This window comes from Coccinella septempunctata, chromosome 8, assembly GCF_907165205.1.
Source record: "Coccinella septempunctata chromosome 8, icCocSept1.1, whole genome shotgun sequence".
NCBI classification, from domain to species: domain Eukaryota; kingdom Metazoa; phylum Arthropoda; class Insecta; order Coleoptera; family Coccinellidae; genus Coccinella; species Coccinella septempunctata.
Window position 1 is genome coordinate 23,437,124 of NC_058196.1, and position 264,943 is coordinate 23,702,066.

Sequence of the window (264,943 nt, forward strand, 5' to 3'; positions counted from 1 at the left end):
ATTCAAATTTTCTCGTATAATGCGCCGTTTTCGAGTAATTTGAAGTTTAAAAACTAAAAAGGATCTGTGAAATTTGAAGAATTGCTAACTTTTAAAACTTTATTCAAAAGGTCCACAGATGTGTAGTGTCACAAACTTAGCTAGTTATTATGAAATTAGTTTCATTTTTTTGGGGTGGCTCAGCTCATCAAGAAAACTTAAAAAGGCTGAATCTTTTCATCAGGGCCATACGGAAAAAATGGCATAGAAAAAAAGTGTTTCCTTTAACCTCAAGAATCTACTGTTGAAATATTTGTACGACTCACATGCTGAAGCGAATGAAGTTCTATAGTTCATTCTGGTTTAGTCAGTTAAGAGGCTCTCAAAGACATGTGGGGTATAACCATCTAATCTTCACAATTCAGTGAGTCTTCGCGAAGCATCAGTACTACCCATTTAGCATCGTGTGCTCTCCTACTATCTATTTGAGGAAATAATGAAAGTGTAATGTGACGCTCATAGACATAGAGACATGGACTGAGCAATGCCACCATAAAATTGGCTATTTCATAGAAAGAGAGAAACGATCGTCTGGCCATTATCTGTTCCTTTTTTGTTCACAAAGAGATGAGTGTGGACCAATCAAAATTCTAAGGAAAAAAACTGCATGCTCGATGTTCAGTTTCTCTCTGTCACTTTTTTGACCGTGTTTCATGCATAGATAGAAAGGGAAGGCACAGTCCATGTCTCTATGTCTACGGTGACACTAAACTAACTAGTCTCGATCAGCGCCATCTGAATGCCACAACACGAAACAAGCTCAGAGCGAAAACCGAACGGAACAAAACGACCCAACAGATCCAATACTCCATTGCCAACCTGACAAGTTATAATTACCGTCGACCATTGTCCATCATCATATCGTCGGTTATTGCAAAAGCTCCAGGATCCATTGTCGCCAACCGGCGCGATTGTTGCGCCCCCAACCCAGTTATAGAACTGAATACACACACTCTCACGTAGAAATAGAATTATTAATATCGAATAGTCCATTCAGACAGTTCGGGGATAATCTGTCCGTCCTGTCTGCGGGCCGTACGTACAGAGCTCTCCCCACGCGGAATCGGCCCGGGAGATAGTGAAGTTAATTAATCGAATTGTTGTAATTGACGACTGGCATCGTCTGCCGGGGCCGGATCGTTAAATAAAACGGCACCGTGCAGTTACCGGGTGTTAGTCTGAAACGCGTTAATTTTCCTCGACGGGTGTTTTATCGTTCGAAATGCGGTGAACCGATGTAGGATCGGTCGTATGATGAATGTGTTGGGGGTGGGCATTATTTGTTATCGAAATGGACGTTTATTTGATGATCGTGTATCTTCCACGTGTGGGTCAATCTACGGAGTATTAGCTATGATGATGGAAATCACTACAATAGACAGACAGCAATTTCCACAGTTGATTTGTCACTCAAAGAAAGATTCTGTAGATTTTTTATAGAATAAATTACAAAAAAAAACTTGATACCTTGAATGACACACAACAAGTGGGAAAACCATACACTGACAGAGTCAGTCGAAAGCTTCCACGGGCTTGTAGATTGTAGATTGGGACTATTACTGGCACTGCAACCTTGAGATCTACTGTGCCCCCATCAGGATGTGTCCTCCTAAATTCAAATGCCTCACCTACCAAAGATATTAGAGTAGAAAGATGGTAAACGAAGCGTCTGAAGTGATGTTTGCGCCATCTGTGTTTCAAATGTGTATTAAGACCCTAAGACAGGTTAAACTGTTAATTTGAGGGCCACTTGCAAAATCGTATGAAATCTTGTGAGATTTGAGATGGCCATTTTGATCGAAGAGGTTTTGAATACCTCGATTCTCGTACCGCTTTTTATTTATCTAGCTTTTTCTAGTTGCTGATGGTAGAATCATTTTGTCTAATTTCTTGGTTAATACCACAAATTATCGTTCGAATCTTATCGAATGGTGAAAAACTGTGGAACAAATGAAATGGATTTTTCGAAATTCCAATACTGAGGAAAATGGAAATGCAAGTATTAAAACTGGTGACATGTGACTCGGTCATTCATTGATTTTCATTTTCAATATGCAGACGACTACGCACTTATCGCTAGCAGCTCAGAAGATCTACAGATAATGCTGGATACCTATAAACATATATACGAAGCTTCAGGCCTCAGACTCAATAGTGACAAAACCAAAATACTGGTAAGTCCACCAGAAAACCTTCGAACAGATATCAGCGTGGAGGATGAAACTCTTGTACAGGTCGAGCAGTTCAAATACTTGGGAAGCTTCATAAATATTAGGGCTAACCTGAACACGGAAATACACAACCGTATCTATTCGGCATCACAGGTATTCTGGAAGCTAAAGGTTAGAGTGTTTCCAAATCACGACCTCAGTCTGAAGACCAAGAGAGCTGTTTACAAAGCAGTGGTCCTCCCAACGCTTCTTTACGGAAGCGAAAGCTAGACACCCTATAGTCGACAGGTTGAACAAACGCAACAACGTCGTCTCAGACAAATAATGTACGTCAGATGCTTCCACGAAGTTTCAAATACAGAAGTCTTGCAGCGCGCGAGTTGTATGACAATTCGGACTCAAGTAACGAGGGCTCGACTCTGATGGAGCGGCTACATTTTGAGGATGCAAGACACAAGACTCCCCAAAATAGCTCTGTGTGGCGAATTCACAGAGGGAGCTTGGAAACCAGGAGGCCAGTATAAGCTGTTTAAGGATATACTGCATCAATCAGTTAATGCCAATCACAACTGGGAACAACTAGCGTTAGATAGATCACAGTTGAGGTCTTAGGTACACAGTTATAATGGAGACTCTAGAAGCGGCGGCCTGATCTGGTGGGTGACTATCCATGCCCAGAGTGAGGAAGGATCTGTTGGGTCTCTTCAGTTACAGGAGGACACACAGTCGAAGGTAGCCCTAAGAAATTATAAGTTTTGATTTCTGATTGTTTTTGTAGATTTATTCTTGGTTACGGTATTAATCAATGAATGATGAATGAATGATTTTTATTTTCAGTGCTCCGAAGTTGATAAATTGTTCAGGGCGTAAAGACATGTACTTCAGCAAACACTGACACTGACTACACCATGTGCAGTGAACATTTTACTGCAAGTCAATTGAGAACTTCTCATTCACGTAAATTGTTGTATGCAGGAAGTATCTCTTGTATGAAGAGCCCATTTAGGGGAATTTATGACCTTTATACGTCCATTCAATGATTCCCAATTGCTACTCCTTCAATATATTTAGAAATGGTTTTATTGATTTCGATTTGGGAATCGAGTGAATGTCAAATTGTTGTTGCTTGGACAGTCAAAATTTTATGAAACCTGCTATTAATCACTTTGTATATTGTGTCATTTAGAGACCTTATAATGCAGAAATCTTAGAAAATGCATAAAGAATGTCAACTGACGGGCTAACATACAGGTTTTGTATACCTCTGTGAGTTTTTCTTGAATTGAAGTTCTGAAAATTCTATAAATAATATGTAAAGAACTGAATTGTGTATGCTATGATAATCTATTGAATATTGGTTCATATTAATTTTTGATATAAAATCCTCTTGAGGCATTTTTTCTAGATGAAATTCGAACATTGCCTTGAAGCTGAAAGAAAAACGGCAGCCAGCCATGGAGGATACTAGTGATCCTTCCATTAATAAGGTTTTGAAATAAACACTTTTTGACCATAAAAAACGAACTACTGTGAACTCCCAGTTCATCAGAGTTAAGTAAGCATATTTTTTTCGGACACCCTGGAATTTTGTATATAGAGGCTAATGCTACACAGCGTCTTGTCAGAGAAGGTAATAAGTATATTGCTAGCATATAAGTTTCAATCCATTCAAAAATCCTCGTGGCCTATTCGATTAATTTAAAACGATACTAAGCAGTCCTGAACGTTTTTATTCGCCCACGATGAGTTTATCGTATCTGGGAAACACACAATAACAGCGCTTTTATCTGGGAGCACTGACTCATCAGAAATGTTCGTGAAGAGTCACTTAGAGGGTCGAATTAAAATGATTGGCACCCTCCTACTACAACACTCAACACGAACGATTCGGTCCACTTGCTCGTTCACACAGTTCACAGGAATATCTATGGCATTTGCTACTGATCAATTTGATATTGATTGGCCTTCTGATTCATCATTTTTAATTCTGATTCTCTGAAATGGAGTATGAAACCGCGTTTCTGACTCTTTTTCACCTAATTTAATTTTTTTTTCCAGTATTATTCTCCCCAAATCAAAATCCTTATTTTCATTTCACAAACAGAGAAATAAAACGGATGACTGATACACCAAATTCGTATCAACGATATTGTTGAAATTGTTTTGTCAAGATGACAAAAATCAACAGAATACTTGAATTCAGACCCACAAGAAAATGATTTTCCATGATGGTTATATTGTTTTTAGTTCTTATTCTGTGGTTGTCTTGAGTTATCTGAAAAAAAAGTTTAAGTATATAAATATTGTAATATCGCATAGAGGCTATATTGTCCCTACACTAAGAAATTTCATGTGATTTTAAAATTGGCAGTCCTTATTATTGTATTCTCAATTCCTAGTGAAATGTTGTTAACCTTTTTTTTCCAAATCCGTGAAAACTGTTGAAATAAATGAGAATATTTCAAGGCCCTCTGCGTGACTCTCATGTTAAAATTATTCATAAAAACAGAAACTATACAAGACTGAATGAATCGAATTCTATCTCTTAATTTCTGTATTGTATTAATGGTTTTTATCGTCGACCGATCAAAAAATTAATTATAATCTATGCGTTTCCTTGAGCCTTATGACACACACAATGAACATTATTGACTGATCCAAGATTTCATTAATCAGTCTCGAAACTTCACGCATGAACGATGGCGTCGAAGCACTCCGGCCATCTACGCGGTCTAGCAGTTGCTCCCTGCACAATGGAATTTTAAGGGTTGCGGCCAGCAGATAAAGGGAAAATGATGTCCCATATGTGGGTAGATTTTTCATTCTGACACCCCCATTTTCCCTTTGACTCCCGTTAAGTGATTTTTACAACACTGCGTGTATGCGCCGGCATATTACTCGGAAGGAATACAAATTTATAGTTCTCATTCATCGGACCATCGGATTAATTGAAACTAATTCATTTGGGGCTGTTTCCGCTTTCAGCTGCACGGAAGTGGGTTGAGTGTGGCCTCCTGGGGGAGGTGCAGTCGTTTTTCTTCTTTTTTTTTTCGTGCGTACATAAATATTCAGTACATTTGTGTCGACTGATTTATCGAAAATGGGGCGGTGCTCTAAGGCCAGGTTGGCTCGAACTAGCTGGGGTGAACGGAATTAGGGAAATTAAAATAATCTAGAGAGCCTTTGACGAAGTTTGAAGTAGATTCATAGTTTTCTTACTTTTACAAATCAGCTTTATGAAGGCAGTCGCACAGTAATAATTTTCTTGAATTTTTGTTACTAGTACGGAGTAAGGTTGGCAAACAAGAAATGTCTTTAATATCAAAATGATGACATTTCCATAACTCATATGTCATTGTATGAGCTGCAAATATGCCGTGCTTCCCATAAAGCAAAGAAAAAGTATATTCTGAATTGATATTTGCTCATTCTAATAGTTACCCTTTTATTTTGATACTAACTATCTGATACTAATTATCCTACAGTATCGAACATATTTGATGTTGCTGTATTATGTTCATTTTAATCTGAACCACTTATACAGGGTGTTTTAAAAGTAGAACTCATCAAATAAAGTCTTTTAATCAAAAATTGTCTGTATAAAATATCCAAGATGGCTGAGATACAACCCCTAGAAGTTCGACAAAATTTCATTGAAATTCAAGTACGGGACTGTATGGAAGGTGACTCCGGCATAGCAAAAACGAAACAAAACATAAACATATGGCTGGACAATGAATGGTTCAGTACCAAGTTCATCGGATTAGATGCATCAGGTCACTTTTGGGAGAATCATAATTGTTGTATCGTGCAATTTAGGATGAAAAAAATGTAGAAAATCGAGGCAGTTTCTTGAAAGTGCCTAGTTAGTTATGTTGAAAAAGTGCCATGATGTTTCCCCATTTCATCCCATTTTTACGACGATTGTTGGAATGTTCGAACAAGAAGATTGTGATGCTCATTGTGACAGAATTCGTGAATAATTTAGATGAATTTTTCTGGTGAGATTTTGAAGTATTATTCTATTTTTTACACTTGTGTCCTAAGTCTCTTCTGTCAGTTGGTATCGAAATGAGCCATTTCATAAAATCGTGTAACGTCCAGTTGCAGGAAAGTCCATTAAAATTTAATACTTCATTGAAATCTTAATCCTTCATTTTCCCCTTCAAAAATGACAGTTTTAAATTTTGATGGGACATCAAATCTTAATAGACTTTCCTGCAACTGGGCCTAAGTTATTAAAAAATAATGAGTACAATTCTTAAATTCTAAGTTTTCATTTTTATTACCACGTAAATATAGAACGAGCCAATATCCTAAACGAAATCACATGGTCCAATCAGTAGATAAGTTTTTTCCTACTGCTTTGCGATAATTCAACTAACAAGTTAGGGTCGAATAAGGATCTATTTCTGTAATCATTTTAAATTTTTTTTTCAAATTTGTCATTTTGAAAGTTTCGTATAGGTGATTTATGATGAAACGCTTCATTTTGACCAGTTCTACCTTGGGTTGAAAAAAAAAAGGCTCACCTTCAAATAAACCCTGTATTTTAGCTACATGTTCAGAAAGATTATGAGTGGAAAGGATGATAAAGAATTCACTTCTTTTAAGAGACCCAAAAAGAGGGTGGCAATTGAGGATCGGTAAGGACAAATTAGGAATTATAATTAGAAAAATTATCATTTCATTGGTGACACTTTATTTTCTTATGCGAAAGCTTTTTTGGAATAATTGGGTTATAAATATATAGAATAATTTTATGTAAAAAAAAACAAGTCATAACTTCCAGTCCAAGAGGAATCACACTCTCCTAAAGTAGCTCCATATTCAGCATTCAGAGAGATAACCAAGATAACTCTCTGAAGAATCTGCATACATTTTGTGTCAATAATTTGATTTCATTTCATGCTCAAGATGCTCAAACTCCAAGTGAGTATATAAGAAAGTTGTGCCTTGTGCCAATTCAGATAATGCCTAAAAAACACCAGAAAACCTATGGACCGAATAGCATCTGGTCCACCCCTCACTTAAATCTAAAAATTCGTCATAATGAAATATGGCTTTCAACTGATTCTCATGCCGAAAAATATATGAATTCACGCTTCTCCACACATTTCTCTCCTTTTTTGTCGCATTTCACATCAACGGTATCATTCGTATGCATCGCCGTATCTAGTCCCTTTAACTGCAATTAGTCGTTCGCGCATCGCTTGAAGAACGAATGACACGTGAGGAATGTGACAGATGTTGTGTGGGATCAAGTCCTTTTAACGAATTCGGGTCCGAACTGGGACATCGGTGTCATCAGCTCAGTTACAGAAACATTTTGATGATCAAGAGGTGTTAATCGAAGTTCATCTCCAGAATTTCAACACCACGATTATGGAATATAGGGACATCCTGTAGATGTTCCACAACATAGGAAACGTTGGTGTTTTTGTTACAGAGAAATTTGGATGTGTGATATTGAGTTTGCTTGAGTTTTTCGATGTATTCCTTTGTTTTATGATATTTTTATTTTTTCATTTTATTTTCATTTTATGTTATCGTAGTCTTGTAGGTGAAGAATTTTTGAATATCTCCATTTCGTGAATATCTCTGCATATTTGTTCTCTAATTCATAACTTCCCAGTTTAATACGTACATATTATTTGCTCGTTTGGATTTTTTGCTTTATATTTTGAATATTTTTTTAATTGTTTATTTCTTTTTTTTGAATCAGTGCAGTTCTCATAATTTTTTCTCTGTTTTGTCCCCAAGAAGTTCATTATTTTCGAAAATATTCAATTTTTTCAACCCAATGTCTTAAATAGTTTTTTATAAATTTTTTTCTTCATATTGATATTGCATTTCAATTTGAATTCCAAAAATTCTGAGGAATAGTTTAGTCCTGGAATACAATATTTATTTGGATATGTTCATTGACAACCTAGCATTTTTCGATTAGAGTAACAAATATTCAACTTCTAGAGGAGCAAAAAGAATACGAGAGCTATTAGTGACCTTAGCTTATGTCATGTAATACTGAAACGAGATCCATGAGTTGTCGAAAAAATAACACAATGAAAAATTCAATTTCCCCATGTCTATCCCAGGAGATAATCGTTTCGATAAACATTCAGGGAAGATGACAGGACCTTCTGAACTCCAAACCCTTCATGGACAATTGACTCTGCACTAACCGTATCATCTCATCGGTCAATAAAACTCATCAGGGGCGCAGCAATGCTCAGAGGGAAATCCCTCCCGAATGGAGGGTTGTGCACAATTTTCTGTAATGATAACATAGCATCAGGTATATGGTACTGAAAATTTGGATCTCTTTCATTCGGTTGAAAAGGGAGGGTTTAACCACATCACTTCCTACAATATTGAATGCAATGAGCCTCGTTAAGTATAAACAGGCTGCAAACGAACAGTTGCGAAGGAATTTGAGGTTTGAATTCTTGTTGAAAAATAGTGTGGTTCTTAGAAGCAAAAAGGCAATGAATATTTTTTATGATGTTCCCTTTAAGGGGTAGAATTTGCCTTCGGAAAATTTGTTCTGCAGGAAACTTTTTATCTCATTTATATTATAAAATTGAAAAAACAATTTTTGATGGTTCGGCAGTTTTGATAGTTTGAACTATTCTAAATTCTGGGGGAATTTCAGTTAATCCTCAAAATCGGATGATGCAAGATATTTTAGAATTGATATGAGTGTTTTTAGGAAATGCTACTCCATGAAAATGAATTGGTGTTCTGCATAATTTTTTGTCCAACCCTTTCCTCTTCAAGTTACCTAATGCCTTCTGAAATTGGAAGAATTTTTTTTTATATCTTCGAATAGGAACAACAACAAGGACGATGAAATTTGGCAATAAGCCAATACTATAATAGTTATATATCTCCTCTTGAAAAGTGCTTCAATGGCTCAATTTCATAACAGAGGGGTGAAAAAATATGCAGCTTTTTCTTTTGATACTCCGAGAATTCTCAAATTGAGAAATCTATTCAAAAAAATTTGACAGACAACATGTTCTTCCCGAATTCTCCTCTAAATTGTTGTTAGATCAATTACAAAAGCTGATGGTGAATAAGAACAAAATTTTTCATCCAAGATTAATGTTGAAAGAACATATACAGGGTGAGTTTTAGACTCGTACAAATATTTTAGCATTTTCTCCAAATCGTCTCGGTTTGAAAGATATGGGCTGTTGAAAAACCTTAAAAAAATTATTTTTAGTTCTATCTCACAAACGTTTTTATCGAATGAGATGAATTTCAGAATACAGTTTTTTTTTTATTTTGTGAATCTTTTTCGACACAAGATATCACCCACGTCTTCCAGTTTGTTCATTACCGTTACCATTACGTAGGGGAGACTGGGGAGGGTTGATACGTTTTTTGGAATTTTTATTCTGGAAACTGAATTAAATGAAGAAGCAGGACTTTTCTTATATTATATAATTCTTCAATTAATCGTTCAACAAAATAAATATAGAAGTCGCAAAACATAAACATCTTATTCTGTACAGAACGTTGAACACAAAAACATGCAAACTGTCTCAAGCCTCCCCACATATGGGAGGATTGATACGATGTACTGGGAGAGTAATCGAGAGGATTATTCAGCTCAGTAGGTAGGTCAGCAATGATACTGGCTTGCTTTGGTCCTATAGGTGTAGAAAAATCAGGAAATTGTCAGTTAGTCACTTCCACACAAGAAAAGTCGGCCTCGTTAAATACATGGGGATTGAACGGTTTTTAAAAATCCCTTTGATATGTTGGATGGTGAAGACGCCTTCATGTAGGCCTATCCAACTAGCTACGGAATATTTTTTGAAGATTATACATGTATTAGCCCTCCCCACGACAAATGTCTCAAACCTCCCTGAAAGCAATTTTTAAAGTGATTTATGTTTTCATCTTATACCCATATATTTTGAAAAGCGAATAAAACTGCAAATTGAGTAGTTTTATGCATATTTCCCAGTGAAATGTTTGTTTATGCCGAAGAATTAATGCATGATCATAAAACCCTTAGGTAACTTGAGTAAAAACTTACAATTTTTCACCTCGAAACACTCTTCGTTGAATATTTCACAAACAAACTACTGTTAGCCTTACATATTAACGTCACGCAATGCCCTCTGCCAAAGAATAGTGTTCACTAGTATAATACTTTTGAAAACGGCTACAGATCGCGGATATAAGCCTGTATCAAGCCTCCCCATGTATCAATGCTCCCTAGTCTCCCCTACTATAAAAATACCAAAAATTTAAAGAACCAAACTCTTGAATTTCATGTTTTGTAAAATAAAAGTATTTTTGATATTTTGTCGTATAATGCGCCGTTTTCGAGTAATTTGATAATAAAGAATTAAAAAGTATCTGTGAAGTTTGAAAAAATGGCTACTTTGGCTGAATACAACTCCATAGATGTGAACTGTTACAGATTTAACTAGATATTTTGAAGGTGATTTCGTTTTTCCATGGGTGGTATATTATGAAAACTTAAAATGGTCCTTTTTATCAGGGATGAATCACAAAGAATGGTATGATAAAAAAGTGCTCCTTCTGACCTCAAGCATCTACTGTTGAAATATTTGTACGAGTCAAAGACTCACCCTGTATACTATGCAGAGGGACTACAGACTACAGTAGTAGTGGTTGCAATTTTGTTGTTTCATTCAGTTATTTTTTTCAGCTTCTGGGATACCATACGTATTTCATCCAAAAAAGTAACATCATCATCACGATCATGTTGAATGTTTGACAATGAATTGTTTGAGATGGTTCTCAGAGATCGGATTATTTATTCATTGCTGAAGCTTTGAAACTACCGAGCTCCTGAAAATTCACAAAAAATAATTGAATATCTCAAGAGTATTTCATTTTATTCTTGGAGAAACTAAAATCCACATTTCTTCGAAAATTCTATTCCTCAAAAAATAAACAACTTTCTGCCCATAACTATAGAATCACAAAGTGGCCAATAAGGCCAATAATGGCGGCCACTGCAGTCCATTTCTTCCTAAAAACGCTTCAAAGTTCCACTGAGAGTCGAAGAGCAAACTCAAAAAAAAAGGGAAATAACTTAAATTCTCGTATTTGTTTCAAAGTGTTTCCTCATTATCCTTCGTTTTATTTTTATTTCAATTTAATTTCCATTCACATAGAAGACGAATGTTGGCCATTACAGGGGGGCACCACTCATTCGATAAGAAACACATAAAAAATTGGACCAGGTTATCTGAGCGTTCCCGAACAAGCACCACCGACGTGAAACCATCGAAAAAAAAGCCCATCCCGCGAACACCGGAAAATCGAGGAACCCCGACCCGCGCCCTGCGGAACACCCGCGACAACGACATGTAAATAATTGAAAAACCGCCGTTATAACCTGTTGGCATCCCCATTCTCACGCGACATATCGAAAATACTGTCAGAGAGAACCCCCCGGGGACGGTGGTGCAAATTCTCCAACTCCCGAGATGTGGGAGTGGCGTCCTTCGCCGCCGCCGTGCGAACGACGCTGCGCGACGCGCAGCTTCATCGCTGAAGCCCAATCTCCAGTTTCCGCGCGTTCTCACCCGTCGAAGGACGTCGGGGCGTCGCGATCATCATCACAGGCGGCCGTGTCGGATGTCACACATTTGGGCCAATTAATAAACGGTGTATGACAGCCGCGGAAAGGAAATAAAAGACGATTTTAATAAGTCGGGGAATCTTTCATCTCGGGATCAAGAGCGCGCCGTGGCGGTTATGAAGATCGTAGGTGGCGTAAAGTGATTCGGAAAACTTCTTGTAAACTAGATTTAACGCAGTTTTCGGTGAACTGGTGGTTGAGGATGTTCTGCAGTGATAACGCGACCATGGGAGGTTGTGCGAGAAGTGTTTTTTCCGATAGGAAGTCTGCGCTGCTCCAGTTCGTGCTCTTGATGGTGTTTTTAAACGGTGAGTTATGCGTTGTGAAGAATCAATCTTCGGTGTTTTAATAGGCAATTACGCTGGCGGATAAACGCGTGGCGGAGGATGTGGAGCGTGGTGAACGAAGCCTTGGAAATTATAATGTGCATAAATTTGCTGCTCTGTCAGATTACCAAAACTGATTACATACTTTTTTCGGGAAAATTGCAGCGCAAAAAAATTTCTCAAGGCTTCGGATGATTCTAAAATGAAAATTTTGCGAGTTCGTCTGCGTTAGAAAAGTTTAAATAACGTGCGTACAAAAAAATTCGTCGTTAAGTTGGCTGAGGGATTTTGAACTTCGATATTTCATGTCTAAACGTAATTTTTAGCTTGTTCTGTTGGTACTATTTTCTAGGTGAACTGTCAATTTAGCATTTTGGATTGTTGATTTAAAATCATCAGCAAATTATAAAGATGAAAATTATCCCAATGTCGCAGTGGATTATTATCAATCTCTTCAAAGTACTGTTGACAGGTATGTTCAACCAAAAAACAAAGTGGTCGACCTCTGTTTCATCTCAAGTGGCTGGAGTATACGTTGGCGTATGTGGCAGGATTTTGAGAAAAAGACATCAATTTTTCCATAAAGATTGACATGTTATAAGAATATTGAAAAAATTGATTACATACCCTTCAAGCATCAAAATGAAAATTGGAGTTCGGTATGCATCAGTCAAAGGCAAAAAGTGGGACATATTTTCTTTTATGACTTTTAACAGTAGAACGTTATAAAGCTGAAATCATCGTGCCTTTTTATAGCTAGATTGAATTTTGATAAATTTTCCGATAGTTCTTCAGTTTAATCATGGATTATCAGTAATGACCAAATCAATTTAATATTTATAGCGAATTAATAAACATATTGAGATTTTTACTGTGATTTATTCATATTACTGAAATAGGTAACCTTAAAAAAAAAACACGAAACTACGATTTATTCAAGATTCATGTCTCTTACGTAGATGAAAATAGTGGACTTCGGTTGAAATTTTTACCAAGAATTCTTCTAAACACTTCAGATTGTTTGGATTCTCGTGATCTGACCGAGGATCTCACTCGGTGAAATGAAAGAAATGCTTTTCGCACGTTGAGTGAAAATTACTGGTAACTTTTCACAAAAAGTGCCTTTCCACTTTCCATGCAAAGTAACGGTATTTAGCTTATTGTCATTATTCTTTACATTTTAGGAAGATGAAGTAATTCAAGGAAAGCCACCGAACATCAACCTTCAAAATTCCATAGCCTACTTTACGACTAAGTTTTCTGAACGTATGTTAAAGACGTGTGAGATTTAATGTAAAATAGCTTTGAAAGTTTGAGAGAGAAAACATTGTTCGTGCAGAATTTAATGAAATCATAATATTGTTCGATTTTGATAATTTGGAGTGTTTGTGTGGAATGTTATTCTACCTATTATTAAGTTTAATCAGACACATCTCCTGACCTATCGCCTCAATTAACGAGAGATGTACTTTGCTACCAAAATAATCATGAAACTCAAACGTAAATCATCAGTACGAAATTTTGTTCGACCATGAAGGTCACAAAGAGGATAAAATTCTTGGATGTGAAACAAGACGTATTTTCACTGTTCTTGGAAGAAATTAAAGGCAACAGATATATTTCCTGATCTACCGTCTAAATTAATGAGATGAGATGTAAATTGCTGCTAATGTAGACATGAAATTTCGACGTGAATCAGCTTCACGCATTTTATTTGATCATAGCGATCACAGGGAGAATAAAATTCGTGGAATTTTGAATGTGAAATAAGATGCGTTTTCACTATTCTTTAGGGAAGAAATAGGCAACAGATTTATTTCCTCATCTATCGCCAAAATTGAATACTGTTATATAACCTAAGGATTAGACAATGCCAATTTCATTGAATCTTGAGCGAGATATTGAGTGATCTATAACATCATATTCAATGCTTTTTGATTCAATTTACGCTCTTTTCAACATCCCATTTGTAAAAAACAATTGTCGTATGCAAATATTTTACCAGTGATTTTTATTCTTAATCATATTCATAAGAGTAAAACGATACGTCCAACAGCATTCAGTTCTTGTTTGTTTGTTGATATCGGATTTCAGTATCAAGTTGAATCGCTATAAAGCATCAAGGTGCAATTAAATCTTGTTCGTTCAATCCAGATATTATTGGATGTTTTATTCCTATTTGTATCATCGCTGCGATCGCCTTATAACCTGGAACTTCCAAGAGCTACACCTGAGCAATGCGAACATAGAAAGTGAATAATTTGCCAATCGTACATAAAATTTTGTTCTTCCGCATTATTTTTTTGAGAATTTAATACTGAAGCTCAAGGAAAGTTTTGAATTTACATAACGAAAAATTTTTATGTTGTTATGTTTAAGTGTGATTTATCTGTCACCTAGACAGGGTTATAGTCGATCAGTTGAGTGGTTATAATCAAATATCCTGAAATTTATATTGTCTATTTGAAACTTTTTTTTGATAGAGGTGATTTTTTTTTGCCTTGAACCATATTTTGTGAATTGTTTGAAATTTGAAATAATTTATGAAGGTTTATGTCTCGGTTTATGTACTCAATGATATTAAGGCAATAAGAAACACCAGAGATTCTCCTCAGTACAACACAAATTGTATAAAAGTTTCAAGGCATGAGTGAGCACATAAATGAGATGAAGTGAGTTAAACGTCATGCTGTGATATGAAATGAATTATTGTTATTTCGAATCACAATTTCAATCAAATCTAGACCAAGATAAAACTGTTTGTGACCAAGGAAAAAAATAACTCGAAACAAATTTGAAAAATTCTTCGATTTGTTACATTTCGAGAAAGTCATTCTTAACTTAAACAGACAAGAGTTAATAAATAAACAGATTTTGCTTAAAACAGTGAATATGATAATATATAGTTTAAGCATCTACATCAGATTACAGCTTTCATAGAGAAAAAAGTCAAATCAAATCAAAAATAATTCTTGTGGTGTTCCTCTATAATATCAGCATGATATCCGCCTGTTGGGTAAATTTAAGTTCATTCCAGCCTTTACGACTCACACTATGTACCCGTTCATAATTTTTTTTTTCTCAAAAATGTTTACTTTTATCAATTACAAAAAAAATGAATCATATCAATAAGGATTGAAAAATCTTTTGAAACAAATTTTATGGCTTGTTTTTAATACCCCTTGTCAATTATAGGTTAAGACACCAAAATTATTTTCGATTGTTTTTTTTTTATTTTCGCTATTAAAAAAAAACGAAACAAGTTCACATGTCCAACGAAGGGTAATGCACGTATTGAAAGGTGTTCAATTAACCGAAATACATTTTCATGCAACCCGTGGACCAATCATTCCATTTCCGGAACAGAGATTCCATTAAATCCATTGATTTCTCTTTAAAGTACTACAGATGTAATGCATGAGTTTTCAACTCATACTCCTCTTCTATAACGAGTTACCACCAGTCATTCGTGATGATATTTTATCGAAAACCCATCAAACTTTTCCCGTTGTCGGGTGTGGAGGGGGTTGGTCGATCCACTGGACGGACGTAAACGGGGATGTGACGTGGGAGTGCGATGAAAAATTTATGGAAGCTGAATTTCGATACGGCGCTTGAATATTCATAAAATAATTGGATGAGATCGAAATGCAGGCGATTGTTGGAATGAAATTTTCAATAAATTTGGGGGGATACTGATTTTTTCGTGGATGGAGGGGCGATTACCTAGTTGGAATTATTTATTGGGTCAAAAAACGGCAATTTAGTTTTGTCACGCATTGTCAATTTCGAATTATCACTTCATAACCCAAATTGAAACTTAATGACTGGAAACGCTCCTAACATTTTCACGTCTGAGAAAAAAAATTGGATATTTGTGGAAGGCAGTGGCGCCTAGTAGTTGTTTTGATGTATTCAAATGATTTCAGTCGACTAATGAGATTATTTCAGTTTGATGATATTTTTCTGAAATTAAGTAGGTATCTCTCAAAAAAGTTTTAGAAATATATTTTATCGACTAGCAAGAACCAGCGTGGAGGTAAGAGTTATTTTTCGCCAAGAAATTCTAACTGACTGAAATTATTCCTCCATATCCAATATACAGGATGGGCCAAATTCGTTCTCCACTGAGAGGTTCTCGAGAACTATAAGAGCTAGGAGAAAACGGATGCCACATTCACAAGCTTCTTTTTCCTGACTAATCCAAATTTGAAAAAGGAACCGGCCTATGATTTCTAGATTTTGAGTTATGAAAACAGTTATGCATTAGTAAATTGCCATTTTCAACAATGCTGAAGTACACGTACATTATTTCATTAAATTTTTCTATCCAGTTATTTTCGAGATTCTGATTCTTCAAATGTTAACTATAGTTGGAATTTTTTTTTATCTTCCTACGAAATTTTTGATGATGGCGAAATTGTAACTATTCACCTGAATATTTCATGAAAAAAATGCCATATGATCTTTTTTCTGATTTCTGTTTCACTATTGAATAAAAAGACAATAAGTAGGTAGGCGTTACCATAGTGACTGTTAGATATTGTTTGATTTTTCGTAAACTCAATACCTACTCTGTCATCGAGATTGCTGATTGTTGAATCACTTTTCCTATGCGTCAATTTCTACTTCAGCATTGTTGAAAATAGCAGTTTCTCAGTTTTCGTTTATAACTCAATATATAGAATCTATAGGCCGGTCGTCTTTTCAGATTTGCATTACTAGAGAATGTGTCATTCGTTTTCTGCTAACTGTTATAGTTCTCGAGATCCCCTCAGTAGACAACGAATTTTGCCCACCCTATAGTATGGTTTCGTTATGTTTAATTTCCTAGATTTTATCTGGTAAATTTGGGATCCAGTATCAATCGCTGACAACAAAATCACGATGGTTTCAAAATTATACCTAACCACGAATCCTTTGAATTCAAATCAACGAGAATTTCTTGTGGAAATCTACACTCTCGGAGATTGAAATGATCGAATAAAGTCGAGGTAATTGATTGCGACCGCTAGAGAAGTGGGAAACAGCGGAACTCTGCCAGTGCTGGCTCTATTGAAAGGTCGAATGCTAAATTCTTAGCTAGTAGTGTATCAGAACTGTGAACGTACGCATGAGTTACAACAACTGAGTTTTCCTTAAAGCGGGAAGAATTTCATCTCAATATCTAAAATATTTCATGTATTCACATGATAAATTTCAGTGCTCAGCTTCATGAAGAGGCTTAGCCTCCTTTGCCTCCTCTGTTGCCTTTTATGGAAAGGTAGTTTTCATATGGAAATAATTGGTCTGTGAAAACTAATTGAAATCAACAGTGCTTTACTGGAAGAATGATAATCAAAAATCATGTGAATATAAAGTCAAAATGATGGTTGAACTCATTTATGAATAATTCATGACCAAATTCCTTCTTTCTTTCTTTCTGAAGAACAGAGTGAGCCCAAAATTTCAGGATATATTAGGAGTCAATGAGTCAGTTGAGTTAGATTTCGATTCAGATTGTTTGAGGGATGACATTGCACTGCGACTAAATTATCTATTGTGCCCACCATAAGAGCTGTTCTCGTTTTCATCAGCATTTGTGTATACACAGCGCGCAAAAAGTTACGCAAAAAAAATATTTTCGGTATTTACTTTTTTGCAGGAATATGATAGAACAGGTCAATTTTCATTTATAATGAGGAGTTTTTCGTTGAGGCTGGTTGAGTTTCTCCAAGAGGCAATAGAGATAGAAAACCTAAATTTTTGTTCCAGAAATGGATAAACCTTTTGTTCGACCAATAACACAACTAGAATCTGTGAAAAACTATAAGTTTTGAACGTCGAATTCAGCGGCAGATAATATAATATCGATTTCCACCCCCCATAAGAGCCCTTCAAGTTGGAGGTCCACGGCTTCGCATGGAATGTCACGGACATATAATAAGATAATAAATAATGCCGTATAAACACACGCGTGGATCGGAAATGGAAACGGCCCCTGTATCGATCTGACTAACAGTTCATGACACTTTTGGGAATAACGGCCGAAAGTTCTTGTTGCAAGTTCGGGTAGGTCTGAAAATGAACGTTAACCTTTGTTGGTTCATATTGATTACTATAATTCATTTGTAGGGAGTGGTTGTTGAAAGAACATCTCGATTTTGGCTCTTACAAAATCGAGAACTTCTCTTTATTGTTCATTCTATTTTTTACACTTATGTCCTAAATCTTTTTTTAGTTGGTATTGAAATCAGCCATTTCATAAAATCGTGTAAGATACTGAAAAAATAATGAGAACAATTCGGCTATTCTAGGTTTCCATTTTCATTACCAAGAAAAAATCGAACGAGCCAATATCCTGAACGAAACCACATGGTCGAATCAGGAGATGAGTTTTTTCCCACTGCTTTGCGATAATTCAGCTAATAAACGGTCTAGGGTCGTATTAGGATCTATCTCAGTAAACATTTTCATTTTTTTTCAACTTTGTCATTTCGAAGTTTTGTATAATCATTTTAACCTGTTCTATCTTCTGTTAAAAAAAAGCCTCACGTTCAAATACACGGTGTAGATGGACCTGTTGCTGCTGAGGATCATTTAGTCTTTTATGATGTTTTCCGTCAACCTTTTCTCATTATAGGAATGAAAGGGCTGAATTCATTGATTCAATATTTAAAAAACAAATACTTGAACAATGTTTTTTTTTATATGATCGACGAATCAAGAACAAAAAACTTAGTGAATGCAAGAAATTTTTCAATAATATGTTTTTTGGATTTTACAGGTTTTCTCTTCTCTGATTCAATAATCATTTAAATCTCCTCCCAATTCAAGAAATTTTTACACCAAAATGATTTCTTTCGAAAATTGATAAATAAAAACGCAAAAAAGTACCATTCAAGGTTCTGCCCCCTCTGAATTAAAATTGAACTGCATCGATTCTGGAAGAAATCATACTTCCGGAAATATTCGGATGGACTCAATTAGCTGGGCCAGCCTCTGTAGCAATCTCTACATGTTCTTATAAGACCATCTCAGTTTTACGTCATTATTCAACTCGATCTACTATAAAATAATATTCCTGCGAAACTTCCACAACTTTGAATAGCCTTATCTTCTCACAGCGCTAATTTAGAAAGTTCTACTGCCTGGTGTTCATTTGATGTTTACTGCTGATACGAATGAACTTGAGAGTGCATTATAACGATGTTAACTCTTTTATGCACGTAACGTTCTTTCAATTCCCCGTTCTTTATGATGAAATGAACTTCATTCTATTGTGCCGAGGATCTTGTTATATATGTAGTTTCGTGCCTGTTGTGAAGGATGACCCTATTTGCATTTTAGGTGATGCTAAAATATAACATTTCCGGAGTAAACTTTCCGTATGCGGATAGTGTGCCGTATTTCCACTTGAAGCATATCTTCACAGAAATTATATACGTATATTCAGGTGGATAGAGAAAATTACAAGTGGAAATAAAAAAGATATGCATCAGATTGTTGAGTTAGGATGGATGTTAAATGTTGCTCTGACTAAGATTCTCTGACAAGTGGTATCTTACAATAGGTTGTCTTAAAAATTGGGAGAAATGTTTCATTGAATATTAACTGAATCGAAGTTTTCGAAAACGTTAAAACTCACTTTTTTCCCAACTCAGAAACGACGACTCGTTGGAGGCCATTTTTTGATTCCGAAAAAAAGGTATAGCTGGTCTAGTTCACTAGATAACCTCACTAGACATTGAATTTGGACAACCTGTAACGTGTACAGTGGGCTACGTAAGTTAGAGCAACAAATCAATTCGAATAATTTTTCGAGGGGAAATAATGAAGCTGTATCAAAAATGCATCAGCTCTGACTTTAAAATCTCACCAGTAAAATTCGTCTGAATTATTCACGAATTTTTTTCACAGTACTCATCACAATCTTCTTGTGCGAACATTCTAACAATCGTCCTAAAAATGGGGAAACATCGTAGCACTGTTTCAATATAACTAACATAAGCACTTTTAAGGAACTGTCTCGATTTTCTACATTTTTTTTCACCCGAAATTGCACGATACAACAATTATGATTCTCTCAGGAGTGACCTGATACATCTAATCCGATGAACTTGGTACTAAACCATTCATTGTCCAGCCATATGTTTACGTTTTGTTTCGTTTTTGCGATGCCGGAGTCACCTTTCACCGTCCCGTACTCAAAATTTAATGAAATTTTGTAGAATTTCTAGGGGTTGCATCTCAGCCATCTTGGATATTTCATATAGACCATTTTTGGTTGAACGACTTACTTTTATGAGTTCTACTTTCTTTCGTAGAAAAAGCCTCACCTTTGCAAACAGACTGTATTTTTAGCAGAAACAGTAAAAGTTGCCTTTTACAAAACACAATTCTCGGAGAGGTTGAACGACTAATATGAGAACCTGTTCGAGCATCTTTCTACAGAATAGTAAATACAGAAGATATTAATTTTTTGCATCAACTCCTACACAACTGAGCTCCTTTGCATAATTATTATTCACCCTAGTTTCTCAACTCACTTTCAATGTTTTGACACCTGTCAATGAGTTAATCTAGAGATTATTCCATCCAGTATTATTACCCCGAACATTCCATCAGTACTTAAAATCCGAAACATTAGTATGGTATCTATTAAAGTGAGGTTGAATGACTTCAAACAAGAACGTCAAATAGTAACCCATCGTCAACGTGTTAACTCCAAGGTTATTGAGAATTTCGTGCGGGCTTCATCTTGGCTTAAAGTTTCTGTTTTTTCCATTTTTTGAAGATTAGTATCACAATGGGGAATACTCCTTCTGACGAAAATGATGTATTTTTTATGAAATATCTTTGAAACGTCACATTTTGAAATAACCATTTCAACCGTTTCCCAAAAAAAATATTTTAAGCACTTAAAAATGAAATTTAAAGTTTAAAGCGTTTTGTGAGAATTGCACAAGCTGGCAACATAGACTGAAATATGCCTTGATAAAAAAGGACAACAAATGCATTATCTTCATGAGATAGATAAAGATGGCTGTCTATGAAGTCTGCGACGAACGAGGAAGGTCGTAAAATTTTATGGGATTCTTATGGCCGGTTGCAGTTGAAGCTCGCCAGTAAGTACGCCCCTGTAGATCAACAGCTGTTATTTTATAAACAAGCTGATCGGACATTGTTCTTTTCATTTTCTTGTATGCGCTGTTGTCAAATCGTAAACTCCGCGCAAAGCGATTTAAATTTTAAAACCCCATATTTGTAGGATGATTTTGAATAGTTTCCGCGGTGAATTTGAAAAAATCATGAATGAAACTCATAATTATTCAGTTTAAACTTGCATATGCAGTGATAACCCAAATTGAGGAAAAATCCCCTTTATAGGTGGAACATGAACAGGCCAGAAATTCTAGAAACAATCTAAAATGACACCACATTCGTCAATTTTAATCAAAACTTACTTCGACAAGCAATAAAATTATCGGTGAGGAATTCTCGTACCTCTTCAACCAACCAGCTCACGCTGCAATTCCGTACCTGAGTTTTTCCATCTGCCTCGGAAGGATAATTGAAAAATTTCCCGGAAACGGTCTATTCAGCGGGATACTCGTAATCGCTCCTCTTGCGCAAGAATCGCAAGATGAATGAGATACGAATAATTTGAACGTAAATTACGAATTGAGGATGATGGATCTAGCTTAATTAGATTCTCTTGTGACGTTCCTAAGTTCGGCGATAAGGCGGAGTATAAGCCATCTGGATTTATTTTCAGCATTTGCTGCAAGAATGAAGGATGAGTGCGACTGAAACTAACGAAGTCAAATGGATCGAGTATTTGTTTTCATAATTATGTTTTCTTCCTTTCGTGGTTGCGGATTTGAAAGCAGCCGATCCGAGGTTTCTGGAGGAGAGAAAAACGCCCATCGCTCATTTATTGATTAACTCTTTTCTTTTATCGTACAAGATATCATTGTTAAAGTTAAAAAAAAAATCCCTGAAGAAATATCAACTGAGTATACTATGATATCTGATAATAAACTTTCGAGAAATAATATATGGTAGGTCAGTGATTCATAATAATTGTTAAGCAGTGTAATTGATTCCTTCAGTTTCAATATAATTCGATGAATTTGTTGCTTCATCTTTCAGAAGCGTTCGAATGCATCTTTTCATTAGTAGAAAGTGGCTTTATTCAAAATATCAATCAACCTGTTGGAATATTTTTCTGAAAAAAAGTAAATACTGAAGATGTGAATTTTTTGCGTTACTTTCTCTTAACTCTGTATACAACGGTATTTTCATGAATATTCATACTAAGTTATAGTCTTGTAAGGACAATGCTCGTCTATTATATCGTCTTATCCACCACGGTTATTTTTCTCAGCAATCGCTCAAATACTATTCTTTCCTACTACATGTTGGCCAGTGAAAACACATTTGATAATGAGATGGCGCTGTCAATACAGAAAAACTCTTTAATAACAGTTTACTGTTTTATAATTGAAGGGCGCGAAATTCGAATTACATTTCTTGTATTGAATTGTAATATCGACTTTTTTGAGACCAGAAAACAAACATTCTAAGCGACAAAACAAAAGTATGGTTTTGTTTTATGACCAGGATGTTAGTTTTCTTCTTAAATTGTTTGGAATCCATTGATATCAATGAAATACGCTGTCGGATGTGCATTTTTTTTATTTACAATTTATAAAAGTTTACAAAAATTTGAAATTATGGATAACGAATAAAGCGACAAAACAAAAATAGGTTCTGTTTTGTGAGCAGGATGTTAGTTTTCATCTGAAATGGTTTGGAATCCATTGATATCAATGAAATACGCTGTCGGATGTGCAATGTTTCATTTTAAATTTATAAAAAATAGAGCTTTGACTAGGACACTGGAGTGTATGATATGCTATACGTCAAAGGTATTATTTCTGTGCAATACGTTGTTTCGCAGTAATAAACTAAGTTGAATTTGTACAATTTATGTAAGAAATCAATTTACCCTCATAGCATACATACATATTTCCTTTACTTACATATTATTCACAGAATTTTCAGAACCACTATTGAAAAAAACTTTAAAGAGTTATACAAGACCTGTATGTTAGCCAGTCAGTATAGTTTTTCATGGTTTTTTTATGATCTCTTTATGGTATGGTCTCTACGACACAATATACAAATTGATAAATGAATTAAGAAAACACTCACACCAGGTTTCTAAAAACTGACAAACATAAATTTGACAGTCAGCCGATTCCCAAATCGCAATCAATAAAACCTTTGCATTTCTGAATATATTGAAGAAGTAGCCATTGAGAATCTTTGAATAGACGTATAAAAGTCATAAATTCCCCTAAATTAGCCCTTCATGCAAGGGATGCTTCTTGCATACAACAATCCACGTAGATAAACAGTTCTCAATTTACTTGAAGTAAAATGTTTACAGCACATTGTGTAGTCAGTAGTGTTTGCTCAAGTCATTGACCTCACGACCTGAAAATTTTATCCTCTTCGGTGCACTGAAAATCAATCAATGAATGACCCAGTCACATGTTACCAGTTTTCATAGTCACCAAGAAAAAATTGAATAATTAGCAACTACAACAGCAAGATAACCTAAAGGCGATTCGAGAATTAAAGCATTCAAAATTTTTTTGATCAAAATGGCCAACTGAAGTCTTACAACATTTCATATGCTTCTGCAAATGGCCCTCGAGTCAATATTTCAACCAGTCTTAGGGTCTTAGAAACACATTTGAAACACAGATGGCGCTCTTACCAGTTTAGTTGCTTCTTTTCCCATCTCTCTACTCTATAATCTTTGCAATGAGTGATCATGACATCAAAAAGGCGTGCGACTCAAATATAGCTGTCTTGTAGAGAAATCTGTCATAACCTCAGGATGATCGATCGCATATTGCCAAATTCATAACACTCGTAAGCTCTCCTTGCCAATCCCCACTTCGTTCCGAAATATTTTCGGTAACAGGAGGGTCCTTCATCTTGTGCTTAATTATATTTAAGCGATGTGTGGATTAACATCTCAAGGCACTTGAGAGATGTCCTCTGAGATTCGCTTAAGCTGTATGAAATTGGGAACCCACGCTTCGGGTTAATTAACGTTGCAAAGACCATCAGCGGCATGAGGGTGACGTATTGAACTATCAGGGCTGATATTGTGCTCCACTAGAGGGACCTTATTTCAAGCTCCCGTGAGTATGACACCATGAGGTCGATAAGAACAAGCACATAATTAAAAGGAATAATAGATCTGATATCCATAAGATCAAAGTTTTATTTTTTAGCTAAGGTATAGAGAGAATGAATTTGCTTTCTTTCTCCAATTGAATACTAGCTTGATTAATAGTGAAGAATTTGATTGAGCTGTTTTGGCATTTCCCAAACTTTACATTGGCATAAAAATCAATGTCAAGAATGTTTGTCTGAGAGATATAGCGGAGTAAATTAATTTCTTCTGTTTTCTCGAAGGTTAGCCATGGATTCGCTCTGATTTGCTAATGAATGAAAAAGCTCCAGCTCCTTAATCAACGGTTGGTTACTGAAAATAGTCGAGCAGTGCACCTAATGAATATTTATCATCCCCAAAGCACCGAGCTTCAAAAGACGTGTTAACTAACAATTAATTATATTTTCCGTAAGAATCAACCTCCTCAAGGAAGAGAATCGAGTACCTAAGGAACGTACTTCATCAAATTAAAATTAAAAATTTCCCCCGTGAAGGGTTTTCAGTAAACAAATATTAATTAGCGCAGGCGGCACTGAAATATCGAGCCTGAAAACATTTTAATGATCGGAGTCATTACGATGAAAAACGGCGCTTGGGGGAGGAACCGGTGAACATTGAATGAGTTTCGGCAGACTCTGGAAAATTCAAATGAATTTTTTCTTCGCGACACGCCCCCCGTTGTTTTCCGTGCTGAGTAGGGAGTCAGGCGATGAGGGATAGCGTTGTTGACGTGTAAAATCGAATTTGAAATCGACGACAACCTTTCAAATCGATTTAATATTGGCTGTTCCAGAACGAAGGCGATCTGAGAGAAAATGTTCAAGAAAGATTTCTTGTCGAAGTGATCAATGCGACCCAATAATACTCTGTTTCTTGACGTTTCTGTATAAGGAGAATCTTGACTAAGACTAAGCCATATCAACGTCATACTGACCAACGCCAGACCGTTCTCTGTGGCTGAGGTCAAAAAACTCCTGGCTCCTGAGAGGAAACAGCTGAGTCTGGTGACTGGAGCAATGACTAGTCATTTGTTTAATTAATTTAAACACTTAAATAGAATGGAACTGACTGGCTGCTCCCTGTGACGCTAGTGCAAGAGCACCGATGAAACTCTCGAACATATTCTGTTCATCTGCAGCAACCTTGAAGAGTAAAGGATGACTGTCGACTTGTGGCGTTTTTATCAGCGTGTCTCAGGGTTTGAGTTTCTTTAACTACAATCGGATGAACAATGGAGCACTAGGCCTCAGCTCAGCCCGTTGGGGCACCGCACGTAGAAGAAGAAGACCAACCTCAGTGCATGAGTCAAATGAGAAATCAGGAAGAGGTATAGGTAGGTGGAGAGAAATTAACGTCCTAATGCCCCAGAGATTTGAGCGTTCCATCTAACAGCACTCGGTTTCAAAAATGTTTCGAAAAGAAGGAACAAACAGTCAATACAAAATGAAGGCTCTGGAATGACACAGAAAGGATCCTGCTGATATGGGAATGTTGTTATAAATCCTCTAACATAATGCAATGAGGGCTCTAGGATGTTGTGGTACTTGTGGAAATGAAAACGCTGATGAACTTGCGGAAAGGTTAACAGCTGCTAGATTAAACCTTTTGTGAGCTTCGAAAAGATCAATATGAGGAAGCGGTTCAACAATGAGAGGTCAATAATATACATACACTACCACCACGTATAATACAGAGGAACACTCCTTTACTTGGACAGGAAAAAAGTTTGTTGAACTTTCACCGATCAACAACAGAAAGCTTCTGTTTCTTCAGTGGATCCTGAGCTTTGTCATGGACACAATTATATCTCTTAGAGTTGGTGACTCGTGGTCTGATCATGGAGGATTTGATCTGGGAGTTCCCCAAGGATCTCTCTCCTAGGGCCACTACTATTAATTTTTTTTTGTTTTTGATGATGTGGTGCATCATTTAATGCTGTTATTTGAAAGAATCATTTCAATTGTGGATGATACTTCAATTGTTGTATCAGCAAAGGGTATTGGTGAGGCATTGCTGGGGTGTTTTGTGAACTGGTATCAGGCGAACTCATTTAAAATCAATATTGAGGAAACTGTACTCATTAAATTTGGGTTGAGGGAAACCTCCTCGTTAGTTTGGCGTATGGTTGTTTGTGCTATATCTAATATTTTAATTTTGGAAAGCTTCATTAATTTCAGAAGGGTGTTTGTGGCGTAAATATGCATTATTAGATCTATACTCCGCTTGTATCCTAGTGATTCCTGTAGGCCACTATTCATTGAACACGAAATACTCACCTCGATACTCACGGCCCCATGAATTTCAAAGTTACAGCACTAGAGGTGTAGAATCTCTTGTTTTTCTGATGACAAGGCTAAGGACGTTGCTAGATATGTTAGTATCATGAACGGTTTCCTTAGGACCCAGCAATATGTAAATGTAATGAAAGATCGAAGTGTTCGTTGTTATCAAAGGCCGCAACGAGATCCTGATCAGATAATATTAATACGTAATAGTAAATTGGCTTTACTGAAAGAAGCTAAGAGCACTTCATTTCTTAAGCCTACGATACCTATAGCTGCCCATTCAGTTCCATAGTTTTAATGCATCAACAGTTCTTAGGTTCGCTTTCAATATCGACAAAGACTTCTGGAATTCCCTCTCCTCTCCACAAAATCTGACTTGGTAATTTTTGATCTGACGATTTCGGCAACGAAGCATACTCTGAAGTGTCATATTTTCAATCCGTTTGAGATGTGTTGATTGAAGTAGTTCAAACCTAGCACACTCCTTCAGTGTGGGATTCTCTTTTTTATTCAAACTTTTTTTTCCTATACAGGGTGAGTCTTTGACTCGTGCAAATATTTCAACAGTAGATTTTGTAGGTCGAAAGAAAAACTTCTTTCTTTCTCTTCTTCTCTCTCATAATGAGATGTGCCAATCCCTGAAGAAACAAAATACCCTTCGGAATAACTAGCTAAATCTGCGATACTACACATCTGTGAATCTTTCAAACAGAGTTGTATTCAGCTATTAAGAATTTCGGAAAATAGTTTTTCATTTATTTGATGGATGTTTTTCGAATACAAGATAACACCCACGTTTTCTCATTATGACCATTACGTACCATGAAAATACCAAAAATTCAAAGAACCTAGCTCTTGAACCAGAGTTGGACGCCATCTAATGAAAATTTTGTAAAAAGTATTCTTCATATTTTCTCGTAAAATGCGCCGTTTTGAAGTAATTTGATGTTCAAAAGTAAAAAATATCTGTGATATTCGAAAAATTAAGTACTTTGGCTGAATGCAACTCCGTTCAAAAGATTCACAGATGTGTACTGTCATAGATTTAACTTGTTATACTGAAGGAAATTTTGTTCCTCTAGAGAAATTTTAAATGGCTATATCTTTTTATCAAGGTCGAATCGGAAAAAATATTTTGGGAAAAAAGTGTTTCTTTTGATCTCAATAATCAACTGTGAAAATATTTGTACGAGTCGAAGACTCTCCCTGTATATTTCTCCGTTTACCTCTACTGTTTTTGCATAAAATCAAAGCGATATGAACTGATGTCTAACCTCCTTGAAACCACCTAAATCAAGTGACACTATGAGACATCCATTGATGGCAGTCAAAGCCATTTTATTAAAACGGATTAACTTGTACTGCCAAAATAGTCAAATTTCTAACAAGCCTCTGTCCCAATAGTTCGGACATCCTCCAGAATAAATCCCTTGTGAAATGGAAAATCCATTCTGATCGAAAAATCCCGATTGGAGCAAAAAGTTTTCAAGCCACTTCTGGCTTCGCCCCATAAGAGTGTTTGGAAACGGAACTCGTTCAGTTTACGCACATTGCTTTAATCAGTCAATGGCGCGAATGCCCGAATTGAAAGCGTCGTTGTCCTATTATTCATTCGCCATTATTTCAGAGCGGAAACTGATGGTTATATGCCGATAAAATGGAATATTGTTTTCCACCTGTGGACCACAAAGATATGGGGAAAAGCCTTTGTTGGCTAACATAATAGTTGGATTTCATATCGGAACGAATTCGATGCCGAAAAACATTCAAAGGGAATATTGCATCCGGATAATGATTCGAAGGGAGAGGGAAAAATGTATAAACCATTTTTATTCCATACGTTGTGACCGTATTCTTCAGATTCGAATCAGATTGGTTTTATTATAGAGGCGAAGAATAAGGAAAAATATATTATTTTACACGGGCTGGATACACAATAATGAAAATATTTTAAAAATTATTTTTGTAGGTAACTTCATCACACTTCTCTTCAGCTGGCTTAAATCTTGCATTTTCCTAATAATAAAATACACATCAAAACACACTAAGGAGAAATCAATTGCCCTTAATATTCTCGAATATGAAGAAACAATACAGGGTGAGTCCTTGACTCGTAGAAAATATTTTGCGACAGTTGACTCTTGAGGTCAAGACCTCATCTTATCATTTTTTTCTGAATCGGTTCGGTTTAAAAGATACAGGCTGTTGAAAAACCATAAAAAACATTATTTTCAGTCCTATCTCACAAACGGTTTCATCGAATGAAATGAAATTCAGAATATAGTTTTTCATTTATTTGATGAATCTTTCTGGAACACAAGATATCACCCACGTCCTCCAGTTTTCTCATTATGACCATTACGTACCATAAAAATACCAAAAATTCAAAGAACACAACTCTTGAAACCAAGTTAGATACTTTCTGATGAATATTTGAACGTTTTGTATTATAAAATAAAAGTATTCGTCATATTTTCTCGTATAATGCGCTGTTTCGAGTAATTTGATGTTCAATATTTAAAAAATATATGTGACATTTGAAAAATTGGGTACTTTGGCTGAATACAACTCTGTTCAAAAGTTCCATAGATGTGTAGTGTCGCAGATGCAGCTAGTTATTCTCAAGGTAATTTTGATTATCCAGAGGTGGCACAGCTCATTATAAAAACTTAAAATGGCTATGTCTTTTCATCAGGGCCGAATCAGAAAAAATGGTTTGGGAAAAAAGTGTTTCTTTTCACCTCAAGAATCTACGGTTTGAATATTTGTACGAGTCAAAGACTCATCCTGTATATGTAATTCAAAGTTATACATATTCTGAAATAAAAGAGTGCACAAAAAACTGACAGTTTTCAATATAAATGTCGAATGTCTGCAAAAGTAAAACGAAATAAAATCTCCCAAGGAATTAAGAATAAACTATTCATGCCCGTCAACAACATCAGGAATTATCCTCCATCGATAAAAAACCTCCGGTTGTTTCCAAAGTTCCGAATGCTCTTAAACCGAAAGAGAATTAATGGCGGCATGCGGCTTCATTATTGACCTCGGGTTCGTCCGATTCCGTTTCTCGAAAAAAATTTCTGTTCAAATATTAAAATTGTAAACCTGAGGGATTATATGCCGACCCTCGAGCAAATTCCTTTTTTGTTCAGCCAACGCGACAACGTTCTGAAGCTCTTTCATCATTTATAATATGCGTAAGTTGCGCAGTGTTTTTTTATTCCTTCCATACTCTGAATTTTTTGAGGGCTTTCAATATTTTATCGGAAAAACAGGCTTTGAACGCTTCTGGTCGATAAGATAAAACGGATCGTTGTAGGAAAGGTGAAAGGGGCCGAAATTCTTTTCACAATAACAATGATTTACGTCTTCGCTTTTACAGGTTTCTCGTCCAACGTATTTTTTGAGTTGGCTAGCTCAAAAGCTAGGCTTTTCGTCCGTTAACTCTTTTCGTCCGTTGACACTTTTCGTCCGCTCTGTTTGTCGCTCAGACAGTGGCGATTAACCGATTAGTAGCCTCGTCTAGTAATTTGCAGGCTCCACTGTAATGGATAGTTTTTTGTCCTTGTTACCGGAATGACTATTTGTTGACTCGTGTTGTATACCAGCTGATTATAGAAGGGGCGATGAGGCCATGCTACTCTCAAGAACACCTTCACCTATCTATCTATCTTGCAACCCCGCGCTGTTCACCAGTTGGACAACAATCTCTCAACAAACTTCACCACCTTTCTGGGTCCTACATCCATCACTTGTTCTGGCATCAAGAACCAAAGTGCCTAAGCCTTTTTCTACTGCCAGCCTCTCAATAGCAAGGCAAGTGTTTAGCGGTCTCACTGCGGCTTCTTAACAGAAGCAACAGGTATCATCCACCTTTTCCATTTTCTACAGTTCAATTCATTGGACAGTGTTCAATGTGTATAACTGTCATACTTCTTTCGATTTAATTTACTGAGTGAGAGAACCTGTTTGGTCCAGATCGTCGAACAGGACAATAAGAACGTCTTTGTCCTTTGATCATCTGTCAAAGCTTGCTTTTTGGTTCCTTTTTCTTGACTGCTATCGCTGGACAAATGGCTAGGCAACTCCAAATCGTGCTGCTCCATTGCAGAAAGTTTTCCCTCCTTCCCTTGACAGCTGCCATTTCATTGCTTTGCACTCCAGAATGACGATGTACTCAGGAAAAATAACTTTGTCCGAATACACATGAAGTCAAGCATTAGTATCGTAGCTTTGCAGAAAGTTTTCCCTTCTCCCCTTGGCAGCTGCCATTTCATTGCTTTGCACTCCAGAATGACGATAACTCAGGAAGACTAACTTTGCCCGAATAAATAGGAAGTCATGCATCAGTATCGTAGCTTTGCTGTCAGATATTGTATATGTTTTTCTTTTCTGGTAGTAGTTACTGCTAAACGCTTATTCCCTTTAGGTGCTTCCTGAGACGCCAGTGACCTGTAAGTAAGCCAGTGGCGGAGTATTCAAGTTGCACTGATTCTCGAATGATCGGAAATCCAGAATAAAAAGACCTGATTCTTGCCTATTCCATTTAGTCGAACGCAATACACCAAACTATTCAAGCTGCGTGCTAATTATGCCTACCAAAAAACTCATTTCTTCGAAGACACAATACAACTGAACGACGCCATCCTAACGATCAATTTCACAGCAGCATCTCCCCAGTAAAACGCCTTCAGTAAAATTGGCGAAATCTACTAAGGAACCGTTTGATATTCCCGAATTTAAGAGTATCGCCGCTCGGAGAAGCCTCAAAGCTGTTTCAATTAATCCGTTTATGCAATAAGGATGTTTCGGAATTTGGGAGGGCACAATGAGATGCCCGAAGTTGTTTCCCTTTTTCCGCCATAATTTGATACCTCTGCGGCTGATAGGCCGAGCTACAAAAACGTCTTTTAATAAAAAGCCCAATCCGGCGAAATGAACCGGATCAAATAAAGTTTCTTGGAACAGAATTATTCCAGAGAAACAATAACAGTAAGACAGACAAGAGGAAGCAAGGATGTCACGCCTACGATAAAAATGTGGAATCGGACTGGATTTTAATGAAACAGGCCAATAATTCCTTACGAGATATTATTTCAATATATTCAGCGAGGTTAGAAGGGTAGCTTTCTGAAAAAGCGAAAGATTCACGCCTAAAGGCAATAGATACGAGTATAATAAACTGACAAGCCATATTTTGGCTTGTGAAAACACATTTTACAATGAGATGGCGCAGAAAACGTAGTGTTAATACAGAAAAACTGTTAAATAACAGTTTTCTGTCTTTTGTATTATTGAGGGGCGCGAAATTCGAATTATATTCCTTCGTTGAGACCAGAAAACTTCCTGAGCGACAAAACAAAAGCATGGTTTTGTTTTGTGACCAGGATGTTAGTTTCCATATGAACATTGTTTGTGTGGATCAATTGAACTATAAAATGCATTGTCGGATGTGCTATATTCTTATTTGCAATTCATGAAAAATTTACAAAAAATTGAAATTATGGACAAAAAAAATAGTTTTGACTGTGACACAAGAGTTTATGGTGATCTGCTATACGTCAAATGTGTTATTTCAATACATTGTTTTGATATAAACTAAGTTGAATTTGTACAATTCATATCAGAAATTAATTCGAAACAATATACAATTTAACAGAATAGCATACATATTCCAGTTACTTACACCTTATTTACAGAATTTTCAGAATCACAATTGAAACAAAACCTTACTAAGGTATACAAAGTATGTTAGTCCGTCAGTCAGTACAGATTTCTTCATGTTATGGTCTCTATATTACACAATATACAAATTGATTAATGAATGAACAAAACACTCACAGCAGGTTTCATTAAACTTTCCAAACCACAATTTGAGAGTCACTCGATTCCCAAAATGAAATCAATAAAACTTTTGCATTTCCGAATATATTGAAGAAGTAGCAATTGAGAATCTTCGAATGGACATATAAAGGTCATAATTTCGCTTGAACGGGCCTTTAATGCATGCGATGCTTCCTTCATACAACAATTTACGTGGATGAACAGTTCTCAATTGATTGGCAGTAAAATGTTAATTGCACATGGTGTAGTCAGTAGTGTTTGCAAGTATTTACGCTCTGAAAATTCAATCCACAGTTTTAATACTCTCATTTCCATTTTCCTTAGTAGGTAAAGTATTAAATTTAATTTCGGAAAATTTATTTTATTCGACCCACAGTTCTTCACAATGCAATCATTTTCGAACGATATTTTGAGGTTTCCACCAAGAAATAAGACAAAAAAAATTAATAATCAGCAACAACATAACAATCTAGATAAACAAAAGGAGGTACGAGAATCGAAACATTCAAAACCTCTTTGATCAAAATGGCAATCTGAAATCTTACAATGTTTTATATGTTTCTGCGAATGGCCGTCGAATTATGTTTAAACCAGTCTTATGGTCTTAGAAACACATTTGAAACATAGATGGCACTCACATCACTTTAGTATCCCATCTTTTCACTCCAAAATCTTTGAACAGTTCATTGAAACTTCCACCAAGATATTTGTTTGGACTCGAGGGTAATAGAGTCATTTTTATACCCTATTTTAACGACTCACGTCTGTTTTTTGCCCGGCCATAGACTAATAAAGTTATTAGTCTATGTGCCCGACACAATAACCAGCATTATTTTTAACAGTCTTCACAAATTCTGCATTTAACCAACATAAATCGATGGAAATGATATGCTGACCTCTGCCGATTTCCCTGAATCAACTAAACCACCCTTATACTCAATTCCAATGGATCTTTTCCCGGATCTAATCTGCTTACGGACGGATCCAATCGCTCAGAAGCCGCCGCGCCAATTTTACGCGAACCGTAGAACCCCTAGATGCCAGATCCCTAATTACCCAACACAAACACTAAGTCGTTTTTGAGAGAACTCCCCCCATATCCCAAGGGATGCACTACTGGGTCGAAATCTCCGATGTTGATGAACAATATGTAACTCCGGCCTTAATCAGCTTTCCTCCGGCTGGTCTCCAAATGCCTGTTTGAATGCAAACCGTAGTTTCTGCGCTGATTCGGCAGCTAGCAATGCATGTTCAACTAACCATTTAAGTGCTCAAGATAATGGACCCCGGAGATAGGTCTCGAGGCAGGATCAAGTGAGCTGATGCAGTATCAGTGGAAAATGAATTATTCCACTTGAGGCCGGTGCTAGTCGGTGATGCCTGTTTTCAGGTACTGAGATGATGTGAGCGTGTAACTGAGGAATGATTCGCTCGCCTGGTTTATCTTGGGTTAGGTGGATGATGAGAGTTCAGTACACATGGATTATGCGTCTTCGATGCGTAGGCTCTAGATTCAGAGATGGCTGGATCGAAAATATAGGATTTGTACTGGATGAATGCACTATACAGGATGTCCCGAAATTTATGATAAGATTGTCGGGGACGAAATAAGGAGAATCCTATGTAATGAATCCCAGTTTTCTGAGAAAATTGGAGTTTATTTTAGAGCATTCCTTTCATTTCACATTTACGCCTTTGAAAATATTTAATTCTCAAAACTTCAGTTCATTTCGATGGGCAGAGTAAATGTAAAAAACCGTTTATCTGTGTTTAACGTTGTTTTTCTTGCAAGCCGTTGAAGATTTCGACGTTTTTCTGATGTTGATATGCGATAAACCGGGTCTGACGACGTTTTTCACTCTTGTCGCACTCGGGAATTTTCAGATTTTTAACGTGTGGAGGGATTTGCCTATAAAAGTAGATTTTCCCCCGTGACGGCCTCTTTACTCTCTTTTGTCTCTTCACTCTCTTTTCTCTGCGATTCTTCTTTGATTGTGTGCACGACGAGCCGTTCAACGAATTTAGAAGAAATTTTGTGTTGCGAGGGTTAGTGCTCCTGGATATTAATTTTTATTTTTCGTTTTCCGCGAGTGCTTTGAATAAAGGAGGTAGGTCTCCGTCTGTACCGTTCAGTTTCTTTATTAGACGTACACCGGTTATTTCTTTGACACAGCTGTACTGTATCGCTTTCTGTTATGTTTTGCCGTACTTTACCCTGTTTCGCGAGTCTGACTTTTCCCTTCGATATCATGTCATGGTGCGTAAGCCCTTGGGGTAGTGAAGAGGAAGTCCCGTCAACCCCCCTGTTCGCGTTTCCGCGTCATAAGTGTTGAAATAGAAATCTCTTCTTTTCTATCAGTCATGGTGCGTAAGCTCTTGGGGTAGAGAATAAGAGATACCGCCCGTCGTCAGTGAAAAGGGCTTTCTTACGGTTCAACAATTCTATTTTACCTACATGGTTAATGTTTAGTGGTGCCAAAAACAATGTGGTAGACTGAATAGTATCAGGAGTCCATCACCAAAAAGGTAGCCTTATAAGATTCCGCATATCCTAAAACTCCTGTCTACCAAATACAGTGCTTTTCGTATGACCATATTCTGAGATGAAAAGAAGAGAATATTTTTGGAGGCGAAATTCAGGTGGCTGAAACTCCAGGGTGGACACCTGGCAAAATCAAAGATAGGGTTCTGCTCGTCATTTAACTAGAAAAACTGTGCAAAATTGTGAAACCCTGCATTATTGAAGCAAGGTGGTATTGGGGGAAGTCTAAGAGCTAAAAAAAAAGTGAAAAGGAAAACCAGCTGAGTTGGACTGCTATCTGTGGACAAACTTCTGCGTATTAAGGCCACAAAAAATGCTAAAAAAATACCAGAATACCAAAAAGCCAGATCAAAAATAAGAAAAAAAAAAGCTTCAGAAATTCGTAGTTTTTGAAGTTTGCTGAACTCAAATGTAAACAGATCTACGTAAGTGGAAAGTGAGGTTAGCAGCGATCGTAGACAAGGGTGGGTAGTACTGAAATTATGCAGTTTCTTCAAGTATCGGCCATATGAATTCAAAAAATTGACTCGTTCCAGCTTTTTTCAGTTATTTGATACAGGGTGAGTCTTTGACAAGTACAAATATTTCAACAGTAGATTTTTGGGGTCATAGAAACATTTTTTTTATACCATTTTTTCCGATTCCGCCCTGATAACAATATATAGCCATTTTAAGTTTTCATAATGAGCTATGCCACCCCTGCAAAAACAAACTTTCCTTCAGAATGACAAGCTGAATCTGTAACACCTTACATCTGTAGAAAGAGTTGTTTTCAAATTTCACAGATACTTTTCAATTTTTGAACATCAAAATACTCGAAAACGACGCATTATACTAGAAAATATGAGGAATACTTTCATTTTACAAAACGTCTATACCTATATTCATTAGACAGCGTCCAACTTAGTTTCAAGTTGGGTTCTTTGAATTTTTGGTATTTTTATGGTACGTCATGGTCATAATGAGGAAACTGGAAGAGGTGAGTGATATCTTGTGTTCGAAAAATATTCATGGAATAAATGAAAAACTATATTCAAAAATTCAATTCATTCGATTAAACCATTCGTGAGATGAAACTGAAAACAATTTTTCTGCATGGTTTTTAGGCCTGTATCTTTTGAACCGAGCTGATTTGGAAAAAATGGTGAAGGAAAAAAGTGTGTCTTTTGACCTCAATAATCTACTGTTGAAATAATTGTGCGAGTAAAAGACTCACCCAGTATAGGTATAAAAAAGATCGTCGTGTTTTGGTCTCAATCCAAGCTGCAGAATGACATGAGATGATGAGAAAAAACGCCCTTTTTTCCCTGGCTTAAATAATGGAACGAAAGCGGATCTAGGCGACCATTTCGGCAAAGGGGAAGCGTATTTCCTGCCTACGGGGGTGACGATGAAAGAGGAGATCCCAATCTTCGCGCGGTTAGATGTTTCGCGGCCCAAGGCCCCGCAGATAAGGCCCAAATTTCTGTAACGCTTTTCCTCCTTTCCTCGTCAACTCCAGGCCCATCTAAGTGCGCCCATCCGGGCTTGAAATCTCGCGGAATGTTCGCTTCCCCAAGCGAGTTCTTGACGGAAATAAAATTTTCGTGGAATGAAGATGGGAAATATTAAGTTGGGTGTTCGGGATTGAGTTTGTTGATCTAGGTACAGGCGGAGGAAATGCGGCGTTTCGGGACAAAGTGTTTTGTTTCATCGCTCGAAATTGCGTTACAGACGAAGGAGAATTTGTTGATGTTAACGCTGGAAGTTGAGCATACATGAGCTGGAAAAAATTCGTCCCAACTTTTTTTTGTGGGACGCCAATTCAGGTCTGAGTGGAGGCCATGGGGCCCATATTGTTCTTATGCTTGATGTTGAAGAGAAAAACGCCCTTTCTCCAATTATTCCTAAGTTTTAAAGGACGCCAAAGTCCATTTACACGACACTCATGGTGAGTTCATGCAGAATCCTTAAGAACTAAGAGCTAAAAAAGGATCAAATCTATTCGGCAGTCAGCGATCATCTCAACGCCATCTACTATTGATATTTTTTCATTCTCAAGCCGTTATTCTTAAGAACTCTGCCCAAACCCAGCATTTTCTCGCCAACGTTAAGGCGACACTTGAACAATGATGAGATCAATCCTTGGGATTCATTCAAATGGCAAAATTGTGAGTAATCTCACAAATATAGACTTCCATAAAAACTTTTAGTCTGTTTCAAAGATTCCTATTTTTTATACATAGTTACAAATATTCCAGCAGAAGATTCTTGAGGTCAAAAGAAACACTTTTTTTCTTTACTATTTTTTCCGAATCGGCTCATTTTAAAAAATACAGCCTGTTGAAAACCCATAAAAAAAATTAATTTTAGTTCTTTCCCACAAAAGATTTTATCGAATCAAAAGAATTTCGGAATATTGTTTTTCATTGTTTTTTTTGAATAAAAGATATCACCCACGTCTTCCAGTTTTCTCATTATGACCATTACGTAGCATAAAAATACCAAAAATTCAAAGAACGCAACTCTTGAAACTAAAAAGAAGGCTATCTAAAGAATATTTGATCTTTTTGTAAAATGAAAGTATTCCTTATATTTTCTCGTATAATGCGCCGTTTTCGAGTAATTTGATGTTCAAAAATTAAAAATTATCTGTGAAATTTGAAAAATTGGGTACTTTGGCTGAATGCAGCAACTCTTTCCAAAAGATCCTCAAATGTGTAGTGTCACAGATTCAGATACTTATTCTGAAGGTAATTTCATTTTCCAGGGATGGCACAGCTCGTTATGAAAACTTTATGGTTAAATGGCTATATGATTTTATCAGGGACGTTTCTTTTGACCTCAAGAATCTACAGTCAAAATATTTGTACGAGTTGAAGACTTACACTGTATATGACAAATCTAAATATTAACTTACTTATCTAACTCATTCTTTGGCCCTCTTTTTCATTAGCTTTACGACTTCAGGTGGAAATTTATTTTAGTATTTGTAGAGATAGATAGAAAAAGATAGTCTACTCGAACATCAACCACACATTGTTGAAGTAGCCTTGATCAATTTCTCTTCAGAGTTGCGGTGAAAGTCATCTGAGTTCTTGAAGTGTATGTGGCTTCGGTTGATGAGAATCCAGCACTCTTTGTTGGTGATCTCAGGCGTGTTCAATGGGAAAGAGGTATATTGACCGAAAGGACAGGGCCAAATGAGGAATACCATGAATTTCTAGAGTTTTATTGACAATTCTCGTTAGTGGGTGTCTCATTATCGTCCTGAAATAGTAAATTTGTCCCAATACCATCATGAAACAAAGGGATAATATTGTGATTGACTTGCTCTACGTAAATCTGCACAAGCATGGTAGCATAAAGCACCAAAAATTCTGTATGAACATCAAAACAAGGACCTCCTGAAACAGTAAGTGTACCATCTCTGAACTAATAAACTTCCTGAACTGATCTGAGATATCTGGGCACCAGAGGATAGTTCTACAACCCAACCGGCCGACTATATGAAAACCGTTCATATCTCGACTCACCTATGAACAAAATCATGAACCATGAACGTCCCATTCCAATCGAAGTCGCATATGGATTTGAGTTAAGGTCGATTCATATTATCCGTTCCGCTCAGTTCAGGCCGGCGGAAGGATCATTAGCCGTTGACGGAGGTTGCGTTCATATTATCAGTCACGATCGTCTCAGTCACCTTCCGCTTCGTGTGTCGCGAATCTTCGGTTGCATTCGAATCGACCAGCACTTAACACATGAAGCCTTTCATTTTGATCAAAACAGTACAAGAAGGACCCTAAAATTATTGTTAAATTATCAGTATTATTATTTTCGTTGTTTCTCTTACGTGCCCTATTTCATAGGACGTAAACCCTTTAACTTCTGCTAAAAATAAAATTGCTGCAATTACGCCTGAATGAATGATGTGCTTTTGCATTATTGTTAGACGAAGATGAAGAGGAACAAAAAGTCGGTAAAAAGATTGGGTGTCTAACCAAAATTTGAAAAGAGGAAAGTTGAAGGTGAATATTGGACATTATAAAAAAAATTGGTCCACACATCATGGCTATTTTAGAATGAACAGGATATCATTTCGATTATACAGGGTAATTCATATTGGGACATGAGCTAAGGGCAGATTGTTTGGACCAAAATATGGCGATAGGACCAAATATACCTCAATAAAATATTGCTGTGGAAAAAGATAGAGGGCGTTAAAGTTGAATTTTTCATGAGGGGACAGAATAATATTTTCTTCAAAGTTCGAAAGTCTTTTATAGAAAGAATTGGAAAAGGCATAGAAGTAGGGGGAGGACACGTAGAAAATTTAATTTAAGTTTATTCTTTTCATGTTACATTGTTTTAAATTATGCTTTATCGTCGAAATAAATAAATAAAATAAATCAATCGTTACTTCAAATCCCCTTCCGATGCTCTGAACTGTTCAATTGTGTTTTTCTTAAAAACGGAAATAGAAAATATACAGTGAAATTATTAGCAAAAAAAATCAACTTTAACGCCCTCTATCTTTTTTGCACAGCAATATTTCATTAAGGTATATTTGGTCCTATCGCCATATTTTGCTCCAAACAATCTGCCCTTAGCCTATGTCCCAATAGTTATGAATCATCCTGTATACTCTGAAAAATTTCGCAATTAATACATTCTCATTCAGTCCAACCACGCCCTTCAGCCCATCCGCAAAATATTCTCTGGAAGAATACCGTCGGACGGTCGTAAGCGTGCCGATAGGTGCTGAAGGGTCGGAGACGGATAGTATGAATTAGTCCATATAAAACACATTGAAAGATATTTTGGCTGAGCTGAACTGAACTGAGACGGACGGATAATATGAACTGACCTTTAGTGTTATTCATCTCAAAAGTCGCCAAGAATTCTCAACGCCTCGAAATCTTCGACGAACTGTTAAAATCAAAAACAAACCATCAGAAGCTTCCAGAAGGCTATTCAAAAAGTGTGGTAAATCTTGTTTGTCCACTTCTCGGTCTTTCGATAACGTTTCCTGCTTCTGGTTAGTTAAGCACAAGCCGATAAATTACGTTTTCACTAACTGCACAGAAATTCGCAATTTCTCTCTGATTACGTCTTGGCTCTATCATACCAAACCTTGTTGAAGCCCTATTGGCGTCATGTGCACTAAGCTTACGTCTAGGCATCATTAAATAACAAATTTTCATTTCATTTTGAATCTAAGTTGATTGTAAGATCGTGAAACAATAAATGATCCTAAATTTAATAAAAACAAAAGACAGAAACTGAAAAAGTTATCGAACTATGAGCCAAAAATGAACATTTGGTGGACAAGAATCGACAACTGTTGAAACAGTCACAAACTTCGGAACCTCCTTAACTCTTTGCGCAGCATAAAATTTTCGACTATATTGGTACCAAAGCTCGAAATGAACAATAGTACAAGAATTGATGTGGTTAATTACATGTTGAAAGGTGTATATTCTCTTAATCTGACAATTCAAGCGTGACGAAAATGTGTGGGAGCGCGTTGGCGTTTTTTCATTTTGAAGCTAATGATTCAAGAATAACTGAAAACATATAATCTGACAGTTTCAGCAATCCGAAATAATAAAAATTGGTCATAAAGGTCACACAAATCAGTTTTTTTTTTATTATCTCCTCCCCTCTCTCGTACGGCCAGCCCCACCACGCAAACTGTCGGATAAGCACACTGTCATGCGCACTATGACGTGGTCCCACGTCATGTCAGAGTAATCTGTAGGCTCCTTAACCTTCGACTGGTTATTGACAATTGAAACTAATCAATGTCTTATGGATTTCAAAGTTTTCAAGGTTTCAATTAATTCTAACATCAACCTCATCAAATCCGAACTTCTGCATCGTTTCAGTGAGAAATTGAAACTTCAGCCTTGTTTTTGTTAATCGATTCCATGTTTATAACACAGATGATCGTGATGGTTCGAATTTGTTGAAAATTTTCATGTTTTCCCATTTTGTTCGAGATCTGCGTAACGTTTTAATAACGTAGGAGAATTCCAGGGGTGGTCCAATTTTTTTCGTGCCAGTCTGCGAAAGCAGGAAAGCCCATGATGAGAAAATAACGAAACAAAACCAATACCCAAACACGAAATCATCCGATCGCTAACAACTGTTCGCAAAATTCGAACCAATAAAGCCCTCCAATTTCCATATAACCCCTCGGATGGGATTTCCTCAATTTTTTTCATGAATACATCAGTCGGAACCCGAAAGACGAGGCACTCGTCCCGCTATATCCCGACGAGCAGAAACAGAGTCGAATCGGGAATATAATGAACCTGCGTCGGGGCCGTTGTTAACTCGAAACGAATAGAATTTCACCCCGGTCTCGAAAAGACGAAATATAATAATGTTTTGGATATTGTCGAAATACGTCTCGAATATCCAGATGGAGTCCCGGTTGAACGGCGTCCCCCGGGAACTATGAGAACGTCGATTGAATCGTCCCGTTTCAATCTGGAACGCTGGAAGCGTTGCCGAAGATGAGATCGCTGCCATTTCTTGGGTCCTCTCTGCGGGAACAGTCCTCGACTCTCGCGTTTTTAACTTCTGGGTTAATTTCATCATCTTTCGCTCCATTGCAGATGTCACTTCGAAAACTTTGCTTCGGCCAGATATGGAACTCGTGAAATGGATGCGTTTCACGAAAAACGACCTGGTCTAAGTTAAAAATTGCAACAGAAGTCATTAAAATCCAAGTACTTTACTTCTGTGACAGATAATTTGAGTCACTTTTCATTTGAACTGTGATATTAACTTTAATCTTCCGGTAGTACCTTCTTTCTCTGACATTTGTCAAAAATTTCAGTATAGACCATTAACATTTCTGAAAGCAGTCGGTTGGTCATGAAATGATAATTTCCGTGAGTTTTTTTAGCCGGAATGGAGTACACTTGGCACACATGCAATGTTGTTAACATCAAAACGACGTTTACCAAAAACTGCCTACCAAGAAGCAGAGAAAAAGTATCAGGAACTGCTATTAGAAATCTGTTTATTCTAGTAGTGATGATATTTAGAAATCAGACGGTATCGGACATATTCGATGTAGATGGGTTCAAAGGAAGGTACCTTTCAAAATTTCAGAATCAATGGGTAAGAAATATAAAAGGGCGATCAAACGCAAAAATTTATAGTGAATAGAAGCATGTCAATGCAGGCGAAATTTCTTTTTTGCAAAAATTTTCACAATATAACTCTTCGGATGAAAATATTAAAAACTTAGACTTACCGAAACCGTCTTCAACGTTGGCTCAACCAATATTAACTTCAATCATCTGCATATCAGGGGACATTAATTTAATTTTATTGAAAAGCAAAACTAATTATACTCACACTGACCTCGTTCTTCTTCCAATATCTAATAAATCCCTAAGGCCCGGTACTTTCACCTTCGAATAAATATTATTCACTGTCAATAAGTATCTGTCAAATAATTTCCTATCTGAAGGATACCTTATTTCGGTGCTTTCAGCTGAAATTATTTGACGAATAGCAATTCTATGAAAGCACGGTAAACTACTTTTCACTGATTAATGTAAAATAAGACACCGCATTGTAGAAATTGTCATAATTCCAACCTGAAAGCAAATATTTTGTGAAAATCACAAAAAGAATAACCATACATCAAGAATTCGAAAAATGCAACCAACAATGACGTACCAGTATTCGATCTATGACAAATAAACTGAGAAGACAGCATTTTTATTTATTCTATGAATAAGACTAATCTATCGCATAAATTTATTTATTCGCACGTGAAAGTACCGGCCCTTAGAATAAGTAAAATGCAGTCTTTTCACTTTCAGATAGTGTTATCCATCGACTAAATCTGTCATTGAAACTTAACTAAAAGAGTTATTTGTCATAGATCGAATATCGGTAGGTCATTATTGGTTAAATTTTTTAGATTCTTGATATATGGTTATTTTTTGTGTGATTTTCACGGAATATTTGCCTTCTAGTTGGAATTATGACAATTTTTACAATGCGGTGTCTTATCTCACATTAATCAGTGAAAAGTAGTTTACCGTGCTTTCATAGAATTGCTATTCGTCAAATAATTTCAGCTGAAAGCACCGAAATAAGGTTTCTTTCAGATAGGAAATTATTTCGAAATGGAAAGAGGATAAAGAAATTTTTATGTCAATGGAAAGGAAGCCCTTCAGTATTAAAAGCTTATTCTGTGAACAAATTTGTCATCACTACACTTCTCACGGGGAGACAGGGTTTTTTTACTGAGGTTTTTCCCTAAGCTCTTGTATCATACTCCAAATTGTATGGTACCCCGTTACACTAACCTTTGCTAAAACTCATACATATGCTATATTGTTTGATAACTAAAAATGTATTGCCGGTAGTTTGTTCACAGATTTCCTTCAATCACCCTTTTAAAATATCCATGCATACTTGCTATGTCAACTGCCACCATTTCACAATATAGCAATAGCTTTCTATATTGAGAGCCTCTCCTAGTAGGGCCCTCTCAGTTGAGTGTTCTGTTCTTGAGGCTTCATTATGTCTACTTCTGAATAATGGACTATCATTCACTAGTGATTTATGCTTGATAAAACATCAGTGAATAATTTTATCTCCCCCAAATCACATAAAAACTCCGACCTGCCATCAGTAGAAAAATGGAAAAGTGTCAATAACTGGCCCCAAACGTTCTTTTAAATATGTGTATAATTAGGACAGTTGAGCGATAATTGGCGCTAAACTTCTAATTAATCCAGGACTGAGACCTACACTCGTTTCGAATTCTCGTCATGTCGGCGTTTTCTTCCATCTGACAACAAACCCGGTCGCTAATTGGATGAAATTTCTACTAGAGACTGCGTTAATTTCACATCGACATTGAAACAGGGGCACTGACACACGGTATCTGTCTCGGCAAGGGGCGTGCAGGAGATGATGCTCCTGTAATTTTTTCATGAGTAAAGATCGGATATAATGAATCTTTATAAGAGTATGCTGGCGGAAGTGGATGATGGATATCAGTTCATGTTCGTGTGGCTCTCTTATCTTTTTATCAACACCGACCAAAAATGCATACGTATGTATACTCCATTAACTTTTATTTCGGCACTCGGTTGGCCATGGAAATTTGACACATTTCACTTTGTATAGTACGAAAATGTGGGGTGATGAAGCTTGTCAAAACATTTTTGGGTTTTAAATCAACGCTATGTTGCCCGTTCTACGTAAAAGTTTCTGTTATTACGTATTTTATCACAATGTCGAATCTCTTCGGAAAATATGTGACGAACATAATTGAAGTTTATACAAGCTGATTTAAGGCATACCAAATCCAGTTATTTGCATGGAAAAAACAAAAGATCAGTATAATATCATAATATGCACTAGCTTGAGGAGAGTTAATGTTCGTTATCTTCTTTGGTTAAAGTTTGAAAACGTTACATCAGTTCTAGATTTCAAAAATATTAACCCGAAGATGAAATGCATATAATGCAGTAGTTGGGAATGGGTATCTCCCGAAGGAATAAACAGATAATTACAAGAATGTTGAATTCTTCAGCAAAAATCATCTTGCATCAATGTAAGTAATTAAAAGAAGTTTCAAGTCAAGATGAACTTTACCTTTGAATAAAAATTTCACATGAATAAACAACTAACAGGACAACTGGCGCGTTTTTGTGGCTGTTCATCTAAATACATTGATATAATAATAATAATAAGGTATTTATTGGTACCTTAAGACATTTACAATGTATAGAATAAATCAAATGAAACATAGAAAAATTTCGCAATAAATCACCCAAACATAAAATTCTCAAATGCCACCACTTTTTTGAGTATCCCAATAGAAGGAAATTCTTTGTCATCCTCTTCATTCACAATCTTTCTGACAATTTTATGGATGTGAATTATTTACTGAAAATTCTGCCTGCAATCTTTCTTTTTTGACATGCAGTTCATTATCATATATTTCAACATATTTCGACCTTTAGCAATGTCATCCGAACGGAATGAGACAAAATACTGCTGTGGTGGTAGACAGAGGTAGGATTTGGATTTCTAAATGGCGGTATTCATATCTGTCAGCTGCAGCGCAGTCACGAACCCTGAAGAAGGTCCGCAGAGAATCTGGTGGTAATCCTATTGGAATTTAACAGATCGTGAATTTCTTATGAAAGGCTTTCCAACGAACCATTTGTATCGGTTCCCTCGACACCGTTCATTCAGTTAGATTCCTGCGTGACGGGGATGAAAGTAATACGGTAAAAATGTGGAGACGGGCATCACTTTCTCGCCACTAATAATGAGAATGTTTCCTGAAAGATTTTAATTCGAACATATCGATATTTGCTCCCAATTAATATTTGAATGAACTGAAGAAAAAATCACCATTAAGTTGCTTTTTACGAAAGACCATTTGGAACAGTGACGGCTCATGAACATTCATCAGGGGATGGCAGTTTCTGAACCACCTTCAATTTATCCCCTATGCCAAATTACATTCTGGCGACCCTTTGTATTGAACAAATAATACTGAGTCAATATAATGAAGAGTAACTTTAACGTAATTGAGTCAGGAAAGTTATGGATATTATATTCGCAAAATTCTGTGAATAACGTTGGGGAAAAATCCTGATATCCCGTTATAAACTAATTAATATAGAAAATATCGGTCACTTGGCAAGGAATAAACATATAAATGGGAGGTGAAAGCAATGCTCATCATGATCTGAAATGCAAACACCATTAATGAGAATAGACGATTACTCAACAGCCACCGTGTAGATGTGGTTGAAAATCTGATCTTTCCTTACTCAACGACAAACTAGCATAGACCTTCGGCTTCTCTTGCTCGATATTTCATAGTGAAACGCTAGTTGAGATATCATGACATTAATTGAAGAAATAAAATAAGCAGAGAATCAACAAACCACACCATGAAAAATGAGAAGAAATAATAAGTGAATGACCCTTAAGATGAAGAGAAAAAAACTCCAATTACCAAAAGATTCGCTTGAAATTTCTGAAGGAAAGCTCTATGGACTTCTGTGCTCCTTCTACAACCTTGCTTCGAAGTAGCCGTCACCTTTCCAGTCTAAATTCGTATTTCATTAACCTGTCATATCTTGCGAAATATACGTGAGAAAACTACGCTGTGAAAGGCATTTTCAATCAAAAATTAGAGATGATTAGAGATCACATTTAATTTCAAAAAGTCATTCCATGCCCGTTAAAAACTCTCGTCAAATAAAACATTATTTCGTATCGATTTCAAAATGTCGAATTGGTTATCATGAGTTATCCTACGAAGTAAGATATAGACTTCTGCAGACTTTCAAAAACAGCTTTTTCAGCTCTAAGAACTTGTACTTGATCATTATCCTCTATAATTTATAATTTTTGCAGCGTCTGCTATAAAAGCCTGAAATAATACAGCTTCATACACTACTTATTCAGAAAAAATCGATATTTTTCCTTATCATTATATGGGAATGAATGTTTCACGAACACTTACAGCGGGTTTCGTAAAACTTTGATTGCCCGATCAACGATTTGACAGTCACTCGATTTCTAAAACGAAATCACTGAATTCTTTTTATTTCTGAATATATTGGAGAAGTGGCAATTTAGAATAATATAATGGGCGTATAAACATCATAATTTGATGCTAGTATACTATACTGAATGATCATGAGTGAATTATCGATTGAAAGCAAATTGATGTCTATTCGTCAATCAAGCGTTGATTCCCCGATCAAGCTTCATAAACTCTCTACACTAAAGTGAAATTTCCATCAACATCGGACATCAGTTCTGGAATTATGGAGGGACAAACATACAAACAAAGTAAGGAAAATACGGACTTTCACGTTTATAATATTAGATCGGATTTTGGTAATGCTACAACTTTGCAACAACGTCAGAATCAGACATAAGGTTTTGGATTAATGAAAAATACGTAGAAACAAATAAACTAACTATACACAGACACATTCATAATGTAACTTAGCAAACATTACTTCTACTACATCTACTTTTTTTTGGAATAAATTCATTGATACTATACTTCATTCACTTTTATTTTAGCAGTCGGTTGGCCATGGAAATTTGACACATTTCACTCTGTATAGTACGAAAATGTGGGGTTATGAAGCTTGTCAAAACATTTTTTGATTTTGAATCAACGCTATGTTGCTCGTTCTACGTAAAAGTTTCTGTTATTACGTATTTTATCACAATGTCGAATCTCTTCGGAAAATATGTGACGAACATAATTGAAGTTTATACAAACTGATTGAAGGCATACCAAATCCAGTTATTTGCATGGAAAATACAAGAGATCAGTATAATATCATAATATGCACTAGCTTGAGGAGAGTTAATGTTCGTTATCTTCTTTGGCTTACATCATTCGTAGATTTCAAAAATATTAACCCGAAGGTGGAATGCATATGATGCAGTGGTTGGGAATAGGTATCTCCCGAAGGAATTAACAGATAATTACAAGAATGTTAAATTCTTCAACAAAAATCATCTTGCATCAATATGAGTAAAAGGAATTGAAGAAAGTTTCAAGTTAAGATGAACTTCACCTGTGAACAAAAATTTCACATGAATAAATAAGTAACAGGACAATTGCGCGTATTTGTGGCTATTCATCTCAATACATTGATGTAATAATAATAATTAGGTATTTATTAGTACCTTAAGACATTTACATTGTATAGGACAAGTCAAATGAAAAATAGAAAAGTCCATTTTAGGGAACTCATTCTCCGATGACATTTATCGAAAATCCTGTAGTAAACTTTTCGCATTAATTCACTCAAACATAAAATTCTCAAATGCCACCACTTTTTTGGGTCTCCCAATAGAAGGAAATTCTTTGTCATCCTCTTCATTCACAATCTTTCTGATTGTGGAAATATCCAGCTGAATAATAAGTCGTTTAGATTCAAATGAAACATTATATAAATTCTCTTACATTGAATATGTTCGCTACCGTCTGACGTATTGTGGATTTTAGAGTATCAGGGTATAACTATCTGAATGAGCGGACCTGAATTCTAAATAGCACTTCCTGAAACCCTGTCTCTTTCTTCAATCACTTTCGGCATTTTCGTAATAAAAATTGATATTAGTTGTGGCAACGGCGTTATGACATTAACGACATTTCATGAGTGCCAACCTAACTTCGTTCTAGTTACAAAAACTTGAGAAAATTATTTCATGGCCAACCGACTGCTAAAATAAATTTGAATGAAGTATAGGTGTTCTGTTTTTCATGTCACTCAGTACGTTTTTCTTATTGCGAGTTTATGGAGACTTCCTTAGAATTGAATTCTTGGCGATCGTTGTTCGCTCACTACACAGGGCGTAGCTGTCTCTATAAAGTTTTACTGAAATAAGGTCGTGTACTGTGGGAAAAACCGCTGAGCAAGAAGTTACGTGAAAACCTAAGTCCTCGCTTCAATTTTCACGGTTCGAACGAACACTTGAAACATCTAACAAATTACAAACACTAATAAAACAAGCGCACCCGCTCAAACGCCGCGTCGCAGAACGCCCAGGAGAAATCAACGAAAAAAATTATTTACCCTGCATCACGAACATACCGTGCGGAAATGTATGCAAATATCAACATCAACTCGATAAAAACCCACGAAATAAGGCGGTGTCTGGCCGGGCATACCCATGCCGCCGTGTTCTAGCAGAGTTATACCGACTAAATAACAACGCGCACTCAAAAAGCGTTTGTGTTTTTTAATAATGCCCTTTTATATGCGGAATAATTGAAGTACCGCATGTTCGTGAACGTTTTATATTCTGGAGAGGGTTGCTGGATGGGACGGAGGCGTTGTAATGTAATGGAAATCTGAACCGGTGACTGCTTTAAAAGAATTTCCCGCCGCTAGAGTTACAATAGAGAGACCGTCGTTGTTTTGTAGATTAACCATTATGATTAAGAGTAAACGCTCTGAGGGTGGAATGAAGGAATTCAACCGATGCGAATAGAGGTGTTTTAAACGAAAACTGGACCACTTTAACTCGCAGCTACCGTTATCAAAGGGTGCAAGCATTGCAAGTGGAAGCTGGAAGATTATTCTCCAAGAAGAGATATTTATCTGTGGTTCATAAAAAATTTTTATTAATTTATTGTCGACATTCACAAGGAATGTATATTTCAAGGCATCAATCGAAGATTGAAGAAAAGAACGATGGGAAACAGAGCGACGACGGTAATTTCAGCGCCATCTCTGGTTTCAAATGTGTTACTAAGACAGGTTAAAATATGAATTTCATGGCCATTTGCAGAAATATATGAACTATTGTAAGATTTCAGATGGCCATTTTGATTCTTATACCTCTCGTTGTTTATCTCGCCTCTTCTACTTGTTGATCATTAAAAAGCACTAGAAATGTAAGTATTGATCTATACAGGGTGTATTTGAAGGTGGGGCTTTTTTTAACAAAGCTTAGAGCTGGTCAAAATAACGTTTCACCAAAAATCACCTATACAAAACTTTGAAAATGAAAAAGTTGAAAAATAATTGAAAATGATTACTGCAATAGATCCTTATACAACCATAGACCGTTTGTTAGCTGAATTATCCCGAAGCAGTGGGAAATTAAGATTGCCGAATTGTCCTCATTATTTTTTAGTAACTTACACGATTTTATGAAATTGCTCATTTCGATACCAACTAGCAGAAGAGACTTAGGACACAAGTGTGAAAAATAGAATAATTTTTTCACAATAGGGATCACAATCTTCTTTTCGAACTATCCAACAATTGCCGTGAAAATGGGATGAAATGGGGAAACATCATAGCACTTTTTCAACATAACTAACATAAGCACTTTCAAGAAACTGCCTCGATTTTCTACATTTTTTCTTCACCCTAAATTGGACGATACAACAATTAGGATTCTCTCCTAAGTGACCTGATGCTAATCCGATGAACTTGGTACTGAACCATTCAGTGCCCAGCCATATGTTTATGTTTTGTCCTTTTTGCGATGCCGGAGTCACCACCCACAGTCTTGTACATGAAATTCAATGAAATTCTAGAGGTTGTATCTCACCCATCTTTGATATTTTATATAGACCATTTTTGGTTAAACTGTCAAAAAAAGCCCCACCTTTGAAAACACCCTGTATATGTCCATTCAATGGTTCTCAATCGCCACTTTTCGAAATATTCAGAAATGGAAAGGTTTCATTGATTTCATTTTGGGGATCAAGTGATTGTCAAAACTTTGATAGGGCAATGAAAAATTTGTTAAACCTGCTTGATCATTCATTATTTCAATTTATATGTGTCCTGAAGAAACTATGCTGAATACATAAAGGAATCACAAAAAACAGATCTTGCATAGGTACGACGTAAGGTTTTTCAATTGTGTTTCTGAAAATCCTACAATTTATAATATGTAAAAAACTGAAATGAGTGAAATGTGTATGCCATTATGGTATATTGAAATTCAATTCATATTGGTTTCTGATATTAACTGTACAAATTGAAAAAAATTCAGTAATTCAAAACATGCATTGCACGGAAATTACACTTTTGAAGTACAACAGATTACATACTTTTGTGTCCTATATTCAAAACTTTATTCTTTGTCTTTAATCTTCTATTTCTGTCATCTTTTCTTATGACCTAAAAAATAAAGCAAATCCAACTGCATATTTCATTAGTGTCCATTGATTCAAATCAATGATTAAATAAAAAATAACATTCTGTTCGAAAAACAAAGCTTTACTTTCGTTTTGTAGCTCAGGATTTTTTTTTCTGGTATCGACAAAGTCGATATTCGCATACAATACAAGGAATAGAATTCAAATTTCGCGCCTTTCAATTATAAAACAGAAAACTGTTTAATAACAGTTTTCAGTATTGACAGTACTTTTTCAGAGCCATCTCATTGCCAAATGTGTTTTTATTGACCAAAATTCAGTAGTTTTTCACTACTTGAGATATGAGGTCGTTTCTTATTTTTCTCCACTAAAATCACACTTGTCTTGCAAATTTGAGATTTATAAAGTTGGACATTACTATTATGGAAAATTTAAAATTTTTCGTGATATTGTATATAAGGAAAGTTCAAAGTTTTGAATACTTCAAGGTGTCCATCGAAATAATCCGATATTAGGGGTGGAAAACGGAGTTTGCCCGGAACGCATGTCGTACATGTCAAAGTTGCCCTAACAAGCTGTTAGCTGTTAGGTCTTCTCTTGAGACTCACCCCTGCCTGGGCTTTGGGATTTGCACGACCTTTATCGGTATCTGAATGAATTTTTCAGTGACACTTTCAGGTACCTACTGCGATATGATGTTTAATTTTGAAACAGTCCCAAATAATTCATGTGTTATCATGATGAGAATATTGTATGAGCATAAAGAGGTGAACCAGTAAACGATTATTTATGATAAGTACTTCATGGAGCAAAATGTTCAATAAATTTTATCTCAATTTCCCCCAACATTCGATTTTTCTTGGAGGTTCACAACAAGAACGAAAAGAACGAAAGAATAATTTCGGTTCGACTTATCGGATTGGGTATTGTCAGTTGTCACCACGCATTCCGTTGTAGCTTTGGGCTGTGTGTTCTCATCATATCGAAACGTTCAGTTAAATCCAGGCGAACTGGAGTTATATCGTTCCCAAATATTAGCTCACGCCAAATATAGGTTTCGCGTTTTTTTTTTTCTGGTTTGGTCGATATCGAGCGCCTCAGGATGTTATCTATAGTTTCATAGCTCCGTTAGCGCGGTAAAATCAATTTGTATCAGAGAGTACAGTAGCCGTTGTTTCTCAGAATTGTTTCCGAAAGAAATTCATAAAACTACACAACGGAATTTGAACGTGAACAGATTAGATTCGTGATTGATTTGAAGTAGTATACCTACGTAATTTTATGTATAACTTGAAACGTTGAGAGTTGAAGGTTGTAGTCATTGGTTGTTTACATTGAAATATGGGAAGTACGCCATTACCTTCGTCTGGGTTTCGATCTGGATGGGATTGAACTGGATTTCGTTTCATACTGGGTGGCGCTCGAGTACTACTCGATTATACCCAGTAGCGTCTGCCAGTATGCAATAAGAGTCCATCAATTCCAAGGCTCTGACGGGGTCAAATGAGACCGAAACCATGGTCAGCATCTGCCTTTCTTCGGTGGAACGTTCTCCATTTAGTGGCCCTGGCGATGGCAAATTGACTAGCTCAATTTAGACCGTACCACTTGTTGATATTCATATCATGCATCTGAATTAATTCTTATTGTTTTAGTCATTTTTTCAATCCATCCATCCATTGCTGTATCATAAATCTACAAAAAGAAGAAGGAAAAAAAAATCACAAACTTGAAACAGTGAAGTTTCAACCGAATAAAAGATTGAATGATTATAGAAAAGCCTAATTTTACAAATGGTCATGGTCCTGTCAACGTAATCTTGCTCTGGTTTTTATACTGTTTTTGATATTCGATGGAAAAATTACTGTATTTAATGGAACAAAAAAAAAACCGAATGAAAACTGTAAGCGAAAAGTAAATGTGTTTTTTTTTCTACCTGTAGCACAAATTCAATAAATATCAATGCAAAATACTACTATATTCATTTATCGCAATCGTTTCAGTTTGAGCAATCCGAAAACTCCGGTACGTTTGAGAAAGAATTCAATAAAAACACCCTCAAGTATATGAATAATAACATGATAAATAACGAAGTTTGCATGCTGATATTTCATCTGCATGAATCTTGTTTTGTGTCGAAAAACATAATTGAAAATCTATATTCCAAAATTCATTTCATTCGATAAAATTATTTGTTAGACAGAACTAAAAATAACATTTTTTTATGGGTTTTCAACAGCCTATATCTTTTGAACCACACCGATTCGTAAAAAATGGGAAAAAAAAAGTGTTTATTTTGACCTCGAAAATCTTGTATTAAAATATTTGTAAGAGTCAAAGACTCACCCTGTATAATAGTAGGAGGCTTGGTACCAAAAATAACTCTAGATAGTAAGCAGCCCTTAATCTTTTTTTATGCATGGAAATGATTTCCTATCATTACTTTCTCTAGGCATTATTTTTTTCATTATTAAGTCACTCTGTTGCCATAAAATTTAGTTGAAAAAATTATCTATTTTGTGTAACCCTTCTAGTATCACCTATTTCGAAAGATCAATTAGCGCAATAATCCGACTTAGGATATACTTCGATTCTTTCATTTCCGTCCAGAATCCAATAAGCCTATTACGATGGAAGCTGATTCGTATTCAGGAGAAGTGAGTTGAATCCACGGATATCCTCACTTTTTCTTGTTTTCCCCATCAAAACCAAGGATGAACAAAGTCCATTTTTCCGTTCCTAACAACATAGCGGTCAAACCTAAACGATTTTTAAGTTTCGCTTAACGAATAAATAACCCCAAAGTGTGGTGTATGACTTCATCAACATCTTATTAAGGGTAATTTCGAATAAACACCAATTAGCATCCTCTGTTTTGTTGATGTAGTCAGCTCGGTGTTAATAATGCTTATTCAGTGTCATAATTAGTGGCTTTGTCGGGTTTTATAGTCGCCCACGCCATTCTCATTCATAAAAATATCACCTACTGGAACACGTCAGTAAATTTCTTGAAAAACTGAAATATCAAGAAAATAATATAGAAAAAAGTATTGATGATCGTGGGAGGCTTCGAAATTATCTCTAGCTGGAAGAAATAATTAGAATTTTATTGAAGTATCGTTCCAAGTATACAGGGTGGGCAAAATTCGATGGGATTAAATGGCAGCTTTTTAACTGTGGGAGCTAGAGAGAAATGGATGGAACATTTTAGATCTCAATTCAACGAAATGCATATCTTTAGTTTTCAAGTTATAACTGAAAACTAATAAAACTATCAAATTCTTTCTATTGACAGGTAATAAATATGTTATAGTTGGGGAGCTCAAGAGGGAAATTCGGAATTAACTCGAGAGTGTCAGATTGATATAATTAGGGGAGATACCTTGGACCCCGTAGAGTTCCTCTACCAAAAATTAGACCTGTATATAGAGGAAATTGTGTACGACAGCCGGTCAGAATAGTAAAAAACGATCATTGTAGGTACGTACCTACTCTAGAGTGTCTGATTAAGATATATGTGATTAACTACGTGTTGAAAAGTATAGATTCTCTTAATCTGACAATTTAAGCGTGACGAAAATGTGTGGTAGGGCGCCAAAGCTGCAAAAAAGAACTTAAAGTGTTCATTCTCGAGCGCGGTGCCTTTTTTTCTTATTTTGAAACTAATGATTCAAGATCAAAGGAAAAAATATAATCGGACAGTTTCATCAAGCCGAAACAATGAAAATTGTCCATGAAGGTCAGAAAAATCAGTTTTTTGAATTATCTCCTCTCCTGGGCTTCGAATTGTGTCGTATTCATTATAAAAGTTGTATAGCATAACATTTTCTACAAGTTTTGTGTTTTGTTCGAAGCAATTTTTTCTACTTTCGAACGTTTTTGAGATATATGGCGATGAATGTACAATAGACTAGGTTTCTACATTGACCTTGGCCTTTCGCATGTGTGGCTAAGCTCCTTACACTTATGGCTCTCTAACTCGAAAACGGTTGAGAGTATGAAAAATTGCTTCAGACGAAAGTTGTATAGAATTATATTATCCACAACTTCAATGATGAATACAGAAACGCTTAGAGGGACAGGAAGGTAGATATTTTTGAAAAATGCCTTGTTATCTATCATCTTCAAACTGTCAGATTGAGAAAACTCCCCATTGGTTGGTGTCGGATTGATTGGTCATCTGCAACACCGAGATTAACCATCTGTATGAAAATCTGACACGATCGAGTATGTACAAGTAACGTTTTTTTTGCAACATACTCCAGTATGTACAGGATGGGCAAAATTCATTGTCTATTGTGGGGATCTCGAGAACTATAGCAGCTAGAAGAAAACGGTTGACACATTCTCGGGCATGACTAATCCAAATCTGAAAACAGAATCGGCCTATCATTCTTAGATTTCGAGTTATAAACAAAAATTGAGATTTTGACGAATCCAAAAAGTTCTCATAACTTTTTGTCTTTGAAGTTACAGATCTGAAACTTAAACTTTCTAGTCACTTTCATACGTAGAATCTACTGACAAAAGATTTTTTCCCATCAAAAATAACAAATTCAATATAAAACTTTGCATTTAAAAAAATGAAAGTTTCCTAATGATTCGAAATGAAAAAATATTTTGAGCTCATCAGTGGATTTTACGTAAAAAAGTGCCTGTAGAAGGTTCAAATTTCAGATTTGTAACTTTAAAGACAAAAAAGTTATGAGAACTTTACGAAATAGTCAAACTCAAAAACGGAGTAACGTAGGAGGCTGCGGTTTTCACCATTCTTTGTTTCTCTGAAAATGAGCTCGGAAATGTGTCATCCGTTTTCTTCTAACTGCTATCGTTCTTGGGATCCTCTCAGTAGACAACGAATTTTGCCAACTCTGTACACCTGACTTTACATATTTGAAAAGCTGAGGACGCTTTCCCCACCGCTGAAAGTGCATAAATCATAAAGCCGTTTTTCTTTCTACCATCTAAACTTCAAAATCTGCTTGGTCTCCACGACGCTCGGATAAATCCCGATTTAGCATCGTGGGCTCCCCAAGTATTAAGAGAGAAGTGAAAATCTGATGAAGTTCAAAGACTGAAATTTCAGCCTCGTGAACCCAAATCAACCCGAATTCCACTCTTTTCTCAACTGTAATACACCGCATTGAATCCTCATGAATCAATAAGAAAATCTGTATACGAGGAAGACAATATCCATTGTGCACAAACACACGAGAAAAACTATCCGAATAATACCACAGAAAAACATCATTTCCTCGGAAATAATAATCGAAGCCGGGCTCGCAACAAAAAATTCGCATTTTCTTTTATTCCCTCATGTTCGCCCACATTATACGTTCTCCTCCCGGAGCTCATTCCTCCTTTGTTACGAGTGCACGGGACGAAATAATTTCCTACATGACGCTCATTACCAGCGGACGCAAACACAACAATAAAGGCAGCTCAATTTTTACGACCGCGAGAGGAACGTTCCAAGTTTTTCGAACAACGAGCGGTCCAGGAGAACCGGGGGTAATTCTGGACGGTGTAGCGTCTCTGCTTTGCCGCAATCGCGGGCGGTGGGGACCGGCTTTATTTGCGGATGCATGCAAACAAACCGGCGTAATGCACCTTAATGGAATTCCTAGGGACATCGTGCACTTATTAATGCTTCCGGGGGATGAAGGTTGGCGCCGATGTTGTTCCGCGACCGGGTCCTTATTTTTCATAGCGGGAAATAATGAAATCCGCGCATTCGGAATGGAACCACGTACGGCACGCCGACAGCGGATTTGGAACGTTAGATGGGATCTGTTTGTTAGGTGGTTTTTTTCCGGGAGGTGCTTAGGCGAGGTGGAAATTCTAGATTAGGGAAATTCGGAGAGAAATCAGGACCACTGAGAAAGATACGAGGTTTATCCTGGATAAGTAAACGCGATAAACACGTCTGGGAAATAATATTGGAAAGGAAACTTCGTATATATAAAGAGTGAGCCATTGAAAACGATACAGGGGCTCTGTATGTCGGCAGAACCGAATTATTAAAAAACGCTCAGACAATTCGTTTTTCGATTCCAGAAAGACAACTTTTGAAATTAAATTCGAAACCGTATGGCTTCAACCTTTGATGTTACAACGCCAATCCCAGGGGAAATGGAGTAGGCCTTAATATTTTTATATTCCGTGTTCATCGTATTCAGTTTTTCATTATTTAATCTATTGGTTCTTGAGATATTCAATTTTAAATTTTGTACAGAATTTCGTTAAATTTTCTTCTAACTTATTCTATGATTTTTAACGAAAACTAGGATAGACAGGAGATCCACCTTAAAGGTGATTCGCCCTTCTATGACCTATACTTCCGTCAAAACTGACGTTGATTAACCTTTAAATCAAGAAGTGACCTGGAAAGTTCACTTTATTTTCTCTGATCACCGAAAGAAAATTATGGACGAGTTCAGGAAAGTTTGCCAACTTTAAGTAATAAAAAAAATCTCTCAAAGGAAACGTACTTTTTTTAAGTTATATTGGTGCGTTTCGGTTGCTTTCATCATTTTACAATCCTTGAAAGTGATATGAAAGAAAATTCATATTGTATTTTTAAGGTAAGTTTTGACATTATTCAGTCGTCTTTTGTTTTTCGTGCATTATATTCATGGTTTCATCCATAGACATGGATTTATTTATTATGAGACTATGGTTTGATCACAGAACTGCTAATGTGTTAATGAATAAATTATTAGTCTTTGGATGAAACCATAAATAATGGACGTAACACGAAAAAACGCCTCAATAATATCAAAACTTACTTCGAAAATAAAAAATGAATTGTCTTTTATATCACTTGATATTGAGAGCCAGGGACATTCCTTAGATGTAAAATCATTAAAGGAACCAAAAGGCAAAAATATAATTCGAAAAAGTACGTTTCTATTGAAAGAGTTTTTTATATTATTTACAGGGTTGGCAAACGTTCCTGAAGTCTTTCATTCAATTTCATGAAATGTCAATCAATCTTTCGTATACGTCAAAATTACCTGTTTTCTTACGCTTTTTTAGGTAATTTCCGTATCCACCATACTCCATTCGCTTTTATCTTAGCACTCGGTTGGCCATGGAAATTTGACACATGCCACCCTCATAGTACGAAAATGTGGGGTTATGACACTTGTCAAAACATTTTTGGGTTAAATCAGCGCTATATTCACATTCTACGTAAAAGTCTCAGTAATTTTTATCACAATGTCGAATCACTTCGGTAAATATGCAGTCGAAAATATGTGACGAACGTAATTGATGTTTATATAAACTGATTGAATGCATACCAAATCTAGTTATTTGCATGGAAAATGCAAGAGATCGGTTTTTGAATATATTTATTTTTGCTATGAAAGATGAAAGAATTGAATTATCGACACATAATATGCAGTAGCTTGAAGATAGTTAATGTTGGTTATTCAGCTAAAGGTTGAAGACGTTACATTTTGTAGATTTCAGATAAAGCAATCCTCTCTCAATCCGTTTATTCCTTCTCTGGAAAGAATAAACTGATAATTACAAGAATGCTAAATTCTTCAACAACAAAATTTATCTTGCATCAATGGAAGTCAAAATAATTAAAGAAGTTTCAAAGCAAGAGGAACTACACCTTCAAACAAAAATTTCACATGAATCGACAATAAACGGTACAACTGGCTGTTATTTATGGTTTTTTATTTTCAATACTTTGATATAATAATAATAATTATATACTTCATTCACTTTTATTTTAGCAGTCGGTTGGCCATGGAAATTTGACACATTTCACTCTGTATAGTACGAAAATGTGGGGTTATGAAGCTTGTCAAAACATTTTTGGGTTTTAAATCAACGCTATGTTGCCCGTTCTACGTGAAAGTTTCTGTTATTACGTACTCTATCACAATGTCGAATCTCTTCGGAAAATCTGTGACGAACATAATTGAAGTTTATAAAAACTGATTGAAGGCAAACCAAATCCAGTTATTTGCATGGAAAATACAAGAGATCAGTATAATATCATAATATGCACTAGCTTGAGGAGAGTTTATGTTCGTTATCTTCTTCGGCTTACATCATTTGTAGATTTCAAAAATATTAACCCGAAGATGAAATGCATATGATGCAGTGGTTGGGAATGGGTATCTCCCGAAGGAATTAACAGATAATTACAAAAATGTTAAATTCTTCAACAAAAATCATCTTGCATCAATATAAGTAAAAGGAATTGAAGGAAGTTTCAAGTTAAGATGAACTTCACCTTTGAAATTTCACATGAATAAACAAGTAACAGGGCAACTTGCGCATATTTGTGGCTACTCATCTTAATACATTGATGTAGAAATAATAATTAGGTATTTATTAGTACCTTAAGACATTTACATTGTATAGGACAAGCCAAATGAAAAATAGAAAAATCCATTTTATGGAACTTATTCTCCGATGACATTTATCGAAAATCCTGTAGTAAACTTTTCGCATTAATTCACTGAAACATAGAATTCTCAAATGCCACAACTTTTTTGGGTCTCCCAATAGAAGGAAATTCATCCTCTTCATTCACAATCTTTCTGATTGTGGAAATATTCAGCTGAAATATGAGGCGTTTAGATTCAGATGAAACATTATATAAATTCTTTTACATTGAATATGTTCGCTACCGTCTGACGTATTGTGGATTTTGGAATATCAGGGTATAACTATTTGAATGAGCGGACCTTAATTCTAAATAGCACTTCCTGAAACCTTATCTCTTTTTTCAATCACTTTTGGCATTTTTGTAATAAAAATTGATATTAGTTGTGGCAACGGCGTTATGACATTAACGACATTTCATGAGTGCCAACCTAATTTCGTTCTAGTTACGAAAACTTGAGAAAATTATTTCATGGCCAACCGACTGCTAAAATAAATTTGAATGAAGTATATATTTATAGATCGCTTAAGAGATTTACAATGTATAAGACAAGTTCTGGAACTTATTCTACGATGACATTCATCGAAAATCCTGTAGAAACTTTTCGCATTCGTTCACACTAATATAAAATTCTCGAATGCCACCACTTTTTTGGGTCTCTCAATAGAAGGAAATTCTTTGTCATCCTCTTCAGTCACAATCTTTCTGATTGTGGAAACATTCAGCTAAAATATAAGTTGTTTAGATTCAGATGAAACATTATACAAATTTACTCACATTGAATATGTTCGCTACCGTCTGATATATTGTAGATATTAGAATATCAGCGTTTACTATTTGAATGATCGGACATGAATTCTAAATAGCACTTCCTGCAACCCTGTCTTCTCTCTTTTCCAATCACTTTCGGCATTCTTATAATATTAATTGATATTAGTTGTGGCAATGGCGTTATGACATTAACGACATTTCATGAGTGCCAACCTTACTCCGGTTCTATTTACAAAAACTTGAGAAAATTATTTCATGGCCAACCCAGTGCTAAAATGAAAGTGACTAGAGTATAGAGTATATGATATCTTGGCGCTTTTACCACACGCCATCTCTTTACCAACGACGCAGGAGTCTCTCCATCGGCTGACTCCATTCAGTGCCTCACGTTATACAAACTGCTGGACCCTTTCAATAATAATTCAAACCGCATAAAGGATTGAATAGATCCCGTAGTTGTCGTTAGGGCAATCGGGTCGTTATCTTAGCAAACATCCCAGTCGGTCAATTGGCCAGTCGTATGACCATTGTTAGACTAGTCGTTGACGAGGCTTGCACGACGGTCCCGTGTCTTCTTTAATGCAGAATAAACGATCCGTTTTATCGTCTAGATTGAGAGAGGTCGGACATGGTGTATTGACAATGGGGGATGAGTGGGATTACCCCTTGCTGTGGCTGCCGCCCACCCCTACCATTGATTAAATTTCAATGGAATACAAGCTTGAATGAATAACGATGACATCATATTTGCAGAAAAATATGCTGTTCACTTCAAGAGGCCACATTGAGAGCACTTTCTATTTTCAGTAGTATTTGTAGACTTGTTCGAATCCAGGGCGTTTACCTGTACAAAAACTGAAACAGTGATAGTAGGGGAGCCCACGAGGCTAAATACGAATTTTAAATCAAATTACACTATTTCTGCTCATGTAAGAGCAGAAACATGTTTCGCATTCTGAGTAAACTCTTCAGGTGGTGTTAACAATTCATCTAGGTTCGAATACCGTAAATTTTTTTTTAAATCTGGATAATAAGTTGTGGTTTTCTTGATTTGAGGTGAACTAGTTGGAGTTTATTGAACTTGGTAAAGTGAAGAATATGAGGAAATCACTAGACTGCAATTTTTTTTTCAAACTAGCCACTCAAGATTTGAATCCACCCCAAATTTCTCAAGCAGAGGCAAGTGTTCTCATTGACGATTTTAATCAGTCTTTCTTTGAAACTCACCTCATATTTAGTAGAAGGTTTTAACGAGGAGGAAGTAGGAAAACATTGCTTGGAACACTCGAGAAAACTGAATTAAATTTGCAAGTGTATGTTGGGTAGTCTACCCTCCACGGACAATGACTGATACTCGCTGGCGGCTGACAGTTGACAAGTAAACGTAATGGACGAAACGATCTCAATATCGATTCAACGTTATGAAAGTTAAGAATTTTGGTTATCAAATAATTGATTAATGTAAGTCTGAGTGATTAGTGAGGAGTAGGTATATCAATTTTAAGTACTATATGTAAACATCGACATTGTGCTTTGCAATTTGCTATCCACTTCAAATTTTGATTAGGCGTTGAGTTTTGCAACTTACATTTACGTTAAAGGAGAGACAATCAGTCGCATATCTGACAATAAATAAAACATCCTTGAGTGTACGCAGTAATAATCCATCTTTTCACCCTGTCAATTGTATGTAGCCTGCTCCTGTGCTGCCTAACCCTCATCTCAATTTGTTCAAGCAAAGGACACTGCAATGAAAAGTTAATATAAGATGTGAAAATATGTGAGTGTGGGTGTATCGACTAATAGATTCAATATTCAATGAGCAGTTGTCAGTAGTGGCTGCTTGTTCTGTGTGTTTTCCTTGAGATATCCTTCTGATTATCCTTGTAATTCAGTCTTACACAACCAAAGAAATTGTATGCATTACAGCTCGTACATTTAGTTGTCCCACATTGATGTGAGTCTTCCTTTTTACCATGTTGTTGCATACTTGATCGATTATTTTTTAGTAGCCCCAAAGAAGGAGATGACAATCTCCGAAAGCTTGGCCGAAACAATAAAGAGGAGTTTTCGATAAAAAGTTTAAAATGAAATATTTTTTACTTTGGATACTATACCAACAAATTTTTTTTTTATCTCACATTTCACTTCCAAGTACTAAATATTCTCTATCTATGACAGGACACAGTCTGCTGGGTTAGCTAGTTTTACATAAGTTTTCCAACGAAAGAATGTTATAAATGGCGCCCAATGTGTGGCTACTGGCTTAACGCATCCAAATATACTCGAAGACCTATTCCAATGTAGAAAAAACGTATAGTGTAGAGATCAAAATATAAACAATCAAAACTGTTGCTACAGAAAGATATCAATAACATCCAGCTGAAACAGTTTTTGCCACCGGATCCTATAATAGCGAAAAGACTCATTTGGCCTAAATTTTCGTCAGAATTGGCCCTCGAAATCAAGATCCATCCGATGATGCGATCTGCGTGTGAGCAACGCCGGTGTAGGTCCTAATCTACACCCTCCCATCTTCATTAGACCGTCACCCGAATCGTTTTCCCGAACTGCAGAAAGCGGCCCTTGGACCGATTCTCCGCAGGATTTGAGAGCTTCACTTCCACGGTTATTGAGAGCCCGTGATTTACGAGGCATTCCAGGTCGTTCCCGACCTAATGAGGTATTCACCATAATTATTGCTCCTCTCTCGGTTCACGTAGTTCCTTGTAATGAGTTCCAGGAGTTTTATTGGTCGATTAGTCCTATCGATGCTCGCTAAACTAATATTTGGTCTCGTAGTTAGAGATTGAGTGTTTCGATTTCTGATATTTGCGGGTTGAGCCAGTGCTTTATTAGGCGAGATATTAGGTTGTTATGCACGGGAAACGCAACGAATTTCTTCACGAACTCTGATCTGTTAATAAACATTTCCCTACTAAGCAATCAATATCTCCTTGAATTGTTGAAAACATTTTGTTAGCTTCGATAACTTGGGTGCAGTTATTATCTTAAACATTTGTACAGGGTCAGTCTCAACTTCTTCTTTTATTTGAACAGTAGAGTATTGGGATCGAAAGAAACATTTTTTTATTTTAGCTTTTTTTCGATTCGGCCTAGATAAAAAGTAGCCTTTCAAGTTTTCATAATGTGCTCTGGAAAATCAAACTTACCCTCAGAATAAGTAGCTAAATATACGAGGATGTATTGATATCTAGTAAGCCTAGAACAGTTCCATGCATAAAAAAAAATATTGGGTTACCATAGCAACGAACAATAACTCATAAGAAGTGTCAGTCTGAAGTTTGAGGTCAAAAAAGTGAACCAGAGTTACGCAATAAATTAAAAGATAGAAGATATCCACCGAAATTGTGAAAATCGAAAAATTGGGGTATCGAGCCATCATCAAGTAGATACGTGTATTTAAAAGGGTTAAGAGGAAAGCAGATTTACTAAGATATGCTTAATACCCTTGGTGATCAATATCCTTCGTATGCGACCGTGAAAATTGGACTGCAAGCTTCAAAATAGGTAAATTTTCCATTGTAGGTGATGACCGATCGGGAAGGCCAGATTCTGTGTCAGTCCCCAAAAATATCAGTACATGATTTTATCAGACCGTCGAATCGGGCTAAAACGGATATCTGAAGCACTGAATATTTCATACGAACGCGTTCATCATATAGTTCACGTCAATTTGGAGATGAGAAAAAATGCTGCAAAATGGGTCCCCAAATGTTTGTATGTTGACCAAAAGCGTGCAAGGGTAGAAGCATCGCGTTCGATCTGTGCTCGAATTGAAAACGATGTAGACTTCTTAAACAGAATTGTTACTGTGAATGAGACTTGGGTACATTTCTACGATCCAGCAACAAAGCAACAATTGATGGAATGGCGACAGTCTGGTTCTCCAAGACCTAAGAAGTTTCGTGTCCAAATATCTGCTGGAAAAGTTCCTGCTTCAGTTTTTTGGGATTGCCATGGAGTAATCATGATTGATTTTTTGGATAAGGGTAGAACAATAACCGGAGATTACTATTCGACATTACTGACCACTCTGCGGGGAAAAATTAAAGAGAAAAGACGCGGAAAACTATCCAAAGGTGTTTTGTTTTTGCAGGACAACGCCCCTGCACACAAATCTCATGTTGCTGTGCAAAAAATTCCTGATTTAGGGTTTGAATTACTAGAATATCCCCTTGATTCAACAGATGTGGCTCCATTCGACTATCATCTCTTTCCTCAACTGAGAAAAAGTTTAAAATGTCTTAAATTTTCTTCCAACGAGGAGGTAATAAAAACTGTGAAGGTGAGGTTTGCACAGCAAGAAGAAACATTTTTTTTGAAAGGTCTAGAGACGTTGCAGGTTCGCTGTAATAAATGTATCAAATTAAGAGGAGAATATGTTGAGTGATAAAATATTTTGACATGGAAATTTTGTTTGATTCTATAGTAGGCTGAGAATTTTTCAATATATCCTCGTACTATGACACTCCTCAAAGTTGAATTCAGCCAAAGTACCCAATTTTTTGAATTTCACAGATTTTTTCCACATCAAATCAGTCGGCACATGATATGAGAAAATATGAAGAATACTATTATGGTACCTAATGGTCATAATGAAAAACTGTTGGGTGAAATTTTTTGTTTCATTCTGTTTTGCCGATATAAATCAGTAGGTATGTTATTTTGACGGCACCAGTTTACAGAACACTGCGGCTACAATTGACATAGAATCTGTAACTTCTCGAATGTCTTGGCACTAATCATTACTGAAGTATCAGCAGCAAAAAAGACCAATCTTAACATGTTCATGAGAAAATTAACCCAATAATAGAAACAGCATGATCTTCAGCTTCATAGGTAAGTCATTGACAAAAAACAAGAAAAAAAGTGGTCCGAGTAAAGATCCCTGAGGTACACCACATAAACAAATTTTTTTACTATCATTAATTCTCAGTGAAATGGCCCTCCATCAAGTTTCTGTGCAGGTCTAGAAATGAGGAATAACACGGAATATGTGGAATCCCTCTGGCTGTCGATTCAATTACTCGGTTTCATGTCAGTCTGGCGGAAAATTCTTATGAGGTTTTCACTTTTACGGCCCACGACGCATTGGCGACATTTTGCAGGCTCGCATAACGTTTCTTGGAGAGGCGCAATTGAAAGGATACTCTGGAAACTGTCGCAACATCTGGGTCCGCTCTTGGGAAGGAAATTCGAGTTAACGAATATGGTTTTGTGTTTCGGCATCACGGCGTAATAATGAGCGTAGCGTTGCTGGTTGTTTAAGTGTAGCGTTCGTTCGTTATGTTATTTTACCCTCGTTTTTAATTGGCAGGGCTTGTTATGAAGATGCTATTAGGTTTTCAGGCATTTCCCGGTTGTCGATGTTATTTTTATAATGACTTCTTCACTGGGATAATATAAATTTTACTAGTGTTGAATAATTTCTGATTTCGCTGAACTTGAATACTGAAAAGTACTTGTCAAGGTAAAACGACCTAGGAAAAGAGCCTAAGGAGAACAATTGTTGTACTTAGTTATTCTTATTATATAATATTTAACGCTTCATAACAGAATGAACTGTTGAAAATACTAATTCATGTTTTAATTTTCAGGTACGAAAAAGCTTTGATGTTCAGAGAGAGGTGTTGTACAGTAAAATTATACTATATTTCAATAAAAATAGGTACGTACTGCAAATTTTTACATCCCGAAAAAAACGATATTGTCAATCATTTACACACAAAACGAGCGAAACTAATCGAAAAAATTATTAATGTATAATAATGCTACATGGCTTCCTTCCTCCCGTTTTCTGAAGAAGGAAGTTGACATCAGTACTACCTCATGCTGGTTTGAACTTTCGAAGAGATGTGGCAAAACTATAGGAGTTGATTTTTTGTTCGAAAACATTGATTCACTGCCCAATGATTGATAAGGAGCACTCACTTTCCATCAACTTATTTGAGAAATAATCATTTCAAGATGATCATTTTGATCAGATTCCAGAGTAGCTAAACTCTGTGCTGTTTTTATAAGCGTTGCAGGTTCGGCTCACCAGTGAATACACGCTTTTAGAGTACTATACTAATTGAGAAAAAAAAACGCCCAGAATGAATTGTTTAAATTTAAAATATTTTTTTTTGAAACATGGATATGGAGCAAGGAATAAATGATTAGAATTTGGAAAGAAAAATCGTGAAGGTTTTGTGAAATAAACATTTTTTGTAACTTAGATATTGAAGTCGTGTTTTGCAAATTTTTGAGATTTTACAACAAACCAGCTATTCGAGAAGATCCAATGTCGATGTGTAGTTGTTGTTAAAATGCCTAGAGCACGTGTACGCGGAATTTATCGCCAGCTAAGTGGATTTGAAAGAGGTCGAATTATTGGTCTACAGGAGTCGGGGTTGTCATTTCGAGAAATCGCTAACCGTACGAACAGAAATCCAACCACTGTAATGAGATGTGGTTTGATAATGCCCAAAATCGAAGAAGAGTAGACACCGGACGTCGAAGAGGCACAAATGAAGTTCAAGATCGGCGTCTAAAACTTATGGCCATTAGAGACCGATTTGCGACAACTCTTTGGCTGATGAGTGGTTAGGAAAACAAGACCATCCTTTTCGAATGCTTTACCGCCATATAGAGTGTTTTGGACAGCAGAATTATCAACCCCATCTTGTGTTACCTCTTATGGTTGAGCATTGACGGCAATGATTACAGTGGTGCAGGGAACGACAACATTGGAATGTGGAATGGTATCAGGTCGTCTTTTCTGATGAATCTCGATTCTCCTTGGGTGTACATGATGGCCGAAGAAGGGTGAGAAGGCGTCGAGGAGAAAGACGTGAACCTCATTTTGATGTTAAGCGTCATGAACACCGGACAGTAGGCGTTACGGTATGGGGTGCTATTGCACATGGAAGTAGGTCACCTTTTGTCTTTATTCGAGGTAACATGACAGCGCTGCGTTACCTTCAAGAAATAGTGAAGCCATATGTTCTCCCTTACCTTAACCGGCTTGGGAATCCAATATTTCAGCAAGATAATGCTCGACCTCATGTTGCCATAGTTAGTTTAAACTATTTTGAAGCGACCCATGTGAATCTTTTGCCATGGCCGCCCAGATCCCCGGATCTTTCGCCCATAGAGCATGTTTGGGACATCATGGGTAGAAGGCTTGGACATTTTTCCCAGCCCTCACGGACTTTGGTGGCTCTGAAACATGAAGTGCAGGTAGCTTGGGATAGTATCTCTCAAGAAGAAATAGACCATCTTCTTGCATCAATGCCAAGACGTGTTGGGGAGTGTAAAGATAAACCCGGTGGACAAGCACATTATTACCAAATTTAATAAATAAAATTGTAAACCCTTCGTTTTTTTCTCCAAATTTCAATCATATACTCCTTGCTATACTATCTGTTTTACAAAAAAAAACAGCTTCTTCTGGGTGTTGCAGTTTCTTTGTCAGTATACAAGGTGAGAAATTCTCTTGAATTGCCACTTTTCTGCATAGAGCTAACGTAAAATTTACGATTTTCCTAACGTATTCATAACTGATCCTGAAGTATCTCTCATAAATGGTTGTTGCTCGAAAAAGAACGTTGTCGTAATTTGACACCAGGCATGTTCATCGTCAATCATGTATTTCCATGCATCCATATCTGCGGGCAATATTTACCCAGCGCTGTTATTTACGGTCGGAGTGGGTGTCACCTTTAATCTTCCGTTTGGTGTATAGTGGGGTCCCATAAACTCGCTTCAAGTTGGGTAAATATTTACACTGGCGTTTAGAGATCTTAATCCTTAATCCCTCGGCAATCAGTGTTGCTTCCAGAACGAATGACTCATAAAGAAACGGGGGCCCTAGGAATACACGGAGGACTGTTGCAATCGTTCGGGATGCTCTCGTTTAACGGAGGCTTTAAATTAAGAATATACAAGATAGTTAATTGGAGATTCAATTTGTTAATTAAAAATTCGACATGACTTTCATAACGACTGCAGAGGGGGTATTTTCCCCTGTTTTCTGATTGTTGCTATACACGAATGACTCATTTGTTCCATTCCATTCCATCTTCTTTCCATCAGAAATTGACCACAATGTGGTTGTTCAAGAGATGGACCCACAAGGATTTTTTCTTGAAAAACAGTAAAACTACGATTTCCATTAATCAAGGTTACTAGATTTCTGAAACCGCTGTCGAGTAGGTAGAGTCATTCGGGGCAACTGTGCGCACTTCTGCCTTTCAAGCCATACCCCGTTTCAAATGTTGAAGCTAGGAAAATTAAAACATATTCATAAGATAGAGACTTTTCTAATCTATAAAGAAACATCAAAAAGCAAACTAACAAAAACGTTTTCTTTCCGCAAAAAAAAATTAATAGTGAAAGTCGGAGTGCGTTCACATGGCCCGTATTGCGGGTAAGTGTGCGCACCCTCACGGGGTAAGTGAAAGCAGTGCTTAGTGAACCACACAATCAAAACAAATTACAAAATAATGTCCTCAAAATGTTACAATATTAGAGAAATGTAGTTTATTGTCAATACAGAAGCGCCTTTTTACAAGCACTGCATCATTGTTCGTGCCACCATTCCTGGTGAACACAACACTTGATACATTCTCCAGTTGGTGGCTCTTCATATTTTTCCGAACAAATAGGACAATATTGATCGAGTCTTAACCAAGAAAATAAACAATGTCATAATTTATTCCTCACTGAACAAATGCCCATATAATGAATCTATGCGCACACTTACCCGCGCACACTTTCCCCAGTAAGCCAAAATTTGAATTGACGTTCTTATAGAGTTGAGCAGTTAAGAGAACCTGAAATTTTTAATTTTATATTTAGATTAATATGCGCATGATCGAATAGAATATTGTTTAACACTGTCGGACTCGGAACTTGGACCTGGCAGAATTTGCAGAGATGCTAAAAATTAAAAAGAAAAATAGTGAATTTGATTGATTGCGAATAAAAATTTAACAAAACGTCGCACGGTGCACTTCCATGAAAAACTAATTTGGCGATTCTGCGCCGTTGCTTCACCGAAATGAACCCCTCTTTCATACATTGCATAGTCGAGATATACGCACTGCGCACACTTACCCTCTGCGCTCAGTTACCCCGAATGACTCTATGGTTTGCTAAGTGCTGACGCCATATCTTGTCTCTTGATGTTCAGGTTGATAATGGAGACCACCATGCCAAACCAAATGCTTGAATGTCGTCTGTCAAGCTTCTCAGTTCAGTGCAGCATATCAAGGCAAAAATAATCATTCCATCGTGAAATTTCCAGGATAAACTCCCGGTTGATCTCCATCTCACGATCAGGAGGAGAAATCCAAATTATAAACCCAGATTGTCAGCCTACCCTCAAGCAATCAATAACCCAGTCCGGGTCATACCCACTGTTCGCCATTAGCGGCAGTGGATCTGGGGATGATGGAAAAGAGGCTGTCGCTATTTACCGTGATGAAGCATCAGGGTGGAGAAGGTGACAGAGCCGGGAGTGTCTATGCATAACTAAGTCGACAAAATGGGGTATTTTCAGACCCCGAGGCTGGGAACATCAATTTCGCTGTAGCAGGTTGAGAATTGATTAAAGGCATCTAGACCGGTTACGTACAGTTGAAACAATCGAGGGTTCGGTCCGTGTCATTTTAAAATGTCAAGATGACGTTTGTCAGGTGATGAGTCTTCGGTTAAATTCGGACACCTGTTGCTATTGATGATTATATTATGATACAACTAACATATAATATTGCAAAATGAAAAAGGCACTATCTGTGACGCGCTTGATCAAATCTAGAAAATGAGCGTTGTCCAATACCAATTTTCAAGGTTCATGCAAGATTTGAGTATCAGCGGGTGTTGTGATTCGAAAATCAGAGACATCTGACCGAAATTAATGTTAAATTTGTCTGATAGGTCTTTGGATTGCTCTGTTGATGCCCTATTCTACAAATAACAGGTTTCGAAATTCAATTCATATGAAATCCTTCAGAAAAACTGGAAATCCTCGTACTAGTTTTGATGTTTTCTGAAATATTGTGACCCCGAACATTTAAACTGTGTTTCTACCTTGACCTTGGCCTCTCCTATGTGTGGCTGAGCTCCTTGCTTTTATCACCTAGCTCGAGAACAGTTGAGGGTTTGAAAAAGTGCTTCAGGCAAAAGTTGTATAGAATTTTAATATCCACAACTTTCATAATGAATACAGAAACGATTAGAGGTACAGGGAGGAAGAAATAAAAAAAAAATGCCTTGTTATCATCTTCAAACTGTCAGAATGAGTAAACCCCCTCTGATGTGTCCGAATAATGGGTCAACACTTCTGCAACACCGAGATTAACAATATAAGTATATGTATGTACAAGTAACGATATTTTTTGCATTTTCAATAGACCGCTGCGAACTTGCGTCACGTCCGAAGGGTCAGTTTCTTGGAAAGTAGCTTCCATTGGGTCCATTTAACATATTCTCTAAAAATCTGACACGCTCGAATATTTTTTTTTACCAATTTCAACTCTTCCGTACGGCCAGCCCCACTACATAAACTCTGTAAGATCAACATGAATTTATCATCAGAGACACGTTGGGCATATACAGTATCTCAATCTGACACGCTGCAGTATGTACACCGGACGATATTTTTTACATCTTTGAAAACCTGCAGACGTTTTCCCCACCGCTGAAAAAGCAAACATCATAGAATCTTTTTTTCTTTCAACCATCTAATCTTCAAAATCCACTAGGTCTCCACGACGCTCGAGTTAATCCCGATGTAGCATCGTCGGCTCCCCAACTATTAGGGTGAAATTTGTTCCAATGGACGAGCAGAGTTGTTGGTTCTCATATCAGCTTTAAACAATGACATCAGAATGGACCACATCCTCGATAGTCTCTTTCCAGTTTTATGTCTGCACTTCTTTGGATTGCGAGTACTTCTGCCTGAAATACATCACACAGTTAGTGCTTGGGCAGCCTTCATTGGAATTTCCTTCGAGATTTTGGATACAGCATTCCTTTTTCCAATATTCCTTTTTCCTTAACATCATATTGAAGTTCTTCTAATTGCTTATCTACTTTCTTGATCATAACTAGGTTAGCTGATGCGATGTACTTGTTTGAAGAGGACCAGGCTCTCTGGCTTTCAATTCTTTTATTGCCTGTATCTTGACTAGATGTACTGGGCATGGCCTCATACGCTACTCTATGAATCAATAGATGTAGATTGTTGTGTGTTGAAATATAAAATAATAATGAAAGTGATAACGCCTCAGAAGGAAGGCAGTGAATAATAATAATATTCAATTCAGAAACATACCACCTGCCTATATGAATATCGACAGGTGTTATGATCTGAATGAGCTAGCCAATTTGCCATCGTCAGGGCCACCAAATAGAGTACGCTCCATCGAAGAAAATGGTGGATGCTGAGCATGATTTCGGTCTCGTTTGACCTCGTCAGAGCTGTTGTCCGCAATAAGCGAGCTGGCGTACTGAATAAGAGGAAATATGGGACATATGCTATTGCTTATTGTGTTCCAAACTGGAGGGAATTGAATCGATTCACGTTTCATACTGAGTGGCGCACTGAGTTCCTGGATAGTACTCAGTAGCACCTGCCAGTATTGAATAAGGTTCTGTCAATTCCAAACGTTACTCCATCAAAAATAGAAGATTTTACGTTAAAGTGGGAGGAGAATGCTCCTCAACAAGTGATATAGAGGCTGGAGTACTTGGGCTACTTCTGTACAACATATACATCCACGATATTCCGAAAAATCCAAGAACCATGCCAACGTTACATGCTGACGACACAGGCATAGCAACTCGACACCGCAACCCAGAAGTAATAGAAAGAGTTCTACAAGAAACGATTGACGAAACAAATGACTGGTGCATAAAGTGGAAAATCAAGCTCAATGGACAAAAGAGCCAAGCAATATTACTACAGAAGAGAAGACTGCGACCCACAACGAAAATGGAAGTTGACGGCGAAGAAATCGACTGGAAAAATGAAGCCAAATATTTAGGAATAACGCTTGACAAAGGACTTACTTGGAAAAGTCATATTAAACAAGCAATCGACAAAAGGAAAGCAGCGATGAAAAGACTCTACCCTCTAATAGGAAGAAGAAGCCACATGTCGAAAGAGACAAAATTGAAGATAATCAAAGCCGTTGCTAGGCCTCAACTGACTTATGGATCAGTTGCTTGGGGTTTCGCGGCAAAGAGCCATATCAAAAGAATTCAGCTGAAAACAAGTTGCTACGATGTGCAAAAGATGCACCTTGGTTTGTAGGAATAGACAGATTTATAAGGACCTGAAATGGAAAACCATAACGGAATTCATGAACAGAAAAGCAGAAAAATTATTCGAAACAGCGAAAAACCATCCAAATCAAGAACTCAGGAGACTAGTGGACTACGACCCAGAGGAAGACAAAAGGAGAATGCGAATTTACCGACGGAAACCAAGAGATCAATTAAAAAAAGATTAAAATAACAACAGAAACTCCCCCTCATTAGAGGGTGGTTCGTCTGTCTTGCAGATTTTCCCCCTGCTACACCAAAAAAAACGATACTACATCGAAGAAGAATCTATTTTGCTCTAACGGGATCAAACGAGACTGAAACGATGGTGATTTTCTTCGATGGTGTACTCTATTCGGTGGCTCTGACGAAAGGCTAGCTCATTCAGATCATAACTGGGGTGATATGCATCTGAATTAATTCTTATCTGTATTAATCTCAAGTTCAATGCACACGCACAGATCAGCCTTCGTAGAAGTAAAAAAAATGTCTAAAAGACTGCTATGAAAGAGTCATACTACATTTTCGATATTGACAAAACAATCCAAATTTGGTACCTAATGTAGCGAAAAACTGTTTTCACGAAAATGAGATGGAGAGCCCTTTTTTGTCTGTCTGATCTGGATGTATCAAAGACAGCCTAAATCGTACAATTTGGGTCACACTGTATAAAAACCTATCGCTGTAATTGTTATCTCCTGATATGAAGTAGTGACTACACCAAGCCCCACTCAACCTATCCAATTTATCTATAGAACCTACTCCTCTCAATCTCCTTAGAGCGTCCTACACGAGGCCACCCCACAAGGTGGTCTAAGTGATATAAGTTTCAACTCCTCACCAGCCGAAATCGTTCGAATTAATCCCGGTCAGATGGAACCGGGGGTAAATGGAACTTTTTACGGGAAAGTAGGTGGAAATAGCCCGTCTACCAGCCGGGAACATCGGCCGGAACATTACGGCAAACAAAAGGAACCGAAATTGGAAGTCTGAAACAATGACTTTGATTAATGGAATCCAGGGATTCGCGGCGTTATAGAGTGCGCACAAAAATCTAGAGTGATTGATTATAAAACAATGGAACGTCGTCCGGATACGGGGAAAAAGTGTAACCGCACCGTCAGGAATTCCACTTAAGTTTTTCGGGAATTTTTCCCGTACTATCTGATTTGTCGGGGATTTATTAGGGGGAAGACTTGACGTTCGGGCAGCGAAGAGTCGCAGGATTTTCGGGGATTGGAACGGCTCCGGGGGTTCTAATGGATGACTGGATGATTATGGGAAAAAAGTATCAAGGAGGCGGGATCATTACGGACTAATCTCGACTTTAGACGGCGGATCCCCACAGGGTGACTTGGAGATGATGGAACAAGATTTCCCTTTATTCAACTGTTTCCTTACAAATAGAAACAATTTTTCTACAATCCCTTTTTTTATGAGAAGAAAACGAAATTCAGCTAGTTTATATTTTATGTGTTTCATCACATTTTTTCAAGTGGTTTGCTCAAGGAGTTTCAAAACTTGTAACATAAGGCAGCCCTACTTGGGGAACCAAGAAACTGTGGTCAACTGACATGCACACTTCGATTGACCAAAAAATTTTCAGATTTATTTTTAAGACTTATACAGGGTGAGTCTTTGACTCGTACGAATATTTCAACAGTAGATTTTTGAGGTCGAAAGAAACACTTTTTTTGTATACCGTATTTTCCGTTTCGGCCCTGATAAAGAGATATAGCCTTACCAGGTTTAGATTAGTGCACACCTGATTTTGACGTCGATTTTTTCTTAGATAAAGTCTTTTATGAAAGACCCATTGGTACATGCTTTAGGCCTTAGACTCAATATCGACAAAACCAAAATCCTGGTGAGTCCGCCAGAAAGCCTTCCAACAGATATCAGCCTGGAGAATGAAACTCTAGAACAGGTCGAGCAGTTCAAATACTTGGGAAGCTTCATAAATACTAGGGTTAACCCAAACACGGAAATACACAACCGTATCAATTCGGCGTCACGGGCATTCTGGAAGCTAAAGGATAGAGTGTTTCAAAATCACGACCTCAATCTGAAGACCAAGACAGCTGTTTACAAGGCAGTGGTCCTCCCAACGCTTCTTTACGGAAGCGAAAGCTGGACGCCCTACAGGCGACATATTAAACAGCTTGAACAAACGCAACAACGTCATCTAAGACAGATAATGCACATCAGATGGTTCCACAAAGTTTCGAATGCAGAAGTCTTGCAGCGCGCGAGTTGTACAACAATTGAGACTCAAGTAACGAGGGCCCGACTCAGATGGAGCGGCCACATTCTGAGGATGCAAGACACAAGACTCCCCAAAATAGCTCTATATGGCGAATTCACTGAGGGAGCCCGGAAACCAGGAGGCCAGTACAAGCGGTTTAAGGATACACTACATCAATCCCTAAAATCAGTTAATGCCAATCATAACTGGGAACAACTAGCATTAGACAGGTCACAGTGGAGGTCTTTGGTACACAGTTATAATGGAGACTCGAGAAGGATACAGCGGCGGCCAGATCTGGTTGGTGACTATCCATGCCCGGAGTGTGGTAAGATATGTAGGTCACAGGAGAGCACACAGTCGCAATTAGCCCTGAAAAATTATAAGTCTGTTCGCACCTTTTTTTTTCCTTTCTTTTTCTTTTCTTTTTGTTTTTTTGTCTTTTTGTAGATTCATTCCCGGCAACGGGATACAGCAATGATGATGATGATTAGTACATGTCTAAACTTCGGGAGACTTCTAATTTGGGAGATATGATTTTTTTAAAGTCCTTATGAAAATTGCGAATATTCGGTATAAATCAGTCGAATTGTTATATTTTTCCTGCTCAGCGCTTGAATAACTAAATCCAATCGTTTATATGTCTAATCAATATCTTAAAATGGTACTCTCATGCACAAATATGATTTTTCACTGTCCCAACCTAAACAAACCTAACCTCAAAACCATTATTTATATTTTCATCGAAAATTGAAAAATTCCCCACATTTTTCAGAATAAACTAACTTAAAACGTTAACTCATCGAATTCTCTTAATGCTATCATTTGAATTCATTGAAAATGATGAAAAAATGGAAGACAAAAATCCAAGGTGGTATACAGGAGCCACCATTTTAAGTTTTCATAGTGAGCTGTGCCACTCCTGGAAACACAAAATTACCTTCAGAATGGCTAGCTCAATCTGTGACACTACGCATTTGTGTATCTATTAAACAGAGTTGTATTCAGCCAATGTACCCAATTTTTCGAATTTCACAGATACTTTTGAATTTTTCAACATAAGATTGCCGAAAACGGCGCATTATACGAGATAAAATAAAGAATACTTTTATTTCACAAAACGTTCAAATATTCATTAGAGTGCATCTGACTTAGTTTCAAGAATTGGGTTCTTTGAATTTTTGTTTTTTTATGATACGTTATGATCATAATGAGAAAACTGGAAGACATGGATGATATCTTGTGTACGAAGGAGATTCATCAAATAAATGAAAAACTATAATCCGAAATTCATTTCATTTGATAAAACCGTTTGTGAGATAGAACTAAAGATATCATTTTTCTTTGGTTTTTCAACAGCCTGTATGTTTCAAACCGAGCCGGTTCGGAAAAAATGCTGAAAAACAAATGTGTTTCTTTCGACCTCAAGAATCTACTGTAAAAATATTTGTACGAGTCAAAGTCTCACCATGTATAGGGTATCTCGAAATTAAAGCAACTGAATCAGGAAGGCTATGAATGCAATAATAAGTATTAATTCAAATGCATACCACCCGCCGATATGGATATCAACAAGTGTTTCTGTCTAAATTGAACTTGCCAATTTGCCATCGTCAAGACAACTTAATATCCACCGAAGAAGGGCAGATGCTGACCATTGTTTCCGTCTCATTTCACCTCACAGCTCCTTCTCCGATTTTAAGATGGTTGGAATGGATGGACCTCAATTAAATACTGGTAGTCGTTTCTGAGTATTATCGAGCGCCACCCAGTATGAAATGAGATCCGATTCAATCCCCTCCAGATCGAAACCCAGACGAAGACAATAGCATATGTCCCATATTTCCTTTAATTCAGTACGCTGACTTGCTGATTGCAGGCAACATGCGTTTAAGAATTGAGGAGGTGGAGACACGTTCAGTTCACGGCAGAAATGATCGGGAAAATGATGATCACGCCGTTAAGGCGTCCATCAATTCCAAACGTTTTTCTATCGGAGAAGGAGGTCAAATGAGACCTAAACCATGGCCAGCATCTCCTCTTTTGATGAGGTCAATCCGAAAAAATTGAGCTCAAAGCTTTTTCCATAGCCTTTGGCTGAAAAAAAAATGTTCAGATCAGGATATTTGAAAAAAAATTTCGACAGTTTTTCTTGACAGAAAGATTAACTACCCTTCAAGGAACCCAATAACAAAAAAATCTCAAAAACTGAATTTGTGTAGGTACGGCATCTGTTCTTAGGACGGCAGTAGATACATATTATTATTTGTTTCATCAAAGCTGTTCTCTTCGATACACCATCAACATCTCACCCTACAGTTCCAGAGTTTTAATAAACTCAAGTATTTCATTAACCTCAAAGGGACAAGTTCCTATAAGTTCCTCATTCAATGAACTGCGTTGGCGTTGGCAAGGTATCCTGTAGGCAGGTGATCTGAAGTTTCTTCCACCAGCCCTGAGAATCTCAGTTGTCATTTTTCCTAAATCAGTTCTCATAAGGTGCTTCCTGGGTCAGCAGTGCACTGTAAGAGTTCCTGTTAGAAGTTGCGTCGTATTTTTACTAATATCCAAATACTTTTTGATCACGCAGCATTAAAGGAAGGAACTTTTATCTCGAAGGTACATTTTCCTAAATCACAAAAGACATTCGTGCCTTTTTCTGACAACTGAATTCTTGTTCCCTTTGATCGACGACTGATCGGAAGTACAGACTAAAAAAATGCATCCTTATGGCACTGTTTTCCACCCTAGTCCGTTCTACCCTGCATTTCCGCTGTAAGATCCATCAACTCGAAACCGACGGCCTAACTAGTTTCAAGCCAGCCGTTAATGAGTACGTTGCAACTTCAAACAACCTAACCGCGGTCTGATTGCCAACACATCCAGATCAATGCAGAACAAATTTACACATCACTGAGATGAATCCGACACTCCATGTGTAAACAGGCTCCGATTCGATATATGTGTATTTATTTTGATGCACCAATTTCACCCAGTCTGATTGACTCGAGATCTCTAGAATCAGAATCAGATTGATTCAGTATGTGTGGCAAGGAGCCACTAAACTGACGGAGGTAAGCTCAGAAGGATGATCCCTCACAGGGTGTGAATAAGCACATTCAAATCACATATCGATAACTTTAAGTCAGGTTGTCTGTACTGTGAGATAAAAAGTATCTGGATCTCAGTACAATATGCTACACCTTCTCAATGGCTTCCTTGTGAGGCTTTGCTATTTCAGGAAGAAACCTAACCTAACCTAACCTAAACTAATAGGGTGTAAGTGAGCACATTCAAATCACATATCGATAACTTCACGTCAGGTTGTCTGTACATCAGGGCTCCTTTTACAAGTTGTTGAGATTATTTCATCTTCTGTTCTCTACCCTACTCCTTCATAGGAACCCAAGGAGGTCGTCAATGGTGTTGATAAAACCGACAACATCCTTGGGAGCCTTGGCTGTTTCCTCGTGAGTATCTAGGACCAGTGTCCCCATATGAAGGATTCTTAGGCCATCTAGCTTTGGCACTCTGGCATACAATATGTTCAGCTGTTTCTGCTTCTGATCCACAGAGCCTGAGGTGATGAGATAAAAAGTATCTGGATCTTATTGAAATATGCTACACTTTCTCACTGGCTTCATTATGAGGCTCTGGTATCTCCTTAATCTTCTAGGTCATCTCAGGCTCACAGATACTGAAGGTCATCAGATGCTGGTGGACGTTTTTCTCTTCAAATCATCTTGAGAAGGATTGACAGCAGGTGAATCCATGGCTCTTCGACGAACTTTTGCCATTAAGGTCGATTTCCGAAACTCATTCGAATATCTTCAAACCCATATAAAAATTCCTGACGCTATTCCTGTAATTTATTGTCACAAATAGGAATGAAATATGAATTTATTCGCTCTTCGGATCTCAGGAAATATTCGCGCACTGCACTTCAGGAAGACAATAACGTGTTGATGTCGATTTTCTACCGCGAATGTAATTCGGTCGACACATTTATAAATACGTTTCAGTGTTTGGTGCTCGGAGTGTTTACCTTTGAACCGTTAATTCGGGGTTCCGGGAACCCGACAAAAACAAACATCATTCGTTGTCAGCGGGATTTACTATCGATAAAACTTTTAACACTGCACTCCGCCATCATTCAGAGCACAATGGATTGATGGCTAAAAGTAGAGCAAGTACAGAACGGCTGAGGCCATTCGATACCACTCGTGAAGCTTCCAATTGGAAGCTTGTTCAGTTTCGCGAACGGGAATTATGACAGAATTCTAATTCGCAGGTACTCTACAAAATGAACTCTATTGGCTGATGGGTGATATACGATATTCAAAAACAACCTTTCCTAAACAACTTTTTCAATAATTCCGCCAATCCTGTTTCGCAGATGAAACACATTCAAATCGAAAACTGAGAAAAAACAAATATGAGTAGAGGAAGAGTCAAAAATAGCAAATAAATGACTTTGAAGTTTTAAAGTCAGCAGTTAACCTCAGCAAGGTCAGTTCCTAACTAGCTTCTGGCTGTGATAAAGGCCAGTGAAGTGCGTTATATGCTTCACACACACCAAAATTATACAGTTGTAAAACACTCTACTGGAGCCGGGATTCAGGGTCACAGACCAGACTAGTTTTGGCAGGTTTGAGACTGCGCTGTAGGCTGGAATCGTCCACATTTGGCAGACACAGTCTTGACAAGAAGTTTACTAAAGGATCAGAGAAAATCCTCGTGGATAGTCAAGTCTTTGTCAGCTGACAAATTAAACTTGGCTCAGATGCTTGAGAGTCTACTTTCTCTGAATTAGAATAATCAAACTGATATGAGAGTCTAGGCTAAATAAAAAAACGAAACATTAGATGCAATGGCCAGAAAATATATAGCCCATAATGGTATGTAACCAGAAATGTGAATTCTCAACTCATATTTTGCTGAAAAAAGACAATGAGAGATGAAAGAAACTCACACTCCTAGAGTACTTACGTATCAGGCTAGTGCTACGTTACTTCCAAAGGACTATTCCTGGACTGCCAACCAAATCTTACATCAGTTTCAGATCTCTCGTAGATATCTGTCTCTACTGGTCAATCCAAGATTCAGGACAATCTTGTCAAAACCCTGTATCCACTTTACCTAAGTAAAGATGAGATCAATGAACTAACCATCCTTTCTTGCTGTCCTACTTCTGAGAGTCTGAATTGACTCCCTTAGTGCTCTCAAGCTTACTCTAGAAGACCTAAGAGGTATATATGTAGGTACCATTCTGTCTAATATCATTTATCAGAAGGATAGGAACGGTGGGTTTATGTGGCTTGCTTGTGGGTCACAGAGGATCCCACACTGGTCTCGTTGACTGGTTAGGTTGTTCGACATCCACGTTATAACGGTCCATAATCTATAACACAAGTTCTCTACGAATTGAATACTGAGTATAAGTTGTCTTCTGGCTGTTTCTAGGAAAATATAGTACCTGTGGCATCTAGAAGACAATGATGGCCATTCTGCAGATTAAAAGGTGTCTTCTAACCAAAAGAGTTGAGAAACGGTCTCCTTCTGACGTTTTATCACGTGGTCTACCATTTCTAGGTCTTTGACGAACATATCTAATTGCAAAGTACCATATATCAACGTTACTTAGTCAACTCTTTCCACTCTCCAAAAATTTAATTGGCCTGCTATCTCTTGAGGCATCTATTTGAGAGTGAAGGCTGCTCTACCCAGATGTTTCTATTGAGAAAAAATGAAGAATCACAAATGTATTACATAAAGCCGACGTCTTGAGAAATAATGCTCGAGTAAACTCATTCATGGTCTCATGCGTCTCCGGAACTCTTTTCCTTGTCACCGCTTATAAATCATCCCTGACGTGCTTGAGCATCCACAAAATCCCAGTTTTCAGTATTTGAATACTACATCAACGCTAAAATCCAACGTCTACCGCAGTCCCAGATGTTCTCATTCCACAATCTAATCCTCGACATGGCAAGCTCGTTACTGAATGAAACAAGTTAGCTCATCTCGTCTAAAAATAAAGCTGGCTGTCACTTCCACGGAGCTCGATCAGGTGCACATCTTGCACCGGAAATGGTGGTTGCAAAAAGGCGCGGTGGTAATCACCGTGGTAATTTTAACTGCGCAACGTGTCTTTTTCCGGAACATCGATGTAGAGTTGACGCAACATCATTTGGCAGCGTTCATGAATGGATATGTCCGACGATTTTCAACGGGAGTGATGATTTGGTGGGAGTTGTTATGAAATATGGGTGTCAGATGCGAAGAGAATTATTCTGGAGGACACCCACGGCCTGCCAGCCAAGAGTTGACACCAGAAAAACCTGTAAATGAGAAGTTCAGGTTATGCTCATCCATCAAATCGGAAGTTGACATATTGGAAACCAGAAGATAACCTTCCTTGGTATGGATGCTTGGTCCATAATCGTTTTAGCTGCTCATCATGTGTAGGTACAGCGGACTCCATCAAGTTAAAAAGAGTTTCAGGTTAGAAAATTATTGGAGGTCGGTAAACTAGCGGATTATTGGTACGGTGGAAGAATGAAATACGTGTGAATTTTTTATGAGGGAGAAGGCTAGGACGTACATACTACTGACTTGTGTGAAGTTGTTAGATTTTTTAAGATATTCCACAAATCGTTTTTTTCAAGCTTATTGCATTTTTTTTTCTCGAATCTTGTTCAAGCTTCTGGCTCACAAGTAATCTTCTCAGAAATAACCTTTTTTCAATTCAAATCAAATTTCGAGTAACAAATCCGGTTTTCGAATAACTGTGGGGTTTTGATTATTCGAATTAAACAGGATAATAGTGGTTTGGGAAGTTCCTACAGGAGAATAGTAAAAGATGATACATATTCACATCTATTAGGACGTGAATTGCTATAAGACATACTTTGGAATTATCAAGAAAGGTTTTATCTGCCGTCCAATCAGAAAAACTCATTAAAACTACCTAAGTATATCTCAGCTAACTATGTTGACACAATTTTGAAAATAGCTCTTCATTCCGGCACTTATCTCAGCAGGAATATCTCTTCAATATTGCCAGGATTTATGATATCACCGAAATAATATGTCGTTTATAGAGGGCGATAAATTAGAAGATTGGTAACACGTGCAGGGGACTGTCATAAGTGGGACACTCCCAAAAATTAAGATGATAAATTATAGCGAGTGTCTAGATGTCGGTGATGAAGGTGTTCATCACTGATTCACCATTAAAATTCTTTGCGATTTCATTTTAATTTCATATTTATGTTTTCTGTGGAAACAAAATTTGGTTTGGATCGTTGCCATTCATGAACCTTGATTTGACACCCAGCAAGTTATATCGTCTCATCTATATAACCACCGTTAGTTGAAAAAATCATCAATCGACATACAGAAATTCATCAGCGAATTGCTGAATACTATACGAAACTAGCTAACTTAAACATTCTTGAATTCATGATTGATTATGATTGGTTCTTAAGTTTTGAGTATGGTATTTATAAACGGCATAGATTCACCATGACAGATTATGATGAGCTGACTACTTGAGTTTCTATTCTATTGTTGATTGTTTGATGTTAAATAGAATAGATGCTCCAGGGCATTGTACGGTAGTTCAGTCAATATTTACATGTCGATCGAATGTAGTTGACAATACCAAAAGCGGTACATCAGATATACTCTTTTTTTACCTTATTGGCTGTCATGGTTTCTTATTTTTGGTTTTAATCGTTGAAAATTGGTTGTTACGACTTCATTTCCAATCATATCTTTTGCTTTTTTTTACTATTTTCAACTCGAAACAAGTCTAAAGGATCTCCCGAGGAATTCAGACGAAAGATCGGCTAAACTTTAGTTCTACAATGCAAATGGATTAGTGGAAATCTAAAGTGAACTGTAGGAAACGTGCTGTCATCGATCTAAAGAGTAGTAGCCAGAACTTTCTGACTTTTATTTGTCTTCATCAGTATCGCATAACTCAAATCGATGATGACAACCAAAATAAAAAGCAGAACTTATATTCAACACCAGAAAGAATATCTGAGTTTTCAGAAGACAACAGACAAGTAATGGGAAATCCTACAAACAACTTCAAGCTCTTGCTCAACAAAATATGCATGAAGAAACTCATCAAACACCTTCTTTCTGAGAACACTCTGGAATTACAATTAATTCCTGTTAGCAAACGCTGCCGACTGCAGCAGATTCAACTAATTAATTTTCATTTGCGTTCATTCGTTCTACGTCCAGCGCCTCATTCACTAATTAGTGAATAAACAATAACTTTTTGAATTTCGGAGTTAGATTAGAATTTAATTCTAGAAATTAGCACCTCCGATACACTCACAAGAGTCATCAACATCATTGCTGTATCCCGTAACCGAGAATAAGTCTACAGAAAGACTCAAAAGTAAAACTATCGGTGCGATCAAACTTATAATTTCTTAGGGCTACTTGCGACGGTGTGCCCTCCTGTGACAGAAGAGACCCAACCGTGACCTACAGATCCTTCCACACTACGGGCATGGATAGTCACCAACCAGATCTGGCCGCCGCTGTATTCTTCTCGAGTCCCCATTATAACAGGAGACCAAAGACCTCCACTGTGATCTATCTAACGCTAGTTGTTTCCCAGTTATGATTGGCATTAACTGATTTTAGGGATTGATGCAGTATACCCTTAAACCGCTTATACTGGCCTCCTAATTCTCGAGCTCCCTCTGTGAATTCCCAATACAGAGCTATTTTGGCGAGTCTTGCCTTGCATCCTCAGAATGTGGCTGCTCCATCTGAGTCGAGCTTTCGTTACTTGAGTCTCAATTGTTGTACAACTCGCGCGTTGCAAGACTTTTGCATTCGGAACTTTGTGGAACCATCTGATGTGCATTATTTGTCTTAGATGACGTTGTTGCGTTTGTTCAAGCTGTTTAATATGTCGCCTGTAGTGCGTCCAGCTTTCGCTTCCGTAAAGAAGCGTTGGGAGGACCACTGCTTTGTAAACAGCTGTCTTAGTCTTCAGATTGAGGTCGTGATTTTGAAACACTCTGTCCTCTAGCTTCCAGTATGTTCGTGTGCCGAATTGATACTGTTGTGTATTTACGTGTCTAGTTTAGCCCTAGTAGTTATGAAGCTTCCCACGTAGGTATTTGAATTGCTCGACCTGTTCTAGATTTTGGTCCTCCAGGCTTATATCTGTTTGAAGGCTTTTTTGCGGACTAGGATTTTGGTTTTTTCAATATTGAGTCCAAGGTTTATTGCTATCACAAGGGTCACAAGTCTACTGGCTAACTATTTGCTAATTCGTTTCAATTGAAAACCAGGCACAAAGGAAAATAACTATGGAGTTGAATAGTTAGAAATATATCAGAAATTGAATAAATTCACTGTGATTACAAAATTACAGAAAATAAAAAGAAAAAGGAAGCTGGCGCTTGTTGTTATCAGCCAGAAGCTTTTAGAATGAAATCAGAAGAGCTGCTGCAGCATTCCATTCATATTCCGCAAAGAACGACGGAAAGGACAGGTATTAGCAGCTTCCACGGGGAAAAAACGCCAACCCGCAAAATCCGCATTTTTCAATCAACTCGATCCGTCCATTTCGGTAGGAAACGAACCTCTTTTGTCTGACGTAACGAAGTTTCATTCACCGCATTTCCCCCTTTCCTCACCCTTCCCCACCGTCCCCTTCGACGTCAAGTTGCCAGCAGGATTTCACATATGAATGAGCGATCCCGAAAACTCTCCAGATGCGCTACATAAATAAAATCCTCTGCCACGTTGGCGTTCGTTGAATGAAACTCCGTTTCGGACGTTTCGTCGGTTTTAAAATTATCCCGTCAGTGCGGAATCGGGTGCCGCAGATGCCGATGCGTCGCATTCATCAACTTGTTCGCGTGGGATGGCTAATTGCGTTAAATTTACAAGAAGAAGAATGTCGCGGAAATAAGTCGAGATTATCTTGGTTGCTGTTGGTGACAGAAACTTCGATTTCCTGCCAGCAAAAATGGAAGCATACAACACAAGAGGAAGTTGATCTATTTTCAGTATAACCGCGGTTTATTAATGGGCCTTTATGCAAATCAAAGATGATGTTTGAAGGTATATGAAGCGATACCGTAGACCAATCCATTACCCCACTAGTTCCTTCTATTTATTTCGATTAGCATACAATGAACCTTCTTTTACACCATGAGGGAAAAATGATAACATCCAAATCGAAAAAAACCATCCACATCACTCAAAGTACTAACAATTTAGTCAAGAGACCGTAGGTGCTGTCCACTGGCCTCATTTGACTTCTCCAGAGCAACACAACTCCCGCCTCGACGAAATGAATTGAAATTATTGCCCCTCTATTCGATGTCAGTAGTCACTACGGTGATGTAATACAACCTAGCGCCATCTGGCAGGAAACCAGGTCCATCTCAAATAATTTTCCAACTCTCAAAGTAAAAATGGCAGCGGAAATAAGTCGAGATTATCTTGGTTGCTGTTGGTGACAGAAACTTCGATTTCCTGCCAGCAAAAATGGAAGCATACAACCCAAGAGGAAGTTGATCTATTTTCAGTATAAACGCGGTTTATTAATGGGCCTTTATGCAAATCAAAGATGATGTTTGAAGGTATATGAAGCGATACCGTAGACCAATCCATTACCCCACTAGTTCCTTCTATTTATTTCGATTAGCGTACAATGAACCTTCTTTTACACCATGAGGGAAAAATGATAACATCCAAATCGAAAAAAAACCATCCACATCACTCAAAGTACTAGCAATTTTGTCAAGAGACCGTAGGTGCTGTCCACTGGCCTCATTTGACTTCTCCAGAGCAACACAACTCCCGCCTCGACGAAATGAATTGAAATTATTGCCCCTCTATTCGATGTCAGTAGTCACTACGGTGATGTTATACAACCTAGCGCCATCTGGCAGGAAACCAGGTCCATCTCAAATAATTTTCCAACTCTCAAAGTAAAAATGGCAGCAGAAATAAGTCGAGATTATCTTGGTTGCTGTTGGTGACAGAGACTTCGATTTCCTGCCAGCAAAAATGGAAGCATACAACCCAAGAGGAAGTTGATCTATTTTCAGTATAATCGCGGTTTATTAATGGGCCTTTATGCAAATCAAAGATGCTGTTTGAAGGTATATGAAGCGATACCGTAGATCAATCTATTACCCCACTAGTTCCTTCCATTTATTTCGATTAGCATACAATGAACCTTCTTCTACACCATGAGGGAAAAACGATAAGATCTAAATCGAAAGAAACCCATCTACATCACTCAAAGTATTAACAATTTTGTCAAGAGACCGTAGGTGCTGTCCACTGGCCTTATTTGACTTCTGCAGAGCGACACAACTCCCGCCTCGACGAAATGAATTGAAATTATTGCCCCTCTATCCGATGTCAGTAATCGCTACGGCGAAGTAATACAACCTAGCGCCATCTGGCAGTAAACCAGGTCCATCTCAAATAATTTTCCAACTCTCAAAGTAAAAATGGCAGCGGAAATAAGTCGAGATTATCTTGGTTGCTGTTGGTGACAGAAACTTCGATTTCCTGCCAGCAAAAATGGAAGCATACAACCCAAGAGGAAGTTGATCTATTTTCAGTATAAACGCGGTTTATTAATGGGCCTTTATGCAAATCAAAGATGATGTTTGAAGGTATATGAAGCGATACCGTAGACCAATCCATTACCCCACTAGTTCTTTCTATTTATTTCGATTAGCGTACAATGAACCTTCTTTTACACCATGAGGGAAAAATGATAACATCCAAATCGAAAAAAAACCATCCACATCACTCAAAGTACTAGCAATTTTGTCAAGAGACCGTAGGTGCTGTCCACTGGCCTCATTTGACTTCTCCAGAGCAACACAACTCCCGCCTCGACGAAATGAATTGAAATTATTGCCCCTCTATTCGATGTCAGTAGTCACTACGGTGATGTTATACAACCTAGCGCCATCTGGCAGGAAACCAGGTCCATCTCAAATAATTTTCCAACTCTCAAAGTAAAAATGGCAGCAGAAATAAGTCGAGATTATCTTGGTTGCTGTTGGTGACAGAGACTTCGATTTCCTGCCAGCAAAAATGGAAGCATACAACCCAAGAGGAAGTTGATCTATTTTCAGTATAATCGCGGTTTATTAATGGGCCTTTATGCAAATCAAAGATGCTGTTTGAAGGTATATGAAGCGATACCGTAGATCAATCTATTACCCCACTAGTTCCTTCCATTTATTTCGATTAGCATACAATGAACCTTCTTCTACACCATGAGGGAAAAACGATAAGATCTAAATCGAAAGAAACCCATCTACATCACTCAAAGTATTAACAATTTTGTCAAGAGACCGTAGGTGCTGTCCACTGGCCTTATTTGACTTCTGCAGAGCGACACAACTCCCGCCTCGACGAAATGAATTGAAATTATTGCCCCTCTATCCGATGTCAGTAATCGCTACGGCGAAGTAATACAACCTAGCGCCATCTGGCAGTAAACCAGGTCCATCTCAAATAATTTTTCAACAATAAGGATAAATTCAGATGCATACCACCCTCCGATATGAATATCAACAAGTGTTACGATCTGAATTGAAGTAGCCAATTTGCCATCGTCAAGGACCCAAATGAAGTACGCTCCATCGAAGAGAAGCAGATGTTGACCATGGTTTCGGTCTCATTTGACCTCATCAAAGCAACATAGCATTTTTCTACGATGGAGAACGTTTGGAATTGATGGAACTTTATTCAATATTGGCAAGTGCTACTGAGTACTATACATTTTACCCAGAGCGCCACCCAATATGAAACGGTGTCCGACTCAATCCCCTCCAGATAGAAACCAAGACGAAGACAATAGCATATATCCCATATTTTCCCTGATTCAGTACGCCGATTCGCTTTGCGACCAACAGATCACGGCAGAAATGATGCCAGCGGTACAATAATAAAAGAATGATCATGCCTAAACAGGAAGGCAATGAATACAATAATAAGGATAAATTCAGATGCATACTACCCGCCGATATGAATATCAACAAGTGTTACGATCTGAATTGAACTAGTCAATTTGCCATCGTCAAGGCCCCAAATGAAGTACGCTCCATCGAAGAAAAGCAGATGCTGGCCATGGTTTCGGTCTCATTTGACCTCATAAAAGCAACATAGCATTTTTCTACGATGGAGAACGTTTGGAATTGATGGAACTTTATTCAATATTGGCAAGTGAATAAAGTTCCTTATCCTTATTATTGTATTCATTGCCTCCCTGTTTAGGCGTGATCATTCTTTTATAATTTTCCAACCTTCAAAGTAAAAATGGCACCATGTATCCATTTGTTCAAATTTTTAAACTGCAGGTTATCAAGCTGAGAGAAAGAGAAAGCTAGTAAGCGTTGTCATATATGGCATGAACCGTTGTTCTTGGAAATATTTCTAAGGTCAACTTTTGACACGTGTATCTTCCAGAAAAATCATGGAAGATCTAAAGATGAGACATATTCTAAAAGAGTAACCTCTCCGTTGCAACTATGAAACATGAAACGTGTTGTCGTCATATTCCAAATGGACATCCACATACAAAAAAGGGTGCTTCACATGTAATTTTAACAAGTTTCATCCCTCAAAAGGAAGGATAATTTAGGAAAATACAAATCCCCACAAAAAAATATTTATGATGAAAAGTTGTAAACAAACAGTTTCTCATGTGAGTTAGTTTAGTCTGGAGAATAACCATGTTTACAAACTTCTCTCATACTGAATACATCACCGCTTTCCAAAGGCGCTCGCTCCGCATAGCGAAAAGATAATACAGCAAGTGTCCAGCCTCCGGCAGTGGATGCATCCATCAGCCCTTACACCTATCTCTTGACATGAGCAGTTTCCTACGACCCACGCTGACATAATCAATCTATGAGGGTTATGAAATCGGGACGGAAATTTATAGGCGACATCAACGGTTTTTAGAGCAATTTATCAATCCCTAGATTTCATTGTGGCTTTTTGCCGTGAAAGAGATACTGCTAGAGGGCATGTTACCATCGATCGTCATATTTCCACTTTGTGATGGAGTTTTTCGATGTTTCATCAGGAAAGATGAATCGAATCTGTATTCGCCAGTGCGGACGGGTGTTTGATTGGGTTTCCGCTAGTTGATCGAAATTAATTCGAATTGATTGATTTATTTCAACTGAAGTTTCCACGAAATTTCTTTGATACCAATATCGTTTTGAATTTGAATATGGAATAATGAACGAGAGGTGCCCATATTTGACGTGATTGCTCATGAAACAAAACTCCAGGATTACTAAGAGTTCAAGTTCGGAGATGAATCAATATTGTCGACCATTCCTTCATCAAGAAGATGTTGACTATTATCTTCTTCTAATCCTCTAGAAATCGTCGAATATACTTCGATAGGAGTATTTGATATCCTGAAGATAGATCCACGCTATAAAAGATGTCAACTCTGTACCTCAAACAAACGCTTGTTGGAGAGGACGCTAGTATTCCTGTGAAAGTGGCATATCTATGTTACCTTGGAAAACTCTGAGAGAGAAAATATCTGAGTAGGTACTATCTGTTCATAGTTTTTCACAATTTGTGAATGAAAACTACAATGACCTGCATGAGTCCAACGTATGCTGGGTTATGCATTGTTATAGTTTCACTTGCTGTTTGGTGAGGGGTTTACATTCCAACACGCGTCAGTTTTTGAGAAGCCCATCCTCATCATATTCTTAGTAAGGCTACAATGTCCTGTGAGCCTGAGATCCAGATGATATGGTGAGACTGTCACTGTCCATTGCAGAATTTTGTGTAAAGAAACTGAGGACGTTCTTGCTGAATAGGCTTCTCAAACCTCCAGAGTTGGTTCGAAACTATCAGTCGAGATGAAAACATCGAAACTATAGGTCTCTGAATTGATTGAAAATAACGCCAGAATATGTTTTTAAAGTTTTCCTAGGTTTGAAACCTGTAGAGGTTATACTAAGGGAAGCCATTCCTCTTCTCTTCCACTATTCGTTTATAATTTGTATTGATCCTACCATATCTGCCAATGGACTAACATCCGGGTATTGTAACCTCACAAAACAATGTAGATTTTTCGAATCTTTAGAGGATGCATTGATTTGGAAACAAAATAACCCCAATGCTGCATGCCGTAAAGATAGAACCAATCAAAAGTTCTAATCAGGGAGTGACACTCTGAAATCAGCACAAGGAATTTCCATTGATCAATTTGAGGAATCCTTTTGCAGATAAGACAATGGATGCTTTGCTTAAGCTGGCGCATTATTGGCTTAGGAATAGGCAAGCTCCTAAAGTAGACATTTAGAGACTGTCCATTGAAAGAGTCGGCTTCTGATATTGTCGGCATGAATGTGTAATGTGTCACCATTTTTACAGAAAAGTGATCGATGAAGAATCTTAGTGAATGGATTGTCAAAAGAATAATTCTGGATTGCAGCATCAATTTTGTTTGCAAGGTATGAAGTTCTAGTTTGTTTAAAGGGAGTTTCATGTCTCTGCAACCTCTTCTTTTGTGTCCCTTCTCAACTGTGCCTCTACAGCTCACCCTCCAGCTCCAGAGGCTTGAAGGAGACTAAGTCCTCATTCCTTCTTTAATTTTCTCGTCTAAGAAACTCCTTGCGCAGGCTTGCATTAGTGAGGCATTCTGTAACCAGGCGAACAGAAGTTTCCTCATGTTCCCCACAGAATCTACACTCGTCAGTTTCTAATAACCGTAATTTTATAATGTGTTTTCTAAGGAGACAATCTCTTGTGAGAAAGCGTAACTTATTTTTGCTCAGATCCAAATATTTTCGGCCTTGCTGTCTTAAAATTGCGGAGGAACTTTTTGGAATGATCCATTCCTTCTCCTTCTTCAGAAACTCATTCCTATTGTTGTATTTTCTTATACCACAGAAAGGCTCTGGGCCAGTAGGTGGTGTTTGTGACAAAGTATCTCTATTCTCTTCATAAGTGGCGATAAGGATGACATGATTCTTGATAATATGAATACAGAGTCCATTCTTGGACCAAACAGCCATCACTTCACTGGAAAGCATACCATAAGTGTCTTCATATTCCAAATTGGCGTGCAATTCTAATTTCGAGTTTTCATTGGAAAAGCGTTCCCCCACATGAAATAAAACCCGAATGAGGGCGGTGAACAGACCGCAGAAATCGTTCATTCTCGAGTAACCCGAAAAATCCACCGCATCATGGCGGCCCCCAGTTTTAATTAATCCCAGAAGAAACCCGAGGAAAAAAAACAGCTGTTTTTCCACCAGTACACCGCCCTAAATCGCGCACGGCGGCCAGAAGCACTGAAGTGCCCCATATCCCGAGGGATCTCCTGCAAATACTCGGAGATTGTTTTGATGGTCGGCAGTTTAACAACGGCGGTTTCAATTTGCGTAATTGTTATTACCAGGTAGCTGCACGTACGGATAACGCCGCCTCCTACACGGTCCGTTTGCCCCAACAATTCGGCCTTTAAAAGCCGCAACACCGCCGAGCTGCGTGGGGGGGCAGTTGTCTCATTTTCTGACCCTAACCGACCCGACGCTGGTATGCGGAGGATGGGAATATACGGTTAAACACATTCTTGTTTCGCAATTTTGCACGCTGTGAAGAAATAGCGATTCTGAGGGAGCGTTGTTGGGAGCTGTTGTGTGTCGAGATAAATTTCCCTCACTGGAGCATAAAAGTGATTGTTTGATGAACACCAAACTCACCACGCGTTGCTTGTGCTACTAGTTTCCGAGTTTGACAATTGAAAAGTGGTGTGAAAAGTATTCGGAAGGATATTGTTATCGAGAGGGATAATTTGGTTTTTGTTGCCAACGGCTGTTCCACTCAACATTCTTCAGATAACATGAAGAAGGATCACGCCTAAACAGTGAGGCAATGAATACAATAATGAGAATTAATTCAGATGCATACCACCCGCCGATATGAATATCAACAAGTGTTACGATCTGAATTGAACTAGCCAATTTGCCATCGTAGAATTAGAGGAAATATGGGACATATGGTCTTCGTCTAGGTTTCGATCTGGAGGGGATTGAATCTGACATCGTTTCATACTGGATGGCGCTCTGTGTAACTGTATAGTACTCAGTAGTGCGCTGTGTTACTGGATAGTACTCAGTAGGGCTTGCCAGTATTGAATAAGAGTCCATAAATTCCAAACGTTCTCCATCGTAGAAAAAGCTATGTTGCTCTGACGAGGTCAAATGAGACCGAAACCACGGTCAGCATCTGCTTTTCTTCGATGGATCTTACTCCATTTGGAGCCTCGACGATGGCAAATTGGCTAGTTCAATGCAGATTGTAACACTTGTTGATATTCATATCAGCGGGTGGTATGCATCTAAATTAATTCTTATTATTCTTTAGATACTAGGAAAGTATAACGAAAAATCTGAAGAACACTTGAGAAGCCTTTGTGATTCAGTCTCCGATAACTTTTTAATTCTTGCAAGGATCCAGAGCTTGACCATTTGAAAATCTGTGATTCTTCATTTGATAATTTTACAGGATTGGCTGGAACCATCGATGGAATAATTCTTGTTCAGATTCACCTCAGCTTCTGCCCTTCGATCGAGCACTCAGTCGGCGCATAACACTCTGTAAAGGGTGTGCAAAATTTTTGATACCTGAATTCGAACTTTTTAACCTAGCGAGATCATTTCAACATCCGAGCACAAACAGAAACGGAGATAATCACCTAAGTTGAAATTCGAATTGTGGCCTTTAACTCGATATCAAACGAAGATGGAGGAATGCAGTTGATAGCATTATTAGTTTCTCGAAAAATGAGGACCATAATGTGGCATGCGTTTTCCTCTATCTCGTTGGGTAGAAAAAGTTGGAGTTCAGGTATCATAAATTTTGCGAACCCTGTACAGGGTATCAAATTGCTTGATTTCGATTGTTCCTGGTCTAGACTAGATAGATAAACACGTTGCAAGGAGTCCTGAGTTCGAATTTCGTGAAAAGTGCTTATTCACAGTATCCCAATTTATCTTGAAGTCAAATACTCACCCTCTAGAGGCAATTTCTGGTGCAATGCTTCGTTTCTATGAAAGCATCGAGAACTTTTTGCTTTTTTGTCAGTACTCTTTGAAGGTTGATATCATATTGATATATGAATATTAAATTTCAAGTAATTCTGGCTTCCATTATTAATACATCATTCGAGTTTTCGAGTATTTGAAGGTGAGGCTTTTTTTTCAACAGAAGGTAGAATTGGTAAAATGAAGCGTTCGACCAAGAATCACCTATACAAAACTTTCGAAATGACAAAGTTAAAAAAAAAATTGAAAATGATTACTGAAATAGATTCTAATACGACTCTTACACCGTTAATTAGCTGAATTATTACGAAGCAGTGGGAAAAATCTTACATCCTGATTCGTTTAGAATATTGGCTTTTTCGATATTTACGTAGCAATGAAATGGAAACTTAGGATTCGATTCGATACTAACTGACAGAAGAGACTCAGGGCACAAGTGTAAAAAATAGAAAAATACTTCAAAATCTCACCAATAAAATTCGTCTAAATTATTCACGAATTTTTTCACAATGGGCATCACAATCTTCTTGTTCGAACATTCCAACAATCGTCGTAAAATTGAGATGAAAAGGGGAAACATAATAGCACTTTTTCAATATAACTAACATAAAAACTTTCAAGAAACTGCCTCGATTTTCTACATTTTTCCACCCTAAATTGCACGATGCAACAATAATGATTCTCTCAAAAGTGACTTGATGCATCTAGTCCGATGAACTTCGTACTGAACCATTCATTGTCCAGCCATATGATTATGTTTTGTTCCGTTTTTACGATGCCGGAGTCACCTTCCACAGTCCCGTACTTGAAATTCAATGAAAGTTTGTCGAACTTCTAGGGCTTGTATCTCAGCCATCTTGGATATTTTATATAGACAATTTGTGGTTAAACGACTTATTTTGATGAGTCGTCAAAAACAGCCTCACTTTTTAAAACACCCTTTATATGAAGCAGCCAAACTATCTGCTAGTTCGTGCGGTGCAAAGAGCTGTTTTTGTTTCTTATCATCTCCATACTCAGTCTCGCGTCTCGCCAAGAACTCCCTCCTTCATTTGCATACATCCGAAGATGAACGCAGAAACCAGATACACATCGCACGTGTCTCCATCTATGAAGGAACAGGAACACGGCGCTTCCATCCACTTCCTTTTTATTTCGGCACGGTCAGAAAACTGTCGACTCCGATGCATCCGGCGCTCTCCTAGATTATGCGGAGGACAAATAGAAAAACGTCATCGCAGATGCCATGGAAATGCCATACCGAGGTTTGCTGAACCGGAATTTCGAAGCTCGCAACGCCGTTCGCTATATTTCACTTTTCGGATTTGGCGGAAGTTTCGTAGACTTTCACGCTATTTATTCGATGCGCTCGTCTTCCTCTCAGTATCTCGATTCGGGTAGTCTAGCAGGAGTTTTGTTTTCATCTTTGGATATCATCTTTTTTCCTCTCTCGAGTTAGAAGTCTGGGCATGGCGGACAAATAACGCTCGCCTGTTTTCCCGAACTGCTTATCGGAGGTCATTATTCCATATTTCGGGTAAGGTATTCCATATCTCGTCTCGTTGATATTTTTGAATGTTGTCGAATCAGGATATTTTCTTGACGACAACTGTGCTTTAAGAGGAGGGGGAGGTTTGGAGATAAAGAGGGCCAATATGCAATTTTAGTTGCCTGGAAAAGGAGAGTTGTTCATGAAGTTTCGATCGTGAGGTCAGATATTCTTCAAGTCAAACCACACGATAAATACCACCAAAAATCTGATACATATATCGACACTAATATCACAACTATTTGCAGATATATACTGGACGTGGTGTATTGCTCCCTCAATTTATTGATTTTGTCAAGCGCTTTATTTGACCATAACTTTTGAACCACACTATATACACTGCGCAAAAAAATTAACGCACATTCTGAAAATCTCAATTTTAATGAAAGTTAACTCTACATTGACTCTATAACTTATTTTTTATGTTCTCTCGGGAAGGTTTTGAACGAAACAAGACACATTAAATGGAAGAAAAATTCAGGATTTCACCGAATCTTATGTTAAAGAAGAGAAATGAACAATTTTCAAAATACTGAAATGCTGATAAGTGATTTAATACTTGGTATTTCCACCCCTTGAATTAATTACAGCTAGGCAACGACGGTTCATACTCAAAATGAGTGATCTTAAAATGTTCTGATCTAATCCTTCCCAGATTTCTCCGAGTTGGATTCCTAAGTCATTAAGAGTAGCTGGATGATTTTCTGAACTTCTCAGCCTTCTATTGAGGTTGTCCCAAACCTGCTCAATCGGATCGAGATCTGGACTTTTTGCTGGCCATTCCATTCGAGAGACTTCAACCTCTTCAAGGTACTCCTGAACGATGCGCGCACGATGGGGTCTGGAATTATCGTCCATAAAAATGAAATTTTCACCAATGTATGGGGCAAATAGCACTACAAGCTCTTCAAGAATGTTTCTTATATACTTATCAGCATTCGTAGCTCCATTATCAACGACCACTAGGTCTGTGCGAGCAGTCTAAGATATTCCACCCCATACCATAATCGATCCTCCCCCGAAACCAGTGGTATTCAGGAAATTGCACTGAGCATATCTTTCATGTGGACGTCTGTATACAAGGAAACGTCGATCACAATGGTAGAGGCTGAATCCTAGACTCATCTGTGAAGAGAACTCTTTCCCAATCGGCCTCTTCCCAATGGATATGCTCTCTCGCAAAATCCAAACGCGCCCTTCGATGAGCTGGGGTAAGAGCTGGGCCTCTTGCCGCGACACGAGGCCTTAAATCATATTCTCTGAGGCGATTTCTTATTGTCTGAGTGCTAATTTGCACCTCATGAGTTTGCTGAAGCTGAATTTGAAGGAGTCGAGCGGTTTCAAACCGTTCTCAACGAAGAAACTCTCAAGTAACGTTCTTGAATGGCAGTTGTTACCCGTGGTCTACCCTGTCCTAGTCTTCGGACATTCATACCTGTCTCCCTGAATCGCTGCAAAAAAGTGTTTCTTTCGACCTCAAGAATCTACATTTAAAATATTTGTACGAGTCAAAGAGACCCCTGTATAAGACTCGGAATTAAATCAGACACATACCCTACAACTGTTGTTATGAAAATAACAGTTTAGAACTAAATCGGATTAGCCAATCACCATCACTCAAAATATCAACCAATAGATTGAGGGAGAGTAGATGCTGACCTCGTCAGAGCAGCACAACGTCTATTGCGATGAAAAAGGAACCCTTCGATAGACCCTTCATTTACCACCGACCAAACAATCTTCACTTTCTAAACTCTCAGAGTAAAGAGGCTAGCAAGCATCCTATTACTTGGGTTTAACTGAAAGAAAATGTTAAATCTGAACAAAATACACAATACTCTAGGAGCATCTTGTTGAAAATAATTTTCAGAGACTCTCTGTATCCTCCTCATATTCGACATAAGAAAAATGATTTCCTCTGAAAAACGTATTTGTACCAGAAATGGATGAAAAATTCCTTTCCAACAAGCGACATCTGCTAGCCGTAACCCTAGTTCCGATATATTTTATTTCCCCTATGTTCTTCCTCCTCCAGACGTGGTATGTTTTACATTCGCTGTCTGTTTCGTTGAGGAACGGGGGCCCGGCATCAATTCCGGAGGAGTTATATATCCGTCGAGATTCAATGCGTCCAAATATGCGAATGGTACGGGGCAATTTTTTTCTTGTCGACTTTTCCGATCAGATATGCGAGTTCGTATTCTTCTTCCGGTTATAAATTTCCGTCATATGGAAAAAGGCAGATTTCCGAATGTAATATAAACCAATATCTGAACCCGGAGTCGATATATGATACAGAGAGAACGATATTAGTTTATTTCGTAGTGAGTTACCCTTCTTCACTTCGCTGTCTTCTTTCAGCTCGAAATAAGCATTATATTGCAAAAGCTCTAGTATAGAAGGAGAATAGTTCAACTGTTCGTTCCATGCACAGTTCACGCCATAATTTCTGTTAAATTGAGCAAAATTATCATTTGCTCCAACTGCACGTGTACTCAACAAAAAAAAAACATTGTGTTTGTTTAGGGTTTTTTCTGCCTTCCATAAATTATTACATTCAATGATTGTTTCTTTTATCGAAATAAGAAGCAAGAAAAAAGAGGAAATCTATATCGACGAATACATTCCAAATATTTTCTGTAAAGATGTGACTTGGGGTTAGATAGGCAACCAGCCAGAGTCAATGAAGTGACTCTATGTTACAGACAGAGAAACTGGCTGTTTACGTATGCACTCAGGAGTGTCTTAGGTAAATGAACCTCAAAGTGGCGCATATCTATATCACCAGGGACAGCCAGTCCACGCTGAGGTCCCTGGAATCACACTGTCAGGGATTTCTGCTGACATGGGAGTGCCGTATTACCATAAAGCAACTGATCAGAGGTAATAAAATGACTCTACTACGGGTACCAGGGAATTTTGGTTTAAAGGAAATGAAAAAGTCGATGAAGTTGCAAAAAGAGCATGAATGTTAACGCCTGCAAGACCTGTGTGCTTGGAAAAGGCTAATATAAGACAGCGGTCCAACAATGGGAATTGAACAACAGAATAACCCTCTCGAGAAACACTCTTGGACCTACTCAGTCAAAGAAATTCGTGATGATTTCACCGACCTATACCAGAAAGCTTCTGAAGCTGCCACGAGCTGAGCTTCTGGTGATGGTTGAACTGCTGATGGGTACAAATAACATTTGTACCGTATGAGAAAGTCAGCAGATGAGATTTGTAGGCTCTGTGGATCAGAAGCGGAAACGACTGAACAGATAGTATGCAAGTGTCCATGGCTGGCTGGCCTTAGAACCATTCATATGAGATAACCGTTCCTGGACACTCACCGAGGTCGGTTTTATCAACACCATTGACGCTCTCCTTGGGTTTCTATGAATGAGTAGGGTAGAGAACGAAAGATCTACGTGGTCGCAGTTCCTGGAACGAAGCACAACGACCCCGGTTCATCAAATAAAATAAAATGAAATTAGTAGACAATAAATCAGATTGGGGTTATCACAGCATATGCAAGTTTAAACTGAATAATTATGAGTTTCATTCATAAATTTTTAAAATGCACCGCAGAAACTATTCAAAATCATTTTTCAAACATGAGGTTTTAAAATTCAAATCGCTTCGTTTCTAGTTTACGATTTGGCAAGTGCGCCTATTACAGAATAAAGAGAACAATGTCTTGTTTATAAAATAACAGCTGTTGATTCACAGCCATCATAAGCCGCGTACTCACTGGCAAGCCTCAACAGCAACCGGCCATAAAAATTCCTCAAAATTTTACGACCTTCCTCGTTCGTCGCAGACTTTTCATATACAGCCATTTTTGCCTATCTCATCAAGATAGTGTATTTGGTGTCCTTTATTATCAACGCATATTTCAGTCGTTGTTGACAACTTGTGCCGTAGAAACGAAACGCTTTAAATTTAAATACCTATTTTTATATTTCATTTTTAAGTACTTAAAATAATTTTTTTGTGAAACGGCTGAATTGATTTTTCAAAATGTGACATTTCAGAGATATTTCATACAGAATACATAATTTCCGTCAGAAGAAGTATTCCCTATTGAAGCCAAATTCAACCATTGGAAAAATGAGAAGAATAACTTGTCACTCTGAATTCAGGACGAAGATTTCAAGACATAAGAAAAATAACCATCCATGTTTTTGAAGCATTTGTGGTAACGATTCTCTCTTGTCGTAACAGCTTCTTTAGAAGATTGAAAATTAATCATTTTCCTAACATCTTAAATTTTATTTCGAATGGAATGGAATGGAAGTGGAAAACTGCAAAGTAAGCTTTCCAAATTCTTCATCGAATTCCACTCTGCCTGAAAAGGCTCCTAATTCACTTCATTCTCCGATTCAGCATCGATTCCGTAATCATATCCGAACAGAACAGAAAGTAGACGAAGATACCAGTGAATCCCCAATGGAGCATTGCATTGGAGGAGGAGAAATAAACGTAACCAAATTACCCTTATCGGATAGATATCGCAGAGCGGATGAATTATTGTTTTTCCATTCTTTTACCAGCATGAATATTCAAAATTAAAATTAAGACTCGTTTAAGATACTAAATTCGTTTGTTCAAGTTTCAATGGGAACTACTGATTTATAATATGACCTGTGTAGAAATCAACCGATAACTGAGCCACCAATAGACACGCCTATAGTAAAATGATAAAAGGTAGTGTTATTTGGCCCTCTGTCAGTCATTTACAATAATACAGGGTGTATTCAGATTTTCACCAAAAATCACCTATACAAAACTTTTAAAATGACAGAGTTGGAAAAAGAATTAAAAATGGTTACTGAAATAGATCCTAATATAATACGACACTGTCTAGATAATTTGTTCTCTGAATTATCGTAAAGCTTAATGGTTATAAGGGCTTGTTTGATTTTTACGTGGAAATAAAAATGGAAACTTATCTCATATTGACTGACGCAATCATAATGGTTATAAGATATTGGCTTGTTGGATCTTTACGTGGAAATGAAAATGCAAACCTAGTAAGTATGGCTGAATTTTCCTCATTATTTGGTGACCTAATTCAGCTAAATTATTCACAAATTTTCCACTATAGTCATCACAATCTTTCCCATGTTCAAAAGCTCCAATAATCCTTCCTCAAACCTTCTTGAATTTCAATTTTCACCCCAAATCGCACCATTCAACAATTTTTTCGAATGACCTGATGCAACTAATCAGATAGACTAGGATGTTCTGAACCACTTATAATTCAGCCATCTGTTTATGTTTTGTTTCGTCTTGTCGATATCACTTCAAATGTGCAGTTGATAATACAAAAGCCGCAATGAGTAGACTTTATTTACTCATAGGCAGAAGAAGTCATATGAATAAGAACTCAAGTTGACGATGATTAAAACTATCGCGCGACCACAACTCATATATGGATCGGCGGCATGGAGCTTCGCAGCCAAGACCCACTTAAAGAGAGTACAGGCCACTGAGAATAAACTCCTTAGAATGGCGATGGATGTACCCTGGTTTGTTAGGAACAAACAAATCTACAAGGACTTGGAATGGGAACCAGTTACAGAATTTATGAAAAGAAAGGCGGAAAGGCTATTCGACAAAGCCAAACAACATCCAAATGAGAAACTACGAAGATTAGTCGACCACGATCCAACAGAAGAAGCTAGAAGGTCAAGAACCTACCACCGAAGACCGAGAGATCAGTTAAGGATTTAAAATGTAACCAAAGAAGAGCATAACCTATAAAAGATATAGGCAGCATACAACTATCAAAGCTACTATGATCGTGTGAGAGTCCAGAAACCATAAGAGTCAACTGGTTGATAGGCAACATCCCCGGAACCTATGGAGAAGCAGTTTAGGGTTTCAAGTGGGTATCGAGCTCAGGAGAGTGAGAATCCCCACACTTGTTCCCCCTCAGGAGAGGGTGTGTTCGTCTGTCTTGCAGATTTTCTCCCTGCTACACCAAAAAAAAATAAAGACAAAATTTTGATTTTATTTCTACTATCATAGTTATTGCGAGTATCGTTTCAAACAGGAATAAGAAGGAGATTAGAGTCCATTGTTAATAACAATCTCAAAGAATTTCAATAGACCTGCGAAAGCCCCTAGGTAGACTAGGACAAGAGCGGACAACAAACCTCATAATATCACGCTTCCAGAAGTAAACTAACAGTCGGTGCGCAAGCCCCTGGAAAGATGAAAAGATTCGGAGAACCGACAATTACTGCTATTTCTCTTATAAGGAATACCTGGAGCTCGAGATCTTGTAAAACATGGGAACTCCAAAGAACGGAGGATTGTGTGTATGAGGTAGGAACAAGCTGAGTTAAACTGATGGTTTCATAAGCCTGTTTCAGGCTGAAACACACACATATCCCTAAGAGCGCACCCTAGTCGAAACGACGCGAACTCACCCAGCGCCAAGTTGAAGAATGATAAAAATAGACAGATGTATATCCGAAAGAACCAAGGTTCTATTCGCTGGATAATACAGCATCACAGTGGACACAAAGGACAAGAGAAAATCACCCTAATTCCACCACCTACAATTTTCACAGCCGCCCCCGATCGGCTTGTTGCTCGTCCGCAGCGAACCACCCCCGCACTTCCAATTCTCGCGTTTCCCACATCAGATAGTCGCTCAATCATTCATCGGACCCGCTACGACCAGAAGGACAATGATTTATTCCGGTCGACTTTGTCGATGTACTCGGCTCGCATAATGAATGAATTTCGCATATATCAATGTCGGCTACGAGCTACGGTGGGCCCGTCCCGAGGGCATACCTGGTCTCGCGGACGGTCGTGACGGATGAACGGGAAAGGGGACTCTGTCAATATTTCGTATTGTATTTTCCCGTTCTCTGGACGGTCGCCAGGGAGGAACAAATGCGCGATATGAATTTTCTATCGGGTGGAAATTGAAACGTCATCAATCGGGGATGCGGGCGGGGTCAGGGTGTCAGATAAAGTCGATCGTATTCGTGTGAGAGTATTAAAGCCCTTCGTGTTATACAGATGCTTCTCTGTGAGGCCGGAGTTTTCCCCCAGCGATTTCACATCGAAAACTGGATCTGAAATCAAGAACACATAGTCCATTCAAGAATGATTGACAGCCCAGTAGGCCTTGACAGTCTAGACGCAGCTTAATATCTGGTCACAAAAAATCTTCGTTAATATTTGGTTCAGTTTCAATCACAGAACGGGAATATATGAATATAACCTATGAAAGTATTTGAAAAGAAAAAATATACAAAAACAGAGCTCAATAATCAGCATTCGAAATTGATACAAGTATGTTTCCAATTTTTTCGATTTAATTAAGAACATAAACAGCACTTCAAAATTCCAACTATCTTCAGTTAGTGTAAGCATGGGCAAACTACGGCCCGCGGGCCAGGTCCGGCCCACGTGAAAGTCTAATCCGGCCCGCGTCAAGATTTTGAAACAATCACCAGTATTTTTGTTTTCTAAGTTTGATCGCCTGATAAGGAAAAGCAATGTCACCTAATACCGAGTTGTCTCAAAGCGTAAGTTGCGTACTGTTTATTATCATCTCAAAATGTTGAAGATTATACATCGAAGACGACAAATTAGCTGGAAACGTATTAGGTGGAAGAAGGACTGATAAATGGGGGCTTCATAGCTGCTGAAGTGAACCAAGTCCATGCAGCCTAGTTTTGGGATACATGACTTAGGTTAGAATATAAGCATATGCTTACATTCACTTTACACAAATCTAAAGAAGTCACTTTTGAATTAATTGATGATAACCAACTTCTATGTCATGTATCTCAAAACTAGGCTGCATGGACTTTGTTCACTTCAGCCCTGAATCCCTCAAATGAAAGTCCACCAATTTGTTATTCAAATTGCATAGAGTTGTGCTCGAGGCTCAGCCTTAGTACTGCGTGTGCGTCTGGCAGCGGCTGGCATTATTTCTTGTAATCCCCAGAAAAAGCAAAAGTCGCCAAATCTCCTTCGATGTTCCAACGACTGCATCACAGAACACAAATAGTGATGCATGGAATCCAAAACTTGCAACGAACGGTTTGTTGCTGAGCTCTAAACATGAAGGCAGTATTCAAGTGTGATTAATGCATGAAAATTCATTCAATTATTTGATTCTGCGTAGTTTGAATCGATTAAGTAACGGTTTCCTTCTAAATGAAAATTTTTGAGCTTCAAGAACGGTATTAATTATTGGATCTAACATTAATTTTAGTTTAGCAAAGTTTGCGCGCAACTTAGCATAGATGTAGTGTTCTAGTTCTCTCAATTCTAAACTAAATTATTTTGGATTTGCTTGGGACCTCGAGTTATAGCAGTCAACAGCACGGTTAATGAGATGCTGATATTATGCTCGTGGTGGTTAGTAACGAATCAAGCATTAAAATTTTCGTTTGGTTCGTTGTCAACGTCTGTGTGATTCGAAGTATTTTTGACCTTTTGATTTTCATTGATGAGAGCAACAAAAATATCACATATTTTTCAAAAATCACAAACAATCACGTCCTTCAAAGTACCTTTGACTAATATTTACAACATTACTACTGGAGGGAGGAGCACCCAATATGACGGGCGGAATCTGGTATCGTGGGCATATTTAATGAATAATCATAATATCTCGGGAACAACTGCATATTGTTATGTGAACAGGTGTGTTCCACTATGAAACTATGAATAGCAGCATAAGCAACCGACTATAAATGTGGCTACAGATTACTCTAACGTGACGTGGGCCCAAGTCATAATGCGCATGATTCAAAAAATCTAACATCGGCGTTCTATGTGGGAACGTGGGAATACACGTGTCAACGTCACGTCTGACTAATTTAACGCTCCCGCAAAAAAATCCTTTATTAGATTTTCGAATAATGCGCATTATGACTTGGGCCCACGTCACGTCAGAGTAATCTGTTGGCACTTTTAGTGACCAGCTTTTTGCATCATCACGGCCAATTTCTACCAGAGTATGGACAATTCTTAGAAGCTCAATCACAGTTTCATTTTTCACATACTCTTTCGTATCCTACCGAACAATAATTAATTTTTGTCATTTTTTTTTTACTTTTCTAGGATGTTAGTCATGTTTGATGTAAAAATCGAAAAAAAGTTAATCACTTGTAAAAATGTGTATTTTTTTTTGGCCCGCCTAGGTAATTTTTCATTTTATCTGGCCCTCCCCTCAAAAAGTTTGCCCATGCCTGGGTTAGTGCATAGACTCACATATTGTGATATTGTTTCACAGTCCACTACATTGTTTTTACTCTCCAGATTCTGAAGAATACCTCACCGTCAGGTATTTCAATTACGGTTGCAATATAAATTTTGACGGTAACTCAACTCCAGAGAGAAGTATTCCGAGACGAGGTTTTCCGAAAGGGGACTCCCGAGGGCATCAATAGCCCAACTGAAGATTTTCAAGAAAAGTTCATTCATCAAATCGAACAACTCGGTCTGAAGTGAATCTTTCCTTCGCTCCGCAATCCCAGCTCAGCCGAAAGGCTGTAAAACCACAAAATCTGGTCGAACAGCCACAAAAGACCGCGACGAAACTCCAGATCCCCATAAATTACCGGCAATTTTCGCGAATGCAAATCCGGGATCGCCTTAAGTCCGGAATTATCAAGTCGGGTGTAAAATGGCCGAAATGAATTCTTTATGAACCTCAGGATTTCCGGAATAATGGGTCCGCGGGGAGGAACACGTCCGAACAGCTCCTGGCAAGTATCCTACGTCTGAAAGATAATGCGGGAACATTCCACCGGGGAGCTGAACACTAGCCGAAGCCATTCCGGACGGGGAAGAACGGGAATTATGCGGGTTGTGTCTAATTTCTATTCTCCGGGAACCGGGGTTTCGGTATGCGTGGAGTTGCTAACTTCGGGGGGCGCGGGCATCTCGGAATGTATAATCTGCGTTTTTGCATTCGTTTGTCGTTGCTTTTGTGTTGATATGTTGCGCGGATTGGGATGCAGGTCTCTTTTAGGATTTTCGCTGGTTTGGAGAGAAGCCTTGTATTATGTCGCTGATGAAATTCCTCCTTGATAAAGGGTACAATATTACAATCAGAGCTGGCGAAACAAACTGAGCAGCGAATTAACTGGTACAGCTCAAAATTGGCTTCCAGAAACCAGGAGGCCAGTATAAGCGGTTTAAGGATACAATACATCAATCCCTAAAATCAATTAATGCCAATCATAACTGGGAACAACTAGCGTTAGACAGGTCACAGTGGAGATCTATTGTGCACAGTTATAATGAGACTCGTGAAGAATTCAGCGGCGCGCGGCGGCCAGATCTGGTTGGTGACTATCCATGCCCAGAGTGTGGAAGGATCTGTATGTCACGGTTGGGTCTCTTCAGGCACAGGAGGGCACACAGTCTCAACTAGCCCCAAGAAATTATAAGTCTGTTCTTTTTTATGTCTTTTTGTAGATCAATTCATGGTAACGGGATACAGCAATGCAATTGAAGTCACACTTAGACTCTGAAAAAGTTCAACAAATTCAATATCAACAGTGACTCTTCATTCCATTAGAAAAACTGAAAGGTTAGAATAATAAATTTTAATGAGGAGGCTAAGTTTCAATAATGATGCAGGCCAAAATATGAAAGCTTAATAGTCTAAGTCTGTTCATCAATAAGACCAATTCATTAAATTTGAGTAGAGTAATAATATTATAATTAACATGAACAACGTTGGTCTTGAAGAGTTCCCAATTCATCAATGAATACAACATTCACAGAGACTCACTGCTTACAAGTGATCACGATTAGAACGTCCATCAGAAAAATGGGAGATACAATTGATAAATTGTGAGAGTTGCAAAATAAGAGCACCAAATGAGGGAAACCACTAATCATTGTTATCGAGAAGAGCAGGAGGCTTGGGATCCCCTCTGTATATGGAGCAAGATGAATGAATATGAGAATATATCACGAGAATCCAAGGTATAATGAAGGGATCATACAGACTGATAGGCCCGACGCAAATGGAAACGCAGGTTAGTCTGGTGACGCAGCGTGAGTTTTTGTAAAACATATAGAAAAGAACAAGACCGCGCAAATAAAGCGCGACAGTGACTTGTCAGATAGTACGTGCAGCGCAGGAAAAAGCTGCGTCACCTCACCAACCTGCGTTTCTATTTGCGCCTGGCCATAGAGTCAGGGATTACCAGAGTAGACCTTCCAGAGCGGAGCCAGGACGAGATACTTTCAACCAGTGTCATAGCTTACTACTGATCTTTGAATCAGGGTCCACCCTTGAGGCATGTGGTACATTAATATAGTTAATCTGAAACTCGATATCAGCAATTAGTCATATGTGAGTGACAGGTTAACAACACAGTTGAGCTGAGAAATAAAATAACTGATTCAAATTAATGGGATGAAAATGAACAGACGATAAATCAGCATTCATTATCAATGAAAAGGACATGAGAAAGTTCAATTCTGTTGCAACATACCCATGTACATGTGAAAAACCGAGAGGGGTCTGAAAATCTATTAAAATATCATAAAATATTTATTCATGAGAATGCACATAATTGAGGTGATTCGGGAGAAACTATGAAATGAGCAGTACATATGAGGATCATCAATTTTTTGTTTGATTTTTTATGATCTCACACGTGGACACATTTCATACATAATAAAAGCATGAAAAATCATGAGAATGTAGTAACTAAATATTTTGAAGAGACATTACCTTTCGCGTAGAACTAATTAGCACCAAAATTGAACTAGAAGACTTGAAAGATAATTACTCGAGGTGAACTCATAGAGAAGTTTCACAATATTCAAGTTTAATAATGAAATTCATCAACGTAAACACAGAGAATCTGACAAAAGAATCAAAAGTTTTCCGCTTCGAAAACTCTGATAGTTCTGACAGTTCCAGAGTGGGGCTGCTGCGTCGGTCAATCAACGATTTGCGAAGTACTATAGAATTTGCGTACAGTAATACGTTGACGTAGCGTAGACAAGAGCAAGGTCGAAAGGGGCATCGTTCAATTTTCAGTAGGTATTTTGTGATTAGCGTTTCAAAATACAGGTCTTCAGATGTTAGGCGATTTTTCGACAGATAGATGTCACCAAACAGGATATTTTACCAAGAATTGTACTCATAAGATATTCAAGATGGCTGAGCTTCAAAAGTCAATCTGATTTCTCTTATTTTTCCTTTCTCCTTATTAAGTGGCAGATTTCTTGAACGTTTTAGATAAGCAAACATCAACTGCTCTAAGTGTTTCATCTCCAGCCACTTGAAATTCGTTTAGGTAAGTCATTTACCGCGAAACTTCCAACGGTGTCTGCTTCTAGACAACAACTCACACCAATCATGTCATATACTGTCATCTTCCTCGAAACAACGTTGAGTTTTGCGGTGCACCCTCTGCAGACGTCTGAACTTCCCGGATGGGGATATAAAATTACTCCCCCAACTTTATACTAACTACCTCGAGTGTAATATTGTAGGAAAATAACATTGTCTTGAAGTTATGCAACTCAAATCCTACCTTTGCTTGTCAGTTTCACCGCCAAATTATTATGATGCACGCTTGAAGATGCAAACGATGTTTTTCAGTCGATATTGGTGAAGAATTTTGCGAGATAAGAGCGAGTATTAAATGAGAATTATTGAAACCTGTAGACTGATGTTGGTACAGCTGCATTGGAAGAAAAAATTTTGAGGTTTCGAATAAAATAGAAATTTCAACGTGAAAAATATTTTGAAATTGATCATGAAAATGCTCGTAACTCGAAATCGGTGCAGTTTTTCAATGAAACAAGAAAAAAATATATACTTATGTGAATATACTAGGCGATTCATTGGAAAATGGGCAGTAGCTAAGGGAAGATAGAGGACACGGAGATAAGTCAGAATAACCTATAATTAAGGGTCTATCTCTCTTTATGATCAAAATACAGATTTGTTTTTTAATTGAACCTTATTTATCAATATTTTCTAGGACAGACCTGAATAAAATTAAGTAACTTTGTCAGTTTGAACTAGTGTTTGCGGAGAATAAACGCATCAAATATCATCAAAATGCATCTGCTGGTTCGAAATTTATGAGTGATTGAACAATCACTTCACGGTGTCCTCTTTCTGCCCTTAGCTTTCGCCCATTTACCAAAGAATGACCTTGTATTTAGTGAATCTAATGAATCAAACAATCATGTGCCAATAACCCGTTTTGGTATACTTGAATAATAACCAATATATGAAGGTATGTTTGTGTATCTTTCGAAAGAAAAGACTGTTCATACTTAAGTCCTTTTGTTAGCTGTGTTAAAGACATAAGTTCGTCAGGCAATGAGTTATTATTTTTTTGGTATTTTATCATCCCCAGAAATATTGCTCGACATATTTTACTCAAACTTTATTTGTATATTATTTAGTCTTTCTTCATTATTTTTTATTTTTGTTTATTTATTTCGACCTAAAGTGTGATCCTATGACGAGACACTTTTACAGAATTAGTAAACCTATATTTTCGGAGACAACAACCAGTTAACAGCGGCCATTTCTAGGGGACACTATCGATGTCGACTAAAAATTGGGGCAGCATGTTTACTCGGAGAGATACGCGATACGTGGACTCCCCCGCCCCGACACTTCCCTCGCGAAAATGATGAAAACTCTCAAGTCGGGATGCTCGTATCGATCCCATCGAAGAAGTTCCTATGAAGTTTCCATAAAGCATTGTAATCTCGCAAATTCAGGACGCCGAAGTTGGGTCGGATTGAATTCAATCGAACGTTGCCGAGAGTTTGATGTATTTTTTTTGTCGGTCTGAGAGGCTTTGAAGTGAACGTTTCGTAGGTAGTTTGGTTATAGGTTGGCTGGATATGGAATGTTTGTTGAACGAGAAGGTGGAATTGATTTTGGTTCGCCTCCGGGTGCATTGCAGTAGACGTAGGAATGTCACGAGACTAAATGAGATTGAGTTTCCGGTTAAAAGATCCGATAACTGGTGATCTGTTGTCTAGGATCTCGCTGGATGCTGCAGAATACTGATTCCGGAGTGAGTTCTTTTGGGGATTCAAATTAAGATTGCAGCGACTTGGTGATGACAGTTCGATGGTTGTTTTTTTTTCAATTATTTGTTTGTTTGTTGGCCAAAACTGAATTCAAGTGGTTTAATCATTGGTAGTTTCAAATCAATAATGTATCTGAAGTGTCAGTATTTATGGAAATAATTCCGGTTAAAAGAAATTAGGACAAAGAAGGCAGCATGTCATATATTCCGGTTTCTGTAGCGTAGTACGCCTTCTGGTTCATCCCAATCGCCAAGCATGTTTGTTGTAAGTGTCCTCCTAAGATAATTTTCTCTCTGAAATAGCCTTCCTCAACCCCTGAATACACGTAATAGTTGATCCTCTTCCTTTCCTTCTTTCTTCTGGTGTCCATTCTTTTACCCTACTTAGTGATCTTTTCTCGCATATTCTTTTCTAGTGGATGCACCATATGAGTTGTTGTTTTTGTATATCCAGTATGATTGTGTGTTCTATACATGTGCATTGAAGTCTGATGGCTTCATTCTGTAGATATTCTATAAGTGAAGTTCTCGCTGATCTCCTCCAAAAATCATTTTCTGCCCCCAACAATCCACTCCTTGACTACTGTGTGCGTTGCCACAACTCGGATCCATAATTATTGGTTTGAAATTGCATTATATATTCGCGTTCTCACTTCTGGTCGATTTTTTTTTGACACAGTGTTGAAGTCAAGGCTTCAATCACTTTCTTTCCTTTAGCTATTCTATCCTTGATGAATTAATCAATTCTTCCTGATGTTGTCTATTTGATGATTATCCACGGTGATTGTTAAATTCTTCTTCACTTTCTTTCTTATGTTTAGATGTTATCCATCTTTCTTTCCTCGTCGGTGGTATAGGTTCACCATTAAGATGTCTGTTAATTAACTCTGTCAGTATTGGAAATAGCTTCTCGGTTCCATTTTCAATTAGCTCTGCTGGTATACCTTCTGAACCAGCTGCATTTCCATTTTAAAGCTTATTCATGGATAGTAATGTGTCCTCAACGTTAATGTGTACAGATTCCTCTTGGATTTGTGCATAATTTTCATGTAGATTTATATCTATGAATTCTGGTCTATGTTCTACTAGCCGTTCCTTGTAGCGTTCTTACCATTTGGTTTCAGTGTTCTTGTTAATTTTTACTCCTTCTTATTCGTTTCATAAATTTCCAAGATTGCCTTGATTTTTTTCCATCAACGGTCTATCTCCTCATTTTCCCACTTCAGTTCTTAGCTTTTATTAAAGTTTTCTTGAAGTGTGTTAAAGCCTCCCTATACATATCCCTATCTCCTTGATCTTCTGTTTGTAGCATTTTTTGATAAAGTTTCTGTTTTTGTTCTTTCATTTTTCGTAAGTGATGATTTCACCTCTAATTTGTAGATGAGCTCTGTTTTTCTTCAACGCCTAGGGCCTCTTTCGCTGCTTGGTGTATAATGAATCATAATTTCATAAAGTTTGATTGTTTGTTTGATTGTGTATTCATAGGGTAGTTTTTGATCCAGTCTAAATTTGTATAACGTTGGGATACTTTCATTTTCCAGACTTTCAAGGGTTCATTGTACAGTTTGAATGTTATTCTGGTTTTCTTCTTGTTGATTTGTTCCATACTCCCATACGATGTGGGATATCAATATTACCTCTCAAGAGGTGGTCACTGCCACAATCTGCACCCCTGTAAACCCATCCATTCTGAACTTTCCATTTTGAAATTTGCTTAATATCAAGTCAATTGTAGACTTTAGGTTTCTAGATTGTTAAGTCCAGGTATGCTCTTATTATTTCATACATATTGAACTCTATGATATCTTCAAAATTTTCTTTTCCTTACAGATCTGACGTGCGCTCTGAAAGACATGAGGGTCACAATTCCTCAAGCTGCAAGGATTATGGACACAGTTTCACTTCAATGCTTTTACGATTTGGAGGGAGAGCCTCTGTACACGGTTAAATGGTACAAAGGTTCCAAGGAGTTCTTCCGGTTCATCCCCAAGGAATTGCCGAACACTCAAGTGTTTCCCCTTCCAGGAATCGATGTTGATGTAAGTGTTTTTAGATTCTTTATTTACGATAATAAGTCTTCGAAATGGAGCGAGCAAAATATTCTTTCCACTCTGCCATCTTACATTGAAATCTTGAAATTTAAGTCGAATTTATACATTTCAATTCTAATTTTATTATTACAAAATTGTTGTGCTGGATCCTTTACCAGGAAATTGGCAAAATCTTGCTCTTTTCGCTCTGGATTCTGAAATCGACAAACCGAATGGGTACTTCATTTATTCATATAAAATCTGTTTCGTTTTCAGTTGAGCAAGTCGAATCAGAACGAGGTGGTGCTGAGGCACGTACAACCTGAAGTAACCGGAAAATACAAGTGTGAAGTTTCCTCCGACGCTCCGAATTTCTACACCTTATATGTTTCAGGATATCTATACGTGATAGGTGAGTACAAATGAATAATGTATGAATAACCGCAGACATCCGTACCTTTGAATTTTGATTCGCTGTAGAGAGCATCAATACTACATCGAAATTCCAGTCACCAGAATGTTTTGATACAACAAGTTTACACCAGATATAGAAGTAAAATATTAATATGATTCCACATGAACAAGAAGATAAGCATAATAATCTATAATAAGAATTCAACATATCACATCTACGGTATCTATTGTGCTGTAGAAAAACCACTAGAATTCTGAAATGGACAACATTGCATGTATAAATGAGGAGTTGTCATACACCCTCTAAGAGGAGTGAAATGGCATTGACTTTTATGCCAGCACTGGATGGACTTCGCTTGTTGAGCACCTTATTTTTTTATTATATAAATTATATTTTTAATGTATTTTGAGGTCAATGATTGTTTTTGATACGTTTCTTCATCTTTCATCCACTACTAGAAAAAATGTTTTCGCTAACTTTTCAAAAACATCAATAACTTCCACTTAGTATGTCATTGACCTATTATAAGAATACATGAAAAAGCAATTGGAGAACAAGTTATGTACAGGTTGGGCAAAACTTTACCGACTGTCTATGATGCTACGCTATTGTATCGGACACACTTCTTTCAATTGAGCTTTACCCTGCCACCGTTCATGTCATCACTATGCCATTCCTCTTCAACAAACCATGATTATCTGAACCACCAGTAATAATCCAATATTTCCGAAAAAATTCAGGGCCACAACCGTAAACCCAAAAGGGACGAACTTTTACCCAGCGTCATCGTCTAGCTAGACCGAACTCAAACCTCTAATTGGAACTTCCACGATCCATCGAAGTGTTCAAAGTCTTCTATCTGAATTTTGCAAGGCTCAACTTCGCCCCATCTTAGGCCCTGCAAATTGACCACACTAAAAGTTCCTCTCCACTCTCTAAATCGTTCTCGAAAAAGTTTCGCGCAGGCAAAAACTTCTCAATTTTAATTACGACTACAGCATCTCATCATCGCGGGAATTTAGCATAACCCAGTCGACTCGCATTCTCCAGAGCTCGGTTATTTCAGAACTTCCTCGAAGAATCTCGAGTCGACATAACCTTTACCTGATGGCGAATCCGGCTGCCGTTCTATCAAGAGGTACATTTTTAGGCGGATGTTGTCTCCGCAGGAGGCTCTCATTGATCCAGAGCTAGGTTCATTCGGAATGAATAGAAGTAGGAAGAAAAACGGGGAAATGAGAGGGCTTATCGCTTCATTTCCAGGACTGAACTGCAGTCGGTCTCTTTACATTCTATTTGTTCTGTCAAGTCCATCTCTTTTCAAGATTCTCGAGTTCCATCAATGGGTTCAGCTGAAAATTTAATTATTCAAATCAACGAGACCAAAACGTCAGAAATATGAAATTTTTTCAGCAAACATTAAGCCATGGAAAAGAATTATGATAACCGAATAAACGTTCAGAAAATGCAAACATGACAACTTCGTCGTGAGTAGAAAATGGATGGTCTCCTAGAGCAAATTTCACAATCCAAAAAATAATTGATGAAAGAAGATTACTTCCCTTTGATTTGCGAGATAAAAAACAGTTTTTTTCAAGATTTGTTAACACCTGGTTAGAAAGACTCTTACTTTCAACTATCAAGAAGCTTAGTAGATACGATGACCAATTACACTGCGCAAAAAAGTTAACGCACATTCTGAAAATCTCAATTTTAATGAAAGTTAACTCTACATTGACTTTATAACTCATTTTTTATGTTCTCTCGGGAAGGTTCTGAACGAAACAAGAAAATTCAGGATTTCACCGAATCTTCTGTGAAAGAAGAGAAATGAACAATTTTTAAAATACTGAAATGCTGATAAGTGATTTAATACTTGGTATTTCCACCCCTTGCGTTAATTACAGCTCGGCAACTACGGTTCATACTCAAAATGTTTTGATCTAATCCTTCCCAGATTTCTCCGAGTTGGATTCCTAAGTCATTAAGAGTAGCTGGATGATTTTCTGAACTTCTCAGCCTTCTATTGAGGTTGTCCCAAACCTGCTCAATCGGATTGAGATCTGGACTTCTTGCTGGCCATTCCATTCCAGAGACTTCAACCTCTTCTAGGTACTCCTGAACGATGCGCGCACGATGGGGTCTGGCATTATCGTCCATAAAAATGAAATATTCACCAATGTATGGGGCAAATGGCACTACATGCTCTTCAAGAATGTTCCTTATATACTTATCAGCATTCATAGCTCCATTATCAACGACCACTAGGTTTGTGCGAGCAGTCAAAGATATTCCACCCACTACCATAATCGATCCTCCCCCAAAACCAGTAGTATTCAGGAAATTGCACTGAGCATATCTTTCATGTGGACGTCTGTATACAAGGGAACGTCGATCACAATGGTAGAGGCAGAATCTAGACTCATCTGTGAAGAGAACTCTTTCCCAATCGGCCTCTTCCCAATGGATATGCTCTCTCGCAAAATCCAAACGCGCCCTTCGAAGGGCTGGGGTGAGAGCTGGGCCTCTTTCCGCGACACGAGGCCTTAAATCACATTCTCTGAGGCGATTTCTTATTGTCTGAGTGCTAATTTGCACCTCATGAGTTTGCTCAAGCTGAATTTGAAGGAGGCGAGCGGTTGCAAACCGTTGTCTCAACGAAGAAACTCTCAAGTAACGTTCTTGAATGGCAGTTATTACCCGTGGTCTACCCTGTCCTGGTCTTCGGACATTCATACCTGTCTCCCTGAATCGCTGCAACATTCTGGACACACTTGTATGGGAAACTCAAAACCTTTCTGCAAATCTTGTGTATGTCCACCCTTCTTCTCGCAAAACTACCGCTTGGGCACATTCCTCTTGGGTCAAATTGCGTGTTTCGCGTTGCATAGCGATCGAGTGTAGAAAATCAAACGAAAGAAAAACTATTGATCACTAGAATCGATCGAGAACAACTGATTTTAGAATGGAGCCAATACATTCAAAATCTGATAATATCATCTTTTTTTATTGCTGCTGGGAAAAAACATCTGTATTGAAGAAAATCGTTGAAAGTGGATAACATATGCATGCATAATTCTGATAAAAATAATTATCATTGAGAACAACACAGTTGTAGAATAAATTTGAGATTTTCATAATGTGCGTTAATTTTTTTGCGCAGTGTATTTTTTGAAGAAATAAGAAACCGAAGTAGAACAATTCTGGCCGAATATTCCAGGCTTGATAGTTTCAGTTACTTCGGAGAATCAATACAGCAGGATCTAAAAGAATCTTCATCATCATAGTAAGGATATGCTACACCTACTCACTGGCTTCCTCAAGGAGCACTGCCGTCTCGAGAAACGCCTGATGAGGATAGATCTAGCAGAAATTGGCAGGTAAGGATTGTGTGAGAAGGAGAAAGAAATTCCGGAACATCTTGTTCAAGAATGCTTTGAACGTGAATCCTAAAGGAGCAAGGACGTAGCCTTATAGAAGCCTACCCTGTTCGTTGGAACTGCAGGGCGACCTCTAGATGGCGCAGTGGAGAGAACCCTTCTGATGGAGGCACAGTGAACCGAAGATTGAGTGTAGTGTAGCCTTTAGAACACTCCACAAACCATAAAGCAACCAGCAAGACGAAATGAATAAAAATGAAATGAGGAAACTTATAAGTTATAGGTGAAATCCTGATAACTTTAATGAAACATACATTTTTCGTATGAGACGTTAAAAATCTCTTGGTTGACGTGAAATAATTGAAGAATGTCGTTTTGTGAACGAGATATCCCTCTATGACAGATCTTGAAAAATCAATCTCGAAAGAGTTTCAAGAAATAATCAAATCTCCGCCGATTTCACGCCTAAGAAAATGCGATGAAGGGGATGTTGACAAGGAGGTGAAATATATAAATTTTCGATGAATAATGGCGCGGAGTAGAGAGGCTGTTCACCAAATCCTCACGCTCTCCGGGACAGCCATTCTATCGAAATTATCATAAAATATTCACTGAAGGGAACTGTATTATATGAAAGGAATGAATTACAGTGGCGCCACGTTTCTATAAATCATTGTTTTCCGAGTTACGTAACGTTATGAAGCAGATGGGAGTGTACTGAAGGGAACTGGTCAAAGCCGAAGGAAATCTTTCTTATTTTTTCAGATATTCATTCAGTTAACTCAGATTCACCCAATTCTTCGTAGAGTAAACCGAAAAGCTCAAGTTCTGATACGTACAGTTTTATCCCAAAAGAAAAACTCACAGCTGACACAATTGGTTCAAAAAAACAGTTTTATAATGAGCTTATGCAGAGTAACTAAGAACTAATAACTAAAGAAGAGAGACCAATTGAATTGGCAGATGGCGAGCACATGTTGGTCATCTGCCCATGAGATTGGCCCCTTCCTTAGTTATTAGTTCTCAGCTACTCTCACCATAAGTGGAAAAGGGTAATGGAAGAAGATATTGCAATTAAATAGGTACTCCTACCTTTTTCTACCTGATACATAAGCAACTGTCGAAACAATTTTGCAATTTGACTTCTCCGTTTGTTAGAACGCCCATAACAAGTTGACTCTACTATGGGTACCAGGGCATTGTGGTGTTGAAGGAAATGAGAAAGCCGATAAATTGCAAAAAGGGCATCAAGGTTAACACCTTCTGGACCTGAGCCTTTCTGTGGACTTGAAAAATACCAATAGAAGGCAGCGGTCCAACAATGGGTGTTGAACAACAGAATAACCCTCTAGAGAAACACTCTTGGACTTACTCAGTCAAAGAAATTCGTGATGATTTGTAGGCTCTATGGATCAGAAGCAGAAACAGCTGAACACATGGTAAGCAAGTTTCAAGAGGTGGCGAACCTAAGAACCACTCATATGGGAAAACCTGTCCTGGATACTCACGAAATAACGGCTAAGGCCCCTAAGGATGTTGTCGGTTTTATCAACATCATTGACGACCTCCTTGGGTTCCTGTGAATGAGTAGAGATCAAAAAATCTACATGGTCGTAGTTCCCGAAAGTCTAATCGAGCCACAACAACCCCGCATCAAATAATAATAGGGTGCCCATATCATACATTCAGAGGGCGCCTAACGAGACCTATACAGAAGAGTGCGACACCTGTAGTTTGGTAGGCGAATGTAATGCAGGCAGCCTGCAAAATTCTATAATATGATCCAAAGCGCCCTCTCCTGAACCGACGAAGTGAAAAGGAACACCTCTGTTATGCTTCCCCACACCAAAACTAATACCTTTCATCTACTCGCGAATAGCCGAATTGGGTCGAAATAGTAACGACTTCTGAAAGCAGCCATTTTCCAAGAATGATGGTCTCTTTGTTCGGAACAACTGGAGACATTAATTTAAGAAACTCATTTTTGTCAACCGAAAAAGCACTCAGACTAGCGATAAAGATATTTATGGAATGCCGACAATAATGGGAAACAGGACATCAACATCGTTCATGTATAACCCATTTTTCTGGAAACGGCCAATACAAATGCATTCAACGATTTTTATCGAGGATTAAAAACTGGTTTTCACACTCACGAAGGGCCTCGAAGAAATATTATTATGGCTCATTCATGTCAAATCATATATGAGAAGGCAATATGCGAGGTTAATATTCCAATTCATCATGAATTTAGATTCCCTTAATTATGATGAACTCCACTGCTACTGAAAGGCAAAAAATACCTTCGTTATCTTACCATTAATTAACCAAGGCTCAGCGAATGACCTAGATGTGATTCTTCATTTTGAAACACGGGTTTTGAAAAATAAAAGTAGTAGTAATAGTAGTAAACTTTATTGAAACAATGTTTCAAAGGGCTAACGGCCTAGGTTTTCCAGCCAATAATAATATGATGACAATTAATCAATTAGTCCTGGACCATTGTAAACAATGACTGTTCATTCGTCATGCATCACCAGCATCCTTTGCCCGTTCCGTACTCAAAAATTTTTGAAATCGCATTGAAATTTCTGGGCTGATAACTCCGCCTTGAATATTTTTTCCATTAAGAATCTGGCGAACGTGCAATTCGATTTCTATAGGCCATAATCGTAAGAATTCTAAGTAAGTATCGCCTGAAACAACTGCTTTTAATCAGCAGTCAAAACAACAATATAATTCATAATTTCAATTGGAGGGGCTTTTATAGAGCTTTTGTTTGCGGTTTTGTCAGAGTCAACCAATAAATTCCGGATTAGTTCAGCTAATACACTCACTCGATATTTGTATAATGAATGAAAACTATACAATACTTTGGAAAATAAACACTCAAATGTATATCCTGAATTCAATTAACCGGGGAATCATATTGACATCGTGTCATATAATGTAACATTAAACATAATATGAACCAAACTTCCGAATGTAGAATAACGATTCGAAGTTCGATATTTACCGGCAATTTGATAGGATATCGAATTGAAATTCAATTTTAATACTTAATGGGGTAGATAGTGTATTTTACCCAGTTTGGAAAAAGCTAGTTGGATTCGAAATGTTATCAATTCGGAATAAATCCGTTTCATTTTAGTCAACATCGAGTTGATTATTTTGCGATTTGTTTACGTTCAACTCTTTGATCCTAAAATTGGCTGGTATGGACATCGGACATGTTCCAATCCGATTTTTAATTCTTATTTGAAAGTCTAATTATACAGGGTGAGGAAAATTTTCAGAACGGTCGTTTAGAAGATTAATTTTTTTCTAGTTTCAAGCTGTGGCTTCGACTGACTTAAGCCAATTCTTTCCCCAATATCCCTATATTATTTGTTCGTTAGGCACATTGAAGGGGACATTATGTTTCTCATAGCTTTTCAGTGTTCTCGACAAGATTACACGTTGTATTTGTCATAGTTTTCCTATATTCTTGTTGTTTTTAATATACTGAGCTACGGATTTTAGAAGAAAAGTATTAACCAAAGGTTTCAGTTCCATAATGTGGAATATCCAACCATAAAATCCGCGCATTGCAAACATGGAACATACTGAAATTTTTAGCGGTGTCGTAAAAAGAAAATATAACTCGCATCAATCATGTCGACTGAACATTAATCGACTTTGTATTACGACGTTAAGATGGATCTGTTTACGTTTCTTCGAAGGCCCGAACACAAACAGGAGTAGGAACGAAAAAATAAGGGACGGAGCAGAGCTGAATGGTTATTTGCCACCATTGATGGCATAAATATCGTGAGTTATGATATCTTCGAGTTGGTTGATCGATTCGCTGTTCGAGAGTTTGCCAATTGAGATGAATGGTCCACGTATTTTTGCTGATTCATTGGTGCGAGACGAAGGTGCTTTCGTTTTAGGCACTGAGCTGTTATTTCGTGCGTTTCAATTCATTTGGAGAAAGCAGAAAAGCTCACACCTATTAAAATTGCTAATTTCGATGCTTAAGGAATGAGAAGTTTCTGATGAGACAGATTTTTAGCAATTAAGTCATAAATTTTTGTTTTCGAAAAAAAGATCGATGTTTCCTTAGCATTAGTCGAAAACAATTGTTTCCAATTAGTCCTCTGTAGTTGAAACATCTCGAACATTCTAACTGTACACGTTGAGTCGAACATGACAAAATCGAGCAGAGGATTATTGAAAGAGGATGTAATACCTTTCGTGAAATGAACGAACCGAGAATATACGCTATTTAAACAGCGAAAATATGGTACTTCTAGCAAAAGCTCAAATTATGAAATGAATGAATGAAAATGTGCTAAATGCAAAATGAATATTTGTCAGTAATGTATGAGTCCAAGTTTATATAAGAGAAAGATAGGAAACGCCCTCATATTTTCATTACTAAAGACCGTCTACATTTTGGCCTATATTTGCAACATTTGGCAATATGTCGCTGAAAACGGAGTGTCAAGACAGAAAAATTCAGGTGGTAGGATTCATTTCACGCAAAAACGCCCAATTGAGAAATATGCACATTGGCCAATCATTTTTATTGCCAAAGTTCGAGGCCTCAGTCATCACTTTATTTATTTGCAATCTGCAAATTTCCATATAGCGGATTATTCCATGGAAGATGAATTGACATATTATGTTACTGTCGATTTTAGGTGGCTTTCTGATAATGAAAGTAACACAAGATCAAGAGACGTATTATGATAGACTTCATTCACGATTTTTTCAACCTCGTAATTTTTAAAGTATTATTTATTTATTTATTTATTTATCTTAACGGACATGCCAATTTACGAATTATTATCATTATTATTATTAATTACAAACAGCAAAGCCAATTTTCCAATAAGATATACAATATTCCAAAAATTAACAAGAAAACAAACAAAAATGTTGAAATCTACAAAAAAAAAAAAAAAACATCATAGGAAAAACAACAAGAACAGTTGACAAGTTCAAATAGCTTCAAAATATCTTTTAAGACTAAAAATAGATATCTGAAAAAGATCAATCTCCGATGCATTTGCCCCTTTTATCGCTCGTGCAATCGGATTATTCATGGCATAATTAGTGGGGTTATATTCGATGTATAAGAGATCTCTATGTCTAAGGAATACATTTTTCGCATTAAGTTTTATCTTAGATACTAAGTATTCACAATCAATGTAATTATTGATTAGTTTATATACAAACATTACATCAAAATTATTCCTTCTTATAGATAGTGGTTTCATTGATAAAGACACGTGTAGGTGGTCGTAGTTTATTGAGGCCTTGGGAATACTCATTTTGTAAGCAACCCATCTTAAAAATTTTCGTTGCACGCGCTCAATATTATTTTTGTGTACTTCATAATAAGGAGACCAAACTACAGTTGAATATTCCAATATACTTCGGACATTCGCAAAATAAACACTTTTTAAGGCAGAGATATTATTAAAATCTTTAACTATATTATTATACACCCAACTGTTGTTGAAATGGTGTATTCTGATGAGTTTCACGAACTGTTTGAAATGAAGACTCATCTTTTAAAATACCCTCTATAGAGAAGTAGATTTTTTCTGGAAATTGACAGGGTTTCAAGTGTTGCATAGAACTGTGTGATATCCTATACTCCATTCACTTTTATTTTGGCCATGGAATAATTTTCTAAAATTTTTGTAACTAGAACGGAGTAAGGTTGGCACTCATGAAATGTCGTTGATGTCATAACGCCGTTGCCACAACTAATATCAATTAATATTACAAAAATGCCGTAAGTGATTGAAAAAGACAGAAGACAGGGCTTCAGGAAGTGCTATCTAGAATTCAGGTTCCCTGATTCGAACAGTATGTAACCCTGATATTCTAATATCTACAATATATCAGACGCTAGCGAACATATTCAACATAAGTTTCATATGTTTCACATAATGTTTCATCTGAATCTGACTTATATTTTAGCTGCATGTTTCCTTAATCAGAAAAATTGTGAATGAAGAGGATGATAAAGAATATCCTTCTATTGGGAGACCAAAAAAAGTGATGGATTTGAAATTTTTTTTATGGTGAACGAATGCGAAAAGTTACTACAGACTACAGGATTTTCGATGAACGTCATCGTAGAATAAGTTCCAGGAAATAATTTTTTTATTTTTCATTTGACTTGTCCTTTACATTGTAAATGTTTCAAGGAATCAATAAATATGTATATTAGGTACTATTATTTTTATATCGAAGTATTGAAAATAAACAGCCATAAATACAAGCCAGTTGTCCTGTTAATTGTTAATTCATGAAAAATTTCTGTTTAAAGATGTGCCTTAAAGCTTCTTTCAATTCTTTTGACTTCTATTGATGCAATATGATTTTGGTTTAACATTAACCCTATCACTGCATCATACGCATTTCAACTTTGGGTTGATTTTTTTGAAATCTACAACTGATGTAAAGTCTTCGGCCAACAAAGAAGATAACCAACATCAACTCTCCTCAAGCTACTACATATTATGTGTCAATATATGTAGTTCAATTCTCTTCCATAGCGCAAATAAATATATTTAAAAACTGATCTCTTGTATTTTCCATAACTAGATTTGACATGCCTTCAATCAGTTTGTATGAGCGGCAATTATGTTCGCAATATATTTTCCGAAGTTATTCGACATTGTGATAAAATACGTAATTACTGAGACTTTTTTACGTACAACGGACCACATAGCGCTGATTTAAAACCCAAAAATGTTTCGACAAGAGTCATAACCTCACATATTCTTACTATACAGAGTGGAATGTGTCAAATTTCCATGGCCAACCGAGTGCTAAAATAAAAGTGAATGGAGTATAGACAGAATTGGTATCGTTTAATTTTATTTTAACGTAACAAGATAACACACAATCTTTCATTCTGTTTTTTGCACCAAACAGGACTCTAGTTAGAACCATTATGTTTGTTCAATCTGAGTGAGGAAAATAGAACGTTGGCGAGCGGGCAATGCGTTGAGAGCCAGACGCATATATCAATTGGGAAAATTTGGCGTGAAAAACAAACTGATTGAAATTTATGGTGAAGTCTGGACAGCCCATCCATCAGGGTGGCTGCTACTCTACGGCGTGAGGAAGGGGATTAACATCTTTCGAGTCAGAGCGGATAGGAGAATTCGGCCTAATGGGGGTAAAGCCATAATTCGGTTGATACTTTGGGGTTGTCGAGGATGAATCGTTTGGATATTCGCGTGAGACGGGTTCTAGCAGAATCTTCTTGGTTCCGAAATGAACAACAGAGGGTGATTGTGATTCTGTGCATCGCTGAGAGAAGTAGGTTTTATTATTTGAGTGATTCAATTTTGCCTCCCACAACCTGGTGTCTTATCAATCTGTCAGGGCGACAGAGGGTCAACAGAGATTAAAACTGCATGTTATTAACCATTATATACCGAGTGAGGCATTGATTTGTACCTATGTATTTCAAGTATAGATTCTTGAGATCGAAACAAACACTTTTTTCATTACCATTATTTCAGATTCATCTTGGATAAGAAAGAAGACATTTTGAGTCTTCACAATGAGCTATACCACCCTTATAAAAACAAAATTCTTCCCAGAACAACAATCTAAATCTATAATGGGAATTCTCCTCAATTTGGGTTATCACTGCATATGCAAGTTTAAACTGAATAATTATGAGTTTCATTCATGATTTTTTCAAATTCATCGCAGAAAATGTTCAAAATTATCCTTCAAATATGGGGTTTTAAAATTTGAATCGTTTTGTGCGGAGTTAACGATTTGGCAACAGCGCATACAAGACAATGAAACGAACAATGTCCCATCAGCTTGTTTATAAAATAACATCTGTTGATCTACAGGCGCGTACTTACAGGCGAGCTTCAACTGCAACCGGCCATAAAAATCCCATAAAATTTTACGACCTTCCTCGTTCGTCGCAGACTTCATAGACAGCCATCTTTGTCTATCTCATCAAGATAATGCATTTGTTGTCCTTTATTATCAAGGCATATTTCAGTCGATGTTGCCAACTTGTGCAATCCACATAAAACGCTTTAAACTTTAACTTTGAGTTTTTAAGTGCTTAAAATAATTTTTTTAGGGAAACGGTTGAAATGGTTATTCCAAAATGTGACGTTTGAAAGATATTTCATAAAAAATACATCATTTTCGTCAGAGGGAGTATTCCCTATTCACACAAATCTGTGTAGTTTTCAAGCAGAGTTGCAGTCAGCCAAAGAACCCAATTATTCGAATATTATTTTTCGTTGAGGTCGATGAAAATATTTTCTAAGCGAAACTTACGCGTGAATGGATGCTACTGCATAATTTGAACTCAATTTAATCCGGGGCTGTTCAAATCATGCAATCACATGCACGGTCATCTTTTCGATACCATCCACCGTTATGTAATTAGGCAGCCGGGGGATGGTTTGGCATTTAGATTTCCATCAGACCGAAATTGTTGGCTTTAAAGCTCTGGCCTTTGGTCTGTTGCGTTTACTTTGTGGCCTCCAATGTGGTCCGTTACAGCATTTGCATAGAGCGATATTATCGTTTCCTTTAGCCAGACTTGGTGGAATAGACACTGTTGGAATCCAAACCGAAAATACCTATATCATATAGTCTTGATTCGAAACCATTTCGAAATTATTTATTGATCAGAAATGCTTTTTATGTCCCAGATTTTCCATTCGATGAACAGGATGGGCAAAATTCGATGGAATTGAATGGTAGCTCTGTAACCGTGAGAGCTAGGGAAAAATAGTTGCCTTATTTTCCACCTCAATTTTCAAGAGATTGTTAATGGCCCAAAACCCCATCCCTCTATCTACTTTTGTTCTAGTTATAAGTAAAAACTGATTTTTCGGCTCTTCGTACTGGTGCCCCTATGTCGTAAAGTATCAGTGATTTCGAAAAACAAACATAACATTCTATAGACACTTTTTCCTGTAGAATGCATTGGCGTAGTCAAAGATTTTTTTCAATCCGTCACTTCAGAGATATAGTGATAACTTTCATTTTTTTAAATATAAACCCTGTGTTTTTTATTCAGAATATATAACATACGTTGTGTCTCCGATTGTTCTTTCAATAAAAAAACTCAAAAACTAGTTCGGTCTAGTTGGCAGGTCATTTCATTGATAATATGATAATGAACTTTATTCTCCTAAATTTAGTCAGGTTATTAAATGATGCTTTGCCTTTAGTGGATTTTAGTGAATGGTTTATTATTCAGATATTAAAATTGTAACAACCTTGTAGAGTTCAAAGAATAAACCTCATTATTATTACTAATATGAGAGACTTTGAATATCACTTGCATTCCGGATATTTGAAAAGATGAAAAATTTTCCAATATGGAATGATTCGCTTTCAGGAAATCTTATAAACCTGGGTTTGACTGAGTATGTTCCGAAACATTTTCAACTAGTAGATAATCTAAGTACAAGTACCCCAACTTCTTCAAACACCTTCACAAATGAGGCTGTGCCACTACTAGTAGAGGTGAATTGGTCAATATGAAGTAGTCATGGAAATTCTCATAATTTCCTCATTTCTCAAGTATATTCTCGAATATCGGGAATGAAAGTGATCTTCAGAATCTCTCATAACCTGGCACAACCTAAAAGCATAAAGTTCATTATCATATTAGGTCCTTTCGTTTGCATAAAAAGTGTAGCACTTTTCTACACTCGATATTAGTATTCGTTTCCTGATTGAATTTACACCAGTGTAGAGGTGGTGTAGTTTATCTACATCTCCTTTTGACTATGTGTAGATAAACTGCACTTTCTCTACACTGGTGTAAATCAAATCGATTGTAGAAAAGTGCTAGACTTTTTGTGCAAACGAAAGAACCTATTATCAATCAATGAAAATGTCCTGCCAACTTGACCGAATTGGTTCTTGAGTTTTTTCATTGGAAGAGCAATTAGAAAAGAAAATTCGGGATTTACACGAGCGTGTCCGATTAAAATAAGGAGACAATCATCAAAAATCAGATCTGTTTATTGGGGGATTTGTCTAGAATAGTAAAAAACAAACGATACTTGTACAGGCAAATTTCGATGTTTTAGCACTACAGCTTTTAAACCAGAGGAGATGAACAAAATCTTATCCTATTCTCGATCTCTTTTTCTGAGAAACTTACAATAGTACTAGCCACTTTCTTTTGTTTTCGATATATACGCAAAAATTGGAAAAAAGTTGAAACAATAAAAATACTCAGAAAAATGTTTTTTGACCATTTTCTATTATCTATATTGATACAAACCATATAATATTATATATGTATTTTGAAATCAGTAAAGATTAAGCTTTCAAAAAGTTGCACAGAAATCTAATGTTTCCATTTAAAAAAACATAACCTTGTGTCATAGCTTCGTAATTAAAAATCCTGCTGAAAAAGCGGGCACCCCACTGGATTCTTCGTTAAAAAGTGCTTGTATAATGTTTTAATTTCAGAGCTCTCTCATCAGTATTAGCGGAGATATAAATTTATTTCGATATCTCCATTTTTCCAATTTTTGCTTATAACTTGAAAACAAAAGAAAGTGGCCAAAAATGACTAAGACTATTATTAGTTCCTCAGAAAAAGAAAAAGAGAATGGGGTAGATTTTGTCTATCTCCTTTGGTTTAAAAACTGTAGTGCTAAAACATCGAAATTTGCCACCCTGTACTCGAGCTTGCCAGATTAAGATAAATGTAGTTAATTACATGTTGTAATGTATACATTCTCTAAATCTGACAAAATCAAGCTTGACATAAATGTAGTCTTTTGAGAAGTAGCGTTCTTTGGGTTCAATTAACATATCCTGTGAAAATCTGCTTTCGTTTTGATACTTTCGAATATGCAAATGTATGTCAGTGGTGGACACCCTCGATTCCTCAGGTCAACCACACAAAGGTCAATCTTGTTTGCCCTCCACCCTCGCCCAGTTCGCCAAGAAAGTGTAGCACGCCCCCGGGGCATATCTAACTCCATAAACGGCTCTCCCCCAGGAGTCCCTAACGTTTAATTCGCGGGAAACGTTGAAGATCAAGGAAATTATAATCATTCGACCGAACAGCCGACGGCATGAATTCGAGAGCTGGCAGGGTCCAAAGAGTTACCTTTCCGAGGATTGCCCGAAAAATTGCTTTGAGGTTGTTGCGGAGTTGATTTGCGCGGTTGAGCGGTCAAAAGAGATTTCGCGAGTTTACAATTTGGGCGCACTTCAGCCTCTACAATACCAAAAATAAGCACTTCAGTCAACGAAATTTCGGCAATTTCAACAGGGGCGAAACAAATAAAGAAGGATCTTTTGAAAATTAGTTATTGTAGAGAAGTATCTTGTTATTCCATTCATTAATTCTCCCCAAGCGAAACATCAGTACCTAGCGGCTTATTATCTCACTGGGGAACAAAAGAAGAAAAGATGATACAAGAGTCCAGTAGATCCACCTTATTGCTAGATAAATACTTACATATTTTCGGAAAATGCATCTCAATGAATTGCCACATATTACTCCATTCACTTTTATTTTAGCAGTCGGTTGGCCATGGATATTTGACACATTTCATTCTGTAAAGTACGAAAATGTGGGGTTATGACGTTTGTCAAAACATTTTTGGGTTTTAAATCAACTCTATGTTGCCCTTTCTACGTGAAAGTTTCTGTTATTACGTACTTTATCACAATGTCGAATCTCTTCGGAAAATATGTGACGAACATAACTGATGTTTATACAAACTGATTGAAGGCATACCCAATCCAGTTATTTGCATGGAAAATACAAGAGATCAGTATAATATCCATAGAAATTATAACTTACAATGGAAGCGGTAAAGGAAAGAGAAACGTGTTGCCTAGAGAAAGATAGAGCTAGTAGTGGCAAAAAGCTCGATAAAAGCGTTGTTTACGAGTATTTAGTTTGCTGTTGTTGTGCTTTTTGTGCGATTTTTCCGAGTGTTTTGAAATAAAAGTGTTTAAATAACACAAATGCATAATGGTTAAATCTTGTGCAGCCATAAACTGTACAAACTGGCGGTAAAAAGAAAAAATTTCATTTCATTGAAGGGGACTATTTCATGTGCATGTCAATAAAAATTTAAAAGTAGGATCAGTGCCGTCAGTATTTAACTTCCCTGGTATAACCCAAAAGAAAACTTTTAAAACCGCACAGCTCGCGTTGGAGGCCCTATGTTTATATGAACTTTTTGCCTAAACATTCCCAAGGGAATAAACCCCTAAACTTATTGTATTGAATTCTGAAACACTCTGTATTCATTTAAATTCATTAAATAAACCATTACTGCGATCGCAATAGGATTTATATTTTTCTTCCCTCGAAGTTCCTTGAATTTTCATATTCATGAATTTTTGTAGCTATAAAAACAAATAATCATTCAGGCAATGCATACCCCCAATATTTTCCGTTTGCTCCTAGAATTGTCATGAAAAAGGCACAAATAACAGAATTTCCACACTCATTCAATGCTTTTTAAATGGAATTTGAGGGCTTTTTGCCACTATTAGCTCTATCTCTCTCGGCAACACATTCATCCATAGCTCGAATATGAGAGGGCTCATCCATGTTAGGTTAGTATATCTATGATAATATCATAATATGCACTAGCTTGTGGAAAGTTAATGTTCGTTATCTTCTTTGGCTGAAGTTGGAATACGTTACATCAGTTGTAGATTTCAAAAATATTAACCCGAAGATGAAATGCATATGTTGCAGTGGTTGGAAATAGGTATCGCCCAAAGAAATTGACAGATAATTACAAGAATGTCAAATTCTTCAACAAAAATCATCCTGCCTCAGTATAAATAAAAGGACTTAAAGGAAGTTTCAATCAAGATGAACTTCACCTTCGAACAAAAATTTCACATGAATAAACAATTAGCAGGACAACTGGCGCGTATTTGTGGCTGTGCATCTTAATGCATTGATATAATAATAATAATAAGGTATTTATTGGTACCTTAAGACATTTACAATGTATAGGACAAGTCAAATGAAAAATAGAAAAATCTATTTTCGGGAACTTATTCTACGATGACATTCATCGAAAATCCTGTAATAAACTTTTCGCATTAATCCACTCAAACATAAAATTCTCAAATGCCACCACTTTTTTGGGTCTCACAATAGAAGGAAATTCTTTGTCATCCTCTTCATTCACAATCTTTCTGATTGTGGAAATGTTCAGCTGAAATATAAGTCGTTTAGATTCAGATGAAACATTATATAAATTCTCTTACATTGAATATGTTCGCTACCGTCTGACCGTATTGTGAATTTTAGAATATCAGGGTTACCTACCATTTGAATGAGCGCACCAGATTTCTAAATAGCAATTCCTGAAACCCTGTCTATTTTTTCAATCACTTTCGGTCTTTTCGTTATAAAAAATTGATATAAGTTGTGGCAACGGCGTTATGACATTAACGACATTTCATGAGTGCCAACCCTACTCCGTTCTAGTTACAAAAACTTATTGAGAAAATTATTCCATGGCCAACCGACTGCTAAAATAAATGTGAATGCAGTATATGTACATTAAGTCAGTAAAGCCGAATCACAAAAAAAAAGACAATAACTGTCATTTGCTGTTGTCAAATTAATTCTTTACGAAATCTGCTAGATTTCACGAGTGAATTATTTTTCTTAGTAACTTATTGGTTTACTAGACCGGCTTACACAGTTATTTTGGTAAACTTATCCATTGGATGAGTTATGATTAGGCTGTTTAGCTGTCAACTTGCAGAAGTTTCACAAGTGACGTTCAAGGAAAATTATATTGAGAATTTTGTGATCTGCAGTTCTATAGCACATGGGTTGAAACCGTTTCAGAAAGCAAGGAAAAATCACATTCGTTAGAAAAAAAAGATGTGATGTTGATCAGCCTGAAACTGGAATCCAGAATGCGCCAACAGGTTCGGCTTCATCAGATGCATTTCCGAATGTCGCCAACGTTATCGCACAGGTTAAAACAGGATCGGTCAGCCTGAAAACTTCCCATTTTTCGGGATCCGCGTCCTCTGCCGGACAAAGTTCGGACGGAACCGGGATATGTGGTGCATGAAATGGAAATTCAAAGGCATTCAACTTTGGCAAATTGGGAAATCGTGTAAAGTTATTTCCAATCCTCTCCCGGACCACCCGGCTCGGAAATTATTGTCGGCAAAAAGTTTCGGCATCGATCTGAACGAGGACGTCGATTCCGCAGTTACGATCCCCCGGGAATTTTTCCATATTCCAATTTAAGAGCGGAATGATATCGGCGGAATTTCATTTCGAGTTAATCTTTAACTTTTCATGAGGTCGGTACTCGGCGTTTGGGTGTATTATCCCGACAACTTTTCCGCCCCTGCAGTCTGCGTTTTAACGGCGACATTTTTCATGGAAAACGTGCGGCGTTCCCTTTGAAGTTGCCAAATTTGAGGCGACACCTGAGGTTGATAGTGATTGAAGGGGAAATGTTATTTATTGCAAGGGGAAATAATACGAGGATATGTTGAAAACTTCTTAGCCTATAATATAACCAAACAAAATTTCAATGTCAAAATATTTTATTACTCAACATATTCTCCTCTCAATTGAATACATTTATTACAGCGAACCTGCAACGTCTCCAGATCTTTCAAAAAAAATGTTTCCTCTCGCTCTGCAAACCAGACCTCCACAGCTTTAATTACCTTCTCGTTAAAAGGAAATTTACTGCCTTTTAAACTTTTTCACAGTTGAGAAAAAAGATGATAAGCGGATGGAGCCAAATCTGGTGTTCTAGTAATTCAAACCCTAAATCACGAATTTTTTGCATGGCAACATAAGATTTGTGTGCAAGGGCGTTGTCCTGCAAAAACAAAACACCTTTGGATAGCTCTCCGCGTCTATTCCCTTTAATTTCTTCCTGTGGAGTGATCAGTAATGTCGAATAGTAATCTCCGGTTATTGTTCTACCCTTATCCAAAAAATCAATCATGATTACTCCACGACAATCCCAAAATACTGAAGCAAGAACTTTTCCAGCAGATTTTTGGATACGAAACTTCTTAGGTCTTGGAGAACCGAATGTCGCCATTCCATCAATTGTTGCTTCGTTTCTGGATCGTAGAAATGTACCCAAGTCTCATCCGTAGTAACAATCCGCACAATACGTAACAATACATCGTTTTTCAATCGAGCATAGATTCAACGCGATGCTTCTACTCTTGCACGCTTTTGGTCAACATTCAAACATTTGGGGATCCATTTTGCAACAATTTTTCTCATGTCCAAATTGACGTGAACCATATGATGAACGCGTTAGTATGAAATATTCAGTGCTTCAGATGTCCGTTTTAACCCAATTCCAAGGTCTAATAAAATCATGTCAGGAACTGCATCGATATTTTTGGAGACTGACATAGAAACTGGCCTTCCAGATCGGTCATCACCTTCGATAGAAAATTTACCTCTTTTGAAGCTTGCAGTCTAATTTTTCACAGTAGCATACGAAGGACATTGATCACCAAGTGTATTAAGCATATTTTCGTAAATCTGCTCACCTCTTAACCCTTTTAAATACAGTTACGTGATGATGGCTCGATACTCCAATTTTTCGATTTTCACAATTTTGGTGGACATCTTCTTTCTTTTTATTTATTGCTCAACTCTGGCTTACTTTTTTGACCTCCAACTTCCCACTGACACTTCTAATGAGTTATTGTTCATTGCTATGATAACGGAATACTTTTTTCATGCATGGAACTGGTCTAGGCCAACTAGATATCAATACATCCTCGTACTTTTTGAATCTCCATTCACTAATCGGTATATAGAAATTTTAAAGTACCGAGTGGTTGAGGTAAGAGGGGAGAAAACAGTTGGTTGAGATGATCAGGAAATCCCTATCTGTGACCAAACCGCTTAATTTTGTGGTACGTGAAAGATGCCAAAAAAAAGACTAATAGATGAAGCGTGCCCATCAAATACTCTCGACCGAGAAGCCAGATCGGAAAAGTTTAAAGAAAGACCGGAAAAATTGCCGGTTTTGTCGTTCTCCAAAAGCAAATGTAAACAAATCTACTTCAGTTGACCCATAGACATAGAGACATGGACTGAGCAATGTCAGCATGAAAATGTCTTTTTTATAGAAAGAGAGAAATGATCGTCGGGCATTTACTTGTCTGTATTCTGTTCACATAGAGGTGAGTGTGGACCAATCAAAATTCTAGAAAAAGACAACTGCATTCACGACGTGCGTTTCTCTCTGTCACTTTTTTGACCGTATTTCATGCATAGATATAAAGGGAAGGCACCGTCCATGTCCATATGTCTATGAGTTGACCATATTGACAAAAGTGAGGTTAGCACGGATAACAGGCAAGGGTGGGTAGTGAAGTTTCAACTTATCGACAGCGAAGTGTTCTTGGCCTCAGAATTTATGAAATTCATTTCATTAGTGGAAGCTCCCACCAAAGTAGCATAGCACTGACATGGCACATACATGACGAAGGTGATGAAAAATTTTTAGATATGAACTGAGAATGACATATTTCACGCAAATGACACTATCTGAAAGTTTTGCATCGCCTTGTCATGTAATTTTTTAGAACTATACACCATCCCAAGTCACCTATTTCATTTGAGAGTTGAGAAATCAATAGGTTTTAACTTGTGTCCCAAGCTTCCCAAATCGGTGGGTGACTTGGGACGAGTATATTTTATTTTTTTCAAGATTTATATCCGAATTCTGAAGCATGGTATATATCCTAATCAATAGTCTGAGTCATTAAGCATATTGGAACCTCTTTTTCAGATAAAAATGAGTCATCGTTTTGAAAATACGAAGTTGAATTCAACAATCGTCCAAAGTCACCCGAATTAAATTGTTGAAAATGTCGGAATGAACTCTTCCTGTCTGGCTTTCATAGCCCACGCTGAATAAACTCAGATAGAAAAAAAATTATCAACTACAGCGTTGTAAGATTCATTCAGTATCAGAATGAATTTTTATCGATGTAATTGTAGAGTCTCATCAAGCACCGAATAGGGGATATTCCTTCTGACGAAATGATGTATTTTTTATGAAAAATCGTTGAAACATCACATTTTGAAATAACCATTTCAACCGTTTCCAAAAAAAAATATTTTAAGCACTTAAAAATGAAAAATAAAAATGGGTATTTAAAGTTTAAAGCGTTTTGTGAGAATTGCACAAGCTGGCAATATCGACTGAAATATGCCTTGATAATAAAGGACAACAAATGCATTATCTTGATGAGATAGACAAAGATGGCTGTCTATGAAGTCTGCGACGAACGAGGAAGGTCGTAAAATTTTATGGGATTTTTATGGCCGGTTGCAGTTGAAGCTCGCCAGTAAGTACGCGCCTGTAGATCAACAGCTGTTCTTTTATAAACAAGCTGATGGGACATTGTTCTCTTCATTGTCTTGTATGCGCTGTTGCCAAATCGTAAACTCCGCACAAAGCGATTCAAATTTTAAAACCCCATGTTTGAAGGATAATTTTGAGTATTTTCTGCGATGAATTTGAAAAAATCATGAATGAAACTCATAATTATTCAGTTTAAACTTGCATATGCAGTGATAACCCAAATTGAGGAGAATTCCCCATTAATTGTTTGCAATACTATTCGATTAACCATGGAGACTGAAAAATGAAGAATAACTCCACAACTTTCACCCTAATATTTTCCATTTGGTTTCAGACACGCCTGAGGAGGACCCCGTCATGTGGGTAGAAACAGACTTTCCCGAAATTGGATATTCCATACGTGGAAATTGCTCGACGCCGCCTAGCTACCCGCCAGCCAATATCACATGGCTGATTAATGGAAAGAAGGTAGGATCACCTGTGCACTCCACGAACTTTTATGAGACTTTTTGTCGATCCCATTTTCATAAGGCAGCCGCTTCGGGATTTTATATTGGACGGGAACGGGGGTTTACGGTCGGAATCATTACTGCGAGAGGGTGAATGATCACAATTTGTAGTTTATCGTTCTTATACAGTTTTTCAATATGGTAGAATGTTCCAAGATTGACATGTCGTAAACGGAGGACTTTTATGGGTAAATGAACGCCATTTTTTATACTCGCCACTTCAAAATGTAACAGTCTGAATTACTGAACAGTTTGCTAAACGCAACTTCAAATAAACTACTCTTAGGCCCGTATTAATAGTCACATCTCAAGTATTGAGAATGTCTTAAGTAGCGTCTTGAGACATCAGCCTGATTAATAAATTTGACTTGAGACTCTGTCAAGATGACGTCTCAATCGGCGATCTCACTTGAGCAGGCGCTTATTAATAAATGTGACTCAAGCACTCGAATGATCTCAAGATAGGTTTTGGGAACGTCAAATTTTGAGTATGGTCGAACCCTGACTCAAGATGATCTCGAAATGAAAGTTGGGTTAGTTTGCTTTGTGAACTGACAGTAATTTAATTGTCTTTTGTGCTTCCAAAAATTGGCATTATTAAGGTCAATATGGAATCCAAGGAAGATGTGGTCAACTACTACGACGAAATCGATTTCATGAAGTTTATCGCAACAGAAAATCAGACTTTTCAATTAATGTCCAAGCCATTGTTGGGCCTAATACAGAATTTTTGGGTATTGTAACAAGATGGGCAGGAAGCATGCACGACTCCAGGATCTTTCAAATGTCCAGAGGACTTCACATGAGGTACACACAACGTGTACTGGATGGGCGATCGAAAATCCTGCTTCGTCACATTTTATTGTGAGTCACAGTATTGAAAAATATCAAGCAAAAATAAAAATACTAATTTCTCTTTTCGTTTTGTAGTCTCAAGTATATCTCAAGACCATTACTCAAGACATTCATAAGTTGATTTTCAAGTCTCGTTTCTTGAGATAGTATCAAACTGACAATGACTTGATATGCGTTTATTAATAAGCCGTCATCTTGAGATGCTGTCACTATCTTGAGATAGTATCAACTGAGATAGGTCTTGAGACCCGTTTTGAGAACTGACTATTAATACGGGCCTTAGAGACAGAGTTTTCAGAGTTTTGGTTTTGATGCACCCAGTACATCTGAAAGTTGATTTGATGTCATAAGATTCTTTACTTGCAATCACCTTATAATGTGCAATGCTTTGATAGCAGCTTTACTATCAGAATGTATCACCATACCACATCCTTGATTAATTTCTTTCCAGGTTTATGTCAATATGTCATACATAAGCAATACCTACCTAATCCATGTACACTGTGCAAAAAAATTAATGCACATTCTAAAAATCTCAATTTTAATGAAAGTTAACTCTACATTGCCTTTATAACTTATTTTTTATGTTCTCTCGGGAAGGTTTTGAACGGAACAAGACACATTAAATGGAAGAAAAATTCAGGATTTCACCGAATCTTATGTGAAAGAAGAGAAATGAACAATTTTCAAAATACTTAAATGCTGATAAGTGATTTAATACTTGGTATTTCCACCCCTTGCGTTAATTACAGCTCGGCAACGACGGTTCATACTCAAAATGAGTGATCTTAAAATGTTCTGATCTAATCCTTCCCAGATTTCTCCGAGTTGGATTCCTAAGTCATTAAGAGTAGCTGGATGATTTTCTGAAATTCTCAGCCTTCTATTGAGGTTGTCTCAAACCTGCTCAATCGGATTGAGATCTGGACTTCTTGCTGGCCATTCCATTCGAGAGACTTCAACCTCTTCAAGGTACTCCTGAACGATGTGCGCACGATGGGGTCTGGCATTATCGTCCATAAAAATGAAATTTTCACCAATGTATGGGGCAAATGGCACTACATGCTCTTCAAGAATGTTCCTTATATACTTATCAGCATTCGTAGCTCCATTATCAACGACCACTAGGTCTGTTCGAGCAGTGAAAGATATTCCACCCCATACCATAATCGATCCTTCCCCGAAACCAGTTGTATTCAGGAAATTGCACTGAGCATATCTTTCATGTGGACGTCTGTATACAAGGGAACGTCGATCACAATGGTAGAGGCAGAATCTAGACTCATATGTGAAGAGAACTCTTTCCCAATCGGCCTTTTCCCAATGGATATGCTCTCTCGCAAAATCCAAACGCGCCCTTCGATGGGCTGGGGTAAGAGCTGGGCCTCTTGCCGCGACACGAGGCCTTAAATCATATTCTCTGAGGCGATTTCTTATTGTCTGAGTGCTAATTTGCACCTCATGAGTTTGCTCAAGCTTTCTTGAATGGCAGTTGTTACCCGTGGTCTACCCTGTCCTGGTCTTCGGACATTCATACCTGTCTTCCTGAATCGCTGCAACATTCTGGACACAAAAGTATGGGAAACTCCAAACCTTTCTGCAATTCTTGTGTATGTCCACCCTTCTCGCAAAACTACCGCTTGGGCACATTCCTCTTGAGTCAAATCGCGCGTTTCGCGTTGCATAGCGATCGAGTGTAGAAAATCATACGAAAGAAAAACTCACTAGAATTGATCGAGAACTGCTGATTTTAGAATGGAGCCAATACATTCAAAATCTGATAATATCATCTTTTTTTATTCCTGCTGGGAAGAACATCTGTGTTGAAGAAAACCGTTGAAAGTGGATAACATATGCATGCATAATTCTGATAAAAATAATTATCATTGAGAACACCTTCAGTTGTAGAATAAATGTGAGATTTCCATAATGTGCGTTAATTTTTTTGCGTAGTGTATATTCTTAGCGAAGTAGGAGTTTCAGCTTCGAAACCATGTAATAACATTATAACATTATTATTCCACTTTAGTGGAATAATAATAAATAATAAAATAATAACTATTAATTCGCTAAGATTATACAAAAGCTTGCATCAGGTAGCTTTTGCTTATGTATGACATATTGACATTTACCTGGGAAGAAATTGATCAAGGATGTGGTAGGGTGATACATTCTGACAGTAAAGCTGCTATCAAACCATTGAACACCCATGACAACCACTCAAAGCTGGAGGGAACGGAAACTTAATAAGACAGGCAATAACAACAAGCTCTCTTTCGTCTGGGTTCCTGTTCATTCTGGAGTCAAAGATTTCGAAGAAGCCAAAACACGCTCTCCAGAAAGGGAGCTACCTAATGGCCCAGAACCTTTCTGCACTTTGAAAAAATGAGGAAATCACCAGATAAACATTCTGGAGGAATTTTCGAAGAATCATTCCTGAAAGTTCCTTTGGGATTTTTGAACTGCAAGATCCAATAAGTATTTGGATCCCAGTGTGAATAAGTTCTGCCTCCTCATAGGACATTGTGGCCTAAGGAAGCCTATAATGAGAATGGGCTTATCAGAAACTGGCGATCCCAACCTCTACAACTGCTCTGAGTCCTACGTAGTTGGAGTTGACTAGTTCTCTGAGCTCATGCTCACTAAAGAAGAACAAAGAAAGTGTTCAAACTCATCTGAACAAAGTTTTTGAGCCACAATTTATCGAATCATTCGATCACGTGCATAATTACTGCTGGAAATGAAAATCAAGCTATTGCAAAACACAAAATATTCACTATCTCTTCGCCATCAAAGAGCCAACTCCAAAGGCACCAATAATTCATAATCGTCGGAATAGACATAGAAATTTCCACCTTGCATTACTCCCAATTGTCTCGGTGTTCATTCACGTCGAAGTCCCGTTTATACTATCGCTCCGATGACGCTCCCAATTGATTCTGCAGGAATAATACCCATTAGAGGAAACCAGCCAACGTATCCCTGCAGCAGCCACCTCCGTCTGCCGGTCAATGATTAATCAAAGTGTTCGCTCTACGGCCGATTCGATTGCATGTGCAAATTGGTGCCTATTTTCCCTTCGCAGTCGGGCGAGAGTCGAACGGCGAACGGTGAACCTTGGAAAGGATCATTGTGCCTTACCTGCTGAATTAGATATCGGTTTTGTCTGGGAGCTGCGAATGGGGCAGTTGGATTTTTGCGGTCGGTTCGAATGTGCGGTTCTCGTTTGGCTCTGGCTGGCCACTTATTTGTGCTGTTCTGTCTGATCGCAACTCAGTTTTTTTGGATAAGTTAGCCGCAATATATCATTGAATTTAGTGATACTCCATTTCCATAATACTTCCTGGCTTCCTGAATGTGGTCTAACGATTGAACCCTCCTGAATCGCATGTAGTGACTTGACGAGGAGAGCCATCAGTGAGTGTGTAGGAGTCTGCAGAGTAAGTGAGATTTGGTTCAGTCATTGCGGGACAGGTGGCGCATCGTGATGATATTTGAAAATATTTCTCAAAGCTATCCACCGGTTTCACTTCCCATTTCCCATTTTCCGGTTGAAGTATCTAGCACTCTTGTTTTACTAGATATCAGCCAGAGCATTCGACAGAGTATGGTATGAAGGATTAATATATAAGATGAGATGTGCTGGATATTCAATCAAACTGTGCAAGTTGATTAGGAATTATTTGAGGAACAGAAGATTCTACGTGAAAGTGGAAGGAGAATGCCCCACAACAAGGTATATAGAGGCTGGAGTATCCCCTTGGGCCACTTCTGTACATCATATACATTCATGATATTCCGAAGAATCCAGGAACTATGCTAACGTTATATCCTGACGACACAGGCATGGCAATTCGACACGCAGAAGTAATAGAACGAGTTCTACAAGAAACGATTGACGAAGCAATATTGCTTCGTATTGACTGGTGCATAAAGTGAAAAATCAAGCTCAATGGACAAAAGAGTCAAGCAATATTACTTCAGAAAAGAAGACTGCGACCCACAACGAATCTAGAAGTTGACGGCGAAGAAATCGATTGGAAAAATGAAGCCAAATATTTAGGAATAACGCTTGACGAAGGATTCACTTGGAAAAGTCATATCAAACAATCAATCGACAAAACGAAAGCAGCGATGAATAGACTCTACCCTCTAATAGGAAGAAGAAGCCACATGTCGAAAGAGACAAAATTGAAGATAATCAAAGTCGTTGCTAAGCCTCGACTGACTTATGAATCAGTTGCCTGGGGGTTCACAGCAAAGAGCCACATCAAAAGAATTCAGGCCACTGAAAACGAGCTGTTACGATGTGCAATAGATGCACCTTGGTTTGTCAGGAATAGACAGATTTATAGGGACCTAAAATGGGAAACCATAACGGAATTCATGAACAGAAAAGCAGAGAAATTATTTGAAACAGCGAAAAACCATCCGAAATCAAGAACTCAGCAGACTAGTGGACTACGACCCAGAGGAAGACAAAAGTAGAATGCGAATTTACCGAAGGAGACCAAGAAATCAATCAAAAAGAGGTTGAAATAAGAAATTTTTGTTGCCCCTTCAATAAAAACGATGTGATGAGGTTTTTACTTGGGAAATATGAACATTCTAATGCTTGACACCCTAATTCCAACAGTTGACATCCTGTCTTAAGACTTAGGACCTTTCGCTTTGAAATTATTATTTTGTAATGTTGTTTATTATTAAGAACGTTGAAAACGTTTTTTTTGTCCGATGTGCCGTATCATTAAAACTGCCGGTACTGATACTTTATTGAGTTTGGTTCATTTAGTACCTTCTTTGAGATTGTTGGTTGTAATATTTCCATTGGACAACCAGATATGTCTATGGACAAGAAAGTTATCCCTAAATTAAAAACACATATAATCTTTTTTTTCTCTTCGAATTCTGAAAGAGTTCATAATTTTTTTGTTAAACATTGGATTATACAATATGAAACAAAGCAGGAGGATTTTTCTTTCATTATTATATTTATTTCGCAATCCAATTAACAAGTTCCGAGTCTGTGAAGTTTCTTGAGATATCCGCCATATATAAAGATAAAAATTAAATTGTATTGTTTGGGGAATGTAAGTCATATAATTATTTCAACAATAACACGACTCTACAAAAAAATTTTTGTTCTTCGTCCTAACGTTTATACTAGGATTTTCCGGTTAATTATGCACAAAAACGAAAAGAAAATGACTTTTTTTGGTATAAAGTTTGCTTTTGTGATAGTTATAGTATTAATAGTCGTTCTTCATTTTTTTTATAATTTTTAATAATTCAAAAAGATCGTCCGATGAGAGTAGGGTGTTCACGTTTACAAGGTGCCGCTAGAGGGCACTCGAGTCATAAACAATGATCAGGTTTTGTTTACTAGCCCAGACAAACTTCGAATATCGTCAAGAAAATGTAAATACGATGCTGATGCATTTTGTTTTATATGTGGTCAATTTATTATAATTCGTGACGTGAAATACGAATTAAAGACATCTCACGTTCTCTCTGAAGCCTATGAAGCATATTTTGACTTCCTGTTTGGAATCAAGACAAGCCATGAGCTCCACATGTTGCTTGTTTTTAGTGTAAATGCTATCGTTGAATCAGTCTCCTAAACACAGAAGCAAACTTTTTCGTGCCATATATTTTTTTTTCGTCTAATTAGGATCTTAACTATCGAAATTTTATGCTTTGCACTCAAAGTCAAATTTGGTGTTAACCCGTGTAATTGAAGTATGGTGGCTTTAAAAATACTTCCGAATAGTGGTCCAGGGGATAGGCCAGATTTGAGGTGTTTTTTCAGTAAAAGTCACTAATTTCATGAGAAATAGCTCTGCTCTGAACAGAATCGTTAACAGTAGGAAATTATCGCTTGAATAAAGTATGTAAATGTGGACAATTGGAAAAATATGAAAATCCACAATTTCACCATGTGGAAATTTAAAAGTTGATTCACCCTTTTCCATATATTTTGCACATTTTGATGGTTCTTCATGATCTGAATAAAATTAACTAATCCTGTGAATCCTGCAAGTAGAGTCCACTCAATTCACTCAACTCTTAACATGTTAAATTCAAAAAAAATGAGCTGAAGAAAAACAAATCAATTATGTGAAGTCTTCTGGTCGTATGGAACAATAACCATTGAAGGAAAAGGGATAGGAAGCGTTTTCTTTCCGAAAAGCGCCCACAGTCCCCTGATGATTCCATTTCACATATTCACAGGTTTTCTCCTAATCACATTCCGAAACCACATGAACATAAAAGTTTACCAATCCAATCACGTTCTAAGTATGGATTCGCATGTCTCGCATATATTGTATATATTAAACTTTTCCATCATGCAACTGTATGAAAAACGAGATACGTTCGTGCCCTCGTATAGTCGCTCTAACTCAACGAAATGTTTTCCGAAGACTTCGATTTTCCACATACAAGTCGATTTAATTTGCGAAATTGAAAAGTGCTCTTCGGAGTCGTGTCTCGGAACAAATTGGAACAATTTTTTGCATCCGTTTGTTATGTGGATGTTGTTGAAAGTTGTATGGATTGTACGAAAGTAAATTTAGAAGGGCCAATAACGTTTAAACTACAGTTATCGTTCTCTCTGTTGAACGTTGTGAAGTTCGAATCGGTTCTCAAAGAAGAAAAATTCAAACTTATCTACCGCCATGAGTTTTTTCGTTTATTCTGGGTAGAATTTCACTACCTATCCATGGTAGGTTTCCAGTTATTTACTGTTCGTCGAAAACAACTTCAATTCCGAATATTTTTGTTCATTTTTTTTCAAACAACAACAAGTGTGGGGATTCTCACTCTTCTGAGCTCGAGACCCACTAAAAACCCTTAACTGCTTCTTGAATATTGGTTCCTGGCATTTGCCTACAAACCGTTCATCTCTTAGTTCGTTTTCTTCCCGCACACTGTCGTGCTGGGATTTATGTGTTTATCCTCTATTGGATAACACTGTATTGGATTAGTCAATAAGTTTCTATTCTTATTTTAATCTCTTTTTAATTGATCTCTTGGTCTCTTTCGGTATATTCGCATTCTCCTTTTTTCTTCCTCTGAGTCGTAGTCCACTAGTCTCCTGAGTTCTTGATTCGGATGGTTTTTCGCTGTTTCGAATGATTTCTCTGCTTTTCTGTTCATGAATTCCGTTATGGTTTCCCATTTTAGGTCCCTGTAAATCTGTCTATTCCTGACAAACCAATGTGCATCTATTGCACATCGAAGCAGCTTGTTTTCAGTGGCCTGAATTGTTTTGATATGGCTCTTTGTCGCGAACCCCAGGCAACTGATCCATAAGTCAGTTGAAGCCTAGCAACGGCTTTGATTATCTTCAATTCAGTCTCTTTCGACATGTGGCTTCTTCTTCCTATTAAAGGGTAGAGTCTATTCGTCGCTGCTTTCGTTTTGTCGATTGCTTGTTTGATATCACTTTTCCAACTAAATCCTTTGTCAAGCGTTCTTCCTAGATATTTGGCTTCATTTTTCCAGTCGATTTCTTCGCCGTCAACTTCTAAATTCGTTGTGGGTCGCAATCTTCTCTTCTGTAGTAATATTGCTTGGCTCTTTCGTCCATTGAGCTTGATTTTCCACTTTATGCACCAGTCATTTGTTTCGTCAATCGTTTCTTGTAGAACTCGTTCTATTACTTCTGGGTTGCGATGTCGAGTGGCTATGCCTGTGTCGTCAGCATGTAACGTTAGCATGGTTCTTGGATTTTTCGGAATATCGTGAATGTATATGTTGTACAGGAGTGGCCTAAGTACTGACCCTTGGGGTTCTCCAGCCTCTATATCTCCTGTTGTGGAGCATTCTCCTTCCACTTTTACGTAAAATCCTCTATTTCTGAGATAATTCCTGATCAACTTGCATATTTTGATCGAATATCCAGCACGTCTCATCTTATATATTGATCCTTCATGCCATACTGTGGCGAATGCTCTAGAGACGTCTAGTAAAACAAGACCCCCAGCTTGTTTATTTTGGAATTATCTACGCTGATCAACGTATTCAATCCTATGTTCAGTTCTTGTTATGACCGCTGTGACAACCAACCCGTGAGACAACCATACCCGGTCTCCCCTAAACTCATATTTCACCATTCTTATCGAAAGAAAATGACAATCAAAAGAGTAGATCCATCTCTTACTGCATTGAAACATTTCAACTAGATATCCGAAAAATCTTCGTTGCGTTCCAGAATCCATAAACATAAATTTCATGCCCCTCCTCGATCGTTGAAGTTCCTCAAAATCATTCTCCCAATCCCCCCGACCATTCCAAACTGTGGAACCTCACAGAAGATCCATAAACAGCCAGAGAAATATCTATACTCCCCGCTAGGTAGACCTGAATATATCTCGCAAATAGACCATCCATTATGCCATAGACTTTCGCCGGGAAAACATATCCAGAAGACGTAAAATCTCTGGTGGTCATTCAAATTGATACTTATCCCAGATCCATTTTTCACCGTACGAAAAATAGCGATAAATTTCCATGCGCCGACGGGGGTATAAATCTGGGAAATGCCCCGTCAGAACGCGGGTGCGTCCGTATGAAAAATCATTCGACTCATAATGCCCCCCCTCCCTGTTCGGGAAATGGGGAATATCGTCGGAGGTCTCTATCATGGAAATGGATATGTTTGGTTTGAAAAGGGGCTCGAATCGAAGGAGGCCACGCACTAAAAATAAAGGTCGAATAGTATTCGTGACCGATCGATGTGGCCCTTTTCAGGTGGATGGAACGGTGAAAGGTGTTCGGAAAAATCTTATTAGATTATGCGATCTTTTCTCCCCTTTTAGGTGATGGAGAAACGATTGCGGAATGTACAGGGCTGGTTTGGTCTGGATGATGTCTTACAAATATTCAGAATGCGACACTCTTTCAAAGAGGAAAGATCGATTTTATCCTTTCTTCGTTCTTATAGAATGAATTAAGCAAAAAACCTAGTGCATCGAAGCCCAAATAACGACGTAACTTGACAAGATGATTGATCATCAGACGCTTCACCAAGAGCGTTTGTTTCATCCTAGTATTATCAGTATTTGGTCTTCTATGTCACCAAAATACATTATAGAAAGAAATAAGCAATACAATAGGTATAAAATGATCACTTTAGGTAGGTTTCTGATCTCTATTTATCATGAGTTAATATGTTCGATAATCTTTATGAACCGATAACCGGTAATTCCAGTTACTGAGGCCAGCTCAGAAGGAGAAACTCCCAATAGGATTAAGTTAAACCGTCAACGATGGCGCACCACTTGACGTACTTGGGAAGCTTCATAAATACTAGGGCTAACCTGGACAAGAAAATACACAACCGTATCAATTCGGCATCAGGGGCATTCTGGAAGCTAAAGGACAGAGAGTTTCAAAATAACGACCTCAATCTGAAGATCAAGACAGCTGTTTAGAAAGAAGTGGTACTCCCAACGCTTCTTCATGGAAGCTAAAGCTGGACTCCTTACAAGCGACATGTTAAACAGCTTGAACAAACGCAACAATGGCACCTAACACAAATAAAGCACATCAGATGGTTCCACAAAGTTTCGAATGCAGAAGTCGTGCAGCGCGTGAGTTGTATAACAATTGAGACTCAAGTAACGAGGGCCCGAATCAGATGGAGCTGCCATATTTTGAGGATGCAAGACACAAGACAAGAGGGAGCTCGAAAACCAGGAAGCCAGTATAAGCGGTTTAATGATATACCGCATCCATCCCTAAAACCAGTTGAGGCCAATCATAACTGGGAACAACTAGTGTTAGACAGATCACAGTGGAGGTTTTTGATCCACAGTTATAATGGAGACTCGAGAAGAATACAGCGGCGGCCAGATCTGGTATGTGACTATCCATGTCCGGAGTGTGGAAGGATCTGTTAGGTCACGGTTGGGTCTCTTCAGTCACAGAAGAGCACACAGTCGCAAGTAACCCTAGGAAATTATAAGTTTGATTTATCTTTGAGTCTTTCTGTAGTTTTCTTCTGGGTAACAGGATACAACAATGACTGAATGAATTAATGAAAAAAAAAATACTTGACGTCCTTGTTCACATGAATTTAATCTTAATTTATAATGGAAGGATTATTGGAAAGATACTGCAAAGATTAATCTCATAAAATCCACCAGTTATCTATTGACTGTTGCCAAAACATTGAAAGAGACCTCAGAAAGTAACACAAAATTAACGACAGTTTATCCTTTCGGTGAAGTTTTCTAACTAACAACTACTGATGTTTTTTGAACGAGCACAGAAACCGGGCATTAGTTGAGCTTCAAGGTTCTATAGATCACACGGCATACCCTCCTCAGCTTCGTAAACGTAATTTCCATACAATAAGTCGTAATTCAACGTTAGGGTAACGTTTTTTCCATATTATTCAATGAACATAATAGGAGACAAGAGTACGATACATTTAATATTGGTTGCTGAAGTGAAGAAGTAATCAACGTTGATTTACTGTCGGAGTTATGTCTCTTAGCAGATATGATAGGGAAACGGGGTTATATTTTAAATCCGTCCAAGAAAGGGTTGAAACTACTACGAAGGCAAGCATCAATTCTTAATTGGGCCGTTCTCTCTTGGAAACCTATTTGCTACTACTTCCCAAGAAATACCCAAGGTCAGTTGCTCTATTTTCTGAAGCTCTGAAAGATGGACTGACTTAAATTACAATTTCTGTTCCTTCCTCATTTTCTCCTAGCTGCTTATAGAGGTCATTAATTCAGAATTCCTGAAGCGTGAGTTTTTAATGAGTAAACTTCATCTGCACTTGTCTACACTCTCTCAGCATTCTTGATAATTCAACAAGATGATGTTTCACCTATAAAATATTTTCAAGGAAACTCAGCATTGTATCTCGTTGTTACTGGATGTCATTTAACCAATGGTTTAGGCACTTTTGATCGTTACTGAAACAGTGTTCCAGGTCGATTTATCAACCGACAATACATCGATTTTTGAGTTTCGCAAATGAACTCGAACATCATCGTGACAATTCCACAATGATAGATACGAATTTCGCGTAGGACCCTCCACCACATTGTACTCCAGGACGCAATTTGAACGTCATCCAGTTGGAGTAGAGCGTTGCGTCGCTGTGTTCGCATTCATACCAGGACTTCGCCATTAATCTGCAGCGAGCTAAACGTATTGCCCAGATATGACGGCAGAGTAATTTCGAGACCTACGTTTGACACACAATATACAGAGTTTCAACTCGTTCATTCATCACCACCAGACTGAATTTATAACCAAAAATATCCAGCATTCGACTCCATAATTCCGTACATCCAATTCATTAGTTATTATTAAAGTGGCAGGATATATTGTGCCTTGCCAGTAGGGCCGTTATTAAATTCAGATTTATGATGGCAATTGCGTTTGTCGTTTTAATTGTTGCATACTTGCTTTTGCGTTCGCCGATTCAAGTGGCTGGTGATTAATTGACAAATCGAATTGATGGCGTACGTGTAACGGCCATGACGACCGGGCTCTGTTGTTGTACTGCGAGCACAACGAGGTTGGTTGTTAGGTGTGGCGTAAAGGGCACCCCAAAGTGAAAAGAGATGTTTTTGCGTAACGCGGAGAGCTCGACACTGCATTGAAGGTTTACCAGCCAAACCCGCGGCTTCGTTGGCTATATATTATTGTAAAACTCTAGGGTGGACTACCAGCTACTATAAAGAAGAAAGACAGAAAACGACCGCATATCTATACTACAATAAAGCGAATACATTTTGGTTAGTGGAAACACATTCGACAATGAGATGGCGCTGATAACGTACTGTCAATATAGAAAACTGTTATGTAACAGTTTTCTGTTCTATAATTCAAGGGCGTGAAATGAGAATTCATCACAAAATATCAACTTTGTCGAGACCAGTACACAAAGAAGGATTTTGTTTTGTGATCAAGATGTTATTTTTCATCTTAACATTGTTTTGAATTGATTTAGATCGTTTCAATCAAAAACGTTGTTGGATTTTCTTCAATTCTTATCATGAAAAAATGTGATATAAATTGAAGATTATGGACAAAGAATACAGATTTTAATAGAGGATACAAAGTTATATGGTGATCTGTTTTCCGTCAAATGTGTAATTTCTGTGCAATACATTGCAATTTGTTCCTACAATTTAAAGAAAAATTAATATGAAACAATTTTCAATATACCATCATCACGTACATATTCCAGTTGTAACTTCTATAAACAAAATAATATTGAAAAAATCTTACATTGGTTTACAAGACCTGAATGTTAGCCCGTCGTATAGTTCTTTCATGATCTCTTTACCTATTTAGTATGTTTTTTTTTTATGACACAACTCATCAATCAATTAATGATTTAATTAATCGACTAATGTTTGAATCAATTGATTAAAGAATGAACAAAAAACTCACAGCAGGTTTCACAAAATTTTAATAGCCTGATCAACCAGTTGACAGTCACTCAATACCCAAAATTAAATGAATAAAACATTTTGATTTCTGAATATACTGAAGAAGTAGCAATTGACAGTAATTGGACGTATATACATAGCTCATACTTTCCCATAAATGGATCCTTTATGCAAGGAATGCTTCCTGCATACAGCAACTTACGTTGTCAATTGATTTGCAGTTAAATGTTCATTGCACATGGAGTAGTGTTTGCTCAAGTCAATGTCTTCACGCCCTGAAAATTCCATCCACTACGGAGCACTCAAAATAAAATTCAATGAATAACCGAATCACATGGTACTAGTCTTAATCCTTAAATTTCCATTTTCTTTGGTAAAGTTCGGAAATTTTTTTTATTCAACATGCAATAATTTTCGAATAACTTCCTGAAGTTTTCATAGAGAAAATACACAAAAAAGTTTAATGAATAGCAACTAGATAAACAACGAGAGGTACGACAATAAAAATCGCCATCTGAAATCAAACGAAATACCATAAGTTTCTGTTACTTATCCCTCAAATTGATATTTAAACCACTCTATGTAACACATTTGAAACCAGAGACGGCGCTCACATCACTTTAGTCGCTTTCCGTTAGGCGTATTCACTTCCTCTCGTGAACCTACAGAAGCGGTAGTCACTATAGTGACTACTACTAGTACTGTCTATTATTTGTCCTCATGGACTAAATTTTTTTTTTTAAACTCTTGAAACTCATAGTTCATCACTGCTTCATATCAGCATTTCGAGCTGAAAAATAACTCAAACTCCCTGTTAGACAGCGCTGCTCTTATTTTTGCCACCTAATATCTCACAAGGGGTGCATATTGTTCTTCATGTTTTTTTTTGGACAAGGAATCTTTCTTTGTTTTGCCTTATAGGTACATCATACGAGCCAAGAGTGAAAAATGTTTCCTTGAATGCTTTGTAGCCCCCTTGGGGTACAAACGCACCTCATCTTATTACACCTTAGGTGTGAACGGAGTTCCAATTATTTTGAGGAAAGAAGTTTTATTCAGTACTTTCGGTATAAAATTGACACAACCTGAATCATAGCAGAAAGCAACCTTTTGGTAGACCTCTCAAGTCTTCTACGAACTGCAATGTTGATGAAAATCAATTACAACCACAACACTCTCCATAAATTCCTCATCAGTATTCAGATCTGCCCTCATTACCCCTCGATCGAACCGATGTGAAATCGCAAATCAACCTCCTCCACCATCAAGGATGACGTCGACGTCGATCCGCAAGCGACGCGAGCTCGAGCTAGAGCAATTAATTTTTTTCACGCCGCTAATACGTAACGCCATGCCGAAGCTGTACCGCGACATTCCGCATTAAGTTGGCGACACAAAGTTTCGTTGGCGAAGTCACCGTAAACATAATTTAAATTTAATGGTTACCTACGGGACGCAATTTATCCCGAACTATTTTCAATTATGAAGTTTCGGCGCGGAAAAAGTTTCCGAGAATTTTTTTGGTCGTCGGTTAAAGTGACTGTAATAATTTTTTGGATATGCGGGGCGCACCTGGTGTAGACTAAGTATTAGGTATTACACATCCGCAGTAGTCAATTCCACGGGAAGTTTGGTCGTTGGTGTTCACGTGGCATGTTTGAGCGGAAAACCTAATTTCAGTACTTTCTAGAAATTGAATGTGGCAAGACTATTCCATCAAAAACTTAAATTCAGTCAATGTACGAAAACAGCGATGGTAATATAGTAGCTGTATCAAAACGGACCGTATATGTCCCGCTGAACTGCATACTTACTTTAAAGTACAATTTTCATTTGATATACATCCACAGTAAAAAGTAGCTGTTCCAATTCATCATTTGCAGTAACTGAACAGAAACTGTACAGCAGCAATGCTACACTTTGAATGCAGCAGTGGTAGTGCAGTAACTGTATCATTATGTGGTAACAAAAGCAATTAGACATCGAGTTTGTCACCACATGACTCAGAAAAAAGATATCCGCATTTTTTAACCATGATATTCATAGGCCTGACCCTCAAAGTTCTGTAGGCCCCGAAAGATAGAGTCTAAAAGCATCGGAGAATAACTTTTACAGGTAGAAAAAGGGACTATAAACCTCATCTTTCGCAGATCTATGAAGTCATTAAGCAGGTATAACAAGCCAAAATCACCAGAGACAGATGCAGTATCAATTTGGAAAGTTACAATTTTTAACCAAAATAGATCTCCGCAAAATGAACTATGTTTTCATCTTCGCCAAGTGTTTCAGTGATACCCGTGAACGTAATACCTCGAAAATATATATCGTGCTGAATTTTACAGTTACTAAACAGTACAAAATGCATTTGATATACATCAACAGTACAGCGTTGCTGCACTTCGAATACAGCGATGGTTTTGCAGTAACTGTACGAAAACTGTACAACAATGCTGGACTTTAAATTAAGCAGTGGTAATGCAGTAGCTGAATCTTGCATTGCTGTATTTGTACAACCCATAATATGGTAATGAAAGGAGTCGTCAATTATAGAGTTGAAGCTATTCATAAAATTTCTTCTCAACCTTATAGTCCAAAATCGTATTTTCAACCTGTTTCAACTTCTTGAAGCAGGTATATGAGTTTTAGAAATTCCTTACAATCATTAATCTTGATTCTATTATCTTCGGTTAATCGGCAAAGTCCAATAAATATTGATTCAATCCAACAAAACTCTTATTCATCAAATATAATATGTATATAGAATGATTTATATCAGAAAAAAGCATAAATATATATCTGAAAAAAGATAAAACTGAAATAACAAAAAAGCATGAAATCAAAATCATTAGAAGCTTGGATTATATGAGTATGATAATACAGAAACTGTTCAGTCACTGTATATCAGAAACTGCAACTTTAGAATGGCAGAATTATCAATACAGAAACTATACAGTTACTGTATATATCAAATACTGCATTTTCTGACTGCAGAATTATAAATACAGAAACTTTTAAATTACTGTTCATCAAATACTGCATTTTTTGACTAAATAATTCTCAATACAGACTGAGTATCAAAATCTGCATTTAAAATGCAATAATATCAATACAGAAATTGTACAGTAACTGTATATCAAATACTGCATTTTAATGCAGAAACGGTGTGTTTCAGTTGAGCAATTTCTGTACTGCATTCAGGTGGCAGAGTATCTCTACAGTTGCTAGATACTGTGTTTGTTGAGATATCCAAACTGAATATAAATATGAAGGCTGACAAGAGGAATGCCTGATTCAAATTCAACAGCGGGTTTCATAAAACCCGTTGATTGAACAATCAACGATTTGAAACTGAAACTGAAACCTTCTAATATCTGAATATACTGAAGAAGTAGCAATTGAGAATCATTGAATGTACGTACCTTAAGCTAAAGAGCTTAATCAGGAAATCAACCGAGGAACCTAGATTGTCTATCTCTGTAATGAATATTATAGGGGAACACCACCCAAATTTCAGAAAATTCTACGACCATACTCTAATTAATTCCACAAATGGCCTTCTCTGGGAAGAAAATGAAGGACAGGTCCCTATATTCACAGTCTTATTATACATTGGTGAATGAAAGCGAATTTCAAATGAATATTCTCTGATTTTTCCAGATAAACGAGAGCTCCTCATTCCAACATCAAGACCCGAACGCAATATCGAGCATGAGCAGGCGTCAACCCATGATTACCACCTCGCTTCTCGAGTTTGAAATTGACGGTGACACTTTCCAAGGCGGCAGAGCAAAGGTTGAATGTGTTGCTTCGGTGTTCAACCTGTATAAAAGATCGGTGGAAAGGGTTCTGGAAGAGGAGAGACCAAGGCCCAGACCCTCGTCAGTTTTGGGAACCAGGGATTCAGCATCAGGTAATGTGAATTTATAATTCAACTGGTCTAGTAAAGATACGTTTATAAAACTCAGTTTGTCCCCATGTAACGTATTTGATCAAGACTTGTACATATACATATTTAAACAGCAGATTCTTGAGGGCAAAAGAAACACTTTTTGCCCACACCTTTTTCTGATAATAAGATGAAGAAATTTTGAGTTTTTATAATGAGGTATGCCCTGAAAACCGGACACTGAAGTTTATTTTGGATGTTTCATATATTTACTCTCGGCAAAAGTGTCCAATCAAACCCATGTTTGGTCAACGGCAACCACACTGTACAAAACTCATTTGGCAGCAAAGGTTCCCTTGGATTCGAAGAATTTCGGATCTGGTTCAATTCAACCTTTCAATGGAGTACAGACATTCTGATCCTTGATAGAAGAAGATCTCCATTCAGAGTGAACCAAAGCAGGGCTCATTCAAAAACCCCAATCGCTGAGAGTGCATCAAACCAATGAAATCTCCATTAATAATGCGTGACAACAGATATTGTTCCCCGCAATCTTGCCTGCTTCAGTACGTTTAATGTGGATCCCGACACAAAAACAAGGCAACATGGATAAAACCCAGACAGGGCATTCAGGCCGGTGATTGATGGTCTTGGAAATGCATGTTTTACACTTATCCGAAGGTTGGAAAATTTAAAATGTTGCCTGGGAACTTCGAGTAGACAATGGGGTATCTTTACTTCGTCCGTAAAAAGCCGTGGATGAATAGGGATGATTAACATCTCCGTTCTGATACTTTCGGATATCACTCGGGAAATTCTGAAGTTGAATGATGAGGTTTCAGGATGAACGGAATTTAGGAGAGTGTTCATTTGTTTATCTCAATAAGGGACGTTTCAATGAGTTTGGTGATTATATTTTCACAGAGAGGCTTCTCGAAAAAAACACCTATTCGTCAATGGTAATTCAGCACGCAATTTTAATAAACGTAGGGAGATTTTATACTACTTCACTCAATTCAATGATGCATTAACAATTTGCATGTTTATGTATCCGAATTTCCTTTGAAATTATCTCAGGAAAATGACATTTTATCAGTAAATCTTAACCGGATTCTCTCAATGAAAGTTTTTTTTTTTTAGAGAGCTGCCAAAACCGAACGGTTGCCACGACCTCGATGAAATTTCGGAATTCATTACAAGAAAAGTTGCTCTTTCAGAATATGCACACATTTAGATGAAGGATGATTTTTCTGGGAGATACACGTGTCGATAGTTGAACCTCAAAAAATTCCCAAAAGAATGGAGCACTGAAATGATCGTCAAAACCTAACGGTTGCTCTGAGCTTGATAAAATTTCGAAATATATAACTAAAAGAGTTGCTCTTTCGGAGTTGGGTTCGTCTGATTTGCAGATTTTCCCCCTGCTACACCAAAAAAAAATTTTATGGTGAGACAATGTCGAGTCGCTGAAGTTCTAACATTAATACCTTAGCATTATATAATTTTAATGCTCGTTTCTGAAAATGGTGTTGCCAAAGCGATAAAAAATCCTTTCAAATACCGTCAGATATCGATCCTAATCGGGAACTTAACAAGGAATCCGCACCCGAAAATCCTCCAGAATTCCTCACCACCAGGGCCCGGCAACAGACCAGCATGGCCTCACTTCGCCGAACAGATATTATAAGGGCAATATAGCGGAGAATTTTCGCTTAGTTCCAGGACGGAAGCGGAAGTTACGTCGAAGAAATATGCAGCCCGTAGTCCGGAATCTCTACCATGAAAATTATGGAAATTCCAAATTAAACCAAAGCCACGTGCCTGAGATATTGAATACAGTATGAGAAAGCGGGCAACTTACCATCATCCATTTCTCCTCGCCGTCTTCCTGCGAGATCTGCTCTGCCTGCGCGATCTGCGAAAAAGTGAAAAAAAAATCGGTCGAAATTAATGTTTCGGTGGATATTTGAAATTTGATTCTGATGAAATATGAGCCGGTGGAAAATTCATTTCGTAGTTTTCCCGACTCGAGTCGACTCGTGATTCGAGGGGCATGTTCAAAGAATTCTCTGCATTCTGGCGATTTTAATGGAACTCTTTGAACGGATCTTTATTAGATTTTTTAATTTTGTCGTCTTTTATTTTATTCAAGGACGAAATCAGTTTGTCACTCTTTCTGGTGTACTTAAAGGGAGTTGAACGCGCCATTTGGACATTGAGAAGATCAATAATTTATAATTTTTTCATCCATCCAGTTGCGATCTGGATAGGGGAGTAGGTACCTCGTAGGTATCAATACCTAGTTGTCGGAAGAAGTTCAATAATAGGCCGATTGAAGGTCTTCCAGTCATTCATTCATTGCTGCATCCCGTTACCGAGAATAAATCCACAAAAAGTCTCAAAAATAGAACTATCGGTGCGATCAAACTTATAATTTCTTAGGACTATTTGCGACTGTGTGTCCCCATGTGACTGAAGAGACCCAACCGTGACCTACAGATCCTTCCACACTCCAGGCATGGATAGTCACCAACCAGATCGGGCCACTGCTGTATTCTTCTCGAGATTTCATTATAACTGTGGACCAAAGACCTCCACTGTGATCTGTCTAACGCTAGTTGTTCCCAGTTATGGTCGGTATTAACTGATTTCAGGGATTGATGCAGTATATCCTTAAACAGCTTATACTGGCCTCCTGGTTTTCAAACACCCTCAGTGAATTCGCCATACGGAGCTATTTTGGGGAATCTTGTGTCTTGCATCCTTAGAATGTGGCCGCTCCTTCTGAGTCGGGCCCTTGTTAATTGAGCCTCAATTGTAATACAAATCGCGCGCTGCAAGACTTCTGCATTTGAAACTATGTGGAACCATCTGGTGTGCATTATTTGTTTTAATTGACGTTGTTGCGTTTGTTCAAGCTGTTTAATATGTCGCCTGTAGGGCGTCCAGCTTTCGCTTCCGTAAAGAAGCGTTGGGGGGACACTGCTTTGTAAACAGCTGTCTTGGTCTTCGGATTGAAGTCGTGATTTTGAATTACTCTGTCCTATATCTTCCAGAATGCCCGTGATGCCGAACAGATACGGTTGTATATTTCCGTGTAGGTTAGCCCTAGTATTTATGAAGCTTCACGAGTGTTTGAACTGCTCGACCTATTCTAGAGTTTCATCCTGCAGGCTGATATCTGTTTGAAGGCTTTCTGGCAGACTTACCAGGAGTTTGGTTTTGTCAATATTGAATCTGAGGCCTCAAGCTTCGTGTATATGTTTATAGGTGTCCAGCATTATCTGTAGATCCTCTGAGCTGCTAGCGATAAGTACCTACGTCTCCATATTGAAGTTCCGTGATAAACATTGTACGAGTTTTTGCTCTGAGGCGCTTCAGGTAAAACAGGCCTCCATCAAATCTTCTTATTTCAACACCTCTCAAAGACATACGCATGTCAGCAATTATCCAGACAACTATGGCAAAAATATTGAACAGTAGAGGCGCTAACACGTAGCCTTGTTTTATTCCAGAGGTGGTTAAGAAATGGTCGGTTTTAGAGCCATTATGCTGTATTCAACGATGTTGTTAGTAAGAAGGCACTAGAGGTACTAACGCCCAAGGAAGCACCTTATATTGGTAGGTCTAGTAAAAACTGGCCAGGGCAAATTCTGTGGTGAGGAGTAGCAAACACCAGATAATCTGGTTGCACAATTGCCTTACCATTGTTTGTCAACGCAGAACTCGCTTTGAAAGAGAAGTGTTCAAATATGAACATAGCCTCCTTGAACCATCCCACACACTGGAATTCATCAGAACTGGGGGGCGAGCTGTAGATGCCACCTGTTTATATGTTGCAGAGGCGAAATCAGCTCCTTATAAGGCGCTGACCTTGACAACGAACACTCGTGACAGGAACAGTTCTGCGTACTACGTAAACAAACTTGACAAAAAGTCACGCATGTGGTGTATCGACCATTCATACCTATAAGACATGTCCCACTGTTTCACAGGCGGAAATATTGGCTGTCTTTGAGTGCGTTTAAGATTGTTTGAAAAACAAGCGCCCTAACATAGCTAGAAACTGCCAAAAAATACCAAGAAATTCAGAATTCCACTGCTAGAACTCTGTGTCAATCTAAAATGCAGCAGCACTTTGAACAAACTGACTAGAGACAATAGACTGACTCTGACTATGATTCTATGAGTGTCAAATGTCTGTGGAATGAGACTGAAAATAGAGCCTAGATTTTGTAAGCATCAGTTTCCTGACTCGCCTCTCCCTATGTTAAAAAATTCGAGGATCTGTCACGTCAGTGGTACGGAGATGAATGTTAACCGCTGGAAGGGATTTTTTTCCTCCGCAATCACCCCGAAATAACACCAACCCAATTCGAAACACAATCTCCGCATTCAACAATCCAGCAGGGTCCAATTATACTTTTTTCCGACGGTCAGACAGACCGACCGACCTCCACCGCCAAAGGTTAAACACTTGGAGATAATCCCACCGGCGGCGGACGTGTTTGCGGAACCAGGAAAGGGAAAATATTAATCTTAATGAAGCAATCGTGTCGACGGTCAGCTGTTGGTCGTTGTTGATTGCGTTAGGGACCGACATGCAAGGATTAACCATCGCCCCGAGGACCCTGATGGAATGTGTAACGAGACCTGACAAATGACCGGCTGTTTTTGAGGGCCCGCGATGTTGTCCGCGATGAAATTAAAATGGCGGAATGGGGGTCCCCGGTCTCGGCGCCCTGCGTGTACACGGTGCGGATTGATTTATCTCCCGGACGCGCGCGAAACGGAGTTTTGTTGACGACTTGTTGCTCTGGATATTCGGATGCATATTTTATCTGGATGTGTCGTGCGGGATGTTGCTAAATTGAAAAATGCCAAGCGCCGACCAGGACGGAATTGAATGGATGGGAAAGGGGTCCCGTTGATTTGGAGGGTAGTCCTGTATCGCCCGATTGGTTGGAGATGAACGGCCGTATTGGGGTCAATCAATTTTTTTTGATTGCTCACTGCGAATATCGAAGAATCAGGTGGAAGTGGGAATGAGGAAAGCACGGATGTGAAGTTCGAATTAACCAGGATGGACACACATCTATACTCCATGCGCTTCCATAAAAGCACTCGGTTGTTCATTGAAATTTGACACATTCCATTCTGTAGAATACGAAAATGTGAGGTCATCTTCTTCTGTTTCTCAGAAAAGCACTAGGTCCAATGGGGAATTCTCCTCAATTTGGGTTATTACTGCATATGCAAGTTTACGCTGAATAATTATGAGTTTCATTCATGATTTTTTCAAATTCACCGCGGAAACTATTCAAAATCATCCTTCAAATATGGGGTTTTAAAATTTAAATCGCTTTGTGCGGAGTTTACTATTTGGCAACAGCGCATACAAGACAATGAAAAGAACAATGTTCGATCAGCTTGTTTATAAAGTAACAGCTGTTGATCTACAGGCGCGTACTCACTGCCGAGCTGCAACCGGCCATAAAAATCCCATAAAATTTCACGACCTGCCTCGTTCTTCGCAGACTTCATAGACAGGCATCTTTGTCTATTTCATCAAGATAATGCATTTGTTGTCCTGTATTATCAAGGCATATTTCAGTCGATGTTTCCAACTTGCGCAATTCTCATAAAACGCTTTAAACTTTGAATACCCATTTTTATTTTTCATTTTTAAGTGCTTAAAATAATTTTTTTTGGGAAACGGTTGCAATGGTTATTTCAAAATGTGACGTTTCAAAGATATTTCATGAAAAATATCATTTTCGTCAGAAGGAGTATTCCCTATTGTCGCCCTCTATCAGAGTAGGCTTGAATAATTGTGTAGTATGGTGTGGTGGTTAATTCGAAATAGAGGTTGAAGAGTTTACAACATCAGTTGTTGAATTAAAAAAAAAATCAACCCAAAGAAGAAAAATCTGATGCAGTGGTAGGGAATGGGTATCTCACAAAGGAAATAATGGATAGTCAGTTAGAATGTTGAATTATCAACAGAAATAGTTATACATCAGCGGAAGTCGAAATAGTTTGGCTAAAGGTTGAAGACGTTACATCAGGTCTAGAATTTAAAAAAATCAGTCCGAAGATGAAATGCATGTAATGCAATGATTTCTCTCGAAGGAATTAGCGAATAATTAGAAAAATGTGGAATTCTTCAACAAAAATCATCTTGCATTAAAAAAAAAATCAAAATAATTAAAAGAAGTTCAAAAGCAAGAAGAACTTCACATCAATTAACAATTAACTGGGCTCAGATCTAGATATTATTATAGTAAACTGAAATGTTGAATCTTGAATTCAAGTTGACCTCAAAAACGTTGAATGAAAAAATATCTCAAATCATCGAAATGAGACGGAAAGCAAATATAGAAATCGCCCTTGAATTTATAGAAAAAAACATAAACATAAAACAAAAAGGAGGTGAAATGAAAAAGAACAACTATTATTGCGAATCTGATTTCAAATCGATGATTTCCTCCTCACGATCAAATTGTTTCACCGACAAAATAACAAGACGAAGGCGTTTGCCCTTCCTTAGCGAACATAACTGTCCCAGCTACCCAACTGGAGCCCTGCAATTGATACACCAAGGACAGAATAACATCATAATATCTCCTGTTCCGCTTGCACTAACAGAGTCATAAAGTCAGCGCGTCCGGGTGTGCAAGTGACACTCCCCAAGTCCTGTAAATCACATCAAAACACTGCGCTAGGCAGACGAGAATTACATTAGAAGGCTGTCCAAAATTTGCCAAGTAAGTTTAATTTTTGGAACGTGGGGTGAGAGCTGCCGACTTAGGGGACGGTGAGGGACTTCGTAATTCGATTTGGTTATGAATTTCCTGCTTAATATTAGATGCGGACAACGAATTCGGAGAGGATATGGATGGTTGACAGAATCTGAGCTTGTATACCTTACTGATACTTGTTTCTCATAACAGGCACACATTTTTTCGTGGATTCCGAAAAGTGGACGATTTTTAGAATGACGAAGTTAAACAAGTATATCCTGATACGTCCCTTGATTTTCCACTGATTTCTCCATTCTTTCACAGCCTCCACCTTTCTATCACACCAAGGGTTTCGTTTGGTCTCAGGAAAAGAAGTAACAGGGTTTCCGATCAGAAGAGCGAAGACACCACCTATAGAGGACCAAATGTTTCTATAGGAAAGAGTTCTTGCAGAAGGAAGAAACCAAAAGATGAACACTCTGTAGGAATCTTACAGGAAAGGATCATTGATAAAAATTTCTCCTGAATTTTGAAAGTGCAAGATCCAAGTATTTGAGTCTGAGTAAGAATAAGCTACTTCTTCTCACCGGCTTCCTCACAGGACAATGTCGCCTTGTAAAGCATATGATGAGAAAGGGCTCCTCAGAAACTTACGACTGCAGATTCTGTGGGGAAGAGGAGAAAACTCCCTTTCATCTGGTTACAGAATGCCTCGCCACTGCTAGCTTGCGCAAGGAATATCTTGGACGAGAAAATTAGGAATGAGTACTTATGGTGGTATTCTGTTTTCATCTGTAAGTCAATCTGTAACTTTTCATAAACTCCTGGACGTTTTTAGTGATCTGTAGCTTACAGAAATCCGTAACTTTTTACGAGAAGTAGTTCAAACTCAACACTGTGATGAAGATAGTTACAGAAACATTTCCAGAATTTCATTATTTACAAACCTGTCTGACCGATCGTTCGTACTCTACAGATTTGTAACTTACAGATGAAAAGCAGAATACAACCATTAGTCTCCTTGAAGTCCTCTTAGATAAATGGAGTTCGTTGAACTCTGAAGCTAGAGGGCGAGCCTTAGAGGGCGCAGTTGGAGAGCACAATAGACCTTGAGGTCGCACCTCCTTACCCAACTATAAACTAGAGGAAATCTAGTTTATTGTAAGGAGGAGTTCTATCGAGTACCTACTAACCACATTCTCTGTTCAAAACATAGAGGGATAGTTTATAGTCATTGGGGATGAAGAAAATGTACGAAATCTTCACCAGACGTTTGTGATGGTACAAGGCATAGCCCAATAAGCATACCACAAACAAGCCCAATCCGAACATTCAAGCAAATACTACTGAAAATTTGGTGTCATGGAGTGGCCCATTTTTTGTGAATGTGGGTTTTTCGATGTAAAGAATCGATGCTGTCATAATCAAGTCGTCTTTTCTGATGAATCTCGATTCTCCTTGGGTGCACATGATGGCCGAAGAAGGGCAAGACGACGTCGAGGAGAAAGACGTGAACATCATTTTGATGTTGAGCGTCATGTACACCGGATAGTAGGTGTTCTGGTATGGGGTGCTATTGCACATGAAAATAGGTCTTTATTCGAGTTAAGATGACAGCGCTTCGTTACCTTCAAGAAATTGTGGAGCCATGAGGTAAGCACCTTAACCGGCTTGATATTCCAATATTTCAGCAAGATAATGCTCGACCTTATGTCGCCAGAGTTAGCTTAAACTTTTTTGAAGCGACCCATGTGAATCTTTTGTCATGACCTCCCAGATCTCTAGATCTTTCGCCCATAGAGCATGTTTGGTACATCGTGGGTAGAAGGTTTGGAAATTTACCCCAGCCCCCACGGACTTTGGCGGCTCTGAGACATGAAACACATTGTTAACAAATTCAATAAAAAAAATTTGAAACTCTTCATTTTTTCTCCAAATTTGAATCATTTACTGATTGCTTTACTACCTATCTATATTTTACCAAAAAAATTTAAAATTCAAACAGCTTCTTCTAGATGTCGCAGTTTCTTTGTCAGTTAGTATATAAGATATACTTGACGAATCGTATGATGAACGTCTTGTTGCAGGAAAGTCCGTTAAAATTCAATAGTCCATCAAAATGTTACTTCTCCATTTTCCCTTCAAAAATGACAGTTGTAAATTTTGATGGGGCATCAAATCTTAATGAATCTTTCTGCAACTCAACTTGTATCGTTCAAATCACACCTACTACACTCCTGACTGACCAAAGCATGGCGTCTGCTTGGGGAATCATCAATCCATTCTTCCACTAAATTCTCACATTCAGAAAGTGGAAGTTCCGCCATCTTGAATGTTCAACATGAGTATTTGACCTGCACCCACCTGAAGATGTTATTGTGAATTAAAAAACTCATGTTAGTAAAAATCATTTGATTCTGTTCTTAGTTTTTTGTGACAATGATGGGAGATGGTTATGATCCTGAACTTGTTATATTTCATTATGAAATCCATGACTTCCTTTTGTGCAATTCAATGTATTTATGGAGGAGCACCAATAAATCATCTTTCTATCCTAAACTATGAACGACCATAAGCGGACTTGATTGGGATCTTTATACTGAATGAGGTCGTGACAACGACAGTCTGCCTAGTCGTTGAAGCAGGCATACCAGCAAAAAACATTAAAAACCGAAAGCTATCGAACGATTGAGGACGTATGAAATCGTTTACGCGTCCCTTCACGATTTCTCCAGAGACGCCCGTGAATCCTTGCTCCGTATTCTTTTCCGAATCGGCTTCAGTCAGGTCGCCGAGTCAAAGAGCCCGCACACTCCGGCGGAAAAAGGCAAAAGGCGGACCTGTGTGGTTACAGCCCTGGTCCCGGCTTTCAGGCAGACACGAGCGCACCGGCATCGAATCCGCGGACTAAGATCTCGTGGGAAATCATTTTCATTTTTGTCTTTCTGCGGCAATTTCTGCAGTCGGAATGCATAAACAGTTTCAATTCGTTCGAGGCGGATACGGTCCTAATGAGATAGGTATTTCTGGGGTCTCGGCCCAAATAAAAAGGCCGTCCGGGAACGATTGGTCTTCGTTTCGTGCTGGGGATTGTTGGGATGGAGTCTGAATTTTAATCTGAGGTGCAGTGCAGCAAGGTGGAAGATGTATCTTGTCCATTCTTCATAATCTTATCGGGATCTACGACGATGACAGTAAAAACTGCTTACAGTAGAATAAGTGGACTAATTCCTCAATACTTCCTACAGATTTTGGCTCGATTAAATTGTGGCACTCCAAACCTGCAACGTCCAAAAATTAGCTGGATTTTAATGAAAACCAGTTACACCTCTTCCTGCAGGTTGCATGGAGAAGGAACATTCATTCATTGCTGTATCCCGTTATTGAGAATAAACCTACAGAAAGATTGAAAAAAAAAATCGATGCTATCAAACCCTAATTCTCTAGGGCTATGTGCGAATGTGTGCCCTCCTGTAACTGAAGAGACACAACCGTGACCTATAGATCCTTCCACACTCTGGGCATGGATAGTCACCAACCAGATTTGGCCGCCGCTGTATCCTTCTCGAGTCTCAATTTTAACTGTGTACCAAAGACCTCCACTGTTATTCCCAGTTACGATTGGCATCAACTGATTTTAGGGTTTGATGCAGTATATCCTCAAACCGCTCATAGTGGCCTCCTGGTTTCCGAGCTGCCTCTTTGAATCCGCCATACAGAGCTATTTTGGGAAGGCTTGTGTCTTGCATCTTCACAATGTGGCCGTTCCATCTTAGTCGGGCTCTCGTTACTTGAGTCTCAACTGTTGTACAACTCGAGCGCTGCAATTGAAATTTTGTGAAACCATCTAATGTGCATTATTTGTCTTAGATGACGTTTGTTCGAGCTGTTTAATATGTCTCCTGTAAGGTGTCCAGCTTCCGCTTCCGTCAAAAAGCGTTGGGAGGGCCACTGCTTTGTAAACAGCTGTCTTGGTCTTGAAATACTCTGTCCTTCAGCTTCCAGAATGCTCGTGATGCCGAATTGATACGGTTGTGTATTTCCGTCCTAGTAGAGAAGAAACAGACCTAGAACTTTCGTTTTCCCCAAGCTGAATCAGGAAGAGCTTAGGAATCACACCCCCACTGATCTTATTTCTTCTCATGACTGCTGGGATTTGAGGAAGAATATTTCTTTCAGTTTATATGTGAGTCATCCACTTAGACTGCACTACACCATTTCCAAATGTATTTCAGAAATCGTCAATTTTATTTCAGAAATCGTCAATTGTATTTCAGATTAGTCAATTCGATTTCAGAAAGTGTCAATTGTATTTCAGATTAGTCAATTCAATTTCAGAAAGCGTCAATTGTATTTCAGATTAGTCAATTCAATTTCAGAAAATATCAATTGCATTTCAGAAAACATCACTTGTAATTCAGATCAGTCAATTTAATTTCAGAAATTTCAGAATTGTATTTCAGAAATCCTAATTCGAAATTACACACATTTCATATAGGTTACAGAAATGGTTATTGGAAATACGGTTTATCCTCTTGAATCCTGAGATCAGACTGAAAGTGAGATAACTGTGATATTTGGAAATTCGGTTTAATGTAATGTAAAAAACATTACTGAAGTTCTTCGAAAAACCGTTAGATCTTTTTTTGGAAGACATTTTAGGGGTTCGTGATTTCGTGAATGAGTCATGGAGCATGGAGGGATTGCTTCTGGTAGTTATTGATGGTAATCTTCACAAATTGAACGAAGAAACGAACGAATAATAAGATTTAAGCAGTTCCTACATTCAATCATGAATACAATTATTGAAAAGAGAAATAACGCAACAGTATATGCCTTCTTCAGCTGCTCGCGTAACGCGTGAATTCGGTATCATTGACATCAGATTCCATGAGTTCAGTGTTTTAACAGTGATTGCGGGAATTTGGACAAAATGTATCTCTTTTTTCAAATCTTCATTGAAAGCTAGCCAACGTTCTGAAGAAAATTTCTCTTTTTCAACTCACACTTTTTCACATTTCCATGTAATTTGAATGATATTCGTACTTTCTGAATTAAAAATCATTTAATCTGAATTACAATTGACGATTTCTGAAATTCAATTGACTAATCTGAATTACATTTGATGTTTTCTGAAATTGAATTGACTAATCTGAAATACAATTGACGCTTTCTGAAATTGAATTGACTAATCTGAAATACAATTGACGCTTTCTGAAATCGAATTGACTAATCTGAAATACAGTTGACGATTTCTGAAATACACTTGGAAAAGGTGTAGTCGAGGTGGAAGGTTGGATCGAGACGCCCAGAAAACTTTAACTAATATACGCAAATTTTACCGATTTTCTCACATGAGGGATTAACCGTTTCCACACCCCAACGGTGGGTCTGAAAAGAAGTGTCTCCCTGCTGGTCAATGATTCTCTATTTGGTAGTGATCTTCAATATTCATTCTGTATTATTCTGCTTACGTCCTATTAAGAATTCCGAATTTGGTATGTTTCTATATTGAGTGCCAAGGCCGTGCTAAGTGATTGTGCAAGATTTTCCTTTTTTCTCCATTCGAGTGCTTGTTATAGCTCTTTTTACCATAAAGTTTTTGTGGATATAGGCTTGTAGGCGGGATTTCTCAACGTTTAATTCGATTTCGCGGAAGAATCTACGTGTACTCCAAGTGCCAGCAACCGCTGAAGAGGTGATACAACACTACGCACTTTTGAGTGGGAACCCCAGTTTCAAACGCCTTTCCTGTCCAGTTCTACCTCTGCTGGGAGTAAAATTTACTGGCCGGCGCGCAAATCCGTTGGGAGCAGAAACCTGAGTGGGGAACAATTGTGTCCCTTTTACCTTATCCTTTTCGGTTTTTTTCCTGGAAGTACGATTCCTGGCTGGCGTGCTAATCTGTTGGGAGAATAAAACAGAGATGGTAAAGGGAAAATATTTTTCTTTTCACCTCAGGTATCCCTTGTTAAAATGTACGTTCGAGTCGTAGACTCGCCCTGTATAAAAATCGGAATTCAAATATGTTATCCCTATAAAAAAAAGGGTAATAAAAAACCACCAATGACCAAATAATAATCAGAATGTCAGTCTATGTATTCCCAAAAGAAAGAAGAATGTTGGACACTAAAATATACTCAACTACCCTTTCTCCATTGTAGAAGGGAAGGATAAGCTCCTCAGTTGAACATTAAAAGTCACGTAATTTTAAATACAATGTGAGTTGATCGAGCATATTTCTTCGAAATACCGAATATACAATTTTTGAACGTACAAACGAAAAGAGGAGATTCCTTAGGTGAGTTTAAGAAAAAAAAGTCCCATAAACATGGGGTCGCAAACGTTTCGTTTTCGAGATACAGAGTGTTGAAGTTTGAATTTTTTTCAAGTTTTTTTATCATAGTATCTACACTTCACAAGATATTCAACTGAAATTTGGCATAGATATTACATTTTAGAGTTCTCACCACGTGACATGGCAATTTCGATAGAAGATCTACAGGGTGATATTTTTTCTGGAACACTGCCACCTGTTCTTCTGCAGAACTTTTTTTTGGTGAGCAACTGTTAATTTGAAAAAATGTAGAAAGGAGCTTTGTTCTTATACTAAACTTTTCGATCTCTTGTAGTTTTGTCGTATCTACCAGCGATTTCGAGAAAAAAAATTTTGAACGATTCTCTCGAAATTCTCGTAACTATGATAGGAAGGCCAGTTTGTAATCTGTGGTAGATACGACAAAACTTTAAGAGACCGAAAAGTTTAGTGTAAGAACAAAGCTTCTTTTTACATTTTTTCAAATTAACAGTTGCTCACCAAAAAAAAGTTCTGCAGAAGAACAGGTGGCAGTGTTCCAGAAAAAATATCACCCTGTAGATCTTCTATCGAAATTGCCATGTCACGTGGTGAGAACTCTAAAATGTAATATCTATGCCAAATTTCAGTTGAATATCTTGTGAAGTGTAGATACTATGAGAAAAAAACTTGAAAAAAATTCAAACTTCAACACTCTGTATCTCGAAAACGAAACGTTTGCGACCCCATGTTTATGGAACTTTTTTTTCTTAAACTCACTTAAGGAATCTCCCCTTTTCGTTTGTACGTTCAATTTAGGAACACCCTGTATATTTCGAAGGCATGTAATTTTTTTCCATGCTCGATAACGAAGGTCATTCAGCAATTGGAAGTGGTGGACCTGAATTTTCAAAAACAACGTGACACAAAGTTCCATCCTGATGCAATACGGAAAATCTAATGTTCCTTTCATCATCCCACCCTCCACAACAGAGTCCATCCGCGTTAATAATTCACCTGTTCGGCTTTCAACATCCCCCCTACGAGGCGTGATTCGAAAAATTGACCGAAACGTCAACCAGAAGTCACGTAATTTCCACCAATCAATCTCCCATGAATTTTTTCACACCCGGTCAGCGCTCCAAGTTTCAACGGCGGGACTCGCGTAAAAAGCGCGGGACCGAATATTAAATATTCAGGAAAAGCCAGAAAATGGTCAGCGCGCCTTTATCATGGAAATAAGTTCGTCCTTTGAACCGACATCATTTCCAGACTCTCCAATAACTCCATCCCATCAATATTCACGATATGCTTCTGGCAGCCATTTTGAACGGCCTGTTTTTTCCAGTACGCTTTTCATCGGGTGCTGGTTGTCGCTGAGCACTGAGTGGTTTCGACCGTCGCGTTTTCTTTTGTGGGATATTCGAATGAGCATACAGAATTCTTGTTATGAGACGGAAAAAGAAGAAGAACTTTCAGTTTACGCATCGGAAATTGTCAAAGATGTCATCTCGTTTCGTAAAATGATAAATAAGAAGTCTATTGAGTGTTGAGCTCATAAACGAGGAAAAAACTAGGGTTATACGACAAGAACAAGCTTTTAAATGGATATAACGACGATTAGAAAGAGCATTTCCGAATCGGTGGTTTCAACTCCGCGTTGAACTGAAGAGGTTAGAGCTACTTGATCTACTTTGGATTCAGATTCGATAAAAGGAGGACCAGAGTATAGGTATTCTTTGGGCATGTGCAAGAACTACGAGTTGTGTACCTCGACCAACAAGATTCACAGGCGCCAAGAGATATTTGCCAGAAATTCGAATTCTGGCATTTCTGGGATTTTTGCATAACCGAATTGTTATTTCTAATTTAAGGTTGACAAGAAATGATATTTCAGTACGAGTCCAGATCAGAATGCCTGAATTAAGTGAACTCTTAAAGGTTTCTAGGTCAAATTCTCCTTACAAAACCAACATTTTGAAAAAATAAAAACTAGTTTAAACTTTATTTCAAAGTCTTAATCAGGGATTTGAAATGAAACAACAGTTCCACGATTAAATTCAGATGTTCGAGGCTATGATATCCTAATTTAAAATTTCAAAAAGACACAAAAAAAAAGATCCGCAAGTGAAGAAACAGAAGATAATCCATTTCAGAGCCCTGATAAAGACTTTGAAATTTTTGAAGGAAATACTATACCTAGAAACCTATGAGAAATCACTAAATTTCAATACATAGGTCTCATCATCATTCATCGTAAAATAACTAAGGTTTTATTACTGTGCTATGTACGACGATGTATTGATATCTAGTTAGTCTAGACCGGTTCCGTGCATAAAAAAATATTGCGTTACCATAGCAACGAACAATAACACATTAGAAGTGTCAGTGTGAAGTTTGAGGTCAAAAGAGTAAACCAGAGTTACGCAATAAATTGAAAGAAAGAAGATGTCCACCGAAGTTGTGAAAATCGAAAAATTGGAGTATCGAGCCATCATCACGTACCTGCATTTAAAAGGGTTAAAAGGTAAGCAGATTTACGAAGATATGCTTAATAGCCTTGGTGATCAATGTCTTTCATATATGGGACCGTGAAAAATTGGACTGCAAGCTTCAAAAGGGGTAAATTTTCCATTGCAGATGATGACCTATCGGGTAGGCCAGTTTGTGTGTCAATCCCCGAAAATGTCGATGCAGTTCATGACATGATTTTATCAGACCGTCGAATTGGGCTAAAACGGATATCTGAAGCACTGAATATTTCACACGAACGCGTTCATCATATAGTTCACGACATGAGAAAAATTGCTGCAAAATGGATGCCCAAATGTTTGAATGTTGACCAAAAGCGTGCAAGGGTAGAAGCATCGCATTCGATCTGTGCTCGATTTGAAAACAATGTAGACTTCTTAAACCGAATTGTTACTATGGATGAGACTTGATTACATTTCTACGATTCAGAAACGTAGTAACAATCGATGGATGGCGACACTCTGGTTCTCCAAGACCTAAGAAGTTTCGTTGTCCAAAAATCTGCTGGAAAAGATCCTGCTGCAGTTTTTTTGGGATTGCCATGATTGATTTTTTGGATGAGGGTAAAATAATAAACAGAGATTACTATTCGACATTACTGATCACTCTACGGAAAAAATTAAGGAGAAAAGACGCTATCCATAGGTGTTTTTTTTTTGCAGGACAACGCCCCTGCACACTTATCTCTTGTTGCCAAGCAAAAAATTGGTGATTTAGGGTTTGACTAGAACAGCCCCCTCATTCACCAGATTTGTCTCCATCCGACTATCATCTCTCTCCTCAACTGATAAAAAGTTGAAAAGGTCGTAAGTTTTTTTCAACAAGGAGGTTATGAAAGCTGTGAAGGTCTGATTTGCAGGGCAAGAAAGAACTAGGTCTAGAGACGTTGCAGGTTCGCTGTAATAAATGTATCAAATTAAGAGGAGAATATGTTGAGTAATAAAATATTTTGACATTGGAATTTTGTTTGTTTCTATAGTAGGCTAAGAATTTTTCAATATATCCTCGTATCTTCCTTGAAGCCTAAAAATTTCAAGAGATTTTTCTGTTATTTAATATTTTTCATGGAGACGAATTTAATCTTCCGCAACACCAATAACCATAACTGCGTATTGACACAAGTTATCAAGATGCATTTTACCATTTTGAAATCTACATGGAAGGGTCATCATTTTATAGAAGGCAACTCAGGATTTCCCATATATTTTTTTCACCAAAGGTGCTTGAACTTTTACATCATATTTCATCATGAAATTTCGAGCTACATTTTTCTCCCAAATAATGACAAAAGTTATTCATATATTTTTATGCATATCATTTTGTGTATATCCCAAGCTGGTTTTTATAACCATGGTTCACAGAAAAGTATGGTCATATTCAAAAAACATTATTTTGAAAAAAAAAGGCGTTTCCACAGGGGATAGGTACTTTTCGAAATTTTCTTCAGTTCTATCAATAGCTCTTCTGTGATGTGTTCCAGGATTTATTCTGGGATGCCCTGTATAGATCTGGGACAGGATGATTTGATATAAAAACCCATAATGAAATGAATTGCATGAAAACCGAGATTTCAATGTGCCGCCTACGTGAAATATCTTCGAAAAGACATTCACAGTCGACGTGTGACGCATCCGAAGCCTACTCGGTGAATTTTTCATTCTACCACGACGTGCCTCGTTCGAAATACGAAAAGTAAAACACACTCGTACAAAGTGGTAAACCGCGAAAGCATGATGCTCCGCTTGAATATTGAATAACGCCTTATCACGAAGGAAGAAGGATGTGTACCTACTTGGGAACCCGGAAGAGTAGAAACTCGTTACATTTTCCAGAGTATAAACACTTATTTATGTCAACTGACTCTCGAGGAAGGGAACCACCGGCAGAAGGGAAAAGGAGCGATCCTTGGCGCTATAGACAGGCTGCGAGGATTAACTTCAGCACATGCTGTTTTCGAATGAACGCGGAATATTTCCATCTGAAGCTTTCGCGGGAAATGCGAAACGCAAATTAATATTTGCTCATCCGTATGACACGTTACATTTGAGCTTAAGGTCGTCTTTTTTTGCCACCTCGTTTAGAGATATAAGAGGGAGTCAGTATCTGAAATGACACACAAAAAAATAACTAACACTGGAAGTCTTTTGAAGATGGCTCCCATTGAGTCATTCGAAGAAGTAAAAATTGAGAAAAACATATAAGAACGTTCAGATTTCCTGAATTAGAAAAGCATGAGATCCAGATTGAATAAGATCATCAAAATAGAAGAAAATATTTTGCAGCAGTTACATATATTCAAACAAAAATTTCAGAAACACAAAACACCCTGTATAAAATTAACGAGGTATAAATACGAGGATATATTGAAAAATTCTTAGCCAACGGTAGAACCAAACACAATTTCAATGATAAAATATTTTATTACACAACATAATCTCCTCTTAATTGGATACATTTATCAGAGCGAACCTGCAACATCTTTAGACCTTAACAAAATTTCCTTATTGCTCGACAGCTTCTTTCACCTCTTCGTTGGAAAAAATTTAAGACCTTTTAAACTTTTTTCAGGTGAGGAAAAAGAGGATAATCCAATTCAGCCAAATCTGTTGAATAAGTTGGGTGTTCTAGTAATTCAACTCCTAAATCAAGAATTTTTTGCATGGCAACGTGAGATTTGTGTGCAGGTGCGTTGTCCTGCAAGAACAAAACACCTTTGGATAGCTTTCCGCGTCTTTTCTCTTAAATTTTTTCCCGCAGAGTGATCAGTAATGTCGAATAGTAATCTCTGGTTATTGTTCTACCCTTATTCAAAAAATCAATCATGATTACCCCATAGCAATCCCAAAAAAAATGAAGCAAGAACTTTTCTAGCAGATTTTTGGGCACGAAACTTCTTAGGTCTTGGAGAACCAGAGTGTCGCCATCCATCGATTGCTACTATGTTTCTGAATCGTAGAAATGTACTCAAGTCTTATCCATAGGAACAATTCGGTTTAAGAAGTCTACATCGTTTTCAAATCGAGCACAGATCGAACGAGATGCTTCTGCACGCTTTTGGTCAACATTCAAACATTCGGGAATCCATCTTGCAGCAATTTCTCTCATGTCCAAATTGACGTGAACTTTATGATGAACACGTTCGTATGAAATATTCATTGCTTCAGATATTCGTTTTAGCCCATTTCGACGGTCTGACAAAATCATGTCATGAACTGCGTCGATACTTTCGGGGACTGACAAAGAAACTGGCGTCCCGATCGGTCATCATCTTCACTGGAAAATTTAACTCTTTTGAAGCTTGCAGTCCAATTTTTCACGGTCGCATACGAAGGACATTGATCATAAGGGGTATTAAGCATATCTTCGTAAATCTGCTCACCTCTTAACCCTTTCAAATACAAGTACTTGAATATGGCTCGATACTCTTATTTTTCGATTTTCACAATTTCGGGGGTCCTCTTCTTTTTTTGATTTATTACGTAACTCTGGTTCACTTTTTTGACATCAAACTTCACACTGACACTTCTTATGAGTTGCTATGTTAACACAATATTTTTTATGCATAGAACTGGTCTATGCTAACTAGATATCAATACATCGTCGTAATACCCAAATGGAGTTGAGTTGAATAATGCTATATAGCTTTCATTCACAGTTTCCTTTTTTCGTGAAACAATTTTCATTGTGATATAACGTCCAGTTTCATAATCAAATTTAAAGTCACTTTAAGCTTAAAGCTTCTTTTACTGTCATTTTAAGTAGGGTTGAAGGAAGCTTTAAAATTAAAGTGACTTTAGGTTTGATTATGAAACTGGCCGTATGGATTTAAACTTCTATGTATCTGTATCATCTTGCAATACAATAACTCACAATATATTTCTTGTTTCAGCTATTCCAGTTGCCAACCTGAAGCTCTACATAGTTATAGTGATTGCCATTATTTTCGTAAGACTGCGGTAACAATAAGACTGTGAAATGTTGAACCCGAAGGAACAATCATATGTTGTATATAGCGAAAGATGCTGTACATATTCCAATTAAATCTAGAAAATTAGATGTGAATTGTTTTGTACCTAAACTGTAAAACTTCTGGAACATCAAACAAGGACTCTAATAATATATAAACGATGTAGAAATGAACTAAGGTAATTAAGGCAAGGGTATGCTATTGTGATAAAATGGAGATTTGTAGATACTGAGACAGAGGGAGGGAAATGAGTGTATATATATAGAAGAAATAGAAAAATCAATCGTTTTTCAGTATCCTGATTGATGTAAAAAATCAATACTGAAAAATGATTAAATATATGATTGAATCAAACCATTTTAGATTAATTGAATGTACATTTGAAATTGAACCTGAAAATCAACTCAACTAATATTGTTAAACTCAACGAATTCGATTTCGTGAGGGGAAAATCAATAGATTATTAGAATTTGGAAGTGTCGATTTTCTAAGGTTTTCCTCAACTGAATTCACATAATAGTTTCTCAATTTATTGTATTCATGAATAATATTTTCGGAACAGAGGGAATAAGGAATATTTTCGTTCGATTCCTGAAGTCAAAATTCAGGTTTCTTCAATGAATATATCCATAAATCTGATATAGCTTGGCAACTATGAAACCAGAACCTTCGCCATTTTGTGTGCTCTATCCAATTTTCTCCAGAAACATCCTTAAAACAGAAACAAGCTGATCCTGTTTCAAATTCTATGGAATTTTTCACCCAAATTTATAGCGTGTAATGTGCTATTTCAATAAATAGTTGTTCCGCACAGTTTCCTTCTGAAAACTGCTATCTTATTCTTATGCACAAATCTACTTTATGGCAGTTCATTCAAACCTTACTTGTGGTTTCCCAATATATGTAAATGTATTTACTGTGCTGTGCATAGACGAATAAACAAAAATATAAGTGTATTGTGGATTACAGACACTTATACCTACATGTATAATGTCTGCCGTAATTTTAATAATACATAACGTAAGAAACATCATATCGTCGATAACTCATTCAGTGCTAATGATAATTACAGAACATTAGTCAAACTATTCTGGTTTTCAATTCATCAAGGTTATTTATCATGAAATAATAGAATTTCGATCTCCTTTGTATGAAAAAAGCCTTAATAATGAAGTCATTTGCAAGTAATTATTTCTTTGAAATGGTTTAGGAAAAACACTTGCACTTTTTATACACTGCTTCATAAAACACTACAGCTTTGCTTGCCTTGTATAGTTCGGTTTTTCCAAAAACTGTTGTGTGAGTGAGTTTTAGTATTGATTAAAAAGATGATTTTTATTTGACTGTTTCATTTCGATATTCTGTTGAAAGCATTGTATGGGAAATTATTGTTATTTCAAGCCGTGTACATGAAACAGTAACACGCAAATCCATTTTCAACCCGAACAGGATTTTTGCGTGGATTCGATTAATTTACCTCCATTCCACAATGCGTAAATATGTACAAATTTCATTAGTGATCTCAAACGAATACACCTGATATCAGCTTCCACACCAACAATTCGGATTCTATTTTAGTTATAATGGACTCGTGAAACGCATTCATTAGATATTGTGTTGTTGGTAAACGTTGTTATTCCGAGCATTCACCTGGTTCCATTTGATTTAAACTGCACATTACAGGAAGTTATTAGATTTACTGGACGCAGTCTAATACAATTTCAATTATCCCATGCATTGATCAATTAAATTCCGATCAGGGCGGTTCTGAATGCACTATTTTAGACTGGAAAAAATGGAACGAACGACTATATTCCTTATTTCCTGAATGGTATTGTTGTATTATTATAAATAAAAAAACTGTCTCTTATATGGTTGGATGATTTATTTTTTACTCAACACTGTTAAATGTGCTATATGAAAATTGGATTATATTGTTGTAAGGTGTAAAAATGTTTGTTACCCACTGTAAATCCCAGGCTGAAATAAATAATTGTTGATATCGAATGTTTTTAATGCTGATACCTGTAAACCTCATATATGAGCTCCTATGAGGCAGATGAATGGTAGTGGAGAGCACCAAAATAAACTCAAAAATTATTCAAAGACATTGAAAATTTCCATAAGTAGATAAATTACACTAGACCATAATCAGAAAAGCGTCAAAAGGATAAAACCGATTATTAAAGTAGACAAATCCCGGAAAAAACAGTCACAACTAGCATTATTGTTACCACATCACTTATATTCACATCAAGCAGCACTTCATTATGCAGTAAGAAGCATATACAGTGTGTCAATTTGAAAAGGTACCACCTTTTATAATGGGGTATTCTGCTTAATTTGGGTTATCACAGCATATGCAAGTTTAAACTTAATAATTATGAGTTTCATTCATGAATTTTTCAAATGCACCACGAAAACCGTTCAGAATCATTCTTCAAATATGAGGATTTAAAATTTAAACCGCTTCTTTTCTATTTTACGATTCGGCAACAGCACCTACAAGGAAATAAAAAAACCAATGTCCGATCAGCTTGTTTGTAAAATAACAGCTGTTGATTCATAGGCGCGTACTTACTGGCGAGCCTCAACAGCAACCGGCCATAAAAATCCCATAAAATTCCTCGTTCGTCGCAGACTTCCTAGACAGCCATCTTTATCTATCTCATCTAGATAGTGTATTTGTTGCCTTTATTATCAACGCATATTTCAGTCGATTTTGCCAGCTTGTGCAATAGAAACGAAACGCTTTAAATTTTGAATACCCATTTTATTTTTCATTTTTAAGTACTTCAAAATTTTTTTTTTGGAAACGGTTGAAATGGTTATTTCAAAATGTGATTTCGGCCCACAAGCAAAATCAAAAAAATGCAAAATGAGGTGAACATTAGATCGTAGGGAGACATTTTATACGGATATTTCCAATCAATTACGGGATGTAAGCCAGCAGAATGCTTAATGTGTGGGTAGGAATGACACCAGATGAAGAAAATAATCAGGGTGTTCCTCATTTTAATGTGAGGCTTTTTTTGTCAGAAGGTAGAAGTCATCAAACTGAGTCATTTCATGAACAACTGTCTATATAAAATATCGAAGATGTCTGAGCTGCAATCCTTAGAAGTTAGACAAAATTTCATTGAACTTCAAGTACGGCACTGTGGAAGGTGACTTCGGCATCGGAAAAACAAAACAAAAAATAAACTATGGCTGAACAATGAACGGTCAGTACTTGCGACTTTGCGAGTCTATCTCAGTCTATCAGTTGCATCAGGTCAATTGAAAAAATTTTTGTATCGTACGATTTAAGATAAAGAAAATTGATACAGTTCATTGAAAGTGCGTATGTTGACAAAGTATTATTGTTACCCTATTTCATCCCTTTTTCGAACAAGAAGAAAATTGTGATGACCATAGTGAAAAGCTTGTTAATAATTCAGACGAATATTATTTGTGAGATTTTGAACTAATATTCAAATTTTTTGCACTGGGTCCTGAGTATTTTTTTTTCAGTTGGTATCGAAATGAGGCATATCATAAAATCATTCAAGTTACTAAATAACGAGAACAATTCGGAAATCCTATGTTTTCATTTTCGATCCTCTGTAAAAGTCGAACGGGCCTATATTCTTAACCATATGGCTGTGTCAGTCATCACGAGAGAAGTTTTTCCCATTGCTTTGCGATAATTCAGATAACGAATGATGAAGGGGCTTACTAGAATCTGTTTCAGAAATCTTTGCAACTTTTTTTTTAACTTTGTCGTTCTTAAAGTTTTGTATACTGTATATGATTCTTGGTGAAACGCTTCATGTTCTACCTGTTAAAAAAGAAGCCTCACCTTTAAATTGAATACACCCTGTATAAAATTTCAGTTCCATAGCTCTCATACTCTCTAGATATCATTTAAATTTGGAAAACCTCGTTTTTGTCAGAATTTTTAGGGTCCTCAGTAAAAACGAAGAACTCAAGTTGGGTATGTGAAGTAGTAAGTAGTATTTAGTATACAAAAAACAACAAAAATCTGAAACGTGGGACATTCTCCCTACCCCTCAATCAAGGAGATGTATGAGACATCCGCAAACTCTAACGTTAGAGGTCTGAAAATTGATATGGGGACTGCTTGTTGCGAAATACAAATAACCTACAAAAAGAAGCGAAATCACACCAAAAACATTTGCATGTAGAATTTTGCCAAGTAGAGACCAACTTCCTCAAGCCGCTACTGATTCACTTGATGAGATACTGCCAGAAAGCGAGATCACTCAACCACCTGAATAACAAATCCAGCAATCAGACGCTCACCGCGCTACGTACAGAGGGCGCTGGGAACCTCGTAAACAATCCAGACGTCTCACTTACACCCCGAATACAACAATCCGCTGCAAATCTAATCCAGGCGCGATAAAAGATTAACCGTCATATTCGGATGGAAGGCGCCGAGTGCCAGAATTGAATTTGATCAAGTTTTCCAATTACAAAGTCTTAATAAACATATTTATGAAGTTGCCTCGAAATTTCCCTTTCTCGCAGATCTCCTAAGGCGCTCTTTGGATTTTATCTCTCCAGCGATTCCGGGATTGATGGAGTTAGGGAACGGGAGTTTTTGGATGGTGGGATCTAGAGGTAGTTTAATGATGAAGTCTAATTTTTTCTTGGACCATTGGAAGAGTGGGTGGAAATTTTCAATTAAACTCAAATACCTCCTCTTATTGGACCATGTTATTTCCAGGATGGGAGAAAATATCACTCAATTTACATTGTAAGTGTTCATAAGTTGTGGATCAGATGGTAGATCAGTGGATCAGATGGTAGAGTAACACTGGATTTTTCAGTAAGTATGAGTATGGAGAACGAAAAAGTTCAGTCCAATCAGGAAATTCTGGAAATAATACAGAAGGACCTCTGCTTCCAATCTGATTCTCAGCAAAATGACGAATCAAAGAGGGACTGGGAAAATAGTTAGAAAATAAGGTTTTCTTTACGATCAATCTCTAGAATCTTCACAAAGCGTGTGTCGCTGACGTCTATGTGTAGAGTGAGATAAGACTTAGCAATTAGAATGTGAAGAAAGAGGTATCCACAATGCTATTTCCTGAAATTCTAATCCAGTTCTTTGAATTTTCTGGATACTCTGGATGCTGCTCTCTCTGAAATCTAAGATTGGAATACCACCAGCATCTGCAGTGGAGGCTGTTGATATTACCTTTCCAAAACAATGAGCTATAAAAGAGAAAGCTATTCACTCATCTGTTTCCAATATTGTCATCAACGATCACTACCGTCTTTATTTGAAAACAGTTTTTAATAGGCCAGAGTCTCTTGCATCAACTTCGTGACCTCAATAATTTTGTAACGGTTACATTGCATTATGTGACCTTGAGGACCATGGTGCCCTCATACGAGCTGTTTTAGCAACTAAATCGCTGTTTCCGCAATTCTAACGAATTCCAGTATCTGGGAGCTTCAAGGAAGCTACAATCTCACTCCTACAAGTTTCTTTTTAAAGCATTCTTCGCCCTATATAGCAATAGCGAGGTATTCTGTCACTAAGAGATCCAGGCTCATTCATCTCATCGCCACAATAACTGTAACAGTGTATGCTGGAAATAATATGAATACCAAAATCAAATGACTTTTCAGACCCCAAAGTATTTGTTCCAAAGGAACTTTCAGGTTACGTTAGGTTAGAATAGAGCTCCAGGCTTTCATCCTCATTCCCGCAATAACTGTAACAGTGTATGTTAGAGATGAAACATATGAATACCAAAATCCAAAGACTTTTTAGACCCCAAAGTATTCGTTCCAAAGGAACTTTTGGGTTAGGTTAGGTTAGATTAGAGATTCAAGCTTTCATCCTCATCTCCACAATAATTGTAACACTGTTTGCTGGATGTGGATGCTGAATGCGAATTCGAAAGACTTTTTAGATCCCAAAGTGTTTGTTCCGAAGGAACCTTTAGGTAAGGTTGCGTTAGAGAACCAGGCTTTCATCCTCATCCTCACAATAACTCTTATAGTGTATGCTGGAGGCAAAACTTTATATCAAAATCCAAAGACGATTTAGATCCCAGCGTAGTTGTTCCGAAAGAACTTTCAGGTTGAGTTAGGTTAGAGATCCAGGCAAAACATATTAAAACCAACATCCATAGACTTTTTTAGGTCCCGAAGTATTCATTACAGAGGAACTTTTAGGTTAGGTTAGAGATCCAGGCTTTCATTCTTATCGAAGATCCGAAGGAACTTTTAATTATGTTCCTGCCCTTAAATATTCCACCCAACTGTTTTTCTTTCACTCTCATCCTTCTCTGCATTTTCTCTATCTCCGGAAGGATCCAGGCAGATAAAAGGAGTTCGTTCCTCTTTTTCTGCCAAGTGTATTGGTTTTAGAAGAATAACAAGGTGAAGACACCTTGTTATTCTTGCCTATTTCATTGAGTTTTCTTCGGCACTCCCATGCCGTTTAAAATCGATAACATGAGAGAACAGGGCTTAGATAACAGCTTGATTGTCAGAATGTATGGCTATGTCACATCTCTCGTAGTGTGTTTCTGCTTTAATTTCTACACATCGCAAGTATTTGAACCCGTGAGGCAATCGTGTAGGTTCCTTACCATAGCAACCATATCATGCTCGCCTCAAATGCTCAAGAGCTTATTCCTGTAGTAACTCTGGGACCATCTGTGTGCTATCCAATAGAACTTCTTCATAAAGTTTGGTTGTAGATTTCCTTTGCCAATCTTTCTAAGACTGGTAGGCCACTAAAAGCGGAGTCAGCTCCAAAAACCTGAATTGCTTTTTAAAGCAAAGCCGGCTTCCAGATCAGCAGTGGAGCGGAGTGTAGTAAAGCTGCATCGCACGGGTCAACTCCATAACGAATGAACTGACCAAGAATCAGTTTTTCAAGTTACGTTACCCTCTTTCTATATGAGAAGGACACCGATGCTAGGCAATTGGGGTAACTCTGGTTACTTCGTAATCGGTTGCAGACTTCCCCTGACTACGTTCTGTTGAGCTTATCTGAGCTCAACTTCACTTTCGGTGGTCGGCCAATCTCAGACAACAATAACAACTTTGTCATTCTTGTCTGGAATCAGTTGTCAAACGCACTAGCAGCATATTATAATCTAAGTTTCGCAAGCATCTCGCTCCTCAATTCCATCGTATTACCAGCGAACCGAGACCGAGAGAGCAAACCAAACAAACTTTGACGATCTGTCAGCATCCCGGACCGGTTTTTCCGAGCCGCAACTTCCGGAAAATCTATCGCGTCTGGCGGCTCCGTGGAACCACTTCATCCTAATGTACACAATGAGGAATTATCTAAGGTAGTGGCGTTAAGTGGCGGAATGGGATTTACACCCTATTTGGGTTCACGCAGAGTTAGAAGTATATGAAAATTTATGTGTTTCCGCGCGGACGTTCCATTAGAAGAAAGAAATTATTGCGTTTTACGCCCGGAGACCGCGATCGTCCCGACTTCCAGCGCTCTAGATTTCGGCTTTTTATTTTCGTCGCTGAAATTACGGAGGAAACATGCCGCTTAAAGCGTCAGTTCGATGGCGAATTCATCACGCGGCCGCTGTTCGCCCGCAGGGCCGTATCTAGAGTTCTAGAGGCCCTGCATTCGAGGCCCGACGCTTGTGTTGCTAGAACGGTGTCAACAGTATAGTGAACATCTCATTACTCCAACAGCTCCTTTTGATTCAATGGGCGCAGAATTCTTATTATTCTAATTAGCGCAACCATGACAGAAAAAATATCGTGATTTTGTTGTGAGAACTACTATAATTCACTTTGTGGCCGCTATCCGCGACATTTTTGTGGTAATCGTTGGTAATGCTCGTTCACACCCTGCCAGAATTGTCAAAGATCTCATAGAAATGCATGGTATTAACCCATTGAACTCTAAAAGAACTGGAATGGCATCTCGATGCAGGCAAACTGAGGAAGACTGAAAGGGAAGATGTAGAGCAATCTATCTCTCTCTGCGCTCTGTCAATTGGTTTATAACGATGTAAACAAAAACAACTCGGGGCGTTGAAGTGAGACGACTGCTGCGTCCTTCGTCTGATGCGGTTATTCGATTGGTTGCCGAGCCATTAGAAAGAGATGGGTTGCTCTACATCTTCCGTCTCAGTTGGACACACTTTGCGTCGTATTTCTATACCTAAGAGGCCCTTCCAGTTCTTTTAGAGTTCAATGTATTAACCGAATGGATTGTCCAGCTGTCTCCTAAGACCATTATTGTATTGAAAATCTCCTGTCTGTTTTGTCACAGCAATTACATCACTTACTTAACCCACCGCAGACATCACATAAGCTCGAGAATACCTCAAACTCATTTCTCAAACTTACATCTACAACCTTATTGACACAATGCCGAATAGAATAAGAGCACTTGGAGGAGCTGGAAGCGGTCATACCTGATGTTATACTTTCATTTAGAGGTATTTGTAACAAAAGGAACCTTTTTTAGCCTGCAGACTTCTTCAGGTAGGATCTTTATTTTATTCATTTCTTTATTATATTGCCGCTATACAGTCCTGCTCACCGTTGCCATTTCTGGCAGGTTAGTTGGGGAGTCGACGATGTTTGATCGGGATTAACTCTAGCGTCGTGGAGACCTAGTGGATTTTGAGGATAAGATAGTAGAAAGGAAAAAAGGTTTTATTGTATATGCACTTTCAGCGGTATGGAAAGCGTCTGCAGGTTTTCAAAGATGTAAAAAAAAAAATCGTCAGGTGTACATATTCGAGCATGTCAGATACTGTATATGCCATACATGCTAGTAAATTCATGTTAATCTGACAGTTTGCGTAGTGAGGTTGACCGTACAGAACAGTTGAGAATGGCAAAAAAACTATTTTTTTCTAGCTTGTCAGATTTTTGAAGGATATGTTTTGTCAGATTTTGATACAGGTAATTAATCTCAGTGTTACAGACCGATCAATCTGACACTAATTGGGTGGGTTTTCTTAATTCGACAGTTTGAATATGATAACAAGGCCAGTTTTTTTAAATATCTCCCTTCCTCTACCTCTAACCGTTTCTGTAGTCATTCTGGAAGTTGTAGATAACACAATTCTATACAACCTTTCTCTGAAGCAATTTCACATACTCTTAATCGTTTTCGAGTTAGAGAATAAGGGCGAAGAGCTTAGTCATACCTGCGAAAGGCCAAGGTCAATGTTGCAACCCAGTCTATTGTACATTCACGTATATCTCGAAAACGAACAAACGTAGAAAAAATTGCTTCGGACAAAATTTGTAGAAAATATTATGTTCTACAACTCCAGGAGAGGGGGATAATTTGAAAAAACTGATTTTTTTGACCTTTATGGAAGATTTTTATCGTTTCGGCTTGCTGAAACTGTCAGATTATATTTTCGCTGTTTTTTCTTGAATTATTAGCTTCAAAAAAAGCCACTGCGCTCGAGAATATACACGTGACTTTTTTTGCAAGTTTGGCGCCCCTCACACACTTTCCACGCTTAAATCCTCAAATTAAGAGAAAATATACTGTAATTAACTGCACATATCTTAATCTGACACGCTCGAGTATATACAAATTTTTTTTTTTTTACTAATCTGACAGGCTGTCCTAGATAATTCCCCCTATATACACATCTAGTTTTTGGTAAAGATACTCTATGAGGTCACAGTTATCTCCCTTTATATTAACCAGACACGATCGAGTAAATCCCGAATTTTCCTCTTGGGCTCCCCACCTGTAGTAACCTCATTATATGTATATCATATAAAATTGTTTTTTTTTTTTAGGCCATATTTCTCCTCATCGGAATCAATGCAAAATATTCCTCGTACGCCTCTGCCCCAAGCCTTTACCCCCCAACTCCGCCATCGCAGGCCGGGAAAATGAGTTCTAAGACATAGACGCGATCTTGAAAACCGATGACAGTACACTTTATTAATACAAATATTTGAAGAAATTTCGGCGAATTGATGGATTCAGCCCAAGGACCGAGAATCGCAAGGCTGTTCCAGACCGTCAGGGAACAATAAACACGGGGTTATTTTCCCTCTTGTTTATTCTGATATGTTTGCCCGATATCGATGTAAATTGGGCGTATAATGAACGAATTGTTCGCGTTTTTCGAGGCGCGATCGGGCGTTCAAAATGCAGAAAAAATCATGATTCGGCATGTCGGAAACGTTCGATGAATTCGGGGAAAAAATTCGGTTCGTGGGAGTCGTTGATTACGGTCAAGTTTGGTATTCTGTATGGAGCCGAAAATGAGACTAGAGCTAACCAAATTCGAATGACGCTCTGTGCTTGGCTGCTGAGCTTTCTACAGTGCCTGATTTCCACGCCTAAAGAACTAACACTAACAGTTAATTTTAGAAATTGATCCTTGAGAACAACTTGGTTCAAATCTTGCTACAAAAATTTGGTGGATACTGAATCGACTTGAGGTGCAAACTCAGTGTAGCTTCATAAACTATACTACTCCACAAGAATTAGGAATATCGTATTCAATCGTTTTTAAAAGTATGTAATCTTCGAGAAAATCGCTGTAAAACCATTTAAAACTCAATAACAACTTGAATCGATCCAATAAAATTCAGTATGGGACATTTCGTCAATCTGGTCGCCTTTTTTCTGAAGTTTGGTTCTTTGCATATGCTTCATGAATGTTCTTATTTTGAAATGAAGTCAGTTTATCAACGGTTTCTATTTGGAACGAGTTTTCTGAAAATGCCAAGACGTAAATTAACAAACGCTGAGGCTAATAAGGCTATCGGAATGCTACAGGGTGGCCTAACTCAGGTTGTTGCAGCGGAAAGGCTCAAAGTCAGCCAAAGTTTGGTATCTCGACTTTGGAATAGGTTCAGGGAGAAAGTTTCCATGTGGGAAAGACCAAGGCTTGATGGTCGACGAAAAACAACACCTGCTTAGGATCGTTTCATCACCGTTTCGGCGAGAAGAAACCCTACATCTACGTGTAGAATGCTACGGAATACTCTTCAAAATGCAGATGGGGGTCCAAGTTTCCATCGAAACCATCAGACGACGTTTGAGAGAGGTGAATCTAGGTTCTAGACGTCCATCAAGAGAAGTTTCATTAACGCGTGACCATAAGCGTCAAAGACTGGAATGGGCAAGGCAACATATCAATTGGAACGATCAATGGCGTAGTGTCCTTTTCACTGATGAATCCAGATATGGACGATTTTCAGATTCTCGAAGAATAAGGGTATGGACAATCCCACGCATACCCCGTAATCGTCGCTATGTCCAAGAAGTCCATCCATTCCGAGGGGGTAGTGTTATGGTATGGGCCGGGATATATTTCAACGGGCGCACAGATCTACACATTTGTCCTGAAAATATGACCGCCTTACACTATAAGGAGCATGCCATTGACAATGTTGTGCCAAATTTTCACGCTGCTATTGGTGAAACTTTTCAATTTCTAGACGATAATGCTAGACCGCACCGTGCAGCCATAGTTGAGAATGCGCGCGAGGAGCTTGGAATTCCACATTTACCAATACCTCCGCACTCACCAGATTTGAATTGCATGGAACATGCATGGGATATGCTCCAAAGAAGATTAGATAATCATCAACCTACCCCAGAATCCTTTAATGATCTGAGGGAGCTTCTGCCCCGTTTATGGAACCAAATTCTTCAAGAAATGTTCAACAACTTTGTGTGTAGTATGCAAAGAAGATGTCAAGCTGTTATTGATGCCTGTGGAGGACATACATTGTATTGATAGTCTTAAAATGCTTGAATTCTCTGGGAATAAATTTTTTTTTTTACTCGAATTTTCTTAACCACCCTGTATACGCTGCAGACCTACAGACTAAAATTAATTTGCAACTTTAAGTCATATGAATATAAATTTTCATCACAAAAATCTCATTTTAACTATATTTTTTTGCAATTTAAGTCAATATGCCTAACTCATGTTGAGCAGTTCATTTCAGGCTATTCAGTGAGTCATTTTCGAACGATGAAAAATAGCCTTTCTCTTTCTCTTTTTGTCTCTCTATAATTTGATGTCCTTATTTCGTGAAGCTTCAGTAATATCGAGCAACGATGTGATGTTGAAAGCAGACCAAAGGATTTAATTTATTCTTTAACGGATACAGTTGAAAGGCGATGAAGTTTCCAGAAAAAATCGATTTTTGAACAACCTATACTTTGTAGACCTACTCACAAAAGACATCGGTCAGTATTCCCTTGGGATAATTCCTATTTCAGAAAAAATCTTCTGCCTCGCAACCTCCTTCAGAATAAATAAGCCCATAATGCACGAAAAAATACAGACCATCCGAATCGTAAAGCTGAATACTCTATTTGTAAGGACGGCCGTTGAATAATAACTAAAGGTAGAATGGTGGACCAGATTATCTCGGCAAATAGAGCCATATATCTCTCTAATGGTGTGTCAAATCCCAGTCGGTTGCCCGATTTGAATGGGGAGTAAACCTATGCGCTGAGTGCTATTTATGTTTGGGAGAAAAAGTGGGAGGATACAAATATTGACGTGGGTATTCGGCCTATTCCCTAATTTATCAACTGGAGTCAGATATGAAATCTGGATTTGGTGCCGAGCAAAATTAGAAGAGTGGACTCATTGTTAGTCCGAAAAAAAATTGATGAGTTGAAAAAGGTGCAAAAGACTTTTTTCACGAATGAAATTCAGGGGGCTACAACTCTAAAAAGGTGGCCTCCTGGCAAAAATAAGAAATAGGGGTCCCCTTACTTTGTCTTCGGAATCTGTAACCAGATTTTGTTGTAATGATTGCGGACCCCTTGTATATTTCAGGAAAAAATACGAGGATATATTGATATCTAGTTAGCCTTGACCATTTCCATGCATAAAAAAATATTGCGTTACCATAGCAACGAACAATACCTCATTAGAAGTGTAAGTGTGAAGTTTGAGGTCAAAAAGTAAAACAGAGTTACGCAATTAATTAAAAGAAAGAAGATGTCCTCCGAAATTGTGAAAATCGAAAAATTGGAGTATCGAGCCATCATCAAGTACCTGTATTTAAGAGGGTTAAGAGGTGGGCAGATTCACGAAGATATGCTTAATACCCCTAATGATCAATGTCCTTCGTATGCCACCGTGACAAATTGGACTGCAAGCTTCAAAAGAGGTAAATTTTCCATTGCAGATGATGACCGATCGGGTAGGCCAGTTTGTGTGTCAGTCTTTGAAAATATCGATGCAGTTCATTATATGATTTTATCAGACCGTCGAATTGGGATACAACGGATATCTGAAGCACTGAATATTTCATACGAACGCGCTCATCATATAGTTTACGCAATTTGGACATGAGAAAAATTGCTGCAAAATAAATCACCAAATGTTTGAATGTTGACCAAAAGCGTGTGCAAGTGCAGAAGCATCGCGTTCGATCTGTGCTCGGTTCGAAAACAATGTAGACCTCTTAAACCGAATTGTTACTATGGATGAGAAGGTAATAAGAGCTGTTAAGGTCTGGTTTGTAGAGCAAGAAGAAACATTTTTTTGAAAGGTCTAGAGACGTTGCAGGTTCGCTGTGATAAATGTATCCAATTAATACGAGAATATGTTGAGTAATAAAATATTTTGACATTAAAATTTTGTTTGGTTCTATAGTAGGCTAATAATTTTTCAATATAGCTTCGTAAAACAGGGTGTTGTAACAATTCAGCATCAGGTAGTCTGTTGTAATAAAATATTTCACTATCTATTTTCCTTTCAATATCTCAAGACATTTCATTATTGCTCTAAAGTAATAATCTCATGTTGAGAACCTCTGTCTCTGGTTGTGAGCACATATGGTTTGATGGACCAGTGAATATCAGATGTATGAATGTCATTAGCCTCGAGGAAACGAATACATTATGGTCACTTTATACATCGACTTTGGGCGATGCAACCTCCATCTGAAAATAAAGCGAAAAAACCAACAAAAAATAGAATTAATTTCTTTTATATTTTTAAGAATCAAGAACAAGGCCAGGGTCTATGGGTAACTGAAAAAAAACCTCAGCACACTAATCTAACGTGACACTCTTGTTTACGTTCATTTTATGAATCAATTCGATTTGAATTCTGAATTTCAATTGTGAACCAACTTCTTGAGCATCCAGAAGGCATGTTGGATGGAAAATTTCCCAAAACACGTATTTCCACACTACTGTTATAGATGTCTCAAGAAATGTGATCACGGAAATTACGAAAAATATTGCACCGAACCCCTATTCACACTGACGCTCCCAAATGAGAGGAAATGCCAGCTTGCAAAGTTCAATTTTCGGCATCGTCAGCATATTTACAATTCAGATCGGAACGATTCGGCTCAATTTCCATGGAAATTGAATTATATCTCTAATTGAAAAACACTGAGAGTGCCGCCCGAAATCGATACGTGCCTGGGTCTCCGAGAGGGCGGCTTTTGAAATTGAGTTTTCGAAAAGAAAATAAATAACTGGAGGGGCGAGCGATATTGATGGGACTTATTAGAGGGTTGCACTGTTTGTGGCATGCTGATGGGGCGACCAACCCTTTCGTCCGAAATTCGGATCGTTCACAGAGTGGAACTTTTTACCATTTATCAGTAGCTGCATAAGAGTATATATTGAAAAATTCTTAGCCCACTATAAAATCAAACAAAATCTCAATGTCGAATAATTTTATTACTCAACATATTCTCCTCCTAATTGAATATATTTATTACAGCGAACCTGCAGGGTCTTTAGACCTTTAAAAAAAATTTTTTGTTGCTCTGCAAACCACACCTCTACAGCTTTTATTACCTTCTCTTTTTATGCATCGAACTGGACAAGGCTAACTAGATATCAATACATCCTCGTATGTTATATTGTGGATTTTTCCAAGCGTATGTTTCAAGAAATTGAATGACTATTTCCTGCACAAGACTGCTTGATTATAACTTCATCGAGTAATTTATGAATCTTATAATTCTACTCCGTTGAAGCACAGAAACAGAAAAACTTAGAAATCGTCGAACACCCTACATATAAAGCAAATTGCACCAGGAAGAGTTCAACCATGATTACATCGAACTACTAGTTGTCTTAATCAAAGATGTTTTCTCAGACAGTGGCTTCATCAGTTCCAAGATCAACTGATGCCAACAAGGAACTTTATGAAATATATCGCCAGTGATAACGTAGCAGACGATAACTATGGCTGTGCGACAAATGAAACTATCTAGGACATCACAGTGGGATGCCATAAGTTCGGCACGATTCTACACAAAAAATTGGCAATAAAGTAACAACTTCTAGAATAGCCATCCATCTGTATTGGAAAATGATCATCACCAGCACTATTGAGATCGTTCCTCACAGACAGAAAAGTAACACACAACAGACCTGACCTCATATTACTGAATAAAGATGAGAATAGAGCACTCTTCATCGACGTGGCGATTCCAAATAAGAGCAGCCTACTGGATAATCACATCGAAATGATTTCTAAATACAGATATCTCAAGGAACAAATCAAGAGACATTGTCAATTTAAAGCTATCAAGACCATCCATATTATCATTAACAGGCTTGATACAGAAGTAACTACCAGATAATTAGAAGAACTTCAATTGGACGAAAATATCTACAGAGTCATGAAAAAGAGATACTGCTAGGGATGGCCAGAACCGCAAGCAAGTTCATGGGAAATGCAGAAGCACATGGAAAAAACGCCAACAACTTCGACAAGACGTCAGGGAGATCAGAAACCTAACGGACAAGAAGGAGACAAGGAGGATGCAGTACCTGATCGACATCGTGAAGCCGAGGACCAAAGAGGACGTGACCGCCATGAGGCCGAAAACCGGGAAAGAGCTACAACAAGGCGCAATCCTTTTGATAATATCTGCGCAATCTGGAATAAGTGAATGTTCCTTTCGAGAGGAGTTTCAATGCCCCAAGGCTCAATTCATATTTAATTTTTAATATAAATATTCAATTCTATGAATGTTTTTACTGTTATGTCTTCATTTTTATTTTTTAGTATCAAAACCGTGATTTTACTGATAAAGTATAGTAACATCTGCTTCAGGTAAGAAATTTGACACCTCCTTTATATAGCCAGGAAAATGCAATCAGTAAATAGTAAATACCATCAAGACTTCTTCGGATGGTGAATATTCACATATTTCTAATCCATCGTGAGCTGAAATTCGAAAGAGTTTGTTTAATGACAGTTAAGTTTCACATTCTCAACTGAAATGTTCCAGAAGGCATATTTTCAGCAGATTAAGGGAAGAAAATGAAGTGTTGCAGTCCAAACACCTTGTATTGTTCGAGAAATGGAAAATTAACGTCAAAACTAGTTAAAGAATATATCACATTTTGGTGTTTCAATTTGTTTCTATAATTCAGCTCGTAATGTACAACTCCCATTCGAAAATGCTATATTAAATAGATCCCATATTCCCTCTCGATCTTATCGACGAAAAATACGAACAAATTTTCCTCCCTCAACACTATGAGTGACTCAACCTCATTTCCCCCGTTTCGCGCCAGAAGTAACGTCGTCACGCAATCCAAAACCCCCTTCCTAATTTCAGTAACATCAACTTTCCATTTGGGGAATGAAAGCAACGTTGTTGCAGGTCCTTATAATTGGTTTCTGTGCACACATTATCAGTTTATTGGGGTAAGTGTTTGGAGATACCGCAGAAGTATCGGCTGAGCACATCTGCAATCTTTATTCATTCCGTCAATGGCCCTCAATGGGCCTGTTGGGGTAGGAAAGATGGATTTTAGGAGGGAGGAAATAAGGGAGATCCGGTAATTACTGGCCATGTGGTTTTTCCCCCAGACTTCAGGGGGTGACGGAGGTCGACTAGGTTCCCCGAGAATTCTCATTAGCTAAGAATGTTCTTCAACATAATTTCCAGGAATGAAAACGAATACAAAATGGACTTGTAACAGTTCATTTTTAGAAATAAGCATTTATCTAATCCATCTGAAGACGAACTCTGAATTGGAAGTGAGTATAAGCAATGAATTTGTCGATATATCATAAATTTCTTATTATTGCCGTTTTTTAGTTTTTACGAACAACAATAAATACCTTTACTCCATTCACTTTTATTCTAGCACTCGGATGGGCATAAAATAATTTTCTCAAGTTTTTGTAACTAGAGCGAAGTGAGGTTGGCACTCATGAAATATCGTTAATGTCATAACGCCGTTGCCACAACTAATATCTATTAATATTACAAAAATGAAGAAAGTGATTGAAATAGAGAGAAGACAGGGTTTCATGAAGTGCCATTCAGAATTCAGGTCCGTTCACTCAAATAGTAGCTAACCCTGATATTCTAATATCTAAATTATAGCAGACGGTAGCGAACATATTATTATTCTATGAAAGTAAATTTATATGTTTCATCTGAATCTAAACGACTTATTTCAGCTGAATGTTTCCATAATCAGAAAGATTGTGAATGAGGAGGATGACAAAGAATGTCCTTCTATTGGGAAACCCCAAAAAGTGGTGGCATTTGTTAATTTCATTTCAAGGTGAACGAATGCGAAAAGTTACTACAGGATTTTCGATTAATGTCATCATGAAATAAGTTCCAGATAATTAATTTTTCTATTTTTCATTTGACTTGTCCTATACATTGTAAATGTCTGAAGGGATCAATAAATAAATAGTTATTATCATTATATCAAAGTATTAAAAATAAACAGCCATAAATACGATCCACTTGTCCTGTTAATTGTTAATTCATGTGAAATTTTTGTTTGAAGGTGAAGTTCCTTTTACCTTTGAACTTCCTTTGATTCTTTTTACTTCTGTACTCATTCATTCATTGCTGTATCCCGTTACCGGAAATAAATCTACAAAAAGAAGAAGAAAAAAAAAAAAAAAAAATTCGAACAGACTTGTAACTTCTTAGTGCTAGTTGCGATTGTGTGCCCTCCTGTGACTAAAGAGACCCAACCGTGACCTGCAGATCCTTCCACACTCAGGGCATGGATAGTCTCCAACCAGATCTGGCCGCCGCTGTATCCTTCTCGATTCTCCATTATAACTGTGGACCAAAGACCTCCACTGTGACCGGTCTAATGCTAGTTGTTCCCAGTTATGATTAGCATTAACTGATTTTAAGAATTGATGTAGTGTATCCTTAAACCGCTTATACTGATATCCTGGTTTCCGGGCTCCCTCAGTGAATTCGCCATATAGAGCTATTTTGGGGAGTCTTGTGTCTTGCATCCTCAGAATGTGGCCGCTCCATCTGAGTCGGGCCCTCGTTACTTGAGTCTCAATTGTTGTACAACTCGCGCGCTGCAAGACTTCTGCATTCGAAACTTTGTGGAACCATCTGATGTGCATTTTCTGTCTTAGATGACGTTGCTGCGTCTGTTCAAGCTGTTTAATATGTCGCCTGTAGGGAGTCCAGCTTTCGCTTCCGTAAAGAAGCGTTGGGAGGACCACTGCTCTGTAAACAGCTGTCTTGGTCTTCAGATCGAGGTCGTGATTTTGGAACACTCTGTCCTTCAGCTTCCAGAATGCCCGTGATGCCGAATTGATACGGTTGTGTATTTCCGTGTCAAGGTTAGCCCTAGTATTTATGAAGCTTCCCAAGTATTTGAACTGCTCGACCTGTTCTAGAGTTTCATTACTTACAAATACATTACTTCTGTAATGTATTTGCGCACTCCCCTCTCATCAGATGGTGAAGTGTGGGAGAACTCATATATTGTAAAAGTAATAAAAGTCAGTTTAAGGATGATTTCGTGTTTGATTAGACCCTTCCCAATATTAACGAGCAATAAGTGATTAGTAGAAACATTACAACTATCATTAATGAAAGAAGATTTCCTGTTGAAGAATTTAACATTCTTGTAATAATCCTATCATTTCTTCGAGAGATACCCATTCCCTATCACTACATCAGATGCATTTAATCTTCGGGTTAATTTTTTGGAAATCTACAATTGATGTAACGTCTTCAACCTTTCGCCAAAGCAGATAACCAACATCAGCTCTCCTCAAGCTACAGCATATTTTGCGTCAATAATTCAATTTTCTCCCATAGAAAAAATATATTTATTTTAAAAGTGATCTTTTGTTTTTTCCATGCAAATACCTAGATCAAGTATGCCTTCAATCAGTTTGTGAAAACGTCAATTATGTTCGTCACATATTTTCGACTTCATATTTCCTGAAGTGATTCGACATTGTGATGAAATATAAGTAATTACTGAGACTTTTACGACGAACGGACAACATAGCGCTGATTTAAACCAAAAAATGTTTTGACAAGCGTCATAACCTCACATTTTCGTTTTATACAGAGTGGAATGTGTCAAATTTCCATGGCCAACCGAGTGCTGAAATAAAAGTGAATGGAATAAACAACACAACGTGGGCAAAACTCACACTCTACAACGAATGGAAATGGTCTATAATTCTTTCGTTCCAGATCCTCAAATATCATCCAACCCAATCCTTGCCCCCAAGGGACAATGAGAACACCACAATATTTCTCCTTGCGGAATTAAACAATGCGTGCAAATTCGAAAAAAAACCCAACCGAGGGGTAAAACCGGGTGATTCATCACAGCCAAGTGTAACCAGGACCGAGTAATATACAAAATGTCCCGGAGATATATCAATGTAACGTCGTTCTAAACATTCTTCCTAAAACAAAGGCGGGCAGAACGCTTAAGGCCGCATAAAACTTCAGAAAACTCCACAATGGTCCCCTGGGAACCGCTGAATTATCTTGCTCCTAGTTAGACAGATGTGCTGAAAATGGGACATGACTTGGACACAATATTCCAGGAGGAGTGTACGTTATCGGGCACTGTGCTCTGGAAAAAATGGAAATGAATAGGTCCCGAGGGAATGAGGGGGTGTAGAAATGGATGAGAAGTATACTGATATTTTTTATGGTAGGTACCTATAATATTGGAACATGAACAATGTGTGAAATATAGAAAGATTTCCTACACAAAAAGTATGAGATATCCATATGCACCAATGTGTTTTTTCTAAGTTTAGTTTAATGCAGAGTTTATCGAGAGTAGATAAAAATTCTTATATTTTGTAGAAAAATGCTTGTATAATCGAGAAATTTGTTATGCATTCTGTGCGAGGTATGAAGGTGCCAGTAATGAATAGCCTTCTGTTCCTGAGGATTTGGTCATTGGTTTTCTACCAACCCTTCATTATTTCACAGGTGAATATGTTTGAGTTATTTAATTTTAATTTATTTTTTTTTATATTTTTCGAGTTCACGGATAGATAAACTGATTAGGACTGATTTATGTTTTTGAATTGTTATCGAAAACATTTCTTCATCTACGATAGTCACTGAAGAATGAAAAAACTCAGCAATTACATGGTTATTTACTTTCGTAATTGTTGGAATTCGATATATAATATGTACAGAAATAGTTACTGCTTAACCCCTTTTTATGGTTGTTATTTAATGAAAAATTTGTTATTTTTTCGTATATTAATTAATGAACTCGATGATTGGACTCATGATTGTCATAGATTTTTGTGGAAGATATTGACACAACGTTGGTTTTGAAGATTCTGAAGATGATCTTGGAAGACTTTCAATCGAAGTGCCTTCAAAATCTTAAAAGGAAAAAACTTTTACAAAGCTACATTCGGTACAGAATCCAAGAGTTTTCTCTTCAACAAAACTTGAATTTTCAAAAATTTTATTCTTAGCTCTGTGAAGAGACACCTGTGTCACGGAGTATTGGAAACAGAATCTACTCTAATAAGTGATAAATTTGAGATTACTGCCTTTTGTTGTCTCGATATGTTCTACTCCTCACTGCGACTGTATATAATTGTGAAGATTATATTAAACCAACTAACATATCCTGTTTTCAATAAACAATGATATTATGCGAGTATCATTTTTTTTTGATGAGTGATTTCTTTTGAATTTCATTAATTTCGTCATTTATTATGAATTAAAAAAGCTGATTACTTAGCCCCCTTTACAATGCGAATTGTATTTCATTGCATATAAATCAGAAAATTCATATTTGTTATAGATTTGAAGAAACGTATTTGAAAATTCATCAAAAAAAACTACGATGACACATAACCTAAAATAAAATGAAGGTTGTTCATTTCAAATTGACGCTTAAATCCACACCCCTTATCTATCCATAAACGTAGCGATCGCAGCGACACCTACCCTACGTTTCCCGTTTTTGGAGACACATTTTTAGTACGGCGATCGTTCTCCTTCTCTCTAATCTCCATACAGTCGATCAATTTTTCGAATTTCACAGATATTTTTCATATTAGAACATCAAAAATTATGCGAAAACGGCGCATTATACGAGAAAATATGAAGAATACTTTTTTTCTACAAAACGTTCAAATATTCATTAGATAGCGTCCAATTTAGTTTCAAGAGTTGGGTTTTCTAAATATTTGGTACTTTTATGGTACGTAATGGTCATGCTGAGAAAACTGGAAGACGTTGGTGATATCTTAGGTTTGAAAAGATTAATCAGATAAATGAAAAACTATATTCCGAAATTCATTTCATTCGATGAAACCGTTTGTGAGAGAACTAAAAATAACATTTTTTATGATTCTTTCAGCCAACCTTTTAAATTTAGCCGATTCGAAAGAAATGGTGAAGAAAAAAAGTGTTTCTTCTGACCTCCAGAATCTACTATTAGATTATTCGTAAGTGTCAAAGACTCACCCTGTATAATTTACGTATTTGTCTTGTAATTTCAATTACAAGACCTTCATGTGGGAAATTCTATTGTGTTGGTAAAGGATTGAAGGTTTGCAATTACTCATGATATGATTGAAGTTATTTCTTCTTGTAAAAGGTACCCTGTTTTTTATACTCATAATGATCAGCTCTCTTAATTTTCCGGTTTAACAGGAAATTAAGATGAATGTGGCAGTTTACAGATCTCTGAATCCGAATGATAATACTTGTTGATGTAGTGCATTGAAAGCTATGTGATTTGGTCTTTTCAATTCTTCGTATTGTTTCACACTATGTCTGTTCGCATGCATGTGATTTTCATTTGTTTCTTCTGTTCTCTATACGCATAATATGTTTCGGCACGAAAAGTTTTTAGGTTTAATTTCCAGTACATCTGATCATACCCTTATTTTGATGGAAAAAAAATTCTCAGCTTGAGTACTGACATAAAGGTATTGCATCCCAGTCAAAATTTTCATGAAATTTTATGGAAATACGGAAGTCGTTCAACTTCACTCTCCTAATTGTAAAGACTCAATGTTGTCGAACAGATTTGGATCTGTAATTCTGTAAATAAACTTTTTTCAACTTCAACTTCGTCTTAGTATTTAAAAACTTATATAGAAAATTTATTCGTTTAGATTATGAAGTAATCATAATTGATTTTCCATTTCAAATGAAAGTTCGTTATAGCTTATGCCAGAATTAGAAGCTAGGATTATTCTGAGAGTCCGGCAACGATGTTGTACATCTGACGTCATTCCATTACTAATAGCGTTTTTTATTGGTAAAACTAGTGCTGCACTGGATCACAGAACCTCAAATATGAATTAGGATATCCTATATATGCTCTATTTTTATAATATGCACTCAATGAACACTAGTTTCACTAATGGAATATTCTATTACAGTGAATTCCATTGAAAGAACTAGCTTCATATCCTTTGGAATGATTCTAGTGACACCAAAATATGCACTCGCACTGCACTAGTTTTACCAATAGAAAACGCTATAAGATCAACCGAGTCTAGATAGTGTTGTTCGTTTATGTGCTGTCATTTTCATAATACATTGAACAAAGATTACAGAGTAGAAAGATAGGAAACGCCCTCATATCGCTAGTACTAAAAACCGACTACATTATGACCAGTGAAAACACATTTGACAATGAGATGGCGCTGAAAACGTATTATCAATACAGAAAAACTGTTTAATAACAGTTTTCTCTTTTAAAATTTAGGGGCGCGAAATTCGAATTCTATTCCTTGTATTCAATTTCAATATTGACCTAGTTGCGACTAGAAAACAAACATCCTGAGCGACAAAACAACAGGATGGTTTTGTTTTGTGACCAGGATGTTAGTTTTCATCTGAACATTGTTCGGAATCAATTAATTTCAATGAAATACGCTGTTGGATGTGATAAATTTTTATTTGCAATCTATAAAAAATTTACAAAAATTTGAAATTATAGACAACGAATAGAGCTTTGACTAGGATACAAGAGTACATTGTTATCTGCTATAGTTACGTGAAAAGTATTTTCTGTAAAACGTTTCGACTTAATGAACTGAGTTGAATTTTTACAATTTATATCAGAAATTGATATGAACCAATATTCAATTTACAGTCACAGGATACACATTTCTGTTACTTACATATTATTTACAAAATTTTCAGAAACACAATTGAAAAAAAACTTACAGAGGTATACAAGCCTTGTATTCAAGCCCGTCAGTATAATTTCTTCATGCTTTTTCATGATTTCTTCATGGTATGGTCTCTTTATAACACAATATACAAATTGAGGTAATAAGTATCGACTGTCTGCTTATACTCAGAATAAAGAGTGATCCATTCGTTTTTTTGACTGCAATCCCAAATAACCCCCAATCTGAGTATACAAATTGATTGACGAATGAACACTCACAGAAGGTTTCATAAAACTTTGACTTTCCAAACAACAATTTGACAGTCACCCGATTCCCAAATCGAAATCCATAAAACTTTTGCATTTCTGAATATATTGAAGCCAATTGAGAATCTTTGAATGGACGTGTAAAAGTCATAATTTCCCCTAAATGAGCCCTTCATGTAAGGGATGCTTCCTGCATACAACAATTTACGTGGATGAACAGTTCTCAATCGACTCTACAGTAAAATGTTCATTGCACATGGTGTAGTCAGTAGTGTTTGCAGGCCTTTACGACCTGAAAATTTTATCCACTTCGTAGCACTGCAAACAAAAATCAATGAATGACCGAGTCACATGTTACCAGTTAATACTTACATTCCCATTTTCCTTAGTAAAATTCGTTTTATTTGATCCACAGTTCTTCACCATACAATAATTTTCGAACGATATTCTGAGGTTTTCGCCAAGAAATTAGACAAAATTTTCAATAATCAGCAACTAGAACGGGCTCGAAAAACAAAAAGCGATACGAGGTTGTCTATGGATACGAGAATCAAAACATTCAAAACCTGTTTGATCAAAATGGCCATTTAACTCTGACATCTCGCAAAATTTCATATGTCCCTCGAATTAAAATTTTAACCAGTCTTAGGGCCTTAAAAACACATTTGAAATACAGATGGCGCTCACATCACTCTAGTCGCTTCGTTTCCTATCTTTCTACTCTATAATCTTTGACATTGAAGTTTTGTTTGGTTCTATAGTAGGCTTAGAATCAATATATCGTCGTATGTGTTGTTATTTTCATAATATGGTCCGAAAAGCCCTTGAGAATTTGCGAAACGTCTCAAATATACGATTTGAGATCTTCTGGTGGTGTTTTTTCGTGCTTATCCCGCGAAAACATCAATATTTTTGGTTAATTATTTCAATTAAAATCCTTAAGCGTCCGTAACTGAAAGGGGTTGAGCAATAATTATGACAAAAAAGGGGCGATGAACGTTGAACGTAGGAAATTGAAAAAAATGCAAATTATAGGTTGTACGGTTTCGACGTAATATCAATTTCACTTATACCTCGCCTTCGTTACGTTTCCACCTTTTCACTCAATATTTCATACTTTCATATCATGATGATCATGAATAATTTCCATGGGGCGGAGGTACGGCAGTAGCGGAATCGTTTAAATGGAAGTAATGAAGGGCCGCGTTATTTATGGGGGTATTTGTCTTCGCGGTTTTTGAGATTTTATTGTGGTTTTTCCATCGCTGCGAAACCGGCTAGAATCACAGGGGACGGCTTTTTAATTAAGAAGTTTTATTTTTCCGGGATTCGCTTCAGTGTCCCGAATTGGGGGTCTTAAATAATATTGAATAGGAGAAATATCGCCAGGAATTACTTTTAATTGGAAGAGATCATATTTCGTATCTCCTGGTAGTCCAATCAACATGAACCGAAGTGGAGATGGCATGAAAATTAAGTATTTTTTCAGAAAAGTGGTTGGGATCTACAAATAAGCAGGACAGTGTGAAATAATAAGTATAAAAATGACGTTCCTAACGGCGGATCAGACATGCCAACTGTAACCACTACGGAATTCGCACAAAACCTAGAGATTTCTGATATTTTATGTTATCCACACTATGCAACGTTGCCAGTGCACCAGCGCTTAATTTCAATCGTTTCATTTTGTTCGAAGTGTTAGGTTAACTCGGTAAACTTTGGTTTTGACTGTTTTCGGTTGATTTTCGTCTATTGTACTAATATTTCATTAGTTTTTCAGAATCAGTGCTCCTCAGATCTACCAAATTTTCATATTGAAAACTTTTTTCATATGAAAACCTCCTCAAATTTTGTTTAATCAGGCTGCTAATTTATGATTACTCCGTTATTGTATTACTTTGAGAATGAACGTAATAATTTTTATCTCTTGCAGCTGTAAATAACAAGTTATTTTATAACTCACTATAAGCTTCACATGTCTACAAAAGTTTCATTACTTATTCCCTACAGTAAGTTGTTGCTGCCTTGGGAATAAGTTTGGATTGTTTACAATATTGCTTCAGAGAAATGTAGAATCGTGAATATTTATTTTCTTCAACTAAACTTTGATTTCCAAAAATTTTACTCTTTTTGTTGATAAACAGAGATAATTAATCATATAAGTAAGTATGAAATGATGTATTTGTCTTGTAAATGCAAAATTGTACGAAATTTTTTTGTGTTCATGAAGGTTTTCAAATCAAGATATGGTTGAAATCATTTCTTCACACAAGTACTCTATATTTCATACTGATAATGTTAAGCTTATCTCATTATCCCTATGGTGAAAGGTGAAAGTGACAATTCAGATGTTTCTTATTCCTAATGGGACTAATTGTTGATTAGTACTAACTAAAATCTATTTATTTTGGTCTTTGTTTATTTTTTTTATGATTTTGAGTATGAGAGTTTGCATGCATGTAATTTCCATTTGGCTCTCTATATGCGTGTTATATTTCCGCACAAAAAATATTCATTTTCCATTTATCTGCTCATTTCCGTATATTGATGATACTAGGAAAAGTTCCCAGTTTGGGTAATAATGATTTTAATGTTTCAGTCAAAATTTTATTCAAATGGAAATAAACTGGAAACTTTAACGAAGTCGTCAAAGTTCAGCCTACTAATAATCATTGTATAGACCTTAAAGTTATCGAACAATTCAGATTGAGATTTTGATCAGTCCCTATGTCAATAAATTCTTTCAATCTCAAATTTGTCTAAGTCAGCCTCTGTCTTTACTGGAATACTGCAAAATTGCTATGAGTTTTCTGGAAGATACGTCGGGTATTCAGATATATAAACAACAATAAGGATAAATTCAGATGCATACCACCCGCTGATATGACAAGTGTTACGATCTGAATTGAACTAGCCAATTTGCCATCGTCAGGGCCCCAAATGGAGTACGCTCCATCGAAGAAAAGCAGATGCTGACCATGGGTTCGGTCTCATTTGACCTCGTCAGAGCAACATAGCTTCTTCTCCGATGGAGAACGTTTGGAATTGATGGATTCTTATTCAATACTGGCGAGCGCTATTGAGTACTATCTGGTAACAGTGCCTTCCCGTTTAGGCGTGATCATTCTTCATTATATAAACAACAACCAGCGAGTTATAGGTATAGGTAAACAGTGTAAGAAAGAAGCAACGTATTATATTATTTGCTAAACACATAAATAGTCAACGGTGTTGAATGAACCAAAGTGTAGTGAATTGTACAATTCAGTCAAAGGAACTCGCAACAATATTGTTCATTTTCCACTTTCCTTCTACATACGAGAGCAGAATTAGAGCGGTATTTTCCCTATGAATAGAATCACTTCCATGTACAATGAATTTTTCGCTGAATCACAGAGAATATTTCCGCTTTATGAGAATGAACTATTACAACGATAAAATATTTCACGTGTTATGTGAAACTGTCACCATACATAATGGTGCTCATATACAGTATGTCAGTTTGAAAAGGTACAAAGAAAAGTAAAAATAGGGAAAATTTAGGTCGGAGCAAGACATTTGAACCAACCCTGCCCTGTTCTATAGGTGGCACTCTCTACCAGAGAGTTTTCTCATAGTGGTAGTTCATGTAACATGTGGGTCACCAACTAGGTGACATGGAACTGAGAATAGAGAGGTCAAAGATTATAGAGTAGAAAGATGGGAAACGAGGCGACTAAAGCGATTTGAGCGCCATCTGTGTGTCACGCGTGTTTTTAAGACGCTAGGACTGGTTAAAATATTAATTTGAGTGCCATTTGCAGAAATATATGAAATTTTTTCAGACGTCAATTTTGATCGAAGAGGTTTTGAATGTTTTGATTCTCATTCCGCTTTTTGTTTATCTGGCTCGTTCTAGTTGCTGATTTTTGAATTTTTTTGTCTTATTTCTTGGTGAAAACATCAAAATATTGTTCGAAAATTATTGAATGGTCGATCACATAATAAAATGTATTTTACGTGATTTAAGTTTTTCACTCAACTAAGAAAAATGGAAGCGTAAGTATTAAAAGTCGTAACATGTGAATCGGTCATACATTGATTATATAATTTTCAGTGCTCCGAAGTGGATAAAATTCTCAGAGCTTGAAGACAATTAATTCAGCAAACACTACTAACTACACCATGTGCAATGAACTATTTACTGCAGGTCAATTGAGAACTGTTCATCGACGTGAATTGTTGTATCTTGCATGAACGGCCTATTAAGGGAAAATGATAATCTTTATAGGTCCATTCAAAGATTCTCAATTGTTAATCTTTCAATATATTCAAAAATGTAAAGGTTTTATTGATTTCGATTTGGGAATCTAGTAACTGTCAAATTGTTGTTTGGAAAGTCAAAGTTTTATGAAACCTGCTGTGAGTCTTTGCTCACTCATTAATCAATGTGTATATTTTGTTATGAAACATACTCTAAAGATATCATAAAAAAAGCACCAAGCAACTATACTGACATACAGGTCTTGCATATGTCTGTAAGGTTTTTTTTTTATGATTGGTTCTGAAAATTCTTTAAATAATACCTACATATGTAAGTAACTGGAATATGTATGCTATGATGATATGTTGAATATTGGTTCATATTAATTTCTGATATATGTATGTATATTTTACAAATTCGACTAAGATCACTAATTCAGAACAACCTATTTTACAGAAACAACACCTTCGACGTAAGGCAGATCACCATATACTTTAGTGTCCTAGTTAAAGCTTCATTTATTGCCCACTATTTCAATTTTTGTAAATTTTTTATGAATTGCAAATAAACATATAGCACATCCAATAGCGTTTTTCGTTGATATCAATTGATTCCAAACAATATTTAGATGAAAACTAACATCCTGATCACAAAGCAAAACCATACTTTTGTTTTGTCGCTCAGGATGTTTGTTTTCTGATAGAAACAAAGTCAATATTGGAATGCAATACGAGAAATAGAATTCGAATTTCGCGCCCCTCAATTAAAAAACAGAAAACTGTTATCAAAAAGTTTTCCTGTATTGACAGTGCGTTTTTAGCGCCATCTCATTGTCACGCGTGTTTTCACTGTCCAAAATGTAGTCGGTTTTTAGTACTAGCGATATGAGAGCGTTTCCTATCTTTCTACTCTATAATCTTTTGAGAGAGGTATCTTCAAACAAAATTGGAGCAGTTTATGAATGATTATTTCACCTGTCCACGTTTTACCACCCCAATTCGCCAGTCTCTTTCTTCGAATACCTAAATCAACCCGACGTTCCAAACGACTTCGTAGCCCCACCTGAAAGGATCTAAATGAAAAGTACACCAATACCGGTTCCGTAATTTCTCCCCGACAAAATATGCCATTTGGATATTTCATCTGCACCCTTACCTTAATACACTCGGCAAATTTTAATCAAGGCTGAGGCGATTCCATCGCAAAATTGCATTATAAATTTTGGCATTCGAGACCTGTTTCGCAAAAGTGGATCAGGCCCCCGTGCAAAAAAAAATCGATTGTTGCAGCAAATGAAGCCACGAAAACCCGGTCGCGAATATTACCGTTTTTACGATTTCGTTCGCAATCTGGTCACGATCCGCTACTTTCAATGAACTTTTTCCCCGAGGCGGAATTAGCCCTTGGAGCGCGAATAAAATATGATAATTTTTCAACTATATCACCGAAATTCTCGCGAGCATTTACCGTGGATTTTCCTGCGGAGGGTTGCGTCTAGGGGTTCATTGGATGTTGGATTCCGTTAAGTCGTTATTGAGTCGAGGTTGGATGTGGTTGTGCAATTATGCTTCGAAGGGGTTAATAGTAAGCGTAGGAATCCTTTATAATTATTAAGATGGAATTCATAGCAATAAAACCACCCATCTAAAATATCCGCAAATATCAAGATCTGATTTTGGCAATGTATGCTTCCATAGTATGTTTCTGTATATAATCGGTGAATGTAGATAAAAAACACACCATTCTATGAAAGTTTACATGAAAACATCCAACATATTGTTAACAAATACGATTATACTCTGATAAATAATCGACATAAAAATATCGAAAATTTATTAGTTAACAATAAGACAAAAACCAAAAAAGAAGAACAAAGTGGAATATACAATATCAACTGCACAGATTGTCCTGCATTCTACATCGGAATGACCACACGTAACGTTAAGAAACGATTCAACGAACACCGCAGAAATACACCTAAATCAGCCCTAGGATGCCATCTAGACGAACATAAACATAACACTGACTTTGACAACTTAAAAATACTACATAAGGAACATAATTATTACAAACTCACATTACTTGAACAATTGGAAATTCTAAAGAACAGAAGTAATCAACATTTACTAAACGATATGACAGAATTCAATTTACGAGATAACAGCATAATAAAAATGATATATTTCCCGAACACAACACACAACGTCGGAAACTCGACAAATGACACCCCAAATTAATATCCTTTTTCCACTACATTTTACATATTGAACACGACAGGAACATCGACGTTTGGGATATGTTTCAAAGAATTGAATAGAGAAAAATTATTTCTTGAGGTCACATATTTTCATCCTTGATCTTTTCTCATCATATATGTTTGCCAATTTACCTCCAACGACGGTAAGATTGCACACTCTCATTCTTTTTCAATGACCACCGTTTACATAAAAAATGTACATGAAAATAGCATTATTTAAATTGTGAAAATGTAATTTCAGCTGGCCTGATGATGGCTTAATCATAGCCGAAATCGATCGCCAAAGTATTATACACTAAATACAGTGTGTTTTTTATCTACATTCACCGATTATCAAGATCTGAATCCAATTAACTATCCATCATTATCGAGGGTACCCAAAGAAAAATTATAGAGTAGAAAGATAGGAAACTCCTTCATATCTCTAGAAATATAAACCGACCACATTTTGGTCATTGAAAACACGTTTGACAATGAGATGGCGCTGAAAACGTACTGCCGATACAGAAAAACTCTTTAATGACAGTTTCCTATTTAATCATTGAAGGCCGCGAGATTCGTATTCTATTCCTTGTATTGAATTCCAATATCGACTTTATTGAGACCAGAAATCAAACATGCTGAGCGATTAAATAAATTTTTGGTTTTGTTTTGTGACTAGGATGTTATTTACCAGCTGAAAATTGTTTGGAATCAATCGATTTCAATGAAATACGCTGTCGAATGTGCTATTGTTTCATTTGAAATTTATAAAAACACAAAAATTCAAAATTATGGACAAAAAATGGAACTTTGACTAGGACAGAAGTATAGAGTGATCTGCTATACGTCGAAGGTGTAATTTCTATGTAATTAATACATTGTTTTGAATTGATAAACTTAGTTTAATATGTACAATTTATATCAGAAATTGATATGAACCAATATTCAATATACCATCATAGGGTACACATTTCAGTTCTTTATATATTAGTCACAGAATTTGCAAAACCACAATTGGGAAACCTTACAGAGATATATAATACAAGACCTGTATGTTAGTCCGTCACTTTAGTTTCTTTATGTTTTTTTATGATATCTTTATGACACAATAAACGAATTGAATTATAAATGAACAAAACATCCACAGTAGATTTAATAAGACTTTGATTTTCCAAACAACAATTTGACAGTCACTCGGTTCCCGAATCGAAATCAATAAAACCTTTGCATTTCTGAATATAGTGAAGGCGTAGCAATTGAGAATCATTAAATGGACGTATAAGATAATAATTTTCCTTAAATGGGCCCTTCATGCAAGGAATGCTTCCTGCATACAACAATTTACGTGGATGAACAGTCTCAATTCACTTGCAGTGAAATGTTCTCTGCACATGGTGTAGTCGGTAGTGTTAGCTGAAGTCATTGTTTTTACGCCCTGAAAATTTCATGCACTTCGGAGCAATGAAAATAAAAATCAATGAATGACCCAGTCATATGTGACAAAAATGGTCATCTTATATCTTACAAAAGTTTATATGCTTCTGCAAATAACTCTCAAATTAATATTTCAACCACTCTTAGGGTCTTAGTTACAACTTTGAATCACGAGATGGAGCTCACATCAGTTCAGTTTGCTTTAGTTGCATACCTACCCTGGAGGCTCATAGTCGAAGACAGAATTTCCTGTTATCTCGTATGGTCATATGTGACCAGTTTTGATACATTTCTATTTTCCTTAGGCCCGGTACTTTCACCTTCGAATAAATTTTATTCACTGTCAATAAGTAGGTATCTGTCGAATAAGTTCCTATCTGAAGGATACCTTATTTCGGTGCTTTCAGATGAAATTATTTGACGAATAACAATTCTGTGAAAACACGGTATACTACTTTTCACTGATTAATGTAAAATAAGAGACCTCATTGTAGAAATTGTTATAATTCCAACTAGAAAGCAAATATTCCGTGAAAATCACACAAAAAATACCCATACATCCAGAATCTTGAATATTCAACCAATAATGACGTACCGACAGTCGATCTATGACAAATAAAATTTTATTGACGAGTTTCAATGACAGATTTATTCGATGAATAACACTATCTGAAAGTGAAAAGACTGCATTTTTACTTATCCTAAGAATAAGACTTATTTATCGAATAAATTTAGTTATTCGCACGTGAAAGTACCGGGCCTTAGTAAAGTAAAAAGCTTAATTTCTAAAAATCCATTTTATTCGATCCACACTTCTGCATAATTCAATAAGTTTCGAAAGATATTTTGTGGTTTTAAAAAAGAAATTAGACAAAAAAATTCAATAATCAACAACTAGAACAAGCTTGATAAACAGAAGGCGGTATTAAAAGCGAAACATTCAAAGATCGAGATCAAAATGGCCATCTTAAATCTTACAAAAAGTTATATGCTTCTGCAAATAACTCTCAAATTAATATTTCAACCACTCTTAGGGCTTTAGTTACAGCTTTGAATCACGAGATGGCGCTCACATCAGTTCAGTCTGCTTTAGTAGCATACCTACCCTGGTGGCTCATAGTCGAAGACAGATTTTCCTATTATCTAGGGTGTTAGCGATAATTATTGAAGGTCAAAAACCGAGTTGTCAAATTCATTCAGCATCTCGAAATAAGGAACACGATAGTCACCAATACACAGTTACAAAATACAAAGATTGAAAGAAAATAAACTGGTAACAGTCAACTAAAAGTTCAGTACAGGATCTGGAAACAGCAAAAAATCTCCTATACTCAATTTAAAGATTCTCTCAGTATTATTCACAGATAGCAGTGAGAAGTGGTTACTTAACGGGGTGAAATGAACGGTACACAAACAACGGTAGGATACGGTTATCCACTCCGTTTTCGTCCTCCCAAGGGCTTTCGCAACGTCAGTTAGACTGCTTTCAGTGGGGTGAGAACTCAGGAAGGACGGGGTTGTTTCTCCTTCCCTATTTTCGTTTTTTCTGAGCCTTTTGCACAGCCACAAACTACTTTCAAACTTCAAATTGAACAGTGGGAAAGCCACCCAGCAGGTTATACGCATATATCATTATCACATGGTCGATAAACACATTCCTAAGTGTAAGTGTGAATGGGAAAATAGAAGTTGCAGGACCCTGTATAATTCTCGAACGGAATTAACTCTCATCCCCGCTCTTCCAAGTTTCTTTCTTCGAGAACATTTGTCGATTTTCGGGAATCCGGATTCCCGAAAATCTCGGTAGCGAATCCAACAGCCCCCGGGTCGCGAACCTGCGACGACAGGTCGCATTCCTCCGCCTTATAAATCACCGCCTCGCCCGTGCCGTTGAGGTCCGTCCTGAGCTATCTTGGAATTCCGTGAATTTTTCCGGAACAAGTCCAATTACGTCGACTTCCGCGATTCGGAAAATCGGATACGGCGAAACGGGTGCGAATAAATATGGAGCCAGGTCCCCGGGGGGTGGTTAAGGGTCGACGGGGTCGCGTTGGGACGGCGGAAAGGTGACGATGACAGACGCAGTGAGGGGGTGGAGGATCCATGACCGAATTATTTGGAAAAGTTTAGATGGAGCCGTGGGGACATCTGGCGGGTGGAGTGGTCGTTATTTAAACGCCTTTTCAACGATCCGGAAAAATCGACTCTTCAATTTTAGCTTGGGGTTTGTCTCGTAGAAACAGTCCTGATTTAACAGAATGGACCAATTCATGAACCACATTTTTTTTTGCGACATAGGTACTAACAAATTTCGAGTAATGGAACATCTATCAAGAGAGCCATGCTTGATATCACCCTAACCCATCCATATTGAACAGCTTGAACAAACGAACAACGTCATCTAAGACGAATAATGCACATCAGATGGTTCTACAAAGTTTCGAATGCAGAAGTCTTGCAACGCGCGAGTTGTACAACAATGGGAAATTCTCCTCAATTTGGGTTATCACTGCATATGCAAGTTTCAACTGCAACCCTTTGCAGCCATCTTTGTCTATCTCATCAAGATAACGCATTTGATGTCCTTTATTATCAAGGCATATTTCAGTCGATGTTGCCAGCTTGAGCAATTCTCACAAAACGCTTTAAACTTTAAATACCCAGTTTTATTTTCAATTTTTAAGTGCTAATTTTTATTGGGAAACGGTCATTTCAAAATGTGACGTTTCAAAGATATTTCATGAAAAATACATCATTTTCGTCAGAAGGAGTATCCCCTGTTGAGACTCAAGTAACCAGGGCCCGACTCTGAGCCACATTCTGAGGATGCAAGACACAAGACTCCCCGAAATAGCTCTGTATGGCGAATTCACAGAGGGAGCTCGGAAACCAGGAGGCCAGAATAAGTGGTTCAAGGATATACTGCATCAATCCCTGAAATCAGTTAACGTCAATCATAACTGGGAACAACTAGCATTAGACAGATCATAGTGGAGGTCTTTGGTCCACAGTTATAATGGGGACTCGAAAAGATTTCAGCGGCGGCCAGATCTGGTTGGTCTTGCAGCGCACGAGTTTTATAACAATTGAGACTCAAGTAACGAGGGCCCGACTCAAATGGAGCGGCCACATTCTGAGGATGCAAGACACAAAACTCCCCAAAATAGCTCTGTACGGCGAATTCACAGTTGGAGCTCGGAAACCAGGAGGCCAGTATAATCGGTTTTAGGATATACTTCTTCAATCTATAAAATCAGTTAATGCGAATCATAACTGGGAACAACTAGCGTTGGACAGATCACAGTGGAGGTCTTTGGTCCACACTTATTATGGACTGGGGAATAATACAGCGGCGCCCAAATCTGGTTGGTGACTATCCATGCCCGGAGTGTGGAAGGATCAGTAGGTCACGGTTGGGTCACTTCAGTCACAGGAGGGCACACAGTCGCAATTAGCCCTAAGAAATTATAAGTTTGATCGCACCAGTAGTTTTGTTTTTGAGTCTTTTCGTACACTCATTCTCAGTAACGGGATACAGCAATGAATGAATGCTCGGTATCACACAGATAGGTTACAAAATGAAGTCAAGGATATATTAGGGAAGATTGCGGAATTGAAGTGGAACTGGATGGGTCATGTGGCGAAACAAACGGCAGAAACTTCTCCTAGTTGACGCAGACGGAAACGACAGACGGAAGTGTTGTAGGACAGTCCTCCACTACGATGGACAGACGACATCAGGAAGATAGCAGGTGGAAATTGGTATCAGAAATCTCAAGAGAGAGAGCATTGAAGGGAGTCAGGGAAGGTTAATGTGAAGGAGTGGAAAAATGGAGGTTGGGGAAAAACGAAAGACGAGATGAGACCTGGACTCAACACATTTGTAGCTCAGCATCTTGGGACTCATGAATTCTATCCAGAGGAGGGGAGTACGTTAGGGAGTAAGTTAGGGACTTTGATCCTAGTTGCTGCCAAATTTCACCATCAGTCAAGAACTCCAAAAATTTCTGTTCATCAGAAATCCTTCCTGCAACGAACTGCATAATTGTTAAATACGATTCTATCTGTTGTGTTTCTATTGGAGTATAACCTTCAGCAGTTTAAATGTTGGACAAATGATGGATTCCCATTGGATACCTGAGCCTATTGGGGTGGCTGGAACTTACGAAACCCCTCAAACGCACTCAAGCATTTCATCAGTTACGCATACTGTATCAAATAAAAGTGAAGGAACGATTTTATGGAGCTGTTGACCGAGAAAAAAAGTCCGTGGAACTCTCGGGCGTAAAAGATCCATTACCGCACTTCCTCCTCGGTCGCGACAATGCCGAAGTTATGGCCAATCAATGACAATGCGCACGTTCTTGCCCCCCCAACGGGCTGGGCAGTAATGGATTGGGGGTACGCAACGAAGAGCCGACTGAAAGCATTTCTTTTCTTTTCCCGGACTACAAATTTAATTCAGTCGCCCCGGAGTTGCCGTTTTATTGTGTTTTTAGAAATGTTCCGAAATCGTATCGGTCTTTAATATATCGATACGGCTTTTGTGTCTGGAAGTTGGGAAAATAACCGACTTGGGGACTGCGAGACCTCGGACGTTTCTGGAAAACTAATTTTCTGGTCGAATCGGGTGATGGACGCTTGCGTTGGTGCGCGTGAACAATGGACAAAAAAAAAATTTTCCCATTGAATTTCGGGAGGAATCGATAACTTTTGCTTTCGTTTATTGGTACCCGGAATATGATATTGCTATTGCTTTTCGATGCGTCTCTACTCGAGTGGAGGATATCCATTGACCAAATGTCCTGTTTCGGTTTATTACTTCCAACGATGAAAATTCTCACAGAAAACACTACAATCTACGGAGTGTAAAAAAATCGGGAAAAGTGTCTCTGAAGATAAACTCAGATTGCACCAATCTAAGATACCTCCTTTCTTATAGTAATTTAAAATTAAGTGGAAATGCATACCTTACTGAGCTTCTGAGTCACCAACTTGGTGATAAAGGGTGATTCTTCTTCAATGATAGACAAGAAGTTTTGTTAGGAAGTTCCAAAAGTCAATTGATCTATCAAATAGGCGCTTTTCTTTTTGTGATAATGACTTTGAGCCATCTACATTATAATTAATTATAATCAAAATCTCACCGCCAGCTTACATAGGTGCCAAATTATTTAATCATCTTCCTAGCAGATTTCACTGTACTGATATTTTTAAATTTAAGAGATCTGTTAAGACTTTACTAATCGATAAATGTTACTATAGTGTGAAAGAATTCTTAGATGAGAAATTCGGTTAATTTTAGATATTGTTCATTTTGTTGATTTATTATTGATTTGTAGATTTATTGTTTGATTTGATAGTCCTATACATTTTATGTCTGAAAGGATGAATAAACATTATCATTATCATTATTATCATTATCATTCACTAGATAAATCACAAAATGTATTGCAATCGATTAATTTTACTTGCAAGAGACACCAGAGCAAATAGGTTTGTATAAAATATTGGTATCTGATTTCAAACTCAAAACAAAGTAAGAAATTCAAAGTGTCTGAAGGACCACTCGATTGCTCGAGGAGAGTTGATGGACTGTCTTGAATTTTATGATAGCGCAACTGGAAATTGCTTAATGGGCGAACCAAAAGAAAAGCGACAATAAAGGTACGACTTACCTATGGTGTGATGTGAAGAGACGAGCTGGCCAGCTTTATGAAGTGCATCCAAAGATGGTTTCACTCTCGAAATTACTTTAAACAGCGAGAAATACTTTACTTTATTTCGTAAAGTGTAAAAATGCGAAGAAAATCGAACACAGCGTCTTAGCGAAGTCTGCGGCGATACTGATCCGATACATGTGTTCACCACTCCTGGTCAGAAAAACTGTCGAACCTTTATCTAGATGCGCGATTATGATTGAAAGACCCATACAAAATAACAATAACTCCCAATTACCCTAAATGAACATTGGCAAAGAACCAAAAAAGGGGCACATAGATGCACAAAACTAAATATTAGTTTTAATAATACATAGATTTGAAAAAAATTAAATTACTAGAAAGCGTAAAAACCTGTTCAAGGTTTATTGAATTATGACTATGACCACTTTTGGGGTTGCCGATACATAAAAAATAATGTTAAGATTATAATACAATAAGAAGGCTGGAACTAAGAAGTGAAATAATATAACTTAACGGAAGTAACAGTAGGGGAGAAGAGGTGGTTTCAGTATTGCTGAGTCGTTCGACGTTCATTTACAAATTCATGAACTTACACGACATGACATGTCATAACATGAGTAACAAACACAACCACACACATGCCTTTGGTGATGGTTGAATTGAAGGGATGCTATTTCATATGGGGTATCCTATTCAGAGAACAAAAAAAAAAACATGATGAATTTTCGAAACGTGGCAACACTCCTCTGAGCTCTCAGAAATGATCTATCAAAGTCCACCTGTCCTAAGAGTGGACAGTGCGGGGTTGCTCACTCTATATGTTCGATACCCACTAAAAACCCTCAACTGCTTCTTCATTGATTCCTGGCATTTTGCCTGAAAACCAGTGGTCCCATTTATGGTTTCTGGACTCTCACCAGATAATTGTCGTGTTGATAATTGTGTGCTGCCTATATCTTTCATAGGTTACCCAGCAAACACTGAAATCCAGCCACTGTACAAAAACTGTACAGCAGCGATGGTAATGCAGAAACTGTACCAAAACGGACCGTATAAATCCCGCTGAACTGTACAGTACAAACTGCATTTAACATATGTCTACAGTACAGCGTAGCTGCACTTCAAATACAGCGATGGTATTGCAATCTCTGTACAGCAAGCTGCACTTCAAATGCAGTAGTCACTGTGCAAAAGTGTACGGCAAGCTGCACTTTGAATGCAGCAGTCACCGTGCAAAAACTGTACGGCAAGCTGCACTTTGAATACAGAATCTGTGCAGTTTCAGTACAGCAATTTCTGTGCTGCATCCAGGTGGCACTTGTAATGCAGAATCTGTATAGTTGCTGTATATTTGTGTGTGTTGGGTAAGCTCTGGTTAGGTTATAGTGAATCAATATTTCAGCTTTGCATTCTAGTTGATCTCTTGGTCTTCGGAGGTAGGTTCTTGACCTACTAGCTCCTTCAGTGAGATCGTGGTCTACTAGTCTTCGAATTCCTCATTTGGATGTTGTGTGGAACAAAAATACTCTCATATATAGACCAAGAAAGGTGTAAAATAGAGTCCAAGATTGGAGAAGGAACGTCGAAGTTGTAGCCAAAGTTAGAAGAAAAAATTGTGAGTAAACGAAATGACGAAGAAGAAGGCAGTCTATCTGAAAAGTGGCAAAGATGTCCAAGGGTATTGACAAATCCGGCAGAAAGTCAGAACTTTTTGAGGTTCCCTATCATCATCAAATTATTCGGCAAAACACAAACATTTTTGTCTGCCTCACATTCACACCATATACAACAAGAAAATATTGAAAAAAAGCACTCTGTAATAGTGGTATCCAGATAAAGCAAAATGTTTTGTGTCTATGGAATGTTGGAGGTAATAGCTATTCAAATTTGGGCAATTTCTTGGCTGTCCCACTCCATTTGCTGCTTGGTTCAGTTAGAATATCTCACACCTCTCAACTACAGGGCACTCCTAACAAAGCACTCTGGCTCAGGAAGTACCAAATGAATACAGGGTTAGCCAAATCTAATGAGTGTAGATTCTATGGGAATGAGGAAGCAACTTCAACCAGCAAAATGTATAGGGCTAGCCAAAGCATAAAAAGGTTTTAAACAGGAATGTAGCTGCCTCTCTTACCTACTGCACTTCTCGAGAATGAGAACTCTCGAACAGCAGGGGGCAGTGGCAAGAACATCTCTGATGGGGGACACAATCGAGCTCAAGGTCATAGAGCAGTGTAACCAATTGAAACAATCAACAAACCTGAGTGTCAGCTAGAATTCGATCAACCCTTTTCCGAAGAAGAAGAAAGACATAAATTTAATAACCGAGAATCGATCTCGACTAGTGGATATTCGAGAAGAAACCGGAAACGAAATAATAAAGTGCATACGAACACGAACGTTCAGAATTGTTTCCGCCAAGATCGGAAAATTGAAGGGGACGTAGCGGGGACTTGTCATTGAAAATGATCGTGAAAACACAGCCGGAATGTCGCGTTTTCCGTTTGACGTTTCGAGAGACGTGAACAAAAATCTGATAATCTCGGTCGGGGCTAGCGTTGGCGCGGAATCCTTCCAGAAATCTGAGACCCATTCGCGACTGTGACATGTCGCGTCTTTAAGGGAATTCCCAGAGACGGGGAAAAATTAAAGTGGAAACGCTATCGGATTGTGCCTCCTCGTACGGAAAAAGTTGGATTGGAACTGATCTTATTCGGTTTGATTCGCATGTCGTAAAAAATCAAATGTTGTGTATGGGAATTGAAAATGAAGAGAGAAGATCCATAAATCTTTCATAATTGATATAGGGGGAGTCCGGGAGACTTGCTCGGGTAGGAGATTTTTTTTTTTGGTGTAGCAGGGGGAAAATCTGCAAGACAGATGAACACACCCTTTCCTGAGGGGGAACAGTGTGGGGATTCTCACTCTCTTGAGCTCGAGACCCACTAAAAACCCTTAACTGCTTCTTCATAGGTTCCGGGCATTTTGCCTATTAACCAGTTAACACTATGGTTTCTGGACTCTCACACGATCATAGTCGTGTTGATAGTTGTATGCTGCCTATAGCTTTTATAGGTTAAGCTCTTCTTTGGTTACTTAAAATCCTCAACTGATCTCTCGGTCTTCGGTGGTAGGTTCTTGACCTTCTAGCTTCTTCCGTTGGATCGTAGTCGACTAATCTTCGTAGTTCCTCATTTGGATGTTGTTTGGCTTTGTCGAATATCCTTTCTGCCTTTCTCTTCATAAATTCTGTAACTGGTTCCCATTCCAAGTCCTTGTAGATTTGTTTGTTTCTAACAAACCAGGGTACATCCATCGCCATTCCAAGGAGTTCATTCTCAGTGGCCTATATTCTCTTGATGTGGGTCTTGGCTGCGAAGCCCCATGCCGCCGATCCATAAGTGAGTTGTGGTCGCGCGATAGTTTTAATCATCGTCAACTTGATGTTCTTATTCATATGACTTCTTCTGCCTATGAGTGGATAAAGTCTACTCATTGCGGCTTTTGTTTTATCAACTGCACATTTGATGTGGTTTTTCCATGTAAGTCCTCTGTCAAGCTTCACTCCTAGGTATGTTGCTTCATTTTTCCATTCAATCTCTTCTCCATCAACTTCAAGATTTTCTTCCATTCTCAATCTTCTCTTTTGCAGTAATATTGCTTGTGTCTTTCTTCCATTGATTTGGATTTTCCATTTGATGCACCATTTGAGTAATTCATCTATGGCTTCCTGCAGTCTCTGGTGTATGATCTCTGGGCGTCGATGTCTGAATGCTATTCCTGTGTCATCTGCGTACAAGGTGAGCATATTTCTAGCATTCTTCGGGATATCATAAACGTATATTACGTAAAGCAGAGGTCCAAGTACCGATCCTTGAGGCACTCCCGCGGTAGGAGACTTGAACCACCTCAAATATTTCAATTCAAATTTCGCTCTACCGGTATCGCAAATAGCTTGCGACATACTCGTAACAAGGCACACCTGGTGGCATCTCCATTTTGGCCGCCATCAGAACTGTGAGAGGGTCAAACGTGATTTTGTTGTTAGGAAGTAAGAAATTGAATAATTTTTGTTTGTTACACTGTCTGAAAAGTTCAATATGTGCGTTATGTTATTTAGTTTTATTGCTTTCATTCATTGATATTGTTTTACGAACGATGAGCTTTTTTAATAATAGTTTTGAAAGTTTCAAGAAAACATCTGTTGAATAGGCTAAAAAAGAGTGCGGGAGACATGCTATGGTCGCGACTCCCGCACTGAGCTTAGATAATAGTTTGCTTCAAAAAAAGAAATTTGAAGAATGGAAATGAATATAAAAAAATAAACAAAAGTTCAAAAAAGTAAAAAACATCTCGGGAATAAGGGAGAGTGAGTCTGAAATAGAAAATATGTATTTCATACGCTGATACATCTTATGATGAAAACCTTGACATAGACAATCGTTGGACATTGGAAATTGTTTCTTTCAATAATTTTCCTGATGAACAAAGTTATGGTCAAGTCTCTTTCACCCCCTGTTCAACTCTCCCATGGCTAAGGGAAACATAACCTTATTTTCGGTTCGTAAAAAAAGAATTGCTGTACTCAAAATGTTCATCTCATCATCACTCTACTATTATCTATCATTACCTATTTGGGCATGATATTCCCTGTAGAATAACTAGCTGCATCTGTGACACTACGCATCTCTGGATCTTTTAAATAGAGTTGTATTCAGCCAAACTACCCAATTGTTCAAATTTCACTTTTTTCAGATACTCTTTAATTTTTGTACTTAGCTTTCAAGAGTTGGGTTCTTTTAATTTTTGATATTTTATGGTACGTAATAGGCATAATGAGAAAAACTGAAAGACTTGAGTGATATCTTGTTTTCGAAAAAGATTCATCAAATAAATGAATAACTATATTCCGAAATTCATTTCATTCGATAATACATAGAGACATATAGAACTGAAAATAACGTTTTTCATGGTTTTTCAACGGAAAAAATGATAGTCAACTTTCTAATTTTTAAATGTTAGTTTTGTTTGAAATAAAGTTATTGTTTCCAAACGAGTAGTTTTCTTGATTCTTCTATTTTTCTTCAAAATAGATGAGATGATAAATTTACGCTCACAAGATGTTTGAGAGTTAGTCATTGATAATAACAAACTTGCCCCTTCATAGAAGTAGTTGAATGTTCAAGCAAGAAGTATTAGCGGAAAAAATTATGTGCTATCGAATTTTAGAAATATCTATAGTCGATTCAAGCTAACGAATGAATAATAGTTGTATGCAGAAACGCCAAAATTGAGGTAATTCTGAAACATCGACTCCCTGGATATCAGTACATTGTTACCTTTCTTCGGAAATTATCATAGTTTGGCTCATTGAACAAGAGAAAATAAAACATAGTCAGTATTAACCAGAGTGATTGCATCATTATGCTTATTAGAAAAACATCCATATAGGTTTCATTGATATTCATTCATATAGAGGGATAAAAATAAGGACCGTCAATGGATATATCTATCTTGAACCACTCATTATTCCATTGAAGTTTGATATTTCAAAGCATCTTTTTGTACAACTAACAGCAAACGAAGCCAATGTACTACATCAAAGTGAACAGCACAGAGCATACGTTCGGTGCCAATATTGATATTTTACGTATCAGATAGAGGATAATGATGACACAAACTTCTACATTTATGATCTATAAAGGACTGAGGCAGATGAAATCGTATGTATTTTAACGTGCATTTTCGCTATCCTACCTATTGAATATATTCGATTTTATGGCTCTTCTTTTCAACTGGTATATCCAAATAACTCAGAGCATCATTGAAAGTTTTCAATGAGACCAGATTACAGGATCTCTGAATAAAACATACGAGCCTATGGAAAGGATATTTAAGGGTGCTGTTTCTATTCGAATTCCTAATCAGTAGGACTGGTAACTGATGAAAGCAGCACCGAAAAAACCTTCGTAACTTCACTGAATTTAGATACTATACAAATGGTCTATATAAAATTCGACCTGTGCCAGCGGTCTATGCAATCTTTGAAGTACTTCTGCTTTGCACATTTTGATATGGTATTTAGTTCTTCCAGTGATGCGATCTTCATTTCCTGAATTGTGTCAATCCTCCTTCCTTCAACGCCTCTTTACAGTCCTGGAAACAAGAGAAGGTCCCAGGGGATCAAGTCAAGTGAATAAGGTGCTGAAACAACTTTTAACCTATTAACTATTTTGTTTCTAGTCAGAAAATCACTAACATGCATTGATATTTGTGTGAGGGCATTACGAGGATGTACTGATATCTAGTTAGCCTAGACCAGTTCCATGCATAAAAAAAATATTGCTTTACCATAGCAACGAACAATAAATCATCAGAAGTGTCAGTGTGAAGTGTGAAGATCTAAGAAGTTTCGTGTACAAAAATCTGCTGCAAAAGTTCTTTCTTCAGTTTTTTGGGATTGCCCTAGAGTGATGATTGATTTTTTGGATGAGGGTAGAACAATAACCGGAGATGACTATTCGACATCACTGACCACTTTACGGAAAAAATTAAAGAGAAAAGAAGCGGAAAGCTAACCAAAAGTGTTTTGTTTTTGCAGGACAACGTCCCTTCACACAAATCTCATGTTGCCATGCAAAATTCGTGATTTATGGTTTGAATTACTGAAACACCCCCCTTATTCACCAGATTTGGCTCCATCCGACTATCATCTTTTCCACAACTGAAAAAAGTTCCAATGGTCGTAAATTTTCTTCCAACGAGGAGGTATTAAAAGCTGTGGAGGTCTGGTTTGTAGAGAAAGAAGATACATTTTTTTTGAAAGGTCTAGTGACGTTGCATGTTCGCTGTAATAAATGTATCTAATTAAGAGAAGCATATGTTGAGTAATGAAATATTTTGACATTGAAATTTTGTTTGGTTCTATAGTAAGCTAAAGGCTAAGCATTTTTCAATATATCCTCGTAAAGTGGTGTAACTTCCATGACTGGTTGGTTGAATTCTGGGCAGTTTTTTAGTATTCCTTCACGAGAATGCTCTTTCAAATCAAGGTAAGATTCCTTTTATGCCGAACCACCTTCTGGCTAGAATTCACATGTTTCAAGCAGTTGTAATCAACTGAAATATTGAGCTTAAACTTCACAATTGACGCTCCTTTCTGTTTTGGCACCTCTGTAGCCTCCAACTTTTGTTATAAATTGTTTTATATAAGAATAAGTCTCTGGCACGTGGACGTTTCTACACTCGTTCTTGTCGACTATTTGAAAAATTGCTATATTTGAACTCGTCAGCTTGTGTTGGCGAGTGAGTGGAACTCTTGTTAACTTGCGACTCTGTCTCAGATTGGTATCTGTATCTATTGGTATGTAGTCCTAGTTAATATATCTGTTTCAACAAATTGAGTGTGTTTATTCTTTCAGTACTTAAACATCAATATAATTCACAGTCGATTAGCTGCTTGCATGAATATGGTCTACTTTTCTGAAGTTTCATCCTTCCCTTGAAATGATGCGAAATTGAATAGTGAGAATATTGAAAAATTCGTGTTGTAAAGAGAGCAAAAGAATACCTGGCAGGTCCTCAGTTTCCGAAGTTCAGGGCGAAATGATGGCAAGGGTATATGTGGAGCTTATCCCAAGTTTTCATCTCCACCGTAAGAGAAGCTACCATTTTATACAATACACGAACCTTTTCTCTTTCTCCAGTAGACGCATCCCTTGAGTCAGTATCCTCCAGGCCCTTCTAAATCAGGCGTTAAAACTACGACTGTTGGAGTTCAACAACTCGGTATGTTTGTAGTCCCAGGTAAAACACATAAGACCCAACCAAAGCCAAGACTTCGGCTCCATCCTTGCCTTCCGGCGTATATGAAAACTTTTCCCATACGATGCGATCTCTATGTGTCCGTATAAAAAATTTAAGTGTGTCGTATATTCCGGAAGTTACAGCTCGGCGCTCCTAGGCGAAACGCTGTAATCTGCAAAAGTGATGTTATTGGCCCCAGTAACAGGATCTTTTGGATAACCGAGTGGCCTGATGGGGTCCTCCTCAATGGTCCGGGGTTTTACAGTCAAGGAGGTCGTGAAATCGGGTCAGTTACTGGACAGCTGTCTTATCTAGGACGAGGGGGTGAGATCTAATTATTGACCGTCACGATCCGGCCCTTGTCGAGATTCCTTGCTTTAATGAAACATTTGTTGGGATTCGAAGGGCATTTTTTATTGGACCGGGCAGTTTCTGTTCGACGGCGTAATCGGTTAGGGCGGAATGGCGTTTAGTTGCGATGGGGAGATTTGAGACTGATGGGAATTTATCTAATGCGTGTTTGGTGGAGTTGGGGTTTATTGTTTCCGATCGGGGGGATTTGTCATAATATGAGGAGGCGGAAAAGGAGATGTCGGCAAAAACTTGAAGCATTGAGTAACTTCGGTGCGGCACCAAAATTCTGGGTAGAAATTAAAGCAGTATCTTGTAATGATACATTTTTTTTGTTGTGAAAATCAGGTTTAATTCTGAATATACATTTTCGTTCACCTTGGAAATGAAGAAGTGCAGATGCCGTTCAGTGTTATTTTCAATTTTAACTTTGATTATTGTATGTACAGGCTGTTCGCCAGAAAAATATACTATACCTACCTTAAATGCGAATCTATAGGAGCTACCGAGAAAATTTTCGAGTTAAATTTGTTTTGCATAAATCAGTCTTGAATTCGCTTATACAATTCGACTAACTCATTCGTGTACAGGGTGGACAAAATTATGATATCTGAACTACAAATTTTTCAACCTAACGAGATAGAGGATAATGCATGGCACATTATGTTCGTCATTTTTCGAGGAACTGCGTTCCCCTATCTTCTATTGTTTTCGAGTTATAGGCCAAAATAAGAATACATACGAAAAAACACAACTTCATGTTATAGCTCAGCAAATAAGCCTTTTGGAAAAAATCGCAACTGGATTGCTATCAAAAAAGGGTATCTTTTTTTTTAAATTATTATAATACATGCGACATTTGAATAGAGCTTAAAAAGACGAAATCAAATAATTCTATATTTATGGGTTTTATATTGCCGGTTATGAATTTATCGATAATCTTCGGCAAAAGTGGTCCAATATTCGAATTATACTGTAAGTAGGTTCTCTGTCTAGCCATTGAATTTCAGTTTTTGCCGAACAAAATTAGGATTATTCAACTTTGGGTGAGGATTTTTCCCCTGCTACAAAAAATGTACCTTCTCCATGTTTGAAGAAAAAAAACTACTCTGAAACTCATTTATACACTGCGCACAAAAATTAACGCACATTCTGAAAATCTCAATTTTAATGAAAGTTAACTCTACATTGACTTTATAACTTATTTTTTATGTTCTCTCGGGAAGGTTTTGAACGAAACAAGACACATTAAATGGAAGAAAAATTCAGGATTTCACCGAATCTTATGTGAAAGAAGAGAAATGAACAATTTTCAAAATACTGAAATGCTGATAAGTGATTTAATACATGGTATTTCCACCCCTTGCGTTGATTACAGCTCGGCACTCAAATGAGTGATCTTAAAATGTTCTGATCTAATCCTTCCCAGATTTCTCCGAGTTGGATTTCTTAGTCATTAAGAGTAGCCGGATGATTTTCTGAACTTCTCAGCCTTCTATTGAGGTTGTCCCAAACCTGCTCAATCGGATTGAGATCTGGACTTCTTGCTGGCCATTCCATTCGAGAGACTTCAACCTCTTCAAGGTACACCTGAACGATGCGCGCACGATGGGGTCTGGCATTATCGTCCATAAAAATGAAATTTTCACCAATGTATGGGGCGAATGGAACTACATGCTTTTCAAGAATGTTCCTCATATACTTATCAGCATTCATAGCTCCATTATCAACGACCACTTGGTCTGTGCGAGCAGTCAAAGATATTCCACCCCATACCATAATCGATCCTCCTCCGAAACCAGTAGTATTCAGGAAATTGCACTGAGCATATCTTTCATGTGGACGTCTGTATACAAGGGAACGTCGATCACAATGGTAGAGGCAAAATCTAGACTCATCTGTCACGAGAACTCTTTCCCAATTGGCCTCTTCCCAATGAAATTGGGAAATGCTCTCTCGCAAAATCCAAACGCGCCCTTCGATGGGCTGGGGTAAGAGCTGGGCCTCTTGCCGCGACACGAGGCCTCAAATCATATTCTCTGAGGCGATTTCTTATTTTCTGAGTGCTAATTTGCACCTCATGAGTTTGCTCAAGCTGAATTTGAAGGAGGCGAGCGGTTGCAAACCGTTGTCTCAACGAAGAAACTCTCAAGTAACGTTCTTGAATGGCAATTGTTACCTGTGGTCTACCCTGTCCTGGTCTTCAGACATTCATACCTGTCTCCCTGAATCGCTGCAACATTCTGGGCACACTTGTATGGGAAACTCCAAACCTTTCTACAATTCTTGTGTATGTCCACCCTTCTTCTCGCAAAACTACCGCTTGGGCACATTCCTCTTGGGTCAAATTGAGTGTTTCGCGTTGCATAGCGATCGAGTGTAGAAAATCAAACAAAAGAAAAACTATTGATCACTAGAATTGATCGACAACAACTGATTTTAGAATGGAGCCAATACATACAAAATCTGATATCATCTTTTTTCATTCCTGCTAGGAAAAAACATCTGTATTGAAGAAAACCGTTGAAAGTGGATAACATATATGCATGAGTAATTCTGATAAAAATAATTATCATTGAGAACACCTTCAGTTGTAGAATAAATTTGAGATTTCCAAAATGTGCGTTTAATTTTTTGCGCAGTGTTTGAAGAACGAAATAAAATCATTTTTCGATATTGAAAAAATATCACCCTCAAGCAAGCCGAAAGCAGATGATTCAGTTAATTATGTATTTACAAAATTCAATCCTATCTTTATTTTCTCCACTTATGAAAAGTTCCTGGCAGTTCCTCTTAGTACCTACCTTTCAATGACTTGTTTTTCACTTTAGATGGCAGTGACGGTTCGAGTGAAAATCAATTATTCTCTTTCGCGAATATTGGACTCATCAAAAACTCCCGAAATTTTTATATACTTCGTTCTGAAATACCGCCCGAGAAAAAAAGAAGGTACAGGGTACACAATCAAGGAATTCACAAGGCATAAAACCAGCTAATTCAAATAATTACGCAGCTCGAAATCGGGAAAATCCATTTTCAAACAAGTAAAGCAATTTATTCAAACAGAAAATCTGCATATTTCATTGAAAGCCATGGGAACTTTTAATTGGATCTGGAGTTACTAAAGGGACGGATAACTACCAAGAAACTCCGGTAAAAATGACTCGGCTAATTATTAAGTGTTTAATTCGACCGGTTCTAGATGGGACTCTTTGAAGACGAGAAGCTGCAGGCAGAACTTATTAGATTTGTCGGCGGACTCGATGTTTTCTACGATGATCGATTTTTGCAGCGTTCCAATGCTGGAATTTAACCTGAAAAGCTGTGAATGCTACGCAGTTTCCAATGTTCGGATCAATAAATAGGAAAAGTGGCTAAATTCACTCAACGATCGGAAAAACCTCAATAATTCACAAAAACAAAAAAAAAGTTATTTTTGACGATGAGAAATCTGTATTGCATGAATAGGTGAACAATTTTGACAATATTCTTTCAATAGCTTCAGAGTTACCCACTCTATAGTTCTTTCGTAAAATATCTGTAACTACACCCTTCATTTCAACTGGGTAAAAATTGCAAAAAAAAAAGTTTTTTTTCTCTAACAATTTTATTCACATGAAAATGTGACTTCTTGAGGGATCCTTGATGAATGATTTAATTTTCATCCCAATTCAAGTTGGAGAATTTCGAAGAGTTCGATACAACTGATATTTCTGTCCCTATTTTTGGTTTTATATGTATATACAGGGTGAGTCATTGACTCGTACAAATATTTGAACAGTACATTCTTGAAGTCAAAAGAAACACTTTTTTCCCTTACCATTTTTGCAAATCAGCTCGGTTTAAAATAAACAATTACCAAAGCAGACCTTCCGAGGTGTAACCAGGACGAGAGATTGTAAACCAGTATCATGGATAACCACTGACCGTTGAACCATATTTGAGAAGTTCACATCGTGTTCTGAAGGAAAACTACTGAATCCAGGGTCCACCCTGGAGAATATGAGGATTCATTCATCTGAAACTCGAATATATGTAATTGAGTAGTTAACAGAGTTGGCCGAGAAATTAAATCATCATTCAAATAAAAGAAATGATCATGAGAAAACAATAAATCAGTATTCATTATCAATGAGAAAGACGTGAGAAGGTTTCAATTCTGGTACTATATACCCAGTTCCATGTGAGAAAATCTAAAGAGGTCTGAAAATCTCCGTGAATTACAAAATATCATAAAATACATATTCCTGAGAAGGCATTCGATCGAGTGGTCTAATGTGAACATATCAATTGAGCAGTTCTAGTAAGGATTATAAATCTGTTTGAAGATTCTGCAATAATCTTGCACGTGGACTCATTTCATAAGAATTAAAAGAACCTGAGAATGGTTAAATTACTAATTTTGAGGAGACTGAGCGACATTTGATTTGAACAAATTAGCACCAGAATTAACAGAGAAGACTTCAAAGAATATTACCTTTATGAGGTGAACAGAACAAGAAGAAGTGTTACAATAATCTAAATGAGAACAGTTACTTCAACAGAGTTAACGAGGAGAATGGTTCTGAAACCACTGAGAGTGGGGCTGCTGCTTCGGTCAAATAGCGCACCACACAATTGGGGTATACTATACTTGACCATACACTAGAGCTGATCAGGAGCGTCGACAAGACAAAGGTCGGAGGGGAGCTTCGCTCAATTTTTAACAGTCATCCAGACCATTATCTTGTGCTAATCCACTTAATGTCGATGAAAGATTATGACAATGTAGTGTTCAATCCAAACCTCATGATGAAATAAATAAATAATACCTTCATCTTTATCATCCTGTTGACGCATATCTATTCAACATACGAAGTGCCCTGGATAAAGTGTCTCCATTGAAATTCGCATGGAATTTGAAGTATCCACTCAATGAAAAATCCTACTAGAATCATCCGGAATGAATATAAACCCCATAAACCTCCAGCGTCTCCGTTTCCGTACATAAATCAACGAAATAAAAATCATCCAACTCGGCCATCGTAATGTAAGCATCCCATCACTCCGAAGGATCCCACTCTATGGTCGTCGTCCTAATGGTCGTTCAAAAATGCTTCCGCATAGGGCAAACAGACGGATCGGGCTCTGTTATTTATACACGACATCCGTCATCTTTCCTTTGTCTCCATTAATCCAATCTATTCACAATAAACTCAGACGTTCCCCATGTAAATCGGGACCGAGAACGAAGACGTGATTCCCCATGACTGATTCCCGTGTCGAGATATCGTTTTGTCAAGTGTCACTCCTTCTGCGACGGCTTTTTCAGCCATTTTCGTCGTGCAGAAGACGGTGTGCGCCACCGACCGTGCCGTAGACGTCCGAAAGGCTGGATTTATTGTTTATCTTTTTTTTTTGCTCTCGCGACGAGACACGCGAAAAGTTGGGGAGCGAATCGTCAACTTCTTGGCACTTTGATGCGCTCTCCACTTGTCTCAAAGAAAAAGGCAGTAAATTACTCTTGTTGGAGAAGAGATCTCTACAACTCATGAAGTTGAGATTTTGTTTCCTTTGATAAGCTGAATTTATACGACTGATCTTTTTCTGTGAGATATTCAGATCAGCAAGGGACTTCAAGAAATGTGATGAATCGAAATTTTCAAAGGGAAAAGACGTATTCATGAAAAATGATCATCAGAGCAGGCCTTCCTGGGTGGAACCAGGACGAGGGACGGTCAACCAGTGTCATGGCGTACCACTGCCGTTGAACCATATTAGAAAAGTTCACATCGTGTTCCAAAGAAAACCAAATAAAACCCTGGAGAACATGAAGATTCATTCATCTGAAACTCGACAACAGTAATTAGTGAGAGGTTAAAAACAGAGTCAATTCGAAAAATGAAATAAACTGATTCAAATCAATGAAATGAGCATAAGAAGACAATAAATCAGCTTTCATTATTAATTAGAAAGACATCAGAAAGTTCAATTTTGGTGAAACATACCATTTGAGAAGCTGAAAGAGGTCTGAAAATCTAGTTGAGGTGTAAAATATAATAGAATTCATATATTCATATATTCCTGAGGGGGCATATAAATGAGTTGACTCGAGTGAACATATCAATCGAGCACTACTAGGAAGAACCATCAATAAATTTTTGGGTAAACTGAGAATACCTACAACACCTTTTGCGTAGAACTAGCTGGCACCAGAATTATTGAACGAAAAGACTAAAAAGAGAATCAGATGAACCGATAGAGAAATATAACCATATTCGAGTTGCGAACAGGTACAGACAATACAATGACACAGATCAAAACATTAACAAGCATGCATACATCCTACAATTTGCCGATGACACAACCTTGATATCCCACCACAAAACATTGGAAGAATGTATGAAAAAACTACAGAAGTTGGCAGGTGTTACGGTGGCATGGATGGGACGATGCAATGGAGAATACAACCCAACCTTACAAAATCAAAACTCATCATCTTCAACCACAAAATCAACACAAGCTTTCCTAATATAAAACTTGGAAATTACACAGTTACTCCAACAAATTCATGTGAGTAGCTGGGCATACAGATCGATAGCAAGATGAACTTCAAAGCACATTTGAAAACCCAAAAGAAAATAGCAACCACACGGGCAGGACACTTCAGGTCTCTAACATATAAAAACCAAGGAATCAGCAGTAAAACGGTAACTATGATTTACAAGATGATATACAGACCTTTATTGGACTATGGGCATACGATATTCTCAAATTCACCAAAAACAGCACTGGATATTATGGGAGTAGCAGAAAGAACTTGCTTACGAAAAATTACAAAATTAAGACATCCCAACAACACACTCCACAACCCACCCAATGAACTTTTATACCAGATAACAGGAGTAAAACCAATACTGAAGGGAATGCAAAAACTCGACAAAAAATTCATTGCAAACCAACACAATATCAACATAATCGAATCATTGATACACCACTACAATAGAGAGTTTGCACTAAGGGCAAAGTTTCCAGCCTTGCCACTTCTCGAACATCTGAAATGATTACCATTACAATAATCATTACCTCCAAATAGTTTTCAATTCATTCATTCATTCATTCATTGCTGTATCCCGTTACCGGGAATTTATCTACAAAAAGACATAAAAAAGAACAGACTTATAATTTCTTGGGGCTAATTGCGACTGTGTGCCCTCCTGTGACTGAAAAGACCCAACCGTGACCTACAGATCCTTCCACACTCCGGGATAGTCACCAACCAGATCTGGTCGCCGCTGAATTCTTCTCGAGTCTCTATCTTAACTGTGCACCATAGATCTCCACTGTGACCTGTCTAACGCTAGTTGTTCCCAGTTATGATTAGTATTAATTGATTTTAGGGATTGATGTAGTGTATCCTTAAACCGCTTATACTGGCCTCCTGGTTTCCGGGCTCCCTCTGCCAATTCGCCATACAAAGCTATTTTGGGGAGACTTGTGTCTTGCATCCTCAGAATGTTGGGATAAGATTCAGATTTGATGGAGGTCTGTTTAACCTGAAGCACCTCAGAGCAAAAACCCATACCAAGTTCATCACGGAACTTCAATATGCAGACGACTGTTCACTCATCGCTAGCAGCTCAGAGGATCTACAGATAATGATGGACACCTATAAACATATATACGAAGCTTTAGGCCTTAGACTCAATATCCACAAGACCAAAATCCTGGTAAGTCCGCCAGAAAGCCTTCCATCAGATATCAACCTTGTGGAACCATCTGATGTGCATTATCTGTCTTAGATGACGTTGTTGCGTTTGTTCAAGCTGTTTAATATGTCGCCTGTAGGGCGTCCAGCTTTCGCTTCCGTAAAGAAGCATTGGGAGGACGACTGATATGTAAACAGCTGTCTTGGTCTTCAAATTGAGGTCGTGATTTTGAAATACTCCGTCCTTTAGCTTCCAGAATGCCCGTGATGCCGAATTGATACGGTTGCGTATTTCCGTGTCTAGGTTAGCCCTAGTATTTATGAAGCTTCCCAAGTATTTGAACTGCTCGACCTGTTCAAGGGATTCATTCTCCAGGCTGATATGTGTTTGAAGGCTTTCTGGGGGACTTACCAGGATTTTGGTTTTGTCGATATTGAGTCTAAGGCCTAAAGCTTCGTATATATGTTTATAGATTGCACTGACAGCGTTACCAGTGCAGCTTTCAAACACCTTCTAACGCAGCTCCTACAAAAAGATGGATCATCCGAACAGGACAAATTGTATATCCGGAGTTTTCAATAAGCTTCATGTGAAACAATACTGTATTCAACTGGGTGGAAGAGTGCGGTCGATAGCCGTTTGATTATCAAATCAATAAATTTAATTTCTCTCTCTCTCTCTCTCTCACAATGAGAAGTTAATTCACCAACGTGAATAAAGAGAATATGAGAAGAGAATGATTAGTTTTCTGCTTGGGAAAACTCTGAGAGTCAGCTGCTTCGACGGTCAATAAGCTGTTTTAAAAGAAATTTAGAAGTAATGAGTAGCGTAGACAAAAGCAAGGTCGGAGGGGGCATCACTAAATTTTTAACAAGATTCCATGGACAACTAGATATCGGATGTCCTGTTCAGATAAAACTCTAATTAGTCTGAAACCAGCTAGTTTTATTTTCATGTTGTAGAAATAAAAACACATAGGTTAAGCAAAAGATCCTTAAGTATTGGATAGAATTAAGCGAAGTTTTCGGATTTTTCTCATTACACTCACATCGGAGGTCCTCTCGGGCACTTTCTCCCGACAAAGGGAAATTCCTCCCCCATTTCCCCCGAAATGTTTTCCATCGTTCCTACGAAGTTCCACACCCAGAAAGGCGGACGCCGCAAGGCATGAAAAACAAATTCGGCCGCTCATAATGCCTGTGAAATATTTCGTCCGAGAATTTCCTAATAAATAACGACAACCAAGCGACGCAATTCGTATAATTTTCATTGGAAGAGCTGAGGGGCCATTCCTGAGATTTATTCCCGCGAATCTGAGCCCAAATTCGGCGGGGAAAGAGCGTAACTCATCCGCGGGCCGGGCTGGGATATAATTTTTTCGGTGACGAGTTATTTTTTCGAGTTTTTTCCTTTGTTACGAGGAAGATTCTTCTGTGGAGTAGTTTCGTTTTTCGGCCGTCCTATGAATCACTGGAGGAATGGAAATATATGGCTGTCACGGGATAGGGACTGTCTGGAAGAACCTTGGTCAACATGAATGCTATGGCGACATCAGGGAAGGGCACTGGCGGTTCCAGGAGTGATTTTGGGGGAAGAGGGGCCTATTTTATATTGCAGAAAGAGTTGTGTACCTATGAATCATTATTTTTTTCTAAATTATCAGCAGGTTTGCGAATCAGATCGATGAAGGCAGCATTATTAACTTTTTCTTTCTCGTTTTCTGCTCTGATTTTTTGTTTCAAATATAATTTAGAAATGGATAAATATTATTCGGAATAAAAAATTTTGAAACAATTTCAAACTATTCATATCAAGATAAAATATCAGCAAGATTTATGCGATCTTCCTACACATTATACATTATGTATACAGGGTAACAATTTGAAAACTTGCCAGTCCAATTATGTCACGACAAGGATAATTTCTATTCGTCAGGGGACATGTTTGTGCAGAATTGTAAGCCGAAATCCCCTCAACCCTAGATGTAGGAGCTATGAACCCTAAATTCTCAATAGGGCATAGGGGGTGAGCTATACCTCAATTGAAAGATCACTTGACCCTCTACATACTTTATGGTTTGCAAATTTTTATTGAGTCCTTGAAGTAGTTACACGGACTGACAATTTGAAAACGTGCCAGGCCAATTATGTCTGGACAAGGATGTTTTCAGAGAAAATTCTGGAACAGTTCAATTTTTATTCGGAGGGGGATATGTTTCTAGCAGAATTGTAAGTCAAAATGTCCTCAATCTTAGGTGTAGGAGTTATTACGCCTAAATTCTTAATAAGGAATAGAGGGTGAGCTATATCTCAATTGGAAGACAATAGTATTATGTAGAAGGACATATTGTCTTCCAATTGAGGTTAAGAAAATCCTCTATTCCCTATAAAGAATTTAGGGGTGAATCCACTTAACGTAGGTTTGAGAGGATTTCGGCTCATAATTTGGCTCACAATATGTCCCCTCCCTTTAAAAATTGACTGTTCCGGCGTTTTTTCTGAAAACACCACTGTCGAGACATAATTGGCCTGGTAAGTTTTCGAATTGTCACCTCCTGTAACTACTTAAAAAAATCAATAAATATTTGCAAACGATAGTATTCATGTAGAGGGACAAGTGCTCTTTTGATTGAGGTGGATCTCACCCCCTAGTTTAGGGGTGATAGCCCCTACACCTAGGGTTGAGGAAATTTCTGCTCACAATTCTACTAGAAACATGTTCCCCTCCGAATACAAATTGACCTGTTCCGGCATTTTCTCTGAAAACATCCTTGTTGCGACATAAATGGCCTGGCAAGTTTTCAAATTGTCACCCTGTATACATAATGTATAATGTGCAGAAAAATCGCATAAATCTTGCTGATATTTGATCTTGCTATGAATAGTTTGAAATTGTTTCTAAATTTTTTATTCCGAATAATATTTATTCATTTCTAAATTATATTTGAAACGAAAAACTAGAGCAGAAAACGAGAAAGAAAAAGTAAATAATGCTGCCTTCATCGATCTGATTCGAAAACCTGTATTGACAAGGCGTAGACATACGTGGGTGTCATCATAACTTAGAAGTATGTTATTGCTCTGTAGGTATTTTATATTTCTAATTTTATACGGACCTCAAGAACTGCCCACCTGCAAAAAACACTAACGAACGCTCATGTTCATCAGAAAAATGTGAAAAAATAGTCGATAATTATTCAAAGGAGCAATATCATCTCAGCAAAATATCGACGAACTGAAGTTTCAACTACAAATATTCTCCTTCGGAACAAAAAACGACCTGGCCATTACTAGACGTTCCATTTTTTCGCCAATTTTGAAAACTTCAGAAAAACGTAATTGCCTTTGCAGTCGCATTCGTTCGGAATCGAACTCAACAGTGGCAGTTGACATCAATTACTGGGAATTCTTCAACTGCATATTTGCTGGATCTGAATTGCATTCTGCACGAAAAGGTTTCCAAGATACAAAGAGAAGTGCTCGCCGTCTTTTTAGAATGTCAGCCTGGAAAAGAATAACGAGGTCGAGAAACAGGGGATGGTACATTGATAATTTTTGGACGTAACATACCCCAATACTTTAGAACGATCTTTGGAAATCAAGTTCATGAGACTCGTGGGTTTTTAATATTGATTTTTCATAAATTCTAACAAATTCACTCATCAAAATTAAGATTGTATATCAAGATTAGCAAAATATGCAGAAGTTTCTTTTTTTCTGGAAAAATAAATCTGGTAATAATGACCTGAAAAGCATCAAACAGTTAAAGCTTAACAAATGATTATGGAATTTTTAATAATTTTAGATGTGCTATATTTCTTCGTCGTCAAAATTTGAGTTTTGGAGGTAAAACTCATCAAAATAAGTCGTTCAACCAAAAATTGTCTATATAAAATATAATATAAATATAAAATATATTATAAATATGAAAGTTCGACAAAATTACATTGAATTTCAAGTACGGGACTGTAAAAAGTGACTCCGGCATAGCAAAAATGAAACAAAACATAAACATATAAATGGTTCAGTAACAAGTTCATCGGATTAGATACATTAGATCACTTTAGAGAGAGAATTATAATTGTTGTACCGTGCAATTTACACTGAAAAAAAATGTTGAAAATCGTGGCAGTTTCTTGAACGTGCTTATGTTAGTAATGTTAAAAAAGTGCTATGATGTTTCCCCATTTCATCCCATTTTTACGACGACTGTTGGAATGTTCGAACAAGAAGATTGTGATGCCCATTGTGAAAGAAATTCGTGAATAATTCAGACGAATTTTATTGGTGAGATTTTGAAGTATTTTTCTATTTTTTACACTTGTGTCCTAAGTCTCTTCTGTCAGTTGGTATCGAAATGAGCCATTTCATGAAATCTTCTAAGTTACTGAAAAATAATGAGAACAATTCGGCAATTCTAAGTTTCCATTTTCATTACCACGTAAATATCGAACAAGCCAATATCCTAAACGAAACCACATGGTCGAATCAGGAGATAAGTTTTTTCCACTGCTTTGCGATAGTTCGGCTAAGAAACGGTCTAGAGTCCTATTAGGATTTATTTCAGTAATCATTTTCAATTTTTTTTTTCAGCTTTGACGTTTTGAAAGTTTTGTATAGGTATTTTTGGTGAAACGCCCAGTTTAGACCAGTTCTACCTTCTGTTGAAAAAATAAGCCTCACCTTCAAATACACCCTGTATATTATGTATTTAATACGTTTCTATTTACCAATAGTAAGAAAACAGTTCAAATTCTGAGGTTTGAATAAATTTATCTACTTAGGCTTATCCATCTCGAAGGAACACCTCCTTGCACATTTTTCAAGAAATGAATTTCGCAGAAAATTCATCTGGGATCCGGAATGTTTCGTCGTATCAAAAGCGCCCCGATGCATTCGCTCAACCTTCCAAAATGAAGAACTATCTATTTCCCAGGTGAACAAGAATGGAGCATTCCAACTTCCGTGGAATTCCTGATACCAGACCGTTTCATTCAGGTCTTGCTCCAACAGGGGTAATTGTCAAAAGTAATTTCACGCTTCCGTTGCCGCCATCAACTATTCGGGTCATTCCGAACGTTGAAAAACCTCCGACATTTTGGTCCATCGTCCCCACCCTCACCTCTTTTATAGTTTCAACCGAATCGGTTAACCCAATTATAAAATTCTATATTCGACGTAGTTTGATTCTACGTGGAATTGTCGCTTGGACAATCACCACAGACTAATTGGTAATTTTTAAGTTGATCATTGTTCTATAACAAACATCCCCATCGTATTTTGCATTGTATGAACAACGAAAACTGAAGCTTAAATCTACGGGGTGTATATATGAAAAGTGCCTGGCATTCATGGTGACTAATGAAATATTCTTCGTACAGTATCTTTTATCTGAAAATACATAAGTACAGGATGGGCACAATTCGTTGTCTACTGAGAGGATTTCGAGAACTGCAGCTAGAAGAAAACGAGTGACACATTTTCGAGCTTATTTTCGGAGAAACAAAGAATGAAATGAAAAAGAAGAAATGTGTTTGCTCGAAATTCTTCATTCAAAACTGCGACATATGTAGGTATCGACCCTTACAAAATTAGCGCCATCTTCAGGCATTTGCAGACAAATACAAAGATGTACGAAAACAGTAATAAAATAAAAGATAGCAAAAGAAAAATACAAAACAAAACAAAAAGATTTGAAACAAAGAATGGTGAAAACCACAGCCTCCTACGATACTTGGTTTTTGGTTTGACAATTTCTCATAACTTTTCTGTCTTTGAAGTTACAAACCTGAAACTTGAACCTTCTACAGGCACTTTTTACGTAGAATCCACTGATGAGCTCAAAATATTTTTTCATTTCGAACCATTAGGTGAACTTTCATTTTTTTAAATGCAAATTTTATTGAATTTTGTATTTTTGAATTGGAAAAAAATCTCTTGTCGGTAGATTCTACGTATGCAAGTGCCTAAGAAGGTTTGAGTTTCAGATCTGTGACTTATGAGAACTTTTCGGAATCATCAAAATCTCAATTTTTGTTTATAACTCGATAACTAATAATGATTGGCCGATTTTGTTTTTAGATTTGGATTAGTCATGAAAAAAAGGCTCGACAATGTGTCATCCGTTTTCTTGTAGCTGCTATAGTTCTCGAGATCCCCTCAGTAGACAACGAATTTTGCCCACCCTGTACAGGACTTAATTTTTATTTATGCAGATCAATATTTAGACCAATCATCTTGCTTGGCATAATGAATAAACTGCCATACTGATAATGATAATATAATATAATATGAGTTTATTTTTCTAATGATTGATTCCACTGCAGGAATCACTTCAAACCTGTTTTCCCTTCAAATCCACTACCAATAATCAATATTTTATGAATAGACATTATTCTATGTTGATTATGTTATCAGCGGTCAATATTTTCCTCAAACTTGAATTGAGTTATCTTTCGGAGTTCGTAGTAGGTCTGTGTTAATATGTGGCAATTCCTTTCAAGATTCTTGGATGTGAAAGTGGACGAAGAGGTTCAGGAACCAACGGCAAGAAATCCAGAAATAAAAACTGTAACCAGGTCCAGCGATGAGCACGATAATCATTGTTGTCGGGATCATACTGGAGAAAATTTTAATTTTGACTGTTTGGAAGAAAACAAGAACAAGAACAAGAACGAGAAAGGAGCTAAAGAATTTCGAGATTTCGTTGTGAACCATGCTGATATGGAAGAAAAAGGGGAGTTACTAAGTGCTTCAATATCAGTTGAAAAAAAATCAGAAATATTTGGTGAAATCAACACGTCAAAAACCTCAGATGAACCTATAAGTGATAGTGGTTCGAGAGTAGATGAAGCATCAAATAAAATATCTACCATTTCTTTTCCTTCATCAAATGAAACAGCCAGGAAATATTCGAAAGAAGAAAAAGATGTTCCACTTGTGAATGGGTCCGATCAAGATTTCCAGATTGATGGAATATCAGTGGGAACCATAGTGACGCAAAATTTTGATAGAGAATCCTATATTCACAATACTGTGGTTCCAAAACTAAAAGAATTCGCAACGAAAGAATCATGGTATGACCTTGGAAACATAATTAGATCCAAAAGAACAGAAAAAGGGGATGAGAACATTCAGAAGAACATGTGTCAATATTATAAACTGTGGAGTAGAGTGCAACTTATGGATATTAATCATATGATTGTACTGCTAACCACCCTTGGGCAATGGCATGGGTGGAATTTAGCTTTCCAAGACCAGAACCCTGAGGAGTTCCATATCTGGACGGGTAAATTGAACAATGTGATGTCGAATTATTTCGAGAAAGAGTCGTTTTTGAGGATCATCATCAAGAACATGAAAAAAGTGCTGAAGATGCTCGAAAGCAATGGCTATCACGAACTGGTCGATAAATATATGAAAAAAATGGGGTTCTTGGGCGATATACTTCTGCGCAAGACAAACGAAGTTTCTGTGATTGCTTTTCATGCAGACTGTTGGATTGATAACATTGTTTTTGGATATAAAGTGAGTCTATTTCTGAAGGAAGTGTTTATATCTATCCCAGCATATTCGTGTTGTTTTGAAGATATCCATGAGAAAAATCAATGAGGTTTGGTACGAAATTTTTCGCTGTGTGTTTGTTTTCGAATTTCATTCGATCGTTTTGATCTAAGGTTGACATATTTTTGTATTCATTTAATAAGGTTTCTGTTGGTTAACAAGAAGAAATTTTTTCAGGTGTTCTTCTGGAGTTCAGGATGAATGATTCAGACATCTTTTTATTTTCAGATTACTGGTGGTGTGTTGAAACCATCTGATGCATCTTTCGCCAATGTTCAACTGTCTATGGTAGACTCGCCAATCAAGGACCTCAGCTACCTCTTTTACACTTACAGCGATGAAGACACACTTCAAGATTTCGATTTCTTGCTTCAGGTCTACCACCACGCCCTGACTAATACAATGGAAAGATTGGGCAGTGATGCAAATAACGTGTTTTCCTTTGAAAAATTGAAAAAGGAATGGAGAAAGTACGGCATGTTCGGAGTGATTATGAATTTATTCGAAATGTTCGATGATGGTGATGTAGACAAGCATGGGAGGGGTATTATTGACCCAACGCTGGACCAAAAAATTCACGAGGAGTATAATAGCAGGGTTTTAAATCTTTTTGTTCATTTCGGGAAGAATTTTCTGTGAAAACTGAAAACACTGGTATTCTTGTCAAACCTACATTCTTATGTAATGAATGAAAACTTCTAATTGGTTTTTTTTTCGAATATTTTATCTTTTTCTTTGCTGCAAAACCGTTTTGTTAACATTGTGAACTGGAATTGAATTTTATTTTCAACTCATCACATCGTGTTATTGTATTCTGATTGGATGCTTTTTCTCATTTCTAGCAACGAGATAAAACTAAAAATAACATTTATTTATGGTTGTTCAACAGCCTCAAGCCTGTATCTCTCAAACTGAGCCGATTTGGAAAAAATGGTATAGAAAACAGTGTTACTTTTGACCTCAAAAATCTACTGTTGAAATATCTGTACGAGTCAAAGACTCACCGTGTATAACCAATGAATATTTATTATTCTTTTCAATTCAAGTCAAACTGATTTCAAACAATTGAACTTGACGCATTCAATTAGTCGTTTACATTTTGATAGCCTTCTCTTTCTTTATTTGACTTCCCTCTTTCTTAAACAATTGCTCACAGAATCTATTGGCCCTGGCTCGAAAACACCCAGTGAAAATGAAAATTCGAGTATCTGGTTCAGCTTATCGACAATGATTATCGTGAAGAAATGTACCTCATTAGTAAAATTTGACTCCAAATCGGAATGAATCATTCAGTGTCAACAGTAACTTTGTTTCTTCAGATTAGAAAGAATATCAGAACAATCCACGTTATGGAATTCAGTCAACTTCATACGGCTGACTTTCAGCTGTTCTCGGAAAAGCTTAGGGCTCGACCAGACGTGCCTTTGTGTGTTTCCAACCGAGCCAATGAAGTTTGAATCCGCGATTCCCCTTGTATATGGCCCTGTATCGAATTCAATTAAGGTCGAGTTAGGTAGATCCCCGCATGTACATGAAAAAACGCTCAGGGCTTAACGGTAACGAGTGGTATTATGCCGGGGATTCACATTTCTCAAAATACTGTGTAGGTGAGATAAGGGGTGCAGCGCGTTGAACGTACAAGCTGGAAGAGATGAGTGTTTGGAAAAGCCAGTTTTCATCGTCAGTTAGTCTGAGTGGCGATGATTCACGAGGGGCCAAATGAAGAGTGGATGATTTTATGTGGAATTATTTATAGGTTTATAAAAAAAAATTATACTTGTTTACATAAATTTATACATTTAACACAGAACTATTGAATATACAGGATGACAATTTGAAAACTTGGCAGTCTAATTATGTCACGACAAGGAGGATTTCAGAGAAAATGCCGGAACAGGTCAATTTCTATTCGTAGGGGGACATATTTTGGGGCTATCACCCCTAAATTCTCAATAGGGAATAGGGGGTGGGCTATACCTCAATTGGAGGACAATAGTATTATGTAGAGGGGTATAGTGTCTTCCAATTGAAGTGTAGCTAACCCTCTATTCACTATGAAGAATTTAGGGGAATATATAGCTCCTACACCTAGATTTGCGGAGATTTGGGATTACAATATTGCTCAAAATATCTCCCCCTCCCTTTAATTGTTGAAATGTTCCGGCTTTTTCTTTGAAAACATCCTTGTCGAGACATAATTGGCCTGGCAAGTTTTCAAATTGTCATCTTCCTACTTCAAGGAATCAATAAAAATTTGCAAACCATATTATTCATGTAGAGAGACAAGTGATCTTTCAATTGAGGTAAACCTCACCCCTTATTTTCTATTAAGAATTTAGGGGTGATAGCACCTACACCTAGGGTTGAGGAGATTTCAGCTTACAATTCTGCTCAAAATATGACCATCTTCGAATAAAAATTGACCTGTTTCGGCATTTTCTCTGAAAACATCCTTTTCGCGACATAATTGGCCTGGCAAGTTTTCAAATTGTCACACGTATTGAGGTTTGATACTCAATGATGAAACCAAGAATGAAATACTGAATAGAAATGAGATTTCCATCTGACCAGGCTTTGACACTCATTGAAAAACAAATTCATATTTGATATTTCTAGTTCAATTATTTAACCTAAAACAGATCATTTGATGTGCCATGGTTCAAAAAAATACGACCCCATAGACATATGGAACCTTCTCCAAAAGCTGTTGTGGGAACTATCAGCTGAATACTTCCAACTTCCTCCTTACAAGACTGCGTCTATCGGAGTTGAACTGACGACATCTGGACTCATCAGTAAATGAGCACCAACACCATTTTTTTTTTGGTGTAGCAGGGGGAAAATCTGCAAATCAGACGAACCACCCTCTCCTGAGGGGGAACAAGTGTGGAGATTCTCACTCTCCTGAGCTCGATACTCACTAAAAACCCTTAGCTGCTTCTTGAATATTGGTTCCGGGCATTTGCCTATAAACCGTTCATCTCTTAGTCGGTTTTCTTCTCGCACACTATCGTGCTGGGATTTGTGTTTATCCTCTAATGGATAACACTTTATTGGATTTTTCAATGAGTTTATGTTCTTATTTTAATCTCTTCTTTATTGATCTCTTGGTCTCCTTCGGTAAATTCGCATTCTCCTTTTGTCTTCCTCTGGGTCGTAGTCCACTAGTCTCCTGAGTTCTTGATTCGGATGGTTTTTCGCTGTTTCGAATAATTTCTCTGCTTTTCTGTTCATGAATTCCGTTATGGTTTCCCATTTTAGGTCCCTATAAATCTGTCTATTCCTGACAAACCGAGGTGCGTCTATTGCACATCGTAGCAGCTTGTTTTTAGTGGCCTGAATTCTTTTGATATGGTTCTTTGCCGCGAAACCCCAGGCAACTGATCCATAAGTCAGTTGAGGCCTAGCAACGGCCTTGATTATCTTCAGTTTTGTCTCTTTCGACATGTGGCTTCTTCTTCCTATTAGAGGGTAGAGTCTATTCATCGCTACTTTCGTTTTGTCGATTGCTTGTTTGATATGACTTTTCCAAGTAAGTCTTTCGTCAAGCGTTATTCCTAAATATTTGGCTTCATTTTTCCAGTGGATTTCTTCGCCGTCAACTTCTAGATTCGTTGTGGGTCGCAGTCCTCTCTTCTGTAGTAATATTGCTTGGCTCTTTTGTCCATTCAGCTTGATTTTCCACCAGTCAATTGTTTCGTCAATCGTTTCTAAGCACCAACACCAATCGTCAACTGTCCAATTGCATTTATCCTCGGCCTACCAGTCGTCGGCGTATTCTGTAATCCCTATAGAAACAGGGATGCTGTGGAGAGAGAAACAAATTTCAAATACATTCGCGTATCATTTTTTAGAAGAATATTCTTGAAAACTATTTCTGATATTTCATCATCCATGTGGTATTTTCCATACTCAGCTCTTGATCATAAAATGAGTACAATTAGGAATGAAAAATTGCGTAATTTTCATATGTTCTCGAATTCGGCAAACAAAGAATTCAAATAAGGAATAATCGTGAAATACCTAGAAGCGCCCTGCCCTTATTTTCTCATTTCATGACCAAGTTAATTAAACAATATTCAGTATTCATGCACGGAATAATAACGCTGCAAGTTATTACATCTCTCTAACAAACAACTCTGCTCTAAATTGTACATACCTTTAACGACAATAACTAAATATTTCAGGCATGAGCGTACGTGCAATTCTCCAACTGGTCCCAAACTAGTTGCATCTCTAAAGCACAAAATCAAGTGAATTACCAGTTTTGACAGGAGAGGAAATCTTCAATTCTCATTCAAATTTTAAACAGCAGAAGAATGACACTCCTTCCCTTGATAATAATCATAAAATCATCTTTCTCAGATTCAACGTAGACTTTCATTCACGCTGTCCTCTGTAGGTATTTTGAGTTCTATCGAAGACTGACGAGTGTAGGAACATGATCTGTGGTCTACACCGTCTCGACTACTTTTGAAGATACTGTAATATTTATATGCTTTGCATAAAACATTGAAACTATTATGATTCCGGAATATTTTCCACCTAGATTCTACAAATAATTGAAGCATACTCTTGTACGCCTATGGCAATGTCATCAGCGTGAAAGTGCTCGTAACAAAACTGCTCGAAAGTGCATTCGAAAATAATACATTTGTGAGGCGTTGCATGCGACAATGCCGATTCGAACGGTTTTAATTAGCGAGGCACTGTAATTTGTTTTCATAAAATTCGAATACAGATTAATTTAAACTTCGGAATTGGCTTGATAGGAACGGCTGCCGATGTGGAAATGACACGATTATTCAGATGGTGGGCGTTACAGGGAACAGGGGCTGGAGACAACGGAAGAAAAGGAGAAATGGATGTTAGTGAAATAGACATTTTACAGGGTGTAAATGAATCGTTGCGAAAAAATGTAAGGGCTCAAATATTATTGTGGGTCTTTTATATAGGGGAGACTAGGGAGCATTGATACATGGGGAGGCTTGATACAGGCTTATATCCGCGGTCTGTAGCCGTTTTAAAAAGTAATATACTGGTAAACACTATTCTCTGGCAGAAAGCACTATATGACCTTAATCTGTAAGGCTAACAGTAGTTCGTTCGTGAAATATTCAACAAAGAGTGTTTCGAGGTGAGAAATTGTAAGTATTTACTCGCGTTACCTAAGGGTTTTATGATCATGCATTAGTTTTTCAGCATAAACAAACATTTGACTTTGAAATATACATAAACCTACTTAATTTACTGTCTTATTAGGTTGCCAAAATGTATGGGTATAAAATGAAAACATAAATTACTTTAAAACTTGCTTTCAGGGAGGTTTGAGACATTTAGGGTGGGGAGGCCTGATACATGTATCATATTTAAAAAATATTCCGGAGCTGGTTGGACAGGCCTACATAAAGGCGTTTTTACCATCCAACCTACCTTCTGTACATGTTTCTGCACCTACGGGACCGAAGCAAACCAGTATCATTGCTGACCTACCTACTGATCTAGTAATTCTGGATCAGGCGTCAGGTGTGCTCGCAATGGTGCCACGAAGAATGTGACCGTGTTAGAAATGGCACAAAAATGTTTATATGTGACATTTGCAAGTGATAACAATGGGGCTTATATTTTCAGTTTATGTGTCTCATGCCTCCCAGTACACCGTATCAATCCTCCTATATATGGGGAGGCTTGAGACAGTTTGCATGTTTTTGTGCTCAACGTTTTGTACAGAATGGGATGTTTATATTTTGAGAATTCTATATTTATTTCGTAGAACGATTAATCGAAGAATTATATAATGTTATAAAATTCCTGTTTCTTCATATAATTCATTTTACAAAAATAAATATTCCAAAAACGTATCAACCCTCCCCAGTCTCCCCTATATTTTTTTAACCACCTTTGCAAAGATATAGACGGCTTAGGTTGGCACCTGAAAACCAACTTATAGTACGCATTCATATGGAAAATTATTATCTTCACTCGGCGTGATTTTGACTCCTGAAGATGAGCTGATGGGTTCGAAACATGTAGAGTCGATGATTAAAAATCATGTTCATCTCTTGTTCAGTCATCCCTCAATCTATTTATTATGGGTTTTCCAGATAAAAAGACATTGGACACTAATTCAACCTAATTCAGCCCATTGAAAGTAGCCGGCTTTGGGAGCTACTTCCGATTTCCAGAAGAGACTGATGATCAATGGTTTGTTTGCGAACTTATAAGAACAAAGGCGATACGTCTAATTGCAACAATTACAGGGGCATATCGTTGCTTAGCGTGGCCGGCAAAATTCTCTCGAAGATTATGGCTAATCGTCTGATTCCACTCTTAGAAAAGCTTTTACCTGAATCCCAGTGCGGCTTTCGACCAGATCGAGGTACGGTGGACCTAATTTTCACACTGCGACAGCTGCAAGAGAAGGCCCGTGAACAACAGTCAAGGATCTATACAGCCTATGTCGATTTAAATAAGGCCTTCGACTCGGTGAATCGAAGAACGCTATGGAAAATCATGGGACGCCTTAGAGTACCCGAAAAATTCTTAGCAGTAAGTGAAAGCCTTCAAACCAACAACACAAACCAACACAACTTTACTGTTCAATATTTTCGTCATAGCTGTCTCGATAATTGCTGACATGAGTATGCCTGTAAGAGGTGTTGTAAAAAGATTCAGATTTGATGGAGGCCCATTTAACCTGAAGCGCCTCAGAGCAAAAACCCGTTAAAAGTTTATCACGGAACATCAATATGCAGACGACTGCGCACTTATCGCTAGCAGCCCAGAGGATCTACAGATAATGCTGGATATTTATAAACATATATACGAAGCTTTAGGCCTTAGACTCAATATCGACATAACCAAAATCCTGGTGAGTCCGCCAGAAAGCCTTCAAACACATATCAACCTGGAGAATGAAACTCTAGAACAGGTCGAGTCGTTCAATTACTTGGGAAGCTTCATAAATACTAGGGCTAACCTAGACACGGAAATACACAACCGTATCAATTCGGCATCACGGGCATTCTGGAAGCTAAAGGTCATAGTGTTTCAAAATCACGACCCCAATCTGAAGACCAAGACAGCTGTTTACAAAGCAGTCGTCCTTCCAACTCTCCTTTACGGAATCGAAAGCTGGACGCCCTACAGGCGACATATTAAACAGCTTGAACAAACGCAACAACGTCATCTAAGACAGATAATGCACATCAGATGCTTCCAGAAAGTTTCGAATACAGAACTCTTACGTACAACGCGCGAGTTGTACAACAGTTGAGACTCAAGTAACGAGGGCCCGACTCAGATGGAGCGGCCACATTCTGAGGATGCAAGACACAAGACTTCCCAAAATAGCTATGTATGGCGAATTGACAGAGGGAGCTCGGAAAACCAGGAGGCCAGTATAAGCGATTTAAGGATACACTTCATCAATCCCTGAAATCAGTTAATGCAAATCATAAATGGGAACAACTAGCGTTATACAGGTCACAGTGGAGGTCTATGTTGCACAGTTATAATGGAGACTCGAAAAGAATACAGCGGCGTCCAGATCTGGTTGGTGACTATCCCTGCCCGGAGTGTGGAAAGATCTGTAGGTCACAGCTGGGTCTCTTCAGTCACAGGAGAGCACACAGTCGCAATTAGCCCTAAGAAATTATAAGTCTGTTCTTTTTTTTTATTTTTTTGTAGATTTATTCCCGGTAACGAAATGCAGCAATGAATGAATGAATGTTTGCGATCCTATCCACTAATTCAAATTTTGTTATCTGGGATAGTGCAAACCACGGAATGTTCAAGACGAATAGTTAAGTTTATCTGAGTTTAGATTAAACCAAACTAGCGCTAAGAAACGAAAGAGCTCCAACAAACATCGAAGAATTGTAGCACTCGTTCTACAATAATTTTGTTTATAGTTTTTGTAATCATATAGCTTTCCATCAGAGAAGCATGCTCAAAAATATGATTTTAGTACCTATAAAAGCGCACTTCATCTGAAACTAATATCGGAACACTTTTCTTCAGTAATAAATAGGACGCATTTCGTCAGTTCAGACCTGAAATTTCACCGACCACTCGCACAAATTGCGACTTCTGATAGCGGCGACGCCAAATTCTCCACACACCTCGATCAATGGAGCGGAACATCGAATTTTTATGCGGATCGCAGAACTGAGGGGTAACTCGTCAATGCCTCCATGCCATTTTCTAGTAAATCCTCTCCTGGCTGAAACGAATTTCTGGCAAACAGCAATGTGTCTTAGTGCAACTGTCGGATTCGAAATTATTGTCCCCTCTTGGGCCATTTACTGTTAACGCAGACTCGAGTTCGCAATCTATGGCGACGTCAGATGGGGCAGTATTGGCCGGCCAGATTGAATTGGAAATTGATTGCTGCTAACATTAGATCATCGGCTCTGATGATGCCGAGTGCGGAGAGTCCTAGATTTGGTATGATTTTTCACGGTCTCCTAAGTCGTATTCACTTTCAAGTCCAACTGTATCACGGTTTGATTCTATATAGGGTACTTGACCAACTATTATATAAATATACTAACTGACAAAGAAACTGTAACACCTGGAAGGAAGTGTTCAAATTTTGAATAGTTTTTGGTAAAACATTGTGAAGGTTTTTTTCATATAAACCAGCTGTTCGAGGAGATCCAAAGTCGATGTTTAATTGTTGTTAAAATGCCCAGAACACGTCTATCGCTAGCTGAGTGCATTCGAAAGAGGTCGAATTATTGGTCCACAGAAGAAGTGGTGGTCATTTCGAGAAATCGCTAACCGTACGAACAGAAATCCAAGTACTGTTATGAGATGTTGTCAAGCGTGGTTTGATAATGCCCAAAATCGATGAAGATCGGGCACCAGACGTCGAAGGGGCACAATTGAAGTTCAAGATCGGCGTCTAAGACTTATGGTCATTAGAGACCGATTTGCGACAAATCGATCTTTGGCTGATGAGTGGTTAGGAGAACAAGTCCATCCTGTAACCGTCCGAAAGGTTTACCGCCTTATAAGGTCTTTTGAACTGCAGCGTTATCGACCCCATCTTGTGTTACCCTTTAGGATTGAGCATCGACGGCAACGATTTCAGTGGTGCAGATAACGACAACATTGGAAGATGGAATGGCATCAGCCCGTCTTTTCTGATGAATCTCTATTCTCCTTGGGTGCACATGATGGCCAACCAAGGGTTAGACGACGTCGAGGAGAAAGACGTGAACCTCATTTTGATATTGAGCGTCATGTAGACCAGACAGTAGGCGATATGGTATGGGGTGCTATTGAACATGGAAGTAGGTTACCTTTAGTCTTTATTCGAGGTAACATGACAGCGCTGCGTTACCTTCAAGAAATAGTGGAGCCATATGTTCTGCCTTACCTTAACTGGCTCGAGTATCCAATATGTCAGCAAGATAATGCTCGACCTCATGTTGCCAGAGTTAGTTAAAACTTTTTTGAAGTGACCCATTTGAATCTTTTGCCAGGGCCCCCCAGATCTCCCGATCTTCCGCCCATGAAGCATGTTTGAGCCCGCACGGACTTTGGCGGCTCTGAGACATGAAGTACAGGTAGCTTAGGATAGTATCCCTCAAGAAGAAATAGACCATCTTCTCGCATCAATGGCAAGACGTGTTGAGGGGTGTATCTATAGATAACCGCGTTGGACAAACACATTATTAACAAATTAAATAAAAAAAATGTAAACCCATCGTTTTTTTTCTCCTAATTTCAATCACTTACCTACTCCTTGCTATACTATCTATGTTTTACAGAAAGAAAATTCTACATTTAAATAGCTCCTTCTGGGTGTTGCAGTTTCTTTGCGCGAAAGATCAAGACGGAGTTGATAAATTAAAGTCGCTAAAATGACTCTTGTTAAATTAGAGTCGTCCATGTGCTGTCAGGATTACGTTAAAGGAATTTTTCCAGGCATAGTCAACGACTACGTCACCAATGGCAGTTCATGGTCTAGAAACTATGCCAGTAACAACAACAGTGGCAGAAAAACTGACAGTAACTGAAAGAACTGGGTGTAGGCTCAAGAAAAACAATTCCGAGCAACAAAAAAAACACCGACACATGGATAGAATAGCCAAACATAGTTGGCAAAATGAAAGGAGATGCTCATACAAGTGACATCTTGGAGGCCCCCAGAAACAAAAGGCATAGGAACACCAAGAAAGAGATGCAGTAACTCTAGCTAGAAAACAATGGATGAGAACAGCATAAGACATAGAAGCATGGAAGAGGCCTATGTCCGATACTGGATGAAAGAGGACTGAAGACAGAGGAGAAGAATCTAGCTAGAACTACATGATTCACATACATTCGAGTGATGAATTAGCTCGCCTTCAACTCGTGACAAAAGCAGCGGGTGTGGAAACTATCTAGTTACACCGTTTCTGTCGACCCCTCTCTTCCTCATGGAGGAATCCTTTCCAGGATCGACGTAGACCGCGATGACGTTCACTCAAACGTCCCGTATTAAAACAGAATTAAACTTTAACGCGATACAACCCCTGTTATTCACGAGACATTATCGTAGCAAGGACGACGACGTAACGGCAACTTTGTCATCCAGCGCGCTTTAAGTACCCATACTTAGGCACAATGCTCGAGACACGGTATGAATTATTGAGTTCCTTCCTCTCAGTCGTGTAATTGTCTTACACCCCATAATAACCAGCGTATACGACACCGACTGCTCATTCATAATTCAGCCTGTGCGAGTGTATTAGAGCAATGAACCGGAGTAATTTAACAATCGGAGTTACTTATGCCGTCATAAATTATTCCTGTTCATCTAGGCTGCAGCAACACACCAAGGTTTGCTTTTGATGGTTTATTTTTTGTTGTCAACCGAGCCATGACCCAAATGGCATTCGAATATTGATTCAGTTCACGTATTTGTCGTATAATTTGGTATCTGTATCTCCTTTATCAATTCTTTCAATTTTTGCTAATTGATTATCATTCTTAATGAAAAATTCTTTCAACAACTTCCCTTGAGCTGCTCCATCTAACTTCGAGACTCATCCAAAGCTACTGAGATCATTTTTCAATTAGTGATGTGTGTATGAGAGCATCATCCGATGCAAAATCCGCAGAAACCTTACGAGGCACCAAGTTTTCGAACCTTGTTAAGATGTTCTCTAAATCTCTCAAATTGCAAAATTGAACTCAGCTTTTAAAAAGGTCATCATCTTGCTTAACGATAAGCCCTTTGATTAGTATTGACTCAACTGAGTGCCGACTTAAGCGTTTTGACTTTGATAGTGTTCCTAGAAGGCAGTATGCATATTGTTCTGACTTCACCCCAGCACATGTTGTACTCATCATTGTCAGCAGGTATAACTTTATTATAACAAATTCTTAATCTGCACTCACCTGTCAGAACACTAACAAGTTTACTTATGTTGGCTTATTCTTCTACTAGATTGATGAGGTTTGGTTTGATACAAATTTGAGACTTTCAAGTATTGTAGGCCTGGATTATGAATTCCGTTTACTCCTCATTCGGTTTCTTCCCTTCTGGGTGAAGGAGTTGACAGTTGACTGTCATAACATATGTGAAGTGTGATGGAGTATCTTTTACTTATTCCAGCAATCACTGTAGATGTTACAGAACCCAGCTCACGCAGAGATTTCCTGCATTCCACTTTTCATCTATTGCTGTATCCCGTTACCGTACAAAAACAAAAAATCGGTGCTATGAAACCCTAATTTTCTAGGGCGACTTGCGACTGTGACTGAAGAGACCCAGCTGCGATCTACAGATCTTTCCACACTCCGGGCATGGATAGTCACCAACCAGATCTGGCCGCCGCTGTATTCTTCTCTATTCTCCATTATAACTGTGGGCCAAAGACCTCCACTGTGATCTATCTAACGCTAGTTGTTCCCACTTATGATTGGCATTATCTGATTTAAGGGATTGATGCAGTATATCCTTAAACCTCTTATACTGGCCTTTTGGTTTCCGAGCCCCCTTTGTGAATTCGCCATGCAGAGCTATTTTGGGAAGTCTTGTGTCTTGCAGCCTCAAAATGTGGCCGCTCCATCTGAGTCGGGCTCTCGTTACTTGAGTCTCAATTGTTGTACAACTGGCGCGTTGCCAGACTTCTGCATTCGAAACTTTGTGAAACCATCTAATATGCATTATTTGTCTTAGATGACGTTGTTGCGTTTGTTCAAGCTGTTCAATATGTCTCCTGTAGGGTGTCCAGCTTTCGCTTCCGTAAAGAAGTGTTGGGAGGACTATTGCTTTGTAAACAGCTGTCTTGGTCTTCAGATTGAGGTCGTTATTTTCAAATAATCTGTCCTTTAACTCCCAGAATGCCCGTGATGCCGAATTAAAACGGTTGTGTATTCCATGTCCAGGTTAGCCCTAGTATCCATGAAGCTTCCCAAGTATTTGAACTGCTCGACCTGTTCTAGAGTTTCATCCTCCAGGCTGATATTTGTTTGAACGCTTTCTTAGCGGACTAATTAGGATTTTGGTTTTGTCAATATTGGGTCTAAGGCCCAAAGCTTCGTATATATGTTTATAGGTGTCCAACATTATCTGTAGATCCTCTGAGCTGCTAGCGATAAGTGCGCAGTCGTCTGCATATTGAAATTCCGTGATGAACTTGGTACGGGTTTTTGCTCTGAGGCGCTTCAGGTTAAACAGGCCTCCATCAAATCTGAATCTTATTCCAGTACCTCCGAGAGTACCTCTTACAGGCATATTCATGTCACCAATTATCGAGACGGCTATGGCGAAAATATTGAATAGTACAATGTATGAGTCAACCTTCTCCTCAGAAATGAATGTCAGTGGTTCCCTGATTATCGCAGCTTATACAGATGGCTTCTCCGGAGTATATTGTGCGGTAAATCCATCGTGCAGACAGAAAGAGCATACATTTCAGCAAGCACTATGGAACGTTCCTTTTCTAGGTTGAAACAAGCACCCACACTCTCCATTCCAGACCTGTGGACAATGCAGAGCGACCTTCAGCCATAAGAATCCTGTTTGGAATAGATTACAGATCTATATCAGGAACAATTACCCTGCATTAGGGTTCATCAAAGCAGAAGCTGGTCCACTTTCACGCCATGTCTTCTGTTCCTATACTCTAAAAGCTGTCTTCATAACCATTTCCGTAAATGGGAGGTATACAGAGATTAAATCTACCAGAAACTGCAGGGGTAGATCTCAGAGCTCACCTGATGCTCTACTCAAGCATATAGTTATGGTGGTCTTCAAGGTCTTCCCAATGGAAGTCCACCACACCATGCAATTCCATCCACTATAAAATATCATTTTCTTCAGATTCAAATGTCCAGATCTCGAGCATATTTTTTTGTATTTCTTCCAAAAAATCAGTTTGCCTTCTGAACAATTATCAACGAAACATCCTACAAACCATACGATCCAATCGATACAAGTATAGACTACTGCAACATAGTATTATATCAGAAATTCATCATAATAACCCGAGACTCCCTTAGTAATTGGCGATTGTTCCACACCTCGTTATAATCTACATATACATCGCCCATTGTTCCTACATTATTCAGAATTATGCGAGGTCTAAGAGCGGTGAATCCGCACTAATTCAGGGCTCGGTTATATGAATGAATTATTAGTTTTCCTAATATGGATCCGCAGAAATTCGACATCTATATCCAGGCAACTGAATACAATTCCCTTTGTGATCCCAACGAAATACCCCGATGAGTATACCTGGAAAAGCTTGATGGTAACCTGGCTACACACCACAGGTACAATTTGGAAATTCTAGATGTGGAAAATATTGGTTCGACGAAAAACTTACATGCATATTATATTTTGGGTTGAGAATTTTCTTCCTATTTTCATGAATTCATCAATAATGGTTTCATTGTTATATCATCTACAAACATTTATCCAGGGACAGGAAAAAATGGTCGGATAAATTTGATCGGAGATCCTAATTGCAGAAGACGAAATATCCAAACGCAACTGTAGACTGGTTGCAGGATCATTGTCCATCGTTGGTTCAGTTTTTGCGGGACAGTTTTCCCATCGTCATGAGAATTTCTCAAAACGTCGTCCTGCATTCCATCCTCCTTTTAGAATGTTTAGCGCTACACTATATTGACGAGGGACAATGATCCCGTAATCGTTCTAAAATAGGGAATACTGCTTCTGACGAAAATGATGTATTTTTTATGCAATATCTTTGAAACGTCACATTTTGAAATAACCATTTCAACCGTTTCCCAAAAAAAATTATTTTAAGAACTTAAAAATGAAAAAGAAAGATGGATATCTAAAGTTTGAAGCGTTTAATGAGAATTGCACAAGCTGGCAACATCGACTGAAATATGCCTTGATAATAAAGGACAACAATTGCATTCCCTTTGATGAGATAGACAAAGATGGCTGTCTATGAAGTCTGCGACGAACGAGGAAGGTCGTAAAATTTTATGGGATTTTTATGGCCGGTTGCAGTTGAAGCTCTCCAGTAAGTAGGCGCCTGGAGATCAACAGCTGTTATTTTATAAACAAGCTGATCGACCATTGTTCTTTTCATTGTCTTGTATGTGTTGTTGCCAAATCGTAAACTCCGCACAAAGCGATTTAAATTTTAAAACCCCATATTTGAAGGATGATTTTGCATAGTTTCCGTGGTGAATTTGAAATAATCATAAATGAAACTCAAAATTATTCAGTTTAAATTTGCATATGCAGTGATAACCCAAATTGAGGAGTTTTCCTAAGCCCTTTCATGACTAGCTCGCATCACTGGAACGAAAATTTTTCGGAATTCTCCCTACTCCGACTACATTCGATCATAGAGAGGAATGATTTTCATGAGGTGTTCAGGTTGATCTCAATTTGAATTCAACAAGTTTGTTGCAAACTCGAATTTTGGAAACTATGCCATTTTGGTGTCAGGATCAAAATATGATGAATGAAATAGTGGAACTTGAAGATTGCGAAATTATTGGATCTATGGAAAGCTCATTGTTCTGTTGAAATAATTTTGTCAATAAGTTGGATATAACCGAAAGGAAAAGTCTTGCGGATTGTACAAAGCAAGATCATTTTAAATAAGAAACCTACAGATTGCCTCTATGTCACTTAAGTTTTATCTTCCACTTTCCACTGTCTTCAATCAATCAGAATCTAAAGAATGCTACTTGAGGTCATATTTCAAAGTTCGAAACTCACACTGTATACAGGGTATTTGAACATACCTATGGCTGGACAATGAATGGTTCAGTATCAAGTTCATCGGGTTAGATCCATCAGGTCACTTTTGAGAGAATCATAATTGTTGTATAGTGCAATTTAGGGTGAAAAAAATTTAGAAAGTCGATGCAGTTTCTTGAATGTGCTTATGTTAGTTATGTTGCAAAGGTGCTATCATGTTTCCCCATTTCTCCTTTTTTTTTACGACGATTGTTGGAATGTTCGAACAAAAAGATTGTGATGCCCATTGTGATAAAATTTGTGAATAATTTTGAGGAATTTTATTGGTCAGATTTTGAAGTATTATTCTATTTTTTACACTTGTGTCCTAAGTTTCTTTTATCAGTTTGTATCGAAATGAGCCATTCCATAAAATCTTGAAAGTTACTAAAAAATAATGATGACAACAATTCGGCAATCCTAAGTTTCCATTTTCATTACCACGTAAATATCGAACGAACAAATATCCTAAACGGTCTAATCAGGAGATAAGTTTTTTCCACTGCTTTGCGATAATTCAGCTAACAAACGGTCTAGGGTCGTATTAGGATCTATTTTAGTAATTTTCATCAAGTGGATGTATTTACTCTTTTTTGTTTACTTTGTATACTTTTATTTGATTTTGACGGGTTCACAAAAAACAATCAAATCGTTCACATATATATGTATTACGTTTCGGGCTGTGCCCTTTTTCAAATTTATAAAATTTGAAAAAAGGCACAGCTCGAAACGTTATATACCTATATGTGAACAATTTTATTGTTTTTTTTTAACCCTTCAAAATCAAATGAAAGTATACGAAGTATTTTAGTAATTATTTAAAATTTTTTTTCCAACTTTGTCATCTTGAGGGTTTTGTATAGGTGATTTTTGTTGAAACACTCATTTTGACCTGTTATACCTTCTGTTGACAAAAATGCCTCACCTTCAAATACACCCTATATGTATGTAGAGTACGACAGACGTGCGGTATTCTGTTTACTTATCATTTATGGATTTTTTTCATCATGAATCAAGTTTATCCTAACGAAGTACCTACCATCACCCGGGTCCAATAGGTCGCAATTACGACATCGGCAAAACCGCCATATCCGAATTAAATCAACACCTAATCCAGAGGCCAGATAGTCACTTCCTGATTGAATCTTCCGCAGCTCGGTTCCGAAGGGAGAAAATTGAAATTCGCAGAGGGATAAAAAGTTTTAAAATGCAACGCGTTACCCGGCAATCCCTGTTCTTTCACAGCCGACTTCGTGATTCCCAATTGTAAGTGGTTCAGGATTTGTTTTCTTATTATTAACCTCAGGACCGGGACGCACAACAGTGAAACACTTCATCGTGTGAAATTAGATTAGAAATTTCGACGGTGGATTCTTCAATGAGCGGAATCCTTAAGTGTTTTTCTTGGTGCATCTGTTGTTTTCGAGGTGGTAGTACGAAGGCTGAATTGATAAAGTCGCTGTTTTCGTTCGAATGATGTTTTATTAGTTGGTATGCCCACTCATATAAACAATCCTCATTGCAATTAAGATATTGATAAGATCACAGGCGATTTCTATCCATGTACTGCAGAGCCACCGATTTTTTTCAGAAAAATTAATATTTTTTATAGAAAAGAGAGGAATTTCAACTGCGTCGATATTGTTGAAACCTTTTTAAAACACCTGTGAGACCTTCTTCGTGTAGACAACCTCAGACTGTAATCATTATACTCCATTCATTTTCATTTTAGCATTCTGTTGACCATGAAATAATTTGCTCAAGTTTTTGTAACTAGTAAGGAAGTAAGGTTGGCACTCATGAAATGTCGTTAATATCGTAGCGCCGTTGCCACAAGTAATATCAATTGGTATTACAAAAATTACGAAAGTGATTGAAAAAGAGAAAAGGCAGGTTTTCAGGAAGAACTATTTAGAATTCAGGTTCGCTCATACAACTAGTAGTAAACCCTGATATATCAGACGGTGGAGAGCATGTTCAATGTAAATGAATTTATAAAATATTTCGTCTGAATCTTAACGATTCATATTTTAGCTGAATGTTTCCACAATCAGAAAGATTGTGAATGAAGAGAATGATAAAGAATTTCCTTCTACTTGGAGACCCAAAAGAGTGGTGGCATTTGAGAATTTTATGTTTGAGTGAAGTTATGCGAGAAGTTCCAGAAAATTTATTTTTTCTATCTTTCATTTGACTTTTCTTTTAATTTTAAATGAAGAATGTAGCAGAAATAAATGTTTGAAAACTGATCTCTTGTATCTGCCTTGCAAATAATTAAATCAGTTTGTATAAACGCAAATGGGGAATTCTCCTCAATTCGGGTTATCACTGCATATACAAGTTCAAACTGAATAATTATGAGTTTAATTCATGATTTTTTCAAATTCACCGCGGAAACTATTCAAAATCATTCTTCAAATATGGGGTTTTAAAATTTAAATCGCTTTGTGCGGAATTTAAGATTTGGCAACAGCGCATACAAGACAATGAAAAGAACAATGTCCGATCAGCTTGTTTATAAAATAACAGCTGTTGATCTACAGGCGTACTTACTGGCGAGCTTCAACTGCAACCTGCCATAAAAATCCCATAAACCATAGACCTTCCTCGTTCGTCGCAGACTTCATAGACAGCCATCTTTGTCTATCTCATCAAGATAATGCATTTATTGTCCTTTATTATCAAGGCATATTTCAGTCGATGTTGCCAGCTTGTACAATTCTCACAAAACGCTTCAAACTTCAAATACCCATTTTTATTTTTTATTTTTAAGTGCTTAAAATATTTTTTTTTGGGAAACGGTTGAAATGTTTATCTCAAAATGTGACGTTTCAAAGATATTTCATAAAAAATACATCATTTTAGTCAGAAGGAGTATTCCCTATTAAGTTGGTCACGTATTTTCGACTTCATATTTTCCGAAGTGATTCGACATTGTGATAAAAAAAGTAATTAATGTGACTTTTACGTAGAACGGGCTGAGTTAAAACCCAAAAATCTTTTGACAAGCGTCATAGCCCAAATTTTCGTGCTATACAAAGTGGAATGTTTCGAATTCCCATTGCCAACCGAGTGCTAAAATGAAAGTGAATGGAGTGACATATAGTACATTCATTTATTTAGAAGCAATCGATTGGCCTATACACTCTGAAACATGTGTATAGTGAAAATTTACGCAAAATAGTTCGTCAAATATGCAGATACTTGATCGCTGCAATCCCAATTTTCACAGCAGCATGTGGAAATCGACCAATTTCACCGTTCAAGACCAAAATTAGCTCCAGACAGACACCGAGGGGTGTCCATTCTCCTACCAAACCAAAGTATTCACGAAACATCATCAAACCAAATATCAACATAGCCGCAAGCAAACCCCTATCTCGCACCGCTGAGCTTTGACTAGCGTTGTCACAGGTCGTTGATTTGAGTCCTGTACGCTCCCGGAAAATTGTTCTAATGGACCCGGTGATGTTCCAGATGACCTCTGAGGTACGAGAGCAAGAACAACGAGATCATGAAGAATCCACGAAATATTATATTCACGATATTAATTCACCTGAATCAAACAACTTGAAATAAGGTTACGCTAGATGACAACACTAGAATGAACTATGAATGTGGACTGAACTGAAATAATATCTCACCTGAAAACATTAACGTTTATTGAACAAACATAGGCTCAAATATTCACCTTTTCTGAGCTATTGGTAAGTAAATTTCATTTAGTTTTTGTGCAGCTCCAAAGATGCTCTGGCAAGAGTTTTGGTCCATGGAAAGTGTCTGACACTCATAATATAACTTCAGAATAATATTCTTTCAAACATATAAAACAAATGTATTAAGAAACATTCATTATAGCACTGAATGTCCATTCCATCTATCTATTTTCTAAGACTCTCTTATATGTATTCGAATAGTAATGATTTTAGTATTCGTTGACTTCTTCACCAGTGAGATCGTTACGGAAACAATTAATCAAATCAAAAGTCCATAATTTTCTGTACACAGAAATAAAGCATGCAAAAACTGAGTAATCTGTTTCGTTTTACACATCTGCAATCCGAAGGACCCACTAGATGAAAAACATCAATAAACGCAATCTCATACGCTCTCACAGCATAACGCTTATCAATCTTCGCTGCGATTTAATTTCATAGCGGCGGGGACACTCCAATTTTCCGTTTTTTCACTCCTACGGTCCTTCACGTCCTCTCAATTTCACAGGAGGGCTCGTCAATTTTCATGCACTGTTTTGACATCGAAATCGGCGCATGAACTCATTATTTCTACCTGCTTTTGAAGCCAACTTCCAATACGAGGCATCGACAGAGGAAGGTACATATCATCGGGGTCTTGCTTATTGAAATTCCCGTCGTAATGTGTATACATAGATGCCGATGGTTCGATCAAATATTGCTCTTCTTTGTGTGCTCTGCTCTTTTAGCGACTCTGCTGCTTATCTGATGGAGCAGCGAGAGGAGAGGGAGTTTATATGAAGATAGGGAATTGGATGGATATGAAATAATATTTTACATTTCCACCGGTGTATCTTTTTCACGGACATAAAAAACGTAATAACCGAAGCCAACAGGAGTTTCACAGGTAATGAGGTACTAGATCTCAGAATACTGGATACTGGAGACATATTGAAATGTCGAGAATGACGGGTGTTGAAAGATACTGATTTGGAGGAAAATTCAGTCATCAGCAATAATTGTAGTTGATTTTTTCATCCATCATCTTGTTGAAAATAAGGGTATAAATATAGTGCTTTCATTTTCATGAGAGCAGTTGGCTGGACTTGGCTGATTCGAGACTTAGTGATGATAAATAATAATCATTCGAAACATAACTTGTCCTGCAATTAAAGTTTGACAAATATCACCTCTGAGTCAGAAATCTTTTGCTGATCTGAAGCCGTTTAAAATCCTTTAGGTACTTGTTCAAAATCGGGGGTGTAATGATTTGGTGAAAAAAGAGTACTGGACTGTATGGCAAGATGATCGAGTTGGAGATGGTATAAAAACATTTATCGTTTATCGCTCGCAATCATTATATAAATAAGACACGTTCATAAAGCTAATACAGTGATAAAAATCAAGTATTAACATCTATAGACTCAGAGATACATTATTCAACTAAAATAAGAGATAATATACTAGAGCAATTCAAATGAGAAGTCACTTGATATCGAACTTAAACTTTGAGAAGTTCAATAAATTCAAAATCAACACAGCATTCACAGGGACAGAGCAATCAATGAAAATTGATTGCGAGAGCCTCTGCATTCCTTCAGAAAAACAGAAGGTTAGAATAATGAATTTGAGAAGACCGAGTTGTAACAGTGAAGTAGGCCAAGAGGTGAAACTACATTGTCTAAGTCTGATCATCAAGGAGATTATCATCAGACATTAAATGTGAGTTGACCAAAAATTATGATTTAAATATGAGCAGTGCATAAATCGTACCAGATAAATGAGAAAAGCAAAATTACTCAACCTGAGGGGTGCTAGAATATTATAATGAAATAAGAAGATCAAAACGAATTAATAAAATGAGAAGAACAATCCTAATTAATCTGGGAAAAGCAAGAATAGTATAATTAATATACATAACGTTGGTCTTGAAGAGTGCTAAAATTTATCAATTGATACAATATCTACAGAGACGGACTGCTTTCAAGTAAAGCACGATTAAAACGTCCGTCAGACAAACAGAAGATACAATTGATAAATTATGAGAGGTGCAAATCGAGAGTACTAAGAGGGAAATCATTGATCGTTGGTTTCGAGAAGTACAGAAGGCTGAAATCTAACATGTATATCGAACAAGATGAATGAACGTGAGAATACAAGTTACAATGAGTAAATCATACTAATTGAATAGACACGATTACCATAGGAGGCCTTCCAGGGTGGAGCCAGGGACGAGAGTGTATCAACCTGTTTCATGGTTAACCATTGATCGCTGACCCATAGTTGGGAAGTTCACAACGTGCTCTGAAGGAAAACTATTAAATCCAGGGTCCACTCTGGAGAACATGAGTTTCATTCTGAAACTCGACAACAATGATTAGTCCTAAGTAATTGACCAGGCAACAGAAATGGCTGAGAAATGAAATAAACTGTTTCGAATAAAAGAAATTAGCACGAGAAGAGAGTAAATCAGTATTCATTATCAATGAGAAAGACTTGGTCAGGAGCGTCGACTAGAGAAAGATCGGAGGGAAGCTTCGCTCAATTTTTAACAGCACTGAAAGTAATAATAGTCCAAATCTTGCTTTTGAAAGGCACGGTGTGTCTCGACCAAGTTTGGTCTTCCAAGTAATGATTCCTCCGTTCTTTAAGTGTTCTAGAAACGCTACAAGCTCCTTATTTATTATTATTGAATATGATCAAAACCAAAAATCATATACCTAATTATTGTAGATAAATTCTTTTATTCTGACTGCTATAAAGGATCGTATAAATGATTGATAGAAATCTCAGTGCTGGCGATGCCAACATCTAAATCTAATATTGTGAAATTTTCCGCGATATAGCAGATTATGATATCATCCTTCATATCATTTTCCATCCCTTGCCGTTTTGGAGTTCCACGTTTTACGCTGTGGCGTAGCACAATCTCTCACAGTCAACGCCAACTTGTGTTTCTAATTGTAATTAAATTAAACGTGCCATGATTTATTGCCCAAGTTTGTTATCCGCCCATCTAATATGCGCGACAATTTATAACATCTTGCTGATTCCGCTGCTTTGTATATTCCATCGTATCTGGGTTGGGATTGTTTCCCTCAGAATTATCTTTTCTCGTTCCAAAGCCATTTGTGCATGTTTGTTTTCAACATGGAAAAAGCAGGTGGCATTTCATTTTTGAAAATTTTTATGGCGAAACAAGACTCACTCATCCAGAGTGTTTCTTTTTTGAGCTCTTTCTTCTCCATGAACTGTTTTTAAAGATGCAGTTTCCTATACCCCAGAAAAGTTCTGCGTTAGTGTGTGGTGTTTTTGCTCCCGTTTTGGCGACTGTGTTATCCTCCTCGTTCACTTTGATTCTAGAGTGACCAAAAACCCAGACTAAAGAGGCCTTGTTGTTTTGCTTCTTTTATTAAGTGTCCTTCAGCACTGCTATATCATGAGACTATAGGATTTCAGTGCTTTGATAACAGCTTGAATATAAGAATGGATGATAAATCACATCCTTGATGATTTCTTTCCAGGTTTATATCTACTCATCTTTCGATTGATAGTATTTCAGCCTGAAAAACACTCGACCAAGAGTGTAACAATAGTGTCCACACTTGGTGCTTACCCCTTATATTCCATCGATAGCGCTTATCATGATTTTTGGATCATGTGTGTACCATTTCATGGATTAAATTTAAAATTTTGGTTAGTGTATTCCTTATCCCATTTTTCCCATTCATTTATTCACTGCTGTATCCCGTTACCGAGAATAAATCTACAAGAAGACTCAAAAACAACACTATCGGTGCGATCAAACTTATAATTTCTTTGGGCTATTTCCGACTGTGTGCCCTCCTGTGACTGAAGAGACCCAACCGTCACTACAGATCCTTCCACACTCCGTGCAAGGAAAGTCACCAACCAGATCTGGCTACCGGTGTATTCTTCTCGAGTCTCCATTATAACTGTGGTCCAAAGACCTCCACTGTGATCTGTCTAACCCTAGTTGTTCCCAGTTATGATTGGCATTAAATGATTGTAGGGATTGATGCAGTATATCCTTCAACTGCTTATACTGGCCTCCTGGTTTCCGGGCTCCCTATGTGAATTCACCATACAGAACTATTTTGGGGAGTCTTGTGTCTTGTATGCTACTTGAGTCTCAATTGTTATACAACTCGCGCGCTGCAAGATTTCGCAGTTGAAACTTTGTGGAACCATCTGATGTGCATAATTTGTTTTGAATGACGTTGTTGCGTTTGTTCAAGCTGTTTAATATGTCGCCTGTAGGGCATCCAGCTTTCGCTTCCATAAAGAAGCGTTGGGAGGACCACTGCTTTGTTAACAGCTGTCTTGGAATTCAGATTGAGGTCGTGATTTTGAAACACTCTGTCCTTCAGCTTCCAGAGTGCCCGTGATGCCGAATTGATACGGTTGTGTTTTACCGTGTCCAGGTTAGCCCTAGTATTTATGAAGCTTCCCAAGTATTTGAACTGCTAGAGTTTCATCCTCCAGGCTGATATCTGTTTGAAAGCTTTCTGGCGGACTGACCAGGATTTTAGTCTTGTCGATATTGAGTCTAAGGCCTTAAGCTTCGTATATATGTTTATAGGTGTCCATCATTATCTGTAGATACTCTGAACTGCTAGCAATAAGTGCTTAGTCATCTGCATATTAAGGTTCCTTGATAAACTTTGTACGGGTTTTTGCTCTGGGGCGCTTCAGGTTAAACAGGCTTCCATCAAATCTGAATCTTAATCCAACACCTAGGTGGTATACTCATGTCAGCAATTTCGAGACACCTGTGGCGAAAATATTGAAAAGATTCTTTCCATAGCACCTTGTCAAAGCTCTTCGTAATGTTTACTTTGTTGATCATAACATCGATAAGCAGTTTCGCCAAGGAGATGTGCTTATGTAAAAAAAAACAGGCTTTCTGACTTTTAATTATCTCATTATCTGTATCAAGCTACTTCTGGTTCAGCTACAGCTTCCTTCAAGTCCATCACCTATCTACTCTTGGTTCAATCTAAATGAATTTGAACACTCTGATCTACTTTGCAGGTGAATCTACTTAGGCTATTGTTATACTCTAGAGTTTGAAAATAAGCTATGATTTCAAGACCTATCATATTGCTGCTGAAAATACAATTCCGTATTCTCATCCCCAAAGCCCCCGCTGCTGGTTCGATCTAGAAATATCCATCCCAGCAGAATTGCTCCTAATAACTTGTAGCGTTCTGCGGAAATACCTCCATTTATTGGAAAAGTGGGTTTTCATTGAAGAGCTCTTTTCAGGAAATGCAAACAAACTGCATTTACATACGGCGCGACACCGTATATTTTCGATGCAAATCGCGGCGTAATGGAAAAGCTCCTGTGGCGTAATATCTACTTATAAATATACATATCAGAACCGAATTATGTTGTGCATATTGGTACACGTTGATGTGGGTAGATACGTATTTTTCGATACGGGTTTCAGTGGATATGCGATATTTACATCAGGTGAATTTGAATAATATATACGAGCGATGGAATGTGGTAGGTAAACATGAATATTCCACTCATCTCATTTCTGAGTAGTCCATTTCAGGAGATGGAAGAGTAGGAAGAAATAACCTGAAGCATGTGAAAAAATGGGACAATCTGAGAAAAAATTTTATGTCCAGATTTATTACCACTCATAGGTTTCAATCAGCTAGAAGTACTGTACCACCATCCAAATAAACCAAACTGTTACCAATTTAAGAGGACTGTGTCCATATTTCAGAAACCATTCTTGTTGTGATGTGTGATAAGTAGTTGAAATACACCTGAAGAAGAATTTTGCTGGATATTCTGCGGGTGTAAATAAAGTGTTTAATTTAAGGCTTGATTCTAAAACTACTTAATTCAAGTAAATATTCAATGTACAATTCTTGAAATTTGAATACTGCTGACATCGAACAAACTTAACTCAGATACAAAGCTGTTGTTTGAAATTTGAATACTGCTGACACGGAACAAACTTAATTCAGATACATAACAGCCGTTGATATAAAATCAATAAATGTTCCGGATGTTGTGTAGCTGAATTCATTTCGTTTATTATTCACCTGCATTAAACTTGAAGGAATTATCCCCTCTATGACTACTTTCATTATTCTGTCTGCATTTTTACAGTGTTCCTCCCTTAACGACTTCAGCAATGAGTTTTGTGGTTTTCATCTTTCAACTTGTTCACTACAGACTCCTGAATATAACCATGAGCTGGTGTTAGGATATCAAATATTATATTCTACTTCTTATTTTTCCCAACTATTGAAGTTTTGAATAGGAGCGCCAAAGTCACAAATTTGAGCCTTTAAATGACTACTTCTGTATCCCATTGAACGAGACATCACATAATTGATTAGCTTAATTTGAATATAAGTACCATTATTCTACTCTGAGTATCATTTCGAGATTGTTATTGATACTGAGTTTCAATGCAGTTATGGTGGGCTCTAACCTAATTTTTCGAGCAGCTTCAACAAACGCAACAACGTCATCTAAGACGAGTAATGCACATCAGATGGTTCCACAATGTTTCAAATGCAGAAGTCTTGCAGCGCGCTAGTTGTATACCAATTGAGACTCAAGTAACGAGGGCCCGACTCAAATGAAACGGCCACATTCTGATGATGCAAGATACAAGACTCCTCCAAAATAGTTCTGTATGGCGAATTCACAGAGGGAGCTCGGAAACCAGGAGGTCAGTATAAGCGCTTCAAGAATATACTGAATCGATCCCTAAAATCAGTTTATGCTTATCATAACTGAGAACAATTAGCGTTCTACAGATCACATTGGAGGTCTTTGGTTCAAAGTTATAATGGAAACTCGAGAAGAATACTGCGGCGACCAGATCTGGTTGGTGACTATCCATGCCCTGAGTGTGGATGGATCTGTAGGTCACAGTTGCATCTCTTCAGTCACAGGAGGGCACACAGTCGCAAGTAACCCTAAGAAATTATAAGTTTGATCGCACTGATAGTTTTGTTTTTGAGTCGTTTTGTAGATTTATTCTCGGTAACGATAATGAATGTTCGAGCTCTACAAAATAAAAATATTTTTCGTCACATCCAGTATTCTGTGTTGCCTTAGTGGATCTCATTTTTATTTTTCATATGAGAGAAAAAAAGTCTTAAGCAGCTTGACCTGTATAATTGAAATAGATTCCTTTCGCAGATCCGGCTTTAAATTTTTGTGACAACCATGTTGCTGTGCAATCCTAGGAAATCCATTTTCTCAGTGGAATGGATAATTCCTCTACAGGAATTTGAAAGCTTGAAGTATTTGACCATACTTTCTATCAGCGAAAGTCTCGTATACGAAGTGAAATACTTCGTTCTGCAAATTACCAGGACAACATTATGTCTAAATGGAAATTCGAGGAATTTTTAGTTGGAAAACCGCATTTTGCGAGGTATTTATCAGTTACTGTGAATCATCACACATAGTTTGACAGTCAATCAATCATATTTTCCTCTTTTGTCTTACTTACTATCGAAAGTTGTGCCGGTGTCCATTTGGTGAATAAAAATTCATTCCTCTCTGGTTTGATCAGTTATATTACCTTATCCATCCAGTGAACTTTCTCCAATTAAATTTCCGCTTCATCTCCGTGTCTAGAAGGATCCTTTGTACTTGCTTCACGAAGGGTATCCTCTGTTTCCGAGGATTATATCTGTTTTCAGTCGGAAGTGGCCGGCTATCTACGATACAGAAACTTTATATCTTTCGGATTAGAGCCCGACAATGTATTGCAGTTTATTGTTGCTTGTAATAGCTCCAGAGAGCAACAAGTTTCGGTTTACAACAAGTTTATCGAACGTATTCGGAACCGAGATCTTCCTTTGGAAGGATCCATAGAACTAGAGGTGAAGGGAAGAGGACAATATGCGAATGATGTTTCAAAATTGTTAGGTGACTCGGAGGAGACTTTTATTTCTTTTCTTATTGACATGAATTATGGGACAAAATAGTAGAGACATCATCATTTCTCATCATATGTGTGAGCACCGTCGTGAATAATTTGCGTATTTGCTGAAATTCATAATAAGAGTGATCACTCATTCTAATACTGAACTTCACTAACGCTGTTCAGGCCCAAGCGATTCATTCTGCCACAATATTCCAGTAGATTGTGGTATTCTTTTTGAATTTCGGAGAATCACTTTCCTAAAAACCCACACACTGTGGTACGTGTAACACTAATAACTATAGTGTTATACAGAGGCTACTGTGGTGTAACGTAGTGACTTTTTAAGTAGCAGTAGCTGATTGTGTATAGTTGGCCAAGTTGTATGATAAGGCAGAGATATTTTGAAAGCACAAAGAGCTCAATCATACCTTGAAAGGAAACCGGAACATACCCAGCGAGCACAAAAACATCTCAGAGATGTTAAAAGTAAGAGATTTCGAGACATTGAACATTCACTGCGATGTTCTGTTTATACATGAATAGAACTTTTATAGAACAGCCAATGTCCGCCGCAGGCGGCTATCATATGGATGTCCCTGGAATATCACAAAAAGAACTACTCAGAAATTTTTTTGATAGCCTTTTCATGTACACAATAGAACATTTCTAAAGCGCTTTTCGCACACGAAATCGCTGTTTGTAAGACTTTATATGAAATTCTTTTGTGAGGCCTTTTTTCTTTCATTTGAATGTTTGAGGATACCACATTCTATTTTAAATGAACTACAAAGTTTTTAAATGAAATACAGAATACTATATAAGAATAAAAATATTTTAATGATACTCCAACAGGTACAAAAGGAAAAGAAATCACATTTCACATAAAAAATTCAACAACAAAAAAAAATTGATAAATATTATACTACAGAAAGAGAGAATAAAAAAAAAATTATCACATTCAATAAAACAAAAATGAATAACCAAAAAGAAATATCACATTTAACATAAAAAAACAGAAATAATAGAAAACAAACTGATTATAATATTAGATGTACCGAAAGGGAAAATGAAAAAAAAATTATGAAAAATTTATTTTCCCTTCATTTTATCGTCCCTCCTCCTCTGCCTAATATGCCTAAACCAATCATTGGCATAGAGTTCGGATACTTTCCTAGTGATTTGGAATTTTTTATGGATCACATCTACAAAATAAAAACAATTCAAACAATTAATTCACAAAATATATGAAGGTTAAGATGATTTTTTCCAATTAAAATAACAGAGAAAATAGCTGCATGAAAGGATCTGGAAGATTTGAGTTGTATATAGCTCCTGACCAGATTGATTTGCGAAACGATTGTATTTATTTAATTATTTGTACTGGTATTTAAAGATGGAACAATTTAAAGGAGTTTTCAAAAACAAGAATTTTTCTGGGACAATTTCAATTATTTTGTGATTCACAAGTGATGAATGATTATTATCATAGTCGGAAGAGTAATCTCACAAAATATTCTGGGAATTATCAACGGCAGAGATAGATTATCGAAATATGTTGAAATCCTCGATGATATGGCTTTAAACTTTATAAAGTTATTTCTTGAATAATTATAATAACCTTCCATATACCGTTCGATTATTCCAACCAAAATACAATGATTTCTTATACCTAGTCCCAAATACACAAATAATATTAACCACGCAGCGTGGATTCTTTTGAGGTTATATGTATGTTTCTGGACATTATACTATACATTTAATTCATGTAATACTTACTTATTAATTGTATTTGGTTACTATGAAGAGATCGATCCTAAATTCACAATCAAAACCAACACAGAAGTAGTTAATATTATACAAATCACCAATCAACTTTCAACTCCGAACAGTCCACAGTCCAAACTAGGAAGAAAGTGGAAATGGCGGCAAAATGAAATAGGTGAATTGTATATTGTTTATTTGGAATAAACCTCCCAAGGCAAACTATGCGACGTCAAGAGAAGATATCCACACGTTTACATTATTTTCAACTCGACAGTACCTCTCAGTAGGTAGACGAAGAAATGCCACAGATGGCACAGATCAGAACAAATAAAGATTTCCAATAGCCTTTGGAGACCTCTTAGGGAAGTGCATATTACGTTTCAAAGAAACATCCTCATGCCAACATTTTCGAAACATCCCAAAACATCCCAGGGATGTTTGTGCTCGCTGGGTACTCTCACGTGTTGATGATTGAGTTTTTACTTCGAAGAAGAAGCTGAATCAAATAACAGAATAAGTGGACAGAAAAGTGTATTATTATATTAATTATTTGAACCGGGGTCATTACTCGGTTAGCCTTCCGGGTACTGCGATCATTTATTGGAACCCAAGGAGGTCTTTAATGCTGTTGATAAAACTGACAACATCTTTAGGAGCCTTGGCCTTTACCTTGTGAGTATCCAGGACCGGTTTCCCCATATGGATGGTTCTTAGGCCAGCCAACTCTGGACACTTGAATACCATATGACCTACTGTTTCTGCTTCTAATCCACAGATCATTCAAATCTCATCTGCTGACATTTTCATTCGGTACAAATGATATTTATAACGAAAGTGCTCCATCAGCAGTCCCACCATATCCCAAAGCTCAGCTCGTGACAGCTTCAGCAGCTTTGTGGTGTAGGTCGATGAAATCATCACGAATTTCTTACACTGAGTAAGTTTAGGAGTGTTTCTGCAGAGGGTTAGCCCATTGTTCAACTCCCATTGTTGGATCGCCGCCTTATGTTGGTATTTTTCAAGCTCACAGAAAGGCTCAGGTCCAGCAGGTGTTAACCTTGATGCTCATTTTGCAAGTTCATCGGCTTTTTCATTTCCTTCAACACCACAACGCTTTGGTACTCATAACAGAGTCACTATCACCTCTGACCCGTTGCTTTATTGTGTTACGGCACTTCCAGGTCAGCAGATATCCCTGGCAGTATGATTCCAGGGACCTCAACGTAGCCTGGCTGTCCGTGGTGATATTATGTGTCCCTTTGAGGTTCATTTTAAGACACGCCTGAGCGCATACGTAAACAGCCAGTTTCTCGGTCTTCCTAGGGCTTTAGAGTTCCTCAGTTCAGGTCCATGTACGCCAATGGCGTTACGCCTTTCAGATTCTGATCCATCAGTAATCCACGCAAATGACTTTTTGTCAAGACGATTCACGAAACTTATTGCTCTAGGACGCTCAGCTATGACCGTTTCAAAGGGCGTTTCGACCTCAAATGTTGCCAATCATAACATCCGATGGTTTTGCCAAGAGGTTAGAGTCCAGTTAATTAAATATCCTCATATGTACAACCCAGTTTCGGGGTAGGAGATTCTCCTTAAGAGATATTCTTATTGCTTCCAGCTAGCTGCATTTCCTCACATGTAGGTGTAGGGGAGGCAGATCAAGTAAGGCCTCAAGCGCTGCTGTGGGATGAGTGCGATGAGATATTCTTTCAGGAATTACTAATTTGTCTGTAGGTACAGGAAGTTTACCTTATCAATACATAAAACTCTCTTCTTGTGTTTGACTGAATTGTTTCTGGTTTTATTTCATTTTAGTAATGAATTTAGAAATTAATTGATACCTATTTTTGTTATCAGATCATAAAATACAGTAAATCAGTTCTGCAGCACAAAATTAATTTTCAGCTAAAATTCCCAGCGTTTCTTCTTCAAATCCGAAGATATGCAGTTGGTAGTAAAACATTGGTACCTGCAAAAAAAATCAGTAAAACATCACTCGAATCCCAATTTCTCCCACCTAAATCTTCGAACCCGAAACGGATAACAGCGCGTAGCTAAAGCCCATTCCTCCACCCATAAAACCTGAAACAATTCGAACAGGAAACAACGGAACACCGAGATCATTTCATGTTATTTCATCCTCCCGAAGAAGCCCCGATACACTACATCCGTTGGAAATGCATCGCCTATATAAACCTGGCCCCCGCCTACTCAGATTCTGGGCTTAGTTTTATGACGGCAGCGGCACGTATAAATAGGAAAGGAATAAAACGCAAGAATTAGGGATTCAGCCTGCATTCCCGCCGAACTTTGACTCGTCCTGACAGGGGCATGAGACTGAAAGAAATTGGAGGAAAGAATGTATGAGTTTCGAATGGAACAGCTCCGGGCGCGAGGGAAGAAAAGGAGAAAATACGTGGAATCATGAGGTTTCCAATTAAAGACAGTCGGGGTTGAATACTAAGATGCGTAGTGTTGGATGACGCCGTTTATGTTACCTCAAAATTGATTAGGGTCGAATTAATTGAATATACTTTGTTGTTCACGAAATTGCCTGGATGGAAATGAGAAGGAATTTGATGGGACAAAAAACAGGACTTTCAAAATTGTATTTCACAAGTATTTGGTTGTGGCTATTCGAGGTACAGAATTCAAAACTATCACTTGGGTTCGAGGTAGGTATGGATTATAGAACAATTCACAAGCTACACTGCAGTGTGAATTGAAGGTCTCTTTTGGTCCTCCTCAAGCTGTTCTCGGCGCTACACAATCATAATCTTGGATGAGATTTCCAGAGTTTTAGTGAACTGATATTTTTGGGATGGCTTTGAGGTAGCAATGAAATGTGACCACCTTACCCACCTATAAAGTGTAAACTATGCAGTGAATCAATTTCTACTGAATCACAGCTGGCATACTGTAGATCTCAGGTGACCACATTACAGAGCAGCAGTACAGCAAAAATATATCCAGTGTTCCCTTGTTTTATAACCTGAATATAGCATTCAGAGCATAAATATAGAACCGTTATATAGCAGCTATGTCCGCCTCAAACAAGGAACACATCTTCTTTCTGAAGAGAGCATGAAGAGTTCAAATATGGATCATACAAATATTTGTCCCAAATGAGATCTATATGTCGTAATACATTGATGTGATAAGAAAAAAATGGTTCTTGAGAATGCTTCAACAAAAACAAATCAAATTATGGAAATCAAAATAAACTATTGCTATAACATTATTGGACTAGAATTTTATGTTTTCAATTGGTGTGTTTTTAAAAACCATAGTTGAAAAAAATTCTAAAATATCTCACATCAGTTCGTTGAAGTATGTATAATATAAATAACCCAAAAAACTGAATGATAATAAATACAAATCCTCTAATGAAAAAAACGCTGTCAAAGTCATTCCTCAAAATCTTTGTTTAGGTCTTGCAGCCCCCTCAAAACTAGTTACAACGTTGTTGGTGTCAGTCTCTCTCTAAGATCTCAAACACTGATCCATGGCAAATAAAGAAAGAAGTAACATATACAGGGTGACCATTTGAAAACGAAACAGACGAGATTACAGACGAAATAAATTTTCGAGGGGGACAACTTAAGATGTAGGTTACGGACGCATAGCGCTTCAACCCTTGCTACTACAACCCTCACCCCCAATTTTTGAATAGGGAAGATGGGGTGAGTGATACCTCATTTGAAAGGTATTTTTATACTGATTTCAGCACAGTAATTGTTTTTTCATTTTATGCATTAGTTCTCGAAATATTCTTAACTAAGTATTTGAAAATGAAGTGGTGTTTTCATGGCACTTGTAGTGTTTTTTTGTGAAAAATCGACATTTGGAGCTTCAAAAAAACCATGACTGTGGCTTCCTTCCTCCAATCCACTGACATAGAAATCCTTAATCAAGATGTCGAACAAACAAAGCGTATTGCGAAGGAGCTCAATCTTGCTGAAACTCAATCTAAATTATCTTCGATATAATTTGCAGTATTTCCAATAACATGCGGTAACATTTGATCGATAGAAATCTCCAAAAAGTCCAAATACGTACATATCTCTAATCAGATTACCAGGTAAGAAAATCAAATCATTAATGATGCCACAGAAATATTCCAGTCCCAATTCGTGAAACGATTTCCGACTTAATTATGAAGTGTTTTCTCAGTTGGCTTCAATAATGTTTTCATTTTCTTGATTATTGAATTCATATCTTTTTCAAAAAAATGAGAATCGATAATTTTTTATTTATTATATTATTATTATTATTATTATTTATTATCTATGTCAGTGGATTGGAGGAAGGAAGCCACAGTCATGTCGATTTTTCACAAAAAAACACTACAAGTGCCATGAAACCACCACTTCATTTTCAAATACTTAGTTAAGAATATTTCGAGAACTAATGCATAAAATGAAAAAACAATCACTGTGCTGAAATCAGTATAAAAATACCTTTCAAATGAGGTATCACTCACCCCATCTTCCCTATTCAAAAATTGGGGGTGAGGGTTGTAGTAGCAAGGGTTGAAGCGCTATGCGTCCGTAACCTACATCTTAAGTTGTCCCCCTGGAAACAGAAATCGACCTGTCCGAGCATTTCTATCGAAAAAATTTATTTCGTCTGTAATCTCGTCTGTTTCGCTTTCAAATGGCCACCCTGTATGTTACGTGGATATCATGGAGCGGGTACATGACAGCTACAAAATAGGGATATAATTCGGATATAGCACATGCACATCCCAAATATCGTATCAGACACGTAATGGTTACAGAAAAATAACACATAACAAAGTTCCGTAGTGGATCTCCCAAGAAAACATAACAGATAATTAAAACGTCATTCTCTCTCTAAGGTCTCAAAGTGATCCATGGCAAATGAGAAGAAAGTAACAAATGTGTTACGTGGATATTATGGAGAAGGAACAAGACATTCATAAAATATGGATATAATTCGGATACAGCACATGAACATACCAAATATCGTATCAGACACGTAATGCTTAAAGAAAAATAACACATAACAAAGTTCCTCATTGGATCTCTCAAGAAAATATAACAGATATGTCACCTGGGATAACTCTTCCTAGCAAGAGCGTGTTAACCCATTTTCAATCAACAGTTACTGACATTTTCAGTAAGGAAGAGTCAACTATCAACCAATCAAATATGATTATAACTTGAAAAAGTAGATAAGCTGCAAGAAAAATTTAGAGCGAATGAATCCGAATTTGAAATTGATGGTTACATCCATTTTGTCAAATACTTAATCAAGGGTTCAAAAATTTTTTTCCACTTCATTAAACTCAAATATTTTCGATGCAATAAAACGAACTTTCATGAAGATCAATGTAATAGTTGCTCGTTAACCGATGCCAAGCTTGGAAGATGCCAGTTTCCATCCCTGAAAGGACCCTTTCCAACGGAAACCCGCAAAGGCTTCCACAACTTCGAAATTCTCACCTATCGACCGTTTAAACCCGCCCCATATCACGTTTTTCCACCCATTCTCAGATCACCGGCTCTATTTTATATCGAAGTTTGTCCGTTTAAGTGAGTTTTGAATCAGCCAGTTCGGGTCGTTTGGGGGGGCCGGTTCGAGACTCCCCGAATCCATAACAGTAAATATCGGCGACCTTGCGACCCGGCGCTCCACACTGGGAACTTTTCACGGCGAAACTTTATGGTCCGGTCGTTGGGGAGCCCCGGACATAAATTAGCGGAAACGCGGGGCTGGTCTCTGTCTTCCGGTGGAATTCTTCGTATTGAATTTTCCGAGCATTGTTTTCGCAAGGTTGATGTTGACGTGACGCCCTGTCAGCATTCGAGATTCACTTTGGTGATTTGAACTCGGGACTGTACAAAAATACTCTCCAATAAGGAGGAGTAATGTCAGAGATTGTCCTCTGCCAAAACTAAAAAAATAAAAGTTCCAGTTCAGTATGTTCGTTTTTCGAGCTTTTCTAAAAAATACAGGTTTGTTCACAATATAGGGTGTGAATGAATAATTTCTAGAAAATTGAAGGAGCGATTCTTTGTCAAAATTTTGTGCCCTGACAGGCATATTTTATGCATATTGTACTATGGAAAAATCTGTATTTGGTAGTGTTGAAAATTAAGCCCCCTGCGATCTTAATTTTGATCGCATCACTGTTCAACTCTACGGTGCCAACAGAACTTGACATCTGTCAATCTTGACATCTGATCGCCGCAGCCCCCTCTTTCCGCTGAAGCCATCATCCGTCTCTTTGTTCACTTTTTTGAATAAACGTCTCATTGTGCTCACTTAAATTGTTGTAAAACTTCTTTTAACTGTTCACCTCATTAAAGTAATTTTATTTCAAGTCTTCCCAGTCAATTTTGGAGCTAATTTGTTAAACTCAAATGGTTATGTACTCGCAGACGTTAATAGTACAGCTTAATTAATTAGCTAAATAGAGTCAAATCATTCATTTGTATACTCAGAAATATATATTTCATTATATTTCCACAATTTACATAGATTTTCAGACCTCTCTAGATTTTCTCACATGGAAATAGTTATTAAGCACCAGAATTGAACCTTCTCACGTCTTTCTCATCGATAATGGATACTGATTTATTGTTTTCTCATGATCGTCTCTTTTATTTTAAACAGCTAATTTCATTTCTCAGTAAACTCAACTCTGTTAACGGCTCCATTACATATATTATGACTAATTAGTGTTGTCGAGTTTCAGATGAATGATTCCTCATGTTCTCCAAGGTTTACCCTGGAATTAATTGTTTTCGTTCAGAACACGATGTAAACTTTTCAAATATTGTTGAACGGCCAGTGTTAAGCGATGATACTAGTTTACAATCTCTCGTCCTGGTTCCACCTTCGAAAGTCTGTTCTAGTAAATCGTGTACTCCCTCAATTGGTATGATCTCCTCAATATAATTTGTATTTTAATAGATATATACTCATATTCATTAATCTTGCTCGGCATAAAGATTAGTTTTGAAGCCTTTTGTTCTTCTCGTAGCCAAC

General features: G+C 37.6%; 2 protein-coding genes across 2 annotated transcripts; both read left to right on the forward strand.

The window, feature by feature from the left end:
* Positions 1 to 11,764: 11,764 nt before the first annotated feature.
* On the forward strand, positions 11,765 to 168,731 carry LOC123319077. Its single transcript, XM_044905924.1, has 6 exons — positions 11,765 to 12,152; positions 110,040 to 110,248; positions 110,516 to 110,651; positions 131,765 to 131,898; positions 148,877 to 149,129; positions 168,565 to 168,731. Exons 1-6 carry the CDS (start codon positions 12,047 to 12,049, stop codon positions 168,633 to 168,635), a joined length of 909 nt encoding a protein of 302 aa, XP_044761859.1. The 5' UTR covers positions 11,765 to 12,046; the 3' UTR covers positions 168,636 to 168,731.
* A 59,485-nt stretch (positions 168,732 to 228,216) lies between these two features.
* LOC123318373 lies at positions 228,217 to 230,069 on the forward strand. Its single transcript, XM_044904982.1, has 2 exons — positions 228,217 to 229,260; positions 229,525 to 230,069. Exons 1-2 carry the CDS (start codon positions 228,217 to 228,219, stop codon positions 229,933 to 229,935), a joined length of 1,455 nt encoding a protein of 484 aa, XP_044760917.1. The 3' UTR covers positions 229,936 to 230,069.
* Positions 230,070 to 264,943: the final 34,874 nt, after the last annotated feature.

What these genes read in the sequence shown, in the direction of transcription:
- LOC123319077 (XM_044905924.1), top strand. Translation starts at nt 12,047, where the DNA reads ATGTTCTGCAGTGATAACGCGACCATGGGAGGTTGTGCGAGAAGTGTT. An exon ending in CTTGATGGTGTTTTTAAACG is followed by an intron (nt 12,153 to 110,039) that starts GTGAGTTATGCG and finishes TTTTCCTTACAG; the next exon opens with ATCTGACGTGCGCTCTGAAA. An exon ending in GGCTGATTAATGGAAAGAAG is followed by an intron (nt 131,899 to 148,876) that starts GTAGGATCACCT and finishes TGATTTTTCCAG; the next exon opens with ATAAACGAGAGCTCCTCATT.
- LOC123318373 (XM_044904982.1), top strand. Translation starts at nt 228,217, where the DNA reads ATGTGGCAATTCCTTTCAAGATTCTTGGATGTGAAAGTGGACGAAGAG. An exon ending in ACATTGTTTTTGGATATAAA is followed by an intron (nt 229,261 to 229,524) that starts GTGAGTCTATTT and finishes TTTTATTTTCAG; the next exon opens with ATTACTGGTGGTGTGTTGAA.